This window comes from Peromyscus eremicus, chromosome 2 (genome assembly GCF_949786415.1).
Source record: "Peromyscus eremicus chromosome 2, PerEre_H2_v1, whole genome shotgun sequence".
NCBI lineage: Eukaryota > Metazoa > Chordata > Mammalia > Rodentia > Cricetidae > Peromyscus > Peromyscus eremicus.
This window is the reverse complement of record NC_081417.1, coordinates 123,087,236-123,375,593: the sequence shown is the minus strand read 5'-3', so window position 1 is coordinate 123,375,593 and position 288,358 is coordinate 123,087,236. Positions and strand designations below refer to the sequence as shown.

The 288,358-nt window shown below is 42.2% G+C and overlaps 5 protein-coding genes across 10 annotated transcripts in view; 2 read left to right on the top strand and 3 right to left on the bottom strand.

The window, feature by feature from the left end:
• Positions 1-45,130: 45,130 nt before the first annotated feature.
• Txndc12 (thioredoxin domain containing 12) lies at positions 45,131-69,194 on the bottom strand. 2 transcript variants are annotated; one of them, XM_059254684.1, is made up of 7 exons: positions 68,736-69,194; positions 59,600-59,660; positions 53,965-54,017; positions 50,984-51,057; positions 49,255-49,324; positions 48,280-48,363; positions 45,131-45,847 (listed from the first exon to the last, which is right to left on the bottom strand). In XM_059254684.1, the coding sequence occupies exons 1-7, from the start codon at positions 68,824-68,826 to the stop codon at positions 45,768-45,770; spliced, it is 513 nt and encodes a 170-aa protein (XP_059110667.1). In that variant the 5' UTR covers positions 68,827-69,194; the 3' UTR covers positions 45,131-45,767. The 2 variants fall into 2 exon arrangements, with proteins under 2 accessions (XP_059110667.1, XP_059110668.1); XM_059254685.1 differs by lacking the exon at positions 68,736-69,194 and adding an exon at positions 62,661-63,032.
• Positions 56,245-57,792, bottom strand: Kti12 (KTI12 chromatin associated homolog). Its single transcript, XM_059254683.1, has one exon. It carries the CDS (start codon positions 57,727-57,729, stop codon positions 56,674-56,676), a length of 1,056 nt encoding a protein of 351 aa, XP_059110666.1. The 5' UTR covers positions 57,730-57,792; the 3' UTR covers positions 56,245-56,673.
• Positions 69,195-69,988: 794 nt separating the features above from the next.
• Btf3l4 (basic transcription factor 3 like 4) lies at positions 69,989-90,053 on the top strand. Of its 3 annotated transcripts, none has more exons than XM_059254686.1 (6): positions 69,989-70,119; positions 73,113-73,179; positions 76,812-76,925; positions 86,399-86,600; positions 87,381-87,440; positions 89,627-90,053. In XM_059254686.1, the coding sequence occupies exons 2-6, from the start codon at positions 73,126-73,128 to the stop codon at positions 89,671-89,673; spliced, it is 477 nt and encodes a 158-aa protein (XP_059110669.1). In that variant the 5' UTR covers positions 69,989-70,119; positions 73,113-73,125; the 3' UTR covers positions 89,674-90,053. The 3 variants fall into 3 exon arrangements, with proteins under 3 accessions (XP_059110669.1, XP_059110672.1, XP_059110671.1); XM_059254689.1 differs by lacking the exon at positions 69,989-70,119 and adding an exon at positions 70,241-70,507; XM_059254688.1 differs by lacking the exon at positions 69,989-70,119 and adding an exon at positions 71,087-72,007.
• Positions 90,054-118,220: 28,167 nt separating this feature from the next.
• Positions 118,221-269,634, top strand: Zfyve9 (zinc finger FYVE-type containing 9). Its single transcript, XM_059254682.1, is given in 20 exon segments — positions 118,221-118,373; positions 170,917-171,019; positions 175,749-175,854; positions 179,830-180,356; positions 180,358-181,914; positions 203,793-203,892; positions 206,245-206,421; positions 207,998-208,167; positions 209,998-210,118; positions 213,630-213,752; positions 215,651-215,806; positions 221,598-221,822; positions 224,135-224,217; positions 227,017-227,121; positions 254,038-254,188; positions 256,521-256,601; positions 260,895-261,057; positions 263,634-263,739; positions 266,987-267,163; positions 269,342-269,634. Coding segments are annotated over 18 exon segments (4,254 nt in total). The 5' UTR covers positions 118,221-118,373; positions 170,917-171,019; positions 175,749-175,784; the 3' UTR covers positions 269,504-269,634.
• A 4,570-nt stretch (positions 269,635-274,204) lies between these two features.
• Cc2d1b (coiled-coil and C2 domain containing 1B) overlaps positions 274,205-288,358 on the bottom strand; it is a 15,706-nt gene continuing 1,552 nt past the window's right edge. The window contains exons 3-25 of one of the 3 annotated variants that reach the window (XM_059254679.1): positions 285,879-286,023; positions 284,706-284,812; positions 284,216-284,374; positions 283,690-283,815; positions 283,365-283,518; positions 283,012-283,193; positions 282,783-282,858; positions 282,568-282,678; positions 282,355-282,485; positions 282,040-282,112; positions 281,729-281,853; positions 281,222-281,339; positions 280,970-281,142; positions 280,465-280,590; positions 279,266-279,324; positions 279,064-279,180; positions 278,719-278,792; positions 278,552-278,610; positions 278,292-278,343; positions 276,867-276,966; positions 276,620-276,710; positions 275,430-275,559; positions 274,206-275,178 (exon numbers count right to left, since the gene is read on the bottom strand). In XM_059254679.1, coding sequence (XP_059110662.1) covers positions 275,431-275,559; positions 276,620-276,710; positions 276,867-276,966; positions 278,292-278,343; positions 278,552-278,610; positions 278,719-278,792; positions 279,064-279,180; positions 279,266-279,324; positions 280,465-280,590; positions 280,970-281,142; positions 281,222-281,339; positions 281,729-281,853; positions 282,040-282,112; positions 282,355-282,485; positions 282,568-282,678; positions 282,783-282,858; positions 283,012-283,193; positions 283,365-283,518; positions 283,690-283,815; positions 284,216-284,374; positions 284,706-284,812; positions 285,879-286,023 — 2,487 coding nt within the window. In that variant the 3' untranslated portion in view covers positions 274,206-275,178; position 275,430. Of the gene's footprint in view, positions 275,179-275,429; positions 275,560-276,619; positions 276,711-276,866; positions 276,967-278,291; positions 278,344-278,551; positions 278,611-278,718; positions 278,793-279,015; positions 279,181-279,265; positions 279,325-280,464; positions 280,591-280,969; positions 281,143-281,221; positions 281,340-281,728; positions 281,854-282,039; positions 282,113-282,354; positions 282,486-282,567; positions 282,679-282,782; positions 282,859-283,011; positions 283,194-283,364; positions 283,519-283,689; positions 283,891-284,215; positions 284,375-284,705; positions 284,813-285,878; positions 286,024-288,358 lie in introns of those variants that run through there. The other 2 variants (XM_059254680.1, XM_059254681.1) reach the window with 2 other exon arrangements.

Genomic DNA, 288,358 nt, shown 5'->3' with positions numbered 1-288,358 from the left:
CTGGGATAATAGTGACTCCATAAAGCTGCTGAAAGTTTAAGTAATAAAATGAATATAAATATGCTTCATTCATTGTGTTGACTATATACATACATACATACATACATACGTGTGTGTGTGTGTGTGTGTGTGTGTGTGTGTGTTCTTATAGAACCTGTGGGAAACTTGCCTGCCTTTAGTAGTTATGCTAAAAGCAGGGGAGTGATGGGTGAGCAGGGGAGTGATGGGTGAGCAGGGGAGTGGGGAGTGATGGGTGAGCAGGGGAGTGATGGGTGAGCAGGGGAGTGATGGGTGAGCAGGGGAGTGATGGGCGAGCAGGGGAGTGGGGAGTGATGAGTGAGCAGGGGAGTGATGGGTGAGCAGGGGAGTGATGGGTGAGCAGGGGAGTGATGGGTGAGCAGGGGAGTGGGGAGTGATGGGTGAGCAGGGGAGTGGGGAGTGATGGGTGAGCAGGGGAGTGATGGGTGAGCAGGGGAGTGATGGGTGAGCAGGGGAATGGGGAGTGATGGGTGAGCAGGGGAGTGATGGGTGAGCAGGGGAGTGGGGAGTGATGGGTGAGCAGGGGAGTGACAGGTGAGGTGGGGAGTGATAGGAAGACTACAAGTCTCATTTTATTTTTTAGAGATTTATTTTTATTTTGTGTATACAGGTGTTTTGCTTGTTTGTATGCCTGTATACCACATGTGTACAGTGTCTGCAGGGGCCAGAAGAGGGTGCTGGATCCTCTGGAACTGGAGTTACAGATGGTTGTGAGCCACCATGTGGGTGCTGGAAATCAAACCCAGGTCCCCAGCAAGAACAACAAGTGCTCTTAACCACTGAGTGATCCTCCAGCCCGGAGAACATACATTTTAAACCCTGGCCTGATTTATCTGATCTACCTATCCCATCACTTGACAGGTAAGAAACACTGAGGTTCTATAAAGAATAGTGATTTGTCCAAGGTCACATGACAAGCCAGTTGCTGGCCAGGCTGTCTGTTACTGCTTGTCTCCAGATTTGGCTGGGCCTAAGAATAAATAAATAAAACCATAACAAATTTCAGGTAAGCAAAATAGCATTCTCAGGATGGAGTGTCACGTCACCACGTCTACTTATTTGGACACAGTACAGCTTTCCTGGGAGGTTGTATGAGAACAGAGAGAGGTGGAGAGCAGAGCAAAAGGGTTCAGACAGAAGCCCCCTCGAGGGCATCTTCTCAGGTGGGGGGCAGGGCCGACAGAGACATTTGGCAGAGAAGCAGAAAGTATCCCAGCAGGCAGCCGCCTGAGGCAGATCTGAGCAGACAGGTCGCTGCACAGTGGTGCGCACAGAACCGCATTTGTACGATAAGCATCAATCAAATCTTCCCTCTTTTGTGACAGTCTCATAAAATGATAAAGCTACCAAGCTCACTGTCTCCATGGCAAGTAATACAGATGAAGGCCCAGGAATTATCTGGGAAGCCATTCTTGGTCCCAGACTTGGGGTGGGGGGAGATGTCTCTTCCAAGGGTTGTTATGAAAAACAAATAACCCTTTCGGTCTCGTGGGCAGCCAAAACAAAAACAAAAACAAATAAACAAACAAAAACACCACACCTAGGGAAGAAGGTGAGTGACTTCAGCTAGGAAAGGGGAGCATAAAAATGGAGAGCCCTGCGGTCCTGCAGGAAGAGACAGACTCAGTAAATGCAGTGGAGAGGGAATGGATGTGCTTTTCCGTATAAAATGGCTTTCCAGAGCAACTTTAAAGTCAACATGTGAATAAATGCTTTATAGGATCTGGGAGGACAGATGAGTCAGTCGGTAAAACACTTGCCTCAAAAGCAGGGGGACATGAGTCCGATACCTGGGATCCAAGACAAAAGTGCTGAACACAGTGGCATGTGCTTGTCATCCCAGTACTGGGGAGGCATGGACAGGAAGGTTCTGCAGGGTTGGCTGGCCTGTCATTCCAGCTTTATAAACCTCTTAATTTAAAAAATATCTGTTTTGTGTGTATGTGTGCAAGTGCACACCTGTCGCCGTGCTCATGTGGAAGAGGTCAGAGGACCGCTTACAGGAGTCGGTTCTCTCCTTCCACCATGTGGGTCCCAGGGATTGAACTCAGGTCCTCAGCCACGGCAGCAGGCACCTTTACCCGCTGAGACTTCTTGTTAGCTTTGTGGGTATTTTTAATCAAGTCATCCTAAATGATGGAAGTAGTTTGGGGTTCAAAATCAAACAAATTAGATTCCATTTCCTGTTCTATTGTTTATTTGTTATTGCCTGGATAAGGGAATTCACAAGACGAACAGTCTTCTTCTTCGTAAAACTAACTTTGTTGGGAAGACTGTGGGTAACGTGGAAGATGCATTTACCGCAGCACATTGAACACAGCGGAAGTTCAGCGAACGTAACTCTCTGCCCTCCTCAGGGAACATTTATTAAAGACTCTGTCAAGCTGTCTTCTGACCTCCACGTCTTCAGTGTGGCTCACTAGCCCCTATACACATCATGTACACACACACACACACACACACACACACACACACACACACAATAATAATAATAATAATAATAATAATAATAATAATTTTTACAAATTTAAAAAACGTTTAAAGGGAGTTGGGTGTATGTGTGAATCTTGTTCTGTTGTACGCCATCTTCCCTCAAAGCACACTTACCCAATTTGTTCCTTCTTTAGACCATTCCCACCTGCCAACCGATCACCACCAACCCAGCCCAGCCTCACTGCTTTCCCAGGACTCTTAGAGTCATAGAAACACTCTCAGAACAGCTACTGCTTATTGAGGACTTACTAAATGCTAAGCTAAATTCTGCTAGTTGCTTCAGAGGCATTCTCTACCTTCCACACAAGCGAAGCTTGATACATCTTGGTTTCCTCCCTCCTGACTGGAAGGAGCTAACCAGGGGTGCCGTTTAACCAGGGGTGCCGTTGCACAGGCACACACACCTGCATGGCAATGGTGGCCTCTCCAGTACAGTGCTTTACAGTTTACAAAGCTCTTGTCAACTCACATTATTCTCCTTGACTCTTACCACCACAGCTCAGTCACTCACTCAGTCCACAGTCTCTGCACACCTACAGCGTGGCCAGGCCCTCTGTGAACTCCGCAGAGATGGAGCAGGGACCTCATGAGCTCATTCTCAGTTACTGAGGTTTCCTTTCACATCACAGTCCTTCACCTTTTCCCATGCTGTGTCTTCTGACAGGAGCATGCATTACTCTAGCGCTAGCTACATCTTTCGTGTCCGAGAGACTTTGCTGACCCGTCTGCCTTCCTCAAATCCCTCTCCTCTGCTCCCAACACACTATGGCTTCTGACTCCCACAGGTGGCCTTTCCCAACTTCCATGGTCTTCCTCTGTTTTGTTTTTATTTTGTGCGGTGTGTATGTATGTGATGGTGAGTGTGTGGATGTATGTGTTTGTGTGTGTGTGTGTGTGTGTGTGTGTGTGTGGTTTATGGATGGAGGCACCTTTACTCCATGTGCCTGTGTGCCACTCCACCTCAGACGCTAGAGGAGGGCACTGGTCTCGTCCTCTATTCCTCTTCACCTTATTTTTTTCTTCTTTTAGATGTGCTTAATTTTTTTTGTGTGTATGAATGTCTTGCCTATATGTCTGTATGTGTACCATGCTAGTTAGTGCCTGTTGTGATCAGAAAAGGGTGTCAGAGTCCCCTGGGACTGGAGTTAGGATGGTTGTGAGCCACATGCTGTTCCTAAGAACTGAACCCTTGTCCTCTACAAGAGCAACAAGTGCTCCTAACTGATAAGCCATCTTTTCAGCCCTGACACTTCATTTTTTTCAGACGGTCACATTTCAAGCTCCAGGGGTCTGCCCTGTTTCTGTCCCCACAGCTGGGGTTCAGGCAGAGATCATACCAGGCTCTTACATGCTAAGGATTTGAACTTAGGTCCTCAAGCTTGCATAACAAATACTCTCCTCTTCTGTGTTGGGGCACAGAATGAGTGTGCTCTCTCTGCTTGTGTGAAGGTACACACATGCCTGCTCGTGTGCACACACACACACACACACACACACACACACCGACACATACACATATTTTCTGTTTATAGTCTACAGCTTTTCATCTGGATTCTGGGAAGGAGGGATGGAGAAACCCACTCCACTCTACACCTCTGTTGGCTTCTGGAGGCTGTCATCCTGCCCTCACAAAGTCTCTTCCATGCTTGGATTCCAGGATAGAGTTGCATGTAAGATGAATTGTTCTGTCCACTATTCTCTTCTTGCCCGTGACACCAGTTGGCAGTGTGGTGGGGTCCAGCGCCTGCTGTCCTCATTCTGTGAGGAGCCAAGGCACAGCTAGTGCCTTTGCCAAGGCTGTACTCAGCCCTCATTCCCACCTCACCCACATGTGGCCGCCTCCCTAACCTGACCCCTCACCCCCACAACCTCACTCTCCAAGTTCCCTCAAGGTTCCTCTGCTTCCAGCTGCCAGATCCTATTCCATTCCAGCACCACCTCCTCCATCCTGACCAGAACTCGGATGCCCCTCGCCCGCACATAGGGCCACGACCCTCTCCCCTACCTAGTTCCAGCCACTCCCTCTGCAGGCGAGGTAGACCCAGAGGACTTCCCACCTTTGCCTTCTTTCAAGCTTGTCCTCTCCAAGCCCCACCCCTCTGTCACCATCCACCGTGACCCTCACACGGGTACCCGCTGGGCTCGGTTCTGCACCCTTTCACTCCCTGCTCAACCACACTCACGTCCCAGAAGCCCTAATCCGCAAGCCGACCAGACAGACACCCGCTCCTGCCCGGTGCCCCTTCCTTTCAGCCCTTGCTCGTGTGCTCGTCTCAAAGCCCCTCTGGCCCACCCCAGTTCTTCACCTGCACAGCCCCCTCTCTCTTTCCTTCCCTCCATCCTCTCAGTACCCCTCCGCTGCCCTCAGCAGCCTGGTACCCTCTCCCTCTCCTTCAGCCACCCCTCACTGCCTGCAGTTGCTGTTCATCTGCCCCCTAGCCCCAGCGGTCGCTGCTCCCCGGCGGACCTGGGAATCCGGGGCGCGAGGCCAATGCTCCTGCTCTGCTGCTTGCTGTGCGGGTCCCTGGCGGCCTCCCGCAGCCCCTCTCCGAGTGCCTTGCACTCGGTCCCCTGCTCCTGGGCTGCCTGGAGCTGGGTTGTGGCCGCGCCCCTTACCTCGGACGGGAGCTGACTCCGGGACTGTCGCACCTGGCGGTGGCGGGCGAGAGGCGAGCGGGGCGGGTCTGGTTCCCACCTCGGCTACGGAGGGCTGAGGCTCTGGCTGGAGATGGGTTGGGTTCCCGCTGGGTTCAGGCCCCGCCCCTGGGCGGAACCCGTGTAAGACTCGCCCCGCCCCTCCATGGCAGGTGTAGGGAATCCACAATTTCCTGGGAGCCCCAGACCTTCTGTATCTGGGTGACTATTATGATCTGCCCTAATTCTTAGCCCACGTTCCGTTTAGTCTGCACCTACAGGGTGTTGAGAGGGCTTTGATGATAATGTAGATGATGATGGTGTGGAGTTTTGCTAATTTAGCGAGCACAGCGTGTCTACAAGTGGAAGCTACGACAGGAAGTGTCATCCTCTGTCCCACACATCCATCCCTTCATGGTCCATGTCCTTTGAGTCTGGTACTGATGCCATCTGAATATATCCTGTCCTTTCGCTTCCGTTTCCTTTTCTCTGCATAAAGTACCCTGGTTCAGGACTCATGGCTTGTGGCCTGGACTCATGGCTTCTGGCCTGGACTAATGCAGCAGCTTTCCAATTCCTGCCTCCTTCCTACCACTCCCCACCCCAGGGCAGTGGCCTGAGTAACCTTTTGAAATGTCATCGACCTTTAAAAGATCTGTCACCGCTTCCCCATTACCAGCAGTAGCACAGAGGCTGCCGCCGACCTGGGTGGTGTATGTCTGAGCCTTAGGAGGGCCCACTCTTCCAGGCATGGTAAGAGGTTCAAGAGGTAAATAGCACTCTCACCTTCAAATCAGTACAGAATTCATTGCTTATTGTCCTGAGGTCAATGGGCTGACAGTTTGGGCCTAGGGTAATTTTCCTTTTCTTTCTTTTTTCTTTTTTGAAATGATTTGTTTTGTTTTGTTTTAATGTGCATTGGTGTTTTGCCTGCACACATGTCTGTGTGAGGTTGTCGGATCCCCTGGAAGTGGAGTTACAGATAGCTGTGAGCTGCTATGTGGGTGCTGGGAATTGAACCCGGGTTCTCTGGAAGAGCAGCCAGTGCTCTTAACCACTGAGCCATCTCTCCAGCCCCTCGTGGTCCTTTTCTTTTCATTTTTTTGTTTGTTTGTTTGTTTTTAGTTTTGGATTTGCTTTTGTTTTTCAAGACACAGTTTCTCTGTGTAGTCCTGGCTGTCTTGGAACTCACTCCATAGGCCAGGCTGGCCTCAAACTCAGAGCTCAGCCTGCCTCTGCCGCCTGAGTGCTGGAATTAAAGGTGTGCCCCACCATCTCCCAGCATCGTCCTTTTCCAAAGTCATCCCCACCCCAGATCTTGGAAGTAGGAGTCCAATAACAAAGCCAGATTTTTCTCAGTTCCATCAAGACTTGTCTAAGGTCTTTCTCACCAGCCCAGGGAACAGCCCAGATGTGCAGCCTCTCTGCCTCTCCTTCAGACTCAGAGTCCTTACACTGTTTGTTAGGACCACTTACCAGCCCTTCCAGTCCTCCCCACTGCCTGTCCGGCTTCCATCTTTTCCCGTTTCCTCTAGAACCCCGGTTCTACCCACTGCATCTCTGGCTATGGAGTACTCAGGTTACCTCTTTATCTTTACTGAAAGCTTATCCTCCTCTGGGACACTACCTCCATGGTGGCCCTCTGCAGAAAGGCTCTTCATTTTCTTATTCTCCACATATCCTAACACCAGGAGGAGGGAGCAGCATACCCTCATACAAAATTTTGCTCACCCTCATACAAAAATTTGCTCTCTTTTGCCCACCAGCCTTATCATTCTCTACCACTGACACCCCATTGCTCCTCATGCACTGCAGATCTCAGTCCCTGGGGCACGGTCTTCACTAGCTGTGGCCCCACCGTCCTCCTGGTGACTTCAGTTACATACGGGATCTCCTAACCATCCCTCTGCCTCTTCTTTACATGACAATACCAGTACACCTACAGCCACACCTGACCCTCCTACCCACCTACAACCTCTATTGCCTCACAACACAACACCCTATGCTGAACTTGCTCCACAAGGACTAGTTTGATTTTCTCATTTCACACTGGACAAGATGGATAACAACTAGCCATTCTTCACAGGAACAATGAGACAACAGAAAACAACCCTTTCAAAGTTGACAAACAATATGAGAACAGATGGCATCGCTTTCATATAGCCTTGGGTCTGATTGCTTTCTCCTCTCTCGCCTGAAAGGCCATGTAAATATAGGAGAAAGAGCACAAGCGTGGATCCACACAGACTAAGGTTTTTTAAGTCCTTATTCCACCACTTGCTGGCTGAGTGATCTTAGGTCAGCTCCCTCATTATTCTGACATAGGCACCCCTTTCTTATCTTTAGGAAAATCAATAACAAAAACTGCCTCGGAGTTGTTGTGACTATCAAATGAGAAATTGATACTGGACAGCACTTGACAGAAGGCCAGGCACACAGCAAGCACTCAGTAAACATGAAATGCTGTGGTTGTTATAACAGAAAAATGCCATTTTTAACCACAGCTGCCTTCTTAGAAGCATGGATCCCAGTGCACAGAAGATCCTTTTCTTCAATGCCGGGCCTTGATGAATGTAAGTTTGGGAAATTGGGTGACCAAATTTAAAAAAACAAACAAACAAAAACCAAAGAGGAGAAAAGAATGTGGAATTCACTCAGCAAAGTAAGAGGGGAGGGTGAAGAAAAAGAAATGGAGCAAGGACGTCAGTGTAGGGCTTGAGATGGCTCCGTGGGTGGGGGAAGCACTGGTCCCCGCAAGCATGAGGACTTGAGTTCAGATCCCCAGAGCCCAGGTAAAGCCAGACGCAGTAGGACCAGTCTGTGATCCCAGCGCCGCACCAGTGGGATAGGAGGTGGAGACCAGAGAATTCCTGACATATGCAGCCTCAAACAAGAGACCCTGCATCAAAGTAGGGTGGAAGGTGAGGGCTGATGCCTGAGGTTGTCCTCTGACTTCATGTGTGCCGTAACATGCGCGTGAGTGCACTTACACACACACACACACACATACACACACACACTTTTTAAAAAAAAGTTAGTATAAAAGTAGCTACTCACAGATCCAGAGGCAGAAGCAGCCCCCCCCCCCCCATGTTAGGAAGGTCAACAAGTGCTGGAACAGCCAAGGGAGAGATGTGGTTTGTCATGCAGATGATGTGACACCTCCTGTGATCCTGAAGCTTTAGGAAAGACCCAGGGATGCTTTCTGAGAAGGGGAGGTGGGGATATTTGAGTGTGGAAGTTGAGCAATGTTTCAGTCTGCCCTAATGAAGAAAAAAAAGAGAGAGACTGGTGATGGAGGTAACAATAAAAAGTTCATGGAATTTACAGAAATCATGTGGGGAAGTTTGAAATTACAAGATTTATGAAATGTGACAATGAGACCATTACACTTGGCTCTTAAAGGAACAAAAAGATGATCCTAGCATTTGGGTTGTGCCATTTATGCCCCCAATAGTCTATGTCCCTATTCACTGGAGCTTGACCACTGCAGAGAAGAGCAAACTAAATCAAATTACTTTAGATTGTCATCATTCCTAGGCCCAAAGGCCCAAGGAAAATCAGGAAGAAAGAAAAAATTCTGCCTTTTGCCTTGAATCAAATTGACTATCAATTACAATCACGGAAATACACTTATCCTCAATATAACCATGCAAGGTACCTGATCATACCCTAGTTTTTAAGACACACCTTAAAAAAAAAAAAAAAAAAAAAAAAAAAAAAAACCTCAGTGTACAGGTAAACCCACACTACAAATCGCTCCCAGGGAGTCAACTGCCCTTTTATAGACAAGATAAAGCTTAGATCGCACACTTGGTAAATGGAAGAACTAGATATCTGGTCTTCTAGTCTGTATCTAGGTTCAGGACATTTTCTATTAGACTCATCACGGTTATTCAGTGGATAACATTAACGTTAAGATTTTCACAAATAAAACTGCCTTAAATTTCTTCTAATTGCTAGGGTAGAGAAATCAGTGCTCTAGGGCCACAGTTTTTACGTGAGACATAAAACTGATGTTTTTCATAAAATGAGAATCGCTGCTCAGAGTACGTAGCAGCATAAGTAGATGCCATTTGGAATGAACATAGAAGTTACTCCAGTCATAATGAACAGCTCCCCAAATTCAATTGCTTGGAACAGTGATCATATATTATTTATCACAATTCTGTGGGTGGCTGGATGGCCCCTTTCCTAGTGTCATATGGGCTCACTTGTAAGATGCGTTTAGTTGGAAAGTCTGGCTCTTACTGCTGGCTGAGGACTGGGTACCACAGTTCTTTTCCATGTGGTCTCACTCATCAGTAGTCTAGACCAACCACATATTAGCCTCATGATGGTATTCCAAAAGGGTAAAGGTAGAAGATGGATCCTAAAGTTAAGTCTCAGAGGGGCTGGAGAGATGGCTCAGTGGTTGAGAGCACTAGCTGCTCTTCCAGAGGACCCAGGTTCAATTCCCAGCAACCCTGTAGCAGCTCACAACTGTCTGTAATTCCAGTTCCAAGGAATCTGACACCCTCACGCCAAGGCATATAAAATTAAATTTTAAAAAAATCATTACAAAAATAAAATAAAGGTTAAGTCTCAGAAATCTCATTTGCAGCTATTAGCTAAAATAAGCCCCAAGCCCAGCCAGATTCAAGAAAGGGGATAAATAAACTCCACCTATGATTAGGGCAGAGTCTAAGTCACAGCACATAAACAGGGGAGCGAAAGACAGAAGAGGAAACAGATTTAGATAACAACACAAATGATGAGTATCTCCAACACCACACTGTGTTGATTGTTCTGTCCTTTGTCTCTGCATTTCAGCGTCTCCATTTGCAAAATGAATGAACATGCAGGTCCATTCCGCCCATTTGCATCATCTCCGTACGAAGTAAACGTAGTTAAAATGCACACCAAGAGCATTTCCCCATCGCCAGAACAGCACTGCCAGCAGGGATAAAGTGTGAGACACACACAGAAAACATCTGCCATGTAGATACTCAAGTGACCAGAACCCAGCAAACACCCATTGCTCCTCCCTCTTGCCTGCCTGCCCTGCTAATCCTTCACTTGTGCCAGCCTCTTCTACCTCTTGGGAATGCTTCAAGCCATCCCTTCCTTTCAGTTCTGTGGCTAAAGCTTCCTTATTGTCCTACCCCTCCTTGAGCCATCAGTATCGCCTACCCCACACCCCACATGGTAGCAAAGGCCTCTTCCTAAGTCCAATTTAGAAACTCCACGGCCATCTTCCAAACCCCATCTCTTTAACATGAACACATGGCTCTTCCACCCTTTACCTTCGTTCCTAGCCATATACTCCTCATGTCTAGACCTGTATCCACATTAAACCATTTGGCATGCTCAGATTATGACATGCTCTGTAACATCTCCATGAGTCTACATGAGTTTTTCCTCTCCCTGGGATGTCATTCACTTGATGAAAATATCTCCTAAGCCCTGAACTGTTTCTCATGAATTGATATAGTAAAGGCTTGGTTCCTACAGTAGTGCTGTTGGGAGACAGTGAGACTGTCTTAGTTAGGGTTTCTGTTGTTGTGATAAACACCATGATCAAAAGCAACTTGGGGAGGAAAGGGTTCATTTCACTTATACTTCTGCATGACAGTCCATCACCAAAGGAAGTTTGGGCAGAAGCCATGGAGGAATGCTGTTACTTATACAACCCAGAATCACCTACCTGCTTAGGAGTGGCACCACTCACAGGGGCCTGGGCCCTCCCATGTCAATCATTAATCAAGACAACGCCTGACGGACTTGCTTATAAGTCAATCTTATGGAGGCTTTTTTTTCAGTTGAGAATCCCTCTTCCCAAATTACTCTAGCATGTGCCAAGTTGACATTAAACTAACTAACATAGGAAGACCAGCCTAGTGGGAAGTCTTGAGATCATTAGGACCCCTTTCAATGGGGAGAATGGGGCTCTAGGCCCTTCCTCTCTCTTTAGTGATCTGGCCATGAGCTAAGCAATTTTATTCTACTACATACTCTGGCCACAGGACCAACTTTATCATGGTTTTGACTTCCAAAACAAACCTTTTAGTATTGTAAATTGAGTGCCTCAAATAGTTGACATAGTAGTAGAAAGTTCACTAACACACACTTAGTATGTGTGGAGGTAAATAACACATGGTTCCTGACCCAAAGGAGTTCAGTGTCTGATGTAGCAGGATAGTAGGCTGTAAGATACACTAACCTCCACTCCGCAAAAGCCAAGGCCACACCCCTCCAAAGCACAGCACCCCCTGGATCATCCTTAGAAGAGCTGAGATGTTATCTGCTAAATAAACATGTTCACAAATATTTACAAGGAGTTTCACATCTGGCTTCTCATTGACTTTCACACTAAGCCTATGAAGAGAGGAACAAAGCACAGCATCTCAGATGTGCCCAAGCAGTAACTAGTTTGTGGTCTCTTAGCTACTGGGAGGAGGGAGAAGCAAGACTTAGACAAGCCTCGTTAATATACACGACAGTTAGTGTTAGCGGTCAACTTGGCAGAACCTAGAACCATGGGACTTTGGGTATGCCTGGAGAGATTATTTTGGTTAGGTTAACTGAAGCAGGAAGACCTAGCCAGTGTGGGTGGCACCCTTTCCCAGGGATGGGATGCTACACTGTATGAATGGAGAAGGCAGGCTGAGCACAAGTGTTTCTCACCCTCTGTGTCTATGGATGCAGTGTGAGCAGCTGCTCTAAGCTCCTGCTGCTTTCACCTCCCCTCCATACTGCACCTGGAACTGTAAGCCAAGATGAACCCTATGACCTTTAGGTTGCTTTTGTCAGGGTACTTAGTCACAGCACCAGGAGAAGAAACTAAGACAACGTGTTGGGCAAAACGTAGCTGTTTTCTCATAGTAGAGCAGGTCAGTAGGGAGGAGCCTGAGATCTTAGGCCTGGCCCGTGCTTGATCCTGGGACGCATACCTGAAATTTAAGGAGCAGTAGGCATTAAGTGCTTGGAGAAGCTGCCCGGATAGATGGAGCAGTATGAGCAAAGATCCATGAGGCAGTAAATGATGTGACGTCTTGAGGGAGCCTCAGAGAGCCTTGCGTCTCTGAAGCACAGGAGGAACAGGTGGATGCGCGAGACAGGAAAGGTAGGCCAGGCCCTGAGGTCAGCACTAAGGGTGATGTACTTGATGACCAGGGAAGTACAGAGCTGTTGAAGGGTTTTATCTGAGGCACGGGTTGATAACATTTATGTTTTGAAAGATCTTAGCCTATATAATAAGAATGGATTGGATGTTCTAAGATATTTGGAGTAAGGAAAACAGAATAAAAACTGGTGAGGTAGTTTTTTGTTTTGTTTGTTTGTTTGTTTTGTTTTTGTTTTTTAAAGATGACCCGAGTTGGGAGACACTATGTGATGAAAAGGACAAGATTTGGTGACTAATTTGATGTACATGGGGAGAAAGGAAATTAAGACAACCTATGAGAAAGGAAGAAAAGTCACAAGGACAGTGGATTCTGAAGAAGAGAACAAGGCCCCAATGGTAAAGGCACTAACTACTCTGAAATGATTATTCATAATCGTGTTCATTTATTTTGTTAAGTCGACTCCACCATCATTTCAGTCAGAATCCATCATTGTCAACTCCCTTATCTCTGCCTCTCCCACCCTCAGGGCCTCTTCATTGCCAGCTACCAAACAGAGAGAATACCTGTTCTATAATTTAACATGGAGAGTAGATGCATCCTGTAATCAAGGTTTTAATTCAATATTTGCAATTGTATCCAGGAGTCAAAGGACACTTGAGTTAGCCTTTCTCAACTAAAGCAACATGGGGATCTCCAGTCTTGACATGCTCCCCTCTGATGATGAAGGAGCCACCTCATTTAGAGCTGGCTGCTTTGCTTTGGATCATTGTCATTGTTGGGAAAGTTGTCTTTATTAAAATCTTCCTGACATAGCCTTTGCAGCCCTCTGTTCCTACATCTTGGCCATTATATCATCCATTCATCCATCCACCCATCCATCCATCCATTCATTCCACTAAGATTTTATTGATCACTTAGTATGTGCCAATCAGTGTTCTAGGCACAAAGCACATAGACATCATATAAGAGATGCTAGACTCCTAGGAGGAAGACAAACATAAGAAAAACCAAAATGCTTAGGGAATTTTCACATAATGAGAAACATACATAAGGTCGTAGTCACACAAGATAACAGGATAGAGAGTTGGGAGGGTAACTTGGTTGGTAGAGTGCTTGCCTAACATGTATGAGGCCCTGAGCGCTGTCCCCAGCACCACATAAACGGGGCGTGGTGGTGCAAACCTGCCAACCTGGGCTACATGGGACCCTGTGGTGATATTGTGTTCCCCAAAATATTGTGTACCCTAATAAACTTATCTGGGGTCAGAGAACAGAACAGCCACTAGATATAGAGGCCAGAAAATGGTGGCACACACACCTTTAATCCTATCACTTGGGAGGTAGAAATCCATCTGGATCTCTGTGAGTTTAAAGCCACACTGGAAACAGCCAGGCATGGTGACTCACGCCTTTAATCCCAGGAAGTGAGCCTTTAATCCCAGGAAGTGATGGCAGAAAATGTAGATGTAACCAACCTTCTTATTAAATTAAAAAGAAAAAAGAAAAGAAAAGGAAAGAAAAATGTAAATACTTTACATTGGATTGGATCGTTTTAAGAAAGCAGAAAGGTATATAAGGCATGGGGACCAGGAACTAGGGCTGGTTAAGCTTTCAGGCTTTCAAAAAGCAGTTCACCTGAGAGGCATCCAGTCTGAGGAAACAGGATCAACTGAGGAATTGGCAAGGTGAGGTGGCTGTGGCTTGTTCTGCTTTTCTGATCTTCCGGCATTCACCCCAATACCTGGCCTCAGGTTTGATTTTATTAATAAGAACTTTTAAGATGCGTGCTACAGGACCCTGTCTCTGAAATAGAGGGAAAAAAAGATAAGGAGAAATAAGTGACTAGCAGAGGGGGCTGTTTTAGAATGACAAACAGGGAAATCCTCTGTGAGAGAGAGACAGTTGAGACCTGACCGGCCAGAAGGGATCAGCTCATTTGCAGCCTGAGGAAATCAATGTGGAGAGGGTAAGCGAGTCTCCCAGGGTCACCACCGCTAACTGACTGACACTAAGGGCCCCGTCCCCTGCAGTATATGCACAGCAGTGACTCAGCACGACAGTCTGTGCCCTCAGCCCTCAGTGTCTGTGAGTTCAGCCTGCAGAGTCCTCTCTCAGTCTCAGGAGTTTTCACCTACCACTCATCCGTGGACCCTCTCTGTCAAGTGTGGGACTTGATCTAAAAATAAATATAATGAGTAGAATTAGTTCTAAGACCCAACAGGTCTGGGTTTAAATCTGACATTTACCATTTCCTAGTTAATGTTACTGCATTTCTCACTGTAACGTGATCATCTGAATAGTCTTGTGGGCTCCTTAAGGGAACTAAATTCAAAGGTGTTGCATAAGGAAGCAGTACATAATGAGACATTCAGTGACATCAACCACTTACAGAGACCTCACCTTTAATCCTAGCACCCTGGAAGGCAGAGGCAGGATGAGTTCTGTGGGTTGGAGGCCAGTCTGGTCTACTTAATGAATTCCAGGTCAGCCATGGCTACATAGTGAGACTGTCTCAAAAAAACTTAAAAAACACTGACAACTCTTATAACTAAATACATTGTGTTCACCAAAGATTTTTCCTTCAACTACATTTCCATGGAATTGAAGATCAGTTATTAATATCAAATAAGTCAGGCGCCTGCTAAGGGAGCTGATATGGAAGCCCTATGGCCCTCTACAGAGATTTAATCTCACACTCCCTCTTGTGTACTAAATGGGAACTGCACTACCTCTAGACTGACCAGTAGCCATGGTGCTGAAATTAGCCTAGATACAGAGCAGAATAGAGGGAAGTAACATTTGATAAGCACCTACTGGGGTGATTTCTTTGTATCATCTTTTGTTGCTCATAAACTATTCAACAGAAGCAAAAATCTAAGATTCACAATATTAAGTAACTTTTCTAAGTATTCATGGATATTAAGAAGACCTAAACAAAAAGAAAACTGGTGTGTGTGTGTGTGTGTGTGTGTGTGTGTGTGTGTGTGTGTGGTGGTGGTGGTGGTGGTGGTGGGGGAGGTGTTCATTGTGCTGTAGGATAAAGTTAAACACCTTTGGTAAGTTGATCAGGTCTTTTCCTCTATGGATTTATCGCCAACCATCAACCCTCTTGGACCTTATTCTCTGGCCACACAGGATGGTTTGTCTCCTCAGAAGTTGTTGCAGCTCATTGTTTTTACACAGACCTTTGTCCCAACCTCAGATGCTATTGTCAATAGCCTTCATTTATCTAGACAGTACTTCCTACTTCACTGGCACATGGTCCTAACTTGGAGAGAATATTGCTGCTCTCTCTTCTGTGCTGTTTTGAACCTTAGACTTCCTGTTGGTTTGTGGAGAGTAAACAGTAAAGTGTTCAACCCTAAGCCATTAGGATCGCCCAATCTCTCACTTATCAAGGATTGGAACGACAGTGATGAGCAAGCAGCCCCCCCTCCACACAGAACTCACACTCTGTAAGGCAGTTAGATAAACAATCACAACGACAGAGAATTATCACCGAGAGAGTTACTTTGAAGGAGAAGTAACAAGAGAACTGGGGAATGAATTCAGTTGATAGTGTGTTTGCTTGAACAAAGTTCTGGATTTGAAGCCAGGCCGCGGTGGCACATGCTTTTAATCCCAGCACTTGTGAGGCAGAGGCAGGCGGATCTCTGAGTTCGAGGCCAGCCTGGTCTATATATAGAGTTCCAGGACAGCCAGGGCTACACAGAGAAACCCTGTCTTAGAAAGTTTGATCCCCAGCACCAGATAAACTAGGCATTGTGGTATTTGTCTTTAATGTTAGCACTGGGGGGGGGGGGGCTGAAGAGAAGGCTCAGAGGTTAAGAGTACTGGCTGTTCTTCCAAAGGTCATGAGTTCAGTTCCCAGCAACCACATGGTGGCTCACAACCATCTATAATGAGATCTGGTGCTCTCTTCTGGAGTGAAGGCATACGTGCAGGCAGAGCACTGTATATATAATAAATAAATACATCTTTTAAAAAGGGAGGGCTAGAGAGATGGCTCAGGGGTTAAGAGCACTGGCTGCTCTTCCAGAGGTCCTGAGTTCAATTCCCAGCACCCACATGGTGGCTCATGACCATCTATAATAAGATCTGATGCCCTCTTCTGGTGTGCAGGTATACATGCAGGGCACTCATACATACAATATAAATAAATAAAAATTAAAAAAAAAGAAAAAATGTAAGCACTGGGGAAATCTTCATTGGACTCAATAATGACAAGGAAGGAGGATCAGAAATTCGAGGTCACCTTCAGCTGCACAGTAAGCTTGAAGTACCACCTTGGACTAGACTTGGGTGGAAGAGAGAGAAAGCAGAGAATAGATAAAGAAAGGTCATGTTAATAGGACAGTCATCGAAGATCTCATAAAGAGATATTACACATATTTCTGAGGAAGGAGAAGCAGAAGGATGGGAAAGAGGTCCTCTATCGAGTATTATTAAGGACCCTCCTTAATAACATTCTTCCCAGGGGCCCTGAAGAAAAACTATGAAATGGTGAGAAGTATTTTCGAGAAAAGAATCTAAGTACCACGAGCTCTTAGTTCATCTACTTTATTCCTCTGGGATAAAAATACTATTCACCCAGCTTCAGTTCTGTTCTCATGCCTAGCTCCTTTCTTGCCTGATTTCTCTCTACATTTATCTGCTGTTCCCTCTAAATTCTATCTTAATTCTCTCATCTTAGTTCTGCCCCATCTTGGTCTTTCTCATCTTGTTCTTCCCCATCTGGCTCTTCCTCATCTTCCATCTCATTTTTCTAGTTCTCCATCTAGTTTTCCAGTCAAAATCCCTCCTAAGTCTCTGAGGTTTACAGTTATATACCCATGTGATAGCAGTGGTCTATCCAAAGCAAGGTCACCAGGCTTGAATTCTTACAGGGTCATAAAGGCAGGTAAGAGTTTTCCTCAGGCAATGACCGTCAGGCTTTCTTTTACAACCCCAAAAGGGAGTGGTAAAAGAGGAGGTCAACTGAGAGCTAAAATTGGTTATTATGTCAGAAAGGGAATTTATGTGCTCAATCTACATTCCCAGAAGTGGTTAGGTAAGAAGTTAGTAAGGCTGTATAAGAAAGTAGGGTCTCAGCTTAAATTGCACAAGAAATAAAGCTATCCACCTGACCTAGGTAACAGGTGTTGTTTCCATAAGGGTATGATCTTAGTTCAGAAGATCGTTTGGGCTTGGATGCTTGATAGGTATTTTAGATAAATACCCTGTTAGGAGTTCTTGGAAGCACACATAGCATTACAAGAAAATCACTGTAGGAACCAGCTAATATATATACAAAAGCTAAAATATCACCAAGACTTCTTAAGCCATGGCTTGACCTTTGGAAAAGTCCTTGACCTTTCCAAGCAGTAGCTTTTGTGATAGTAGCTGAGTTCCTTTACATTTTCCTGCGCCTTGCAGCAGTTCTCTTATGGAAACCTGTCAAAGCCACAAGGTCTCTGGGTACCAGGAAGAGGTCAAGTGTGGCTGTACTCTACTCACCAGTGACTGGTGCTGAGGAATTGAAGTGGAATGTGAGATTCAAGAGAACTAGGGGACTCTGGGAAAAACTGCCCAAGAGCTCTTTACCTGGGCTTCTCTGAAGCATTTGTTCCAAAATAGCTCAGGGCTCAAATCGGGGACAAGAACAGCATTAATAGGCACACGGTGTTTACCATCATGCTCACCAGATGTTCTCAGGACACAGAAGGTCTCAGGGAGGAATGGGGGCTGCTTGCACATTGCCCTTGAGCTCCTAGGTTGCACTGATGATGGGAGGGGGGCGCATCTTGCCCCTGGCAGGTATTCCTTTCGCAGGTAGAGGCTTTCCTCTCAGGAGAGTAAAGAAGGTTTTATGTGAACTTTGTTCACACAGCAGGACAGTGCAGGAGAGATTCTAGTATATGCAAGTTACACAGCTGGACCAGCATGTTAAGAGAATAATATACCATGAAACTGGAGAATTGGGGTCAAGTTAGGCCACCATTTAAACAACAACATTGATTTTGGACTTAAAATTGACAAGAATGGAGGGAGACAGTCAGTGAAGACTACCAAGCCAAAGATAAAAGGGGGCGGGGTTGATGTTTCACAGAGAGCAATGAATGTAAAATTTATTTAGAGAAAGCAGGGGTGTGGTGGCCCCTACATGTAATCCCAGCCCTTGAGAGTCTGAGGTAGGATGATTGCGGGTTTGAGGTCAGCTGGGGTTTCATAGAAAGACCTTGTCTCAAAAAACAAGACAGAGCCAGGCGGTGGTGGCGCACGCCTTTAATCCCAACACTTGGGAGGCAGAGGCTGGTGGATCTCTGTGAGTTTGAGGGCAGCCTGGTCTACAAAGTGAGTTCCAGGAGAGTCGCAAAGCTACATGGAGAAACCCTGTCTCGAAAAAACAAAAACAAAACAAAACAAAAAAGACAGAACTCAGCAGTTAAAGGCCTTTGTTGCTCTTGGGGTGTGGTTCCCAGCACCCACATGGTGGCTCACATCCATCCCTATCTCCCTATCCAGGGTATCCAATGCCCTGTTCTGATCTCTGCAGGCACCAGTCATGCACACAGCACATAGACATACATGCAGGCAAAACAGCCATACACATAAGATAAAATAATAAATACAATTTAAAATATTGAAACATGCTGTAGTGGCTCACGCCTGTAACCCCAGCATTCAGGAAGCAGAGGTAGGAGGATTTCTGTGAGTTTGAAGCCAGTCTGCACTACACAGCAAGGTCCTGTCAGAAAAACCTAAGAACAAACAATAAGGAGGGAGACAGAACAGTAGTTGGTGATGAAGGACTGCATTGGAAAGGTCAAGGATGGGCCTCGGTTTTCTGACACGTAGGAATGGAGGGTGATGCATTTATTTATTAACTTGGTAATGACATTGCAGGAAAGACATCATGATCCCTTTCCACCTTCTTACTACTTGTAGTCCTTTAGGGGTCCTAGATCACTGAACAACAACACATTGGTCAACCAGCATTGTGCCAGGATATTTAGTGCTACATCAGGAGGTGGGATCAAGCATTGTCTATGCAAGCCTGAGTTAGAAAGAGCTATCCTAGTTAGGGTTAGGTTGCTATGATAAAACACAATGACCAAAAACAATTTGGGGAGGAAAGGGTTTATTTGGCCTACATTTCCTGATTATCCATCATTAAAGGTAACAAGGCAGGAACTCAAGCAGGGGCAGAGGCAGGACCACAGAGGGACACTTCTTACTGGCTCACTCTTCATGGCTTGCTCAGCTTACTTCCTTTTTCTATTATTAATTAAATTTATTCATTTATTTTACATCCCCACTGTAGTAGCTGGGTTTCTGTTGTTGTTGTTATTGTCTCTCTCTCTCTCTTTTTTTTTCCTCTTTGGGGATCTGCCACCCAGCTCCCAAGTAAATACATGGAGACTTACTCTTACTTATGAATGCCTGGCAGTAGCTTTACTTGTTTCTAGCCAGCTTTAAATATGGTGATATTTTATTTGTGCTGAAATGTGATTTTATTTGTATGTTAATAAATAAAGTTACGGGGGGGGGGGGTCAGAGCTAATAGCAAGCCATAGCAGAAGTCTGGCAGTGGTAGCACATGCCCTTAATCCCGATCACATGACAGGCAGATCTCTGTGTGTTCAAGGACACCATCAGCATAGAGACACATGCCTTTAATCTCAATACCAACCATAGAGACCTGGAGGTCTGTATAGACAGGCAGTGACGAGGAGGTCATGTGGTTGGGTTTACAACCAATGAGAAGGCAGAACAGAAAGTCAATAAAAAGACAGATACACAGGAAGTAGGTCTCTTTCTGAGGGGAAGGACGGCAGCAGCAATGGGTGGTAAGAAGGTGGTTTTAGTCTCAGCTCTCAGCTACTGCTCTGACCTCTTGAGCTTTTAACTCTGCATTTGGCTCTGTGTTTTTTATTTAATAAGACTGTTACATCAACAAGCTTTTCTAACTTAAATTATTCCATTTCTCTTTAACTATGTTTTGCTTCTGATCTTTTTACCTTTCTTTATTCTTCTTTTTTCTTTTTAAAAATAATTTATTTAAATTTATTTTATGTGCATTGGTGTGAGAGTGTCAGATCCCTTGGAACTGAAGTTACAGACAGTTGTGAGCTGCCATGTGGTTGCTGGGAATTGAACTCAGGACCTCTGGAAGAGCAGCCAGTGCTCTTAACCTCTGAGCCATCTCTTCTTTATTTTATATATCTTTCTTTCCTTCTTACTCCGGGGCTGGTTGTGTGACTGGGTGGCTGGCCCCTGGAGTCCTCTCCTCCTTTTCTTGCTCCTCACTCTCTTCCCTAGATTTCTCCTCTCATTTATTCTCTTTGCCTGGCAGCCCCTCCTATTTCTCCCCCTGCCTAGCTATTGGCCGTTCAGCTCTTTATTAGACCAATCAGGTGTTTTAGGCAGGCAAAGTAATACATCTTTACATAATTACACGAATGTAACATAAAAGAATGCAACACATCTTTACATCATTAAACAAATATTCCACAGCATAAATGAATATAACGCATTTTAAACTAATATTCTACAACACCTCACCACAGTTTTCCCCTCTCCCTCCCCCCAATCCACTCCTCCTCTGTTTCTGTTCAGAAAGGGGCAGACCTCTCATGGGGGTCAACAAAGCATGGCATATCAAGTTGAGGTAGGACTAAGCTCCTCCCCTTGTATTAAGGCTGGGCCAGGCAACCCAGTATGAGGAATAGGTTCCTAGAAGCCAGCCAAAGCATTAGGGACATGCCTGCTCCCACCACTAGGAGTCCCACGAGCAGATCGAGCTATACAACTGTCACACATATGTAGAAGGCCTAGGTCGGTCCCATACAACCTCCCTACTTGTTGGTCCAGAGTCTGTGAGCTCCTACAAGCCCAGGGTAGTTGTTTCTGTAGGTTTCCTTGTTAATGACCTTGACCCCCCTGGCTTGTACAATCCTTCCTCCCTCTCTTCATCAGGATTCCCCTAGCTCGGCCCCATGCTTGGCTGTGGATCTCTGCATCTGTTTCCATCAGTCACTGGATGAAGGCTCTCTGATGACAATGGGGCAGTTACCAATCTGATTACAGGAGATGGCCACCTACCTCTCCCCCTCCATCTATCTCGACAACTCAATCCTTCATGTTCCCATCCCTACCGGCCCCCAGTCTACCCAGAAGATCTCTTCTATTTTCCCTTCCCAGGGAAATCCATGCATTCCTCCCTGCCTGTCCCCCTTTGGGCCCTCCTTGTTACCTAGCCTCTTCTTAGACAACCCAGAAACACCTGCCCAGGGGTGGCCCCAGCTAACCAGCATTGATTGTCCCAGTAAAGCAAAGATTTCACTTCACAGACTCTTAATCCAAAATATCACATGAGAAACTATCTCATTTACTAAGAATTTGTTATCTGTTGATTAGTTACTCCCTTTCTCAATGTCTGGCAGGTATACCAACAAAGACTTATTACTTAGTAACTAAATGTTGGACTTTCTCATGTACCTTAAAAGTACTTTTCATCTGCTTACCTCATCTTTGAAGAACCGAATTTGATTACCAGTGGATTTATCATTGAAACGTTATTAGATCTCCTGGTCTTGAAGAGGTCAGAGTATCTCAGCCACTCACTCAAATGGTTTCACCTGGTCACTCAAATTGTTCTGCATCTGAATTCTTGAATTCAGAAATCTGTTTTCTGGCCACCTATTTGTGCTTCAGTTTAGCTTGTCAGATCTTCCATAACATTTTTACTGCAGGCAGAGGTGACATGACTCCTTCCTGGCATTACACAGGAAGGTAATTACCTTAGAAGGTGGTAAGAAAATCTTAGTGTGACTTGATATAATTAATGTAGCCTATCATGTGTCTTAAGTATATTTTAATCAAAACTTGGTTTCAAATCACTTTATTAGAAGGCCTTATTATTACCTCATCAGCCCACACAGCAGTCGCTGTTAAGTCAGTCAGCCAAGCTGGACTTTCAGAAAGATTTTACTTTGGAGAATTGAGATAAATGTGTTTAAGTTAAATACATGAAGGTACAAGTTACACGTGACAAAATGTTCATGTTTTGGTTTCAGTGTTGACCGATGTGCACACCTGTAAAACCACGCCTAGAAAAGTTCCTAGAAAAAAGTCACACCCATGTTAAGGATTCTGTGAGGATGACTGATCAGTACTAGAAGAGTGAGAGCTGGAATGATTCAGATGCAAAGCCAAATTATCTCTTATCTTTATTCCCTGAACAGCCATTCACTGTCCACTTCTGTGTCTGATCGGATGTCTTGAGGACTATCCTTTGGAATGTACTGTCCTAACAGATCACTAACTTCTGCTGACTCAAACGCTAAGAATGAGCTGGGCAGTGGTGGCACATGCTTTTAATCTCAGCACTCAGGAGGCAGAGGCAGGCAGATCTCTATGAGTTCGAGGCCAGCATGGTTTACAGGTTGAGTTCCAGGACAACAAAGGCTACAGAGAGAAACCCTGTCTTGAAACAAAACAAAACAAAACAAAACAAACTAAAAAACAAAACAAAATGAAGTCAAAAGCTAAGAATGTCATCAGATAGTGTCTGAGACCCATAGCATAGATCTGCCCCTTTGTTGTAACCCACTTGCTTGATGTCCCTGTGGAACAGAATTTTATTTATTTGTTTTGTGACAAGGTTTCACATCACCCAAGCCCTTGAACTTGCTATATAGTCAAAGATGACTTGGAACTTCTGATGTCCCTGCCTCTGCCTCCTGAGTGCTGGGATTAAAGATGTGCACCACCATGCCCAGCTCCACAATCAACATTTCCACCACCACACAATTCTCACTCATGGCCTTTTCAGTTGCTTTCTACTCACCCCAACTCCAGTGCCAGGTAACCATCGATCTGCTTCTCAGTGTATATAACTCTAAGTACCCTAAGTTTCACAAAGAAGTTCTGGCTTGAGTTTGTCTTTTTACTCTTTGTGTTCTTAAGATTCATTCAGTCAGCCGGGCGGTGGTGGCGCACGCCTTTAATCCCAGCACTCGGGAGGCAGAGCCAGGCGGATCTCTGTGAGTTCGAGGCCAGCCTGGGCTACCAAGTGAGTCCCAGGAAAGGTGCAAAGCTACACAGAGAAACCTTGTCTCGAAAAACCAAAAAAAAAAAAAAAAAAAAAAAAAAAAAAAAAAAAAAAAAATTCATTCATGTTACAAAAAACAGCAGTTCCTTCTTTTTTACTGTATGTAGTACCTTTTGTAATGAATACACCACAATTTCTCCATTTGTTGATATTTCATTTCAGCTTCTTTGAGTCATGAATGTTCTTTTTACAAGATTATATATGTGTATCTATGTTTCAAATAATCTATATGGCTGTATAGTTAACATGTCTACACTCACATAATAACTGTATATTTATCGAGGAGGTATGTGTGGCTCCACCATAGAGCTCATGCTTGGCATGCTTGAAGTACATGGTTCAATTTCCAACATCAAAACCATGAAAACACTGTTAGAGATTCATGTCCTATCTAGTAACTGAGGATGTCCTGGCTGAGAACCAGAAGTCAATATCAAACATGAAGTATTTAAAGTAGATACAGAGTTAGGCATGGTAGTTCACACCTGTAATCTAGCACTTGGGAAGCCCAAACAGGAAGATTGTCTTGAAGCAGGGGCAGCCTGGGCTACATAGGGAGATTCCATCTCAAAGCAAGTAAAACAAAACAACAAAACAAAAAAGTAGACAGAGAACTATTTCCACATTGTAAAGAAGAACAATGCTGATATTCCATGGAACTAATTTCCATTGGAACATCTACCAATTTTTTTTCAACAACCATGTAGCCACAGTTATGATTGGTAGAGAGCTATATACTCTGGGATTTTTTGATGTTTAAGTCAATTATGACCACCAATGTATCTACAAACAGATGTACTGCTGGTCTGTTCAGGTCAGCGGTCTCTCTGCCCTCATTTAAAAGGAAAAAGAAAAAATAGGTACCTTGAGAAAACTCACAACTATCCAAAAACTTCTTTCTTGCTTGTGGGGACCCAAACTGATCACGAGAAGAACCTCTTCACTGTTGAGAAACTTGCCAATAAGCAGAAGTAACTGCTGTCCGAGCTGGTTGTCAGTATGTGGCCCTCTCTAGAAAAGCCAGGAGAATGTGTCTGACAAACCCTTCTGTGCTGCCCTGAAGCCTCTAGGAGCCAAGAGCTGCAGGAGTGGACCTCTGTGAACCTCTCTACAGAGCCCTTTCTGCACAGCTGGTGTTGACATCATACGAAAAGCACAGTCTAACTCAAACGAAAGGTTAACATTAAAATTCATTCCTGTTACAATGACGAATGTCCTGAACCTACGTGATGCACTTCTGTGAGAACAAGGCCTGGGTATGCAGCCTCCCTTTGCTCTCCCAGTGCTGGGCAATTCTAAGTAATTGTGTTTTCAAAAAAGTTAACAGTACTAGTTTTTCCTTTTCTGAAAGAAAAAGACTTAATGGTTTAAAAACAAGGTTTGGTTAATTCCAACTGTTAAAGGTGCTCCCTGGTTCTGGGAAAATCTAGTATTCCCTTCCAACCACTACAGTTTTTGAAGGGGTGGGGAGTTAAGTTTGTCATTTATTTATTTACGCTAACTCATTAACCATTCAGCAGCTGTTGGGGTGGAGGCTACATTCCAATACCCCTGATCATCTAGCAAATGTGCTCCCCACCTGGTGTTCTCAGGAAGGCATGTGGAAATGCCTTATTGAATATAGTCCCTTTGGAAGGTGCTTTTCTCTCCACCCGCTAGGAGATCCAGTCTGGATGAAACTGATAAAAGTGGGTGAAGCTGCCTCACCCTCCTCTTTTCTAGGATGTACCTATGTGTGCTGGTGACTCTCAAGGAAATGTTTGTATTTGCTGCTTTGGGGTGGGCGGGAATTTCTAACCTCTTTTGTTGATAAATGAAGACACATTACACCTGAAAGACCCCCGGAGGAGATCTTCCCTCAGGAGAGACCCCAAGTCCAAGGAACACACTGAAACCACGGATCAGATGCAAACAGCAAGAGGGTTTATTCAGATACACAGGTACCCGGGGCGACAAAGTCTCTCGGAGGACTTGCGCGCCCTCCTTGGGTAAAGGGGACTTTTTATAGGATCCCAGGGGCAGAGGCACGGTTACTGAAGCGAGAAGCATAGTTACAGGGTTCCCATTGGTTGATTCAAAGAAGGCCAGGGTGAACTTGGGGACATATTTTTAATTTTCGGAAATTTGATGTGTGTGGCTGACTTGGCCTTGGGGGTGCTTTCCCAGCCCAACTGTTTATTCCCCAAGGCCAAGTGGCCAACCAGAGATATCTTATTTTGACTCAACGGTTTCTCTCCCAGGGCGGGTGATCAGGGTGAGTGTTTCCTAGGTCCCAGGCTTTTGCAGCTGGCTGATTACGGTTTATGCCAAGTGATTTATCTAAACGTACATTTTGCAGTTAGGCCAAGGACGCCCTGTTTTTCTGGTACTTGCCTCGCAGAATGGCGTTTCTTATGCTAAGTAAAAGCCTACTATAAGTGGGGTCTTTCACACCCTTTGAAATACACCAAATGGATTGTTTGTAATGCTTCCACCCTCTCAATTCCCTCCTCTTCTGTCTCCATCCAGCAAAGGGCAGGTCTCCCCATGAATATCAATAAAACATGGTGTATCAAGTTGCAGTAAGACCGAGCACCTCCCCATGTTTTAAACGCTGGGCAAGGCGACCCAGTATGAGGGGTAGGGTCCCAAAAGCCAATAATAGTCGGTCGGACACAGCCCGTTCCCATTATTAGGAGTCCCACAAGAGGACCAAGCTATACAACTGTAACATATATGCGGAGTGCCTAGGTCAGTCCCATACAGGCTCCCTGGTGTAACTTTAAATATTTATCTTATTTTTAATTATGTGTAGTAGTAGTGTGTGTGTGTGTGTTCATGAGTTCAGATACCTGGAGGGCAAAAGCATCATCAGATCCCCTGGTTGTGAGCCCCCCCCCCCCCCCCATTTGACTGCTGGAAACTAAACTTGGGTTCTCTGGATGAGCAGTGAGCACTCTTAGCTACCATTTGTAACGTTTTTTCTCCCCAGTGGTCATGGTGTTCGTTATCTGCTTAGCAGAGATCTGTAACTCGGTACTATGGGGTGTTCCTAGGACCCAGCTGAAGACCTGGCAGACAGAGGGGACGCCGAGAGGACCTTCACTAGTGTTTTCTTTCAGGTTCTGGAGGTCCAGGCCTGCTCCACTGAGAAGCAGGAGCTACGGTCATGAGAGAGGTCAGAGAACCTCCCTCCACGTGGAGCCTGGAGATGGGACTCAGCACCTTTACTCATGGATCTATCCCACCTGCCCTTTTTTTTTTTTTTTTTTTTTTTTTTTTTTTTTTAATTCTTCTACTCATCAACAGGCATAAGCTGCTTCCATTTTCAGGCTACTGTAAATAATACTGCTTTGAAAATGGGTGTACACATATCCACTCAAGATTCTATTTTTAAATCTTTTTGTTACATTCCCCTAAGGGGATTTGCTGGCTCATGTGGTAATTCTACAATTCATTTTTTTGGGGAAATGGTTTTTCAGAGCATAAAGATATAGAAATTGATTCACTAAGCCTCTTGTAGCGAGCACATACCCCAGTTACGGGGGAGGAATAATCACTCTTGATTCAGACTTGGTATAACACTCATTTATTCACACAGTAAGATTACAAGCAATATTCATCCTGTCTTCCAAATGGAAGCAGGAGTACCTCTCTGGATATACAGGTCCGGACTCGCCACGTCTTTTCCTCTGGATCTTGGGTCAGCCTTCCTCAGGTCAGCCACGTCTGCACTGGGCACAGGATCTCACGTCTCTGGCAGAGGAGAGTCGTCTCACGCGAGGGCCTGACGAGCTCTGTTGGTCGGGTCTGAGGCTTCATCTTTTATATTCTTTCCTGGCTAGGTTTCTAGTCTTATCCCTACTTTCACACATAGTCTATAGCTTATCACTACTCCATTTGTGGTTTACTTACATCATTCTATTGCTTATCACTCCTGACCAGGGTTGTTCACCCTAGGCCTTACATGTGTTCCTTACATTCCATCCCCTGATGCCTGAAATGTCTTCAACATAAAAGGCATCACATGAGGTCGCAGCCTGGGAATTTACAATATATTATCCTAATTTGTTAATCCTAGCATTCTTATCCTTCTCATTCTAGGTGGTTTATTTTTATGTTTTTTCTCTATATATGCATTATATAACTTCAACCAAGTGCTATAAGCTGCAAATTCTTTTAACACATCTATAACAAAATCTCTACACAATATTCTAGTACATATGCTTTGTAAATACATTGGTTCTCCTGTTTCCCACTGTGGGTCATTCAGGAAATCTTTATCAATGCTTATTATTGCTTCATCAGGATTATGTTTTAGCCATGTTCTATATGTTTCATATAGTCTGTGATTACCGCGGCCCACATATGCTGCAGCTAAAGCGGCGCTTATATGTAGGGCTGCATCCATGTTATTTCTGTGTATTTTATACATTCCATTCACCCTATATATACTAGATTGCATGGTTCCATAATATCTCATGTATCCATCTCCAATTAATCTCATATCATGTATACCTCTTTCTATTGTCAAGTGGAACGTTAAGTGCATCAAGAGCATTGGGAGGTTGTCTACCTCACCTGGTTCTGATAGGTAGAACATTGCATATTTATGGGTGCAGTATTTGCATCCCTGTATCGTTCCTGCCATAGATAATATACCTATTCTATAGAAAATATCAGACAATGGTTCCATATATTTTTGGTATGTGGTATATAGTAAATTACTCATTCCATTTTTACTAAGTAAATCGAAGCGTCTGCCTGATGGATTCCAAAGTGGGTTTCCTGTTACTTGATTCCTGTAAGACATCTTAAGCATGGAGTTATTATCAAGCACTTGATTTTTTCAGACAAACATAAAGCAATACTTATCCCTAAAATTACTAAAAACCAAAAGGTTGCTAACTTTATCCAATGCCACCATGTGTAAATTGGTGTACATATTAGATCTAATCTGACTAATCTGCCTAAATAATCCCAAAAGCTGCATTTCTGCATCTGTTTCGCCCAGTCCTTGTGTATGTATGTATTTGTTCTTAACAGATTCACTAGATTGTGTGTTTGTGCTTGTGATGTATGTATGGCTGCATCTTGTTCTTTAATTTTGTTATGTATGGATTCTAGTTGTTTCTGATTGAAATCTGCAATGTGTTGTAACTCCATTGCTTGTTTTACAAATGTTTGGTGATGTTCTAATTCTGTTGGGTCATTAAATAAGTGTGAGCCATCAAAATAATGTTTTTCTTCTAGTGTTAATGTGGTCACTCTTTGTTTGGTTATGTTTTTACCATCATAATTAGTGAAATTCATTTGTAAGATGCTACAGTTGTGTACCATATAGCATCCTGATTCTGTAATATTGAATGTTGTGATATCCTCATTCATTGTGGTTTCATTAAGATTTATGCAGCTAACTAAAGTAGGTAAATATTTAGCACATATCAAGAAAGTGTAATCTCCTGTATCTTCTAGTGACTGTGTGATAGTAGTTACTGCTAATTGACTAGTTTCAAGTGTGCTTTCTGGTAGATGTGGATAAACGTATGTATTTGCTCCTAATGATATGGAGTCTTCTAATGGTATGTACACTGGTGTGTCATTCATATTGGTCCATAAGTAATGGTCTATGGGTACTAAGTATTGGTGGTTCCATTCTGATACTCCTGTTCTTTCAGTATATAGCTGTGGTATCGCCTTGGAATGATATGCTGAAAATGAATTTTGTAAGAAGATCTGTACTAAATGTATATTGCATAATCCATCTGTACATGAGCTTTCATATTCAGGGTTTAGTATACTTTGATATTCTCTTGTTCTTCTCCCTAACCCTGTGCTAAATAAACTATTTAATTCATTATTCATATTACTGACTTGAGTTCGATACATTTGACACATCATCATGTTATGGTTAGTATTAATAAGTTTTGCTTGATAGGAGAATTGCTCCTTATAAAGGTCTTGTGACATTTTTATCTCGCCTTGCATAGTTTGTATTAGTGTATGCATGCCATCTATAGAATTTGATATAGCTGCTAAAGCTTCTGCTGTTTTCTTATTTACTTCTTGTATGTGGTATATTTCTGCCTTTATTGGTTCTATCATTGCTGCTGATACTCCTCCACCCATTATTCCACCTAAAATTGCTCCTGCCATAAAGGCTGCTACTGCCATTGCTTGTAGTGGTTTTCTTCCTACTCTTGTCGGTGATGAGTAGTCTAAATCGAATCTAAAATTCACATCACTACAATATTCTATAGGTGGTTTCAGTGCTGTCAAGTCTATTGTAATTTCAATTTTTCTAATCCTAGGGTATAAAACTAATTTAGCTGGACTTTTTAGGTCTGGTATAATAGCTGGTGCCTTGAATACTGTTGGGGTTCCTTCTGGTGGTATTAGGTATCCTTTTGGAAAATGAGCTGTATATAATCCAATATTTTCTTTATTTGGTCTAGTCATATTTCCTCTAAATATAATTAATGGTGTGTTGGAATGTTCGCTGAGAAAATCCTTATTTCTTGATATTGGGAGATAATATATTTTATCCCAATATTGTGTATGTGATTTCATCGATCCTCTAGGTTTGTGTGCTACCCATTCAGCCTTATTCCATTCTTTATATTGTGGATTTGGCATTAACATGTAGAAATAATATGGGAGATTATGGTGCTGTAATTCAATTACTCTATCCATTTCATAATCCAAAGTTTGCCAAAAACTCCCTGATCTAGTTATCCCATTTTTATAATGTACCACTAGGTCATCTGGATCCATAACCTTATTGATTCTCATAGCCTTTGCCATTTGTACATATGGTGGGATATATTCTACCTCCCTTATACCTGTGAAGTTGTATGCCCTTTGTTCAATTGCCCTATTAAATATGAAAATATTTTTTGCTGCTACTTCATCTGTAGTAACATTGGCACTGACTTCCCAGGGTATGGGCATGTCCAGTAAGTCTTTAGATTCGTGAAACCAGCAAATTGATATCTTACTGCCACCTAGCATGTTATGTATTTTATGTTTTGGTTCATGTATCATACCTATGGTTAATATTGGTGTGCTGTCAAATTTTGCTAATGATATATGTTTGTTTATTATGGTAATTTTACCATATATATTCAAATTTATTATTGTGGTTGCTTTATTTGTGGTACAGTTAGTCCATACTGCTGTATTATTTGTTTCGGTAAAGCATGATAATTTGTTTCTTAGGCTTGTGGCACCTCGTGTTAGTGATTTTGCTAAGGTTAGGTTAAAAAGTCCCAAATTGCTCGCTTGCGTAAAATATGTTGGATATGACTGTTGGTCATCATTAAATCTCATTATTGCCTGGACCTGTTTAGTAGCTGTTATATTTGCAGTACTGTCCGCAAAAATTCCTAGCCATGGTATTTCCTGGCCTATTGTATCTGTGATTGCTATTAGATCTTGTACTGACCTTGATGTTCTTCCAGTAAATAAAGGTCCTACATGTAGGTCCACTATGGTTTTCGTATTGTTGTTTTGTCTAATGTTTGTGTTTGCTTCGGACATGTTGATACATGCATATGCAAAAGAGTGTTTTTCCCTGTGTAATGTGGAATTTACTGTAAGTATGCAGATGTGTGTTGTGGTGTCTGTGTTGCAATCATATTTAGGTTTCATTGTGTGTCTCATTGAAGCCCAAGGTTGTTGTATAATATCTGTAAGTATGATTGGGAATCTCCAATGTTCTACTCCTAATTGCAGTATTTTTGTCCAGTCATCCCATTTCCATTCCTTTCCTTTTACTGACGGGTTATCTGTGCTATATAATACAGAAAAGTTACCATAGAATGGTAAATTGGGATAGTCTGCTACGCATAACCAGTTAGTACTATTTTGTCCTGGTACATCTAGCTTATGTTTTTTAATGTATCTCCATAAGTTATTGGGACATCTATTTCCCCAGGGTTTGGGTAATGGTATTATTCCAGATACTACTGGCCATGGTTTTACCATTTCACCATCATTGCATACTGTCCAATTCATAGGGTTGCATGGGTTTATAGGTGTTGTAGTTACTTTAGGTGTCGTTGAATATGTACTAGTAGGGTAATCACCATCATAGTAATCATCATTGTAATTATATACTTGTTCTTCCCACCTTTCTGATATCTTATTATACAGCATACCTATCTCCTCCATTTGCTGTGCTATTACTGGTGCGAAATATTGTCTCACAAAGGAGCTATTCATGCCTAGTTCACAGTCAAATTCTGGTTCTGTCTCTATTCCCATTGTATTGGTCCTATAGTGTGAGTTTACCCTTAATGTGTTTGTTCTGATATGTGAATTCTTTGTCCAATACATGTTGTATATGGCTGCGTGATTGGTAATGTTGGTCCATAATTCATTGTAATGGCATTTTAATGGGTTCTGCTCATGAATGTTGGTGTTAACATCATCCCCTGATTCTAGCATATATTCTTTGTTTGGATGGTATATGCTAAGTGCCATTCTATATTGATCACAACCCTTATACCAGGCATATGTTAAACATGCTGCATATTTTTGCCAAAAACTATGTGTTTTTCCTATATAATGTGTAAATCTTCTCTCTGCTGACCAATATAGTGGTAATTTGCCTTCTAGATCATAAATTGTTGGAGTAGCAATGGTATTCTGTTTCCTAGTGCCCACTTGTATAACATGTGGTGTGGTGGTGGGTCTGTTTGTTGTGGGTGTACTGTCCAATAGGGATGGCATTGGTATGCTGTTATTGCCATCACATCTGCTAACCTGAGACAGACAAATGAGCACACAGAGGCCCCAATAGCATATAGCTTGCTTGCCTTTAGTGTGTACATCACCTTTGCTATTCTTATTGCCTCCTGTGCAGATAGTGTATCCAGCATACCGTGAAGTTGGCTGCTCTGGATGCTGCAGAAGCGTATCCAGGATTGGTATTGTTGACTATGTTGTATGAGTAGCTTCTTTGGTAAATGATGTTACAGAAGGGAAAAACAAATTCTAAGATTGGCAGTACTATGTATACTGCAATAGCTATTAGCCAAATTGTCAGGAGGGTTGCTCTTATGAATATCACCTCCCTGACACACATTTATGCTATATCCTCCAGCCTGGCTAATTTCAAGTCCTTTTTACCTTGAGTTATCCACACGTTGTTTCCTGTTCCTGGTGCTATTATTTCTGCTGGGGATAATTTGTTATTCTTCCGGTTCCTGTAAAGGCAATTAGGATTCCTTATTACTTCTCTATCTATAACTGTAGGATAATCTATTGTATGTTGTTTTTGTATAGCTTCTTCTATTGGTGACTTCCTATTTATTCTGGGTCTGGTATTCAATTCATAAGTTGCTATTTTTATTGCTAATGACAGTGGTATTCCCTTATGCATCTCTAGCTGTTTTTTAATCATTCCGTTCCATCTTTCTATTGCTCCGGCTGCTGTCGGTGTATAGGCTCTATGGAAGTCCCATTGAATGTTTAAGTTTCTAGCCATTCTTTGTGTTTTGGCTCCTGTGAAATGAGTTCCTTGATCTGATTGTATTATATCAGGTGTTCCATATGCTGCACACCATCCCCAGACTGTAAGTATCGTCGTGTTTTGATCTGGGTGTGTGCTTTCTCGGGCCATTCCGAGACCTGTCGTTATGTCTACTAGGGTACAGCAATATTTTCCCTTGAAGCTGTTTAACGGTCCTATGAAGTCTATTTGTAGGATTCTATTAAAATCCATTCGGTGTCCTATTATCCCTTGGTAATTGTGTGTTAATCTTGTCATAGCCTTTGGGCAATTGTTGCAACTATTGATTGCTTTCCTTATTGTCTGCCATGTTATCTTAAGATTTCTTTTATCGAACCAACTTTTTAGTGCATGTGTACCTATATGTCCTAACTGCTCATGGATTTTCAATATCTCTTCTGTACTTATAGGTATGTCCTTAGTTGATGGTCTTACCTGTATCCATTCTCTCTGTATTTTACCTTTTCCTGTTTCTGGATCAATGTTTGCCTTCCATGCACCTTTTAATTTTATACTTAATGCTGAAGCTAGTTTGTCTACTACTTCATTGTTTTTACTTGTCTCATCCTGTTTCTTGGTATGTGCATCTACATGGTATACTATGATTTTGATTAGTCTGCTTGCTGCATCCAATTCCTGCCATGCTGCCTTTGACCATATGTCTTTACCATTAATTTTCCATCCATTATTTCTCCATTTACCTGACCATACTGCTATGCCATTTGCCACACACCATGAATCGGTGTATAAATAAATTTGTTTATAATTGTCCTTTATGGTTTGTCTTATCGCCAATAGTGCGGCTATAACTTCTGCATGTTGGGCTGATTTATCAGTGCCCTGGTCTGTAATGACCATTCCATCCCCAGGTCTATAGGCGGCTGCTTTCCATCTCACTTTGTTGTTCACCGTAGTTGCTGATCCATCAGTGAACCAGGCATTAACCAGGGAGGGATCGTACTCTCTAGTCCCCCAATGGCCCATTGGTACCTGTTTCTGGGGAGGGGTTGAGGTTGGGAAAATGTATCCCTCTGGAGTCATGGGCCTGTCGGACTGAAGTATCGACTCCGATACCGCTGGTACCGACCCCTTTGCTGACAGAAGTGTTGATCGAAGGAACTCCTGAAGGTACCATTTCCATTGAAGTACCTTTCCTTCCATGGGTAGTCCAGCCCATGCCTCTCCTGGTGCCTTTACCCAGTCCAAAATGGGTATATGTGACCGGAGAGTCACATGGTTCTCTTTGAGCAGTGAGTGGATTGTCCTGAATGCCTCGTAGGCTGTCCATATGGTTCTTTCGAACAGCGAATATTTGTTCTCTGACCATGGGAATTTCTTGCAGTAGAAGCCTATTGGTGTTTCCCTGTCTTTATTTCTTGAAAATATATTCCAATTACCATAGCCCTGCATATACAAGATGTCCACAAATACGTGGTCACCGGGCTGTATATAATATAGGTGGCTGTACTGGTTTATATATTCCAGTACCAGTTTAATGGCATTTTCACAGTTTTGGTCCCATTCAAAATCCTGTGCTTTTTTTGTTATTTTATATAAAGGCTGTAATATGATCTGTAGGTATGGGATATGTTGCCTCCAATATGCAAATAGGCCAATTAGATGTTGTACCTCAGTTTTATTCTGGGGTCGCTTAATTTGTTTTAATTTATCTATTACTGTTTCGGGTATTGTTGGTCCTTCTGCAGTCCAATGTACCCCTAAGAATTTTACTTCTGTTCCTGCTTTATTTACTTTTTCTAGGTTTATAGTCCATCCTTCATTTCTTAAATGTTGAATTAGTTTCTCTAATGTACTTTGTACTTTTTCAATGGCTTGTCCTGCTATCATTATATCATCTACATAGGTATATATGTTACATTCTGATTCTGGTTCGAAGTTCTTTAATGTAGTTGTTAAGGTGTTGTGTGCAATAATAGGACTGTTCAAATACCCTTGAGGGAGTCTCAAGAATTGATATTGCTGTCCTTGCCATGTAAATGTAGTAAGTTCCCTAGATGTTGGGTGTAATGGGATTCCAAAGAACATATCACTTAAGTCTATAGTTGCCATTGCCTTTGGAGCTGAATTTTTAATTCTAAGAAAGATGTCTTCCACATCGGGAAGTTGTCCTGGAAGTTTGGGTGTTTTTTCATTTACTCTCCTGAAGTCAACTGTAAATCTCCATTTGCCATTAGGTTTCAACACCGGCCATACCGGGCTGTTATAATTAAATGATTGAGATTTCTCTATAATGCCTTCTTTTAGCAAAGTTTGTATAGTCTCTGTTATTTCCTTAATACCTCCTTTGATAGGGTATTGTGCCGTGAAGGTCGGGGGTGTGTGTGGTAGTTTAATAGGTTGTATTTTTACTTCTGCTAGGTTACATCTGACCTTAGCTATTCTCTTATTATTTAGAAAGTCTGGGAATAATTTTCTTATTTCTTTAATGCCTAGGATATTACAGGGTGCATTGAAACTAGCTGCTTCAATCTCATATTCCTTATTATATAATTTGAGTCTTAATTTTATTACTGGTACTTCTGTTTCTGCTGCTATTCCCTGTATTATAACCCTTTTGTCAGTTTTAAAATGTTCTGTAAATTCCGTTATTATACTAATTTCAGAACCTGTATCTATTAGCCATTTTACTATTCTCGGCCCTTTGTTAGTTATTATAGGTATAGCTACGAATGGTCTACCAGCCGGGTTGATCAGGTCCGTCTTGGTATGTAGCGTCTGGGGGGTCCTGTTCTTGGGGGCCTGTGGTTGTTCTGATTGAAAAATTTTGGTCTGAAATTTGGTTTGAAATTTCGATTGCCTAAAAAAAGTTTTGGTTGGTATGTCTGTCTCCATGGGTTGCTCTGTGTCTCTCTCCATGGGATATTTTTCCTTCCTGTCAACCTTCTAATCGGATTCCATGGTTTGTTTGCATTCTGTCTTATGGGCATTTGATTAGGTTTTCCAAATGGTCTTATGTTTGAAAACCGTGGTGTAACTTTCTTCTTGTCCTGTTTCTTATTAACATTAAATGATACTACCTTGTCTATGTCCATTTCCCTGTAAGATTTAAAGAATTCCATGGCATCTGAGATGGTTTGACATGCTTGCAGGGGTCCAGCTAGGCTCATTTTAAGGTGTGCTGGAGCTCCTTTAATAATGATTTTTTTAAATTGTGGTGTAAAAGGTGCGGCTTGAGGTGTGGGTACCTGGTTGTATATGAAATATAATATACCTAATTTTCTACATTGTTTTATGGCTTGTGCGTATGTTGTCCACTGTGCTGCTGATTCAAATTGAGTGAGGTCTAGTGTTGGAAATGCAAATCTCCAAGCTGCAGTAATCCAATCTAATAGTGGATGTGTATCGCCTTTTGATGTCTCAATTACATGCTCTAGAGCTTCCGATACTGAGGGGTTCTCTACTATGTTTCTGATCTTTCTCATTTCTAGATCAGTTAACATGACTGTGTCAGCTCCCTTTTCCCACAGTCGGCACATATATTCTGCATCTTTCTGTCCATTTTGGGCATAATCTTTCCGTAATTCTGAGATCTCCTGAGGAGTATATGGCCTGATTTCCTCAAACTTCGTTCCCATTTCAAATTTGGGATGATTACTACCTCCTCCAGTGCTGAAGGGGTTCAGAGCTGATATAGTACTTCTAATAGGAGTTCTCTTACTTTGGGTAGAGACAGGAAATGATGGTACGGTGTTTCGTCCGTTCCATCCAGGAGTAGCGCTACGCTCCTGTTCCTTCCTCACTATGTTTAAGGCTAGCCTTTTGCCCATTAATCTGTCCTTATCAATATCCTGCACCGTTTTCATAAGCAGTGCGGTAGTTTGTGCCTTGCTACATCCCTCTAATTCTTGTTCTACCACATCCGGATTTGTTAATGTGTTAGTCACGTTTACTGATTTCATGCCGGCCTTATTTTTAACCTTGGAGGCTACTTTCCCCCACTGTTCTTCAACCTCATCTTGATATTCTCTACCTGTCACCGGGGAGATGTTAGTTTTCTTAAATTTCTTAATTAATCTATTCATTGTAAGTGGTATACCAAGCCGTACAAAAATTTAATTAATTTTTTCCTACGGTACCACTCCCAGTCACTAATTCGTTTAGACTGATTTAAGGAATCATTTATCAATTTTTCAAATTTTAAATCCGCAATCCTTTCTATCCTTTTGGCCAGCCAGCGCCTCATTTAGCTCTTTCCCAGCACCTTCCGCTCTTCCCCAGGGGTCTGGGTTGGCATCAAGGTGTCCGGTATTCTTTCGGTACTCCGCACCCTTAGGGAGGGTGGTGTTTCCCGTCTGCTTCTGATACTCTCTCTCCTACCAGTTCTTCCTCCTTGGACCTTCAGATTTTCTTTAGGTCCTCAGAGTTGACTTCGAGGAGTTGATTTCTCAGAGCGGCTTTGAGGTCGCTTGCTAGTTTATTTGGTTTCCTGTAATTTGTTACTCCACCAGAGTAATAGCCAATTCTTTTGTATTACTTATTTTACATTCCTCAGTGCTCAGTGGTCAAGGAGGCCTTAAGCCCAAAATCCTGCCGACTACGCCAACTGTAGCGAGCACATACCCCAGTTACGGGGGAGGAATAATCACTCTTGATTCAGACTTGGTATAACACTCATTTATTCACACAGTAAGATTACAAGCAATATTCATCCTGTCTTCCAAATGGAAGCAGGAGTACCTCTCTGGATATACAGGTCCGGACTCGCCACGTCTTTTCCTCTGGATCTTGGGTCAGCCTTCCTCAGGTCAGCCACGTCTGCACTGGGCACAGGATCTCACGTCTCTGGCAGAGGAGAGTCGTCTCACGCGAGGGCCTGACGAGCTCTGTTGGTCGGGTCTGAGGCTTCATCTTTTATATTCTTTCCTGGCTAGGTTTCTAGTCTTATCCCTACTTTCACACATAGTCTATAGCTTATCACTACTCCATTTGTGGTTTACTTACATCATTCTATTGCTTATCACTCCTGACCAGGGTTGTTCACCCTAGGCCTTACATGTGTTCCTTACACCTCTCCATGGCCATGTATCCTTTATAAAGTCCTACTACACCCCAGATTGAAACCAACTGTTTCAAAGTCACCTCAGAATGTAGAGGTAACACGGAGGGGGAGCAGGAGTCTGCATCAGATCCTGGTGGTTAGAGGCCAGTGTTTGTGTGGTCTAGGACCTAAGGACTGATCATTCCATCCCCTGACATTCCCTTTTGTATAAATGAGACTGGTTGATGGTGTTTAAGAGAGTGGATAAAAGGAACCTACCTGCTAGGCATGGTAGAACACACCTTTAATCACAGTACGTGGGCAGAAGTGGATTTCTATGAGTTTCAAACCAGCCAGGATGATATGGTGAAACCCTGTCTTTAAAAGTTTAAAAAAAAAAAAAAAAATTAGGGCTGGAGAGGTGACTTGGTGGTTAAGAGCACTTGCTGGGATTAAAGGCGTGCGCCACCACCTTTAATCCCAGCACTCGGAGGCAGAGACAGGCAGATCTCTGTGAGTTTGAGGCCAGCCTGGTCTACAGAGCAAGATTCAGGACAGGCCCAAAACTACACAGAGAAACTCTGTCTTGAAAACAAACAAACACACACACACAAAAAAAACCCAAACAACAACAAAACAAAAAGCACTTGCTGCTCTTCCAGAGGACCAGAGTCCAGTTCCCAGCACCCATGTCATGAGACTCACAACTGCCTGTGACTCTAGCTCCTGGAATTCTGATGCTCCCTTCTGCCTCCATAAGCACCTGCACACACATACACAAAACCCACAAGTATTCTGTAGAATAAAGGCTACAATAGTACCTTCCTCAGGGCTGTCAGGAGCAATTAGTAAGTAACTAAGAGATGCCTGGCAGCCCGAAGCTCTCAACATTTTTAAGGGAGTAACATAATCTTGAAGGTAGTAGGAAAGGTTTTTAGCAGGGGAATGACATGGATTAGTGTTCTGAAAAGATTACTCTGGAGAAGGCAAGGAAGATGGGCTACAGGAAAGAGTAGCACAGGCAAGTAGGCAAGTTACAGGGCTGTCACCATAAGCCCAGGAAAGAGAAAAGGCCTGCACTATTTCAGACAGGCAGAGGGAATTCAGGCTTTGAAAGTGCAGAGGTGGCTCTCATCTATATTCCAAGAGTGTAGGGCCCTGGTCTCCTCCCATATTGAGTAAAGCCATTGCCTGCTTGCTGATCTTGACCAGATGTCCTCCCTATTCTAATTCCCTGCCGGTATCCACCCTCCTGAATGCTTTAGGGAAGTTCCTTGTTTGTGTATCCTGCATATTGGGCGTTAACAGCTTAGATGCAAGAATGTAGAACATTCAGTAGCAAACTTCTGCCCTCCGGGGATCCGCCATTGTGCTGTAAGCCTGTATTTAAGGTTTCCTCCCTCTTTCAATAAACGGCATTCGGCTGGCACCCGGCTTACAGCCGTGGCGAATGACTCGCTGTTTCTTGTCTCTATTTTTTATCCGCAGCCCCTCGCTCGGACATGGTGAACGGGTGACAGTAACGCGGGCGTTACCGTTACAAATGGAGGTCCCTACCGAGATTCTACCAAGACGTTACCAAGATCCGAGAAAGAAGGGACAAGCTGATGGACACCCGAAAGGTAAGGCTGGCCAGCAATTTAAAGAAAAAAAAGAAAAGATAAGGGTGAATTGAAATGGGTGCAGCTAGCTCACAGTCAGTTGATTGGACTGTTGAAGCAGGAAGGCACCGAAGTTAAGAAAGGGCAAGACAGCTAAAGATTTTAAATAAAAAAGGAAATCTTCCCAATAGAGAAGAGGGAAGGAAAGGAAATTTCCCCTTAGAAAAGGGAGAAAAATTTTAATCAAGAAAAAAGGATTTTCCCGGTAAAAAGGGGAAAAATTTTGAAACTAGGCCTAAAGATTGGGGCTCTGTAGAGGAAGGATGAAGGAAAGAGAGAAGCCTCTTCCCAGTGGTAATGGAGGAAGAAAAGGCTCTTTCCAATTGTAGAATTTTCAGGATAGCTGAAACTCTGAGCTCTTTCTGCAGTGCAGCATCTGAATTACTAAGAATCGGCAGGTAGGCCTCATTGCTGCTGGCTGAATAGCAAGAGAGCCCAGAGGTTAGAAGTTTTGCTGTCTGTTTGCTTATTTTGATTCAAATGCTTTTTATTTCTCCCTCAGAGTGGGAATAATTCAATATTTAGGATCCCTTTGTGGGAAATGTTTTTCTGTTTTTCCCTTATGGTGGGAATAACTCATTAGGTAGTCCCTTCATGGGAGTAGGAAGTTTAAACATGAGTTTGTGTGTGCGGGGCGCGCGCCCAGCGGCGGCAGTGGTGGACATGCACAAGATAGCTCGGAGCAGCGGACAGACAGGTACAGGCCGGTGGGAGGTGGAGCTGCAATGGAGCGCGGCCCGGGCGGGCACCAGCACTAGAGCCTGGGCACTGGACGGAGCCAAAGCTAAGCCACAGCTTCAGCTCGCTCCAAGTGAGCAGAGGCCCAGGAAGGGACTAACGCTAAAAGTTTAAACAGAAGTGTGTGTGTGTGTGTGTGTGTGTGTGTGTGTGTGTGTGTGTTTTGCATGTCCAGTATGGCTGTGGTCAAAGGCACATGCTGCAGCAGCAGTGTGTGAGATAGCCCGGAGCAGTGGGTGGGCAGGTATGCCAAAGCAGGAGGTGGAGCCACAAGGCCAACAGAATGGACCAAGCCAGCAGAGTCCGGGAGAGGGACTAGCGCCTAAAAGTTTAAACGGGCCTAACTTCTGGTGAAAAATGGTTTCGGTCAGGACACAGAATGCTAAGTCAATGCTGTTTGAATAAAGGATGTTCTGTTCTTTTGACTGTCTTAATAAATGTTTGGATGAATATTTGATTCTCATGGTAGATAAACTAAAGGAACAGAATTCATAATTTTAAACTATATATTAGGTATGCTCTTGTCTGTTGATCATTACTGAAAATTTGGCCCTGCAATTTAAGTTGCTTTCTGGAAATTCTTGGTTTAATTCTATAGAAATATAACACCTGAAATGTATTGGGTTGTTCGCTTATTAAATAATGTTGCTAACATAAACCCATAAATAATAATCTTTTACTGATAAAGAGATTACAAAATTATTTTTCCAGTAAATAAAATACAAGTAAATTGTTTGGTCCACATTGTTAATATTTGGCAATTTACATTAATGTTACTTGGAATCTATAAAAAAGGATCCTCTTTTTAAGATTTTATAAAAATACTCAGAAGTATTACCTAAAGTTACCTCTTAATCCTGTAGAGACTGTATTTAATGCTTTTATAATTGGTATATGTAAAAAGGACCATGAAAATAGAAGCTGGTGATAAAATTGCTCGATTAATATTGCTTTCATATTTTAATTGCAAAATGGCACCTATATGTAGAACTGGAGGCTTTGAAAGTATAGGAAAAAGGTGTTTTGACAAACAGTTATCAATGATAAACAGCCTAAATTAAAAATAAAATTATATGGGATTGAGATTAAAAGATTACTGGATTCTGGTGCTGGGCATATCTATAATTTCATAAGAATCCTGAGATCCCAACTGGCCACTACAAGAAGTCAGGAAAATGGCGGCTATTACAGGATCTTAGAGCTGTAAATAAAACCATGCTTCTCATGGGAGCAACACAACCTGGCTTGCCTGTTCCTGTGGCAATTCCTAAACATTGGCATTTAATTGTGATTAACTCATATGGATGATATTTTATTGGCTGCTAAAGATAAAAAACTTGTTTTTGATGCCTTTTCTAAATTACAAGAGGTTTTTAGCCTGGCTAATTTACAGATTGCCCCAGAAAAGGTACAGGTATCTTTTCCCTATCATTATTTAGGTCATGAATATTTTGTTTTTCTCATTCACCTACTGGAGCGTTTTGGCAAACAGGTCCTATTCTATGGGTACATTCCCCAGCTTCTCCAGCAAAAACCATTACTCCTTATCCACAGGCTGTTGCTCAGATTATATTTAAGGGAATCAAGATCAGTGTTCAAACTTTCGGTAAGGAGCCAGATATTGTGGTGACCCCATACACCCAGTCTCAAATAGCATGGTTGCAAGCTAATGATAATGATTGGACCATATTGACATGCTCCATGCAGGGTCGGTTTGATACTCACTACCCCTCCAATGATGTGTGTAAATTTTTTTTAAATTGCATCCTGTTATATTTCCCAAGATAGTACAGATGACTCCTATTCCTCAGGCCCATGTGGTATTTACTGATGGCACTTCACATGGTTTTGCTGTGGTGGTTTCTGGTAACATAGTAAAGAGAATAAAAGTCCAGGGCACTTCTGCCCAAATGGCAGAGGTACAGGCGCTGTTGCTTGCTTTACAGATGTTTTCTGATGAGAGTGTAAATATTTATACTGATAGTCAATATGTGGCACATGCCATTATGCCTTTGGAGACAACAGCCTACATACCATCCATTTCTCCCATTCATGAATATTTATTGCAAGTGCAAGGACTCATATGGTCCCGCTCACATAACCTTTATGTGGGCCATATTAGAGCTCACACTCAATAGCCTGGACCTCTAAGTGAAGGTAATCAGAGGGCTGACGCCATTACTCGTATGGCTGTCACATTAGTTTGTTCTGCCTTTGATAAGGCTACTCAGTTGCATCAACGTTATCATCTTAATGCTGGATCTCTTCGTCATCATACAGGCATAACCCGGGAACAAGCCATCCAGATAGTTAAATCATGTCCTATTTGTGTTGAATTTTTACCTGTTCCTCATTTGGGAGTTAATCCTCGAGGACTTTTACCTAATCATGTGTGGCAGATGAACGTCACACACGTACCTTCCTTTGGAAAATTACAATATATCCATGTGTCTATTGATACATATTCTTCTCTAATTTTTGCTTCTGCTCATTCAGGGGAAAAGATTAAGGATGTAAAGAATCATTGCCTTAATGCTTTTGCTTACATGGGAGTGCCAAAATGCATAAAGACTGATAATGGTCCCGCCTACAGCAGTACGGGATTTTCAAAATTCTGCCAAGACTTTTCTATTGTTAATAAGACTGGTATTCCTTATAATCCTCAAGGACAGGCTATAGTAGAACTCTGCCATCGTACCTTAAAAACATATATTGCTAAAGTAAAAAGGGGGGAGCTAGGGGCTCATCTCTCCTCTCCACATTCTATTCTTTCCCTTGTTTTATATATTTTAAATTTTTTATCGGTGGATTCTGCTGGAGTATCCGCTGCAGATAAGCACTGGAGGGATCCTGTTGCAAATCATCCTCTGGTGCGATGGAAGGACCTTTCTACTGGCACTTGGAGGGGACCCGATCCGGTGTTGGTGTGGGCCCGGGGATCTGTTTGTGTCTTTCCACAGGACAATGAAGTTCCTCTTCGGGTTCCTGAGCACTGTGTGCGCCCTGTGGCTGCTGCTAAATCCCGACATGGCAGAGACCTATTGGGCCTTCGTAAAAAACTCTCCCCTTCTGATGCCAATGGGGATTGAGAGCCCAATACGGCCAGCCTTGGCAAACATTATTGTAAGCCTAGGAAGTGTAGCCATGTGGTTGGATTCTTCAGAAGGTAATGTATGGTAACTTTTTTCAAAAATGTTGAGAATGTGTCACACCTTGGAGATTAAGGATAACTGAAGGTCAATGACCTTCATTTGTTAACAGTAGCATGCCAGCTAAGCCTTTTCACATTTTGCAACCCTCTTCAAGCTGGTGTAGTACCTACTATTCAGGAATGGCTCTGTGCAACATCTATTGGCCTCCTGAAATTCATCTAGCCTCTTTTGAAGACACCTTAAAATTTGTGAGCCTGAATGTAGCCATTAATGAGACCATTAGTTCTGCTCCTTGTTTGCTGTTTTTGTTTTTGTTTTCTTTATGGTTCTTAGTTGTTCTTTTGCAGACCTGCCAGCCTAAGTAGTGCTGGGATCAAGAAAAATGGGCCTTGGTGGTTCGTGTTCCTGGAGCTGCGTCCATGCCAGTGGACCATGGCAGTTAGACACAGATGATGCTAACACGCTCCAGAAGAGACTGACATCACTGTTGCCGTTGTTGCTGTTATAGCGGTGGTGGCCACTGCTGCTACTATTTCTGGGATGGCTATTTCATAATTGGGTTCTACAGCTAGCACAATGGAGACCCTGGCAGCAAAAGTAGCTACCACAGTTAGTTAATCTTTCATTCTATTGGGTATGATAAATTTAATTCAACAGTTATATACATTTAAATTGGCTTTGAAAGTTGCAAAAATTATTTAAACTCAAGTTCCATTTGTTTATGGGATACCACTTTACAAGGACTCCAATTTGCAGTAAGGCTCGTTTAAGAAGGGAATGGCTCAATCGCCTTTAGCCTCCTGGCTATGGGTGGGTTAGGACTACTGTTGGTCTTTTCTGGGTCGCACAGATTGCAAGCCCAGCGCCACTTTGAGATCTTTGGCAACAGTTTACTCTACAGCTCACGTGGTTGAGCCTGTATGATAATGAGTATTCAGAGACGGGTAATGCTTGGGGGGCACTCACCAACCTAAGACAGAGCACTTGCGGGGCCTGGGCAGGTGTCTCCATGACGGGTAAGGTGACCTGCTGACGTCCCATGCAACCTAAGTCAGAAGCTCATTTTTTAGTAAAAAGGGGGGACCTGTAGGGCCCTGGTCTCCTCCCATATTGAGTAAAGCCGTTGCCTGCTTGCTGACCTTGACCAGATGTCCTCCCTATTCTAATTCCCTGCCGGTATCCACCCTCCTGAATGCTTTAGGGAAGTTCCTTGTTTGTGTATCCTGCATATTGGGCGTTAACAGCTTAGATGCAAGAATGTAGAACATTCAGTAGCAAACTTCTGCCCTCCGGGGATCCGCCATTGTGCTGTAAGCCTGTATTTAAGGTTTCCTCCCTCTTTCAATAAACGGCATTCGGCTGGCACCCGGCTTACAGCCGTGGCGAATGACTCGCTGTTTCTTGTCTCTATTTTTTATCCGCAGCCCCTCGCTCGGACATGGTGAACGGGTGACAGTAACGCGGGCGTTACCGTTACACAAGAGCTCAGGAGGCTGATATGGGGGAATCACTTGAGCCAAAGGGCTTGAGAACACCTGAGCAACGTAAGACCCTACCATAACAATAACAAAAGAAATGCCCTGGTGTTCACCTGCATGTAGGTGGAGAAGCAGGGGTCCTAGGCTGGAACTCTTAGTAGAGGCCAGTTTTCTTCCTCATCCTCTACTGTAGTTAGCTAGCCCTTCTTCCCTTTCTAATAATGAAAGGCCACCACAGCATCTTTCTGTTTAAAGTTTTATTAAAGCTTAATGAAATAATTAATATCTCTTGTTTTTGTTTTAACCCCAGTACAAAAATACAGTTGATGAATTGACAAAATGGCTCACATAGGGCTTGAAGGATTGAGTGTCTCTAACAGCAACAGGGAAAGCATGCTTCCAGCTGGACTGAGTCCCAGCACATGGCCATTCTTGACACACATTCATGCGAACAGGGAGGCCTGAGCAGAGAGAGGGCACAAAATTTCAGGAAGAAGCCCGGGATTATCACCAAGAGAAAAGGAGAATGTCTTCTTAAAAAACATTATAGAAAAGATACATCCCATCTCCGTTCACTTCGGCATGAATTCAGTAGAAGAAAGTGGGTAAAGACTCAAATACTGACACGGAGTAAGTGGCTCAAGTTTTGTATCAGAGTTTCATCCTTTACATTCAAAGGAATGGATATTTCAGGAGAGAGGGAGCAGAAGACGGTTGGCCATGCTGCTGGATGCACAGACCAGCTTCGTCAGCATGCCTCTTCCACAGTGAGAACTCCTTCCGGTGTAGGGACAAGCTCGGTTTCCTGGTGTTTAACTGTTCTGGGTGATTCCTCGGGATTCCCTCCCTGCTGCTTTTCTTCCAGAACACTCCTTCACGTCACAGCTCGTCTTGAAGGTGTTTCTCTCTGAAGGCATCACCTGTCAGCCTCTCCTGAGCTTCCTTCATCCCCTGAACAACTGGAATAGAGGTAAGGGGTGTGGTAAGCATGGGCCATCTTTAGCAGCTGGCATCTGACAACAAGCAGAGACTTTAAATGTTTTAGGAGAGATATAAGAAGAGACCCGAACTCAAGATCTACTTCTGGATTTCAGCCCTATCGTGTCATGGATCTCTCTTCCCTCCCAGTCTATAAAGCGAGAGAATGCCACTTATATCACACTGTTAGGAAAATTAAGCAAAGAGCACGGATAATAAGTGTTTCATAAACTATTAAGACCTATAGAAATCCTAATTGTTACTTTGGTTAACCCTGTAGCGTTCTTGTTGATGCCTATCATGACTGCACATGCTCAGCTGTCACTCGGGGAAGAGGGAACACTTTCCTGCCGCCCGCTCAGGCCTTTGCTGCATTTATCTCATTCTTTATAGAGATGGTGATGGGTGTGAGTACACACGCATGCACGTGCACATCACGAGAGGAAATGACCTTTCCTGAAGGGCTTGTCATTTCTACTATGAATAACAGAATGGAAAAAGTCAAGTTCTCAGGGGGAAAAAAGAGAAGCTTGGGGAAAAGACCGAGGCAGTCGAATGTCTCCTGCATCTCAAGAATCCCTCCTATGTACCCGTTTGCACTTCCAGGGGGGCAGTGAGGGCCGTGCAGACCTATGAGTGGTGGACTTACAACAGCATGGTGGGAGCTGGGCCGAGCCAGTCTGTCTTGGGAATCTTGCAAACCCACACTTGCTCATAAAAGCAGCTAATGTAGTTAGTTTCTTCCTTTATGTTTTACTTATGTTCTTGGTAAAGCCAGGTTTCAGTGTTTCCAATCTCATGCCAACTAAGCTGTGAGAACTCTGGGAAAGCCTTGTGCTTCCCTTTGGACTGTGGTAGTGTGGGGACCACAAGAGCAATTGCAGAGTCTTAGGGCCGAAAGCCCCACTGCCCCCTCTGTGTGGGAAGTCTGCATCTGATGCCATTTCCAGGTACTCACACTGGTTAAGGTGGGTGCATCCTCCTTACCCGGAGGACAGATATAACACCTCTCTATCTCTTCCCCTTTCCCATCTAGGAATAAGAGTTCCACGGACAACTACAAAGTGACCAGTGACTGGACAGTCTAACAATAAGTGATACGTGGCAACTTAGCAAGCAACTACCCGGCTATCCTTTAAAGGCTGGGGGTAGGGGGATGCAGTGACTCCGCCCCCTGCCTCTAGAATGACAGCACTTCAGACCCAAGAGACCGAAAAGTGAGGCAGATACTTCAGCCTCCCTTCACCCTCTGTGCCACGCCATCCCCTCTGCCTGCAATGTGCTTTCTCTTTTCAGCTGACTACAACTCACTCTTCGGACTCAAGCTACATACATGTTTCTAGCAAGTCTTACCCCCCCCCCCCACGCTCATTTTCATAGTTCGAATTGTCTTTGTGTCTTTCTAGGGACACATTAATATTTTGTATTACATTTCTTATTTATTTTGAGTGTGTGTGTGCAATATACAACAGCACCTGTGTAGAGGTCAGTGGACAGCTAGCAGGAGTCAGTTCTCTCCTTCTACCGGTTCTGGGACATGAACTTAGGTCGTCCGGTTTAGCAGCAGGTGCCTTTACCCACTGAGCCATCTTGCCAGAGCCAGAGACAAATTCTTAGATTGCTTGTCCATTTAGTTTACTATCTAGGAAACTGCTTTGCCTTGCTCAGCTAACAGTTCGCATTCCTCTTCCTCTGGATCCTTCTAAGAACAGTACAGATGCAATGGGAAAACTGAGGCCAGAAGCCAGCACCCACCGCCATAAGCTCCAATTTTTTATTCATTTTACATACCAATGTACTGAAATGTGATTTTAATTGTATATTAATAAATAAAGTTGCCCAGGGGTCAGAGCTATTAGAGCCATAGCAAGAGCGTGGCGGTGGTGGCGCATGCCTTTAATCCCAGCACTTGGTAGACAGAGCTAGGTAGATCTGTGTGTTCAAGGATACAGCCAGCATTGGAGACACATGCCTTTAATCTCAATACCAACCATAGAAGACCTGGAAGTCTCTACAGAGGCAGTCATGTGTTTGGGTTTACAACCAATGAGAAGGCACAGCTAGACTATATAAAGACATACACACAGGAAGCAGCCCCTCTTCGGAGAGCTCTCTTGGCTGAAGCAGGAAGGGTAAGGCTCTTAGTTCTGACCTCTTGGCTTTCTTCTCTAATCGGCTCTGTGTTTCTTATTTAATAAGACGGTTGGTTACATCTACATACCAACCACTTCAGCTTTTAACCAGTCATTAGTTTTCCACTGGCTCAGTTTTATGTTCCAATTGTATCTGATATAGAATCTAGCCAAAACCTTGTCAAGTGGGAGATGTTCCACCAACAGGCTCATAGAAGTAGGTTCCTGTCACAGACCTTGCTGGGATCAACCACTCTGCCTCCTTTCTCTCAGGACTGTACCTTGCTCAGCATTGACGTAGAAATATTTGTAGCTGGGGTTTCCACTCTCATTGATGATCTCAGGCCGCACCTTGCCACTGGGATCTATTGAAGACAAACGGTGTGAGGACTGCAGTAATTACAACAGAAAGGTACTTTGAGCACCATTTGGTAGACAGGCCCTCAGGAGATGAGACCCTTCTCTGCAGCTCATCATGTCACCACACTGGAATTTCATGCTATAATCGTAAAAAATTCCATGTATTTCTTTGAACATAGCTTATGATTTCCGTCTGTACCTTGGCAAATGCTATTCCCTTTCTACTTGATAATGATAGAATTATACATTTTCTTATTTGTATTACCCATTAAATCTGGCAAAAATTTTTCTGTATATTAATTTTTGGGTTTTTTTGTTTGTTTGTTTGTGTTTTTGTTTTGTTTTTGGAGAAAGGATTTCATGTATTCTTAGGATGTCCCCAAACATTAATTTATTTATCTACCACTGAGCTAAATCCCTAACCTGAAACCCTGTCTTTAAAAAAACAAAACAAAAAATGTTGAAAGACACATGCCTGGTTATGCTATTCCGTTGGTTTAGCTGCATACAGACCCAAGGGTCAGAACTACTTATCTATTCCTAGTAGGTGTCTAACACCGTGTTTGATACATGGGTGATGTCCAAATGACTATGAGTGACTCAACGGAAGGTCACACTCTTTATGCTTCCCTATAACAGCAGTTATTTAACGGGGAAAGCTTGCTCATTCTCACCATCACTACCTCAAGAGCTCTCTGTAGCCTAGGCCAGCCTCAAACACATGATCCTCCAACGCTAGGATTATAGGCACGCAGTACCTTGCCCCAGGTCCCTCATTCTTGACTGCTTGGTTTTTGGACACTTCAGTTTGTCACCAGTATAATTCCAATGCTTATCATTCATTTGTCTCTACCAACATCTTATCCTGGGTCACCCAACAGGCTCTTTTGCCTTACCCAAGAAAAGGATGCGTGGAATATAACCCCCATCAGGGCTGAAATCTTCATCCTTGGGTTCCTCTTCATCCTGTTAAGATTAAATATAAACCTTAGATAAGAACATATTCCTCCTCTTCTCAGAGCCTTCCAGAGGATTCCAGGCTTGCTCAGGCCAGGAGGCTCTCTATGAGCTGCTCATGCCCCCCCCCTCCCCCCAGCAAGTCTTAAACTTCATGTTCTACCTTGTTCAGGCATCGTTAGCCACGTTAACAATTGTGCTTATTGTTACCGCCATTCAACAAACCAGACACACACATAACTTGGGCCTCTGGACTTGCTCTGCCTGGACACGCTTCCCCATCACCCACTGGGTTCACTCCCTTTTCTGCTTCTGATTTTTGATCAAATAGAATTTTCTTTCCTAACTGCCTATTTTAAATTGTTAGTAATCTTATCTCCTTCACCGCTAACTTTCAGCCATAGCATTAACCACCACCTGATGTATTTCATTTTATTGGTTTTCCCATGTTAGACTGTTACTTCAGTGAGGGAATTTTGTTCACTGTTGCACTCCCAATCCTGTATCACTGACTCGCACACAGTATTTCCTGAATGAGTAAGACTGACATTGTTACTACATTTTCTGAAGTTGGAGAATATTCACTGGAGACATCTTGTCCTCTTTGAATGAGAAATCCCAGTGTACCCCGGAAAGTAATGAGATAGTGTTCACGGGAAATAAACAGTAATGTTATAGCTTGTGGCATTTACAGGGATTAAATAGTGCCATTATGAGGGCTGGAGAGAGCACTAGCTGCTCTTCCAGAGGACCCAGCAGCACCCACATGGCAGCTCACACCTGTCTGGAACTCCAGTTCCAAGGCTTCTGACACCCTCACACAGACATACATCTAGGAAATCACCAATGAATATAAAACAAAAATAAATTATATACTTAAAAAATATGGTTATTTATTTACACTGCTTTAATTAGCACTGGGCTATACACGCTCGATGCTTTAATGTTGACTGTTTACACATTCCGAAGATTCTTGGATCTATGTTTAAGCAAACAATCTCTTTAAAGAAACTTAATGTCTAGAAGCATCATTGTAAAGTACTACATGGTACCACACTTGAAGAATATGGCCTGGAAGGGAGCACACCTTGGTCACAGTATTTTCTCTCTTTTTAGGTTCTTAGGATTTTGACAGAATCACACACTTGACTTCAGACCTGTCTATGAAATGGGAACAATACCAATGACCAAAAAAAAAAATCCCTTCTAAAACTTGATATTCTAAGATTCAGAATTCCAAGACCTGAATTCTGTATGAAGTCCCTGAGAGATGCTCCACGAGGACACAGGAAGGCTGCACATAAAAGGCTAACACAGCCAAGCATCTAGTAGGTGCTCAACTGAATCACAATTTGCAGGATGTTGTAGCTTCTATATATGGCTGTCTACAGAACAGCTCTATGAAAATGTAAAATCTATCATAATCAGAGGCTAAGGATGAAGTCTCCAAATTTTAGGCACCTAGTCAAATTCATCATTTCTACTTCCTCTCCAAATGCTGCATGGCTTTCTAATACAGCACTCGTGTAAACCTTAGTATTAGAGGTCAAGAGAAAAACAACATATACAAGTAGCCAGTTCTGCCCAGTATCACTTTATACTAAATCTAAAACAATACCTTAAAATCACAGAGGTTGGTGTGTGTGTGTGGAACTCTTGAAGTCTTACCTCCAGATTTACCATAACAAAATTATGGGACAGTTCTGAAATTTCTGTAGATTCTGCAAATTTGGGTTTTAAAGCTAGGGAGAAAAAAAGAAAACATTTTGCAATGACAGAAATATTATCAAACTTAAACACTAGTGAGTATAAACATCACTAATTCTCATTGATGGGTCAGGTATTTGCTAAACTAACTCATATAACTGAAGCTTTTAAGTCTAAAAAACTAGAATTGAGGGCTGGGAAGATGGTCTAGTCTGTAAAGTGCTGCATGCAAGCCTGAGGGCCTAAGTTCAACCCCCAGCACTCACCAAAAAAGCTGGATATGGTAGCATACACTTGTAATTGCAGCATTCAGGAGGATCTCTGGGACTGACTGGCTTGCTAGTCAGCCTTACCTAATCTGGTAACTCCAGGTTCCAACGAGAGGCCTTGCCTCAAAAAACTAAGTAGGGATTAGCAATATGGCTGCAGGTAAAAGCAATTGCCGTGCAAGCCTGGCAACCTGAATTTGATCCCCAGAATCTATGAAAAGGTAGAAGGAGAAAACGGATACACGAAGTTGTCCTCTGTTATTTACCCACACATCATGTGAGCACATACACAATATTAATAAATAAAATGAAAAAGAAACATGGAAACCAATTGGAAAAGATATTCAAGGTTGATCTCCAGCCTCCACATGCACACAAATGTACATGTCCTCAACATGTACAGTTAAAACAAAAAACTCCAGAATACACGATGGTACAGTTGTAGACCCAGCTATTGGGGAGATAGAGGCAGAAGGTAACTTGAACTACTTGAGTTTAAGACCAACCTGTGCAACATAGCAAGACCTGTCCCAATTAAAAAAAAAAAAAAAGCCAGGCATGGTGTAGCACACTTTTACTCCCAGAGTTCTGGACTCAGAGACAGGTGGATCTCTCTGAGTTCCAGGCTAGCCCTGACTACAAAGTGGGTTCCAGGTCAGCCAGAACCACACAGTGAGACCTGTCTCAAACAACAGTAACAATAAGGACAAGAATGTTTTAAAAACCAAAAAAAAAAAAAAAAAAAAAAAATCATAAGAACTGGGCATCTAGCTTCTCACTTGTAACACTTGCATTGTGATGTGATGGCAACTGGGATTCATTTATGAAATAAGGACAATGGGGAGCTGGGTGTGGTAGCACAAGTCTTTAATCAAGGACATAACAGGAGGACCTCTGTTAGGTTGAGGCCAGCCTGGTCTATGTAGTGAGTTCTGGCACAGCCAGGGTTACATAGTGAGACCCTGCCCCCCCAAAACAAAAAGATTATTTATGGGCAGAAGAGATGGCTCAGTGGGTAAGGATGCCCGCTGCCACTCCTGATGACCTGAGTTCAATCCCTGTAACCCACATGGCAGAAGAGTGGACTCCCACAAGTTGTCCTGTGACCTCCACACTGTAAATGTGTGTGTGTGTGTGTGTGTGTGTGTGTGTGTGTGTTATATAGTACACATGGAGGTCAGAAGACAACTATGTGGAGTTTGTTCTCTCCTTCCACCTTTACATGTGTTCCAAGAATCAAATTTGTGATGCCAGACTTGTGTAGCAAGTGTCTACTCAATAAGCCATCTCACTGGCCTCTGCAGTTTGCTTTTTATAGTTATATTTCAATTTGATCTCTATTGAAAAAGGAGCCACAATGTTAGTAGTTGATGAGGGGGGCGGTGTTGACCCTCACACTACGGCCCAGGCTGTCCTGGACCTCACTGGAGTTCTCATGCCTGTCTCCCAAGTGCTGGGATAAGGAGTCCCAACACCACCTCTGGGGTTTGTTTTGGTTTTGCTGGTTTGTTTGTTTGTTTGTTTTAAATAATGGGGTCTCTTGGGCTGGGAGTATAGGTCAGTTAGGAAAGTGCTTGTTCAGCATGCACAGTGCCCTGGCTTAGATCCCCAGTACCCAGGTATAGTGGCACACACTTGTAATTCCAGGACTCGGGGGAGACAGGAAGATCTGAAGTTTGAGGTCATCTTTCACTACACGGTGAGTTCACAGTTAGCCTAGGCTACATGAGACCCTGTCTCAAAACAACACAAAACACCCACACAACAGATATAAATAAAATGCTGGGCTGGAGCAACGGGTCAGCGGTTAAGAACACTTACTGCTCTTGCAGAGGACCTGAGTTTGATTCCCAGGATCCACAGGGTGGTTTACCATCCTCTGTAACTTTAGTTCTAGGGGATCTACCTACCCTCTTCTGCCCTCTGAAGGCACCAAGCCTAAGTGTGGTACACATACATACATGCAGGCAAAAAACACTCATAAATACAATGAAATATAAACAAATGTGTACTAAAGAAAAACTAACTAAAATTTTAAAAGTTAAGAAAGAAAAAGCAGGGTCTCTCGATGGAACTCATGCTATCCTTGAACTTCTGATCCTCCTGCCTCAGGCTCCCAAGTGCTGGGATTACAGACATGCACTACAGTACTTGGCTTTTACATTCCTCTTATTGATCTTATTTTTGAGACAAGGACTCACTCTGTTGTCCAGGGTGACCTCAAACTTGCACCAATGCTTGTTTCAGCTTCCTGAGTGCAGGGATTACAGGCAGCTGCCGTGCCCAGCTGTACTTCTTTTCAACTAGGATTTTACTAGTTGTAGTGTATCAGTGAAAGATAAAACCTGATTGGTGACACGGCAGGCAGAAAGAATATGCCACAGTCAAATATCCTCTGGTTCTGACTGATTCTCTCCTTCCCTAAACCGTTTATGTCCCTCTGTACAGAATTCCAGATTCTCCTTAGATGTACTGTCCATGACATTAAAATACTTAACTCCAAACACCACGTGAACTGTATCTTAATCATCCCATCCCCCCTCAAGCCTCCTGCAAAAATAACTGCAAATTTCATGAAGGGAGAGAATGTGTTGAATTTATTTGGTATTGTTCAAGGAAATCAGCAATGCTCTGCAAGCAAGCCTGATGTCAGAGTGAAACACTTGTACTTACCTTTGCAAGCTCCACACCAAGACTTATGGATGATCACCATCAGGGGCAAGCCACTTAAAAACAAAGAAATTATTTTCTAGTAAAATCCTTCAAAAGTACGCTAACAAAACAACAACCAGTTCATTGAGTCAGAGTATTGCATATAAATGTTCCTGCTGTATGGCTTCAGTTGGGAAACTGTAAAACAATCCAACTATTTCACTAATAGATTATCAGAAAAACTACTGTAAATTCTGTTTTCATTAGTTCTGCAAATTTGGCTTTAAAAGTAGGGAGAAAGCCGGGCGGTGGTGGCACACACCTTTAATTCCAGCACTCGGGAGGCAGAGCCAGGCGGATCTCTGTGAGTTCGAGGCCAGCCTGGGCTACCAAGTGAGTTCCAGGAAAGGTGCAAAGCTACACAGAGAAACCCTGCCTCGAAAAACCAAAAGTAGGGAGAAAAAAGTGGAATAGAAGAAAAACATCAAATTATATTTTAGATGTTACTGTATCTCTAAGTGATTATTACACAACTGAAAATGTAAATAAAAACCTTCCATTAGCATGCTAAGTAAAAAATTAGGAGAGAAATTATCAACAGGGCCAGTGGGTAAAATGCTTGCTGTGTAAGCATGACAGCTTGAGTTTAGGTGTCCAGCACCTCTTCCGTCACCTTCTCCATGACACTTAGAATGTCTCAGACACAGTACTCTCAGCGTCTTTACATCCGCTATGTCCACCACATACATTGTTATTGATCTCAAACACAGAGCATTCACGCTACGCCAGTGCTAGTCTACATGATTAGCTCATTTAGTAAGTGTTAGGTGAACTGTTTAGCTACCTCACCTTAGACTTACTAAGAATCCGAATGGACTGACTTGGGCCTTTGACATTTGCAAAGGCTTATAAACCACACAAGAATGACAAGGGTAAGGAGATGGCATTCACTACATAGCCCCACAAATAACCCTAGGGTAGAAACTTTTTAAAAATTTGTAATTATGGGCCAGGCATTGTGATACATGGCTTTAACGTCAGCAGTCTGGAGGCTGATCTCTGAATCTGAGGTTAGCTTGGTCTAAATAATGAGTTGCAGGCCAGCCAAGGCTACATAGTGAGACCCTGCATTTCAATGAATAATTACATTTAATTGAGTGTGAAAAATAATTATACTTATTTCTTATTGGTTTTCAATACAAGGTTTCTCTGTGTAGCTCTGGCTGTTCTGGAACTCAAGAGATTTGCCTGCCTCTCCCTCCTTGAGTGCTGGGATTAAACACATCTGCCACCACCGCCTGGAATAATAATTACATTTATTTGAGTGTATGTGCATCCATGCATGCTCCTGGGAGACCTAGCAAGGAAGACAGCATATACACTGGAGATCATAGGTCTTCTCCTTTCACGGTCTAAGTCCTGGGGATTGAACTTGGACTGTTAGGCTTGGAGGCGAGCACTCTTGCATGACCTGCCATCTCATCTGTCCTTGTACTTTTGATTCAGGGTCTCTACATAACCTACACTGGGCTAAAACCCATGGCAATCCTCCTGCCTCAGCCTCCTGAGTGCTAGGATTACAAGCATATGCCAACACACTCATCTAGGGTGGATACTATTAATGGTCTCATAGAAAGGAGAAAATTAATCTGTGATGTAGCTCAATGGTAGATAAAGCACATGCCCAGCATGTACAAGGTTCTGGGTTCAATCCCCAGTCCCACCCAGAAAGATCAAGACTCCCAAGAGATTAACTAACAGACTGTATAAAATAAAGTTTTGCCATTTATAAGCTAACAAAGACTTGATTCCAAAACCAATGTTCATTATAGTGTCCTTCATTTAGAAGAGCCATCTAGATAATACATGTTTGCTGACCATTTTTCTACAGCGGTATTTCAAATACTAACTTTTCTACAGTCTTCCAAAAGCACCTTCTCCCAGCAGCTAGTTAATCCTCCACAGGTTCTGTGATGGCTACCCTTCATCCTATTGAGCATGTGTGCATTCCACACAAACAATTTCTCAAGGCAAAAGAAAAGTCTGAAAAAATCATAGATAACGGGGATCCAGTACTTACCGTTTGTTACCAACAAAATTAAGATGACAATGTTGTTTGCCTTGAAATACACGATGAAGCACAATCGTTATGGGAGGTACCACAACGTATAGTCCAAATAACTAAGCCTCTTATATAAAAATACTATCAGCCAAAGACATGCCACGACACATGTATATATAAGGCATTAGGTTGCAGGGATAACATTAAGAGTCCAACAGACAACTTTAAAAGATTTTTATTAGAGGAAATATCTAATGGTTGTCTTACACAAATATCAGTTTCCCAGAACAAAAGATGCACCTGTGTTCGAAGCTCCAGGATAGATAGCAAGAAGTACTGCACTCAAAAATACTTGTCGTATGAAAGAAGGGCCATACAAAACTGTATCGTCTTCGCTTTCTACTCACAGTTGATTTAAAACAATCCTCCATCCCGATGTAGTTAGTATCCCCAAGCAGAGCCCAACCAAAGAAAAACTCTGCCCACCTGAGATTTCTGGAGCACCTATGCCTCAGCTTATGCTATACACTCAGATGTGACACGCACAGAGGCAGTCAAACTTAGCAATCCTAGCACTACAGTACGCTCTGTGGACCTCCAGACCATTCTTCCTAGACAAAGTACAGTGGAATAAAGACAGGAGCCATCGCCGCCTCCCACTACCGCTATTAGTCCAAACTTTGGCTCAGATACTGAAGAAACATGTTGGCCAGTTGAGGCAAGTTCTCGTTGTTGGGATGCATTTTTGTGTAGGAAATAAACTGGCGACGGTGGCGACTCAGTTCCGCCAAGGTCAAGGGCCGGGTAAACTGGAGATGCTGTGTGGTGCCAGGAAGTGTTAACACGTCTCCGGGTACAGCGCTCTTCTGTGCTTCCATCAGAGCAGTCAACACCTGGCTCGTAGCCTGGTCCAACTGGTACAGAAAGTTGCCAGAGGCTAGGGGCTGGGACTGCGTAGACTGATGGGGTGGGGGGGCCCGGTTCTCAAACAGAGCAGCCCGGATCTCAGCCAGCGGCAATGGCTCTTCTAAACCCACCACGGTGAACAAGGGTCGATCCCAGCGGTTCCGAGAGTCGGGAGACTCAAAGCGCTGCGCTAAGGACTCCAAAAGTTCGGGAGGTAAGGCACTGGACGCAGGCTCTGCAGATTGTTCCGACTCCAGAGTGACTACGGCTGGAAGACTTGAGGGCGGGACTTCCTCTGGATCCAGTTCCCTGGGGACGGCGGGCAGGACTTCCCCATTTGCAACCGGGCTGGCGGCGCGCTGCTCCCCGGCAGCGCCGGTCTCCGGAGGTTGCTCACCCTCCTCGGCGCGCGACCTCCAGCTCACACTGACAGCCGGGCCGCGGTCACCCGTGGCGTCAGCCACCTGAGGGCCGCGGCTCGGCCGGAACGGGCGTATGCAGTAAACTAAGCAGAGCTGCGTGCGCGCAGCCCGCGCGAGGCAGTACAGCTCGTAGCGGAAGCCCTTGATGTAGTTCATGGAGTCCAGGATGACCACGTCCTGCCGGCTCAGGCGCCGCTCCACCGCGGCCCGCAGCGCGGCGCGCAGCGTCTTCTCCCGGGCAGAGTCGCCGTACACCGCCGCGTTCTCATTGCCCAGCACCGAAGCATCGTCCACCACGTGCACCGTGTGGCCCTCGCTGACCAGCGCCCGGCGTAGCTCTTCCGTACGCTGGCTCTTGCCGGTCGACGGCAGCCCGCAAAACACCACGAGCGGCATATTCTCTGGGGCCACCCATGTGCGGACGTTGCGTCAACTTCCGGCATGAACCGGAAGTGAAGCCCGGACGTCCTGTTTCCCCACCACCACGGCTACGAGCTTTTGTTTCTATGGAAACGGGAACGCTAAACCAACTAGTTCCAGGACCGAAATTCTCAGAAAGGAGACGCGGAGATTAGAATGGCATCGGTTATTTACACCAAATGTCATAGGCCTAAGAGAATGATTGCCCTGCCGTCAAAGAAAATGCCTATTTATTAATTAGGATTTAATGGGCATTCTAAAAAATTACTAGCATCAGATTTAGCATACGGAAAGCAATTTACAAATGATGCTTCTCTATTCAGGACTTCTCTTACACCGCGTAGCTCTTAGTAAATGTTTACTCATAACACTCATAACAACTACTTCAATTGTCAACATCTTTCTATGGTATGATATGAACATAAAACTGTTCCCCTAAGGAAATCAAGGGTCTTAACTGGAAGAATTAAGTATCCACACACAGTAAAAAATGCTATGGGTAGCCGTACATTAGTGTGAAGAACAGAAGTGGTGAGCTACCCAGAAAACTCATTGAAGACCTTGATTGATATTTTAATTTGTTTCTATTTGTTTGGGAGAGGGGTGCTGGTCTAGGGCCTCATGCAGGCACTACCACTGAGCTACATCCTCGGGTCAAAATTTTATTTATTTATTTATTTATTTGTTTGTTTGTTTGTTTGTTTGTTTTTTGAGACAGGGTTTCTCTGTGTAGCTTTGCGCCTTTCCTGGAACCCATTCTGTGGCCCAGGCTGGCCTCGAACTCACAGAGATTTGCCTGCCTCTGCCTCCTGAGTGCTGGGATTAAAGGCGTACGCCATCACCGCCCGGCAAATTACTTAATTTTTAACTTGAAAGACTAATGGGAATTTTCATCTTGGACAGGCTTGTCAAATGCAATGTAGATTTTCCAATTAAATCTGAATTTAAGATTTTTAAAAAATTGCATTAAGCTGCATGGACATATTCTATTTTCCTTTGTGTAAAATTTAAATTTAGCAGGGCATCTTTTATTTCTATTATTAAATCTGGCAATTCTACTGGAGAAAATTCGAGACGCCAGTGTCACGAGACTGTAGGCTCTGTTCTGGAACAGCAAGTAGTAGTTTGGTAGGTGCAGGAGTGTAAGTGTGAGCATGTCTGTGCCAGCAGTGTGGTATCACACAGGGCACATATGTTGGGGTAGAGTAAGTCTCCAACACAGTACAGTAGAGAAATGGAAGTCGTGGATCTGCTACTTAACAGCAGTTTAAATACTGCAAGGTAATTTCACTTTTCTGTATCTCGGTTTCTTTTCTGTAAACTGTAAGTTATTTCATAGGTATACCAATCTCAGAGGTTGTGAAGACTAAAGAAACCAATCCATGTATACAATGGGCAGTTCCTGGCCTCTGCCTCCTCCCCCAGCCCTTAAGCTCTGGGTTGTTGTACATAAGCCTGAAATATGACAGTATTTTAGCTTTAGGCTAGTAGACAGTATAACTTTCAGGTTTAGAGCATAGGCTCTTTAGTTAAAGAACCTAAAGAGGTGTTGGAAGCTCAGCTCTGCTATATACCAATTTGGGATCTTGGGCAAATTAACTGTTGAGCGCCTTAATTTCTCACTGCTAGAAAAGAAAGTAACAATACTTCATAGAAATGTGAAAACTAAATGAGTTAATTCAGATTATTTACCCAGTAAGTGCTGAGTTTTTGTTATCGGTAACAAAACTTTAGTTCTTATGGGGCCTTGACATAGCCCTTCACCTGAAAACAATGCTAAGTTAATGATTCTATTAAGTAATAGAAAGTTTTGTTACTATAAATGGCATGACACCATGCTTTATACCTTGCCGCTGCTTCTTTCTTCCCATCTTCTAAAGTCCTCCAGTGGATATGATCTCCAAAACCTGAAAGGAAAGAGCCTTATAAACATCCATACAATGAACAAAGATCATAGACACAGAAGGAAGTGAGGCATGTTTATAATAGAGCCACAAACAGGAAGGAAAAAAGAAAAAACAACAAAGCTAAGAGCCTGGCGTTCAACACCCAGCTCACTGTTTTCATGCCTCTCAATGGAGATAATACCACCTAATTAATAATTGCTAGGGAGATTAAATAATGATGTGAAGTACCACAAACTATGCCAACAATACTGTAAGAGCGAATGAGAATGTCCTGCACTGTAACCAGAAATCGTATCCCTGAAGTGACACACGGTGCAGCTTAGTCACAAAGACATGGATCTGTAACTCTTCTTCACATGAAGTATGTGGGGTTTTGAATGAAGCCATTTAAGTCCCAATGTCACCATCTATAAAATCAAGACACTAATTTCTACCTCTGAATATTGGTATAAGGAACTAAAAAATGAGGTCAGGTGCATTAATTGTCATTATTCCCACAACTCAGCCAGAATGTTTTTTTTTTTCTTTTTAAAACTATATTTGTTTATTTTTTTTTTACATATACCACAACCTTCGTGTAGAAGTCAGAGGACAACCTTCAAAAGTTGGCCCTCTCTTTCCACCATGTGGGTCCCAGGGACTGAGCTCAGGTTGGCAACATTTGTGTTAATCGCCTTTACCCACTGACACACCTCCCTGGCCCCCATGATCTTTTTCAATGACATCATTGCTTAGTAAGAAACATTTCGGAGGATATCTAATGTTCCAAATAAAAGGTCAACTCTCGAAGGACTGCTTACAAAGGCTTCAACAAGAAAATAAGACTTGGCTAGGCAATGGTGGTGCACACCTTTAATCCCAGCACTGGGGAGGCAGAGCAGGTGGATCTGTAAGAGTTTGAGGCCAGCCTGGTCTACAGAGTGAGTTCCAGGATAGCCAGGGCTCACAGAGAAACTCTGTCTTGAAAAACCCAAACAAAACAAAACAAAACAAAACAAAACACCTGGCTGGGTGTGGTGGCGCACACCCTTAGTCCCAGCACTCAGGAAGAGCAGGCAGGTGGATCTCTGAGTTCCAAGGCCAGCCTGGTTTACATACAGTTCCAGGACAGCTAAAGCTACATGAAAGACTTTGTCTTAAGACCAAAGGACAAGTAAAAGCACCCTACTCACTTTTGCAACCTCACTCTACACTTTTCTCAAAACCCAAGACACAGAAGTATTTATTTCCGCCTCTTTACATGCAGCACTGTGTGTATTCTCTCCCCTCCAGGCTTTTTCATAATCTGTCTACCTTTGCCTTTCTTCCCCACCCTTGCCTCCAACTCAGCACTGAGGTTTAAGGCATTTCCTTTTATTAGGACATACTCACAAACCACCCAACTCTTGTCCCACTACATTTCCCAGACAGAATCTTTAAACATTTCTGTGTCCATTTCCCTTATTCCAAAGGGAATTCCCTAAATGCTGGGACCAAACTTCTTGTATCTTTTCCTGCTTCCCTAGCACTTAGCACTACACACGACTGTTGCAAGTACTCCATAAAAGAGTTCTTGAAAAATCTTGTTATATCCAGAAAACACTAGTGATCATAATGTTAGGTGCTGTTTATTTGAATTGATTTATTCTTTCAAAATTTCCTCTATATATTATCCTCTTTTATCCTTCCCTCTCACTAAAGCCCTTCTTCCTAAGTTCCCCTCCTATTTGTGTGTGTGTGTGTCCGTTTAATTAGGATTGCACTCATGAGCCTGTGTGGGAGGTCACCTACTTGAGCAAGGGCAACTTACTAATGGCTACACCGTTGAGGAACGACTCCTCCAGCAACCATTAGGTTACAAACCTACTGGAAGTGCTCTAGCAAGCCCACGGCAAACACGGCTCAGACAGGTTTCGTCATTCACCTTTTGTGAAGGGCCCCCAAATAGCTTAACCACACAGCAGCCATGACAGGCTTAGGGGCCTAGACACAGCTTCTGTGACAGGCTTACTGGCAGGCAACACCCAGATCCAGGAAAAGCCTTAAGCTGATACCACCCAGGGATGAAGTACCTGACATCCCAAACATTCCAACCATTAGATAAGGTGGCCAGATGCTCCTGAGTCTAGCACACACCTATTTTTTGTTTTACAGATACCCCTAGACAATTGTCAGCCAATCAGGGTCCTGGACCCTGGAAATCCCCTCACCTCAACCTCTGCTATGATAAAAACTCTGCCCCACCTGAGCTTAGGGCTCTCTGCTCTCACCGCTGTGTTGGACAGACAGAGGGACCAAGCTCAGGAGCTTGAAATAAAGGCTCTTTGCTTTTACATGCGGGATTCGGTCTCCGTGGTGGTCTTTTGAGGGTCCCTGAGATCTGGGCTAACACCTTTCTCCCCCTTGCCAAACCACAGATTACATTCCTGAAGCCACCAAGGTCTATTCCCTTATTTGGCCATTTCCTCCTCCTGAGGCTGACCACCAAGGTCCAGCTCTCAAAGTACTGAAGTTCAGCAATCAAAATCTCCCTTTTGGCTCTATCAGTTAGAGAATCATTAAATTCTTTTTTTTTAAATTTTTTTTAATTTTTAAGATTTGTTTATTTATTATGTATAGTGTTCTGCCTGCATGTATCCCTGCAGGCCAGAAGGGGGCACAAGATCTCATTACAGATGGTTGTGAGCCACCATGTGGTTGCTGGGAATTGAACTCAGGACCTCTGGGAGAGCAGTCAGTGCTCTTAACCGCTGAGCCATCTCTCCAGCTCCCATTAAATTCTTAAAACTGTCATTTTCCTATGTGCCACATCTGTCTCCTCTCTACCCAGAGGCAGTCCTTTGTCCCTCCAGGGCAAACACCTCCCCCACTCCACCCTGGCCCCTTTTCTCTTCTCCTCTGTCCTCTATCTCCTGTCTTTGTCTCTTATTCCCTGCCCTTTGTCCCTCTGGGGCAAATCTCCTCTGTGGGTGTGTCCCATGTCGCCTATAGCTCCTCCCAGGGGAGTAGGGCTTGTGAGACCCGTGTGTAGGCAGCCACAGCTGCTGTGAGTTTGTGGTGCCACAGCCATGTCCTGTCCAGAAGACAGCATTTCACAGCGTTCCTTCCCATCCTCTGGCTTTTACTCTTTATGGCCTCTCTTCTGTGATGTTCCTTGTATCTGCTATTATTAATCACCTCATATGTGGACAGCACATTATACAAGCCAACTCATGCTACCTTGACAATCATTCACTATTTCCCCTCTCTAGATCTCAGTTTTCTCCGGATTCGGATAGGTATAATCACTGTCTCTCATAAGGTTATTTCTGAATAGCAAACAAAATCATAAAAATGTTAACACAGAGTGTGACACATCAGTATGGAGTAGCTTTTGCTTTTCTTTACAGCTGAGACTCTCGGAGAAGCTAGTAAATTATACTAGGTTATCTCACTGCTAAACAACCAACCTGAGATTTAACATCCAGCCTTATGCCTTTTCGGTGACTACATTCGTCTTTCAGATATTTATTTCCCCCAAATGAATTAGTCTAATTGTTATCAGTGTTCTACCACAGGGAAACAAAAGCTCACCCCTGTTAACACACAGGAGCGATATCCAAACTAACTACCATCATTTTTCCATCTCAACAGTATGGGCTGCTGGCCAAGGGGGAGGGGAAGTGACACTTGCCTAAGGCCCCAAGTTTGATGCTGAAGAGTGAATCATTGAGAGTGAATTTGGGAAGATGCCCAGAACTGGAAGGTGCTGAAGGTGTTCGTCATCACTCTACTCACAAGCCTCAAACCTGGACAATTGGATCCTGCTTTGGCAACATGCCTGACTGAAGAGCCTGCAGGGATACCTGCAGGGATACCCACCCACAAAACAATGACATCCTAGATAAAACAGACTTTCAGGACTGATTCAACTGCAACAATGGAAATCCCTCTGCAAACACAGAGTAAGCCAAAGTCAGAAGAACAAGCAAAGGTGAGGCCCCAAAAGCAAACATCTATTATGATATGGCAAGCTGGAGATGAGCCTGAGTGAGACTCTCCTAACCTTTCTGGAAGGAAACATATCCCACATTAGGACTCTAAGGTAGTTAACGATGAACAACTATTGCGAGTTCACCACCATAGATCCACAAATTGGATAGGGGTGTGTGTGTGTGTGTGTGTGTGTGTGTGTGTGTGTGTGTGTGTGTGTGAGAGAGAGAGAGAGAGAGAGAGAGAGAGAGAGAGAGAGAGAGAGAGAGAGAGAGAGAGAGAGAGAGGGAGCAAAAAATCATCAGAAGCAACAGAGTTAGGCCATGAGGGCTTTAGGTACTAGGTTTATCAACCACAGAATTAAAAGCAAAACAGAACAAAAACTACATACAAAGTGTTTAGAGAAATAACTCATGGACTCATAAAATAAACTGTCAAATCTAAACCAGGAAAAGGTGGCATATATTTGCAATCCCAGCATTCAAGAGGTGCTGAAGTTCTGATCCTTAGGACTTTATAATATGATACTGTTTGAAGACACGGTCTTTAAAGAGGTAATGAAGTTGGTCCTACATCTTGAAAGAAGAGATTAAATACACATAGAGGGAAAGCCACGTTAACAGAGAAAGAAAAGAGCCAGAACGCCAGAACAAGTAGAAACCAATGCTGCCAACATCTTGATCTTGCTTTCAAGCCTTTAGAATCATAAACACATAAATTTCTGTTGTTTAAACCATCGAATTTAGTGCTCAGTCTGTAAAGCACTTGCTACACAAGGAGGAAGACCCACTTCAGTTCTGAATCCATGTAAAAAGCTGGGCCTGATGGTCTGCATATGTAATTCCAGTGCTGGGGACGAAAAGACTCCAGGATCCCTGGAGTTCACTAGCCAGCCAGCCAGCCCTGGTCCCAAAGAGTGATTCTGTCTCAAAAATAATGTGGATGGCCACCTGAAAAACAATACCTGAGGCTGACCTCCGGCCTCCACATGCATGAACACACACATACATGAACAGAGATAAATAGAGCCCCACTTAATCTATAGTACTCATAGCAGCCCTAGCAAACTAATAGTGTCATTACATTTGTTAAAATGCACAAAATTCACACTAATAGTTCAATGTAATATAAACTGGAGATCTTCATTAGCAAATGTGTCAGTGCTAATATAGGAAGTGGGAAAGAGAAAGGGCCTATATGTAGACTCTGTATTTTCTGCTATATCTTTCCTTTTTCCTTTTTAATGTGTGTGCAAGTATGTGTGCGTATGTGCACGTGGGAGTGCATGCCATGGCACATGTGTAGAGGTCAGAGGAAAACTTTATGGAGTGAATTCTCTACTTTCACTGTGGAGTTGGTTCCAGGAATCAAACGTAAGTTGACACACTTGTGCAGCAAGTGCTTTTGTTGAACTCCCTCTCAGCCCCTCTTTTGTTTGCTCAATTTTTAAAAACTTCAATGGATAGGTTAAAATAGCAGCCTAGAGACAGGCGGGGAGGTAACCAGCTCTCCTGAATGCAGCACAGACGCCAGGAGATGAAAAATGTAAGAGCTTAGGTAACAAAAACAATCTTGATAATGTATTTTTTAGCACAGCGGTTCTTAAAATGTGTTTACGGGTATTAATTTATCTTTCCTCAGAATAACCTTGTGAGGTGCTGACTCCTTCCTTTCTTCTCACAGAGAAGGAAACCGAGGTTAAAGAGCTTGCCCAGGGCTCCATGCCTGTGAGAGGCAGCGCTGGAACTGGAGTGTAGGTGGTTGCATCTCTAGTTAGAGCCATTCACTACACTTCCCGGCTTACTAAGGTTAAAGAATGAATGAAGGAAGAAATGCACCTTGGGAACACCAACTTCAGCTATGGAACACGGGGTGGGGTGGGGTTGGGGGGGTTGGGGGCGTTTGCTTGCCTTTGTTTTCCCCTGGAAAAAGAACTTATACAGGCACAGTCCTAAGCACCCATACTCCTGGCCACGGCAGCACCTCTGTAGACACTCCAGTTTCCTAAGGTGTCACCTGCAAGACAGTTTCTGCCAGTCATCTGCAAAGGAAGCTAAAGGCTCCTGTGTCAGCAGCTCTTTTTTTCCCCCAAGATGACGTTCAAATCAGGAAAAGCCATTGCCAAACACAGTATTTATGTCAGTGTCCAAGCTCTTGGTCCTAAAAATTGTTTTAAAGACATTAGAAAAGCATCAGCCCACGTTCCAGCTGTGAAACCTAAAGAACGAAAGGTCGAGTGTCAGAGCGGCAGCCAGGCCTGAGATAGGGACCCTGTACCTGAAAGGTAGAGTGACTGTGGCCCAAGTGATGTCTGCAGTCGGAAAGCTGAGCTGGAATCCGAGTTCAGCTCTTCTATCGTTTGCACAGTGCTAAATACAGCTGACAAAAACACGTCTCATGGAGTGACGGTGCCTGTAAACAGGGCATGGAGTGGTACTGTGCCCACTTTTAATTCCGGAGATTGAAGTCATCTATTTCTATTACAGGAGGGATGAGCACAGGAATGGCTCATTTCTTCCCTTGCACTGGAGGCCAGAGTGGTGTACTGGTTAAGGACACGGGCTCTGGGATTCATCTTCCTGCCATCCACTTACTAGTTAACTCCTAAGGCCTCATTTTAGATTCTTCATCTGTGAAATGGGGATGACAAGGGAAATATTACCCATCTCATAGAGTTACGATGAGATTAAATTAGTCACTGTATGAAAAACTGCACAGATCAGTACCTGGAAGCTAGCATACAAAAAGTAAATGTTAGTCACTATGCTTCTCTTCATGGGTGATTTATTTTAGACTTCTAGTCTATAGAGAACAGCGAGTGTTTTCAGACACTGAGATGTTAGAGCTGCAAGGCCCTCAGGACACATTTCTAATCCAACCCTCTGGAAGACCAGAACTGGCTAAACAGCCTGACCAAGATTAAAATCTAGGCCTAATAACTCCAGTATAGTTCACACTCCTAAACTGCTGGGCTTGCGCTTCACAATGAAAACTGCTGGGGGAGGGTAGGAAAGGTCACTCAGTCCTTCCTCTCTGCAAACTGCCAAGGTATCTTCTACAAAGAGCTGGAGCTATTTAAACATCCTGGAAGAGAGAATAGTCATCCAAAATCTTGGGAACTCCTGCCTCGGGCAGCACTTTTTTTCTCTTTTGAGGTGAGGTGAGTATGATATCATCTTATGTCCATAGAATCTATATGTAAGCAATATATAAATCAGTCTGTTTTACAATAGGATTATCAGTACTTGAGACATTGTGACCTAATAGGGCTCACTGTGCAGTTTATCACTTCCTTCATAGGTGGAAATCTACACATCACTTTAGAAAAGCTTTTTCTCACCTTCCTAACTCAAGTAAATGGCAGCTCCCTTGTCCTCTTCAGCTTTTTTACTTCCTACTCTACCACAGCATTATATGATAAAAGCTGAAATTCTCCTATTAATCTGTCATGAATCTATCCTATTCTCACCCTCTTTCTGACTTTTATATACATTTAATAAAAGCAAGAACTTTGTTCTCTTTAATGCCATGTCTCTAGTACCCAAGCCAATGACCAATATATGATTGGTGATCAAAAATCAATGCTAACGTAATTGACTGCGTTCGGTTCCACTAAACTTCCACTCAGTCGCATTGCCCAGCAAGGAATGCAAAAATAAGGAACATTAAAAACAAACAACCACTGGGTGGTGGTGGCGCATGCCTTTAATCCCAGCACTTGGGGGACAGAGGCAGGTGAATCTCTGAGTTGGAGGCCAGTGTGGACTACAGAGCGAGTTCCAGGATAGCCAGGGCTACACAGAGAAACCTTGTCTCGAAAACCAAAACCAAATCAAACCACCACCACCACCAACAACAACTAACAAACGGACTGGAGAGATGGCTCAATAGTTAAGAGAACTCACTGCTCTTCCAGAGTTTGGTTCCCAGAGCCCATGTCAGGCAGTTCACAAGGGCCTGTACCTCCAGCTCCTGGGGAGCTGACACCCTCTTCTGACCTACTTGGGCCACATATTTGCACATACACACAAAAAATAAATCCTTTAAAATTAAAAACAGCATGATTGGGCCTGGAGACGGCTCAGCAGATAAGAATAATTGTGAAGACAAGTGGGTCTAAGTTCAAATCTTAACTAGTCATATAAAAATCTGGCATGGCAACTCATTCATGTAACTCCCAACATTGGGGATGGGATCCCAGGAGCTCACTGGCCAGCCCCTCCAGCCTAAATGGTGGTGAGCTCAGGTTCAATGAGACACCCTGTCTCATAAAGTGGAGTACAAGCAGCAGAGGAAAACACCCAGCATCCTCTTCTGGCCTAGTCAGGTGTGCCATGCACCAGCAAACACGTGGGCAGATACCACACTTAACACATACAGACATATACACCCCCCACCCCCACCCCCAGCAGCAGCAGCAGAAGGAACCCATACAGTAAGGTCAATACACAAAAATACTCAAAGCAGGGTTGGGATCCATTTACGACTCACCCAGTTAGTTAATTTCAGCTTTCAAAAAAGAACTGATGAGAAGGTATTCAAGTTTAAAAGATGTAGGTAATAACATGGAGTACGGTGTTCACACTTCCCTAACCTTCATTCATAACCACTGATCCCTCGATCTAAAAAATCAGTTTCTTCCAACACACTAGCTGAGCTACACCATAGACAACTGTTGGTAACCTAGCAGAAGACCTAGCCTTCATTTGGCTCTTTCTTCTGCATCTCCTGGGTATTCAGGAGCGGGGTCATGGAAATGGTGAGGAACCTTCAGACCCAAGCGGCTATCTCTGAAACACAGGTCACCAGCGACCCTATTTCTTCAAGCGGAAAGGTGATGGTTCCTAAAGGCTTCCCAAGCACTCAACACTACAATGTTGGACTCTTTAAAACATCCCAATTTAAGAGCCATATCTTCCCAAACCCAGGAATTAAGAGCGCCCTCAAGTACAACTTCCCTCTCTTAAATTCTCTCCCGACCTGGTACTCCCTACCCCGAGAAATCCCCCGGAGCAGCTGAGGACGTTAAAAAGGAATCTGGTGTGGCCTAAGATACAGCGAGAGAAGAAGGGACAAGAAGGGGACCCGGGGTCGGTAAAGATTACGATAAGAACCAGGTCTGACCCTTTCCAAGCCCAGTGCGTCCGTCTGAAGAAGTGATGAGGATCAGGAAACTGAAGCACAGCAAACAGGTGGCCCCGAAACGAAGCGACATCTCCACGGTGGTAGCTGCAGGGCCACCGGACTGAGGGAACACAGGCTTCCTAGCAGAGGGTCCGCTCCAGTCTCCAATCGCCGCTCAGCCCAACCCCTCCGGTTCCCAGATTTCTTTCCTTTTTTTTTTCTTTCCCCCCACCAAACACTGAAGGAAGTGATGTTAGACGGATGTGGGCGGTGCCTCCGGGGTCCGCTTTGGAATGGAGTAAGTTTAAAGGTGCAGATCACGTAGAAGGATAGGGGAGTACATCTCGAGTTTGCTTTCCCTAAATCCTGTTTGTCCAAGCCTAGGAACACAGACCGATAAGGTGGGCCGAGATGGTGGGGGCTGGGGAGAGGTTCGGGAAAATCGTTGTTAATTGCGTCTGAGCTCCAGCCAACCCCCCCCCCCCGGGACCACTGCACTGAATTTATTCAAAATGCGAATTATTATCTGTGAATTCTGCGTCTCACGACAGAGGACCTGTCACCCGTTGGCGTGGAATTTCCCGTCCCCCTGTACAAATTAAAAAGACTAGACTACAGCATTTCATTGTTAGACTTCTGCTCGGGATTCCGAAGAGAGCCAGTAAGCCCGTTTTGCTCTGCACGAGTCTGTGTCCTGCAGGCATGCACTTTGGAGAAGCTCTGGACCTTTCCTTCCCCGTGCATCCGCACGTCTTTCACTCGGGCATGATGCAATCAACTGACGCAAGCTCCAAAAAAAAAGAAAAAAAAAATGCTTGGGGCTTCTTATTGCACAACTGACGAAGTGGACCGAGGGAACCGGGACATAAGTCACTACAACCACTTAAAAGTGTAAAGCTTTTTTCCGTTAAATCTGTTGGTTTGTCTTGGGTCAAGTATGTCTTTCCCTTCTACTACCTAACAAGCCAACATTTCTCGACTTTCCCTCCTGGTGTTAGTAGAGTCTATCAGAGCTTAAGGCTCAGTGAACGACATCCAAACAAAAGTACACACTCGAACTAAATCCCAGGCCGCCCTTCTGTTAGGTCCAAGACAAAAGGTAAGCGCAGACACAATGGGACGCCGAGGGGACCGCCACCTCCAGGATGCACCCGCCGCCAATCAGAATATTGGGGTTCGCGAGGCAGGCTGGGCTTTGTAGTTGGGAGGCGCGCGGCTGCCATGCCCCCCCCCCGCCCCCGCCTCCCGCCTCCCGCGGGCGAGGCGGGGCCGCGCGTCACGTGGGCCGCTCCCGCCGCCGCCGCCGCGGTCTTTCTCTGTCTCCGCTGAGGCAGCCATCTTGCTCTTGCCGCGTGCTGGTGTTGGAGGACCCTCCCCGCTGCAGGTGAGACCCCCGGCGGGCCCGCCACCCCACGGCCTCCGGCCGCTGCGCACGGTCTCCCCCCGCCCTCCCCTTCCGACACCCGCCGTCCGCTCGGGCTGCCACTTCCGCCGTGGCGCGGCGAGTGGGGGCGGAGGCGGCCGGCCCGGCCTGTCGGTTACGGGCGGCGCAGCTGGGGGTCGGCACCTGAGGGAAGGTCCCCAGCACCACCGCCCGCTGTGGAGGAGCGGGGCCCGGGCTCTGGCCTCGCAGATCCAGTCCCAGGAGGGTAGAACCCTCCACGTCCCGTCACTCATTATTCACAACAACAGTGTCAGACGCTTTGAGCTTTGTACAGCTTATCTGTTGTCATCTCATTGGCTCCTCCCAGTCTACGGATAGGGAAACTGAGGTTAGCACCCGGCCCCCAACCTCTTGGGCCGGAACTAGGTTGCTGGCGCTCTTCACTTTTTAATGGCAGTGTTTGTTTACAAGTCTACCTTGGTTTTGAGACAGCCCATCCTTATAACCTCATCACACTGATGATTGATCGCCAGGGCACAGTGTTACACAGTTGGTGAATGGCGGTTTCAACTTCCGTTCCCACGTTCTTTCATTATACCATCAGTGGTCCTCTGGAAGAGTGGTAACAATAGTTACCAACTATTAAGTATCTTACATTAGCTTGATAATCTAAGCTTTCATCCTTTAACTCAGTAAAGTGTGTGGTGGTATACTTCTCTTAATGTAGAGAAACAAGTGAGTTCAAAGAAGTTAAATACCTTTCCAAAGCCCTAAGTGGTAAAACCTTGGGCTTTCTGATTCCACAGCTTTTGCTACTATTAGAGACACCTCACATAAAAAGTTAGGGCTGAAAGTTCAAATTATTTTTATCTTGTATAAACATGATGTATATGAAAGTACCTGGGTGCTTGAGCATTCAATAAATATTGATTCATCTCATACTCTTTCGGAAGTCCTTGAGAAAAGTGCAAAAAGTATTCTTGGAGACTCAACTCAGGGATCATGTGGCCCTGGGAAGTCACTTCTCCCTCTGGGACACAGAAAGGAACTTTCCAGGCCTTCATTTTCTGTTAAACTAGAAAGAAGGCTATTTTGTTTGTAATTTATGCCCTGCTGCACTAACAGGTATCTGAGATGACCTCACATATAAAACAGGAATGATAGGTACATTGAAGATATCAAGTAGAGATTAAACCAGGTGATTGTTGGGGTCTCTGAGTCTAAATCTCTTTCCTAATTGAATCCTACACAGCCCAACAGCTGAGAGACAGCCCACATCTCTCCCTCCCCTGCTGCTTTAAGTTCCCAGGCTCCCTAAAACTTCCTTCTTTTTCTGAGGTACTCCTTAGGAATAAGAATTCTTAATTCTGTTATCCTGGCCACCTGGAATGGAATCATTCTTTCATCTACAACATAAGAAAGAATTTTGGTTTTGCTTCTGCTTCAAATAAGTCTGGATGCTTTGTCTTGTCTTTCCAACTTCCATCTCTCTTCTTTGGGATTGTTACTCAAAATGCAGAATAGTCCCAAAGGGCTTGTGCTGTGTTTAGTTCTAATATTTTCTCTTGACTTCCTTTTTGCGAGAAATTCCTTAAGTGCTTTGTTATTTCACTATACCTCTGTGGCTGTAATCCTTTGAGGAAAACGAACATTAGTTTTTTTGTGAATATTTGAATACAAGATTGAGGTTTATATCAGCAAATTTAAGTCTGTGGCACAGCTAAGATTGGCACATATCTAAGACGATTTGGATTCTACACACAACTCCTCCCGTACAAGAGTTGTAGCTGCATGACCATCGTGATAGAATGTTGAACAAATTGAGAAGCCATAGGTTCTAATTTTTATTTGGGAAATGGATTCAGCCTTACAGCAATGATATATACAGGTCAGTTTCCTAAGTTTCAATGCCAGTTCAGAATGGTTAGTAATTTACATGATCTTTGATTCTTTTTGCCCCCCCCCCATGTGAAAAACTGTATCCTTCTCATCTGAATGATGGAATTACAAGGTTAGAGAATTAGAAAAAAAAAAAGTTTAATAATAACCTAGTCCCTTACTTCCTCCTTCACATCTCAGTAATGATCTGGTGAGCCACAGAACAAGTCAAACAAGAATGTTGAATTAGCTTTTATTTGTTTCTAGATTGAGGAATGTTGTTCTCCTTACCAAGAGTGTCACTGACCAGACTAGAATTCATGATTTTATAATGTCCTTAGAATCTTCAAAAGTCAAGATTTGCTATAAAAGCTTGTTTTTTTCTCCCCCGCACCAACTTAATGTTAATGTAGCCAAGATACATCTTTGTCAAATTGTGCAGTGAAACATTTTACCCTATATGCAGTAATATCTTGTTAAATGTGACGTATTCTATCAGTGCAAGGTCTAGAATGAACTCGGGTGCTGCTGAATCAGGGAGTGTTTGGCAATCTGGTAGTTTCCCATTATTAACACGTCTGACCTTGAATAGAGGACGTGACTCGCTTATATTTTGACAGCCCGACAGCCCATTGTTCAATTTCTTCTTTACCTAGCCTTCTTTCCTTTGTGTCATATTTATCCTTTATAAGAAATACAGAATGTGATTCCAGAGAAAACAATCTACTTGAAGGTTTTGCTAATAACATTTGGTAATTGTTCTCTGCTTTGAAAGTCTTTGGAAGAAAAAGCCTGCTTGCCTACAGGGATTTCATAATTGGTTAGGTTTTTCTGAATGCCAGAGAACTGAGTCATGTTTTAAAAAAGGATCTTTAAATAGGCAACTTTGAATCCCATTCATTTGCTGTTTGTATATTTGACTCCCATGTGATATTTATTTTTTTTTAAAAATGGATTTGTGAAGCTAGAACAGGTTATCACTATTACGAATATAGACAGTATTGATAAGATCTTGACGGTAATGCTCAGTGAAGCAAAAAGTATTGTTTGTATAAATAAATAAGTTTTTAACTTTGATAAAACAGTCAATTTAACAAATCTATTTTCCCCCCTAGATTTACCAACAGCATGAATCAAGAAAAGTTAGCCAAACTTCAAGCTCAGGTCCGGATAGGGGGCAAGGTGAGTGTGTAAGACAAACTGGTAGGAGCACGTATGATTGTGAGATAGTATTACTACTTTGTATTTGTGGTCGTTGAGTCCAAAATCTCTTCAATGATTAAAATCAGACCACATTCCTATTTGATAATAATTTGTCTAGATCTAAAACAGATAATTAGAAGACTTTCTCTCTGATGGCAATGAAAATAGACACCTTTGTAGGTGAGGCCTAGTTCTAGTATTGTTAGTTTGCAGCCTGTCATGGCTGAACTAATGTTAAGTTAGGCCTCTTCATACACATATGTGCACATGCATACATGCATGCCTGCAAATGTGTACCACACACATGGAAATCCGAGGACAACTTGTAGGAGTCAGTTCCCTCCTACCACGTGGGTTCTGGAGATTGACTAAGGTTATTAGGTTTGGTCATAAACACTTTAAGCTACTGAGCCATCCTACCAGCCCCACTGTATTTTTTGAGATAATGGTTTCTCACTAAACCTGAAGCTTGCTGATTCAGCTAGACTGGCTGGCCAGTGAGCCTCCAGAATCTCCCTGTTTCTACCTTCCAGGAGTTACACTGGCCATCCCCAGTTTTTATTTTGGTTGTCCATACTCAGTTCCTTGTATTTGACACAAGCACTTGACCAACTGAGTCATATCCCCAGCCCCATAATTATGTATTTTTAATGTAGTGGCTGGTACATGCATTAATTTATCTACTGTTAACTGAACTTAATTTGTACCAGGCAAAGTAAATAAACAAGATTTCTTGCTTTTGACATTGACATAGCTCAGCATGGAAGAAAGTCATGCTCACAATTACAATGAAGAATAGCAAGTATTGTGATGAAGAACAAAGTATTTTACCTAGGAGAGTCATGCTGGGATTTAAAGGATAAATAAGAATTTATCACTAGACCAGCAGGTGGAAGGGTTAGTGGGGGGTAGGCTAAAATGGGGATTGCTATTTGCATATGTGCAAAGCCCCACAGGGTGCTGAGAAAATATGGACCTTAATAATGGCTGGCTTTAGTTTGGGACAGCTAGTTTAGAGTATACAATGGATAGAAAATGGTAGGGATGGGATGACCAAGTAGTTTGGGCTCCATCATACTTTTATATACCATTCTAAGGAGCTTAGGATTTTATCCATCCACAGTGGACAACTATTAAAGGCTTTTAAGAAGGCAATGGCCAGGTGTGATGGCCCAGGCCTTTAATTCCAGCACCTGGGAGGCAGAGCCTGATGGATCTCTGTGAGTTCAAGACCAACCTGGTCTACATAGCCAGAACCACATAGTGAGATCCTGTCTTGAAAGTACAACAAAAAGGTAGGGTGGTGGTGGTGGCGGTGGCGGCGGCAGCCCAGCACATGCCTTAATCCCAGCACTTGGGAGGCAGAGGGAGGCAAATTTCTGTGAGTTCAAGGCCAGCCTGGTCTACAGAGCCAGTTCCAGGACAGCCAGGGCTATGCAGAGAAACCCTGTCTTGAAAAAACAAAACACAACAAAAAAGGAGGAGATGATAGCTGTTTTAGAACTGGTGGCAGTGTGGAAAATGGGATCAAATGGAGAACAGTCTGGAGCTATTGTACAACATGGGACACAAATTTAGAGGTTGGATTGACATGATTTAATGACAGATGGGATGTGGGGAGATAAATGGCAGAGAGAATTGAGGGTGTTCCCCAGGCTTTGATTTTAGAATGTGGGTCTGTGGTTTTTACCAGCTATAAAATCTAGGAACATTAGTGGACTGATAAGTCTGTAGACATGTTGCATTTTTTGTTTTTGTTTTTTGAGACAGAGTCTCACTCTGAAGTCCATGTTGCCCAGGAATTTCATATGTTGATTAGACTGGCCTCAAACTTTTAAGCAATCCTCCTGTCTCTCTTTTTGAATGCTGGGATTACAGGTGTGTATAAACTACTTACATAGTAGCTTAGTCGAAGTACCTGAAGACCTTTCAATAGAGTAGCTCTGACTAATGGCACACTCTGTAATCACAGCACAGGGGAGGCTGAAGCAGGATTGCCTCACTAGATAGCAAGACCCTGTCTCAAAACAAAAACACAGAGCAAGCAACTAAACTATCCCTGAATTAGGAATACTTCGCAGATAAATGACCATCTATGTAAAGGGTTCCGTTAGCAACTGGATGTCATTATGACCTTTGCAACCAGAGCTTTTTCTCCTACTGGGATTGTGAAACACACCACAGCCTTTCTTCTGTAAGGCTGAGTTCCTGAGGACTACTGCAGGAGCTACTAAGAGACTAAACATCCCATTTGTCTATCACTCCTTATTTCAGAAAGAGCTTACCTCAGAACTTATGCTTTTGGTAGTGTTTCAGCTCTGATATTGGTTACATTTCTTAAAAAATTGGCCCAGAAATTTAACCTATTATTTAAATAGTTTTTAATGGAAAAAATGTATTTATTCTTTTTTAAATTTTATTTGTGTATATGTGTCTCTGTGTCTGCCGATGTCATCAGGAGCCAGGAGAGGGAATTGAATCTCCTGAAGCTGGAGTTACAGGCAGTTGTGAGTTGCCTGACATGGGTGCTAGGATTTGAACTAGCATCCTCTAGAAGAGTAACAAGTGCACTTAACCACCAAGCCATATCTCCACCCCTGTATTTCTAATTATCAATAGAGAAATAAACCTTTTCTAAGACTTATCATCATATCCCACATCTAACCCATCAGAAGTCACTTTGTCTCTTGTGACAGTCTGACCTGTGGCCATCTCTCATCTCTCACCACACTTGTGCACCAGCCCTGACTGGTCTTATAGCCTCTAGGTCCAGTTTCCTGTAGCAACCTTAAATGGGAATAAACAGGTCAGATGAGGTCTCTGGTAAATAGCTTCCTATTGCAATTAGAATAAAGTTGAGCACCTGCCCATGAGATTCTAATCGACATGGTGTGGCCCTTGTGTGTCTGTCTGACTCATTTACCTCTTCCTTCTTCCTTGTTCACTCTGCTCCAGCCACACTGGCTCCCTCTCTGTCTAGAAGACAAGTTCAGTCTTGTTTCATTCTGCTTGGATCACTCCTGCCTGGTCATGGGTCTCATTTCTAGTAAAATTGTGCTTTGCTCTTTAACCATTCTAGTTTTGTTTTTTTATACCCTTACCCTGTTTGAAGCGATTTAATTGGTTTAAGTACTTACTGACATTTCCCTTTTATTGCAATATAAGAACTTAAGTAAAATCTTGCCGCCCCCGCCCCCCTATTCCTGGATTCTCTGATTCTGGAGTACTCACATGGTAGGGATTTAATTCTCAATATATAATACTTCCTAAGATTTGGGATCATATTTAGACTTTATTGGCAGGGGCTGACAGGAATTCTGTGAAAGCATAAAATATTTGAAAGTTGTTATAAAGCACATTGGATGGTCTTCAGAGTTATAAATTGTGTTCTATTAACAAGTAATGTTTAGAAACATAATGTATTGAAATGATGAAGTAACAGCTGAGTACAAGTGCCCTTCAGGTGTTGGCGGAATATCACAGCTCCATGGTCTTGTTAATCACTACTGTTCGTTAGTTTTTCCAATGTGGATTTTAGATTGTGACCAGGAGGATGTGATTCTGTTGCCAGTCGCTATGTATATTGACACCTCTGTCTGATTATTTTCCAGGGTACAGCTCGCAGAAAGAAGAAGGTGGTACATAGGACAGCTACTGCTGATGACAAAAAGCTTCAGAGTTCTCTAAAGAAACTGGCTGTGAACAATATAGCTGGTATTGAAGAGGTATGAATGCTTCGAAAGCCCAAATTATAGGAAATAAAATGGCACATGCACAGTTCTTTTGACCTTTCAAATTAAAATGCTAGCTTAGAAGAATCTTTAATATTTCATGCACATATCTTTGAAAAAATGTAGTTGTTAAATTTGCTTTGGGGATAAAATGATTTTAGTAGGCAGTTAGAGATTTTCTTCAGACTTTTCAGACTTAAGGTATTTGCATGTATGACGCTTATGAAACTGCTCTTGAACTTTAATGTAAAAAAAGGTTTCTTTTTCTGTTTTGTTTTATTTTTTTCTGTGGGTCACTGCATCCTGGACTGGCCTCTAACTTGTGATCTTGCCTCTTTTATTGGCGTTTAAAAGTATGTGCCTCGATGCCTAACAAGTTATTTTTTCCTAATGATGTAGAAGTAAAACCCAATATTTTTTCAAATGAGACTTTTGCTTGTGCCCTAAATTCACTTTTCTGTACTACAAAGTCTCTATTACATCATCCAGAAACTTCTACTAGCAGTAGCTTTATACGGATTTGATTCCCTCTCTTTCTTCCTTATTTTTTCTTTTATTATTTATTTATTTTGGTATATTCCATACAGGCTTTATCTGTGTAGTATTAATTTATTTATTTAGTGATTTATTTATTTGCATTGGTGCATCTGTGTAAGGATGTTGGATCCCCTGGAACTAGAATTACAGACAGTTGTGAGCTGCCATGTGGGTGCTGGGAATTGAACTCAGGTCCTCTGGAAGAGCAGCCAGTGCTCTCAACCACTGAGTCATCTCTCCAGCCCTTAGTTTTATTTTTTTAAAGTATTCTCTCACTGGATAGCTGATTATTAGGGATCTTTCAAAAATGGTAACTTCTAAAAGTCTAGTATATTAATTATTTTTTCACTGCTATGACAAACTACTTGACAGAAGCATCTTGAGGGATCTGGGAGCATCTTGAGGGATCTGGGAGCATCTTGAGGGATCTGGGAGCATCTTGGCTCCCAGTCTGAGCGTGTTGTTTATCCTGATGGTGAAGGTCTGACAGGAACGTGAGGGAGCTGAGATCCAGCTAGGATCCAGAGAGAAGTGAAGTGTTGCCCTGCTTGCTTTTTTTGTTTTTGAGACAGGGTTTCACTGTGTAGCCCTGGCTGGCCTGGAACTCACTGTGTAGGCCAGGCTGGTTTTGAACTCAGAGATTTCTCTGCCTCTGCCTCCCAAGTGCTGGAATTAGAGGCGTGTGCCACTCCACCTGGCTATCACTGAGGTCCATTCTTTCTCTCTTTTTTTTTTTCTTTCTTGGTTTTTTTTTGTTTTGTTTTGTTTTTTTTTTTTTTTTTTTTTTTTTTTTGGTTTTTTGAGATAGGGTTTCTCTGTAACTTTGGAGCCTGTCCTGGAACTCACTTTGCAGACCAGGTTGGCCTCGAACTCACAGAGATCTGCCTGTCTCTGCCTCTGGGTGCTGGGATTAAAGGCGTGTGCCACCACTGCCCAGTACACTGAGGTTCTTAATGGATAAATACTGATAATATAAGAAGAATCCCAGAGAAAAGACATGAAATGGCAGAGTGCTTCACCATGCATACACATGCAAATGAGCAAAATTAACCTCCTTTAAATCTACTTTCACAATCAGTACTGGTAAAATCATAGAAGATATAAGGCATGCATTTTTTTCTCCTTTCAGCTTGAGGTGATAGACTTCTTACTTAGGTAAAGATTAGGCTGTGATTTGCATGCCTAATTTCAATTTTTTTCTGAGCTGTTGAAAGGTTTTATATATTGTCTTTTTAAATATTTATTTATTCATGGTGGGGGCTGGTGTTGTGTGGAGATCAAAGAAACATTTTTAAAAGTTGGTTATCATCTACTGTGTAGGACCCAGGAGTCTTACTCAGACCATCACATCAGGCTTAGCAGCAAGTACCTTTACCTGCTTAGCCATCTCACTGGCCCCCAAAGCTTTTATATATCTGCACTGACCTAAAATTTCAGACAGACCAAGTCTGGTGACACGCTTCTTTAATCTCAGCACTGGGTGGGGTGGGGGAGGGCAGAGACAAACAGATCCCCGAGTTTAGAATTCCACCTGGTCTACAGAGCAAGTATCAGGACAGCCAGGACTATACAGAGAAGCCCTGTCTCAGAAAAAAAGAAAAAAACATTCAGACAGATATTCTCAATCATGGATATATTAGAAAATAAAGATACCCCCAAACCTAAGTTTCTTCAGACTTCTCTTTGAGGATATATCTCAATGAATGGTAAAGTACTTGCCAGCATGCCTGAGTTCTTGGGTTTAATCCTAACAACACCAGAAATAAATTCATAAGATCCAAAACTTAGTAGTAAGTTACAGCAGACACAAACTATAATAATACCAAACCTAACATAATTGAAAATGTTTACACAATTTATAGCTCTATTACTTTTCTCCAACCCATTCATACATCCAATCCCATCCCTACTGATAATTTGGAGCAGATAATTCTTTGTTGTCAGTTCTCTCGTGCTTCTTGGGATGTTTAATGGCGTCCCTGGCCTCTGCCCACTAATCACTTATAACACCCCACCACCACCTCATTGGTAACAGTCAAAAATGTCTGAGCTGGCTGTCTTGGTCCACTCCTGTATTCCCAGCACTTGGGAGTCTGCACTCCTGTAGGCAGAGTTTTTCTGTGTCTTGGCAGCTGCTCCCAAATAACCATTCAGAGATTCATTATTAACCATAAATGCTTGGCTGATAGCTTAGGCTCATCTCCAGCCAGCTCTTACAACTTAAATTAACCCATTTCTATTCATCTATGTGCTGCTCTGTGGCTCATGGCTTGTTACCTCATTTTGTACACATCCTGTTCCCTCTGTGGCTGGTGACTCCTCAGACTCAGCCCTTCTTCCCAGCATTCTCTCTGCCCTGAAAATCCTGCCTGGCTATCGGCCAATCAGCTTTTCATTAACAATGAAAGTGTTTTCACAGTGTACAGAAGGATTATTCCACAGCACACCCCAGTACAAGTTCAGGCCAGCTTTGACTATATAATACAGAAAGACCCTGTCTCAAAAACAGCCAGTGCCAAATAAAAAAATTCTTTCTAAATATTGTCAGATGGTCCTTTGGAAGAAAGAAAAGTCACCCTTGGTTGAGAAACATTTATTTAGAGAGATTAAAAAGTATATTTCCTTTGTAGTATAGATTAATTTGTATTTTGTTTTTTGAGACAGGGGCTCATTATGTAGCCCAGGCTAGCCTTAAGCTTTCAATAATTCTACCTCAGCATTCTGAGAGCTGAGATTGTAAGTATAGACCACCATACCCTGTTTTGTGGTGTTGACTTTATCTATCTATGTAGTATTTCCAAGGATATGTATTTATAAATGCTTGTTTTTGTTCAAATTTAGAAGGTTTTATGGCTATTTGTCTTGCCTCAGCTCAAGAGTGCTGTGTGTGTGGTGTGTGTACATATATGTGGAGGTTCATGCATGTATGCATGTGTCTCACTTAGGATTTCTATTGCTATGATGAAACACCATGACCAAAAATAAGTTGGGGAGGAAAGGGTTTATTCAGCTTACACTTCCACATTGCTGTTCATCACTGAAGAAAGTTAGGACAGGAACTCACGGCAAGATCCTAGAAGCAGGAGCTGATGCAGAGGCCATGGAGGGGAGCTGCTTACTGGCTTGCTCCCCATGGCTTTCTCAGCCTGCTTTCTTCTAGAATCCAGGACCACCAGCCCACGGATGGCACCACCTACAATGAGCTGGATCATTGATCACTAATTGAGAAAATGTCTTACAGCTGGATCTCATGAAGGCATTTCCTCAACTGAGGCTCCTTCCTCTCTGATGACTCTAGTTTGTGTCAAGGTGACACACAGAACCACCAGTATGGCATGCTTCATGGAAGCCATCCTCCTGTATCATTCTCCACCTTACTCCTTTGAGACAGCATATCCTAATGAACCTGGAGCTAGCCTGGCAGCCAGCAAGCCCTAGCAATCCTCCTGTCTCCCTCTTTTCTCCAAGTGTTAGGGTTACAGTCACGGGGGAGTCACTCCCAGCTTTTTATATGGGTTTTGGGGATTTGAACTCAGGTCTTTATGCTTGCATAGCAAGTAGTGTTACTTACCTAAATATCTTTTCCAGCTCCTGTGGCCCTTCAAATTACAATTTTTTTAAATAATTGCTTCATAGTGAAATAACACAGTAATTTTTTTTGAGGTATTGGAAATTCAACCCAGGGCTAGGCAAGCACTCTATTACTGAGCTGTATCTTCAGCCCTAGTTAGTAACCGTGTATCTCTTTAAAAGACTATCAAACTGTGCTGAGGTCATAGGTCTGTTGTAACTGAAATTGTCACACTAAAGGGCTTAATGATAGTCAACACTTACTGCATATCTACTATATACCAACCATTTTGTCAAAGGTGATGCAGAAAGTATTTTCCATAGCCTCTGTCATTTCTGACTTACAATCTTGTGGGAAGCTATTAGACAGCTAGCCATATAAATATGTATTACTCCATTTTGGCTTCATAGCATCCGATGAGTTATTAGTTATAAATGAAAAGATGAAATGCTTGCAGAGTTTCACCAGCCTGTGATGTCACAGATAATAAAGACTGGAATTCTAGATTTGAACTAAGAAGTGTTAAAAACCAAAGTTGATACTATGCTAAGTTAGCTCCCTTGTGATCTTTTCAGTTGTACTTTCTTATTTTCAGCCTTTTCCTGTCCTTTTGTCCCTTCCATGTTACTCGCCCTCCCCCCAAAATAAACCTATCTTATGGCCTGGGTTATACAGCACCTACCATGCATAATTCAGTATTAGTGACATTATGGATAAAATAAATCCCTATTAATATTTCCAAGGATATTGCCATTTCTTATTCTTTCAAATCTTTATGTAAAAGTGATTGCTTCAAAGAAGCCTTTCTGGTAGCAATCAAACATTTATAGAAAGAAAAGTTAGATATTCTCTCTCTTTCTGCCCCCCTCCTTCTCCCTCCCCTGTGTGAGTAAGTATGTGCGCACATGCGCGTGCATGCATGTGTATTGCTAGGAATCAAACTCAGTACTTTGTGTATGCCGGTTAAGTATTCTATCACTGAGTAACTCTTAGTTCTTACATACTTTTTATTATAACATCTATTAAACTGTGTTGTTAATTCCTTTTGTTGATACTGTCACTCTAACTTTTTTTTTAAATACAAGGTCTTGCTATGTAGACCAGGTTGTCCTCAAATTCATAATCATCCTGCCTAGCTTCCCGAGTGTTAAATTGAGATTAAAACCATACACCACCACTCCCACTTAGTCCTAATTTTTTGAGGAGTCACAGCCCCTAGAACTACACAGAGAATTAGTGATGCCTGTTATAATAGGCACATGCATGCTCTCACCACTTCCTATCCATTTCCAGCATATTATCTTCCAGTCTTCAAAGACTATATATATATAGGAAAATATACATGAAATAATTAATGTTACAAAGTAGCAACTCCAAAGTTTTCAGTTATTTGAATCAATAAGATGAAAAAGTTTTACTTTTTTTTCTCTAAGTTGATTTTTTCAGTAGCAAAACATTTACTTACATAACTTTTGCAGATTTAAAATATTTTTGTTTAGGATCATGTAGCATACTACATATATCATGACTTATTCATGTACTTTTGGGTTAATTACAGCTTCTTGTGAGGGGGGGGGAAAAAAAGAAGCTCTATGGCATTACATGCATGCATGAAAACATGTAATGGCCAGTCGTGGTGGCCTTTGCCTTTAATCTGGGCATGCACGAGGCAGAGGTAGGTGGGTCTTTGTGAGTTTGAGGCCAGCCTGGTATACATAGTAAGTTCCAAGCTAGCCAATCTACATAGTGACACCTTGACTTGAACAAAACAAGTTATATAATGATTTTCAGAAACTCTGATGGGAGAGTCTAGATATGTCATAGAATAAGGGAAATTCATTAATTACAAGTTTGAGGCCAGCGAGATGGCTGTCCTTGTCTATATATACATTTCATGACTTACACACATATGAAATGTGTACAGCTTGCTTTGTGAATTCTCCTGTCTAAAAAAGCTGGAGAATTGAGCTTGCTTAGCCCTGTAATTCATCCCTTGGTTGCTTCTCACAGCTTGTGCCCAGGAGCCTTACGTAACTGCCATTTGCTTAGTAAGATGGAGGGAAATTGCAACAGAAATGAAGTACTCTAGCCTTTTTAATTCCTAGTATTGCATTCTCTATATTTTGAGATTAACTTTCCACTCTTCTGCACCTTCCTATTCATGCAGCTGCATCCTTTACACCACCTATTTAAAACAATTGTGAATAAATTTACCCACAGTCTGAAATGGCGTTCATCTTACTTGTCACACTCAAGTGAGACAAACAGCATTTTACACTGAAAAGACGTGTATTAGGGTGTACAGTATGACTCAACCTCCAGCCTCTGGAAGAGAAGCCCGAATGGAAAGAAAATCTATAAATGAGTTGTTTTTGATCCTGTTAGCCTCTTTGTATCCAGTGTGTATATGTATGTGTGTATATATATTCTCCACATATCTGTAATGTTTGTCTTTTCCATTTGACTTATATTCTGAGACAAATATTTGACAAGCTTGCATAGAATTGGAGTTTTATAAACAGATGTTTTAAGCATGAGGATGACTTAGTAGGAAGGAAACCAAATAGTAAGTTGAGAAACTCTAGTTCATTTCAAGTACTTAGTTCATACTTAACCAGCTGTTTGTCCTGGAGTATAGTGTTTAACCAAGAGCACTGTCCTCTGTATTTACTTCTTTAGCATAAAGAACAATATGAATTTCAAATCATTATGACTTTAATGTCTGCAAGTCAAGAATGTCTCAGATGCCAATACTGCCATTTTTCCAGTCCAGAAGTGTTTGTAGAAATCCTTTATTGAACCATGTGATTTGAGAAAGACTGTTGTACCATTCTTCCTTTATTCTTGTCTCTTAGTAAATCATAGACTCTAGAGTAGATTCAGGGCAGTTCCCTTCACATCCACTGTTACCTCCCAGGCCTCCCAGGTCTCCCAGGCTTTTAGCCACTTTCACATTTAACTTTTCTACCAAAGCTATAGTCTTCTTCAGAATAAATATAATTTATCTTCTAAAGTTTCTATAAATTGAGGTATGATGCCATTTGTTTAAAGCAGAAGTATCGAATGCTTGCTGCATGCATATGATAAACTTAAAAAAAAACTAAAATAAACTGGGTGTGGTAATACATGATTTTAATCTCATCACTTGGGAGGCAGAGGCTGGTAGATTTCTGTAAGTCAAGGCCAGGCGGGGCTGCATAGTGAAACTGTCTAAAAACAAACAAAACAACATAAAAAGTCCTTAAATACAGTCCAGTGCAGTGCTGAGAAAAGGACGATACAAATCAAACAGTGATTTTGTTTTGTTTTTAGAGATAGGGCATCTCTGTGTAGCCCTGGCTGTCCTGGAACTCTGTAGCTCTGTAGGCCAAGGCTAGCCTCAAACTCACAGAGATCCTCCTGCCTTTGGCTCTGAGTGCTGGGATAAAAGGCATGTGCCACCACCCAGCTAAATAGTGATTTTTGTCACACACACACACACACACACACACACACACACACACACAATTAGAAATGAGTGCCAGGCAGTGTTGGCACACACCTTTAATCCCAGCACTCTGGAGGCAGAGACAGGCAGATCTCTGTGAGTTTGAGGCAGCCTGGTCTACAGAGTGAGTTCCAGGATAGGCTCCAAAGCTACAGAAAAACCCTGTCTCTGAAAAAAAAAATTAGAAATGATTTATAGGGTTATTTTGTAATTTCCAAGGATATATCTGTATGTACTCTGTTTAAAGTATTGTCTGAGCCAGGCATGGTAGTGCACGTCTTTAATCCCAGCACTTGGGAGGCAGAGGCAGGTGGATCTCTGTGAGTTCGAGGTCAGCCTGGTCTATAGAGTGAGATCCAGGACAGCCAAGGCTACACAGAGAAACCTTGTCTGGAAAAGCTTGAAAAGCCCCTTTCTCCCATCTCTGCTCCCATTTGCTTTCAGTGGTGGCCGTCCTCTGAAGAAGGGAACCCACTTCCCACTGACACGAGGGCACTTGGCGCCTGTGTGATGACAAGCACACTTTGGTGCCTCTGAAGTAGTGAGTGTGACTCTCCTGACCTTCATATAATAAGCGCTTATTACCAAGGTGACCTTTATAGTGGAATTAACCACATGGTGGAATGAGATCATACCAAACCAAAACAACAACAAAAAAATGCAGAAAGGAAATACATGAGAGAGAAATAACTTAAATAGCATGTATTCACTCTTATGTTTCTGTAAATCCCAAGACAGTGAAATAAATTAATCTGAAATAGTCAGATCAGATTGGTAAAAGCTAAAGAAATAATGGCAGGATGGTGTTAACAAAGCATGTCCTGGAGGGTGGGAGAGCTTTGTTTACAGAAATTAGTGAAGGTGGTTGAGAAGGTATATTTAAGAAATTAGAGAAAATTGTCAGGCCTGTAGGTGCAGATCTGTAGTCCCAGGTACTTAGAAGGCTGAGGCAGGAGGATCACAAATTCAAGGTCAGCCTGGAAACTTCGTAAGAATCTATCACAAAATAAAAAGTAAGAGCTGGGGATGGACTTAGCTTAGCACCTGGAATACCCCAGAATACCCCAGAGAATGCAAAACAAACTAGCAATACACCTGTAGCCCCAGCTACTTGAGGACAACATCACAAGACCTTTGTGTCTGATTTAAAAACAAATAATCAGGGGTAGTCAAGATGCTCTTCAGAAGCCTGATGACCTGCATTAGATCCTAAGAACCTACAAAGAGGTAGAAGGAGAGAGAAGTGATTCTACAATATTGCCTCTGACCTCCACATGCCATCCTGCCCTCCATCATGCCCTTATACAATAATACAAATAATAACTAAAAATTTAAAAAAGAAGCTAGGTGGTGGTTGGTACATGCCTTTAATCCCAGCACTTGGGCAGCAGAGGCAGGCAAATCTCTTGAGTTACAGGACAGCCAGGGCTACAACAAAGAAACCCTGTCTCAAAAAACCAAACCAAGGCCGGGCGGTGGTGGCACACGCCTTTAATCCCAGCACTCGGGAGGCAGAGGCAGGCGGATCTCTGTGAGTTCGAGGCCAGCCTGGTCTACAAAGCGAGTTCTAGGAAAGGCGCAAAGCTACACAGAGAAACCCTATCTCGAAAAACCAAAAAAAAAAAAAAAAAATGGACATGAAGTGCCTCCACCTTGAGGCCCGGGTGACTATTTCTTAACAATTCTATTAATCTCTGCTACCCAGCGCCATTGTACTCCATTACAAGGATCTTTCTCTGCCATAGTCACGGCTGAGCTAATTACTGCTATGAGATTGCTATGTCAAATGCCATAATGATAAAACTGCTTCTTTAAAAGATATTTTTAGTTGAATCTTGCATGTAAAATACATTGTTTTCTGTGCCCATACAGGTGAACATGATTAAAGATGATGGAACAGTTATTCATTTCAACAACCCCAAAGTCCAAGCTTCCCTCTCCGCTAACACCTTTGCAATTACTGGCCATGCAGAAGCCAAACCAATCACAGAAATGCTTCCTGGAATATTAAGTCAGCTTGGTGCTGACAGCTTAACAAGCCTTAGAAAGTTAGCTGAACAGTTCCCACGACAAGGTATGCATCTCAGTTTAGTATTTGCTTTAAAAAACCTAATGATTTTAAGACCATCCCATGTGAAACAGGGTGGAGCTCAGCTGACAGTCCTAGCCTACTATGCTTAAGTTTTGGTTTGATCCCTAGCAGTAAATAAACCGGGTGTGATGGCACATGCTGGCAGTTCCCAGAGAAGGAACAGAAGTTCAGGGTTATCCTCAGCAATTTAGGGAAACTGAGGCCATCCTGTGCCAGAGACCCTGTCTCAAAAGCAAAGTGTCTTACTTAAACTGAGAGGGTTTGCCTCAGTAGATAATTCTTATACTTTGTATATCGCCACTTGTGTGCTTCATAAAACTTATAGTTTGCTTTTTTAATTACTGAAATGTGTATTATAGACTACTTAGATACAATATTGTCCATTGGTACTATGAGGACCATTTTAAATATGGTAATCATAAATTATGAATTTCCAAGTTGGTCTTGATTTCATGCAGATCTTGTTGTCTCTAACCGTCAGAAAGCCTCCTGTTTCAGGGGTCATGTGCTCACACTGCGTACATAGCATGTAACTTTCACCTTTACTGCACAGTGCAATTACTGTGTGGTTAATATGTATTTAATCTAAAATATCAGTTTTTTGTGTTACTTAAGCAAAAAAAAAAAAAAAAAAGGAAGTGAATTTTAGATTGACTGTATTTAATAGCCATAGGATATTTAGACCGAGAGAAGATAAGTATTAGAGGTGTTCTGTGAAGCTCTTTGTTCTCAGTGACTAATATTCACATAAACTTTTTGTAGTATTGGATAGTAAAGCACCCAAACCAGAAGACATTGATGAAGAGGATGATGATGTTCCAGGTAAAAGACATTTTGTTAGTGTTAAAATTTGTCTCAGACCAGTAAGACTATTCTAGAAAGATGATTGATGTCAAGTCTGACAACTTGAATTTCATCCCTGGGACCCACGTGGTGGAAGGAGAGGACTAACTTGTACAAGTTGTCCTATGACCTATGCATGCACACACACATATACACACACATAAATTAATAGTGTCATTTTTTTTTTTAAAGATTTATTTATTTAGTATGTATATAGTGTTCTGCCTACACATATGCCTGCAGGCCAGAAGAGGGCACCAGATCTCATTATAGATGGTTGTGAGCCACCATGTGGTTGCTGGGAATTGAACTCAGAACCTCTGGAAGAGCAGCCAGTGCTCTTAACCTTTGAGCCATCTCTCCAGCCCTAATAGTGTCATTTTTTAAACTAAAAAAATAATTTATCTCTTCTCACTTATTGCATAGATGACTTAGAGAATTTTTTGACTGGATTTCATTTGATTTATAGTGATATGGATAGTGTTAGGTTTCTAGTTAGATATTAGTTGGCTTGGAAGACATTGGAGAGTGACCCCTCCCTCATATCATCAGCCTGTAAAACCAAGAACTGGAACTTCAGGTCAGAAAAATGTCCCCTAAGCCCTATCTCTGGCCATGGGAAGAGACATGTTATCCTGAACTGCCATTATATAATACTATCCAGAATGCTAAACTTGGTAAAAGATTATTGTATAGTAGAAGGCTATCTGATAAAGAACAAAGATACACTATTGCCTTCTATCAGTGTCAAACCAAACAGGTCTGTCACTTACCTGAACAGAACAAAGTCCCTCAAGAAAAGCTGTTTGTAGCTGGTTAGTGGTGGCACATGCCTTTAAATCCCAGCACTCAGGAAGCAGAGGCAGGTGGATCTCTTATGAGTTTGAGACCAGCCTGATCTACATAGTGAATTCCAGGACAGCCAGAGCTGTTACAGAGAGAAACCCTGTCTTGAAAAACAAAAAACAAACAAACAAAAAAAAACCACTAACACCCCCCACCCCAAAGCTGTTTGTTCTGGAGACTTCAGAAATAATATACCGCCTGCCTAAGATGTAGTCTGGGTCAATGGTCTCTTAAGCCTTGTCCACACTTAACCCCTTGAGTGTGTACTCTACTTTATTATAAATGCATTTACTTATCTTTTATGCTGTTTCTTTGTGTTCTGTCTAAATCCTTTAGACAGAGATCACAAAGACCAGAGTCCAGACTGATACTCCAACAATAAGATAGAATAAATAAGAACACAGAAGTTCCCTCATTCAGAACTTAGCATCAGAAAATATTCCACAAAGCTCTATTGCCTGCATGTATTAAATTGAAATCACTCTTATTATCAGTATACATTGTTATTGTTGAAATTTTTTTGTTGGAGGGCTGGAGAAATGGCTCAGCGATTAAGAGCACTGGCCTCTCTTCCTGAGGACCTGGGTTCAATTTCCAGCACTCACATGGTGAATCACAGCCTTACCCTAGTTCCAGGGGATCCAACACCCTCTTTTGGCCTCCTTGGGTACTGCATGCACATGGTACACAAACATACATTCAGGCAAACACCCATACACATAAAATAATAAAATAATTTTTAAAAATTGTTGGCATTAAACTGACATAAAAAATATACACCTTAGTTTTTTGTTGTTTTTTTGTTTTTGTTTTTGTTTTTTTTTTGGTTTTTCAAGACAGGGTTTCTCTGTGTAGTTTTGGTGCCTGTTCTGGATCTCACTCTGTAGACCAGGCTGGCCTTGAACTCACAGGAATCCTCCTGCCTCTGCCTCCCGAGTGCTGGGATTAAAGGCATGCGCCACCACCACCCGGCAAAGATTTATTTATTTATTATGTATACAGCATTCTGTCTGCATGTACACCTGCAGACCAGAAGAGGGCGCCAGATCTCATTACATATGGTTGTGAGCCACCATGTGGTTGCTGGGAATTGAACTCAGGACCTCTGGAAGAACACCCAGTGCTTTTAACCACTGAGCCATCTCTCCAGCCCCTAGGAGTTTTCCATACATTTTTGAAGGGCATTTCCTTAAGATTACTGTTTTTAAAGTTACTACTACTAAAATGCCATTCTGCCTTTCCTTTTTTGCCTAACTCTAGTTGCAACTATTTTGACTCATTTGCATTGTATTTATTTTTTCCTTCCTTCTTTTTACCAGATCTTGTAGAAAATTTTGATGAAGCATCGAAAAATGAAGCTAACTAAAATCTTCTGGGTTCTGGAAGCTGGCATGGACTAGATTTAACAATCAGCTCTGTTGTTCCAAAGTTTTACAGACACGGAGAACATCACCTGTTACTAGTTCAGTAATATAAATATTTTGTATATTAATAATGCTGTTTGTTCAGCATTTCTCGGTCATTTGATTTTGCATTTTGCACTTCTTCCCAGGATCTATTCTTTTGGTCAAAATATGAAGTATTGGTATAGTTTGAGGGTGGTTTTTTGGTTTTGGGGGGGAACTTTTGGTGTGTATGTATATGTATGTGTGTGGGTATGTGTGTACACAGCGAACAGCAAAATGGATAAAACTTATATCTATCCTCTTCCTTCCCCTAGTAGAAATAAAACAAATCTTTACATTTGTTACTTTTTTTTTCCTAATGCTGCACAAAATTGATGAAAAGTGAGTGTCTTTGATTTCAGATCTGAAGAGATTCCTACTGTTGGAAGTTTGGTTTTAATTTGCTCAGTTAACAATATTTTTTATACACTTCTCTGGATTGAGATTGCTGCCCGAGTCACAGGTTGGGTGCTTTTGGTGTGGCTGCCTTAGACTCGCTTCCTAATCAGACCTACATACACTCCTTTTGTTGGCTTTCTTCCTGTTGCCCCCACCCCTATTTTAGTCATCAAATGGACTGGTCAGCCTTTGATAATACTCTTATCTCCTGCCTAGCTTGAGACAGAAGTTCTCCATATAGAGTTGAGAGAGTGCCTAATCCCTCTTTTTGTTCCTCACCTTGAGGAACTGCTCCGTCTTCAATGCTTTCTTTCCCTTCACATTCACAGTTTGGTAGATTTCAAACCGAACAGCTAGCATGTGCTTGCCAGGTAACGTTATGCCAGGCTTACCCTGTTCCCAGCTGTTGTCAGCAGCGGGTCAAGGGTGCCTCTTTTCAGCCAGGCTGAAACTGGGACTGTCCTTTTGAATGAAAAGAACATAGGCTGTAGATTTATCTTCTAGCTTAGATGGGCATTCTCTGAAATGGTACTGGCCCCAGGAGAATTTCTTCAGCCACTCTCCTATTCTTGGCCTTGAGCTTACCTCTGGGTAGATCTGATTGATTGTAGCTGCTCATAACACCCTCCTGCATGTTTAGAATAATGCTTTGGGGGGAACAGTGGTAAGACACAGTATTTATTTACTTACCTCCTTTCAGAGGACTTGGAGGTAAGTTATATTCATTCACTCAGGTTTTCCTCTTGCTGTCTGATAAAAGCTTGTGTTTTGCATATCAGCATTTATTATAGCCAATATTTTAGGATAAGGTTTAAAGAATATTATTTCCTGACCCATCACCAAACTAACTGCTCCTTAACCTTACAGCATGTCAACTTTTGTTTCAAGCTAGATATCTTTCCTTGATACTTAAGATGCAAGACCAACAGCATACTGAGAGATCTATAGACACGAAAGCAAAGCTCCTGTGTTTTTTCATCCAAACATTATTTTCAATTTATTTTATAAATTTGTTGATTTTTTTCCTGTTATGTTTTATATAATATATGAACTTAACAAAATAAATAACAATAATAAAATCACAGTACAAAAGAGGAGACTATTTCCTCTAGTGCTTCTGTTAATTGTTGTCTACAGTTCCTTCTTTTCTATTTTTCCTCTACTTGCCATACTCAAATGACTTCTCACGTTATTGTTTAAAATAATCTCATCCATTGTTAGGTCAGTATCTATACCTGGTCTAATTACTCCAGAATTTTGTTCCTCTTACTGTCCAAAGGCACACACTGTGAAGCAGAGCGCACTGGACAGTGTAATGGGTGAAAAGAGAGTATATCCAGAAGTGAGGAAATTTGTGTTCTGGTCCAGATTCCGACATGTGGCCTTGTCCACCCACATCACCACACTACTGTAAATTTCATCATCAGTCCAGTACGATACTTCTAAGTGCAACATTTCTTCTGCTCTTGCAGTTCTCTGAATCTCACTTTAGGAATTCTCTAAGAAGGGATTTTTGTCATCTGTTCAGGGGTGTGTAGTACGAATCTTAATAGGTCTTATTAATAAAAACAAACCTGGGGCCAGGTATTGGGGTGAATGCTGGAAAATCAGAAAAGCAGAACAAGCCACAGCTTCCTCACCTCGCCAGTTCCCAGGCTGATCCTGTTTCCTCAGACTAGAAGCCTCTGAGTCCTTATTCAGAATGAATCTCAGCTGAACTGCTGCTCAAAAGCCTAAAAGCTTAACCAGCTAGTTCCTGGTCCTCACGCCTTATATACCTTTCTGCTTTCTGCCATCACTTCCTGGGATTAAAGGTGTGAGTCACCATGCCTGGCTGTTTCCAATGTGGCTTTAAACTCACAGAGATCCAGATGGATCTCTGCCTCCAGAAGGCTAGGATTAAAGGTGTGAGTGCCACCATTTTCTAGCCTCTATATCTGTCTAGTGGCTGTTCTGTTCTCTGACCCCAGATAAATTTATTAGGGTGCACAATATATTTTGGGGAACATAATATCACCACAGGGGTGTCTTTATTTAATTTTAGAAATTATTTATTGTTTTATTTTATGTGTATGAGTGTTTGCTCACATGTATGTCTGTGTACCATGCACATTTTTGGTACCTACAGAGGCCAGAAGAGGGTCTGATACTCTGGGATTGGAGACATTTGTAAGCCACCATGTGGGTGCTGGAAGTCAAACACAGGTCTTCTGGAAGAGCAGCCAGTGTTCTTAACTCCAGAGCCATCTTTCAAGCCCCTGGGATGACTTTATTTTTACCAGTACTCATAAACTTTATGTACTTATTTCCCTTTGCTTCTGAGAGTAATCTGTTCCATGTCCCCTTTTATCCTGTGTCAGCAGCTCTCCATTATGGCCTTTCTTTTGTATAAGGAAGCATTGTTCTGGTGGCTGGAGAGATGGCTCAGTGGTTAAGGGTACTGCTCTTGTAGAAGACTTGAACCTAGTTCCTAGCACCCACATCAGGTGGTTTATAACTGCCTGCAACTCCAGCTCCAGGACATCTGACTTACTCTTCTGGCTTCCTTGGCAACTGCACTTGTATACACATACACACACTTCAAAATTGAAAGTTTAGTGGTGGCACATGCCTTTAATCCCAGCACTTGGGAGGCAGAAGCAAGAGGATCTGTGAGTTCGAGGCCAGCCTGGTCTACAAAGAGAGTTCCAGGACAGCAAGGGCTACACAGGAAACTGTCTTGGAAAAAAATAATATTTATTCTTTATATACTTTCCCTTTTCTGAACAAAAATAAATTGAACTGTTCAACAAGGAACTATTTATGTTTTCAGGGTAGACAGGCATAGAATAAAGGTAAAAGTATGGGTGAAACTTTAGTAATCTGTAGTTCTTGGCACAAGTATGAACTAGTTATATTTATAAATGTACATATACATATATATGTATATATAGATAGATATTTTTAAGCTCATTTATTTATTTGGGGGACACTCAAATAGTTGGACCATTAATATTTATTTTATTATATCTTTTTCTATCAGATGATGGTTTAATAATCAAGTACCTTAATTTATTAAGTAATGAGTGCTTACAGGATTCCATTAAATTCATTTTTAAAAGCCTACCAGGTTCTAGCAGAAAAGCTGTATATAGAATATACTTGATTGCTTTGTTTCAATTCAGTGTTTAGCTCTAAGTATGCTGTATACCCATAAAAAGACACAACAAGAGATAGTGTGATAGAATAAGTAACAGGTTTTAAGATATTCTTTCACAGAGCTGCTGTAGAGGACAACCCCAAGAGCCATGGTTTATGTTGCTGTATTCAGAGGGTACCATTTTCAAACTACAATATGAATTATGCCCTGTTCATAGTACTTTCTAAGCCTCTGTTTCCTCTGTAAAATGAATTTTAAGATTTAAGTAGAGGTCTCGGAATCTGCTTGAGTAAGTTGAAAGTGGATGATTAATTATCTTCCAAAGCATGGCAGAAAGTTATTTCTGTTAACTAGGCAGAGCAAGTATGGATGGCATACCATACCACCTGCTTAATTTCCAAACTACATTAGTAGGCACTTGAAGCCACTGTCTAGAAGTTCCTGATCAGCCAAGCCAAGCTTAGCTGTGATATTCCTTTGTCCCACAGTTTTGTTATTTATGATAACTTAAGTGAATTTCCTAACATTCCCACAACCTCAACTAAAACCCTTGAGACAGGGTCTCTTTATTTTGGAGCCCTGTCTGTCCTGGAACTCAATATGTAGATCAGGCTGGCCTCCAACTCACTGAGATCAGCCTGCCTCTGCCTCTAGAGTACTAGGATTAAAAGCGTGCATCACCATGTTCATCTTGACCCTTCTTGAAAAATAGGGGTTGGTATTTTCACTCTGTAGCTTTGTAAACTGAGTCTCTGAGGGGCAAATTAACCTGCCAAAAATCACATCCTGTGGTAGCTAGGACTTGAACCTTCTCTAGGGCCATTTCCTTTCTACTTTTCTTTCCACATAATCCTGATCTAAGTCTTTTAAAACATCTTGTTGCCAAGTGAAGGTGAAATAAACATACACATATACAAAATTTGATGAGGGAGCCGGGCGGTGGTGGCGCACGCCTTTAATCCCAGCACTCGGGAGGCAGACCCAGGCGGATCTCTGTGAGTTCAAGGCCAGCCTGGGCTACCAAGTGAGTTCCAGGAAAGGCGCAAAGCTACACAGAGAAACTCTGTCTCGAAAAACCAAAAAAAAAAAAAAAAAATTTTTTGATGAGGGAAACATGGTAGGGATCCCTGACTTGCTAGTCATGGGTGTATATAATACCTTTCCCTACACTTTTACAAGCTATATGCAAGCAAAACTATCTCTCTGTGTTAGTCAGACTTTTGTTGTCATGGCAAAATGTCCTGAGCAAAACCAGGAAGGAAGTATGTTTTGGCTCAAAGTTATATATGGGTCCATTACGGTGGGGGAAGGAAGGAAGCCACTCACCTCATGGTGGCCAGGAAGCAGACAGAGGGGAGGAAGGGGGGGTGGGTGCTGCACTCCTGGGCTTTCTCCTGTTTCCCTTTACCTCATGGGGCCTCAGCTCATATTTGGATGGCACTGTTCACATTTAAGACAAATCTCACCCCCTTTAGTTAATCCTCTCAGAAACACCTTCACAGGCACACAGAGCTGTGCTTTATCAATCTCCTAGGTGCTTTTCAATCAGCTCAAGTTGACAAGACTAATATTATGGACAAGGTAGATGACTCAGCAGATAAAGGAGTGTGCCACCAAACCTGATGACCTGAGTGTGTGTCCTGGGATTGTATAGTGGAAGTAGAGAATAGGGAACAATTCCCACAAGTTGTTCTTTGACCTCCACACCCATAAACACAATAAATAACCTAAATGTAATTTAAATCAAGATTAATTATCCCATCTCCTATGCTAGTCTATTATCCATTACACACACACACACACACACACACACACACATACTTATGAATGCTCATATTACTCTTTAAGGAAGGTATTATTTGCCTCTGTGTATAAAGAGGGGCTAATAACTCAAAGATATACCTATAGATAGACTAGCTTACCTAGTCACAAGGGTATTTAGTGGGCCTACTTTTCAAGCTCATATCTATATAACTCCAAAGTCATCATAAATTTTGGAAATATGTACCTATAAAGATTAAAATTTTCACCAGGCAGTAGTGGTGCACACCTTTAATCCCAGTACTTGGGAGGCAAAGACAGAGGCAGATAGACCTCTGGGTTCAAGGCCAGCCAGTTCCAGGACAACTACACAGAGAAACCCTGTCTCAAACAAAAAAAACACAAAAATGTACATAAGATTGTGCTTATGTCAGGATATTTTCACACACATACACTTTATACATTGAGCCTATGACTTCTGCATCCTCTGCCTTCCCTTTCTCAGCCCATAATTGTTTTTTTCTGTCTCTCCTCAGAGATAGAAACTACTACTTGTGTTTTTTGTTTATAAGGGCCATTTGACCCACATGAATAGTAGGCACTCAATATGTTTCTCTGCTGAAAGAAACTGCTGGTGCACATAATGCTGGATCCTATTTCCATGTTTTCATTTGAGTACTTTCCCATCAGCAATGCCCTACTTTCTATTTAAATTCTCCCCATCCTTCAGAATTCCTCCTCTGTGAATCCTCCCTATACAGCCCACACAGATATCTTTCTTCCTTGTCTGAATAACAGCACGCACTCTAGCCTTGGACTACATTTCTCACTATGGCAAACTTGTATTGCTTTACTCACGACTAACTTTTGAGGACCAGGGCAGGTCTTCTGTTGGAGAAGTGCCACAGCATGTAACAGGCCTGAGCACAGGGCTCAGGGATTGCAAGGCTTCTTTCATCAGCCTTCACTAATATTGGAAGGTTCCATTCGATTCTACGTGTTTCTGAACATGGCAGTACAACTCCTACTCTCTGAGTAAGGATCTTCCCTCACTGAACAGAATGGTTTTTCTTTTTGTTATTTTTGTTTTTGTTTGTTATGTAATAAGGAGACACAACAAATCCACTAGTAGCTCAGGACAGACAGAAAACTAGCCACAACAAGAGTCCACCATCATTATTACAAGTTCTTTTTAAAAAACAACAGCAACAAAAACACATTATTTATTAGTACAAGAGAGAGAAAGACAGACAGAGTGCACATGTGTGGAGGTCAGAGGACAACTTGGAGTTGGTTTTCCTCTTCTACCATGTGGGACCTAGGGATCAAACTCTTGTAGTCAAGCTTGGTGGCTACCTGTAGAACTACCTTGCCAACCCATAATTCCAAATTCTAGTTCAACTGGAACTCTGGATTATTTACTGGAATGCAACACCAAATTATAATGTTGGATTCCCACATCTACTCTGATAATTCCTAATTCTCTTAGCAGTGGTCCATATTCTGCTAATTCTATGCAATTTATTCAGTTGGATTATAGATGCCACTATAGGGAACATAGTCACTTATGATTAAACTCCAGATTCTATTCCAGAAGTCTTATAGTCTCCCACTGAACAGATTCCACTATTCTTGAAATATCTATTAAAAATATTTTATATGCATATGTTTTGTCTGCACGTATGTGTACATGTGCACCACGTTTGCCTGGTGCATTTGAAAGTCAGAAGAGGGCATTGATACAATGGAACCAGAGTTCACATGCTTGTGGGTCAGGGAACTCGAAAAGAGCAGCGAGTGCTCTTAACCACGGAGCCATCTCTCCAGTGCCTACCCACAGGCTCCACTATTAAAGCCAAGAGTCTGCTTTCAGAAGTAGAACTTCTAGTTTGGCAAATACAGATTCTTTAAAAAAAAAAACACTTAAATTACATAATTTATTAACTGGAGGGTGGGTATGTGTGCCACAGCATTCATGTGGTCAGAGGACAAGTGCCTGGGAGTTGGCTCGCTCTCCTTCCACTCTGTGGGACCCAAGGATAAAACTCAGGTCATCATGCCTGGCAGTAAGACCTTTCTTTACCCACTTAACTATCTCACCTGTCTCCAATCCAGATTCTGTGGTTGATATATTGTGCACCCCAATAAACTTATCTGGGGTCAGAGAACAGAACAGCCACTAGATATAGAGGCCAGAAAATGGTGGCACACATGCCTTTAATCCTAGCATTCCAGAGGCAGAGATCCGTCTGGATCTCTGTGAGTTTAAAGCCACACTGGAAACAGCCAGGCATGGCTACACGAGCCTTTAATCCCAGGAAGTGATGGCAGAAAGCAGAAAGGTATATAAGGTGTGAAAACCAGGAACTAGTTGGTTAAGCTTTTAGGCTTTTAGAAGCAGTTCAGCTGAGATTTATTCTAGATGAGGACTCAGAGGCTTCCAGTCTGAGGAAACAGGATCAGCTGAGTAAACAGGATCAGCTGAGGAAACAGGATCAGCTGAGGAATTGGCAAGGTGAGGTGGCTGTGGCTTGTTCTGCTTCTCTGATCTTCCAGCATTCACCCCAATACCCAGCTCCAGGTTTGTTTTTATTAATAAGACCTTTTAAGATTTGTGCTACAAGATTCTATAACCTACACTCTGGATTTTAACTTTCTAATAACTTCCAGTTCTATTATTAGGCTCATGGTTATAATGTTAGCGCTCCAGGTGCTGTTCTTGTACTCACAGATCCACTCCACTTTTGTAGCATCACACTGTGCTCACTGAAGCCAAGATCCTATTATTGGAGTTTACATTCTACTACTGTGTTCTCATTTCATTATTGGAATACCAACTTTAAATTGTGAGGCTTGAGGATGTCAATGATTCTAGATTCAACAGTTAAAACCTTAAACTCCCCAGAATTCCATTATTAAAACTCAAGGTTCTACTCTAGAAAACATTAATTCCACAACTGGAACTAGATCTGGTTTCAGAGTTGAGGCTGAAGCTTAGTGATAGACTCTTGGGATTGTAATTATTGAGATTAAATTGAGCTTTTCTAATTTCACAAATGAATAATTTTTTTAGGGTTCCAGTTCCTATTATGTGAGTTTCTCATTCTCTCATGGGACATCCAAATTACATAATCAAAACCCAAAGATGCTGCTACTGAGTTTTCATTTGTTTTATAGTAATTCCATTTTTTCACTTGATCAGTCCATATTTACTAATGGAATCCAAGAATCAAGAAGTACTTATCACGGTGGTTAAAAGCCTGTGCTCCTGAACCAGACTGCTTATGGTTGGGTCCCATTCCTCTGCTTCTCACATGTATGACTCTTGAGAAGTTACTTGACCTCTCTGTACTTTAGTGTCCTCATCTATAAAATAGGGCTGACGATGGAATTCACCTGAGGTAGTAGTAATAACAGTGCAAGTGAAGCATTTCAAATGATGTCTGGCACAGAGAAAGCACTTAGGAAATGTTAGGTGTTGACCTAATTACTGTATTTTAATGCCCACCACCCCCAGTACTGCAGCCTGAAACTGCAAGGGCTCTTTTTTACTTTTTGAGACAGTGTTGCCCAGGCTAGCCTTGAACTTGTGATCCTCCCGAGTAACTCAGATTACAGATCTGTGCCATTAGGCCTGACTAGCATCATTACCTTTTTGCTTCGTTTTGTTTTGCTGAGACAGGGTTTCTCTGTGCAGCCCTGGCTGTCCTAAAACTCACTCTGTAGACCAGGCTGACCTCGAACTCAGAGATCTGCCTCCTTCTGCCTCCCAAGTGCTGGGATTAAAGGCGTGAGCCACAACCACCCAAGCTTGTCTTGAATTATCTATGTAGCCAAAGCTGGGCTCGAACTTTGATCCTCCAACCTCGGTCTCCCAAGTGAAGGAATTACAGGTGTGCACCACCATATCTGGTTTGCATTATTGCTACTGATGGCAAAGCTTAATATTAGTCTAATTATGTATTAATATGCATAATTTAATATTGTGTCTCAGGAATCCACTATGACAACCCGAATGCCTTTTCTGGAACTCCAAGTTGTGTGCTCCGAGTCCCATGTGGTACTTGTATTTCAGGGTAAGCGTTCAAACTGTAATACTGTATTTTTAGAATTGAGGTTCCAGTCTCAAAAGGCAGGGTTCTAATGCAAACATTCTAAGTCTAGTCTTCTAACTCCAAACTCGACTCCAGGTTCTTCTGTGACATTGAAAGTCTCTTGTCAGATTCCCAGGTTTTGCTCTCAGAACCTGAAATTCTATTGAGATGAGAAGTCCAGGTTCCAAATTCAAAGCCTGACATTGTTAGTAAACTCTAAAATCTCCCACTGATCACAGGTTTAACTCACTGAGTTAGTTTCCTCACATGAGAGGTCAGCTGCAGTTTGAAATTCTAATATTAGGAAGATAGCTCTTGGTCAATTCAACAACCAGAACCAGAGGTTCTACTTTAGGCATGTCAATAATGGTAAACAAAGATTCTACATTTGGAACACCCCCATACTAATCTGAGATACAGATTCTGCACTCGTTTGTGAGACAGGGTCTTACTGTGTTTCCCAGGCTGATCTTGAATCTCCCACCCTCAGGTGATCTCCTGCCTCAACCTCTCGAGTGCTGGGGTTGTAGATCTGTGCCACCAAACCTGCCATTAAAGTCTGAGACTTTTTTTTTTATCGTTTTTTGAGTATTGAATTTGAGACAGGGTCTTTCTACATAGCCCTGGCTATCCTAGAACTTGCTATGTAGTCCAGGCTGGCCTCAAACTCACAGAGATCCACCTCTTCTGTGGGATTAAAGGTGCGCACCTCCACACCTGGCTCCAAAGTCTGAGATTCTAATACTGAACTTCGGTTACCAAATTTGGAATTGTAGATTTTATTATTTCATTCCTTTTTTGGATTCCTATACAGATGTAGTTCTCAATTTTGTATCTCCTAGCTACTGGCTAGGAGTTTCTTGAGGATATTTCAAGCATAATGCTTTATATGCTCTCATAAACTGTACTCTCAGATTCCTTGAACAGCCAATCTCTTGATAAATGGAGACCCTTGGCAATGACTTGAAGCCACAGGGAAGCAGATTGTTCCTAAGGGACTCCTACTGTTCTTCTGTCCTTTCTTCACTGGTATCTTTGTGGCTCTTCTTCAGATCTCTAGTGATCACATGCACTCTACTGTGCCCATCAAGCCTGTTATAAGGTCAAGTGGCCTCAAGAATATACATTTGGCAGTGGGGTGGAGATGTAGTTCTGTTGAATGCTTGTCTAGTATGAATGAAGCCCTGGGTTCCATCCCTATCACCATGAAGAATTGGGTGTAGTGGCACATACCTGTAATCTCAGCATTGGAGAACTGGAGGAGGATCAGGAGTTCAAGGTCATCCTTGGCTATATAGGGATACATGAAACCTTGTCTGAAAACACCAAAAATAAACAACAATGCATCACTGGGCATGGTGGTGCACACCATTGATCTTAACACTCAGGAGGTAGAGGCAAGTAGATCTCTGTGACTCTGAGGCCAGCCTGGTCTACATAGCAAGTTCCAGGCCAGTCAGGGCTACATAGTAAGACCTTGTCTTAAATATCTGAGGCTTGTCATAGTGGTCCATGTCTGTAACTCCAGCAACTAGAAGCAAGAGGAATGAGGATTGCAAGTTATAGGCAAGCCTGGGCTAAATGGTAAGCCACTGTTTCAAAAGCCCCCATTTCCAAAAGAACACATTTGGAACTTTTTACACTAAGGTAAAATGACATAAGATATTTCATATGTCTCCCTCTAAATATTTAAATTTAGAAGGCTTTAAAAGAATTGAAGTCCCTAATACACAGTTCACACATTTGCAAGGAATGAGCTGATTTAAAGGAAAATCCAAGACCTTTCTGTTGGACTCATGAAATCAGTTCACCTCCCCTGTTCTGAAAAGATTCTGGAGCTTGAAAAAGTCTATTAGCTGGGTGGTGGTGGCACATGCCTTGAATTTCAGCACTTGAGAGGCAGAGGCAGGTGGATCTCTGTGAATTTGAGGCCAGCCTGGTCTACAAAGCAAGTTGCAGGGCAGCCAGAGAAACCTTGTCTTGAAAAACAAACAAAAAAGAAACAAAGAAAAAAGTTTCCTATTTCCATTCATTTGTAAAGTGTAGATAAGAATGCCTGTGAATAATATATGGGCTTTGTGAATATTGTGCAAATATCAGGTATTAATATCTACCCCTTCTGGGGCTGTTGTAATCATGACTGCTGTGCCACCTGCTGGACATTACTTGAATTACACTGCTATTTGTGTCCTGTGTCTACATAATCCTGTTAAAGTTTCTCTTGGGACAATAGAGGACTCAGTTGATTGGTTTCACGGAAATTATTTAGGAGAAAAGAGTTCAAACATTATCTAGTAAGCATTAACTAAGTGGAGAGGAGCAAGGGGACAAGAGAAGTCTTCACACCTGTCCTTGAGAAGGTGAGGGTCATGCAGTGTTACAGAACCTCACTGGGCAGATCTTGAGAAAGAAATACACATTTACTGGGGGAAAAAGAACACTAGAGACAGAAAATAACAATATGATCAAAGCAGAGCGATGGAAGTGCCATTGAGAATGGTAAGATGCTGTGTAATCAGACCTTTGCATCTAAGGAAGAGGAGGTGATGACAGTGATTAATAGCCAATGTTTACAGCCCTTTAGTGTGTCCGAAGTCCGTTTGAACATCTGTCCTCTTTATAGCACAATGTTAACACTGTGGACTGAGCTAAATCTGCTGTGTTTGATAACTGCTGCATTTGACATTCATTTAACTTTTCTCTCTTTAATTTTTTTTTATCTTAAAATAAAACCTACTTCACAGGGCTCTTGTCAGGATCAAGTGTTTTTCAAGTGTCAAGTTCTTACACACTAACCAACAGTTAGTAACTGCAATAATCATAAGCTATCATAAGCTATTATGTTACCTATGAGGTAGAAATACTGTAGTGTCACATAGGAAGAAATCAGGTAAGTGGCTGAAGTAGGACATTAAATTCTACATATTTTAAAGAACTGCACGAGAGACTTCAGCCTGCAAAATATGCTGGGCCCTAAGAGTTAAGAACCCTCAATAACATTGCCGGGCAGTGGTGGCGCACGCCTTTAGTCCCAACACTCGGGAAGCAGAGGCAGGTGGATCTCTGTGAGTTCGAGGCCAGCCTGGGCTACAGAGTGAGTTCCAGGACAGGCTCCAAAGCTACACAAAGCAACCCTGTCTCAAAAAACAAACAAACAAACAAACAAACAAAAAACCCCTCAATTACAGCCTTACATTTGGGTTTCATACAGTGTAGGCTTTGGGAAGCCACTGGAAGATCCTTCAGCTGGAGAGACTTTAGAATCAGAGTTTTATTTTTGAGAGAATTTAGACCTGCTGAGTTAATTCACACAGCTCACAATCAATGAGTATAATTATAACGACAATAAAGATGTGCTGAACACTAACCTAGGAAGTGTTGTGGAATATTACTTCAATGATGTAAAGATGTGTTACATTTATGTTGTGGACTATTACTTTATGTAAAGCTGTGTTACATTTATTTATGCTGCATTTGTTTAACTATGTAAAGATGTGTTACATTTGTTTCATCTTGTCTGCCTAAGGCATCTGATTGGTCTAATAAAAAGCTGAATGACCAATAGCTAGGTAGTAGAGGGATAGGTGGGGCTGGTGGACAGAAAGAGTAAGTAGGAGAAGAATCTAGAAGGGGGAGGGGAGAAGGGGGAGGGAGAGAGAATATAAGGGAGAAAGAGGGAAACTCCAGAGTCCAGCCAGCCAGGCAGCTGCCAGACAGACAGACAGACATGAAGGAAGCAGGAAAGTAGGCCATACAGAATGAAAGAAAGATAAAAAGACCCAAGGCGAAATATAGACGAAGAGAAACTGGTTAAAATAAGTTATAAGACCTAGTGGGCCAAGCCTAAGCTAAGGTCAAACACTCATTACTAATAGGTGTCCGCATCCTGCTTTGGGGGCTGGCAGTCCAAGAAAGCCTGCTACAATGAAGTATGTGGGAAGATTCTTACATTGCATTTTGGTTTTTAGAAAATAAACTGTGGGGGTGGTGAGATGGCTCAGTGGTCAAACTGTTTGCTGTCCAAGTCTCATGATCTGAGTTCAATCCCAGAGGCCATGATGGATGGACAAAATGGAATCCTGCAGCGGTCCCCTGACCTCCACACAAGCTCTATGGCATATGTGTGCCCACCCACATACATTACACACAGCCTCTCTCTCTCTCTCTCTCTCTCTCTCTCTCTCTCTCTCTCTCTCTCTCACTCACTCACACACACACACACACAGAAACTGTTGGACAGGGCACAGGTTCCAACTCAAGTCGTTTACCCCGAGTTCGTGCTCCTTCATCAGCACCCCCCCTTCCTCCCAAGTGCGGGGAGAAAACATTTTAGGACAGGAAGGTGCCTCTCTCAAATTATACTCAAACAGTGGCATGTGAAGAGCAAGGGTGGGGCCCAGGGATCTTTCCTTGAATGCAAAGAAGGAAATGATTCTGAATCCTGGGCACCTCTGGTCATCAGCTGAGACTCTGGAAGAGCCCAGCAGCCAAGAGTTCTGGTGAATCCACTCTGTGCCAGGAACCTGGAATTGTGCAACTAATAGCTCCTATGCCACACAATCACAAATAGTAAGCCCCTTAGAAGTTATGCCACTCTCCTTATCAAACAGATAAAGAGATGGGCCGGCCTATGGCAGAGCAAAGGTTTGTCTTGGGGGTCATACAGCAGCAAATGGCAATGTTTGGGGTCTATGCCTTACCGGGATTTGATTCTTTATAATTCATGCCATGGTAAAAGTGATGGACAGAAAAATCTTTTCCCAAAGTACAGAGAGCACATGGAAGAGGAAGTTCACAGAGGTCCAGGAAAAGGAGCTTAAAATCCTGGAGACAGCTCTAGCCAGCGTTTCAGGAGTAGGCTGGCTACATGAGGGGATTTATACCTTCTTTATGTAAATGATGCAGACCTTGTATTTCTGCAAGAGACCACCCAGGAGCGGAAATGATATCTGCAGGGTTTGTTTCTCACCCAGGGTTTGTTTGATACAGAAAAAGGACGTTTGGATTCATCAAATGACACAGCTCAGCGCTGTGGGGACCAATGGCTGGGTGTTAAAAGACCTGGCGTTAGCCCCCATTCTGTCTCTGTCACTTAAGTGACTCTGGCAGCCCCCAGACCCTTTGGAATTTAGATTTTGTTTTCTCATCTGTGACATGAGACATTTGTGTCCAGTTATCTGGAAGAAATCTTTCCAGCTCAGGCAATCTACATCAACATCTTTTTATGGCCCGAGTTAGATTTTTTTTTAAAGACTGCTCAGCTATAAGAAGCTTCTACTGCCTAGAATCCAGAGGAACTGATAACTTGGTGTGCTAGGTCAAATACAGTTTTCTACCACACTAATCTCTAACCCCAGATGTTAAACTGACCTCTACCATCTGAGGGTAGACAGGTTTATTTGGAGGAGGGAAAAACATAAAATATGGTCATTGAGTCTCTCAGTTTCAGCTTCCTCATCTATAAACGTCTGTAAAACAACTACATCCCTTGATTGTGAGTTCAAATAAGAAATTGTATAATACCCAGGATAATACCTGGTATATTTTTCAAATTTACCACTTACAGTCTGCCCTTTTCACTGACATTGCTTTGGGCCTAGTCTAGGCTTCCATCTCACCTGGGCTTCTGAAAAAAAAAACAAAAACAAAACTTCTTGTTACCATGTTTCCAATCTTGCCTCTGCAATTTCATTCCTTTCAGTAGCCAGAGTGATATTTTGAACACAGATTAGTCCCTATCTCTCCCTTGATTGAAAGCCCTTCAAGATTGCTCAATGAAAAACTCCAATCCCTCCGGATGGGCACAGGTCCTTCCGATCTGACCCTTGCCTGCCTCCCTGTGGCCTGGCCTCCTCCTTTGCCATTTTCTCTACTCATGCACACACTGTTCTCTGCCTCATTATGACTTGGATTCCGGTCTCAACTTACATACCACTTCTTCAAAAAGACTTTTCTGAGTAATTTTCTCTCCAAGATCTCCCTGTCCTCATTATTCCTTCTCCTAATGATCTCATAATATTTACACAATTTACACTTAATTATTTATATGCACTACTACCACCCCATACACAAATATAAGCACTTTTAAGCATAGGGATTAAATTCATTTTACATCGTCTTACTCTGTACCTAGTACAATCTGAAGATGTGGCTCATAGGGAATATTTATTAACAACTGGATGGTGGAAACTCAACCAGTTACTTTCTTTTCTTTTTCTTTCCTTTACTAATGAAATAGTTTGTATCTAACAAAAATATTGTCTCATGTGTTGGGGGCTATTCACTTATCTTAAGTGCTATGGGTGTGATATTGGGAACTGAGATCTGCGCTTAAAACCCTGCTGTGTGATCCAGGACAACTTCCTTGGATTTTCTGAGCTTGGTTTCTTATTCATTTAATGTATAGTTTAGCATCAATTTCAAAAACCCAATATGAAGGTACAATGAAGGTGTATGGGAAGCACTTGTTATTACAAATAACTATGATAATTCTGAGTACTTCTAGTTCTAGGGTATAATACTTTTGTTTTACAGAAGACAACAAAATCTTGGGTTCCAGCCCCGAAATAGGCTCCATGTCTCTGAACCTCATTTCCCTCATCAATAAATAGATTTACTATTCCCTTCCTTCTCACCATACAAGGCCATCAGGGGGCTTACGCATCTTGCATGGACAAGGCCTTGTAAGTTGGAAAGGGCTTTATGTAAAAGTAAAGGCCTATTTTATTAATCCCTGGCTCACCTCCCAAGACGACTCTGGGTAAATAAGATAAGGTTGAAGTAATGTTCCAAGTGATTAAAGCCAAGGAGACAGCTTTGGACTGGAAGCCAAGTTCAGACCTGACTCTCATGGGGCCAAGTCTCTGTTTAATTCCCAGCTAAACACTACGCCTCAGGGAGTTGAGTAAAAGAGAGGAGAGAAAAGTCCCCAAACAAGACATGGCTTATTTGCCTGCTCTCCTGTCTGCCCATATAGAGGAGGACTTGGCATGTCTTTTCCTAGGCCTAATTCTCTTGGCTCTTCCTCCCAGGCCAGGTATATAGACTTACTAGAAGCCCTGAGAGAAGAGCATTATATTAGCTAAACTGGTAACAAATGGCTCCACACCTCTTCACTACCTGTCCTTACTCGGGAATGTCATGAAAACAGATTTTCCTGACTATCCAGGCAGGCGGTGTTAAAGCACACAGGAACAGCACATGATCTGATATGGCCACCCATTTATTTGCTTGTGACTCAGCAAGCATCCAGCATAAAACATGTAAAATGATAAGAGATGCTGGCATCTTCACTACCATTTCCAGCTAGTGGTATGCTACTGGTAAATGCTTAACTACTGGCTTTCCTAGTGTAGTTCTGACATGAATGTTGGTCAATATTTTAGTATAAGTCACATAAAATGAAACAACAAAGGCACCTATTGAAATCTTGATTGATCTATGAATGATACCAATGGTGTGTTGAAAATGATTGTTTCCAAATACTGTAAAACTATTTACTCGATAGTGTGTGCATGTGTATGACGTACGTGCTGAGTATGGGTGCAAGTCTGCCAAGGTTTGGGAACAAAGAGGTCAGAGAACAACCTCGGGAGTCAGTTCTCGCCTTGCATCTCGGCTTGAGACAGGTCTCTCCTGCTGCACACTGCTGTGGAAGGGCTAGTTGGCTACCAGCTTCTGGTGACTACCTCTGTATCTCATCTTCCTGTAGGCATGCACTGGAATCACAGATGGTTGAGCTACTGCATCCGACTTTACATGGGTTTCAGGCCATCAGGCTTGTGACAAGTGTTTTAACCACTGAACCTTCTTTTTGTATGTGATTTTCATAATATAATAGTAGTAGACACATTTACTCTATCACTTAATCTTAAGTTTAGATGATTAATAAAACAAGCCAGTTTCTGCTATTACCAATTTCATCACAGTTTTAAATTTTGGTAGTCATTTTACAGTTTTTTTTTTTTTTTGGTTGCTCTATACTTTCATTATCATAGACAACTGTTGCCTAATTCAAGGTAAAAAAGATTTATATCCATGTTCCTTCTAGGAATTTTATAGCTTTTACATAGAAGTCTTTGGTCCATTTTGAGTCTGTTTTTTGGAGGCCGTCTATTGTTTTGCCTGTAGAAACACAGCTGTCCTGGAACCATTGTTGAAAAGACTGTTCTTTTCCCACTTTTACCAGATACCGTAATTGAAAATACTCAATTCAAAACACCTGAAGTACTTTCTTTGTTTAAAAATGATTGACAGTAAGTTGTGCATTGATTGCTTTGTTTTTGTGTAACACAGCACGAATGGGCAACTCTTCCTTGCTAAGAGTATGCCTGTTTTTGAACTTGGATCCATTTCCAACATCTTGTTCTTTGTATTTTCAATGTCATGACATGAAATAAATCTTGGAACTGTTATGATGGAACTTTTGTTTTTCTGGTCTCTTTCTCTAGGACACATTCATTCTTTTGGTCACAATTTCTTCACGTAGGTCAGTAATTTTGTCTTCACTGAGTTCCTCTGGCTACATATGTATAGTCTCCCAAATGGAAGTAATGTCTAAGTTCCTATACTCAAGTATTTATTATTTATTTATTTATTTATTTTTTATTTATTTATTTATTTATTTTGGTTTTTCGAGACAGGGTTTCTTTGTGTAGCTTTGCGCCTTTCCTGGGACTCACTTGGTAGCCCAGGCTGGCCTTGAACTCACAGAGATCCGCCTGGCTCTGCCTCCCGAGTGCTGGGATTAAAGGCGTGCACCACCACCGCCCGGCCTTATTATTTATTTTTGAGGCAGGGTTTCTGTGTCCTGGATCTCCCTCTGTAGACCAGGCTGGCCTCGAACTCATAGAGATCTGCCTGCCTCTGTCTCCCAAATGCTGGGATTAAAGGCGTGCACCACCATCTGGCGTTATTTTTATTTTTATTATTGTATGTGTGTATGATGTGTGTGTGTATGTGTGTGTGCACGCACACACATGCTATAGCACATGTGTGGAGGTCAGAGAACAACTTTATAGAGTTGGTTCTCTCCTTTCACCTTTATGTGGGTTCTAGGGATTGGCCTCAGGTCATCAGGCTTTCTGGGCTTTTCCCTGATGGGCCGCCATTCTGGCCGTTCCTATTTCTTCTATAATTGCTTTTTTTTTTTTTTAATGATATTTTCTTTTTAAAGATTTATTCATTTATTATGTATACAGTGTTTTGTCTGCACACATCCCTGCAGGCCAAAAGAGGGCACCAGATCTCATTACAGATAGTTGTGAGCCACCATGTGGTTGCTGGGACTTGAACTCAGGACCTCTGGAAGAGCAGCCAGTGTTCTTAACCTTTGAGCCATCTCTCCAGCCCTGTAATTGCTTTTACATTCAAGTTTAACTTGGAGCCTGATCACTTTTGTTTCTTTGCTTCATTTCACTTTTTAATTTTTGCCAATTCTTTTTGTAAAATGGCATAGTATACTACTGGTAGAAAAAGAGAAAACACAAGATCTGCTTTGCTGTCTGTGCAAGAACTGAATAGCAGATATGCAGTGATTGATTCCTGACAGACTAAAGTGAGGTGCCTCATAATCAATCACGATGTGCTTCTGTGACTTACATGGTGAATTCTAAAAGAGCTAGCAGCAATGTGTATGCCTTTGCAGCTACTTTTAACTAATATACTATGAGAAATGAAATCTGAATTATGTTGGCGGAGGATTGGTGTTAAGGTAAACTGTGGAAACTAAAATTCATGCATTTCAGAACTGTGTAAAGCAAGTACTATCTGCATTTATTACCTTTCTTCATATAATTCAGTTATATTTCTTTATATAGTTTAGTTAATGTTCTTAAACTATAACTTTTAAAAATGGCCATATTTAGCCAGAAGCAATGGTGCATGCCTGGAATCCCAGCATTGGAAGCACAGACAGAAGGATTAGGACTTCAAGAACAGACAGCTTCAGCTCCATAGTGAGTTCGATGCCAGCCTGGGCTATATGAGATCCTACCTAAAACAAAACAAAAAGGAGCTGGAAACAGTATTCAGTAGTTAAGAGCACTGGCTGCTCTTGTAGAGGACTGGATTTAATTCCCAACACCCATATGATGTTCACAACCATCTGTAACTCCAGTTCCAGGGGATCTAATGCACTCGCACCCCCCCCACCCCCCCCACCCCCCCGAGACAGGGTTTCTCCATGTAGTTTTGGTGCCTGTCCTGGATCTTGCTCTGTAGACCAGGCTGGCCTCGAACTCACAGAGATCCACCTGGCTCTGCCTCCCAAGTGCTGGAATTAAAGGCGTGCACCACCACCGCCCAGCCCGATGCCCTCTTCTGACCTCCACAGACATGAGGCACACATATGGTACTTATGTACATATACGGGCAAAACACTCATACACATAAAATTAAATAATTTAAAATAATTAATTTTTTTTTAAAATCTGAAGATAGAGTTGGTGGGCAGAATTGCAATTTAATTTAGCTTTGTTACTATCATGCGATAAACAATCACTGAATAAGATGCAACAATTTAATACGCTCTAGAGCAGTATTTCTCAAGCTGTGGGTCATGACCCCTTCAAGGGTCAAGCGACCCTTTCACAGGGGTTGCCTAAGACTGTCAGAAAACACAGATATTTACACTATGGTTCATAGCAGAAGCAAATTTACAGTTATGAAGTAGCAATGAAAATAATTTTATGGTTGGGAGTCATCACAACATGAACAGTATTAAAGGATCACAGCATTAGGAAGGTTGAGGACCACTGCAGTAGAGTGAGGGACGATAAAACGTTAGAAATGTAAAAAATAAATAAATAAGTGAAACAGCCCTCATGAATCAACATGAGCTCAGGATAGCCCACTGTTTCTTTTATCTCAGGCTTATTATTTTATGATTCCTTTTTTTAGCCAAACCACATTTACACACACACACACACACACACACTCAAAACCACTGTTTCCCCCTCCTCTCTGTTCCTATTGTGTCAGATCATAGTTAGCATTTACTAGTTGTAGAACTGAACTGAGTTCTCCTTCACAGACTTATTAGAACCCTAGAGAGAAAGGCATGTTTATTAGCTAAGCTGGTAACGACTATTTTATACCTCTTCACTGCCCATCCTCACTTTGGATTGCTGTGGGGTGGGGGGTGAGGGAACCTCCTGAATGTCAGGGAGGCAGCGTTAAAGTACAAGCCTTTTACTTGACTATCAGGTAAGCTTGTGAGTCATCAGGCTGTCATGGATGTTGACTATCTGGATGGTGTATATTTTACTACCAAACTGTTTTTATTTGGTTTTCCAACAATGAAGGCATACATGAAAACAGGAAAGGGTATAAAGAGATGTTAATGCCTGGCATGTAGCTCCATGACAGTGTACTTGCCTAGCAAGCATGAGTCTCTGGGTTCAATCCCTGCCCTTAGGGAAAAAAATAAAAGAAAGAAAATGTGAACTTTGGAGTTGCTAGAGGTAGAGATAAGGAGCAATGATGTATAAGGTTAAAGGGATGGAAAAGGCAGGAGAATATAATTAGTCTTAACGGAAGGCCTACTATGTGCCTTAAACTTCTAGATAATCTTTACAACTTGAACCATACAAATAAGGGGAAAAAAATGGGACTCAGAATAAGTGACTCCCTCCCTTCACGCAGCCTGGTGCTGCTGTTTGAGCTCATACCTGTTCACTCCAAAGTGCTGTACCACACTGCACACTGTTCTCTCCACCACACTGTGCTACAATCTCTTTACATCTGTGCGGTGTAGAATAGGGTAGTAGGCTAAAGGAGTCCTGACTGAACTGGATATGCAGAAGTAAAGCTCAGAGATTCCCCAACAACCTCTTTCACTGACCAATCCTCCTTACTTCCATTTCCAGTCTCTAACCCTGAGATCTTTCCACTGTACCACACAAGCCATACTGCTTCATACACAATTCTTATGAAAATCACATCATAAACATTCCCCCAGTATCAGGAGTATCTTAATGCTTTCACACTGGAACCAGAGGATGGCAGTATGAGTCACAACAGGCACAATGCTAATAACAGTAATTATGTTTGTGGCAATATTCTCATGTTTTTAGTTGCTCTCTCCTGACATGGCAGAGAGCATGTTACTCACACTGTAAGTGGTCCCCACTGTCTGCCCATCCCTAGTGGTTGGTACACATTCCCACTCTGAGTGTGGGAGGAGAGGTGTGGCAGTGCCGAGCAGCACAGAGATCTGTAGTCAGACAGATCTGGGCTTCCAGTCATCTTGGACATAGAATGTCATAACGTCACCCCTGAGAATTTTAGTTTCTTAATTTGTGGGTATGTTGAAACAACATGCTTCATCCTTCTCTTCAAGTCTGCCCCTCCTTCTCTGCTCTGTGTTTAAAATAAACTCACCAAGTTTCCCAAGCTAGAAACTCAAGTGTCAACCTTGACTTCTCTTTTTCATTCAGTTCCTTTTTCTTTTCCCCACATGCCAACCCAATCGTGAGTTGGATGGTGCTACCTCTAGAAACTTCCATTACAGGCTGGCTTCAAACTCAGAGATCTACCAGCCTCTGCTGGGATTAAAGGAGTGAGCTGCTGCCACCACCGCCCAGCCATTGACATGTTTAATCCCAGGAACCTAGGTAAAAAGCAGATGCAGTGGTGCACACACATCTGTAATTAAGTGTTCCTACAGAGGATAAGAGGCGGAAACAGAATTGCCCAAAAGCTTTCAGGCAGGCTAGCGTGGAGTCCATGGTGCAGCAGGAGAAACAACAAAAAGACCCTGACTCAACAAGGTCGAAGGTGAGAACCAACTTTTTTTTTTCCCCCCGAGACAGGGTTTCTCTGTATAGTTTTGGTGCCTGTCCTGGATCTCATTCTGTAGACCAGGCTGGCCTCGAACTCAGAGAGCTCTGCCTGGCTCTGCCTCCCGAGTGCTAGGATTAAAAGCATGTGCCACCACCACCTGGCTGAGAACCAACTCTTGAAAATCGTCCACTGACCTCTGCACAAACACACACCACGTCACACATGTGCATGCTCATGTGTGTATGTGTACACATGCAACTCAATACTTTAATTAATTAGAATGATGTTCAGGTCTTGCTCATGGAAAGACCCTACAAGCAATGGCATCACAGAGGCAGCGAGGAATGATACCTAGCACTTACATCTGTTTGTTTAGCCAGTTGGCCTTAAATTTACTACCCTCCTGCCTCAGACCTACAAGAACCTGGGATTATGGTTGTGTGCCACCATGTCTAGACCTAGCATTTCTGTTTTAAAAAGCATTCTCCACTGGTCCATCTACAGCACAACTCCTGTACCTAAGGCTCAGGGAACATCATGGAAGAAGGACAGAAAGACTAAAAAGCAGAGGACCAGGAAAATTGCTGTGAAACTGTATCTCCTAGAAACGACTGGCTGCTTAAACAAGACCTGCAGAAACACACCAATAGTCATCCTAACCCTGAAAGGGGAAAATCTCACAGGGCCACATCCATACACAAAGAACAACAGGCAACTAAGGAATACTAAGAGTGGGAGAAATAGTCTTCCCCAGGGACGGGTCTCCTAACTGGTTATTCAAAACCAAATGTCGAGTCCTGAAATCATATACATATTATATTTATATATTTACATATATGTAACAATAACAACCAAAGAAAAAGAGGTCATGGTTTGGGGGGAGGGGTAGGTGGAGGGGGCTGAAGAGAAGAAAGGGAAGGAAAAAAGATTTTATATATATGTATATATATATATATAAATTTGGCTTTTAGAGATGTGATTTCTGTTGTAACTCTGGCTGTCCTGGAACTCACTCTGCAGATGAGGCTGGCCTCGAACTCACAGAGATCCGCCTGCCTCTGCTTCCAGAGTGCTGGGATTAAAGGTGTGCGCCACCACTGCCTGGCATAATTATAATTTAAAAAATAAAAAATTAAAAGAATTACAGCAATATTACATATTATATACACATCTACATATATTTATTATAACTAATAGATGTATATATTATATGTATATATACACATCTATCTCTTATTGAGATAGAAAAAATAGAGAATAAGAGAAAGTATGCAAAGCAAATGTGGGTATGGGTGAAATATACATGAGATTTGGGGGTACTATTTTTTGCGATCTTTTATATCTAAAATCATTCCAAATTATAAAGTAAAAATTTCCCATAAATTTATAACATTTCAATTATTCCCCTCTAAATAGATGTACCTTGGTACTCGAGAGATGGTTCCGTAGTTATGAGTTTGTACTGGTCTTGCAGAGGACTAGATTTGGTTCTCAACACAAATGCCATTGGTTCACAACCATTTCTAATTCCATCCCCAAGGGATCTGAAACCTCTGACCTCTGAGGGCACCTGCAATCCTGTGTATAGAATGGCACACAGGCACACACATTGACACATTTATTAAAAATAACAAAATCGCTTTTCGAAGGATCGTGTTTGCGTCTGTGGATGACGCCCCGGGAGTGATAGTTAATGTTTTCCTTCACGGTTTATTGTTAAACCAATAAAGTCGGTGAACGCTAAAAAAAAAAAACAAAAAAAAAAACAAAAAAAAAATCAATCTTCAACTGTACTTAATTTATACATATATGAAAGACAATTGGAACCATATTTTTTCACTTTATACTTTTATTAATTTGGAATTGAATCATGAGCAGTTTTCAATGTCATCTAAAATAATTTGAAAAGTTACTGCAGGCTGGAGAGATGCTCAGTGGTTTAGAATGCTCACTGCTCTTGCAGAGGACCAGGGTTCAGTTCCCAGCACCTACTTAAGGTACTTCACAGCCACCTGGAACTCCAGGTCCAGGTGATCTGATGCCCTCTGGCCTTCTTGGGTACATGTATGCATGTGGTGCCCATAAACTCACACAGGCACACACATATGTATTTTTAAAAAAAGATTAATGGATGAACACTATTTTCGTGGTGATAATATAATTTACTTAATTTATTTTAGGTTATCCCTATATTTTATGGCAACATTTTAACATATCTTATCTATAATATATTTATATTATGTAATAAAAATAAACATTTTATATACACTTATGTATATTTGTCTATCTATATATCTTTATCTATACATTTGGCTACTTCTTTGTGTTCAACTCTTAAGCTAAAATTGCTTTGTTTTAAAAATATTTTGTGTGCGTGTGTGTGTGTGTGTGTGTGTGTGTGTGTGTGTGTAAGATATCATGTGTAGAGGTCAGAACATGTGCAGGTCAAAGGACAACTTGAAGGAGTCAGTACTGCCCTTCTACCATGTGGGTCCCAGATCATTAGGCTTTACCCACTGAGCCATCTTGCTGGCTGCTTTGTTCATTTTTTCGAGACAGGGTTTCTCCGTGTAGCTTTGGAGCCTGTCCTGGATCTCACTCTGTAGACCAGACTGGCCTTGAACTCACAGAGATCTGCCTGCCTCTGCCTCCCGAGTGCTGGGATTAAGTGACTAAGGTGGCCTAACAAGCTCCCAGATGTCCCCAGGCTCCTTCTTCAGTTTGTGATGCTTAACTGACTTCTGGCCTGCTCTGGGGCTTATCTGCTCTACAAGACATGGAATTTCAGGTGTGAGAGATCACAGTTGTCAGTAGTAGGCTAGGTTCAGTTCTGGGCTACACATCTCAACGGGAATTCTTATTTTAGGTCCTGAAAATTGAAGGCAAGGCTTAAAAAGTCACTGTGCAGGTAGGATGTAGGCTATCTAGTTCTGCTGAGACCAGTTCTAGGGATACAAAGATGATTCAGACACTGCACCTGGCCCACAGGGTCACAATCTGATAAGGGAGACATACAAGTAAATATGTGTTAACCTTGTATTGATGAAGAGTTGTAAGTGGGGAAAGTACAGGGCTAAAAAGAACACAAATGAGGTTTTATGTTTCACTTTCAACAAAATTTATATAGTAGATACTCTTGTACACAAATACAAATTTATTCTTTCTTTCCTTCCTTTTTCCCTTCAGTAAACTTATAATTTATCCACCAACTATCCTAGACCAAAGGGGTAGCACCAAGTTGGAGGGGAGGAGCATAATAAAGACAAAACAAACAAAACAAAAAAATAGGAAGTAAAATTTGTTAGGCTATGTGTCCAGTAGTGAGTGATAACAATTAAATACGATCCCCAGAATTTGGATCTGGCACCTGGTAGATGATGATGTCATTGGTATCTCCCTTCCCCTGCTTGAAAATTTTGAGATGGGACTATAGTGTGTTGCCTACATTGGCTTCAAACTCCTGAACAATAGTGATTCTTTTGCTTAGCCTTTGAAATAAACAGATACACAAGTGGATGCAAGCATGCCTGGCTTCACCCAAAGTTTAAAGAGCAAAGAAAATTCTATTAGGGATGATCCTGAACTCCCTTGAAAACATTCTTAGAATACTGGGTTTCTAAAGGATGTTTATGGTATAAAAACAAAAGTGGGGAATTCTACCAGAATAGGAATATACTTTAAAGTGATTGGAGAGTGGTGCAAATCACTACAAAATTGAGAATGGGATAACCAAAACAATCGACAGCAAGCTGAAATAAATGGATTAAAATAAAAAGAGATCTTTGGTAGAAGGAAGGAAGCAGGTCAGAGACAGGCCAGGAGCAGAGAACGAAATGGTAGCAGACAACAGGATTTTTTTTTTTAATTTGCTGATTGATTGACTGTGTGGGTGCATGCATGCCTCCTGTGGTAGCTGGTTTTCTCCTTCTACCATATGGGTTCCAGAGATGGAGCTCAGATCACCAGCTTGGCCCTTCACCCACTGAGTCATCTGGCCAGCATATGACAAGGAGATGTTAAGCAAACTACTACCAAGCAGCCTCCATCAGCAATGGGGTCTGAATAGAAGAGAAGAAAGTGTGAGGCAAGAAGAAACTGGTCCTGGGAACAAATGAATCATCCTCATGTAGTAGCTACACCCTAGACGTCATGATTATTCATAAACAAGTGCAGGTTTTCTGCAGTGTTAGTGAGCGAGGCTTGGCAAGGACAGTGCTAATGTCAGGTTGCCAAACTGATCTAAATCAAAGGGCCCAATTCTAGATAGCAAACCTTATCAATAGTAACTTACTCTAACAATGTTTTCCAATATTTCAGAAAGGACTGTTGTTATAGGATAGCAGACAGGAGGAATCAGAGTCTACGTCCAGCTTTTCCTTCAGTTGGAGGTACTTCACAAGGCAAATGGTGGTACCAAGGTACTGGATTCATAGAGATGTTGTGAGGATGAATCACAGTTTCCTTCTGAGCCTGTTTCTGTTGTTATAAAAAGGGGATAGTGATTTTTTTTTTTGCAATGTGACTCAGAAGTATGTGGCAAAGGAAGAGTTGGGACTGCACAGGAACAGCTTTCATTGATGAGAAGGGAAATGGTAGGTTATGTTTTCTCTGGGTGGCTGCTCAATTATTACTTGAACAGTTCCTGAAGTCCTTATGCAATTTTCTCATGATTTGTTACTATTACGCCATAATCTAAGGTAAGGCAAGATTGTTTCTATTTTCATGCAGAAAAATGTAGTGATTCTATCTTGATATCTGCTGTGCAGTAGAATGTCAAAGGATCCAGTATATTGGGCTCTCTTCTTCAGTGGAGGATTATATAAACGCACTGGTGAAATTCAGGGAAATTTCACCTAGACCAGGGATGATGAAAAATGACCTTCTGATTAGGAACACACACACACACACACACACACACACACACACACACACACTCGGGGTAGGGGAAGTGTGGTGGGACAAAAACAAATGGGTACCATCTCAAGATTAAGAATGAATGTTAAGGTGTTCTGGAATTAACAAAAATTGGAACCATAGGGCAGTCCTTCAATCCCTAACCTTCACAATCAGCTAGGCAGGCAGGAGAAAACAGAGGTTCAAAATATTACATAACTTGTCAGGGTCATAAAACTATACATGATGTAACTGGGACCAGTAGTACCAGGATCTGCCTGGCACCAAAGCCCTTGCTCTTTCCAGTATAGCACCCAGAAGAAACAAAATAACAAGCAAACAAAAACACTGTATTTGGGAATTTAGGGGCCTAGGGGATTTAGAAATTTCTCTCTTTTCCTATTTCCCTTCTGACAGTCTTTTGTTTCTGGTTGTGACGTTAGCGCCTAGAGGCTGGGCAAGATCAAACAGGAGGCATCTGTAAACAAAATTATTGCATAGCCCTCCATACACCCAAAATTTCCCTCCTTCAATCTTACCTAGGATTGGGTAAGGGGTGGCTGGTGCAGAAGTGGTGGTGGCCAGGGTTAGGTTAGTAAAAGGATGATTCTTTTCTTACCTTTAAGTTGTTTATCAATTTCAGGACAACCCGTTGCTTATTCTCTTCTCTTGGTCAGCGTTTTATTTATTCCCTATTTTGCGGGGGGAAGGTTAGGGCTTAAGGGATTCTGTAGCAAATTTCTGTAATGAATCTGCACAGTAGCTCCAAAAAAGTTAAGGTTAAAGATGATTCCTTTATCTGTTTTGGGAAGGGATTGTGCATGTGCTTAGAAAAAGATAAAAGGAAGATTTGTTCTGGGTCACTCTCCTTTCATACCGACGCACTGAGGGGATTAAAAGGGACCCCCTGTCTCCATGAGAAATGAACCGAGATTCCCTCACGTTCCCGCTCTCTCGGGTGCGGGTTCGAGTGACAAGGGCATTCACATACCTTCTGGAGGGAAGAAAGGTGCTGGGGTCTGACGGGGGGTGGGGTGGGGGGAGCCGACAGCTTCCGGCTCCCGGGAAGCCGCGTCAGGGGCGGGCCGCGGGCGGCGGACGGCGCAGGGCGCACGGGGCCCCGCCACCCCTAGGCCGCGCTGCTTCGCCTTCCCAGCCGCCCCGTGCTCGGCGCGGCCGCCGCAGTCCCGGCGGCGCCGTAGCGGGACGTGGGGTCCAGGGGGCGCTGTGGCCCAGTGGCGCGGGCGGCTGGAGCGGCCACCGCGGCGCCCGAGGGAGGCTTCGCCGAGCCCGTCCGCCTGCAGCGCCTCGGTCGTCCCGCCGTAGCCTGCGCCCCCGGACGCGCTCCCCTGCGCTCCCCCGGACCCGCGTGGCGGAGGCGACCCCGGAGCCGATGCGGCTGGAGGGGCGCCGGGCCTCAGCCTCCGCCGCAGCGACCTCAGCCCCCTCCGGAGTGCGAGGCTTCGCGGCGGCGGCGGCGGCGGCGGCGGCGGAGCCCTGCTGAGGAGGACGCTTGCGGCTGAGGGACGACCCCCCGGGCCATGGAGAGGCGGTGAGTGTGGCGCGCCGCGGTGCGGGGCTCGCCGGCTCGCGCCGCTCAGGGGGCACCCCCGGCGCCAGCTCTCGGGCCGGGGCGGACGGAGCGTCCTGGCACTGCGGCCGCCGCGGGCACCCCGCAGCTCTGGGGCCTCGGCCCTTTTTCCGTGGGTCCCCCCCCACCACCACCCCGGGAGGCTGGAGGCGCGCGGGGGGGCGACTAGGCCCCGCACTGCCGAGAAGCCCTTGCCCGGGCCTGGGTTCCGGCGCGGCCGGGTATGTGAAGACCGGGCTGGCCGCCGCCACACCGGTGCCCTTCGCGTTTGTCCCGGGCGGGGCCGAGCGTGCCTGCCTTCCCAGGGCCCTGCGTGCACATCCCGGAGGCAGGCAGGCAGAGGACGCTTGTTTGCAAACAGCTTTGGCTTCCCTGCGCCGCGTCCCGAGTCCTGCAGAGCCATCCCCTGGGTGGGGAGTGGGGAGTGTTGAGGTGCAGAGAGTGCGGGGCCCCGGAGCCCCTGGTACTCCAGGAGGAGCATTCACCCCTTTCCTGCTAGAGACAGCTTTTTGCGTCTTATTTGAGGTGAAATTTCATCACCTGCCGCTAGCTCATCCTTTCCTCCTTAGGTTACATCTTGTCTGTGAGAGAGACAGGTCTGCCTTGGAGAAAGCCCCATCCCATCTTTGCCATGCTAAGTTTCCTAGCTAAGCACTCAGTTTAAAAAAAAAGAAAAATCTTTTATGAATATGTCTTTCCCACCTTCAAAGAGACAGGAAAGGTTTTAATGCTTCAGTCCTTGGTACAGAAATGTTCCACCCAAATAAGGAACGGATGGCAAGAGAATTTTAAGTTGAGCTAATACCGTAATAGCAAGGACCTGACGAAAATGGAATAGAGACTCAATTGTAAAAGGAAAATGATTGGTTTTGTTTTGGTAATAATGTAAAAAAAAATAGTGATTGTAGTTTGATACCACAGGTCAGTATTGGGGTGATTCTTGTTTATGATGTGATTACAGGTTATTCTTATTTTTCTATTATATAGGACTTATATGTATATCTAGACCTTTGATTTGTGAAAATATGTATATATAGTAAAAAAATTGGGACGCACGGAGAGGTACTGTATTGGCTTTCAGTACGTATTTAATAACCAGAGTGAGATCACTGATAATGTCATAGTACATTTTGATGATCAAAGTTTAAAGTGAGATTGTAGTGATGGTGACTTGTAAAATTATTATTATTAGTAGTAGTATTGGTATTAAATTAATAATGCTCACTGGTTCAATTTACAGCCAGGCATTTGTTTGAAATTTATAAAATATGTTACTAGTTACCGGAGTTAAAGCCATCAGTTAACGTGGGTAGTTATTTAAGACTCCTGACTTAACCGTCCTGTACATGGAGTCTCCAGAGGTCTAAGGAGGTTCAGCGTGGTGAAGAATTTTGAGGATCCAGTGTGTTAGATGTTGCAGCCTTGGCTTTGTCAGATCGTGTGTAAGCATTTCCAACTGTAAGAAGTTGGCTGGGTTAGATATTTTGATTAATTTAGGTTTGAAAAGTCTAATTCTTTTCTCAGTGTGTCTCTAAAGACCAATATTAGAATCAGTTGTGAGTGCTGATTAAAAAAATGTGATTCCTGGTCCCCTATGTCAGAATTGTGGGGATAGCAGTCACTCAAAGATGGTGATTTTTATCCTGATTCTTAGTACTACTGAATTTGAACATCACAGATAAAAGTTAAAAGAGATTTGCTTAGGTGAACGAAAGTGTCAGCTCTCTAGCAAAACTATCTTAAGTCGCTTAACAGATGTTTTTCATAGCAACAGATAATGGTTTTATAATGCAGATAGAAAAACTGTGTTTTGAGGGACAGCTGTTGTCTGTTAACAAACATTGAGAGCCTGTAATGACAATGTTAAGGAAGGCTATCTGGGCATTCATCTTGACAGTTAATAAACTTCAATGTTGTCTGTAAAATGCAGTTGGTACTGTACTTAATTTGGAAGGCTTTCGGAGACAGCATCTGAAGAAAGTCTTGTATAAAATTTTTATACAATGTTAGCTATTAGTAATATCAGGTTCTGTCTCAGGTGCTCTGGGAAATACAAAAATGACCAAGGCTTCTGCTAGCAATTAGCTAATTGTGGAAGCAGGACAGGCTTAATTAACTGTTACAAGACAGGGTCAGAAAGGTGTTGTAATTGAGTAAAATGAGCTAGATCTCTGCTTAGGGCTTCTGTGTCTCATCCAGTATCTTGCCCTTCAGGAGCTTTGGTAAGGGATGGGAGGTCACTCAGTGGAAGAGGACTTGCTTAGAATGTACAAACCTCTTGGTTTAATTCCCAGAATTGAGGAAAAAATTCGTACATAGTATTCCTTTCTTTTCCAATTCCTGATTTAGTGTTTTCTTTAAAGAAATAATGGCAAATATTGCCTGGAAAGTACTAGTTTTGTATTAACTCCTTAGTTAGAAAGAACCAATGAACGAGTTGGGAGAGTCCCGTTTCTTCCTCTGTGGCTAAGCTATCACTTTTATTCCATGCACTAAAGTTTATTTGGGTCCTCTTATGTGCTGGCCACAGACTGGCTGGTTGCAAGATACAAAGCTTGATTAAAAGGTAATTGCCTAGATTTTAATTTCTTTTGTTTCTAGGAGGTGCTACATGTGTGTTTTATGATTATTAATTGTGTGGCATGCTGTGGTGCAGAGATAAAGTCAGATATGAACAGGAATCCTTACCACACCTCTTAGAGCAATGTGACACTTAGATTCTGAGCTTCTCATATTCTCTCGGAGTAATAGTACCCCTCCCAGGGAAGTAGAAAGTTTCTATGAGATGCAAGTGATCATAGACACTGCAGAGACATGTTCATTTCTATATTTCCTTCTGGGAAAAAATAAAAATAAAAACCAGATCTTGTATATTTCTGTGTGAATTAAAACTTGGTAGCTTTATTTATTTATTTGAGACTAGGTCTGCTTTTGGATTTTTTTTTTTTTTTTTTTTTTTTTTGGTTTTCTGAGACAGGGTTTATCTGTGTAGCTTTGCGCCTTTCCTGGAACTCACTCTGTAGCCCAGGCTTGGCCTCAAACTCAGAGATCCACCTGCCTCTGCCTCCCAGTGCTGGGACTAAAGACATGCGCCACCACCGCCCAGCTTTTTGTTTGTTTGTTTGTTTTGTTTTTTGTTTTTTTGGTTTTTTGAGACAGGGTTTCTTTGTGTAGTTTTGGTGCCTATCCTGGATCTCACTCTGTAGATCAGGCTGGCCTCAAACTCACAGAGATCCACCTGCCTCTGCCTCCCAAGTGCTGGGATTAAAGGTGTTTACACTCTTTTAAGTCTTAATTTATTATTGTATAAAATGAAGCTAATAGTACACATTTTGTAGGGTTATTATAAGGATTAAGTGATATAATATATAAATCAGAGCTATAGTTCTGTTCTTTAGATAAATAAGCATTACTCTAGAAATGGAAAATATATTTTTTCGAAACTTTGAGTTTTGAAAAAGTTTAAAAGATCATTAATTATTTATACAGTTTTCTGCTAAGAAATAAAGCTAGCATGATTGATTGTAAAACATTGCCAATTAAGGGTGAGACAAATTCACAGAATTAGTATTTTGATTATGTAGTTAATAGAATATCTTATACTTTATCATAAATTTTATTTAATGAAATTATTTGAAAATGCTATTTATAAAATAGTTTCCATTTTATAAATTTTTTTTTCTTTTGAGACAGGGTCTGATGTAGCCCAGGCTAGCCTAGAACTTGCTACTGTAGCAGGTGATGATCTTGAACTTCTGATCCTCTCATCTCTACCTCCCAAGTGGTGGGATTATAGCCATGAATCACTATGCCTAGCTTAAATTATTTTAAATAGTACAATTTATAGAACTGAACTATTATAAACTGTTACAAAATTTAAATAGTATGTATATTTTCAAAACTTTAGGGAAAATAAGATGCAGGTAAGATCTCTAAGGGTATCCATTAAAGTCAAGAAACAGTCTTTTGAGTTTTTGTTACACAAGGGAGAAATAATTTAATGCACATTAGTAGGAGTCTTGAAGCAGTGAAGTTAGCTTCTACAACCTTAGCTGTAGAGACTTTAAAATAGAAAATGAAGAGTACATGTACTTCAGCCAAGTTGAGAATATTAGGGAAGGGTCTTTTTTTAATGATTTATGTCTTGAGATACAGTTCACACACACATACTTTACCCATCTAAAGTATAAAATTTAATGGCTTTTACTATATTTAGCAGAGTTGTGTAAATGTTAACACTCTTTCATTTTGGAATATTTTCATCACTCCAAGCTGGTATCCATTAGTAATCACCCCAGGATCTTCCTAATAACCCAGCTCTGGGCAAACACTAATGGGTTTCTGTTCTAAAGAATTCCTATCAATTCTGAACACTTCATATAATAGAATCCTATAATGTGGTTGGTTTATTTCAGTTAGTATAATTACATTTTCAGGGCTCAATAATAATGAATCTACAGCTTATTTCTTACTATTGCTCAATAATATTCTGTTGTGTAGATATACCACATTTCATTTATTCATTCGTAAATTTGGGTGTACTTTTGCTTTTTGGCTATTATGAATAATGTTAGGAAAATTTGTATGCAAATTGTTATGTACATGTTTACTTTCATTGCCTTTGGGACATACGTGGGAGTAGAATTGCTAGATTGGGTAGTATCTCTGTTTAACCTTTTGAACAGCCTGGTTATCTTATTAAGTGGCTCATTATTTTATGTTCTCACTAGCAAGTGTGTAAAGGTTCTAATTTCTTCATATCCTCACCAACTCTTGTTGTCAACTTTTGATATAACTACCCAAGTAAAGCTGGTTGGTGATGGCGCACGCCATGGGGGCAGGGGCAGAGGCAGACGAATTTCTGTGAGTTTGAAGCCAGCCTGGTCTACAGAGCTAGTTCCAGGACAGGCACCAAAACTACACAGGGAAACCCTTGTCTCGGCAAAAACAAACAAACAAACAAACAAAAAACTACCCGAGTAAATGTAAGATGGGAAGGTAAGACTTTATTTGAATAGATTCATAACTTGTTTAGAGTCATTAGGTAAATTGTTGAAGCTTTTGCTTGGTGACAAATTGACAAATTTTTTGATGATAAGAAATGCTTTTGGCTTGAGAATAAAAGCTATGTACTTTTGGTGAACTCATCAAGTAGAACTGATTAACCATATTGGGTGGTGATGGAAATGAAACAGGGACACCTTTCCTCTCCCCCCCCCCCCCCATGCTGGCTTGGAACTTATTATGTAGCTCAGGCTAAGCCTCAGGGATTCACTTGCTTCAGCCTCCAAAGTACTTGGATTATAGACAAGCACTACCATGCCTACCTTAAAGAACATTTATTAACAAAAGGCAATTGTAAGCCCTGTGTCTTATTTCCTTTAACTCTGCTAAAACATTTCTAAAAATTTACAGCCCAGTTGTATATTAACATTTCTAAGTACCCAAGTCTGACAGACTTTTAATGATCATCATTACCTATCTATGATGTATACTTTTATATGAATATAGATTAATTGCTGGAGATGGTGGTGGGCACCTGTAATCCTAGCATTTTAGAGAATGAGGCAGGAAAATTGTGAATTGAAGGCAAGTCTGGGATATGCAGTGAGATATTGTCTCAAACAAAATAGCAAAACCTGTTAGTCATTGTTCTTTATTCTTACGTTTAGAATATTACTCTATATTTTATTCTGCATTCAAAGTATTGAAATTTTTCTGTGATGTTTTGTGGGACATATTTCAAATTAACAATAATGATTTGGCTAATATTTTTAAAGTTTTGTTTTTTCAAACAAGTTAGGAAATACTGTAGATAACCATTGTGTGATGAAATATTGTGTACCCTAATAAAATTTGCCTAAAGATCAGAGGACAGAACAAGCTACTAGATTGTGGTGGCACACACCTTTAATCCTGGCACTTGGGAGGCAGAGATCCGTCTGGATCTCTGTAAGTTCAAAGCCACCCTGGACTCCATGAGATTGATTCAGTCTAGGAGAGAAACAGAGCCAGGCAGTGTGCCTTTAATCCCAGCACTTGGGACTTCATGCCTTTGCTCCCAGTACTTGGAGGCACACACACCTTTAATGCCAGCACTAAGCAGGAAGTGTTATGGCTGGGTGGAAAAAGGGATAAGGGATAAGGCGTGAGGAGACAGGAACCAGAACTTTTTCAGCTGGAACTGAAGCTTTTTCAGGCTGAGGAGGCCTAGAGGTAAGACGTGGCTGTGGCTTGTTCCTTTGTCTCTCTGATCTTTCAGCATTTACCCCAATATCTGGCTCTGTTTTTTTTTTTTTTAATTAATAACACCATTTAGCAATTTACGTTACACCATTGTTTTAACGCAAAGCACTCATTTGGAATCTCCATTATGCATCATACATACTATTTTCCCATTTTGAGATTCCTCTTGGAGAGTTTGGTAAGATGACATAAGTCTGTAATCCCAGGCTGATGCAGGAGGATTGTGAATTTGACAACATTCTGGTCTTCCTAGTGAGACCCTATTTCAAGAAGCTAAGGGCTGGAGAGGTAGCTCAGCAGTACAGTGCTTTCCCAGTGATGTGCAGGGTCCTGGGTGTGATTCCTAGCACTGAAAACATCCCTTTAGAACCTTTATGCTGAATTTGAATTGAACAACAAAAAGAGGAGGACTGCTCTTGAGCTGCTGTGAATGCCACAGTTTCCATATAAAGTTATAAAAAGTAGCAATTCTAGAGCCTTTTGCGTGGGACTCATGAAAAGCATTTAAAACGTTTTTTGGGGGAGGGGCAGAGTCTTACACTGTAGTGCAGTGTGGCCTTGAAACCCCTCCTGGTCCTTCTTCAGCCTCCAGAGTGCTCAGATTATAGGTGTAAGCCACCACTCCAGGCGTAGACCTGTATTTTTATGTGGACTATGTTCTGGTTCTTATCTAACGTCTCATGGTTGAAGTGGCATTTTCCCTGCCAGAATTTGTTTTATTAAAATAAGGAGTAAAAGTGTATGTTTTTATTACTTTATTATATTCTTTTTTTCTTTTCTCTCTTTTCTTTTTTTTTTTTTTTTTTATTTTTCGAGACAGGGTTTCGCTGTGTAGCTTTGTGCCTTTCCTGGATCTCGCTCTGTAGACCAGGCTGGCCTCGAACTCACAAAGATCCACCTGCCTCTGCCTCCCAAGTGCTGGGATTAAAGGTGTGCGCCACCATCGCCCGGCATTCTTTTTATTTTTATTATATATTATTTCTACTAATATTTTATTATAGCATAATAGTCTGTGCTAAAATTCATATAACCTTAACAGGTTTTTTTAAACATGTATTTATTTGTGTGCAGGTACATGTTGGTGAATATGTAGCATGGTGCATGTATGGAAGTCAGAGGCCACTTGTAGGAGTTGGTTCTCTCCTGATACCATGTGGGACCCAGTCCTAAAACCCAGGTCTTCAGGCTTGGCAGCAGGTGCTTTTTACCCAGCGAGCCATCTCACCAGCCCTTTTTTGGTTTTGTTTTGTTTTTGATACAGGGTCTCAAATAGCCTTGGACTCAAAATGTAGCTGAAGATAACCTTGAACTTCTGATCTTCTTGCCTATACCTCCAAAGTGCTGGGATTGTAGGCATGGGCTGTGCATGACACCTGGCTCATGGGGTGCTAGGCATCAAGCCCAGGGCTGTGCACATGTTAGGCAAGCACTCTACCAACTGAACTACATCTCAGGCCAGAGGTTGAGATTCCTTAACCCTGGCAGGCTGCCCTTCACAATTTAGTTACAACCTGATCATCCCTCATTCCTGTTTCTGTATTTAATTCTTCCAAAATAACAAGTTTGTGAAGTTTTCCATCCTGTATTTTTTTTTTGTATAATGTGTAAGATTTCCCTGTAGTGTGCTGTCTTTTTGTTAGCTGTATCATTGTATTTTATTTCCAACTATTAGAATGACCTTAGAATGTCCATAGTGTTGTACATGTTTGCAGCCAAGGAGATTGAGGCTTGGAGAGTTTTATTGGTCTTTCTAAGCCTAAACTCATGTTTCATGATTCAAACCCATATATTTTTGACTTTGTAATCAGATACTATTTTTATCTTTTGCCTATGTCTGTTTTTATCTAATAATTTTTCATAATATAATATTTCCAACTAATTACATAGTTGGTTAATATAGGTTGATATTTGCCTTTGAAGTATACTGACATTATCTTATACAAGCTAGAAAAGGATGTGTGTATGTTGTGTGCCTTGTATGTATTTTGGGAATTTCAGATTTCATGTGCTGTGTTTTTGAATAGATAAATTCTTTCTTGTTATTAGAAAAGTATAATAACTGATTTAGGCCTCAGTTCTCTGTTCTAAAAATCAGTTGTAGACTCGATAGCAAGGCCCTTTTCACATGTAATACTCTATACTCTATTTGGTATTTCTTTTTTTCTCTTTTTTTGGTTTTTTGAGACAGGGTTTCTCTGTGTAGTTTTGGTGCCTGCCCTGGATCTTGCTCTGTAGACCAGGATGGCCTCGAACTCACAGAGATCCGCCTGGCTCTGCCTCCCGAGTGCTGGAATTAAAGGTGTGCACCACCGCGGCCTCGCTCTATTTGGTATTTCTAAAGGTGAATTGAGTGAAAAGATAGATGGCATTAGATGACTTGACTCGAGGCTGTGGAGATGAACTGACACAGGTAAAGAATTAGGAGTGGTCGGCAGCTGGTGGCAACTGAGAAATCTGCAAGAACCAAACAGAGGAATTGTATTTTGTATTATATTTTATTTTATATTGTATTTTTTACAAGTTTTTCTTGTAATTGAAAGACAATATGTTTCTGAATAAAAATCTTGAAACTCTGAACATTCATTTGTGGATGAGGCCTTTTCTGTCTTTAGCTCATAGTCTTTCTTCTGCCTTTGCTTATGACAGTGTGCATATGTTGAGACAAATGCATCTAGAGCTGTGTTGTATGAAAATAGGTCATTCAGTAGCATGCGTGAAATAATGCAAGTTTTCATATTGCTTATAATGTGAGAATTTAGTAATTGAAATGTGTCCCTGTTGTTACAGGTCTGTGAAGTTTGTTTATAAAGGAAAGGAGGGCATGTACTACAGTCAAAAAGGATGAAATACATTTTAAGAACAAAATGTATATAGCCTTCCCACTCTGAAGGTATTAGAGAGACTAATATTGATAGAAATAGACAGATGATGGTTTGGCTGACTGCAAAGTTAACTTTCCTTTCCTTGTTAGCTTATTTTAGATGCCTTGGTTAATTGAATATTGACTTTGGAAAGAAATTATCCCAGGCCAGGATTGTTCAAGTGTATTCCCTGGGAACAAGGAAATGTTCTCTAATCACATAAGTTTGTGTTTTCAGCATTCTGTATTGATCACCTTAGTATTTCAAAGACTGAGGAGTGGAAATGAACTAACTGAAATTTGTTCAGACACATATTACCAAGCTTGTTTGGCTGTGGAACAGCCAGGATGCTCCTCAAAAGGTTAAACAGAATTACTAATTGACCCAGCAATTCTATTCCTATATATGTATCCCAAAGTAAATGAAAGTGTATGTGCACATAACAATCTGTACATAAACATTCCTAACATCATTCATAATAGCCCAACAGAGTTGTTAATATACCTTTCACCAATCTAGGTCAACTTTTATCTGTTTTTATAATGCCTCATTTGTGAATATTTAAACTCTCAGTTGATAAGCTCTCATTACTTAAGGAAACCATTTTGTTGTTTACTGCTCATTAGACTGAACCCAGGGCCTTGTGCTTGCTAGGCAAGCACTCTACCACTGAGCTAAATCCCCAACCCCTGACTATGTATACCTTTTTTTTTCCCCAAGACAGTGTTTCTCTGTGTAGCTTTGTGCCTTTCCTGGAACTCGCTTTGGAGACCAGGCTGGCCTTGAACTCGCAGAGATCCACCTGCCTCTGCCTCCCGAGTGCTGGGATTAAAGGCATGCGCCACCACCGCCCAGCTAGTTGTAACTTTTCAACCTTCAGTACTTGGCACATTTTTTCTATCCTCACAAACATCAGTGTATTCACTAAGCAAGCATTCTAATTTAGCTTTGTATTCTTGTAGGGAACTTTCAAAGGAAGTGACTGTTTTGTAAGACAGCTAGATTTTCTGGAGTTTGATCCCTATCTACAAAACAGTCACTCCTTTCTGAATACATGCTTCCTTGTTCCCCATTAGATTTGCAAAGGAATCACTCACTACAGGCTGCTGTTCAAAAGGCAAAGAACTTCTCTGATTATCCTCATTTGTCAAGGATTTCATAATGACTTGAGAAGTGTCATTAGCATTTTAATTGCCTCCTGACAGACATCAACTGTTTCTCATTTTCTGGAAGTAAAGCTAAGCTTTCTAGCAGCGCTTTGGAAAAATTAATGTTTTGAGCTGAAAAAAGCAAGAGTTTTTGGGGCAGTGCAGTACTGGCATCTCTGTTATGAACTACATTTCCCTAACTGCCTTTCTCTATATCGTCACGCTGTTACAAACTACATTTCTCAAGCTGCCTTACAAACTACATTTCCTAGGTTGCCTTTCTGGGTCTGGGAGAAAACTCAGCTGCAGCCAATAGTGGCCATTACTCTCAGTTTCATTCACACGGTCAAAATCAAGTTTCTGCTCTTTTACCACAGGAGGTTTTTAAGTCAAGATTAAGCTTTTCACCTGGCACTGTCCCTAGAACAGGTTGTGCCTGTCCACATGCACTCAGACAGGTGCTTGTTGCCAGAAGTGAAAACTTCTTGGTGCTTCACTCCCCCACCTCACCAGGTCAGTGAAAAGGAACGAGAGCTTTCTAGGGCAATTACAGGTGATTTTCCCATTTTGATGGTATTTCCAGATGCATCTGATTTTGCCCTTACAGGAAGAAAAAAGTCTGAGAAGACCAGACCTGAAAAGCTTTTGGTTTTTAAGAGAAAGATAAGTTTTCACCAAGACTTCTGTTCCCTATTCTTGGCTTCGTGGCCAAGAGGAAACTAATTCTGATAGTACAATGTTTTCATACAGTAGCAATATCAGCAGAGTGAAGAGTTTTATTTCATCCACATTTGCTTCAGGGAAAATTCTTTTTCTGCCACGCAGGACTCAGATCTAAGCTGTTCACAGAAATCTTTTTCTGCCCATTTTTTTCATAGTACTTTTTTAATTTCTCTGATTCTTCCCCAGGAGTTTGTGTTCATAGTCCCACAGTTGGAAAATCAAGGACATAGTTCCTCTGTCTGTTGCTTATCTTTTTTTTTTACACTATATTCCTATATTCTACCTCATATTTTTCCTTGATTTTTTTTTAAAGATTTATTTATTTATTATGTATACAGCATGTATGACTGTTGGCCAGAAGAGGGCACCAGATCTCATTACAGATGGTTGTGAGCCACCATGTGGTTGCTGGGAATTGAACTCAGGACCTCTGGAAGAGCAGTCAGTGCTCTTAACCCCTGAGCCATCTCTCCAGCCCCATTCCTTAATTTTTATAGATAGAGAGAGAGAAAAAAGAAACCTAGATTGAGATAACTTGCTGCAGCCTAACTTTTCACTTTAGCATCTTTCAGCCACCTTACTTTATCTATATTCCTAAAAATAGAATACCCCTGCCTTAATTTGACTACATAACCAGACATGCCCAACTGCTTCCTGCAGAGCCCTCAACCCTCCTTTCGCCAAGGCCCTGGTCCCTGTTCCTGGTGCCATCTGTGGGGGGCCTACCCATTTCTCTGTGAGAGACCCCTTTTCACTTTTTCCCCAGGGTACTCTTGAGGAGGGGAAATGAGAAATATTTAGATAGAAGGAGAGAGGGGAGAAAGACAGAAATACAGGATAGCCTGAGGAGGGCCTGGATCATTATCCACCGGCCCTTTCTGTCTCTTCTAAAGGGATTTTTATAGGAATGCCAAGGGGTGGAGCAAAAGACCTCTCCCTAGCTCAGCCAAGTGTAGACCCTTCCAATCACCTAGTAACCTTGTACATGGTCGAGCAGTTCTCTAATGCATCCCTGCTGGGCAAAGCAAGCTCAGATCTCACTAGGAAACCTTTGTGGGCCTCTACAATTAGTTTTATGGTATGTTGTTAGGCAGGTTAAAGTTTTCTGTGTTGGTGCTTTCCTATCTGTAAAATAGGACTAGCAGTAATACTTCAGTGAGTTGGGAGATGGTTACCCTATGTAATAAATATGTTTCTTAAAAGGAAGGCACTGAAATGGATTTAGTAGTATAAAAAGGAATTAGGGAGAGGAGGTTTGCTGTGGGGTGTTCTGTATGTTAAATGTGTTGCTCTGATTGGTTAATAAATAAAACACTGATTGGCCAGTAGCCAGGCAGGAAGTATAGGTAGGACAAGGAGAGAGAATTCTGGGAAGTGGAAGGCTGAGTCAGAGAGATGCTGCCAGCCGTCACCATGAAAAGCAAGATGTAAGGTACCGGTAAGCCACGAGCTTCGTGGCAACTTATAGACTAATAGAAATGGGTTAATCTAAGATAGAAGAACTAGATATCAAGAAGCCTGCCACGGCCATACAGTTTGTAAGCAATATAAGTCTCTGTATGTTTACTTGGTTGGGTCTGAGCGGCTGCGGGACTGGCAGATGAGAGAGATTTGTCCTGACTGTGGGCCAGGCAGGACCTGGAAAACTCTAGCTACAGAGGTTAGAGAGGAATGTGAAAGGAAAGGGGAAGGACCTTCCAGTTATGCAGATATGAAAAAACTTAGCCCACCTGATAGGGACCTGTAGAGCACAAATTGCTGGCTAGATTACTACACCCGGGAGAAGTGGACAGATTCTACTACCCCATCATGTTTAGGCACTGCTAGGAGTTGCCTTTGACAAGTATGGCGTCAATTGGGAAGTTGAGATTCAAACATGTTGGAGTTGGAGGCTGTTAGCTATTGTACTCCTTTCCCCTGAGTGGCAGTTCTCTTTTTGAAAGAAGATCCAAATAAATATCACTGTCTGTTTCTTGTGCTAAACTGATTTGTGTATTTAAACACTTCCTGAGAGCAGCAATCCTAGGATCCATGGACTCTCTTCCTAGTGGGAAAGATAGAAGGAAGTTATTAAGATAGATTTCAGCCCGCATTGCTGTAAATGATCTCAGGCTACAATAGTTTTTCATTGTCTGCCTCCTCTGCTATTCAGTCTAAATAAAATCCTTGCTCTCAGCTGTCATTTCTCCTAGTCTTGGCTGCTTGTTAGTAGTATGGCCCACACTTTCCTATCTGAGGGGTCTGAGAACCATACCTTCTCAGGCAGGAGTTACTGTACTCAAGAATTCATAGTTAGGCAGGAGATTAGACTGTTGTCACCCTACTGACTGTTTAACTTCTGTGACTACCTCTTGTTTCTGTTATATAACTGTAGCTGTACTTCTGCTGAAGATGAGGGTTAACTAAGGCTGGAGAGATTGTTACTCCTCTTCTGCCTCCTGGTTACGGGGAGTCCCAGCTGTAAGTTGTAGTTCATTATAATCTTCCGTGTATCTCTTAGTTAGCTTTCTATTGCTGTGTTAAAACACTGACCAAAACTAATGGGGAGAAAGAGGGTTATTTGATTTACAGTTTATAGTCCATCATTGAGGGAAGCCAAGGCGTAGCTAAGGCAAGAACCGAAACAGGGATCATGGAGGAATAGTTTATTGGCTTGCTCCTCTTGGCTTGCTCAGTTGCTTTCTTACACATCCCAGGACTCCCTGCCCAGAGATGACACCACCCTCAGTAGACTGGACCCTTCCACATTCATATCAATCAAGAAAATGGTTCACAGGCTTGCCTACAGACCAGTTAGGGGCATGTTTTAAATTGAGGTTCCTTTTTCTCAGATGACTTTAGCTTGTGTCAAGTTGACTAAAAACTAACCAGCATGGTCTACTAGCAAGGAAAGAATGCCACTTTTGGCAGGAGGCCTTCTAATTCTGTAGAACCCAGCATTGTATGGATGAAAAGCACAAAGTCTTCTAGTGGATCACTGGAAATTATGATGGTGGGGGCATTTCTTCTTCCACCTGTTTCTAAGACCATGTGATCCTCTTAGTTGGAATACAGCTCTGAATTAGTTTACATACCGCATAGTAGAGCAGTGATTCTCAACCTGTGGGTCATGACCTCTGAGAGTGGTTGAATGACCCTTTCACAGGGGTCACATATCAGATATCCTGCATACCAGATATTTACATTATTATTCATAACAGCAAAATTATAGTTATGAAGTAGCAATGAAATAATTTTATGGTTGTCGGTCACCACTACATAAGGAACTGTATTAAAGGGTCATAGCATTAGGAAGGTTAAGAACTACTGTACTAGAGGATCTTACATGTTCTTACCTCTCTGAGTTGACATATCAGCTGTGCTTTCAGTAGGACCTCAAACACTCTGGTAGTATGGAAATATCTGTTTCTTGGATTGTGTTTTTGTTTCTTTGCTTATTTTGTTTTGTTTTGAGACAGGGTCTCACTGTGCAGCCCTGGCTAGCCTAGCACTCTCTGTAGATTTGTCTGCTTCTGCCTCTGCCTCCCAAATTAAGTTTCTGCTCTCCAATTCCTTATGATGAGAATTAAATTTCAACACATGGAGTCTTGGGAAGCATTCTCAGACTATATCCAAACCAGAGTAAGTACTGAGCAAGCCCTATACAGTGGTGCTAGTATGGGTTCTTACTGGCTGGAAAGGAAAACCTATACCTGTAATAATTGTCTGTTCCTGTGACACTCAGCCACTGGTTATCATGGTTAGTGGTTTTTTTTTTTTTTTTTGTCATCTCGACACAAGCTAGAGTCATCTAGAACCTCAATTAAGAAAATTCATCTCTCAGACTGGCCCATCGGCATGTCTGAGGGTATTTTATTGATTAATAATTGATGTAGATGGGTCCAGCCCACCTTAGGTGGTACACCCCCGGGCTGGTGGTCTTTGGTTTTATAAGAAAGCAGGCTGATAAAGCTGTGGGGAGCAAGCCAGTAAGCAGCATTCCTCTATGGTCTCTGCTTCAGTTCCTGCTTCCAGGTTCCTGCCCTGACTTCCCTTCGTGATGGAACTGTAAGCAGTAATGTGAAATAAACTCCTCCCCAAGTCTTTATCACAGCAATAGAAACCAAACTAAGACACTGGCCCTTCTGATGTTGGAAGGATGCAGAGTAGTCAACTTGCCACCGAATAGCTTGTTGTTTGCTTAAAGTTTGGTGCTATATTGGAGCTTGGCAATATTTAAATTGGTTGTGGTAAATGAGACTATGTTTTCTTCTCTTTCCCCTCATCTCTATTTTTTTTTTTTTTTTTTTTTTTTTTTTTTTTTTTTTTTTTTTTTTTTTTTTTTTGGTTTTTCGAGACAGGGTTTCTCTGTGTAGCTTTGCGCCTTTCCTGGAACTCACTTGGTAGTCCAGGCTGGCCTCGAACTCACAGAGATCCGCCTGGCTCTGCCTCCCGAGTGCTGGGATTAAAGGCGTGCGCCACCACCGCCCGGCCTCCTCATCTCTATTTTTGCCAGAGTGACCTATTCATTCATGTCCTCATCATGCCAGTTCTGAGGTGGCATATGTCAGTTGAGTCATTTTGTACATTTGGTGGTTCAGTGTCTCTTCTGCCGAAATTAGATGCTTTCTGGCGAGCATAACACAGGAAATAGATTTTCATGCTTTGTGCTCAATTCTATGTGGTCATTCAATTGTTCCTTTTTCTTACAGTGTTTCTCTGGACCAGTTGGCTAGTCCACTTGCCATTGTCTGTAAGTGTGTGTTCTCATCCCACTTTTCTTTCTACAAAATTTTATAACCAAATGCATCACTTAAAGCTCTTTTAGGGAGTTAGGGAAGTTTTCATTTCCAGTGTCAAGGTCACCCTTAAGCTTGGCTATAATGAATCTACTGTTTGTTCTCAGCTTGCATTCGGGTAATGGTGGTGTCTGTCAGGGATGTCCTGGCTGCCTGCTTGTGTAGCTTGTGTCCTTTGGTTCTGTTTTATTTCAGTCTTCAGTATACTGTTTCCATCTTAGATTGGGTTGCTGCTGAGCTTAAATGCATTTGAGACTTAGAGGGTCCTAGTAAACTTAGCTTATTATGAAAAGTTCTGAATACATGGTGACCAATGATCAAGCATTCTGTCTCTTACCAGGATACCAGGAGCTGTTTGTTGTTCTATTAGTACGGCTTTCCTACAGAACTCCATCACCTGCATTGTGATTCTACCACTGGGACTTCCTATTGAATGGTTACTATTCTTTCTCCAGGTATACCTAACAGCTTAGCAGCGGTTCTCAACCTATGGTCGTGACCACATTGGGGGTGTCGAATGACCCTTTCACATGGGTTGCCTAAGACCATTGGAAAACACAGATCTACATTACAATTGATAACAGTAGCAAAATTACAGTTATGAAGTAGCAATGAAAATAATTTTATGATTGGTGAGGTCACCATAATATGAGGAACTGTATTAAAGAGTCACAGCATTCGGAAGACTGAGAACCACTGGCTTAGGGACTGCTTACAGTAAAGCCTGGAATTCTGCAGAATTATTTTCCACTCAAAGCTGGTAACCTGTCATGTCACCACATAGGTGAAAGCACTATCCTATATAAAACATGTTGCCTTTAGAATCTGAAGAAGACTACCAGTCACTGTAGGGATACAAGCAGTAGCAGTTTAATTTGGAGTGAGTGCATTGATGTGATCCTTATAATTTCACTGAGATGACAGAACCCCCAATACAGTCACCCCATGTATCTGTGAACTTTACATGCATAGATTCAACTGACTACCCATCGAAAATATTAAGGAAAAAAAGTGTCTGCACTGAGCATGTGTAGACCTTCTTTCCTAACCATTATTCCCCAAATGACACAGTATCATAGCTGTTTACCTATCATTAATATTGCACTAGCTATTATGAGTAATCTAGAGATGACTTAACAAGATATATGTAGATTATGTGCAAATCCTATACCATTTTATAGAAGAGATTTGAGTATCTGTCGGAGTCCAGCTCCGACCTGTCTAAGGATTCTTGTGGGGAGGAGAGAGGAATGAGGAAGTATTAGATAGAAATGGAGATGGAGACTGAGAAAGACAAGAGACACAGTGTAGCTTCCGGAGGGCCCTGGGTCAATACCAAACAACCTCGAGGTTTATTCTAATGGGCTCGTTATACAGTGCCAAGGGGTGAAGCAAAAGCCCCCCACCTCAAGATCAAAGCACAATATACAGCCAAGTGTAGACCCTTCAAAACACCTGGTAACCACGCCAGTGGCCAAATTATTCTATTATGCAGCCCTGCTGGGTAAAGCAAGCCCAGATTCTCTGACCCTGAGTAAGGTCTCACTAGAGAGCCTCTGTGGGCCCCCACAAGTATCAATAATTGGGCATCCATGGATTTTGTTGTTCCAAAGAGATAGAGGGCTAGAACCATCCCTCATCAATATGAAGAGAAAAGTGTTTTCTCCTATCCTTTGGATTGTATTTATCTTTCAGTTCATTTGGCATGTTGGAGATTGGCATGCAATTGATATTACAGACCAATGTGGTGTTCTGAGTCTGTATTTCTTCAGACAGTAGGGATATATATGAATCATTGGGTCTGTATCTGACAACTGACTTAAGTCCAGGAATTGACTAGGGACTACTGGATTTTTATTGGGGCAATCACCCTCAGCCTCTAACTTGTTTTGAGTGTATATATTTAGCAGCACTATGATTGACTGTCTACTTTTCTCCTAATGATACTCTATCCCATTAACTATCTGCATAAGTCCCTGAGGATTTAGCTTATTAGTTTTTACCCACCTGTCAGTCATTCTGATAGATTCACTTCTAGTGTTGCCACCTGGTTGCTATTGCTTCAGTGCCCTTGTTCCTATCCCTATCAATGAGCCAAACCCTGACATCCTCTTTTAGAAGAAAACCATCATCTAACTTCCTAGTGATGTATTGTCTCACTGTGTTCTTGATGGCCTTAGTGAATGGTCTGACCTTCCGTAATATGTCCATTCTACTAACCTTTCCTTATCCTATCCTACATCCTGCCATGTCAGTGCAGGCATTTCACTTTTTTCTAGGCTTCTAAGAGCCATCCTAGCCACAAGGTTATACCATCACTTAGGTCTGTGTCAGAATCCATTCCTGAATCTTGAGACAATTCAATCTTGAGTCTCCTTTGCACTCCACTCCTCTCCCCGATAAACTTTACCTCAGGTTAATGTTTCTGCTTTGATGAATGCTATTGAAAATACATCCCTGTGACTGTCCTGCATCCTGCTGGCTTATGCTGGTTAGTCCTTGCAGTTCTTTTGGAATATATATTTTCTTCTTTGTTCAGGCTTAATGTGTCCTTTTCAGGGGTGGCATTAACTACTTTCATGGCAGCCAGAAGTGGAAATGAGAGCGGATCAGGGGTGGGGGTGGGGGAAAGAACATGTTACTTTGGAGGAGGACTCTTGTGAGAATGCTTTCTCTGGGGACATATAAACAGTTTTGTAAACAAATGTCTACTTCCTTATAAAGTCCCAATGACAAACCAAAGCCTTACTTGCTAAACCAATGAGTTTTTTGGGCTTACTTATGGAGTGTGGGATGAGAGGTTACTTACAGTAGCATGGGTGACCTCTGAGAACACCTAAAAGTCTCACCCCAGCATGAATGAAAACTTTCCCATAGCTGCATAGAGTTCTCCTTTCATACTCTCTGTACTCTAGTACCTCCTGAGACCATGGGACAACATACACCTACTTTAGAATTATATGCACATGGCTGGGAGGTACAAGAGGGAGAGAATGGATTCTCAGGTGAGGTGCAGTGACTCCCTTCTATGAGGGAGTATCAACTGTCAGAATGCTCAAGCTGGAGAGTCTCTTGCAAGTAGTTAGAGCTGCTCTGATGAAGTTGACAGCTGTTATGTTAGGATAGTGTTCTGCAACAAGGATAAAGGCCTCTGAAATGTAGCCATAGGCCATGGGGAGTGCTAACTCATTCCTGTAGATATGGAGGGTTCAAAGAAAAACGACTGTCTGGTCAGTGGTGGTGCATGCCTTTAATCCCAACACAGGCAGAGACAGAGGCACAGGCAGAGTTTGAGGCTAGCCTGGTCTAAGAGTGAGTTCCAGGACAGCCACCTGTCTCGAAAAGCAAAAAAAAAAAAAAAAAAAAAAAAAAAGGTGACTGTCTTTGAGGTCCACTGTTTTAGGTGTACCTATCCCATCTTTCAGACTTCTAGTTTCCTAAATTAATTACTGGACCTTCCCGTAACATATTTGCCCATGGTTGAACATTTAGTTATCTTTGAAACAATGGTGTTAACTGCCCTGGGTTTACTCTGTGTTTACTGCTTTCCCACTGTAATGATAAGGATCTTTGTGTGCTACCAAACAGTCCCTAGTTTTCAGTCTTTTGTTAGTGGCCCTCTCTGGGGGATCAGTGTAATAAAATAGCTAAGCTCATTCTATTGTTTTTGTAACTCACACTTTTCAGCCTTTATAGCAATCAGAGAATTTCTTTCTGGGAACCTTCTCTAAAGTCACATCTTGTGAAAGTGTTATTGCTTGGACCAGCAGCTTGTGCCAAGGACTGTCGGTGCATGTCTCATATCCCACCTGGCATGAGGTTCTCATTGCTAGTAGGATGATAAATGATCTGGTTTCCAAGCCCTATTTTACCTCCTGTTTTCTCAGTTCTTGTCTGCTATCAACTGTGTCAGTTCCAGTCTTTTAGGAAGTAGCTGCTGAGACAGAATTAGGAATATGAGAAGTTTATGCAGAAGGGGAAGACTCCTGAGAAAAGGATGGTAGGACTGTAGGGAGAGCTCAGAAGTGCCAAGTAGATCTGACAAAGTTTCCCATTAACCAAGTAAAGCTGTGTGATCAAAGCCTGTCCTTCAGAGGAGTTTTGTGTTATTAAGAAATGGCCGGTTCTTTGGTGCCTATACTGTTGATCAATCATTGGCTGGGGCCACCCTGAAAAAGCATGGCCTCGGCTTGAAAGCAGGGGATCCTCAAGGGGCTTCAGCTGGGGTCATGTGACTGTACACCTAGTACTTATTGGCAAGTTCTTTCATGAAGGTTAATACAAGTGACACACCTCCTGTAAGTACTAAGCAACTGTTAGGTACTAATGTTATAATGACTGCCTGATTATATTTCTTTAAGTTGCTTTTGTATTTAATAACTAAAACCTCTTTTAGATACTCTCATTTTGTCATTACTGTTGGAGCTCACTGAGGTTTCCTAGTGGCTTTACCCAGCAGGACTGCATAAAAGGATGATTGGACCATGGGCCTGAGTACCAGGTGTTTGGAAGGGTCTACACTTGGTTGTATCTAGCAAGGGGAAGGTCTTTTGCTTCGCCCCCTGGCATTGCTATAAAAAGCCCTTTGGAATGAAGTTCTGGGCTGGTGGGTTTTGACCCAGGCCCTCCTGAGGCTATCCTGTGTTTCTTTCCTCTCATTGTCTAGGTATTTCTATCTAAGTATTTTCCACTTCTCCATGCTCAAGAGTACCTTGGTTGTAAAAGTGGGGGCTGATCCCCCACACATTATTTTCTCTTGAATATTCTTATCTATGTGTGACATGAATTTTCTACTTGGAAATGAAAATAGATGTTTCAGATGTGGTCTGGCACATAATAAGTGCTTAATGAATGTTGATTGAAATGACCAATTCCATTGATCAGCAACACACACACACACACACACACACACACACACACACACACACACTTTTTTTCCTTCTAGTGCTTAAGATTAAACCTAGGGTCTTTCACATGCTAGGCAAGCACTTTACTACAGCTCTCTTTTTAAACTTTTTATTCTAAGATCAGATTTCACTAAGTTCCTGGAGCTTGCCTTGAACTCACTCTGGACAGGTAGGCTTTTAACTTCTGATCCTTTCACTTTGGCCTTCTGAATAGCTGGGATCACAGCTAGTAGGCAGGCTCCACTATTTCAAAAGATGATAAAGGACACTTATCCAAGAGTTAAAATTTAATAAAGTTAATAATTTTATTGCTTCATCGGTCAAGGGAAATGTACTCCCCCTTCTCCCTCCTTAACTGAGCACAGTGAAGAGACAGTGAGGGATAGGACTTCTAGAATGCTTTGGTATTGCCTGCTTGATTTGTACTAATGTGTAAGAAGTTGTATCCACTCTTGCTTTTACACTTTTGTGTGCCCTAAGATGGACATACCAAGACATTTTGTTATAGTGTTATTAGACATAATGTTAGCAAAAGTAGTTTTCCTCAGGGGGCTTCGGACTGTACTTTAGGAACCACTGATGTGATCTAAACTCATCACATTGTGTTTGGATGTTTTTTAGTAGACTGAAGGTTGTTTCATCTTATAAACTCAACAACCTAAGTTAAACTCTGTTGAATGTTCGAGTCATTTAAAAAAATTTAATTTAGTTTCATGTATATGTTGTTTTGCCTACATGCATGTCTGTGCACCACATGTGTGACTGGTGCCCCAATAGGCCAGAAGAAACGCATCAGATCCCCTGGAACTAGAGTTACAGATTCTGAGCTGCCATATGGGTACTGGGAATTAAATCCAGGTCTTCCAGACCAGTGCTCTTAAGTGCTGAGCCATCTCTCCAGACAAGTTTGAAAATGTTTTAATACTACTTCTTTTTGGGTGTGTGCACATGTGCATGTGGGTATTCTTGCATGTGGAAAGCATTTGGTTGAATTTGGAGCTCACTGATTGGCCAGGATGGCTGGCCAGCCAATGAGCTCCAAGGATCCTTTTTTTTAGCTCCTCGGTGCTACAGTTACAGAAGCTGCACAGCTTTTTTATGGTGGGGATTCCAGTTCATGCTTTCACAGTAGGCACTTTACCCAGTGAGCTTAATAATATAATTCTTAATACAATAACACAATTCTTAATATGTACCTTTGTTGTTTTTAGTATGTATAGGTTCCTGTTTGCTCATATGCTAATAACTTTAAAAAATATAGTTTTTGAGATGGGGGAGATAGGGACTGAACGCATGCCTAATATGTGCTGTACCACTGAGCTATGACCTTCGTTCCCCAGATGTAGTTTTAAGGCTTACATTCAATACTTCCTTACTCAGAACAAATATTTTTTTGTTGTGTTTGTTTGTTTTATTTTATTTTATTTTTTTTTTTGAGATAAGATTTCTTTGTTTCTCCCAAGTCCCTCCAGAGTTACAGGCATGTACCACCACTGCCCAACTTCAGAAAAAATCTTTAAGAAATATGTATCAGAGCTGGGTGTGGTGGTGCATGCCTTTAATCCCAGCACTCGGGAGGCAGAGACAGGCAGATCTCTGTGAGTTCGAGGCCAGCCTGGTCTACAAAGTGAGTTCCAGGACAGCTAGGGTTATGTTACACAGAGAAACCCTGTTTCTTTTCTTTTCTTTTTTTAATTTATGTATTATGTATACAGTATTCTGCCTGCATGTGTCCCTGCAGGCCAGAAGAAGGCACCAGATCTCATTACAGGTGGTTGTGAGCCACCATGTGGTTGCTGGGAATTGAACTCAGGACCTCTGGGAGAGCAGTCGTGCTCTTAACCACTAAGCCATCTCTCCAGCCCTGAAACCCTGTTTCAAAAAAAAAAAAAAACAAAAAACATGTATCAGTTGATCTATTGATATTAGATCCTGTGACATTCTTGAAACACAAATTATTGTGGGTTTTTTTTTAGTTGATTTTGAAACAGGTTCTTATGTAGCTTGTGGGAGGCCTGCTCCCACTTTTTCACCAGGGTTCTCTTGAGGAGGAAGGAGTGAGAAATATTTAGATAGAAAGATAGAGGAAAGAAAAATAGAAACACAGGATAGCCTCAGGAGGGCCTGGATCAATATCCACCAGCCCCTTCTGTCTCTTCTAAAGGGCTATTTATAGGAATGTCAAGGGGTGGAGTAAAAGACCTCTCCCTAGCACAGCCAAATGCAGACCCTTCCCAGATGGAGTTTTATCACCTGGTAATCATAATTACATTGTAGTGAGATTTGACTGGAAAACTTATTGTTCTGAGGTATCTGTACCCTAGCACACTGGAAACCCCTTATTCTGTTGTTGAATGGGTTTGCCAGCCAGGAAAGCCTTTTTTTGTTAATGGTAGAAGAATTTCTTTTTCTTTCACTGCTGGTAATCCATCCCAGGGCGTGTGCTCTACCTCTGAGCTATACCCTCAGCCCTACAACAAAATGAGAAGATATATAGAAACAGACAAGAATTAGTGATGTTTTCTCTATGTGTGCCTTTTCATATGTGCAAGGTACATATGCACATGTGTGTGGAAGCCAGAGGACAATCTCAGGTGTTGTTCTTGGGGTGCTGCGCTCTCTTACGCTCCCCCCTCCCCAGTGTGTGTGTGTGTGTGTGTGTGTGTGTGTGTGTGTGTGTGTGTGATGTCTAGGCCTAGATGATTTGGGTGTAGAGTGAAATGTTTAAATTGGGGAAGGGATGTATGAGAGGTTTTAGGAGGATAGACTAGGTATAGACTAGGTTTAAGGGGAGCAGTTAAAGCTGTAGTAGATGAGACCATCTAATGAAAAGATGAAGAGTACAGAGAGTCTGAGAGAGAACATGAGACTGTATACAGTCACAGTTAAGAAATAAAGAGACCTGGTCCTAGTGCCACAGACCTGTAATCTCAGCTACATGTGTGGTTGAGGCAGAATAATTGTATCTTAGTAACTGTTCTATTACTGTGAAGAGACACCATGACCAAGGCAATTCTTACAACAGAAAGCATTTAATTGGTGCTTGCTTAACAGTTTCAGAGTTGTATTCCATTATCATGACAGGGAGCATGACAACACTCGTGCCACTGGAGCACTAGCTGAGGGCTCTATCTTGGTCCACAGGCTGAGGTGGCGGTGACTGGGCCTGGCATGGGCTTTTGAAACCTCAAAGCCCACCCCTATTGACACACTTTCTTCAACAAGGCCACACCTACTACAACAAGGACATGTCTCCTAGTCCTTCTCAAATAGTGCCACTCCTTAGTGACAAAATATTAAAATAAAGGAGCCTGTAGGAGGGCCATTTATATTCTGGCCACCATAGATTGTAAGTTCAAGTGTGCCTGAGCAACTTAGTTAAACCATTCCTCAAGAGTGAAAAAGGGGACTGGAGTGTGTAGCTCAGTGGTGGAGCTCTTGTCCTAGGTTCATTCCTCAGCAAACAAAGATGAGGTGGGGGTGAGGGGAGGCAAAGAAGTAATCAAGTTTGGTTGAAGCAAAGGAGAATTTTAAGAAGGAGTGGTCAGTTGTGTTGGTATATAGTATGTAGATATGATAGAGGAGAATTGAAAAAGTCTGTTAGAGTGAGAGTCTCAGAGGTGCATGCCTGTGATCTTATGAGCAGGGAGGCTAAAAGATTGCCATAAGTATGGCCACTCTGAGCTTCATGGTGAGCCAGGGCTATATAGCAAGAGCCCATCTCAAAAAAATTAAATACACTGGGGCTGGAGAGATGGCTCAGTAATTAAGAGCACCAACTGCTCTTCCAGAGGACCCAGGTTCAACTCCCAGCACCCACATGGCAGCTCACAACTGTATGTAACTCCTAATTCCAGGGTACCCGATATCTTCACACAGACATACATGCAGGTAAAACACTAATGTTCATAAAATAAAAGTAAGTAAGTAAATAAATAAATAAAATATACCAACAAGAATTAAAGAAAAAGTTTGTTAGACATGGCAGTTAGAAAGTATTGATGACCTTGGCTAGAACAGTTCTGGTAGATTGGAGATAAGAAGATGGATCAGTAAAAATGTTTTTATTTTAGTTGTTTTGTTTTAGATTAACTAACACACACACACGCCACATGTGTGTAAGTACCTGAGGAGGCCAGAAGAAAAAGTTGGAGTCACAGGCAGTTGTGAGCTATGTGACATGGGTGCTGGGAATCAAACTCATGTCCTCTGCAAAGCACCAAGTGCTCTTCACCACTGAGTCAGCTCTCCAGCCCCAGTAAAAATGCTTTTAAAGAAGTGCTTGGCTGGCTACAGGGTGTAGAGCACGTCTTTAATCCCAGCAGGTGGATCTCTGAGCTCGAGGCCAGCCTGGTCTACACATTGAGTTTCAGGACAGCCAGGGCTACACAGAGAAACCTGGTTTTGAAATAAATGGATGGGTGGTTGGGTGGATGGATGGGTGGGTGGATAGATAAATAAATAACAAAAAGAAGTGCTTGGCTAAACAAATAAATAATTCAAAAGGGAGGTAACTAGGATATATGAGATTGAAGCAAAGATTTGAATGTTTGTTATCAAAAGATAAGTGAGCATGATTACAAATCTGTAAAGGAAGAAGCTGAAGACAGGAGAGTCAAGTACTCTGTGCATGCTGGAAAATGACTGTTTCAGAGTTAGTTAATGTATTGGAAGATACAGTAATCTGAGTTATGAATATATAGGGTATATTTATTATTTGAATAGCACCCACCAACAAATAGAACATGCAAACTCAGTTTTAGAAGTCTTTTGGAAATGTGAAGTCTCTACATTGATTAGATGAGGAAATTAAGACTTGCACTTTGGTACGTTTGACCTTTTTTTTTTTTTTTTTTTTTTTTGGTTTTTCGAGACAGAGTTTCTCTGTGTAGCTTTGCACCTTTCCTGGAACTCACTTTGTAGACCAGGCTGGCCTCGAACTCACAGAGATCCGCCTGGCTCTGCCTCCCAAGTGCTGAGATTAAAGGCGTGCGCCACCACCGCCCGGCCACGTTTGACTTTTTACATTATTAGTTTTATTTATATTAAATTATTTATACTAAATGTTTTAATGACTTCATTTTCATTTTTTTTCAGGATCAGACTTTTGTTACATATATGCTGTTTGGACATAATAGCATTCAGTTTTTAAGATATTCTAATTGCATATTTGCATGCTGAATTAAATGCTGTATCTCTGAGCATCCACTATTATGAACTGTATTATATTGTTGCCCCTCCTATTGGGCTTCAGGTTTCTTGTTTTCAAAGCTCTTACCATAGCTTTTGAGCGTGTATAATAGATGATCATTAAATAGATGTCTGGGTAGACACATGGTTGGTTAAATTGATAAACTACATGAGGAGGTTTTCTTTCTGTTTGTGCATAACCTTAGTAGTACTGTCTAGGGGAAGGTGTACTGTTGCTCTTGATGAATTTCATTGATGTCTGACTTAATGAGCTTTATTGGATTTTTCAGTATATAAGTGTTCCTTCCCTCTCCCCCATTTGAAGCACCACAGTCACATGCATTGGAGTTGCTTGCCCTTAGCCTCCAAAATAACTATACTGGATCTTTTTTTTTTTTTTTTTTTTTTGAGACAGTCTTGCTGGGCGGTGGTTGTGCACGCCTTTATCCCAGCACTTAAGACTGGAGGCAGAGGCAGGCGGATCTCTGTGAGTTCGAGGCCAGCTTGGGCTACAGAGTGAGTTCCAGGATAGGTTCCAAAATTACACAGAGAAACCCTGACCCTGTCTCGGAAAAAAAAAAAAAAAAAAGCAAGCAAGAAATGGCTCCCTGGTAAAGAGCTTGTACTGCAGAGAACCCAAATTTGGTTCCCAGCTCCTATGTCAGGTAGCTCACAACTCTCTGTAACTCCAACTCCATAGGGACCTTACTCTGGCTTTTGAGAGCATGTACACACACACACATACACATATACAGACACACACACACACACTTAAACTAAACGTTTAAAGATTTTTTTTTATCAGTTAATCTGGCATTTTATAAATATTTTAAAATACACATTTTCCTTAAAATCATAGTTTTGTAGCTCTTAAAATGAATTTATTTGTGGTCTGGATAGATGGCTCATTGGTTAAGCAAAAGGACCTGGGTTCCATTCCCAGCACCCACATGAGGCTTACAAATCATCTGTAACTCCAGTTCCAGGGGACCCTATGCTCTCTCTGACCTCCGTGGGCACAGGGCATACATGTGGTGCACAGACATACATTCAGGTAAAACACTCACACGATCTTTAAACAAAACGGATTCATTGGTTGTGAGAGGACTGTTTGCTACTTTCTTCATCCTGTAACTGAAGATTAGTTGAAGTGGGTGGATATAGCAGAGCAAGCATATTACTATCAAGCAGGTGGAAATTATAGTTATTTATAGCTTTAATTCTTGTTTCTACAATAACTTTCTTGAATTATGTATATACCATAAAATTTGCGTCTTTTAAAAGTGTACAATTTAAGGGCTGGAGAGATGGTACAGTGGTTAAGAGCACTGGTTGCTCTTCCAGAGGACCTGGGTTAAATTTCCAGCACCCACATGGCATCTCACAGCTATCTGTAACTCCAGTCCCAAGGGATCCGACACCCTCACACAGACATGTAGGCAATACACCAATGCACATAAAACAAAAATAAATTATTTTAAAAAGTGTACAGTTTAACAGTTTTTATTGCATGTACAGAGCTGTACAGTGATCACCACTAGAGTATCTAATTTTAGAACAGCTTCATCCAGGGAAGAAATCTTGTCCTCATTGGTGGGTTATTGGTCCTTTCTCATAATCGCTTTTCAGTTTCTAATTATACTGCAGTCCCTCTGTGTAACTGTCTGTCTTGTATGTTTCATGTAAATGGATCCAGCGTCTGGCTTCTTGCATTTTTTCTCTTTCCCTTCCTACTTCTTCCTTTTCCCGTTCTCTTTCCTTCGTTTTTTCTTTTTCTTTTTTTTAGACAGACCTTGAATAGCCCAGGATGGCTTTGAATTCAGGATCTTCCTGCTGCTGCTATGATGGGATTTCTAGGCATGTGCCACCGCATCAAGACACCTAACTTGGCATGCTATTCTCATTCTCTCTCTCTTTCTGACTTATTTTATTTTTAATTATGTGTGTCTATGTATGGGTATGTGCACATGTATGCAGGTGCCTGCAGAGGACTTGGAGTGTAGATACCTGAAGAGGCCAGAAAGTTTTGGGCCCATGGAGCTAGAGTTGGGAGGTGGTTGTGAGCTGTCATGTAGGTTCTGGGGATGGAAATTGGGTGCTCTGTAAGAGCAATATGTATACTGAGCCATCTCTCTAGTACCTAGCATGCTGTTTTCAAGATTCATTCATATTGTAACATGTATCACTATGTCATTTTTTATCAGCAAATTATATGCAATTATACTACATTTTATTTGTTGTTTAATCGGTTAACAGACATTGGGGTTCTTTCATTTTGAGTCATATGAATAATGCTTCTATAAGCTTTGTTTTTAGAGACAGAGTCTTAAGTAACCCACTAACCTGAAGCTTGCTATGTAGTAGAGGATGACCTTGAACCTCTGATCCTCCTCTTTCCAGCTCTCAAGTACTGGGCTTACAGGCAAACCATTACCATGCCCAACTTTTGAGTATGTGCTTTTATGTGGAACTGTTCTCTTGGGTACTTACTGAGGAGTAGAATTATTTGGTCATATGGTAACTGTATATTTGTCTTGTTTGTTGTTATTTGTTCTGCTAGAGGTCATACCCGGGGCCTCATGCATGCCAAGCATGTGCTTTACTATTGAGCTGCACTTCTGGCTCTGTGCTCCCCTTTGAAGGAACTGCCAGACTGTCTTGCAAACGCTTGGACGATGTTTTATGCCTCAATGAAAGTGTACATCAACAGTGCAGGAGGATTCCAGTTTCTTCACATCCTCACTGAGACTTGTCTTTCTTTTGATTTCAGCTTTTTAGTGCTTGTGAAGAAATAGCTTATCATGGCTTTCAGTTTTCTGTTCCCTGATGACTAATGATACTGAACATCTTTTCATGTGTTTATTTGCTTATCTTCTCTGGAGAAATGTCTATTTAAATATAGGGTCTTTATATATAACGTATTTTTTTATTTCCTACAAACTCACTTTAGATATTGTGTTTAGGTTTTGTATTAGTCAAGGTACTCTAGAATAACAGGACATACGTATACATACATACATACATACATACATACATATGTAAAGGAGATTTATTAGAATGACTTACAGGCCATGGTCTAGCTAATCCAACAATGACTTCCTATAAACAGAAGGTTCAAGAATCTAGTAGTTGTTCAGTCCGCAAGGCTGGATTTCTCATCTGGTCTCCAGGATACACCAGAATCCCAGAGAAGTAGACTCTAATGCCAGTGAAGGAATGGGTTTGTCAGTGAGGTAAGACCAAGCAGGCAAAGAACAAAAGTTTCCTTCGTCAATACCTTTATATAGACTTCCAGCAGAAGGTGTGGCCCAGATAAGAGGTAGGTTTTCCCAGCTCAAAAGATCTGATTAAAGGTGTGTCTTCCCACCTCAAAGATCTGGATTAGAAGATTTTTGCTTAATGCAAAAATCCCTAAACAAACAAACAAACAAACAAAAAAACAAAACAAAGCAAAAAAACCCAAAAATCCCTCATGGTTGTTTGACTCCATTTTGGGGTTTTAGTTCATTTCAGATGAAGTCAAGCTGACAACCAAGAATAGCCATCACAGGTTCACATTGTACACTGCACAAATTAAAAAAAAAAAACTGAGATAATCAGCTGATAAGGTGACGAGAGTTACTTTGGCTCATGGTTTCAAGTTTTGCAATCTCTCTTTGGCTCTATTGTTTTTGAGCCTGTGGTGAGCAGTGCATTGCAGAACAGAGCTGCTCACCTCCTGGTGACTAGGAAACAGAGAGAAAGGAAAGGGCTGGACTCCCAGTATTCTCTCCTAAGGGCATAGTGACCTGACCTGCCCTCTACTAGGCCCTTTTACAGGTTCTACACCTCCCTGTATTTCCAAGCTGGAAACCAGTCTTTTGACACTTGGACTTTGGGAGACATTCAGAGCCAAATTGCAGTGGATATGATTTGTAATTATTTTTCCCCACTCTGTGGGTTGTCTTTTCCTTTCCTGGGAGGTACTGTTGAAGCACAATTACTTTCAATTTTGATAAAGATTAATTTAGTAACCAGCTCACAAAAAAAGACAGAGACTTATTAATTATGAAAGCTCAGCCTTAGCTTAGGCTTGTTCCTGACTAGTTCTTATAACTTAAATTTTTTTTTAAAAGATTTTATTATTCGTGTATATGAGTGCTTTATCTGCATGTACAACTTTATGCCAGAAGAGGGCATCAGATCCCACTAGAGATGGTTGTGAGCCACCATGTGGTTGCTGGGAGTTGAACTCAGGACCTCTGGAAGAGCAGGCAGTGCTCTTAACCACTGAACCATCTCTCCAGCCCCTTATAACTTAAATTAACCCTCATTTTTTTTTTTAAACTTACATTCTTTTATGTGGCTTGGCTACTTTTACTCTGTCCTGCCCATCCTGCTTCCTCTGAATCTGGCTGGCAACTGTGCATTTCTTCTACCCCGAGACCTCTCTGTCCTCAGAAGTCCTACTTAACCTCTTCCTGCCGAGCTGTTGGTCATTCAGCTCTTTATTAAACCAATCACAGTGATACATCTTCACACAGTATAAAGGAATATTCTGCAACATATATTTTTCTCTTTTAAATTAAAATATACTTATGTAGTTTTCCGCCCTTCTCTTTTCTCCCTCCAACCTCACCCATGCCCCATCCTGCTCCCTCTCAAAACCTTGGCCTGTTTCTTTAGTTGTTGTTGCTACAAGCCACCCACATATACCCACCCTAGATACATCAGTACAGCCTGTTAAGTGGTAGTGTTACTTGTTTGTATAGACTTCCAAGGCTGGCCACTTATTCCTGGATAAACAAGTTAAAGGGCTCACTCCAGGGAAATTTTTTTCTTCTGCTCTCAGCGTTCTTTAGTTTCTTGTAGTTCTTTGTCCATGGGTCGAGCCCATTGAGATTTCCCTTTTCATGTTAGCATGTCTGTTGGTGGTGTACTTCTTTGGGTCTTATTTAGGCAGCCATGTTGTTGAGGTGTCATGAATAAAACTTACCTCTCGTTTCTAGGAAACACACAACAGCTTTCCTGGTCCTCTGGCTGACGTCATGTGTAGAAAATCATTGCTTAATCCAAGGTCATAAAGATTTGTCTTGTGTTTCCTTTTAAGAGTTTTAGCTCTTACATTTAGATATATAATCAATTTTGAATTTATTTTTATATCAAGTGTGAGGTATAACTTGATGTGAATATTCAGTAGTCCCAGTACTATTTTTTTCCTCATTAAATTATTTTAGTGCCTGTAGTGATTTGAATGAGAATGTCTTGGACATTTGAACAATTTGTGGTGCTGTTTGGGGAGGCTTGAGAGGTGTGGTTTTGCTAGAGAAAGTATGTCGGGGTGAGATTTGAGAGCTGAAGGCCTAACTCTACACCAAGTTCAATGCTTCTGTTTGGTGCTTACAGTTACAGATGTGAGCTCTCAGCATCCATTTCAGGCCGCTTTACCCGAGTCTTGCTGCCACACTTACCACCATGACAGATTCGTGTGTGTGTGTGTGTGTGTGTGTGTGTGTGTGTGTGTGTAAAATTTTTGGTAGAAGCACACTTTCTAGATTAAACTAATTTTGTAGTAAGTTTGTTAATTAGGCCATGTGAGCCCGTCAACTTTGATTTTACAGTATGATTTTGGTAGTACTTCCATGTGAATTTCTTTACATTTCCATATTCTACAAGATGTATTTTGGATTATCTCGACAATATTGACAACACAGAGTACCTGGGATTTTGCTATAGTTTTGTTGAATCTGTACTTCAATTTGGGAATTATCTTAACATTAAGACTTCCAACTCAGCTAGGTGGTGGTGCATGCCTTTAATCCCAGCACTGGGAAGGCAGAGGCAGGCGGATCTCTGAATTTGAGGCCAGCCTGGTCTACAGACTGAATTCTCAGACAGCCAGGGATACACAGAGAAACCCTGTCTTGAAAAATAAAAATTGAAAAAAAAAAGACTTCCAACTCATGGACATGGCAGTCTTCCCATTTATTTAACTCCTTTCCAAGATGCTTCATAGTTTTCCATGTACAAATACTGCACCTTCGTTGAATTTCCTCCTTTTGACGCTATTGCAGTAAAATTGTTTTCTTAATTTCATTTCTGGATTATTCATTAGTAGTGTACAGAAATATGACTGACTTTTGTGTATTGCCCTTGTATCTTTCATCCTTGTTGAATTTAGTACTTTGGTTTTTGTGGATATGTAAGTATTTTCTGTATTCAAGTTCATGTATTTTAGAAATAGAGATAGTTTTACCCTTTTCTAGTCTAATTACATTTTATTTCTTCTTTTTTGTTAACTGCTGTTAGCAGTTTTGATGAAGAGGTTAGAATTTGTGCTGTTGACTCTTCTGGTGTTAGGAGGAAGGCACCCCGCGTTTCACTGCAAGTGTGATGTGAGCCGTAGGTTTGTCATTAGCCACCCTCTTCAGGTTGAGGCATTATCCTTTTCCTTTTTCATATTATATTTATTTATGTGTATGTATGCATGCATGCACACTGTAGCACACATGTGGAGGTCAGAGGACAGCTTGCAGGAGTCTCCTTTTCTCTGTGGGTCTCAGGGATTGAACTCAGGTTGTCAGGTTTGGTCTCAAGGGTCTTACCAGCTGAGCCATCTCTCCAGACTCAGATGATCTATTTCTACTTGAGTCAGTTTTGAAGTTAATGTATCTCTGGGAATTTATTCATTTTACCTAGGTTATTCAATTCTTTTTACTTACATAAGGTTAATAGTAATGTTCCTACTTTCATTTCTGATTTTATTAACTTGAGTCTTCTCTCTTATCAGTCTTAGTAAAGGCTCCTTCCTTTTAAAACTCTGTTTAAAAACCTAATTTTTTTTCAGTTTTCTGTATTTTTATTTTATTCTATTTTAATCTTCATTAATACTTTGTTTGCTTTGGTTTAGGTTCCTTCCCTTTTCATAATTTCTTACGGTAGAAAATTAAATTATTATTTGAAGTCTTTTAAAATTCCAAGTAAACCATTTGTGGTTCATGCCTATAATCCCAGCATTTCATAGGCTCAGGCAGGAGTATCCTGAGTTTGAGGCCAGCCTAGGTTGGTCTGCGTAGAAAAACTGTTAAACCTACCCACTCCCTGCTAAGATATTTTTTAGCCAAACTTTTCGCAGGTACAGCTTTGGTTGTATCCCATAAGTTTTAGGATACCGCATTTGTATTATTTATTTATTTATTTATTTGTTTGTTTGTTTATTTATTTTTGAGACAGGGCTTCTCCATGTAGCCCTGGCTGTCCTGGAACTTGCTCTGTAGACCAGGCTGGCCTCAAACTCAGAGATCTGCCTGCCTCTGCCTCCCATGTGCTGGGATTAAAGATTTACACCACTACTGCCCAGCCATAAATACTTTTTAAATGATTATTTTTTTTAATGTGTGTTGATGTTTTCCCTGCATGTATGTCTTTGTGAATGTGTTAGATTCCCCTGGAACTGGAGTTACAGACAAATGTGCTGCCATGAGGGTGCTGGAAATTGAACCAGGGTCCTCTGGAAGAGCAGCCAGTGCTCTTAACCACTGAGCCATCTCTCCAGCCCCTGCATTTGTATTTTTATTTTTATTTATCTCAAAGTCTTTTCTAATTTTCCATGTCATTTATTCTTCAAAAACATTTTTTTAGATTATTTTTTTTTAATGTATGTGAGTCTTTGCCTATATGTATACCAAGTATATATGCCTGGTTCCTGTGGAGGACAAAAGAATGTATTGGATCCCTTGGAACTGAAGTTAGGATGGTTGTGAGCCACCAAATGGGTGTTCGGAACCAAATCCAAGTCCTCTGCAAGTATTCTTAACTGCTAAGCTATCTCTCTAGCTCCCAAATTTATTCTTTGACCTTTTGGTTATTTGTATGTTGTTTAATTTCCTTATGTTGGGCTGGAGATTCTAGCTCAGTCAGTAGAGTCCTTACCTGTGCATGAAGCCCTGGGTTTGATCACCAGCACCACATAAACTGAACAGAATGGTCCACCTTTATAATCTCAGCACTCAGGAGGTGGAGACAGGGGCAAGCTCAAGGTCATCCTCACCTACATAGTTTGAAGCCAACCTGGGATACAAGGGACCCCTGTCTCCGCACCCCCCAATTCCCAAATGTTGGGAATTTCCCAGACTTCTTTCTGATTTCAAATTGCATTCTGCTGTGATTAGAAAACATGTATTTTATATAATTTTTAAATCTTTAAAATTTTCATAACTTATTTTATGGCCTAACATATAATCTCACCCGATTCATGTATTTCTTGCAAACTGTTAACTTATTGAAAATAAAATACAGATGGTAGTTCTTTTTCCCTAAAAGAATCTGATTCAGCTGGGTGGTGGTGGCCCACACCTTTAATCCCAGCACTAGGGAGGCAGAGGCAGGTGGATCTCTGTGAGTTTGAGATCAGTCTGGTCTACAGAGTGAGTTCCAGGACAGCCAAGACTGTTTCACAGAGAAACCCTGTCTCAAAAAAACAAAAAAAACAGCAAAAATCTGATTTAGTACTCATTGGTTTTTAACTATTAGCTATTTTCCTTTTTTATTTTTCAATCAATTTCTAAACATGACTTAAGAGAAGGAAACAAGGAGAGAAGTATTTATTATATTTTATTCTGTGAGTATCATTTCTTTTAATCTTCATAGCAATCTTTTTTAAATAGGTGCTAGTGTTGCACCCTTTATGAATAAGGAAGTTGAAATGTAGATGTCTCTTTATTTGTGTAAGGTCCATAATGAGTGCTTTTTTTATTTACTTTCATTGTTTTAGTTTTTTTCAAAATTCAACAAATATGCCAGACTTTTGGGGCTGGAGAGATGGCTCAGTGTTTAAGAGCAGCACCTACATGGCACCTCACAACTGTAACTAATTCTAGGGGATCTAACACCCTGTTTGGTCTGTGGGCCCAGGCATGCATGTGGCACACAGAAATACATTCAGACAAAACACCTATCACATAAAAAATTTAAAAGAAAGGCTATGCCAAGCTTTGGAGAAGTAGCCATGGTCCCATCAGACAGACTGGATCTTCTTGTCATCATGAAGTGAATTGTCCTTTCATTGATACAGTTTTTGAACCATATTTCATATAGTGGTGATGCATCTTTGTAGAATATTTTATAAAGTGTTTCTACATTGTCATCTAATTTTATAATCCTCATGCAGTGTTATGACCCAGGTGGGTTATATATAATTGATATCCACATTTGAAAAAAAGAAAACTGAGATTTTTTGGAACTTTACAATCGAATAGTTAGCTGATGGCTGAACCAGTACACAAACTCAGGTCACCTGGCCCCAGAGATCCTGCATTTTTTCCATTTCACCACATTGCCTCATTGTTTCACATGAAACTACAAGCCTAGATCACTAAGAATGATACCCTGGAAAGTAACCAGTCTAATAGCACTTAGCCCCACAGGCATTTAAAAAGAGAAACAAAAGGTCAGGAGACCCAAAAGCTGTGTCTAGTGTGCTGAAGTGAACTCATCCTTAAATAATGTAGTGAGAAGAAACACCTTGGAGAGAGACCAGAGAATAAAACATGAGTAGATTTAATGGACACAGCCTCAGAAGCACCCAGATGGGCTGAGTGCCCTGTAATTGTTCAGGGCAGGTTTTATTTGTTTGGTTGGTTTGGTTTTTGCCTTTTTTTCCCCCTCTTTTCAGTTTTTAAAATAAAGACTTGAAAGGAAGATGAATTTGTTTAATGAGACCTAAACACCACCAGACTCTACAGAGCTACCTTGAGCTGCAAGTCAGAGTGTAATCTTTTTATGCAGAAGGGGTTGTGTATTTTACATTGATTTCTTTAGCTGCTTCCATGCATATTCAGAAATGGCGATTGAGTCCATTAAAAACTCTGCAGCCTAGCAAGGAGATTTCTGTGTTTGTTCCAACATAGCTGTCCATCCAGAGTATAATGTGCTGGACCTTCTACCAGTTACTGAGAGGGAAAGAATTTGTAAATTCAAAATCACTTTTAAGCTTTTGACTCACTTTCCATTGAAGAACAGAGATAGAAGGAGCCCTGGAGCTCACTTAAAAATTTTTTTAATGTTTTTTTTGTTTTGTTTTGTTTTTTTGTTTTTTTCGAGACAGGCTTTCTCTGTGTAGCTTTGCGCCTTTCCTGGAACTCACTTGGTAGCCCAGGCTGGCCTCGAACTCACAGAGATCCGCCTGCCTCTGCCTCCCGAGTGCTGGGATTAAAGGCGTGCGCCACCACCGCCCAGCTTATTTAGTTCTTTTATTTTGTTTCTTGGAGTTTTGTAGTTTTCTTTTAATGCTTTTATAAATGATAATGTGTTTTGAATTTAAATTCTGCTTGTTTCTTTTTAGTATATAGAAAGCAATTTTTGTGCAATTACCTTGTAACTTACCTTGTTATAATTACTTAGTTTCTGGAATATTTCTGATCCTTTGGGCTTTTACCTAGATCATGATGTATGTGAACAAAGACACTATTCCTTCTTTTCAATCTTTATACCTTTTATTTTCTTTTCCTCTTATATTACATTAGCTAGAACTTTCCATATGATGAAATATTGTTATCTTGTTCCTGGTGTTAGTAGTACAGTTTTGAATTTCCATCATCAGTTAAGTGTGATGTTGTTTTTATTTTTGTAGATATTGTTTATCAAATTGAGGGCAATCCTTTCTTTCCTTCCTTCTATTCCTTTCCTAGTTTTCTGGTTTGTTTTGTTTTGTTTTTTGTTTTTCGAGACAGGGTTTCTTTGTGTAATAGTCCTGGCTGTCCTGGTTCTTGCTTTATAGACCAGGCTGGCCTGAGACTCACAGAGATCTGCCTCCTGAGTGTTGGAATTAAAGGCATGTGCCCCATGCCTGGCAGTTTTCTGAATTTTTATCATCAATGGCTGTTGGATTTTGAAAAAAGATTTTCCTATATCCATTGGTATGACTGTGATTTTTCTTCTTTAGCCTGCTGATATGATGTATTACATGGATCAGTTTTTAAATTCACTGAACCAGTTTTCCATACTAGTGATAAATTTCTCTTGGTTATTGTGTATAATTATTATACCATGTTAGATTTGTTTTGTAAATATTTTTGCCCAGCTTTTTTCCATTTATGTTGATGAGAGACACTGAACTAGTTTTCTTCCCTTATAATGTCTTTAGTTTTTGGGTTAGGGTAATACTAGTTGACCTCATAGAATGAATTAGAAAATATTCTTGTTGTATTTACTTTTGGAAAAAAACATTGGAGCAAATCAGTATAATTTCATCCCTAAATGTTTAGTAGAATTTGCTAGTGAATCTGGTGTTTTCTGTTTTGAAAGACTATTAACTATTGATCTAAGGTCTTTTCTAGATAAAGGCTTTTTCAGATTATCTATTCTTGTGTGAGTTTGGCAGATTCTGACTTTCAAAGAATTGACCTATTATGTTTTGGACTTAAATTTTCTTAAAATTTAATGTTTGAAAACGTGGTTCCTAGCTGATGGGAGCTAATGGGAAGTGATAGAAGCATTAGCAGCTGTAGCCTAATAAAGGGGTTTAGGTCATTGAGGGTATGCCCTTGGAGGGTATACTGCTGCCCCAGCCCCTTCTATCTCTTTGCTTTTCGGCCCAGAAATGGGCAGCTTTTTTCACCAGCTTGCCCCTACCATGGTAGCCTGCATCACCACAGTGTTGAAGGGATGGGGTCAAGCAACTGTGCTGAAGTATCTTAGTAAATCTTTCTTCCTTATAAATTGATTATCTCAGATACTTTGCTATAGAACACTGACATGTGACCCTTTTCGTTTAGGTTATCAAGTTTGTGGACATAGGGTTGTTAATAGTATTCATTTTTTATGTTTTTATTTTCTATAGGATCTATAGTGGTGTCCCTTTCATTTCTGGTATTAGAAATTCGTATCTTCTTTTCCTTCTTAATTAGCCTGGCTGAAGACCTTTTATTTTTTATTTTTTTTTTTTATTTATTTTGATTTTTTCAAGACAGGGTTTCTCTGTGTAGCCCTAGCCAGGCTGGCCTTGAACTCACAGAAATCCGCCTGCCTCTGCCTCCTGAGTGCTGGGAATAAAAGTGTGTGCCATCAAGCCTGGCCTGGAAACCTTTTAAAAATGTAATTGTGTTTTGTATACAAGTATTTGTGCATGCTCTGGCACACATGATCTCAAACTTACTATGTACTTCAGAGGTCAGAGGACAGCTCTCAGGATTCAGTTCTCTCACAATCCAGGGGCTTGAATTCAGGTTGTCAGATCTGTGTGCACGTGCCTCTACCCACTGAGTCATCCCTGACCCAACTGCTGACTTTGGATTGGTGCATTTATACAACCAAATTTGATTATTAATGTTATTTCCATCACTTATAATGGATAAACTTGGAGGGTACAGATTTCTATGTTGGTTAAGTCTTACAATCAGCACTCTAAAAATTCTCTCTTTCTCATTTGTATGATTTTTCAGGAAAAGTCGGATATAATACTTACCTTGGCTTTCTGTAAGATGTTTCCTCCCCTTCTCTGTGGCTTCTTTTTGTATTTTTTCTTTTTTGTTTTTAAACTTTATTTATTACTGTTTGTATGTGTGCCTACGATGTATGTGAGTTCAGGGCATGCACACACGCGTGATGCACATGTGGAGGACTGGACAATTCTCAGAGGTTGGTTTCCTGCTTCAGTTATGGGCTCCAAGGATTCAGTGTTCTCACCTGCTGAGCCTTCTCACCTGGTCTTTGTTTGTTTGTTTTCAGAGTCTTGAAGCCCAGGCTGTCTCAAACTTACGGTGTACTTCAGATTTGCCTTAAACTCCTGATCCTTACACCTCTGCCTCTCAGCAGTACCATGCCTGGCCTGCATTTGTTCTTTATCTTTGAATTTCTGTAGTTTGAATATGGTATGTATAACACAGTCACACACTGACAATCACACACACAATCACACAGTCACACACACAATCACACACACAATCACACACACAGTCACACACACAATCACACACAGTTACACACATAGTCACACACACAATCACACACACAATCACACACACAATCACACACACAGTCACACACACAGTCACACACACAGTCACACACAAAGTCACACACAAAGTCACACACAGTCACACACATACACAGTCTCTCACACACACACCTTCATACACACACTGCTGCTGCATATTGCTCCTCATTTATCTGGCTTGGTGTTCTCTGAACTTCCTGGACTTGTGGACTTAATATCTGACATTAATTAGAAGGAAGTCTGTCATTATAAACCAAATACTCTCCTTTTTAGTAATTACTTCTAGTGTTTTAATTCTTTTGTGTTTTTTTTTTTCAGGTTTCTGCTAAGAAATTCTTGTTTAGGAGAGTCTTCGCTCAGCCATGTCTTCTCTTAATATGTCCATCAAAGACAGTTTCATTTCTGATACAGTATCTGTGATTTCTACCATTTCCTTTGTTTTTTTTACTTTATTTTACTTTTAACATTTTTCATATATTTTGATTATATTCTTTCCCCTTCACCAACTCTACCGTGATTCTCCCCACCTCCCTACCAACCCAGCTTTGTTCTTTCTCTCTCTTAAAAAACAAACAAACCAAAAACAGTCGTCCCCCCCCACACACACACAAAAAAAAGTGTGGTATGTGACCAGTGTCACTTCATTGAAGAACACCGACTTCCCCTCTTCCAGCAGGTATCAGTTGCAGATAGCGTCTTGGTTAGGAGGAGGACTTGGTGCCCACTTCCTCTTCTGTGTGCTGGGATTTTGTCTGGGTTGAACTCGTGCAGGCCTTGTGCGTGCTGTCGCAGTCTTTGAGCTCATGTGCATCGTCCCTGGTGTGTCTGGAGAACACTGTTTCCTTGGGGTCATCCACCACCCCTGGCTCACATTCTTTCCAAGTCCTCTTCTGGGTAGATTCCTGGGCCTTGGGGGAGGGGTGATAAGAATGTCCCCTCTAGGACTGAGTGTTCCAAAGTCTTTTGCTCTCTGCACGTTGTCCAGTTGTGTGTCTCTGTGCTAATCACCATCTACTGAAAGAGAAGGCTGCTCTGATGAGGGCTGGGTGGTAAACTAATACGGGTCCCCACTGAGTGTGGCCTTTTGGTTCTTCAGTTTCAGGGGGTTCTTTTGGGCTGGGTGTCCGTATCCATACATGCCTGTGCACATGCATGTGGGTGCACACATATATATATGCATATGGAAGCCAGAGGTCAACCTTTGAGTGTCACTCCTCAGGTGCCAGCCACCTTGTTTGTTTGTTTTTGAGACAGCATCTCACTATGTAGCCCTGGCCGTCCTGGAACCCACTCTGTAGACCAGGCTGGCCTCGAACTCACAGAGATCCACCTGCCTCTGCCTCCCAAGTTCTGGGATTAAAGGCGTGCACCACAAGCCCTGTTTGGTTTTTGTTTGTTTGTTTTAAGATTTATTTATATATTATATGTATATGGATGCTTTGTCTGAATGTATGTCTGCATACCAGAAAGAGGGCATTGGGTCCAGTAATAGACAGTTGTGAGCTGCCATGTGAGTGGTGGGAATTGAATTCAGGACCTCTGGAAAGGCAGCCAGTGTCCTTAATTGCTGAGCCATCTCTCTAACCCCCACCTTGTCTTTTGAGGGAGTGTGTCTCACTGGTCTGGAATCCACAAAGTAGGCTAGTCTGACTCGCTGGCGAGCTTCATCTGCCTGTCTCTGCCTTCCAAGCACTGGCTTTTCCACGTGGCTTTTGGGAATTGAACTCAGGTCCTCATACTTGAATGACGAGCACTTGACTGACTAAGCCACCCTTCTAGCACGGTTTTCTGAATTTCCCTCTCTTTTCTTGCCTGGCCTGTCTGCTCTTACACTTTGTTTTGCCCATTATAGGTCTTATATTAATCATAGTTGTTTTATATTTCTGGTTTGAAAATTCTGGTATTTCTGTCACATTTAATCTGGTTTCTGTGCTTGCTCTATGTCTTTAAATTGTGTTTGGTTTTGTTTTTACCTTTCAGTATGCCTTGCAATCTTTTCTTGGTAGCAGGACATGGTGTACTAGGTAAAGAAACAACTAAAAATAGACCTTTAGTAATACGATGAAGTTGGGGTAGGAAAGGGAAACATTCTGTAGTCCTGTGATTAAGTCACAGTCTTTGAACATGCCTATTCCTCTGACCTGTTAACCTCACAAGCACTAGTTAATATTTTTTCCTGTTTCCAGGCGACAAAATGGGTAAAATGGTATTTGCTATTTCTCAGGGCAGTTAGGCTCTGATATAACTCTGGCAGGCTGTGTTTTAGTAAAAGAATTTCTCCCAGGGACAGACCTTGTTAAGAACTGGCTTGTTTCAAAATAGTTCTTTCATCCCTTCCCTGCCAGAAGCACTATGGGACTTTTCTATGATACTGACTGTAACTGTTACAGTTTGAGCTCTTAGAGTGTGGCGCTCTCCTTTGACGCGGAGGTTTTGACTCTTCAGAGATATCCACACTAAGCCTCTAGCAATTCATCAATTACAGCCCAGATTTTCCTGCCCCAGTAGTTACCTCTTGCAAAGTTTTCTGCTTATGAGTTTATGCTCTTGTAATTTGTGATTTTCTATATTCACCTGACTTTCTCCATTTGGGAGCAGTCATTTTGCTTGTGATCTCACTTCTTTTATGGATCTAAGAAAAGTTGTTGAATTTTCAGTCTGATTAGCATTCTAATCTGCTGTTAGGACTGCTGTAGGTCCAGCTTCTTATATGATGTTTAGCTGCTTTTTTTTTTTTTTTTTGGTTTTTCAAGACAGGGTTTCTCTGTGTAGCTTTGCGCCTTTCCTGGATCTCGCTCTGTAGACCAGGCTGGCCTCGAACTCACAAAGATTTGCCTGGCTCTGCCTCCCAAGTGGGTAGTGTGCCGCTACCGCCTGGCCTCACTATCTTCTTAAGGTCATAGAACATCAGAGTCAGTGACAGATCTTAAATTTTTTTTTTTTTTTTTTTTGGTTTTTTTGAGACAGGGTTTCTCTGTGTAGCTTTGCGCCTTTCCTGGAACTCACTTGGTAGCCCAGGTTGGCCTCGAACTCACAGAGATCCGCCTGCCTCTGCCTCCCGAGTGCTGGGATTAAAGGCGTGCGCCACCACCGCCTGGCCCAGATCTTAAATTTTTAAGTGTACTGTTAAAGTTGAAATTATGGTTTTGATGTTCCGTTTTAATTATATTATTAAAATACTTAAGACTTTTTGGAATTTAAGGCAATCTACTGGAACTAATGAGAAAGGGGGGGCGTGGAATTTGTATAAGGATACTGCTATCTCATAGATATCAGAGTTGCCAATTCTACCTGTATCTTCCACATTAGGGTAGAGAGTTAATGGAGAATCTCTATAATTCGTGTTAGATCAGGAGCTCACACCATGCTAATAGGTTAGATGAATAGACTTTATTTGAACATGACGTTTATCTTAGAATAAAAATGTATAGACTGGAATAGTTGCTTAGCATGTGCAAGACCTTGTGTGGATCAGCGGGGTGTGGGGAGAATGTACGTATGGGGCAGAGATAGGCAATTTAGATAGGATGCTATCTAAAAATTCAAGGTATGGAATTGAGCTAATGCGCTTGCTGATAATTATTGTTCAGTTATGAACAATTAATCTGTGTACAACTTTGTGCTAGGATTCTCTAGAGAAACAGAGCCAGTAAAGAGGGTAGGTCTGTCAGCAGATTGTGGACATAGAACTTCATAATTTGTGAGCCAAGGGCTTACTAAAAATCTCATGATGTACGTGTGTGTATATATATTGTGTGGAGGGCAAGGTGGTTTATTTCAGCCCAATGGAAATGCTAATTTTTTGAAAGCATTCTCATAGACACAACAAGAAACAGTCTTTAATCAGATGCATAGGCATCCATTGGCTTAGCCAAATTTCCATATAAAATTAACCATCCCAAGGATGTTATATGTCTCAGTGATTTCTGACTCTGTGTTATATGTATGTTAATTTATTTAAATGGCCTAGGGTTGTATTAATCCAGACATGAGAATCAGACATACTTTTTCTTTAATACTAATCTCAGATCAGTGGCTAAACTAGGGATTTTGATGTCTGTATATATTTGATACACCTGTTATAAACCACATTTTCCAATGTTTGTTAGGCTGTTCTGTCTTTGCTTAGTGTGTGCTAGTTGAAAGCAATCGCCTTGTTCTTTGTGGCTCTTGACTGAGGATCTGATGGTTGTGAATGGTGCCAGATTGATAGCCTAGAAATTGAAGCCCTGTGAGACTGTGGGCAGCAACAATGTCAGCTTTCCAGATTCTACTCCATGTATTTTGATCTTGATCTACAGGATGAAGCTCTTCTCAGAGATCTCAGTTTTTCCCTGGTACTGTGATTGAAAGTGTTGATATCCAAAAAGGTGTCATTTAAATTCAGCCTTTTCAGAAAATTGAATAATAAGGTTACCTTTTTGTTTTTTCTATTTTATTGTTCTGGCTTGAATTTAAGACTAAGGATTCTAATGGATTATTGATTGTATGAACAACCAATCTATTGGTTGGTTTCATGGTTCAAATCATACTCTTTCTGTTTTAAATATTTCACATAAATTACTTTTTTCCTTTTTTATTTTATAACTTATTTTAATTTTACATATCAGCTACAGATTCCCCTGTCCTCCTCCCTCCCGCCCTCCATAAATTACTTTTTGCTAAATAGTAATTTGCTAAATAATAGCTACCACCTATTGAGCATCATGTATAAAGTCTTTGCAAGGCATTTCATTTAAAGTTCCTTTTGCCAAGTAAAGTTCTTCATTGTTAAGAATATACTACAAACTCTAGTTTCCATAGTACAAAGAAACTGAAGCTCGAAGTTCAGTGATTTGGTGAAGTAACTCCAACTGTAAAATACTAGAGCATGATTAAAGCCTGAATTGGCCAGGTTTTCACAGCAGAGCTTAATCATCCAGCTTATATACGACATGTTAGTGATGATTGGTTAAAAATTCCAGTCCTGCTCTTACCAGATATAGATTACTGTATTCATATGCTTGAATCATACTTTCTGATTTTTCAAAGTAGTCAAACTAATACAAATTTTTCAGAGATGAGTGATTGTAGGTAGAAGGTGCAATACCTTGCTTAAATATGATGCAAGCTTCAATGTGCAAACCGTTACTTTACGTTGGCACTCACTTGGCTTTGGATTGTAAGTGCATTGAAATTTTAGTAGTCATTGTACAACTCTTGAGATCTTTTGTGTCAGAAATTTCCTAGATGAAAGTGCTTTGAAAGTAAATCTTTCAGTTTGTTTCACAGATAGGTAGTGAGTCTATATTCTACGCCATAAATGGTATCATCTGCCACAATCATAAAACGAGAAGGGCAATTCCTATCCTGGAAAACGTTAGGAATCTGGAAAGGAAGACAATTGGTTAAGTAGAAATCATGACCAGGTTGATAAATGTTGTAATCATTGTAAAATCACAGGAAAAAAGATAGGCACCTATCCCAGACCTAGGCCTAAATGGTAATGTGAATTGTTGTTAAAAAATATGATTGGTTACTTAGATATAATTTACACAACATAAAATTAACTCCTTTTAAAGGTACATTCTGTGTATACTTTATATTTTCAATATATTCAGTGTTATTCAACCATCATATTGTCTAAATTAATCCCAGAACACTTTCATCACCCCAGAAAGGAACTCTGTAGCTAATAATAATTACTTTCCTGGCCAGGCAGTGGTGGCACACACCTTTAGTTCTAGCACTCAGGAGGCAGGCAGGTGGATCTCTGGGTTTGGGGCCAGCATGTTCTTCAGAGCGAGTTCCAGAACAGCCAGGGCATCCCCTCTCCCCAGCACCTGGCAAACGTGTCCTACTTTTTGTTTTTGTGCATTTGCCCACATGGACTTTTCACATTGATGTAACCAAACATACACTTGTTACTGGATATTTTCCCATGTACAATGTTTTCTTTTATTATTATAATTTTTTGAGGTAGTGTCTTGCTCTCTGGTCAGTACTAGACTCAAACTCATGATCCTTTTGTCTCAGCTCTCCAGTTGCTGGGATTAAAGGCATGCACCAGTTGGTTTGATTCCTAGCACTGTATAAATCATATGTGATAGTGCATTCCTGTAATCCCAGCACTTAGGAGGTGGAGCCAGGAAGATGAGGAGTTCAAGGTCATCCATGGCTACACACACACACACACACACACACACACACACACACACACACACACACAGGCTAGATTTAGCATAATATTTTCAAGGCCTATCCATGTAGCATATATTGATAGAAAGCTCTGTTCTGGGGATTGGAGATAGACAAGATAGACAACTGATTGTTCACACTGATCAAGATGACTAGCTCATAGACTAAGAATTTGAGACTAGAGAAAAGGTGCCCAATCAAAGAGTACTGCCAACTATGGAAGTATGGCCTGTTTTATAGGCTAGAGGAGGCTGTTGAATGTTGTTAAGAATGAAAACGAAGGGCCTGTGAGATGGCTCAGCTGGTAAAGGAGCTTGCTGCCACGTCTGACAACCTGAGTTTGATCCCTAGAACCCATATGGTGGAAGGAGAGAACTTATTCCTGCAAGCTGTCCTCTGGGGCACATCTCCCACCACACAAATAATAGGGTAACACATTTTTTTAAAAAATTGAAAATGATAAAATTTGATATGTGTAGGGAATAATCTAGAAAGATACCAAATAGAATGCAAGGAAACGAGTTTGAATCTTGCATTTCCAGACAAATGAAAGGGAAATGGAGTAAAGTGACTGGATTGGAAAGACTTCAAAATGACTGACAAGACTGGGAGTTGGGAAGAGCGGAGAGGAAGAGGAACAGCTGGAATGGGTTCAAGTTCCTGGGTTGGTGAGGCACAGTGATGGGCACACACCATTTAGGAGCTCCAAGTTAGCTAGGCAAGTTCTAAGTGTTAGTCTGTAAAAAATAGTAAAACAGCGCCTGGAAAAAGAAAACACTGAAAGGTAAATGAGACTTTAAAAAGTGTTTCCCAGAGGTTTTTCTGTTTTTGTTTTCCTCTTCTCCGATTTGGCTTTTGCATGCTTGAATAATGTTACTTTTCCTACCAAACTGGACTTTTGGAGGCCCAAGCTGCTGCTTGTTACTGTAATGACTGAGATGAGGGATCACGTTGTATCTCAGGCTGGACTGGCACTAGGAAGCCTAGGCTGACCTCAGACTTGTGACAATCTTCCGGAGTGCTGGAGCTGTAGCACGAGCTGCCATACCTTGCTTTTTCCAGGTTTGTTTTATTGAGTCACACAAATTGGGAGTTAGAGCAAAATAGTTTAATAAAGGAAAGACTGCAGTCACTTAGACTTCATTAATGCCTGTCTCTCTTGAGGCTTCTACTTTGAAATGTTTATGTTTGAAGAGTATCAGAATATTAACCTGAAATTCTATTAATCTATTCCTATATAATGAATTACACCAGAACTAAAAGTAGCGATTTCATTATTATCTCCTTTTTTTTTTTTTTTTTTTTTTTTGGTTTTTCGAGACTGTTTCTCTGTGTAGCTTTGCGCCTTTCCTCCTTTCCTGGAACTCACTTTGGAGACCAGGCTGGCCTCTGCCTCCCAAGTGCTGGGATTAAAGGTGTGTGCCACCACTGCCCGGCTCATTATTATCTCTTATGTTTCTAGCAATTGATTGGGTTCAGCCAAGTGGTTCTTAAGAACCTTCATGGTCCTTCATGAAGTTGTAGCTAGAGTCATCTTTAGCCTTGCCATTAAGATGTGTGAAGTCTCATGGGCCAGATCAGCTAAGTGTGGTCATCTCTTGTGGTTTCTCTGACATGATAACTGTATTATAAGAGTGTCCCCAAGAGACCAAGCAGAAGCTGTCTCACCTTTGAGGGCTTGGCCTTGAAAGTTACATAGTTTCCCTACATTAAGCTCTATTAGTTGAGGTAGTCACAAAGGTCTACCCAGGTGTAGAGGAAGGAGACAGATTTCAGATCTCTTGGAAGACTGCCGCAGTCACATTAAGAATCATATGGGTCAGGCGGCGGTGGTGGTATACGACTTTAATCCCAGCACTTGCAGGCAGAGCCAGGTGGATCTCTGTGAGTTTGAGACCAGCCTGGTCTACAGAGGGAGATCCAGGACAGGCACCAAAACCACACTGAGAAACCCTGTCTTGAAAAACAAAACAAAAAAAAACAGACAAAAAATCTCATGGTCACACACCTGTAATTGAGAGACAAGCTTCGTGGCCAATGATGGGCTACATAACAAGTTCTAGACCAGCTTAGGCAACATAGCAGCACTGATTGAAAACACACACACACACACACACACACACAACACACGGGAGGGGGTGGGGGAAAAAGCAGGAGAGAGAAGAGAAGGTTGTGTGGACTGGCTTGATTCTGTAGCAGCATTTGGGAAGTTTGATTTGCCACACCTACCTGATCTCCCAGACTGGGGTAAGGTTGTAAGAAAGAAGACTTGGCCAGTGTTTGAACGCCTTGTCAGACTTCCTGATGGAATATTAGAAGTTTAGCTACTGGGAAGATACTAAGTTTGTTCTATATGAATTTTGTTCATCAAAACCAAGACAGGAAACATACTGAACTAAGAATATTTTCTGTTTTATTCTCCTCATTTTCTATTGTTTTCAAATTTATAGCCTGGATTTTGATGGAGTTTTTTGTTCGTGTTTGTTTGTTTTGTTTTGTTTTGTTACAGGGTCTCTTGTGTAGCTGTGGGTGTCCTGAAACTAGCTCTGTAGACCAGGCTGGCCTCAAACTCACAGAGCTCTGCCTGCCTCTAATTAGAGGCATGCACTACCACCACCTGCCTGGCCAGCCAGAGTTTTGGAAGTTCTCTTCTGTTATAAACGTCTCCACATCAGACGTTCAGTTATATATTGAACATCATCTTTATTCCTGTCATCTTCCTGTCTAGGTTTGTTTATAAAATTAATTTTGGTTCTTAATTTTAAATGATTCTTTAAGTCTCTCCCATATTGCATTTGAAATTTTAGTCTTTCTTTATACGTCCCAGGGAGAGATAATCTTTTAAAAACTCTTGCCTGTCCTATTCCCATTGCTTTTCAGGTTTCAAAGTAAAAATATAAGTAGCTTGAAATTTTATCAATTGAAATTCAAGTAACCTCAATTCCCCTTTCCATTTTTATATAAATTAAGAAAAATTAAGACTATAGAGGCTTTTAAAATTTTTAAGTCACCTAAACATCAGCTGTCAAGAGATTCCCTATTTGTGTGTATGTTTTTATTCAAAAACGAGGCCTTCAAATTTGTCTTCTTAGCTAGATGTGGTAGTGCATGCCTTTAATTCTTGTACCTGAGGAGCAGAGGCAGGGGAATCTCTGTGAGTTCTAAGTATCCAGAGCTACATGGTGGGACCTTTTTAAAAATAAATAGTCCTCTTAGCTGCAAATGAAATCAAGAAAACTGTTGGTTTCTAATAGGAAACATCTCTTCCCCTGTCCTGATTTTAAAAGCCTATATATATATATATATATATATATATATATATATATATATATACACACACATATATATACAGAGAGAGAGAGAGAGAGAGAGAGTCTTTAATTTTACTGAATTTGATTATTCATAAGACATTTGCTAAGTACTGTGTGTCATACTCTGGATTACAAAGAGTGAAGACATCATAGGGCTTGCTCTTTTTTTGTTTACTTGGGTTTTTTTTTTTTTTTTTTGTGAGACGGGGTCTCACTATGTAGCTCTGGCTGGCCTAGAACTCACAATGTAGGCCAAACTGGCCTCTAATTTACAGAGATCTCCCTGCTTCTGCTTCCCAAGTTCTGGGATTAAAGGTACATGCCACTACTGTCCAGCACAGGACTTGTTTGCACAGGGCTTGTTTACTGTCCAGTGGGAGAGAGAGAGCCATATATGAACAGTGTTAACTCATTTGGTAAGTATTGCCACTAGTAGAGAAATACAGAATGTAAGCATAAATTGATTTTGTACTACAGATAGTGGAAAATAAGAAACAACTCAGATTGAGTTGAGAGAGTTGAGCCAGGTAAATATGAGTCAATGAAGCGTGACCCTAATTAGTCTTTATCAATAAAAAAAATTGAGAGTCAAATATTGGGGTAAGAACCTGAAAGATTAGAGAACTGGGAGCAGCTGTCAGTTGCTTCTTACCTCTACAAATCCTCAGACCGAATGGGCGTGAGATCCTGTCTCCACCTGCCTTATGTTCCTGTCTCCACTTTCCTAGTGCTAGGATTAAAGGTGTGCACTGCCACTGCATGGCTGTGTTTCTCTTTTAGACTGCTTCAATCTCATGTAGCCCAGGGTGGCCTTGAACTCCTGATCTTCCTGCTTCCTCCTCCCAAGTGCTGGGATTAAAGGTGTGTGCCACCATGGCCTGGCCTCTATGGTTAACTAGTGGCTAGCTCTGCCCTCTGATCTCCAGGCAAGCTTTATTTGTCAGAACACAAACAAAATATCATACAAGTAAGCCAAGCCATACTAGTTTAAGAACTCTATGGTGTTCACACAATAAAATCATCTAGGAACACACTTCTCCAAATGTATCCCCATCATTAAGGGATAAGGGATTGTGAATTCAAGACTACCCTGGGCCACATACTAAGTTTGATGCCAGCCTGGGCTATGTAGTAAGACCCAATTTCAAAAAAAAAAAAAAAAAAAAAGATATGTATGTATACATAAATAAGGAATTTTATATGATTCTAGAAACTTAGAAGCTCTGCTGTGTGATGTCTGCAGTCTGGAAACACAGGAAAGCTGGTAGTAATATAGTTCTGGAACTGGATCATAATTGTGAAAGTCCCAGCTCAAGGGCAGGAGAAGACAGCAAGGCAAGTTAGACACACACAAAGAATCCTCCTGTCCTTCACTATTTAATTTCTCCACCTTCAGGTCCTCAGTGGCTTAGAGGAGACCTAGTTATGTGAGAGGGTGGTCTGCTTTACTTAATCTACCAACTCAAATGTTAATCTTGTCCTAAAATACCCTCAGACATACCCAGAAGTAGTAGTCTGAGCATCATGTATCCCAGTCAAATAGCCATTACAAACACATAAAATTAACCATTACATAACTGTGCTTGCCTCATGCATTAAAATATACTAAACCAAAAATCTTCAAGCCCAGTGTGGTGGCTCATGCCTTTAATCCCAGCACCTGGGAGGCAGAGACAGGCCAATTTCTGTGAGTTCAAGGCCAGCCTTGATATGCAGAGCAAGTTCCAGGACAGCCAGGGCTGCTCAGAGAAACCCTGTCTTGAAAAACAAACAAACAAAAAAAGATCTTCAATTAGCCAGTAGCCTTTGCATCATTCCTTTGACTAGTTTACCTCATTGTTCCTGGTGTTTTATTTAGTCCTTTACTTGGCAGATACAAGTCCGTTTCTTATTTAGTGTATAAGAGCACGTACAAGCTTCCCTCCCTCCCTCCCTCCCTCCCTCCGTGTATGTGTGTGTGTGTCGTGCGCACTGTAGGTAGTCAAACCTAGGGCCTTATGAGTGCAAGGCAAACTGCCCTGCCACTGATCTACACCACTGGCATCAGTTTCCTGAAGACAGCAGAGCCCTTGACCAGTGGTCATCATTCTGTATTCTCTTTGGTCTCCAGAACTGGAGTTTTTGCACCTTTTCTTTCTAAACACATAATTTTCATATTAGAAAATGTAACATCTATAATGTCAGGAAATTTCTTCTGGCACCTACTTTATCTTTTTATTTAAATATGGTATTTACTAAATAATCTCTAAAAATCTTACCTGTTCTGAAAATACCACGATTATAATGTTCTTTGTTTTTTTATTAGTTCTACCTGTCAATCTTGTACAAGGCTAAATTAGGTCCCTAAGAAATTTCACAGGTCTGGAGAGATAGTTCAGCAGTTAAGAGTGCTTGCTGCCTTTCCCAGAGGACCCAAGTTCAACCACCTGAAACTCCAGCACCAGGGAATCTACCTTCTTCTGGCTTCAGTGATGCTAGCTCTCATGTGCATATACACACATACATACATACATATTTAAAGGTAGAATAAATCTTCAAGAAAATTAAAAATCAACATCTCTAAGAAGTTATAGAGACATGTAAGGTAGACTACTCTAACTTCATGGATATTGTGATATTCTTTCAGAGAAAGGAAGTCACATTTGAGGAAGTTTTGTCTTTAACCATAAAGTTCAGTATATTGCACTAATAGATCCACTGGTTTTTTTTTTTTTTTTTTTAATTTATTTATTACACAGTGTTCTGCCTACACGTATCCCTACAGGCCAGAAGAGGGCACCAGATCTCATTATAGATGGTTGTGAGCTACCATGTGGTTGCTGGGAATTGAACTCAGGACCTCTGGAAGAGCAGCCAGTGCTCCTAACCTCTGAGCCATCTCTCCAGCCCAGATCCACTGTTTTTAAGCACTGAGGAATGTCTGGGATACAGATACACTCCATTTGGAGGGAAAACAGTTGTTTGGCAATAAAAATTTCAGCAGGAAACTTTTATCTATCTATCTGTCTGTCTGTCTGTCTGTCTATCTATCTATCTATCTATCTATTTATCTATTTATTTATTTATTTTTAATTTTTTGTTTTTTTCGAGACAAGGTTTCTCTGTGTAGTTTTTGGTGCCTGTCCTGGATCTCGTTCTGTAGAGCAAGCTGGCCTCGAACTCACAGAGATCCGCCTGGCTCTGCCTCCTGAGAAACTTTTTTAAAATATATTTTTATTTTATGTTCATTGATGTTTTGCCTGCATGTATGTCTGTGTGAGGGTGTCAAAAGCCCTGGAACTGGAGTTACAGACAGGTGTGAGTTGCCACATACATGCTGGGAATTGAACCTGGATCCTCTGGAAGAGCAGCCAGTGATCTTAACTGCTGCATCATCTGGGAGGTCCTGAGTTCAACTCCTAACACTCACATGGTGGCTCATGAGGATCAGTAATGGGGTCTGATGCTCTCCGCAGCAGGAAACTTTTAAATCAGTTTAATAATTCTCTGTGAAGTCAGACTATTGGCACACACCTTTAATCCCAGCACTCAGGAGGAAGAGGCAGATGGATCTCTGAGTTCAAGGTCTACCTGGTCTATATAGTGAGTACCAGGACAGCGAGAACTACATAGTGAGACCTTGTCTTGAGGGAAAAAAAAAATTCTGTTTGTACACAGTGGGGGAAAATCATATTTGAGGACATTCTTATGAGGTAGCAGTTTTCTTAACTGTGGATTTCTAGAGGGCCTGTTGTTACACAAAGTAAATGGTATCTTTATGAATCAGCAGTTAAAGTCATTGGAGAGAAGTTGCTTGCTGTTGTTGTGTTACATATTATCTCCTGAAATGAGCATGCAGAGTTCTTAACTCTTCCCTGACACTTAAGTTTTTTTGCTTCTTCAATAAAGTGTGTGTGTGGCTGCCTTCCATGCCGAGTAGATCTTTGAATCTGAAGATGTAATTATATTTTATTGTTGAGACCTGCTACTTTTTTTTTCATTTTTCTTTATTAAGAGATTTTCTACTCACTCCACATGCTATCCACAGACCTCCCCTCCCCCCCTCCTCTTTCCCAAGCCACCCCACATCCCTACATCCCCAAAATGGATAGACCTGCTACTTTTATTTGTCTGGCTATAGTAGGTTTATATATTGAAGACTAGAGCTTATTGTTTTAACAAGTGTAATAAGCACTCTGGTTTTTCTGTAGGATCAAAGAGGACCTTCTGGTTCAGAAGACTGGCTAGTGGCACAGCAGGCATCATGAGCAAGCACAGAGAAAGCTGCTCTTTATCATGTTCGTGAGGGGACAGGTATGGAAACCATTGTCTCATTTCTCTATGATACTGAACTCTAGAGAAGGACTCCATCTGTGACTACAAGGTTGATGGACATACGGTGTTTGCTTCATTACTGATGTCTCATTAAATCAACAGTACAACTTTTCAAATGACTTTACTTTAAGAGTAAGACAGCGCCGGGCAGTGGTGGCGCACGCCTTTAATCCCAGCACTTGGGAGGCAGAGCCAGGCGGATCTCTGTGAGTTCGAGGCCAGCCTGGACTACCAAGTGAGTTCCAGGAAAGGCGCAAAGCTACACAGAGAAACCCTGTCTTGAAAAACCAAAAAAAAAAAAAAAAAAAGAGTAAGACAGCAATTGATTGATTAATTAATTAGAGACAATCTGTGTAGCCTGTGCTAGTCTGGGATTCACTATGTAATTCAAACTCACATCAAATTTGTGATCCTCCTGCCTGTTTTTCCTAAGCACTGGAATTACAAGCTTAATCCAGAAAAGGGTGTTGGATTCTCTGGAGCAGGCAATTGTGAGTCACCTGACATGGGTGCTAGGATTGGGAGTCCTCTGTAAGGGCCGTGTGCACTCTTAGCTGCTGAGCCATCTTTCCAGATCTGTTTGGGTTTTGGGGGAGGGGGGTTAATAACTATTAAAGTATGTCACAACACTGATTTCTCTTCTAATGCTGGCTCCTTCCTTTTGGAATCACCTTACTGTTATCCTTGATCGTAGAAAGCTAATTTTAGCATGAAAAAGAACATGATTTTGAGCAATGGTGTTAGGAAAGAATATTGGCATATCTGTTTCTACTTCTTAGTCAAGAGCATAATTCAGTTAGAAAATTTTAGAGGCACAGAATCAGAAATATAGATGTAATTGCATTATTTATTTTTCTAAATTAGTTGTGAAAGCAGTAATTTCCAGGAGAAAGGGAAGTATTATAATCTTATAGAGTCTTTGACTTTTCCTAACTGGCAGTTGTAGATTTTTTTCTCCCCCCAAATTACTTATAATTATTTAGGATGTATAGGATGGCAAGAGGTCTTGTTGGTGAGACTGGTTTCAGAAATGGATCATGCCAGTCACCAGTGCAATGTTGTGTTTTCCACATGAATTGTGAGGAAAGTCATGGATGTTCAATATGAAACTGAGCTTTTTCTTTTCAGTTGAGGATGGCGCAGAGGCACTTGGTAATAATTTTTCTTGACCAGAATGTCTGCACCCGAAGTTGGCAAGCTATTTCTTGTCCTTCTGCACTTCATATGGCAAGATCCTATCCTTCAGGTACCACCTCTGTAGGAAGTTTCTACCATTATGGCAAAGGATATCCAGATCCACCAGAATCCATTCTTGTTTCTCTGAAGGAGCTGCAGCTGAAATACGAATGTCTAGCATCCTTTTTGCAGCTCAATGTGGCTGTGACTAAGCTCACAAAAGGGATGTAAGCAGAGATAATGTGTGCTACTTCCAGGCCTGTCTTTATAGATTGTGCCCATTCAACTTTCACCTTTTACCTTATTGCTGTCTCAGCCTAGATGTGCTGTCACCCAATTCTGGTGAAGTAGGTTAAAGAACTACACCCTAGGTCAGTGCTCGTTTTGGTATAAACCTCCAAGAAGATGCTATTCTCGAGCTGTTTATTTGTCCAAGCTAAGATAACACGTTGTTTAGCTCAGCTGACTTTTTTCATTTTTCAAGACAGGGTTTTTCTGTGTAATAGCCTAGCTATCCTGGAACTTGCTCTGTAGAACTCACGGAGATCTGCCTGCCTCTGCCTCCTGAGTGCTGGGATTAAAATCATTTTCTGATGTTGATCTATATTTTTCTTGAAGACAAGCATCTTGTGGAGTAGTTTCCTAATCTATGGTCAAGGAACAAGATGGAGGAACCTGCATTCTACTGAGTTGCTTACAGATGTGGAAGATTTGACCTTAATTGTTATAAAACTAAATTTACCAAGAGCTTAGACTTAGAGCTCAGTTGGTAGAATGCTTGACTTTGATGTGTGAATCCCTGAATTTCATCCCAACCATTACATAAAACCAGGCATGGTGGTGTATGCCCATCATTCCAGCACTTAGGAGCAGGAGGGTCAGAAATTCAAAGTCATCCTTGGCAACATTTTGAGTTTCAGGCCAGACTGGGAGACATGAGACCCTGTCTCAAAACAAACAAAAAACTTTTGTTTTGACCTTGGAAATATGTTTGAAATATTCTATATAGCAGTATACTCTACCCTGAATAATGCACTCTCTCCTTACTCTGACTTGGATCCATCTCTTCTTTGGCTTCATAGACCTGGTGCATATATCAGTTAGTATTTTCTGTTTCAAGTTAACTCATTCGTCTATCTCCCCAGTGAGACCTTGGGCTTCTTTAGGTCAGAGGGATTTAGGTCACTAGATTATAGTGACAAATAACCTAGGGACTGTGACAATAGTTGGTACCTAGTAGATGACCAGTAATATGTGGTACCTAAATTTCCACATGTTCACTGTGGCACAAAAAGAAAGTGCCAAGGAAGGAGACATAAAAGCAGCAATCAGGTTGGTGCTATAAGTAGGACCTCAGTGCTGAAATTCTGCAGAATTTCTAAAAGCTCTGGTCAATAAAGACTCTAGAGGTAAAAAGACAAAAAAAATCCAAAGTAATTATATTCCTCTATGAAGTATATATGTGAATTTAGTGAGCTCCTATTTTGCATAAAATGGGCATTTTTATAAGAAAGGAAGCCAAGAATCCTGACATAAATCCTAACGTATGCAGTAAGAAGATCACCAAACCCCAAATCTTCAGGAAACCACAGCTGTTTCTTTGAAAATGAAACCAGGATCATCCCAAGACTTGGAGACCTCAAACAGTTCCTAGAGATGGCAGGGATAAAGCACCCTAGAGAAAGTGGGGGATAGAAGGACTAGTAAATAATCAGACTAACAGAATGGTATTTGTTGTACCTCTACTGTGTATGAGACAGTAGAGTCAGGCCTTAATTATTAATCCTAACATCATAAACCTTACAATTTAGCCAGTAGTGAACAATGTTAAGTAGAAAAATTTTAAGTAATAGCAAACAATTTTAATACCAACTCATCCCAAATGATAAATTAGCAGGTAGTACCTCTTTAGTGTACTGGGTAGACGGCTCTGTGGGTGAGGTGCTTGCTGTACAAAGACCAGTATCAGTTCAAATACCCAGAACCCACGTGAGGCCAGGCATGGTAGTAAACATATATAATCCCAGTGCTCCTACTGTTAGTGGGAAGGTAGAGACAATAAAATCCCTGTAAGCTCCTGGGCCAGCTAGCTTTGTGTGCACAAAAGAAAAACAGCAGAGACCCTGCCTCAGACAAGGTGGGAGTCAAAGGTCAGCACCCAAGGTTGTCCTCTGACCTCCGTATGTGTGCCATGCCATTTGCATACCTGTTCGTTCTCTCTCTCTCTCTCTCTCTCTCTCTCTCTCTCTCTCTCCCCTCCCCCTCTCTCCCCTCCCTCCCTCTCCCCCCCCTCTCTCTCTCACACACACACCCACATACACCCCTCCCTCTTACACATGGACACACAAAAGATGGAAAAGTGATTGAAGATACCCTGTGTTGGCCTCTGGCCTCCACTTGCACCTGCCACATAAATATGCACACTCATATGAACCTGTATTCACACACATGCACACACAGATACATACCAAAAGAGTTAATTTAAAGGGATGATCAAGAGTATTCTTCTCTTGGAACCCTTCCCCTGCCTGGGAGCTTCCCCCCACTTTTCTCTAGTAAACTTAAATTTGGTCTGCTCAAAAAAGGGATAATCATTAAGCCTGGTGTGGCTCATAACTGCAATCCCAGTTCTCAGGAGTCTGGGTCAGCCTGGGCTCCAGTGTGGGTTTTGACACTCTGTCTGAAAAATCTTAAATAGTAATAAAGGAATAGCCAGTAGCATTTTTTAAAACTCCTATTGTGTTACTTGGCATTCTGTTAAATCATTGGTATCTTGTGTATATGCTTTTAGGTCAAGTAATAGTAAGGGAAGTTTAAAAATTATATTTAAAAATGAGAGGTTTAAAAAGATTCATCAGTCATCATTAAAATGAAAACGAATATCCCTTACCCATACTTAAGCTTTCTCTTAATTTTCTATTTAACAGAAGCTATGAACTCCCTTTTCTAGTAGAAATGTAACTTTATCCTAATCAAAATGATCCCTTACCAACACCTGGACTTTTATTTTTTGCAGTGTAAGCTATTAAATAAGTCTACCTTCTATGTTTGTAGTAGTTCTACATTTGTTCCTTAGTGTCTCTGGAGGAGTGGCCTCAGGACCATTGCAAGCCCTAGAATCCATGGAGTATTTGTATGTAACTTGTCCAGGCCATTCTGTATACTGTAAATCATTGCTACATTACTAAGATAAAGTGCTAAAGAAATAGCTATTAAACTGTTTTACTTACAGAAAAATGACTAGAAAAAAATGTTTGTGCACGTTTGGTACATATGCAGTTTTTTTCTGAATATTTTCCATCCATCACCGGTTTACTCTGTAGACATAGAACTTACAGACATAGAGGCTGACTGCATTTTGATAATTGTTAGCTTATAGGTTTCTAGACTTGAGGATCTTAGGTTGTTTATCATTGTCCAAATGGATTCGTTGGAGATTTCATTCTTGTATACCTAAGATCTATAAATTATATTTTAATAATTCAAAGTGTAACTCAATTTTTTGTTTGTTTTGTTTTTGTTTACTTTTTAGGTTTAAACAAGTCTCTTCAGCAGTGTTTGCTCACTGATGGAGAATTACTTCCAAGCAGAAGCTTACAACCTGGACAAGGTATTAGATGAATTTGAACAAAATGAAGGTGAGAATTTACATTGGGAAATCTATTTGGATTTATGATATAGAGACTGTGAGAATAAGAATATGAAGTTCTTAAAAAAAAAAATCAAGGGGTTGGAAAGATGGCTCAGCAGTTAAGAGCACTGGCTGCTCATACGATGACCCAGGTTCAATTCCCAGCACCCATGTGGTGGCTCACAGCTGTCTGTAACTCTAGTCCCACGAGATCTGATGCGCTCCTCTGGCCTCCACAGGAACTAGGCACACAAGTGGTGCACAGAGATATATGCAGGCAAAACACCCATATACATAAAATAGAATGAAATAAATCTTAAAAAATAGAATAAAATAGGTCTGACGATGTAATGACAATAATATATAATAAATTTTAAAGGGAGAATTAACATTCCTTAGCATTATGTGCCATGTACTTACATTTTTTAAACTTAATGTTTATGACAGTTCTATGAAGTTAGTTTCTCATTTCCTATTACTTTATTTCCTTATTTAAGGCGAAAATGTATGACAAATGGCCAGGCCTGTAGTCCTAGTACTTGGGAGCCAGAGGCAGAAGGATCATCACAAATTCAAGGTTAGCCTGATTCATATAGTGAGTTCCAGGTCAGCTAGGGATACATAGATAAAATCTGTACCCTTCCTCCCACCCACAAAAATCCAAGTATGATGCATGCCTGTTAGCAGGACATCAGGGATTTAAGGCTAGTCTTGGCTGGATAGTGAATTTGAGGCCAGTGTAGGCCACATGAGACTTGTCAACAGGATGAAACACACACATGCGAGCGCGTGCACGCGAGCGCGCGCACACACACACGCAGATGTACTAAACTAGGTAATTAACATGTCTAAGTAATAGGTAAAACCCAATCATTCCTATTTCAATAACATTATTGAACATTCTTGTAAGAAATATCTCTTTTTTTTATTTCTGGAAATACTTATTTTTAAATTAATTTAAATTTAAATTAAATCTCTTGCTAGCCTAAATTTTAATTTAAACTTAAGAGTGCCTCAAACTCAGAAGTCCACCTGCCTCTGCCTCCCATCTGCTGGGATTAAAGGCGTGCACCACCACTGCCCGGCAGCAATCGGAAGTTCTTTGGCTTTCACTATCTGCCTGTGTTGCTTCTTTTCACTGTTTCCCAGGCTGGTTATTTCCTTGGACCAAATTGATGTATTTGTTGTTCTCCTAAATCTTACATTTGGTGTTATGCTTTTCCTGGTTTCCCTACTTACAAATCCTTTTCTGTTGATAAAACGCTTGAGACCTCGTCCAGTTCCTTTTTTTAGTGAATTCAGGCTCATTTACCTCATCCTAGAATTTATTTTGTATTCTTACATAATAATTTTTGAATATATATACTAATTAGCTACTCATGTATATTGTATCTATGTCTTATTTTCCCAACTAGATTATATACTTTGTAGAGGCATGAGTATTACTCTTAATGCTATATAAACCAAATGCTTTTATTTATGTTTACTTTTGTGTATTTATTACCTACTACCACTTGACCCTATACAAAGTAGGCCTTGAATTGATGGAATGAAATGGTTTCTGCCTTCAGAAATCATTCAGTGGGCGAAAGAGAAGGTAAATAAGCTATTGCATTGCAGTATAGTAAAAACTGTAATAAGGTCGATGAGTGCATTGAAGATTAGTGTTACAATTATAACTGCATAATTTCAGCACCATGGTTGTCATTTACTGAAGGGAGAAAGAAGAAAAAGCCCTAAGTGCATTCGTTTTTATTCTTTTACTCATTTAGAGATACAAAATACCACTGTAACTTGAGAGAATAACTTAGCTATCGTAGTTATGGTCTGTTACAAAGGAAACAAATGTTAGATGAAATTATGTTTATTAATACACTAGAACTTGATTTAATAGATAAATCTATTTTTCCCAAATACCATTTTCCCAAATGTCCTCAGCTAAGAATATAAATATAGGGGCTGGAGAGATGGCCCAGAGGTTAAGAGCACTGACTGCTCTTCCAGAGGTCCTGAGTTCAAGTCCCAGCAACCACATGGTGGCTCACAACCATCTGTAATGAGATCTGGTGCCCTCTTCTGGCCTGCAGTCATACATGCTATATACATAATAAATAAATAAATCTTAAAAAAAAAGAATATAAATATAAATTTAATTAGTAACATTATTACAGGCAGGATTTCACATGCTGTAGCAAACTTTTAAACAAACTTAATGGGAAAAATTTAAATATATACAAATTATACTGGGCATGGTGGTGCACACCTTTTTTTTTTTTTTTTTTTTTTTTGGTATTTCGAGACAGGGTTTCTCAGTGTAGCTTTGCGCCTTTCCTGGGACTCACTTGGTAGTCCAGGCTAGCCTCAAACTCACAGAGATCCGCCTGGCTCTGCTTCCCGAGTGCTGGGATTAAAGGCGTGCGCCACCACCACCCGGCAGTGGTGCACACCTTTAATCCCAGCCCTGGGCGGCAGAGGCAGATAGATCTCTGTGAGTTTGAGGCCAGTGTGGTCTACATAGAGAGTTCCAGGACTCTGTCTCAAAACAACAAATTAAAGAGAATAGTCTAATAAACTTAAGTGCACTATAACCCATGGTCAGCAGTGATTAATACACTGTCATTTTTGTTCTGTTTAACTTGTAATTTTTTTTTTTTGTTGTGTATGTGTGTCTGTGCTTATACACATAGGTGTCCTTATCTTATGGATGCTTGTGGAGGCCAGGGATCAACATTGTATCACTTCCTCTGTGGTCTCTAACCTTATTGTTTGAAACAAATGTCTCACTGTTTGCTCTTTTCAGCTAGATTGGTTTACCAGTAATCCTTTGGGATCTGCTGTCTCTCCTCCCCATGGCGGGTCACAGCTGTATGCCACCATGACCTTGATTGTGTCTGTAGTCTTTTAAGTGACTGCTGGGAATCCAAACTCAGATTTTCATGCTTGCACAGCCACCCCATTGCCCACTGAGCTATTTCCCCAGACTTGTTTTTTAAATAGGGTCTTCTGTATTGCCCAGGTTAGCCTCAAACCCAGGATATAGCCAGAGAAGACCTTGGGCTTGTGATCCTCCAGCTTCCTGCTTCTGCCTTTCCCTCCCTAGGACTGGGTATTCACCAGCCTTAGTGCATGTAGGCACTCACAACGGAGCTAAATCTCTAGATCCATTGAAAAAAAATTAAAAACTATGTTCACTAAAATGTCTCAATTTTTTTTTGTTTTGTTTTGTTTTTGAGACAGGGTTTCTCTGTGTAGCTTTGGTACCTTTCCTGGAACTCACTCTGTAGCCCAGGCTGGCCTTGAACTCACAGAGATCCACTTGCTTCTGCCTCCTGAGTGCTGGGATTAAAGGCATGCGCCATCACCGCCTGACAAATGCCTAAATTTTAATTACACAGGGCTAGTGGATTTTGTTTGTTTTTGTTCTATTTTAAGACAGAGTCTCACTGTTTCCCCATTGGCATGAACTCATTGACTCGGGTGCCCTCTCACCTCAGTCTCCCAAGAGGTGGGGCTAAAGGTTGACTTTACAGTTTAGCAGATAGAGATATCCATGTAACCCACACTCCAATCATATTGTAGATTAGAAGAGAGCATTTAGACTTCACAGAAAAATAGTCATTCAATTACCAGTCTTCACTTCCATTATCTGTGCTTTGTCTTGTACATAGACAATTCAAGGCGCTTCCCCACTCCTGGGTCTACAGGTCAATTAAATTATGTTATTGTTTATCTCAATCTAATAACAAAATTAAATAGACATAAAACTCTTTTGTTTGAAATGTTCTTAGACATTACCATTTGTTAACAGACAATTGTAGGGCATTGTCTTAAATGTATTTTATGTTAGCTAAAGATTAGATTCTGTCATATTCTGAGAACATTTTATGTTCAGAGTATAGGTGGAAATATTGGTCAGGTAGTCCTAAGTAGGTTTTTGCTGTTGCCAGCAAACTTACTGTAATTACTTTTTTTATTTTTTCAGATGAAACAATTTCTCCTACTTTATTGGATACAAAGTGGAATAAGATTCTAGACCCCTCTTCTCACCCCCTGTCTTTTAACCCTGCATTGACCAGTGGGAACGAACCTGGAGTTTCTAATGAGGTAGTACCACAGCTGAAAGTCTTCTCTCTGGCTGGCTCAGCTCCCCTTACAAGAGAGGGAGAAGATCCCTGTGCTAACGGACAGGACTGTAGTTTAAATCCAGAGATTGACACAATGTGGATTGATGAAAATGCTGTGGCAGAAGACCAGCTAATTAAGAGAAACTATAATCGGGATGATGAGTTTAGTGCTGTTGAAGTGGGAGAGGAGAAATGTGGAAGCCTCACTTGTCTGCCAGACGAGAAGAATGTTCTTGTTGTAGCTGTCATGCATAACTGTGATAAAAGGACATTGCAAGTGATTTGGCAGGATTGTAATAATTATAATAGTCAACCCCTCATGGACTCTTTCAGCTGTTCACTGGATAATGAAAATAGACAAACTGATCAATTTAGTTTTAGTATCGAATGGGTCCACTGAAAAAGGTATAAACTCAGAGAAACAAATGGATGCTTTGACTAAACCAAAACCAGAGGGGGCTTCTGTTAATCATCTCTGTGCTGCTTCATCTAACAGTGCAACCAGTGTCTCTTCACCTTCCCAATTAAAGCAGGATGAAAGTGTAGGCAGAGACCTTTCCACATGTGCAGTCACAAGCTTAACAATTAATTCATCCCAGGAAGTGGGTGGAGGGTCTGCCGTTAAAAAACAAGAGGATTATATGCCAGATGAAGACCTTGCTGGCAAAAACAGTTTTTCTAGGACAGATCTAGGGAGCCCGAACTCCTTTTCCCACGAAAGCGAGGAGATCGTGACGGAAAAAGAGCCCGCAAAGGAGAGGACAGCTGGAGACTCCCTCCCATCTGGTTTCTCTTTGTGTTTCAAGCCGGACACGTCTGCAGTGTGTGGAAAGGACAGTTGTGAACAGTCTTCAGATTGCCTTGTGTCCAGGGAAGCCGGAGCTGATGGAGATGAAGGTAATGACCGTGGAGAAAGAATTGGCACTACAGAACTTCTTAATGTGACAGAAAGTGTCTCTGACTCACAGGTGACTGATTGGAAATTAATGAAGCTCAATGAGACGAATGATAGCCAAGCAAATGAAGAAAATCAAGTGGTTTCACAGATTAGCCAGCCTGAGGACACTAACAGCGGAGGAGAGTGTATTGGAACGGCAGATTCAGATCTAGATTTCAAAGGAACTTGTATGACTGAAAGTGAAGGATGTGATTTCTCCACTGTTAATGATGCACCAGCAGCAAATTCTCTATCTAATGGTTGTGATTCCTATGGAATACAGAGCCCAATTGTTTCTTTTGTTCCAAAGACTTTACCCTCCAAAGAAGATTCAGTAACAGAAGAAAAAGAAATAGAGGAGAGCAAGTCAGAATGCTACTCAAATATTTATGAACAGAGAGGAAATGAGAATGCAGAAGGCAGTGGACTGCTTTTAAATAGCACTGGAAATATAATGAAGAAAAATTATTTACATAATTTCTGTAGTCAGATCCCATCAGTACTCGGGCAGTCTTCCCCCAAGATAGCAAACCTGCAATCTATTAGTGTTCCTTTTGGTGGTGCAAGACCCAAGCAACCTTCTCGTCTTAAACTTCAGATTCCAGAGCCATTATCAGACCACTTACAACATGACCTTCCCGCAAACAATGGAAATAATACTAAAAACAAAAATGATATTCTTGGGAAAACAAAACTAGGGGGAAATTCAGCAATCAATGCATGCAGTGCGTCTTTGGGAAACATCTCCGTGACTGATACAAACGGGGAACATTCAGAAAGCTATGAGGCTGACATCTCCAGTAGACCATGCCTTGCGTTAGCTCCAGACAGTCCAGATAACGATCTTAGAGCTGGTCAATTGGGAATTTCTGCAAGAAAGCCATTTACTACCTTGGGTGAGGTGGCACCAGTATGGGTACCAGATTCCCAGGCTCCAAACTGCATGAAGTGTGAAGCTCGGTTTACGTTCACCAAAAGGAGGCATCATTGCAGAGCCTGTGGGAAGGTAAGCTGCATGTAGTCTCTCAGGAACTTGGCATGTTTTGTACTGCGGAACCAGAAACTAAAGCAGGATTAACTGAATTTAATTCTAGTTGAGGTGACATTATAAATAGCCTTTGAAAGCCCAGTTCTAGTGAGTTTCTACGTAAAACCTGAGCTTGCTTATTGTGTTTTGGATTTTTTTGTTTTGTTTGATTGTTGCCGGAAGGTATGCTTTCTCAGTTTTCTGTGAAGCAAAGCGAATTGGGAATTAAGGAAGTGTTTCTTTGTGGTTTCTACATTGATAGATACTTGGTTAATGGGATGGTTTGAAATAAGGAAGTTGTTCTTTCAGCTTAGGACATATTTGTGATTCACTTCTTTTTTTCTTCTTCTTTTATCACTGTAGTCAGTGGTTGTCTTTATATTTTTTAATACTTAAAAATTTAACTTACATTGAGAATCTATCCTATACTCTTTTTTTTAGGGTTTGTTTGTTTTTTTTTTTTTTTTTTGAGACAGTGTTTCTCTGTGTAACAGTCCTGGCTGTTCTGGATCTTGCTTTATAGACCAGGCTGGCCTGGAACTCACAGAGATCCACCTGCCTCTGCCTCTTCCGAATGCTTGGATTAAAGGCATGCGCCGCCCGCCACCACCGCCGCTGCCGCCACCACCACCACCACCACCACCACCACCGCCGCCTGGCAGATACGGTTATTTTTAATGAGTATTCTCTGCATGTGTGTGTACCTCATTGTGCCTGGTGCCCATAGAGGTCAGAAGAAGGCATTAGATTCCCTGGAACTGGAGTTATGAGTGATTGTGAGCCACCATGTGGGTGCTGGGAATTGAACCCATGTCCTCTGCAAGATCAGTGAGTGCTCTTAACTGCTGAGCCATCTCTCAAGCCCAATCTTATACTTGTTTCTGCATAGAGTTTTTTGATGTACTAAATGTTCTGAGGGTTTATATAAATACCTACACATATTTTCTCTCATATGACTTTAATGCAAATATTTGAAGGCTTTATATCTTATTAAGGATATAAGAATAACTAATATTCCTTAGCTCTTTCCAAATTCCATTAATAACACAATTTGGGGTTTTTTATATTTATTTTTATTTCTGGGTATGCATGTTTGTATACCATGTATGTACACCTGCATATGGGCCATGGAGGCTAGAAGAGGAGATTGGATTCCATGTATGTACACCTGCATATGGGCCATGCAGGCTAGAAGAGGAGATTGGATTCCCTAGAAACTGAGTTACAAATGTTTGTGAGCTGCCTGATGTGGGTGCTGGGAACTGAACTTGGGTCCTCTGGAAGAGCAACAAGCATTCTTAACCAGTATCCCCCAGCCTCCACAATTTGTTTTTTAATAGGAGTTGTAAATATGGAGAAAAGAGGATTTTATATTTTTTAAAGAATGTAAAAATTGATGTGAGATCTAGATTCAAATTTTAGCTTTGTTTCTATTAATTACATAATTTTACTAATGCTTAGTTTTGTAATCTATAACAAAGTTAAGTAGTTTTCATTAGGCTGTTGTGAAGATCATAAGACTACAGAAGTAACAGTAAGTCTTGATAATTTATCTCTACCTCCCTTCTCATCTGATTTATCTGCTCATATGCTTTTAACATAAAAAAAAAAAAAAGAAGAGCGGGTCTGGAGTGATGGCTCAGGGGTTAAGAGCACTGGCTGCTCTTCTAGAGGACCTGGGTTCAGTTCCCAGCACCCACATGGCAGCTCACAACTGTCTGTAACTCTAGTTCCAGGGCATCTGACACCCTCACACTAATGCACATAAAAAAAATTAGTAAATTATTTAAAAAAAGAAAAAGAAAAAAAGAGCATCTGAGCCTCAGTGACTTAGACATATAGAACTTTTATTTCACATAAAAGCTGTAAGACACAGTTTATCTCCTGCAAAGTTGGGAATATAGAAGATCCCTTGATCTTATCGTGGTCTCCTGTTAGGAGTTGAGCTCCATCAAGTCCAGCTGGACGACTTCCTAAGGGAAAAGAAACGGACTGAGGGTCAAACAAGACTTCTTGCTAGTTTCTCACTGGAGAGAAAATCCTAGCATCTTCTGTCAATTCATTGACCAGTTCTAGGCCACAGGTTACTGGATTAAGCCATGAGTGACTCAATCATAATTTATTTCCTAGGTTTTAGCACAATGTAGCCTGAACAAAAATAGGATTTTGTTAACAGATAAAAAGGGAGACTAGATCCTGATGGGCCGTTAGGAAGAATTACTTAAGGATGGGGAGGTGACTGAGTAAGTAAAACGCTTGCTGTCAGGCCATCAGGACCTGAGTGTGACCTTCAGCACCAGGAGGAGGGGAGCAAAGGAAGAAAAAGGAAAGGGAAAGGAAGAAGCCTGGCATGGTAGAGCATGCCTGTAATCTCGGTGCTGGGGAGGCAGAACAGGATTCCCGAGGCTGGCTGGCAGTCATTCTAGCTTTGTCTGTGAGCTCCAGGCTCAGTGAGAAGACCCTGTCTCTAAAGAATAAAGTGAGTGAGTGGGGAAGACATCTTACATCATCCCTTGCCTCTATACACACACGTACACACCATCCACACATATACAAGCGAATACACACAACAGGAAGGATTACTAGATGGTAATTAAACAGTGATGGGAGCAGAAAGAAGTTCAAGTTGAGACTGGGATTTTGTTCTCTTATTGTTAAAGTTTAAAGAAAATAATGTGTCTAGTGCCTGAGTATTTTGTATTCTATTTGCTAGCTAAACCTGTTTCCTATTCCTAGTTTGGGTGAGGTTTGTTTTGTTTTGTTTTTTTTCAATATAAGGTTTCTCTGCTCTGTGTAGTTTTGGTGCCTGTCCTAGATGTCACTCTGTAGACCAGGCTGGCCTTGAACTTAAAGAGATCTGCCTGGCTCTGCCTCTTGAGTGCTACCACCTGGCGAGTAGGATGGTTTTGTCAGCTCTTAGTGGCACGTACCTGTAATTTCAGTGCTTGGAACATAGAGACAGGAGGATCAGGAATACAAGGTCATCTTCAGCTCCATAGCAAGTGTGAGGCCAGCCTTGACGAATGAAACCCTGCTGAAAAGTAAAAGTGGTCTTTTGTTATGCAAATAAGAAGAGTTTGGTATAGACTACCGTGTCTTGGTTTGAGTAGTAAACTGGGACTATAGGTGGACTCATAAAGAAAATTGTGACAAAAACGTAAATTGAGAGAGTAGATGGAATTTTTCCTTAGTATAATTTGGAGAATTTATGAAGGTATATGGATTCTTGATCCACAATTCCATTTTTTTCCTTCTGTTCTTTTACCTCTGAGATGGTTAAAAGGATTGGTAACAAAATTCATGCACTTCTTAGAAGGAAAGGGTTTATACCTTGTAAACATCAATATAGTTTTTCTACATGTTAATCAGATTATCCTGGGAAGGCAGCTAGAAAAATACCCTAAGCAATATGATGTTGTAAAATAATTTTATCTATCAATAATGCAACTTTATTTGTTCCATTCCAATAGAAATTAAATATCCCCAGTAGTTTTTCTAGTTCCATATATTACAAAGTTATTTTTTCAGACAAGTGTATATTAAACATGTAATTTTTATAAATAGAAAGAGTCGGGCTGGAGAGATGGCTCAGAAGTTAAGAGCACTGACTGCTCTTCCAGAGGTCCTGAGTTCAATTCCCAGCAACCACATGGTGGCTCACAACCATCTGTTATGAGATCTGGTGCCCTTTTCTAGCCTGCAGTCATATATGCTGTATACATAATAAATAAATAAATAAATCTTAAAAAAAAGAAAGAGTCTATATTAGGTGCTAGGGGTTTAGAACGTTATACATTGGAAGTGGTTATCTCATAGAATTAATAATCAAGGGTTCTCTTTCAGTGAGTGAGGAAGAGAATATCATTCTAGATTTCCTGGTGTTTTCTAAGGATCGGAAAACTAAATTGTGCCCAAGCATGGTGACACATTCTTTTAATCCCAACACTAAGGAGGCAGAGGCAGGCATGTCTCTGAATTTCAGGCCGGTCTGGTCTACTTAGTGAGTTCAAGGCCAGCCAGAGCTACATAGTGAGACCCTATGTAAAAAAACAAAACAAAACAAAAAATATAAGCTTCATGAGATCAGGGGTCTTTGATTCCCAGATATATACAAAAATTCATAGAATTATATATAATTCATTGTAGCTATGCAATAAATGTAAAATCAGTAAAAAAAAAAACACAGAAGTTGTGAAATCACTGAACTGAATAGTCAGACTGTTCAGGTTATATGTGCTTTATTCATGTTTATTCACATTCAGTCTCATAGAATCTTGGAGAGTGGATATTAATTTTCCATATTGATAGGCCGAAAATCTGAAGTTCAGAGAGGTCAAAGAATATGCCCAAGAGTACACAGCTTATGAGTGCCCTGCTGATCATCAAAGCTAGTCTTTTTTCTTTCTTTCTTTCCTCCTTCTTCCCTAGGCATATGCCCTCATTCATAGCAGCAATGTGAAGAAAGGACTTAGGGACATTGAAGAGAGAGATGTTAACTTCTACACGAATAGCAGAGTGAATCATGAAAGTCATAAACTGAAGTGGCAACTTAAGGAGATAGAGGAAGGCAGACATTCGGGTGGGCAAGTGGCTCAGCGGTTAACAGTGCTTACTTTATAAGCATGAGAACCAGCATTCCAGTCCCCAGCAACCACATCATGACCATGCACGGCTGCTCATGCTTGTTACCTAGTGTTGGGGAGGTAGGGACAAGTAGGTTCTGAGAGCTTCCTGGGAAGCCAGCCTAGCCAAAATGGCAAGCTTCCACTTTGAGAGGCCCTATCTCTAGGCAATAAAGTAGAGATTGATAAAAGAAGACACCAGAAGCCGGCCTTTGGGCCTCTGTGTGCATACTTGAATACTCAATGAGTGCAACACACAAAACGCACAGACACATACACACAGTATATATAATTTATGGGGTAAAATGATAAATTATATAAGAAAAAGCATTGTCTGGAAGAAGGAATCAGTAAAGTAAAATAAATTTATCAGAAGAATGGGTCAGGATTAAAAATATACTTGAATATAGAATGAGTTAGTAGAAAATTGTGAGAAGTTGCTCAGTACAGTGTGGGACTTATATCAGCTTTTTCTAAGTAGATAATTATTATGATCTTCATCTTGGTTAAGTGACCAAGTATTTGAGAGAAACAGTTTAAAGGAGGAAGGATTTATTTTGGTTCATGATTTCAGAGGGCTTCAGCCATGTTGGCTGGCTCTATTACTTTGAGCCTGAGGCAAGGTTGAGCATCACGGTGTCAGGAGCATGTGGAGAAGGCTCTTCATGTCACGGCAGATTGGAAGCAGAACTTGAAGGCCAGAGGGACAGGTGTCGTGTTCAAGGCTTTCCCAGTGATGTACTTCCTCCAGCTAGGCTCTGTCTACTCAAGTTTCTGCCACCTCTCAAACTGTGCTATCATCTGGTGACAGACATTCAGCCCATGCTCCTAGCGGGGAACATTTAAACCACAACAGCTAGCAGTTTATTTCTGTATTTCTGTAATCCAGAGGTTGACATATAGGTTCCACTTTTGCCTTTATTGTTGCTTGGAAAAGCAGTCACACACTCTCAAATGCTTAACAAATATGCTTTATACTTAACAAATTTTAAATTTAGGTCATTGTTCTATATAACAACTAACCCCTATTTCTCCTCTTTGATAAGCAATAAATTGCAGAATAGAAAGAATACCAAGATTGCCTTTCCCAGATGGCCCCCTGTAAATTAAAATCATCATCATCATTACAAATCTATATAGATTTCCTTGGGAAATTACTGGTTCTAGGAGATCATGATAATGAAATTTTTGATTAAGGGTTGGGAATTTGAGTATTCTATTTTTAGAGAAGACAGGAAATTATGGGTGTTATCAGGTGATGGGGGAGGCTGGCAAAGGCAGCAGAATTTTAGATTTTACTTTACTTCTTTTAGTAAAGTAAAATAGAGTGTGTCTTAGTCACGTCTCTGTTGCTGTGATAAAAACGCTGTGACCAAGGCAACTTAAAGAAGAAAATATTTATTTGGCTTATGGTTCCAGAGGGATAAGAGCCAGTGATGGCAGAGTGGAGGCAACAAGAGACAGACAGGTAGCCGGAGCAACAGCTGAGAGCACACATCTCAAACCACAGACAGGAAGCAGAGACTATACTTCCTTCAGCAAGGCCACAACTCCTAAACCTCCCCAAATAGGACCATTAACTGAGGACCAACCATTCAACTGCCCAAGACTATTGGGGAAATTTATCATTCAAACACCACAGTATGGATACCAAGTGTCTTGGGATTTCTGTTGCTGTAAATGAAACACCATGACCATAAGCAACTTGGGGAAGAAAGAGTTTCTTTTACTTACACTTCTACATCACAGTCCCTCATCCAGGGAAGTCAGTACAGGAACTCAAACAGGGCAGGAACCTGGAGGCAGGAACTCACACAGAGGCCATGGAAGAATCCTGCTTACAGGCTTACTCCTCATGGTTTGCTCTGCCTGCTTCCTTATAGCACCATGGACCACCAAGCCCAGGGATGCACCACTCACAGTGAGCTGGCCTCTCCCACATTTATTATCAGTCAAGAAAATGTACCACAGGTTTGCCTATAGGCAGATGTTATGGAGACATTTTCTCAGTTGAGGTTCCCTCTTCAGTATTATTTTTTGTTTGTGTGTTTTTCAAAACAGGGTTTCTATGTGTAGCCCTGGCTATCCTGGAACTTTTTCTATAGACCTGGCTGGCCTTGAACTCAGAAATCTACCTGCCTCTGTCTCCTGAGTGCTGGGATTAAAGGTGTGTGCCAGCATACCCAGCTGAGGTTCCCTCTTAAATCACTCCAGCTTATTGTCAAGTTGGCAGTAAACTATCCAAGACACCAAATCATTGAAAGAAGAGCAATTTAACGACAATTACATCTGGCACTTCACTTCATTGTGCTCACTTTTTTTCTGCTCTGATTGATTTTTAGAAGGTATAACTCAGGGCTGGAGAGACTGCTCAGTGGTTAAGAGCACTTGGCTGTTCTTGTAGAGGACCAGGTTTTGATTCCCAGCACCCATATAGCAGCTCACACCATTGGTAATTCTAGTTCCAAGGGATCCAGTGCCCTCTTCTGGCCTCTTCAGCACCAGGAATATACATGTCACACAATCATACATGCAAGCAAAATACCCATACACATAAAATAATTTTTAAAATGTAAAGTATAACTCAATAAATGGATTTTTAGTGCATTTACTGTAGCCTGACTAGACAGAACAGAGAGCTGTGGTGAGGTAGCACTAGGTTGCATATGAAGATCTCTGGGCCTCCTGTTGCTTTTTCTTTATAAACTCTCTTGTCTGCTCTGAAAGAGCTTGTGTGAACCTCTGCTTTGGGGGTAGGTGGTCAGGACAGGTGAGCAGGCTCAGCAGGTGAAGGTGTTTGCCGCCAACCTGATAACCTGAGTTTGATCCCCAAAATGCTCATAGTGGAGAGAACACACCCCTACAGTTGTCCTCTTGCACTCTGCATGCCCATGCCCTCTCCTCGTAATAAAGTAAGATTAAGTAAGTGTATAAATAAAAAAAGGAAAGGGAACAGAGGTTTGTGCTAGCACTCATTTATCCTGTATGGTGGCCACAGAGCTTACAGATTAGCTGAGGTCACTCTGTGGGAAGAATAGCCACTAAATGGTTTGAGTTGAGTGTATTTTCTGGAAGTCATCCAGGTAACAGAAATGCTATTTTTCAAGGTGTCAGTTAAGAGGGCTATACTTTAGGTTTTATTTTGTAATACGTTTCCATTTCTGATTGATTTGTCATACTAGCTTCTTCATCAAGGTTCATTTAAGGCATTCATAATCTCATCACTTATATTAAAAAATAGCTTGGTGACACATATAATATCAAAGTGGCATATTGAAACATGATCTGGATTAATGTTTAATATGATTCTAGACAGGTTTCCTTCTCAGACATTTGAATTTATAGATACTTGAAAGATTGAGCATTTATAAATATAGCTATAAATTGTCATATCTTCTGTATGTGTCTAAAATGGAAAACAGTCAGTTTTTTATTTTGTGCACTTATTGTTCCTAAATTTTATTTATGAATTCATATAGAACATCAATGTGGGTTTTGATTGGTTGGTTGGTTTGGTTTTTTGAGACAGGGTTTCTCTGTGTAATAGCCTCTTCCTCCTGAGTGCTGGAATTAAAGGCATGCACCAGCACTGCCTGGTCATCAATGTGTTTTAAACCTTTCTTCTTCCTCTTCATCCTGGTTAATCTTGAAGTCATGTAATTTACAACTTTCTTTGCTAACCAGTCATGTAAATTATTCATCATCGCCAAAATATTTTATCTGTCTGTCTAAATCTGTATCTGTATCTATCTCTATATCTTTATCTGTCTATCTATCTATCTATCTATCTATCTATCTATCTATCTATCTATCTAATTTCTGTTGTTATTTTGAGACAGAATCTCAGTATGTAGCCCAGGCTATCCTGGAACTCACAGAGATCTGCCTGCCTCTGCCTCCCAAGTTCTGGGATTAAAGGTGTGGTCCATCACCACCTGACTGCCACAAGCTTTTTCACAGGTGCCATGGCAACAGCAGAGGCAGAAAGACTGACTGTATGTATTTAATTTGAATTAATATTTTGTAATAAAGTATATTGAAGGGCAGGTGAGATACCTCACTGGGTAGGAGCATTTGCCCTGCAAAAGCATGACAGCCCAAATTCAATGTCTAGAACCCATGGTAGAAGGAGAAAACAGACCCATAAAAATTGTCCTCTACTTCCACATGCATGCCTATATTCACATACATACACAATAATAATAATAATACATTTAAATTGTAAACTATATTAAAGAACTATAGAACAACATGTTTACATTATTATACTATATTTTGTAAAAAAGTACTGCAAAGGTGTTAAATATCTGGCTCTGGGTGTAGCTCATTTGATGATGTCTGCTAACATAGAACCCTGGCTTTGATCTTTAGCACTACATAAACAAGGCAAGGTGGTGTAACCCAATAATCTCATCGTAAGAGAAGTGAAGGCAGAGGCAGGAAAATTAAAAGCTCAAGATCATCTTTATCTATATCATGGATTCTGGACCATCTTGAGTTATACAAGACCACTCTCAAAGCAAAAAAAAAAATAATAGTCATCATCACAAATAATTGTCTAAATTAAAAATTGAAACTAAAATATATATTTTGAGATAAAATGAAGAACATTTGTGTGTGTGCATTTCATATGTGTGGGTCTGTACATGTCAGGGGTCAGGTACATGCTTATGGAGGCAGAGGCCTACATTGATGTTTTTTCCAGTTGCTTTCCACATTATTTTTTGAGACACTGTGTCTTGCTAACCCCAGAGCATACCAGTTTGATAAAACTATCTAGCCAGAAGCCCTAAAGATCCTCCCTGGCACTGGGATTACAGGCCTGCATCACCATGCCTGCCCACCTCCCCTTCCCTTTTTAACACACAATCTTACCATGTAGCCCTGGCTGGCCTGGAACTCACTGTGTAGATCAGGCTGGCCTTGAACCTAGAGATCTGCCTGCCTCAGCCTCCTGAGTGCTGGGACTACTAACTGACACCTTTTGTTCTCTTAATGTAGGTGCTGAGGATCTGAATCAGGTTCTCCTGGTTATGTGGGAAGCGCTTACTTTGCTATCTCCTCAGCCCATCTGATCCGTGTGTGTGTGTGTGTGTGTGTGTGTGTGTGTGTGTGTGTGTGTGTGTTGTATGTATACTCATGTATGTATGTCTATGTGTGTGCAGTCACACATGCACATGTGTCCATGTGCATATAGAGGCAAGAGATCAATGTCTTTCACTTGTCCACTTAGTTTTTGAGACAAGGTATCTGAACCTGGAGCTCATCAGTTCAGTACAACTGCCAGGCCACCTGCCACTGCTTCCCCAGTACTGGGAGCACAAATCTACACTGGCGTGCCTGGTCTTTTATGTGGGTACTGTGGCTTGGAACTCAGGTCCTCATATTTGTGTGGCATGTACTTTACACACACACACACACACACACACACACACACACACACACACTTGATGTTAAAAAAAGAAAGAAAGAAAAGAAAAAACAAGTGGAGAGTGGTCGTGCACGCCTGTAATCCCAGCACCTGGGAGGCAGAGGCAGGAGAATCTGTGAGTTCAAGGCCAGCCTGGGCTACAGAGCGAGTTCCAGGACAGCCAGTGCTACACAGAGAAACCATCTGAAAAAAAAAAAGTAAATAAAATAAACATAGATAAGTATATCTTGCCTACCTCTACATATCCCCAGGCCATCTCAATAGACATGACCACCTTAAAAACATTAATAGACGTTTTTTCAGAACAGAAAAATTGAGCACAAACTACCTTTCACAAATACTACCTCTCCATGGTTTAGCTCATTAACAACTTTCATTAATGTAGCACATTTCAAAATCAAGACATTATTTTTTGCTGAAATTTTATGAAAGAAATTTGTAGGGATACAGTTTATATTGCTGTTTACTTTGTAGCAGGCTTTTAATACATATGTATTATGTATTCTATCACAGTATCCTCCAGCACAGTTATGTTCTGAAAACCCCCCATACCCCACCTGTTTATTCATCTGCTTGAGCTCCTTGTCCCCACCACTGGTCTTACTACTGCTTCATAAGTTTACTTTTTGCAGAATATCTTGTAGTTGAAATCACACCGTATGTTGATTTAACTCAGAAACATGCATCAACAGACTGGATATAATTCAGTGATATAGCACTTGCCTCAATCCTGCAAAACCCTAGTTCAAATGCATTCAGGCTTTATCATGTCTTTTCATGTCTTAATAACAGATTTCTTTTTATTGCTGAGTAAGATTCTGTTGTATGAGTATGCTGCAGTTTGTCCATTAAAGTTATCAGTTATAGAACAACTTGGTTGTCTCATTTTGGGAGCATTTATAGTTACATTTTGCTTTTGTTACTGTTGGGTTTTGTTATTGATTTGGTTTTTGCTGTCCTGGGGATGAATCAGGGCTATCTGGCAAGCCTGTGTCACTGAGCTATGGAACTAGCCTTCTGCAACTATAAATTAAGCCTAGGTCTTCTGAAAAGAGAGCCAGTGTTCTTAAGCACTGGGCCATCTCTCCAGCCCCTTAGAATACATTCTTAAATGAATGTGGTTATGTTCTACATCATTTTATTTCACATTTCGCACTCTTTTACTGATGGTTTATTACTTGCTGTCTATTTTATATTTCATGCTATGGAAATATGTTAAAAAGCAAATTAGAGCCATTTCAAATGTTCAGGACTGAAAAGCAACTGTGACAACATGCAACATCAACACATTTGCCAAGAACTGCTAATTAATGTCCAGAGCAGTGGGGGTTCAGGAAGTTTTGTAAGATGAGAGCCTTGAAGAACTTTAGTGTCTGTTCATCAGAAGTTGATAATGCCCATTTGAGAGTAATCGTTTCAGCTGATTATCTCACAACTGCACAAGAAATTGCCGAAGAACTAAATGTGGACTGTTCAGTGGTCTGATTTGGCATTTGAAGCAAATTGGAAAGGTTGAAAGTGCTTGATAAGTAGGTACCTCATGAGCTGACCAAAATTGAAAAAAAAAACAAACAAACCCAAAACTGTTTTGAGTTGTTGTCATCTCTTATTCTTTGCAACAAGGAACCATTTCTTGATCAAATTGCAAGTTGTAACAAAAAGTGGATTGTATACAATAGCTCAGTAGTTGGACCAAAAGAGAAACCTTACAGTACATTTTAATACACTCAAAAAAGGTCATGGCCACTGTTTTGTGGTCTGCTGTTGATCTGAACCACTACAGCGTTCTGCCTCCCTACAAAACCATTACATCCCAGGACTGTGCCAAGCAAGTCAGTGAGATGCACTGAAAATTGCATTGTCTGCAGCTGCTTTGAGTCAACAGTTCTGCTCAGTTCTTCTCCATGGCAAAGCTCAACCCTGTGGCACACGATCGGCATTTCAAAAGTCGGACCATTGGGCTGTGAAGTTTTCTCCTTCTCTGCTGTTCACCTGGTGGCTTGCCAGCTGTCTTCTTCAAGCTCTCACAACTTTTTGCAGAGAAAACACTTGCACAAACAGCAGGATGCAGAAAATATTTTCCAGGAAGACTTGTAGAATCCAGGAGCATGAATTTTTATGTTAATAAACTCATCTTTTGAAAATATATGTTGATTGTAATAGTTCCTATGTTAGTTAATAAAGATGTGTTAGAGCTTAGTTATGATTTAAAATTCACAATCCAAAACCACAACTCTTTTGCACCAACCTAAATACTTTGATGTTTCTTCATCTGTTGTCTTTCTGATTGCAATTTTCATTATGTATTTACTTGTTTACTTTTGTCCTCCAAATCTGTTCCAAGCTCCTTGAAGGTACAGATCTTTTCTGCTTTGGTTGCTGCTGCATTCTCTCAGCCCTAGCAAGAGGGCTGTAAGAGATGCTTAGTTGATATTTGTTAAACTAAAAATAAATAAACAGTTTCTTATTACAACAGTACTATTTTACATAACACCTTCAATCTTTAGATAATGGTATCAAATTTAGATATAATAAATGGCAGAATTTGGGAGATAGTTTTCTTTTTTGTTGTTCAATTTTTTGAGATGGGGTCTTGCTGTATATCCCTGGCTGTCCTAGAACTCACCATGTGGACCACACTGTCCTTACATTCATGGTTAATTCTTCTGCCTTCCAAATGCTGGAATTATAAGTATGTGATGCCACACCTACACTTTTTTGTTTGTTTGAGACAGGGTCTTTTGTATCTAAGCCTCAATCTTGTTATATAACAAAGAGTGACCTGGAACTTCTGATCCTCTTACCTCTCTACCTCCTAAATGATAGGATTGCAAGTGTGTACACCTGACACTTTTTGTTTGCTTGAGATAGGACTTCATATAGCCCTGACTGACCTCAAACTAGCTGTGTAGTTGAAGGCAACCCTGACCTTTTTGTCTCTACTTCTGACTTTCTGAATTATTGTAATGTCTGAATTACAGACCTGTACTGCATGCCCCATTCATGTGGTGCTGGACTAGGCAAGTACTCTACCAATTAAGTTACATCCCCAGCCCAGGAACTTCTTTAAATTAGTTGTATTTTTCTTGGATTTCTTATTTAAGAACAGATTGAAACAATGACAGGTTTCTTGTCTTAGTTTCTGTCTTTCTTACTGTACTATTGTTGTAAGGATACACCACAACCAAGGCAACTCTTACAAAAAGAAGGTATTTAAGTGGGGCCTTGCTTCAATTTCAGAGGGACCATTATTATCATGGTGGGAAGCAGATAGGCAGGGCACTGTGGCAGTAGCTGAGAGCTTTACATCCTGATCCACAGGTAGAGCAAGCTTTTGAAACCCCCAGTGACACATCTCCAACAAGGACACACCTACTCCAACAAGGACATACCTCCTAATGCTCGACAGTTCGCCAACTGGGGACTAAGCATACAAATATAGGCGCCTATGGGGGCCATACTCATTCAGACCTTTGCGGTTTCTTATTTATGTGCTGACAGGAATCAACAGATATGAGAGCAATAACTGCCTTCTATAAATAGAATATTGCATGCAGTTCAGTTTCCTTCATACTCCACCTGAAAACCTGTCATCTTGCCCTGTAACTGTTAGGATTTGAACCATCTGGCATCAAATAGGACCAACAGTTAGATTCAGGGTGGTACGAATGAAGTTAGGGAAATGGCTCCCATTACAAACTCTGAAAGATTATGTTGGTTATAAGTAACCCTGACCTTTGACAAGAGCAATTATCACATAGCCTTGTCTTTATTGCCTATTGTATTGAACCTTGACATTTATTCTGGGTTTGATTTGCATTCCCAGTATCCAGCACAGTACCTGCAACTTCCAAGTGCTCAACAAACATTGTTAATTAGTGAATAAACAAGTCATAATGGCTGATTTATTGTGTCAATTACTCATCAGTCTCTGCATTGAGTATTGAGTTTATACTGATAATAACTGCTATCCCTAACCCCATATGTATGTAAATACTATACCATTGATCAAAGCCAAGCATGTATAAGTTGTGGTAAGGACTATGAAGGAAATAAGAAAGTTAATGTAAAAAGTGGTGTGTGTAGGCCATTCTGGGAAGGCCTGTGAGAAGCAGCATTTAATGTTCCAAAGAGAACAGCTTGAATGAAGGCTCTGAGGCAAGATAGCATCTGTTCAAGAAGGAACCCAGTATGGTAAAGTATAGTGATTGAGGGGAAAAAATCTATAAAGAAGTTGTAGAGGAAATCAGAGGAAAAGTCAGGTAGTGTTTTGCAGGTCGTGTTAAGGATTGTGTTTAGCCCTAGAATAACATTCCGTTGCATAAATGTACATTTTATTCTTCCTTTCATCCGTTGATAGACATCTAGGCTGTTTCCAATTTCTGCATGTTATGAACAGAGCAGCAATGAACACGTATGAGCAGGTGTCTCTGCAGTAGGATGTAGAGTCCTTTGGGTATATGCTGAGGAGTGATATAGCTGGATTTTGAGGTATATCTGTTCCCAGATTCCCAAGGAAACACCACATTGATTTCCATAGTGGACATGCCATGATTTTCAAAGAAAAAAATTGTAAATATACTTCAAAAAAGAAAAGTAAAAAATACCTGGTTTTAAATTTTATTTTAGATGTGATTCCTTATTTTATTTGTTTGTTTGGTTGGTTGTTTTTTTGAGACAGGATTTCTCTGTGTAGTCCTGGCTGTCCTGGAACTTACTCTAGACCAGACTGGCTTTGAACTCACAGCGATCCCTCTGCCTCGGCCTTGGGAGTGCTGGGATTAAAGGCAGCTGCTACTACTGCCCAGCTGTGATTTCTTATTTTAAATAAAATTGCATGTTGAGTTGTTGTTGTTGTTAAGTTATAGTCATTTCTGTTTTATGTTTGAGAATTCGGGCAGTGACTACAGAATAACTTTCATAAGATCTGCATTGGCAGAACATTAAGATAGATTATGTTTTGGTTTATACCTTCAGTGATAATTTTAAGACTCACTTTTGTCCTTGAATGTTAAAACAAGGTCACTGGTTTCCCCTTAAAAAGCAAAGGATAGTAAATTCTGATATTAAAAGTCAGTTGAGAACTATGAACCAATGGCTGAGGAGCCCCCAACTGGATCAGGCCCTCTGGATAATTGAGACAGTTGATTAGCTTGATCTGTTTGGGAGGCATCCAGGCAGTGGGACTGGGTGCTGTCCTCAGTGCATGTGCTGGCTGTTTGGAACCTGGGGTTTATGCAGGGACACTTGGCTCAGCCTGGGAGGAGGGGACTGGACCTGCCTGGACTGAATCTACGAGGTTGAACTCAATCCCCAGGGGAGTCTTTGCCCTGGAAGAGATGGGAATGGGGAGTGGGGGGGGGAGGCGAGGGGCGGGAGGGGGGAGAACAAGGGAATCCGTGGCTGATATGTAAAATTAAATTATTAAAAAATAAAAAAGTTGGTTGAAGTATGACGCTAAGGTCATTGTGAAGATCAAAAGAGGTCATCAGTGTCTCTTTGTTCGTTGTGTGTGCATATGATGTGCGCACAGGTGTGAGGTCTTGTGTGTAGAGATTAGAGGACAACTTTGTGGAGTCCTCTCCTTCCACTTTCTACCTTTTATGGATTCTGGGGTTAAACTCGGGTCACCAAGCATGTGTAGCAAACACCATTATTCACTAAGCCGTTCCACCAGCCCCATGGGATCAGTGTTTTTTTAAACATTAAAAATATACTAGTTGACAACATAGATTAGCCATCCATCCTTGAACTTTATTTAGAACTAATGTGATCTAGGTTTAGAATAACATTATAGCTACTTACCTTCTTCTTTATTTCAGGCAAGGCACTTTGTTCATCTGTAAGTGGAGGGGATAATACTTAAAACTTGCACATTTATAAATGGCTAAGATGTATTGAGCCACTAGGTAGCTCACAACTGTCTGTTAACTCCAGTTCCAAGGAATCTAGTGCCCTCTTCTGGCTTACATGGGTACCTGCATGCACATGGTAAATACACAGCACATAGTCTCTCTTTTTTGCTGGCTCCATTCATTTCCTACATCTTTGTTCACCAACCTTTGGAATTTGGATATCCTAGGTTTTTCATTGCAATGTAGACTTCTTAGCTTCACACAGCGCACTCAAGAGCTCCGTGAAGAAAGCTGACCATGCTATACATGATCTAAGGGACTTTTTGCTTGGCTCCTTAGCACAAGCCCTGTAACTGTGACATTCTGCTTGCCTGCAAAACTATCATCATGCTGTGATACTAAATTCTGCTGTGCATTCAAGACAAGCCTGGCTCTTGTAGACTGCAGACGCAGTGGCCTCTGTGTGGCTTTGACAGCTGAACCCAGGAAAACACTTCCACCTCTGTTCTCCATCCTGGAAGCTCCATGTTTCCAAACGTCCGCCTTTCAAATTAATAGTTTTCAAGTGAGCTTTCGGTGTTAGGCCCTGGAGCCTTGCTTGAGTGTAGTTGCTTCCTCAGGCAGCCATTGCTGATGCCTCAGAGCAAAAATCTGAGACTTTTCTAAAGGTGTGCTTCTCTCACAGCCTTTCTGCCCTGTCGGAGGCTTTAGCCACAGCATGCCTGTTCCTCACCAAGATGCACATTTTTTATATTTTCTGCTTCACTCTCTATACTCTCTCACTTTGTTTTATTTTTATTTTTTCAAGACAGAGTTTCTCTATGTAGTTCTGGCTGTTCTGGAACTCACTCTGTAGACCAGGCTGGCCTCGAACTCAGAGATCTGCCTGCTTCTGCCTCCAAGTGCCAGGATTAAAGGTGTGCGTCACCACACAGCTCTACTCTCTCACTTTAAGTCTGTCTGAATTAAGCAGTAAGTTATAACTGTACCACTGCTGGAATGGTACAGTATTTTGTAACGTACTATGCCAAATAGTCAGCCTCACCAGATTTTGAAGACATGGGCAGAATGTACCCAGTTACTTCGCCAGAATGAAGTGTGAATGGCTTCTCCAATTCCTGATAGAGTTCTTCCTTCTGAAACATTATGGTCACAGCCTTTACTGTCTGCATTTTTAATTTTTTTAAAAAAAATTTTATTGGTGAATATGTATGTGCATATACATATATGGAAATATATGTGTTTAGGTGTACTCCCCTGTGTGTGCACATATGGAGACCAGAGGATAATGCTAGGTGTCTTCCTCTGTTGCTCTATTTTCTTGTTCGTTTAGTGTATATGTATGTGCTATGTGTGCATGTTCATTTTTCACATTCACAAGTGTATGGCTATGTGTGTGCAGGAGCCCATGTGTGCACATGGTTTTGTAGATTTGAGGTAGATATCAAGTGGCTCTCTCAATCATTCCACTTTATATTTTTAAAAAATATTAATATTGTTGGGAGGGGAAGGGGTGTAAACAGAAGTTTTTGTCCCACCAGCAGCTCCTAAGTACCTAGCAACCACTTTCCAAATACTTGACTGGGAGGCTTAATATTACTTATAAATGCTCAGCTGGTAGCTCTGCCTTATTACTAACTAGCTCTTACACTTAAATAAACCCATAATTCTTCTCTATGTTTAGCCACATGGCTTGGTACCTTTTTTTCAGTACAACAGTCTCATCTTGCTTCATCTGTGTCTGGCTGGCAACTCTTTTTTTTTTTTTTTTTTTTTCTTGGTTTTTCGAGACAGGGTTTCTCTGTGTAGCTTTGTGCCTTTCCTGGAACTCACTTGGTAGCCCAGGCTGGCCTCGAACTCACAGAGATCCGGCTAGCTCTGCCTCCCGAGTGCTGGGATTAAAGGCTTGCGCCACCACCACTCCCCAGCCTGGCTGGCGACTCTTGACTCCACCCTTCTCTTTCCCATCGTTCTTAATTTGGTCACCCCGCCTATGCTTCCTACCCAGCTGCTGGCCAATCAGTGTTTTATTAAACCAATTTGAGTGACAAATCTTTACAATGTACAGAGGATTATTCCACAGCAAGGGGGAGTATGTGCACATTTGAAGATAAGAGGACAACTTACGGAGTCTGTTCCACCCCACCCCACCCCCACCCCCGTGTGGATTCTGGAGATTCAAACTCAGGTTGCCAGGGTTGGTGGCAAGTGCCTTTACCGGTTGAGCCATCTCCTCTAGCCCTCTACTTTGTATGAGGGAATGTCTCAAGCCCAGATCTTGCCGTTTTGGCTAGTCTTGCTTGTCAGGTTACTCAAGAAAGAAATCCTGATGGGCACTGGCAATGTATGCCTTTAATGCCAGCACTCGGAAGGTAGAGGCAGGTGGATCGCTTGAGTTCTCGGACAGCCAGGGCTACACAGAGAAACCTTGTCTTGAAAAACCAAAAAGAAAAGAAAGAAAAAGAATTACATTCTGTTTCTCGTACTAAGATTACAGGGGAGCTGTAATGTCCACCTAGATTTTATATGGGTTCTGGGATGCAAACTCTGGTCATCCACACTTGGGCAGCAAGCACTTTAACCACTGAGCCTTCTCTCCAGTCCTCCTGTCTGTATTTATCAGCATCCAGGTCTTCCACACTCCCACTAGAATAATCATCAAGCTTTGCTTACAGCCTTTTGGGACTTACCTAGCTCCACACTCCTCCACACACCTCCTGCAAAGTTCCAAAGGCCCACAAACCACATTGTCAGGCTTGTGACAGCAAGGGTGCTGTTCCTGATGCCATCGTTCTGTATTTGTTACACATCCTGTACCAGCATGCCTGAAGGAAACAGCTTAAGGGAGTGTTGCCAGTGAAGTTAGGGTCGGGCCTGGGACCCTGCAAACCTGGGACACTAGGTGCAGCCACCCTCTTCAGTGGGTGAATTAATACAGACAGATCATAGTGACAAACCAAGAAAGGAGGTTCATTCACTGTGGCTACATTGAGAAGAGAAACAGAGAGATCCAGTGGCAGCTCCCTCAGCTCCCCGAAGTCCATCTTCTAGGTCCTGTCGTGAGGTTTGGTTTAAATAGGAGGCAGGCGTTTGCACAGCTGACGTCAGTCTGTGTTCTCACTGGTCGTCGTCCCATCTCTGTCTTTACTCCGTCTCGTCTGCAAGGTGACAAGTTGCCAGAACGATGTCAGATCTCTTCCTGAGAGACAAGTTCTTCCTCTGACTTTAGTTTTTTCCTTCTAGCATGAGATTCCTGGGGAAATTCCAGTTTGGGGGGACTACTTTTTTCAGTACTTTTTTCAGGACAGACAGACAGGTGTCGCTTTAGACTAGTGCGTTCTTGGCAGATGTTACAGAAGGAAGGAGTTGCTCTGGCTCTGGTTCAGGGAATACAGTCTGTCAGTGACAGGGAAGGCATAGTGGTAGAAGTGACTCACATCTGTAACAACAGGAACAGCAGTCTCGTTACTCTGAGTGCAGTGAGAAAGCAGAGAACTTGGGCCCAAATTGGAACTCAGCTTTAAACCTACAGGGCTTAGCTGTCCTCCTCTTATGCCCAAAAGTTCTATGCTCACCACTATCACCAATTGGGAACCAAATATTTAAATGAATAGACAATAGGGGTACATTTATTTAATTCATATTTACTATTTAATTTCTTTAATTCATATTTAAACCATAGTGGTTTTATTTGGAGGGAGTTGCACAATGTCACTCTCAACCTCCTAAGAGTCTAAGACAAAGAGTCTTGGGCCTCCCTCACCAGGGTAACAGTCACATTCCTGAGCGCTCATGACCTAAGCACCTCCAAAGGTTCTGTCTCAGAGCACCATCACTTGGGGTATTAGGATTTTAACATGTGTTTGAAGAGACAGAGATCTTTAAGACCGTAACACCTGTGTGCTTCCTAATTGTTATCTGTAAATGACTGTCTTGGTAGACATTTTTAGGTGAAGTGAGCCACAAAACGTATATAAAGTGCCGAGTATTCTTACCGTTTACTGTCGACTTTAGTATGTCACCTAACTGTCTGTGGTGTTTAATTTTGGTTATAAATGTGCTTGGATTAAGCCATGCCTAGGAAATAAGGAAAGAACGCTCTAGGTATAAATTTGAGGGCATTTCCATAGAGGATTAACTAAGTGGACGATAACCCCAGTTTGGGTGGCATTGTTTTATAGGGTGGTAGGCTGATTTTAAAGGGTAAAGAGAAAGCCAGTAACTCAGGTATCCTCCCTGTCTCTAGTTCCTGGCCACCATGATATGGATACATGCCCTCCAGGTTCATTGGCCCAAATCTCCAAAACTGAACCAAAGTAATCTTCCTTCCCTTAAATTATTTTTCCAAGCTGTTTTGTCTCAGTGATGAAAATTTAGCAAACACACCATTAAAACCCAGTTTCCTAGCTGGATATGATGGTTTCTACCTGTAGTCCCAGCAGTTGGAATGCTGAGGCAGGAGGATCGCTGTAACTTCAAGGCCAGCGTTGACTGCAGAGTGAAACTCTCCAAACAGCAAAATTAGAAACAAAACCCTTGGTTTTTCCCTGGGTGAAGTACACCACACCTTGTGTTCTGTGAATATCTTAGTGGATTTGAAAATGCAAAGTGGTAGCACATACCTTTAATCCTAGCACTGGGAGGCAGAGGCAGGCGGTTCTCTGTGAGTTCAGGACAGCCTGATCTACAAGAGTGAGTTCCAGGACAGACAGGGCTACACAGAGAAACCTTCTCAAGCCACCCCCCCGCCCCAAAAAGCAAAGTCCTTTGAAAACTAAATTGGTAATCATAATAGCGAGATTGTCAATTTGACCTAGCGGGAAGAAAGCTGCTGTAGCTAATGTTAAGTCTGGTATGACCCTTCATCTCTTGGTTCATCGTTAGAGGCATAAGATAGTTCCAGGCCATGAAAACTAGGGTAGAGTTTATTTTGCTGGGAACAGCTTTCCTCCTCTGCAAAACTGTGTGGTAAGTGACTAAAGAGTCCTCAAGAAAATAACTGTTAGGAGGAACCTGAGGAATTTTTGCATGACGTGGAAGGTGGGAAGGAGGTTAGCATTGGCCTGGCTGGCTTTGTTGTCTGCCCTGGCTTGCTGGAGCTAGAGCTGTGCTGATTTTTTTTTTTTTTAAAGAATTATTTATTGTGTATACAGTGTTCTGCCTGCATATATGGCTGCAGGCCAGAAGAGGGCGCCAGATCTCATTACAGATGGTTGTGAGCCACCATGTGGTTGCTGGGTATTGAACTCAGGACCTCTGGAAGAGCAGCCAGTACTCTTAACCACTGAGCCATCTCTCCAGCCCCAAGCTGTACTGATTTTTGTTACGCAGTTGTATGTTTTCATTCTTGTCCATCATAGCAAACTGGTGTGATTATTAGGTATTAAAAAATGGAACTTAAACCCAGAACTTGCCATCTTTGTTCATTTCCTCCTCCTCCTCTGTAACTCCTTCCCAAGCAGACGATCTCTAAGTCTTGGTGTTATGAGAAATTGGCCTATGGGTAACTAAAGTCTTGTTTTATTTTTCCTTGCTATATATTTCCTATGTGACCATGGTTAATATTTTTATTTTCATCAAGTTTTATTGGCTTCCTTATTGTTGACAGACTTATAAATATCACTCTTCATTTTGAATCCCAGCTTCTTGAATTGCTGTTCTGTTTTTTTTTGTGTGTGTGTGACAGGGTTTCTCTGTTTAACAATCCTAACTGTCCTGGCACTTGCTCTGTAGACCAGGCTGGCCTCCAACTCATGGAGATCCACCTGTCTCTGCCTCCCTAGTGCTGGGATTAAAGGCATGCACCACCACTGCCTGGCTGAATTGCTGTTTTTTGATTCTGTATTATGGTAGATAACATGGTTCACTCTTAATCAGTATTGGTCAATATTTGTTCACTTCTTTTGTACTTTGATCCTGGTAAGTTCAGTATATTCTTTTTCCTCCCAGGTTTTCTGTGCTTCCTGCTGTAGCCTGAAATGCAAACTGCTATACATGGACCGAAAGGAAGCTAGAGTGTGTGTAATCTGTCATTCAGTGCTAATGAATGGTAAGTATTGAAACAGATTGATGCAGTCACTGAGACAGAATAAGAGAATTCCTATGAAGAGTCTCCCTTCCCCGCCTTTCTTTACTATTTGTTCACCTTCTCAAATGTCATAACTGTAACTGAAAATCTTGAGCTTAATCTCCATGTTTTGAAAGTATGTTAGCATTTCAGGTTTCCCATGTTAAATTTAATGAGTGAATACTAAAGCTGGATAAGTTCTGTGGGAAGAATGAAGTCCTTTGAGAAAATGGTGTCCCTGTCAGATGATTGGAAAGGTGTGGGTTGGGGTGCCTTTGACCGCATAGCTATAAGAGACTAAAATTGAGACAAGGTTCTCCTTCCCAGAACTTTCACAGGACTTTAGAATACATTTTTAATAATACCTTACTTCATTCATTTTGTTAGAAATAAATATTTTAGCACCAAGTAGAAATTTAGTATCAAATAGAAATATTAGTATTTAGTATCAAGTAGAAATTTGTAGTTTTTTTGCCAGTTGCTTCTTCAAAACATTTTTTATGTGGGGAGAAGAATACAGCCAAGGGAAGGAAGATAAAACTTAATCATTGTTCATCTTTTGTGGGACTAGAAATAAATCCATGGACATTTTAGTTAAAAAAAACAAAAATACCAAAACCAAAATCCTTGAGTATTCATGTGAAAAAAATACAGTAAAACTTACCAGGTGATAGTATTTTCTCTTTGAATGTGTCTTTGTACAGTTGCCAGAACAATTCCAAGTAGACGGTGTTGAAACTGGACACCGTTGCTGCCTGTGTCCCAGTAGTGGCGTCCTGGAGACTGGAATTTATCTGCTCTTAGATCTTCCTGCTCTGTCTGTCTGCATTGCTCATAGTGATGTTTTCCTGTTGCTGGCTTGTTAACCTATTGCATGTCAGTTAATCTGATCTGTTCTAATATCCTATGATCTACCCAGTTTCCTCCCATTTCTGAATTCTTAGAATTTTGATGAAACATGAATCATTCTCTCTACTCTTAAGGATCACTGTTTGGTGGTTACTTCACTGAGTTGCTCAATTGATGGTTTTTATTCTACTGCTCTCATTTTTGGACACATATCCACAGATAAGAATATACAGCTTAATTGCAATGCTTAATACCTCTTTGATTTGATGAGGTCTTCCAACTTGATAGCATTTTTTTTTTTAACTTGGCATAGCTAAAGATGAAGGAAATGGCAGAGGATTCATATGGAATCACTTCCTTTTTATTAAGCCCAGGAGGCCCCTAGTTTTGCCGGTGTCTTTCCTCTTGCATGGCTTAGCCTGGTCTCTTTCTGAGTATTTAATTTGATGCTTTTCAATGTTCCTCTTTTCCCTTTCTCCTGTTCTCTTCCTCCCTCTTCCTGCCAGAGCTTTCGAATGAGCGTAGCTTTTGTTACTAGCCTTAGAGGAAAGAAGTGTTCAACATAAATATTCCAAGTCTTTTGGATCATTCTTTGATGTTGAATGAGGGTGTTTTGTTTTTGTTTTTGTCTTTGTTTTAAAGGTATTTTATTAAAAATCGGGTAGTTTCTATTCCTGGGTATGTATTACCTGCAACTCAAAAATAAAATTTTGATGTCTTTGGTTTCTGTAGCTCCATCCATCCTATTTACTTTTAGAGACAGTGTTGATATGTCAGTTAATAAGATTACAGATACATAGGCTCTTAATGTATTTGTGATCATACTGGTTGATCACTTATATGCTATTGGCACATTTTCATGTTCAAGTAGGTCCTGTGCTTTTGAGACACACGAAGAATGTGCAGTGGTTTACTGTTGGACACTTTTATACAGGTGATGGCTGTATTAAAGATAAATCACAGCAATACTGTGATATACTCCTAAGCTTTAGGCATCTGAATTTTTCAAATGAGATTTTTATCTCAGCTAAAAAGAGCCTGAAGATCTAAAAATAAAACTAAAACAATCATACAATGGAATTATATTTTTTGGTCCCTGCATTAAACCAGAAAATGCCTAAAGGCTGTCTGACATTATAGTCCTCCATCTTAAGAAATACATGGTCTCCTTAAAAAAAAATAAATAAATAAAAAAGACAAATAAACCTATAGGTCTAGTTTTTAACTAGCAATCTGTACCAATAGTCCTGGAGTTATTATTTTTAAATATTGTATCTTTTTTTAATCCAATCAAATAATTTGCTTAGCTAAATGGTCTCTCCTGTTGAATAAAACCATCTGTCTCCTGACTACCTTCACTAGCTGGAAGAGAGACGTACTGGGAATGTTAATGAGGACAAGCTGCATTATTATCCAATATTGTCAAGGTCTTGATGTCCATATTTTGCAATCCATTCACATTGATTGTGTCTGTATTTGCTTTAGCTCAAGCCTGGGAGAACATGATGAGTGCCTCAAGCCAGAGCCCTAACCCTAACAATCCTGCTGAGTACTGTTCTACTATCCCTCCCTTGCAGCAAGCTCAGGCCTCAGGAGCCCTGAGCTCTCCACCTCCCACTGTGATGGTACCTGTGGGAGTTTTAAAGCACCCTGGAACAGAAGGTAGGGGATCATGTGCTCTTCTCTCCTTTTCTTCACCAAGCTCCTCTGAAAGGTGCTGATGTGGCTTTATAGCACCACTCTTTAAATCTCTACAGCTAAGTCTCTTTGGGTGGTTATTAAAATAGAAGACCGAGATGAGAAATATGTCAAGAGTATATGTGAGCAAGTAAAAAACTGCCGTATTGCCTGATATTTTGGAGGGACCTCTGAAAGCATGTCCGTTTCCCCGCCACCTTGAGAATGACTAATTACACGCCCTATACCTGACAAGAGTTGTAGACTTTGAAACCATCCTAGAAAGTCCTAGATTCAGGCTACTTAAATGTTCTTGGTAGGAGTTTGCCAGGTGGTAAAAATGAGCCTTCTTCCTGCTGACCAAACCATTCCAATATTGCTTTCAGGAATAGACATTGCCATGTTCTCTTTTTGTGATTAATTTATCCATTATAAAATATGAAAATATTATCTCCTATATAGACCTTTAAATCCAGGACTTTAATTCTGATTATATCATATGATTATATCATATAGTCTCAACTTTTGGGAGTTGTTACTTCCTTATGATTATGATAGTGTCAGATGAAAGGTACACTATAAATTTAGAAGAATATGAATAATAAAAATAACAATTACATATTTCTTTAAAATGACCTTGTCAAGATGTTTCCCTTGCTAGTTCAATCTACCTTCTAATTTGATGTCTGTTCACATAGTGTGTTCCCTTTCCCTTGTTAAGTGCTCCTTCCCTTTTGAAGATCAGGCCTCTACTGAGATTATCGCTCTTCCCGCGTCTCCTCTTTCAGATCATCCCTCAGTGGAAAAGCCTTGTATTTTTGTGAGTTCGGGCTTTCTTAAAACCCTAATTCTCTTTGCTTCATTTGTCATTTTGTTGTTCTTTCCCAGTCTCTTTGTTTTAACCGTTCAGGCTGATTTCCAAACCTGGGTTTAAGGACATTGTTTCATCAAATGCTATTTCCGAGCTTTCCCTGTCCTTTCACTAAAGTGCAAACCAGCGCCAGATCAGTCTTTTTCCTCTTCGGTTACATTGAGCCAAAGATCTGGTTAGTTTGAGCCTCAATTCTTACATGTCTGTGTCAGTTCTTCCTTTATTAATCGGTGGTTCTTAGTAGTCTTCAGAGCATCTTTGCCCGTTAAGTACCATATCATTTTGCAAGTATTTAATTGTGGATCTCATATTTTTAGGAGCTAGGGATTTATTTTGGTAGATTTTTTTCCTGCTATAAATCCATTTTCTGGTTATTTAAAATGCTTTCCATGGTTTCTGTCAGCCATGCAGAACAGACTATGTAACATAAATCATAGAAGTGTCTAAGAATTACTGTATTTTAAAGCAAAACATTTTAAACTTTTGCCAGTAGAAGTAAAGAATATTTAAAGAGGAATTTTTGTTAATCATAACTGTTGTCATTCAGCCACAGTTCTCCTGTATGTAATGGAAGATGATGATAAGTAGGGACCTCCTTGAACCTCTGAAGTTGGTGACCTCTTCTTCTTTGCCATTAGAAACACTATCAGTGTCACATTGATGCCTGTTTTATTTTCCTGGCCCCTCAAGTGCCTCAGCCCCGAGAGCAGAGGAGAGTTTGGTTTGCTGATGGGATCTTGCCCAACGGAGAAGTTGCTGATGCAGCCAAATTAACCATGAATGGAACTTCCTCTGCAGGCACTCTGGCTGTGTCACATGACCCAGTCAAGCCTGTAACCACCAGTCCTCTGCCAGCAGAGGTAAGAAACCAGGAGGGCACTGAAAGTCACACTGCTTTGCTCAGCGTGGTGCTATCTGTCTCCTGTCTTAAGCTGAATGACTTCCTGTGAAACCCTGTGTTCATTTGTGTCTGTGTGCAAGTAAAATAAACATGGCAAAATTAGCTGCTCTTGTTTGCTTTATATTTGAAAGTTTTTTTCAGGGGCAAGATTCTCAGATGTGCTCAGGCTGCTGCTGTAGAGAGAGGCCAAGCTTAAAAGGTGTCAAGATCCCTAGATACGTTGGTTTTCAAATCATGTTCCTGGGTTCTGTAGTGGCCTCTCTGGAGTATTTGGAGGAAGGGTGGAGCAGTGTGAAATAGCTAGGAACTACCCAGTGTGTCTTCAAGCATCTCTCCTTGTTTAACCTGTTGTTTCCACTGAAGATTTTATAAATGATGCCAAAGTTGAAATAAACTGATAAGTCATTTGCCTCCTTGATGGAAGGCTCATACAGCTTACCTGGAGATACTAGCTATTATTACTGTGTCTTCACTTTCATATCTGTAGAAGTCAGTTACAGTTTTGGAACTAATGGGATTTTTTTTCCCTTGAGACCTAATATTCAGAAGCACAGAAACACCAGCTCCTTTTTATTTATTTATTTGTTGTTGTTAAGGTATAGAAGATTGGCTCTAGGACCTTGTAAATGACAGACAAAAATGTTCTGCCACTGAGTGATCTACCCAGTTCTTTTGAAATCCTTATTCTGGAATGGTGCTTGCTAAGTTGCCCAGGCTGGATTTGATCTCACCCTCAGCCCAGGCAGGACTTGAACTTTCCATCTTCCTGCTCAGCTTCCTGAATATTTGGGATTACATTCCTGTGCCAGCAGCCCTGGCTTTTTCATATTTAATTAGAGGATAAGAGTCTGAATGCATTTTTTATAAACCTTTTAGAGCAGTTTTCCATTCATAGCAAACTGGACAGAATACTAAACTGGGCATAGTAATACATGCTTTTAATTCCAGCACTTGGGAGGCAGAGTTCGAAATGAGCTGTCTACATAGTGAGTTCCAGGATAGCCAGAGCTACATAGTAAGACTATGTTTCAAAACAAACAGACAAACAACAAAACAGGAAAATGCAGAGATTCCTCACATTCCCCCTCCTCATATGCTATCCATCATTATTAGTGTCTCTCTCAGAATGAAACAGTTGGTACACTTGGTGAGCCTGCATCATGATCACCCAGAGACCACAGTTAACATTAGGGTTGGATAAAGTTTGTACTTACAAACCAGAAAATTGTTACTGTTTTATATTTATATTCAGAAGAACTTGTTCAGATATTTATCTCTATATTATCTGCAGACTTCGTAATAATTGTAAATGCATGTTGTTAAGATTGACTGTGCTGGGCCTGGGGCTGTAGCACAGTTGGTAAAATGCTTGCCTCTCATGCATAAAGCCCTGGGTTCAATTCCCACCACCACATAAACTGAGCATTGTATTGAATACTTGTGTTCCCAGCACTTGGTTTGAAGAGGTAGGAGGATCAGGAGTTAAAGTCATCTTTAGCTATTAGTGAGTTTGAGACAGCCTGGGCTAGCGATCCTATCTCAGAAATACAAGAGGCAGCTGGGTATGCTTTTAATACCAGCACTCGGGAGGCAGAGGCAGGTAGACCTTTATGAGTTTGAGGCCAGCCTGGTCTACATAGTGAGTTCCAGGACAGCCAGGGCTACATAGACCAATATCTCAAAAAATGAGTAAATTTCAATTTTTGCCCAAATTCTTACTTACATTTTAATTATATTTTACTAAAGACTTATATACACTAAGGTTCACAATGATGATTGCTTCTCCTAGGCTGATATTTCTCTATTCTCTGGGAGCATAACTCAGGTTGGAAGTCCTGTTGGAAGTGCAATGAACCTTATTCCTGAAGATGGCCTTCCCCCCATCCTCATCTCCACTGGTGTGAAAGGAGGTAAGTAGACTTCTGTGCGGAAACAGAATAGTTATATATGCATATGTTGCTTCTGTTTAAGGAAAGGATGATTGAGTGATAGTCATCCTTCTATCTAACAACAAATGCAATACCCTCAATGCCATGAAAGCAGTTGCTACAGTGACTGTTTGCTCTTGCGTAGCTGTTTATATGTTTTTTGATATAATGTCATTTTCAGTCTCTGGAAGGGTATTTCAAAGGTCATCATACTCAAGAGTTGCTTGTGGTTCTAGAGTACAACCTGGTATACTCAGGACGTTAATTTAGCTTTGTTTTTGAAGTGTGATGATACCTTCAGGAAGATACATGAGGACTTAAGTAGCAGTTTGCTGTTAAAAGTATCTTTTAGCTGGGTGTGGTAGCACAGACTTGTAATATGTTTTAATTAGATAAATATACAAAAGCATTTTTTGTTCTTGGTAGAAGACAGTATAGCCAACTAAAGTTAACAGATACAAGCCTTATCAAAATAGAACCCAGTATCTGACTTACTTTATTAATAAAACAAACCACTATAATTTCTTATTAAACTAAAATTTATTAAAATAACCCAAATTTGTGCTTAACACAGCAACCATCATAACAAAAACGTGTTGTAGGGAATCTTGGTAAGGGAGCAAAGGTGTAACACAACTGAAGAATGCTGTGCTGAGCTGGGACAGTGGCATTTGATACATCACATCAGTATCCGGTCAGCATTCCCTTTCCAGGCCAAGGACTGCTAATAATAGTTTCATTGCTCTTTTTTCTGATTTCTACAACCTCATACTTCCTATCTTTAATCTTTGTTTGTTTGTTGTTGTTTTGAGACAGGGTTTCTCTGTGTTGCCCTGGCTGTCCTGGAACTTGGTCTGTAGCCCGGGCTGGCCTTGAACTCACAGAAGATCCACCTGCCTCTGCCTCCCAAATTCTGGGATTAAAGGCGTGCACCACCACCTCTCAGCATGTCTTTTATCTTTTACACTGTTGCCTTTATTTATATGTACCATGTGCCTGCCCAGTGCTCACAGAAGCCAAAGAGGGTCTCCTTCAGTTGTGAGCTGCCGTGTGGATGCTGGGAGCTGAACCCAGGTCTTCTGCAAGAGTTACAGGTGCACTTGAACTCTGAGCTGTCTCTCGGGCCTCAGTCATTTATCGTAACATACAGAGATCCTTATAACCATCTTTCAGTTCCTCTTGTAACTTCACTTCTAACACCTTACATGTTATTTACAGATTATTTTTTATATGTCTATGCTTTTTCCTTTGTTATGGAGTAATGGGAAGAAAATGAACTTTAAAGTGGGCAAAACACTCATCCCCTTTGAACTATTTTTAACTAAATTCTGGTCTACTTTTTGTTTGTTATGTTTGTTTTTTTGAGACAGTGTTTCTCTGTGTACCCCTGGCTCTCCTGGAACTCATGCTATAGACCAGGCTGACCTTGAACCCAGAGATCTGCCTGCCTCTGCCTCCCAAGTGCTGAGATTAAAGACCACCCCTACCTGGCTACTCTGGTCTGTTTTTTCAAAGTGAGGTAACTACACCTGTTTAAGAGTCATTGTGGCCATTAAATCAGTTTACATACCTTTTATCTATAGCAAGAGCCTGACAGCAATCAAGTTGGCATTAATTATTACTTTCTCTTTCCTCTGTTTGAAAGACTTCAGCCTTTCAACTGTCTCAGTATTATTCTAGGATGCCTACAAAGTAACACCTTGGTGTTTTCTCCACTCTGTTATTCTTCTAGACTTTTCTCTATAAACACTTTCCTCACTTACTGGAGATAAACTAAGTCTGATTGTTTCACTTAGACCATGAAGCCATTAGTCTTGACTCATGCCTGTAAACGCTGCTCCTCAATGGGGCTCGTCCTGTGGAAGTTTTGTGTGTGTTCTGTGCAATCAAGTGCAGCTGATCCAGCTAGCTGAGCACTGTTTGGTTGTGGTCACGATCCTTTGCTTCTTTACCAGGACTCCCTGGAACATGATTTTGTTAAGAAGGTTGCTCTGTAAGTGAAATTTTGGGTCATTTATTTTGTTTGTTTATTTTGAGACATGGTCTCAAAATAAACAAACAAAATAAATGGGTAACTCTGGGTAACTTGTAACTCACTACACAGACTAGGGTGGCCTTGAACTCAAAAAGATCCACCTGTCTCTCCCTCCTGATCTGTTGGGATTAAAGATGTGTGCCACCACACCCGGCTAGGTTATTTTTATGTCTTAGTTTAAGAAAGATTGTATTTTTTTTTTTTTAAAGATTTATTTATTTAGTATACAATGTTCTGCCTGCATGTATGTCTGTTTGCAGGCCAGAAGAGGGCACCAGATCTCATTACAGATGGTTGTGAGCCACCATGTGGTTGCTGGGAATTGAACTCAAGACCTCTGGAAGAACAGTCACTGCTCTTAACCTCTGAGCCATCTCTCCAGCCCTTAAGAAAGATTGTAATAGTTTACTTTGTTATTAAAAGAAGTTGTATTGCTGGGCTCTGTTTTGGTATTACAGTCTCTTCACTAGAATTTTGCAATTTTTTTATTTTACTGGAATAACTTATTAAAAAATTTAAATCACTTACTATTTTTCTTTCAAATATATCTTTTCATTGCTAGGAAGGTAAGTATTTTCTACTATATCCCCCCAAAAAGACAGTTTATATTTCTTTTGATCAGTAAAAATAGGGTTCACTTTTTCATTGTGGCTATCCTTTAGTGATATACTTTATGAGAACAGCACTGAAAATTCAATCTTAATTCCTTTCCTTTGTCTTCAGGTTAGGTTCTCAGTGCTTTTTGTTCATAGTTTTGACTTTATACTGAGATGAACACCATCCAGGATGAAGTGGTCAGGAACACAGTATGTGCTTGCAGGGTTGGAGGAGGAGCACACGAGTCAGCCACTGACTTGTCTGTGCTACAGGCTGATGTGTGGCTCACTGATGGTTTTCATGCCGCGTGTAAGAGTGCTCATAGATTTAGAGGAATTATTTCAAGAAACCAGTTACCTATGATAGTTTTATTTTTTGGTGCATTAAAAAAAGTAATGCTTTGTAAGGGTCAAAAATATAAAATAGTATAAAACAGAATATAGAGTAAAATAATCAGGCTCCCTCTGTACCAATTCCTTGACATTCTTTCCATAGGAACTCCTACTTTATAATCAGCTTTTAATGTGGTTTGGATTATTTTAAATGTTGATCTTAAAATATTTGCTTTTTGTGAAATTTTCGTTATAATAGTTGAGCATTTTTGTTAGATAAAGAAGTGGGTCGGACTGGAAACAAACCATTTTGGGGGAAGGTTTATGCATTAGACAGCCGTATTTTCATTCCAGCCAGAGTGAAAGGAAGCAGTGAGACAGTGGGTACCAACCATGACCTATGTCACCTGTTAAAAATCAAATGCTTGTCTCTTTCCTGTGATTAATCAGCTCTTCTCCACTAGATTTCTTTCTCAATTTGTCCCTCAATTTGACCAATCCACTACAATGTCTTTCTTCTCTCTTACAGACTATGCTGTGGAAGAGAAACCATCACAGATTTCAGTCATGCAGCAACTGGAGGATGGTGGCCCCGACCCACTTGTCTTTGTTTTAAATGCAAATTTATTGTCAATGGTTAAAATTGTAAATTGTAAGTTAGAATTTTTTAACTAAAAGTAATTTAAACACATAACTTTTAAAGCTTTCATATTCTTTACACAAAAGTACTAGTTTTAAGTTGACCTTAGAAACTAGAAACACCTTTGTACTGCTTCCTTAGACGTTTTCCGTTGATGAAATGGAGGTTTCTGGCTTAGTTGATAATTATACCATTGTATGTTTGGCCCATTGTTAATGTCATCCACTTTTCCTTCCAGAATCACATTTAAGTATAATGTTGCTTGAAATTTCAATTTACCACATCAGCTTATAAATTACAATTAGAGATTAGCTAACTCTCCATCAGAGGGCAGAAGCCATCCTGCGCTTTTCTCTAGTACAGTATCTTGTCCACAGAAGTTACCCATTAAATGATTATGAGATGAAGAGATGAGACACAGAGAGAAACAGACAGACAGAGAAACAGACAGACAGACAGAGATTAGCTAGCCTACAACACCTTAAAACAGTGGATTAATTGGAGGGCTGGGGAGCTATCTTAAAGTATTTGCTGTGAAAGCATGAGAACCTGAGTTTGATCCCAGTGCGCGCGCGCGCACACACACACACACACACACACACACACACACACACACACGGGAAGAGGAGAAGGAGCCAGGTGCAGCAGCGTGTGTCTGCAGTCTCCCAGCATTGGAGAAGCAGACACGGGGACCTCTAGGGCTTTCTGTCAATCCAGTCCAGCTGAATTGGCAAGCTTCATGTTCACTGAGGGAACCTATCTTAGCAATAAGGTGGAAAACATTTGAAGACACCCAGCATCCATCTCTGGCACATGAACATGTGCACACACACGTGAATAGGACTTAGTACTTCCTAATTAGGTACACAAAGTAGTAATTTTCATACAAAAAGAGAGGGATCTCTTACTAGTTTTGATACACATAGTGGTATGTATTAATCATTTTATTTGAATTCATTTGGGAATCCTGTTATTAGGGTGCAAATGATAATGTGTCAAGGATAGGATATTTTTTGCTGCATATGGCTTGTGGCTTTTTTGGACCCTTTCTAACCTAAAGTGAGGAAATAAAAGTAGTCCAGACAAGTCACACTTTGTATAGTATAAAACCAGATAAAGTCTTCTTCTGGTTCTCTAGTATTTTCTCTCAGAAAGGACTATAATTAAACTAGCTAGTACATTAAAATGTGTTTTCTTTTGGTCACAACCTGAAGTCAAAGCTAAAATACTGGATTTTATTCTTTTTGTTCCTAGTCTTATATAAATAATGAAAAGTGATTTTTGTGTGTGGGTATGGTGTGCATGTAGATGAACACACCCATGCCTGTACCTATAGACGGCAGAGGTCAATGTAAGGCATTTCTCTGTATTGCTGTTCACTGTAGTTTTTGAGAGAAGGCCGCTCACTAAACCTGGAGCTCACTAATGGGCTAGACCGCTCACCAGTGAGCCTCTGGGATCCTTCTGTACTGAAGTTACAGGCAAGTGCTGTCATGTTCAGCTTTTATGTGTGTACTGGGGATCTGAACTCAGGTCCTCATGCCGTGCAGCAAGCTCTTTACTCACTGATCCTTCCCCAGCCCCTGGAAAAACAGTTTTTTAAAAATAGTAACATGGAAGACTCTATCTTTGCTGTCTATTTAAGTCTTAAATGTATTTTCTTTTTCTGTTATTTCTTTTAACTTCCTCCCAATTATTTTTCTAAGTGTTGAGAAAATAACAAAAAATAAACAAGGCACTGACATGTTTTATTTTCTACAATGATTCTTTGGCTCATGTAGTGACCATTTAAAGTTGAATTATATGGGCTTTTGTGGTCTTTCATTTTTTGCTGTATTATAACAAATTTCTGAGCATCTTTTTGAGATCAATGATTGAGAAGAATGTCTATATTTTTATTCCACCTATAGATGTGAACAGGAAGTGCTGGTGTTTCACAACCAAGGGAATGCATGCTGTGGGTCAGTCTGAGATAGTAATTTTGCTACAGTGTCTTCCAGATGAAAAGTGTTTGCCGAAGGACATCTTTAATCACTTTGTACAACTTTATCGGGATGCATTGGCAGGTAGGAATGCTATAGAATTTTGCACCGTTAGTAGATAATAAAAATTTGGGGGCTGGGCAGTGGTGGCGCACGCCTTTATCCCAGCACTTGGGAGGCAGAGGCAGGTGGATATCTGTGAGTTCAAGGCCAGCCTGGGCTACAGAGTAAGTTCCAGGAAAGGGGCCAAAGCTATACAAAGAAACCTTGTCTCAAAAAACCAAACAAAAAATAAATAAAAAAAAAATTTTGAACTCAGATGTATAACAGTCATATTAGATTTGGAACCCTGGCATTGAACTTTGATATTTTCTAACAGTGCTGGGAACTGACCCCAGGTCCTTACGTGTGCTAGGCAAACACTCTACCACTGAACTACATCCCAGCCTTCAGACTTTGATATTAGTGGCAAGCTAGAACTTGTCATAGTTTGAGAAAAATATGTATTTTATTACTTACTGTGGTTCTCTTTATTTTACAGAGGATAGACTTAGAATTATGAAAAGTCTGTTGACGTTGGGTGAAGAATGTTGTTATGATGAAGAATGTTGTTATGATACTGTGGGTCATAACATTGGTATCTAGTAGAAGGAAGCATAATAATAACTCAATCATTATAACCTCTAGTTATCAGTATTTATACAATCACAGTATGAACACTTGAATATTTATATTTTTAAAATCAATTAGCTTATATGGTTTGGAAAAAGTTGTATTATTAACTATGCAATGTACAAGTAGAGGCACACTTCTAAAAACTGGACAAGGCTAAGGATGTTAATTAAAGGAAATACTAAAATTGAGAGAGAAATAATTTTATCTGACCGAGCGTGGTGGTTTATGCCTGTAGTTCTAGCACTTGGAAGGCTGATACAGGAGGATCGTGAGTTCAAGACCAATCTGAACTAATTTTTATTTATAATAACTGAAAGTCAGTAAATAATATCTACAGTTGATAGAGAACCAATACTATAAATGTACAGACCAAAACAAATAGTAAGAGGTTTTTGTTGTTGTTTTGAGACAAGGTCTCATTATGTAGCCATGCTGACCTGTAACTTACTATGTATACCATGTAGGCTTTGATGTCACAGAGATCCTCTGCCCCTGCTTCCTGAGTACTGGAATGAGATTTTTTTTAAGGGTTTATTTTTGTTTTTATTCTGTGTATGCATGTGTGTCTGTGAAAATGGGAGCAGGCGCCTGTGGAGGCCAAGTGAGGGCATCGGATCCCTTGGAGCTGGAGTTACAGGCGGTTGTGAGCTGCCTGATGTGGGTCCTCTGGAAGAACAGCAGGTGTGCTTTATCACTGAGCCATCTCTCCAGCTCTAAAAGAGTCTTTTTTTTTTTTCCCCTAAGGAGGATTCTTATATTTTTAGTTATGAGCCTAGCCTTTAATGGCTGAGCCATCTCTCCAGCCCCGAAAAAGGATCCTTAAGGCAAATGTGGTTGCACACTTCTTTAATTCCAGCACTCAGTAGGCTGAGGCTGGAGGATGGTAAGTTCCAGACTAGCCTAGGATGCATAGTGAGACTCCCATCTCAAATAAAAAAAATAGAAAAGAGAGATTGTCCTGAGGAACAGGAGTTGGAGGGGGAAATGAGAGTGGCTAATATAAAACTATTTTCATGTATTATCTGATAGTATTTCATAAAGATATGAAACCATGAAGTATTCATGCTTTCTTTTTAAATTTCTTATTCGGTATATATATTACGTGTGAGTGTGGGTGTGCATGTGCCGCAGCATGCTTATGGAGGAGGTCAAAGGACAACGTTGTGGAATTGATTCTCTCCTTTCACTTTTATGTATGGGTCCTGAGGACCAAACTTGGGCTGTCAGGCTTGAGCAGCAGGCACTTTACCCCCGGACTACCCACTGCCATACGGCCTCAGCTTTGCAATTCCCTTTGTGAGACTTGTAGCCAAAGATGTTATCTAAAATGTAAAATACGCCTTTGGATGTGAAATTTTTTTGAAACACTGCCTAAATTTTACACAAAAATTAGAAACATTGAAAATACCCAGGCATAGGTATATTAACTGTTATATTTATTATGTGTATGCTTCTTTTTAAGAACTTCTAGTAATAGCTAAAATTTATATAATAGGGGGTTTAATTATGATGGCTCAGTGATTGCGAGTACTTTTTGCTTTTACAGAGGGCCCAGGGCACCTATATAGTGGCTCGCAGTCTTACCAACTCCAGTTCTAGGGGATCTGATACCCTCTTCTGACCTCCTTGGGTTCCTGTGCACATATGGCACATGTGAAGCATTTATCTAAATATTCTTTATCAATAAAAACTCAGGAGTCAGATATTGGGGTAAGAACCTGAATGATCAGAGTCACAGCAGAGAAGTAACCAGTGACCTCCCTCCTTCTCTCTTGTCCTCCATCCAAAAACGGTGAAACTTTCCCCAAGCCCCGCCCTACTACCTCTTGTGTCTCTCTATCTGTCCTTGGTCCTCCAAAACCTCTATGGTTAATTTTGGTCAGCTAATAGCTAGCTCCACCCTCTTATTCAAAGCAAATTTTATTGGCAGTCTCAGGTGCATCAGAGTGCGATCAAAATATCCCACAACAACATGTGCATATACTCAGGCATATACATATACATATAAAATAAATATTTAGATGGTTGGATGTGGTAGCTCACATCTTTAAAACCTGCACTTGGGAGACAGGTAGGTGGATCTCTGTAAATTTGAGGCCAACCTCGTCTATATAGTGAGTTCCAGGACAGCCAGAGCTATGTATGAGAGCCTGTCTCAAAACAACAAGGAATCAACCTCCATGAATCTGGTATACTTAAGCAAATGTGGTATGTTCGTAGGCAGCAATACTGCTCAATAGTAAAAATGAACATACTGCTAATATCTTCAAGAACATAGATGACTCTCCCAGATCCATGTGGTGCCACAGAAACCAGGCTCCTAAAATACATATTGGTTGTTGATGTTTGTTTTTTAAATTAGTTTCTAGAGCAAGCAAAATTAATGTGTGGTGATAGAAATCAGATCAGTGCTTGCCTGAAGTGAGATAAGAGTCCAGTTATTAGGGTTTATGTTTTACTTCTGACTGGAATGAATAGCAGTTACATGAGCATATACATTTATTAAAACTTATAAAACTTAGCCAATATGGTGGCATGCACTTGTACTCATAATGTTTGGTAGATGGAAAGCAGTTTGCAGCTATGTGAGACCCTATATCAAAAATAAAACAAAGTCATGGGACTATATATTTATAATCTGTGAGTTTATAGAGCCAGGCATTAATGGCACATGCCTTTAATCCCAGCACTTAGGAGGCAGAGACAGGCAGATCTCTGAGTTTGAGGCCAGCCTGGTCTGTAGAGCCCAGGACAGCCAGGGCTTCAGAAAGAGACCCTGTCTCGAAAACAACAACAAAAATCTGTGAGTTTTATCATATATGAATTGTGCTTCAGATATTATTTTAACAGGCTATTGTAGAAATTCAGTAATAAATTAAGAAATTGCGATGCTTAAGCTTAATAATAACAGTGGGAAAAAGAGATGAAAGAAAGTAGTGAATCAATTAAGTAGGATAGTGTGAGGTGTTGTAGGTGAACAAGAGAAGGTTAGCTTCAGGTTTCTGGCACGGCACCCGAGTGAGTTGGTCTCAAGTATTCAAATATCCAGTAGAAACATTGACAGAAGAGCAAGAGATGAGTAATTGGTTCAGTCTGCTGAATTAGAACTAATGATTAATAAATTTTGAACTATTCAGATGGAATATGTAAATAGTAGATGAATATGTGATGTGACTCTTAAGAGATAAATCTAGTTTAAATTTAGGAGACATAGCTTTCACATATAGTTGAAATTAGAATTTTGAATAGGATAGGCCAGTGTGAACTGACTAGGCTATAGACAAATCTAGGGATATAACAGCATTGAGTCATTAGAATATGTTTTGTATAAATGGTTTTGCACTATAAAATTTTGTCTAAATATTTTAATTTAAATATCTAATATTAATAGAGTGTGGTATAATAGTTTAATACATGTAATACATGTAATATGTAATGATTAAATCAAGGCAGTAAGCACTTCCATCTCCTCCAATATTACTCACTTCTGTGTTGGGAACTTTTCTAGTAAATACATTGTAGATTCTTAATAAATTCTCTCTTGTGCTGCAGAAACACAGAATGGGTTCCTCTGTGCTGGTGTCTCTTACTAACTTCTTTCTCCTAGCTCTACTTGCTGCCCTTTGCAGACTCTAGTGAGCACTCTCCCTCTCCATTCTTCTTACTTTATGCTCACAGGAAGCCCTAATAAAAATTAGAAAATTAGAAAACAAATCATCATTTAACAAACTTAAAAAATAACCTTCTCAGGCTAGAGAGGTAGGTCAGTCCATTGAGTGATTTCTGTGCAAGTATGAAGACCTGAAATTAATCCCCAGCACCCATGTAAAAGCCAAGTATAGTAACATGTGCTCATAAGCCCAGTACTAGGGAGGCAAAGACAGGTGGGTTTCTGGGGGGATTACTAGCCAGCCACCTTAGACCAATTAGCAATCCCTAGATCCAGTGAAAGAGGTTATCTCCAAAATACAAGGTGGATTGCTCCTGAGGAATGACATCCAAGATTGACCTCCAGCCTCCACACACATGTGTACACATGTGAAAATACAAACATACACAAAATGAAACTTTTGTAAATATGGATTTTTCATAGGGAAAGATTGGGAATTCATGTTTGGTTGTGTCAAGCTCAGTTGTGGATAATTGTAATTACTTAAGATAGGCTTGATACAGTAAGTGAGTATTGCAACTCTGGGGGAAAGGTATCCTGACTGTTCAGGGAGTCAGGCTATACCTGGAGCTGGGGTGCAGTGGGGGATGGTCTCCCCACAGGATATAGCAATCCTGCTCCTCTCCTGGAGAGCAGCTACAGCTGAGCTTTACTCCCCACTCTGCCTCCCCCCCTTCCCCCCCCCCCACACACACAAGGGGCTTCCCAGCAGAGCTCTGCTGCTTCTCTCGGGCCCAAGATTCTGTTTCTTTTGCTTCACTTTGCTAAAGGGGAAACCCTTGCAGAAATGTAGCAGTCTCCTCCAGCTCCATTGAAAAGTTGTTAGTTTTTCTGCTCCACTTTGCTCAGTCCCCTAAGGGATGTCTCTGCAAGGTTTTTCTATTCATCTCCGCCATGCTCAGCCCCCAAGGGACTTCTCTGCAAGGTTTTTTTTCTACTCAGTCCCCCAAGGGACGTCTTAGTAAGGTTCTTCTCTGTGCCAGCGAATGAAGATCTTCACCCAAGACTCTTTTGAGAAAGAGATTTATTTGGGAAGGAGGAGTCCAGGAGAGTGGCTGCCTCTACCAGGGTGGGAAAGAACAGCCCACAACTGAACAGGCAGGGTGGTTTATATAGGGTTCCTTAGGGGTGGAGTTTCTCCAGGTAGAAGATTTTTCTGTTCAGTGATTGGTTAGTTTTTCCTACTCATGAATTGGTTAGTTTCGTTGGTCAGGGGCAGAGATGGCTCTGATTTCACTGGCCTTTTTAGTTTTTTTGGCTCTAATTCTAAAGCCAGGGCATATTTCTTTCATTGGCTCTGATCCTAAGGACAAAGTGTGTTTCTTTGGTACTGGCTTCAGAGTCAGGGCATGTTTCCTTGGTTCTGGGTTCAGGGATAAAGCGTTTCTTTCACTGGCTCAGGTCCCAGATCCAGGCTGTGTTTCTTTGAACACTGGCTCTGGGTTCCAGGGTCAGGGTGGGTTTATTTAGCTGGTGCCTTTTCCCCACAGATCCCTTTATAGAAAATAATTAATGAACTTTTTGTTTTAGGGAATGTTGTGGGCAACTTGGGACACTCTTTCTTCAGTCAAAGTTTCCTGGGCAGTAAAGAACATGGTGGATTCTTATATGTGTCATCTACCTACCAATCACTGCAAGACCTGGTACTTCCAACCCCACCATACCTGTTTGGGATTCTCATCCAGAAATGGGAAACCCCTTGGGCCAAAGTGTTTCCCATTCGGCTAATGCTGAGACTTGGAGCTGAATATCGACGTAAGTACAAATGTCTTCTTCTAAGCCATACAACCAAGACTTGAAATATTTTCATCCTCCTCTGGTGATACAATTCAGTAAAAATAACCTTTTGAAAATAGGTATGCTAAATATGACCAATTATTTGCTGTAATGGAAAGAACTGAAAATATCAAATGAGGAAGTTGGTGGTATTATTTCTTTGTGAGTTTATTCTTTTATGGTTCACTGATAAAAACATCTTTAAAACAATTAATTTGAACACATATCTTTATTTTTTATAGTATATCTGTGTTGTTATTGCTTGGTTAGAAACATTTATAAAACTTCATTGTACTTGACTCTGACTGATAGTGAAAACTAGTGGTGTGGCAGTGACTGTCACGTGGTAAGCTGACTGACAGGTCTTCTTTGCCCATGGTTGTAAGCAGTTGACCTACGTGTGTGTGCACATTTTTAGGACATGAAAGACTAGATGCAAGCTTTACTTTAAATTTTATATCTTCACCTACTTAAAAGTGCCCTAGTCTTAGGAATTGGAACCCTTGAATAAGGTCCTCAGCTCCACCGTTGACTAGCTCTATTATTTAGGAAAGTAACTCAAATTTTCTGTTTGTTAGCTTCTCAAATTGTCTGAGTTTTGTTTTGTTTTATAAACTGATGATCTTAATGCTTGCCTCATGTTATACTATATCCTTAAAGGAATAAAGTAATAAATGAAACATTATTTTATAAACCAGAAAATAATACGTTTCCAACTAGTCACCTTGTTTACTAGTTTACTTTCTGTTACTGTGATAAATACCATGACCAAAAGCAGCTTGTGGAGGAGTTTATTTCAGCTTACAGGTTACAGTTCATCACTGAAGGAATCCAGGACAGGAGCTCAAAGAAAGAACCTGGAAGCAGGAACTGAAGCAGAGACCATGGAGGAATGCTACTTACTAGCTTGCTCCCAGGCTTACCTTCAGCTACCTTTATTATATAGCCCAGGCTCACCTACCTAGGAATGTGTTTGCCTTCAGTGTCCTGGGCCCTCCCACATCAGTTAGCAATCAAGAAAATACCACTACACCTATGTCCACAGGCCAGTCTCATGGAGACAGTTCTTCACTTGAGACTCCCTCTTCCTAAGTATGTCAAGTTGACAACTAAGATTAACTATCACACCTATATATTTTTATTTATGTCTTATTCATTGATTAAGAATTTAATCAAGGGGGCCTGGAGAGATGGCTCAGTAGTTAAGAGTGCTTCTTGTTTTACAGAAGACCAGGTTCATTTCCCAGCACCCACATGATGGCTTACAACTACCCAAAAATCCAATTCCAGGGGGTCTGATGCCTTCATCTGATCTAAGGGGCTTCCCGGCACATCTGTGATACATTGACTTACATGTAGGCAAAACACTCATGCACATTAAAATAAACAAATTAAAAGAAAATAATTTAATCAAGGGCTGAACATGGTGATTTACACCTTTAATCTCAGCACTGAGATTGCAGAGGCAGGCAGATCTCTGTTAGTTCAAGGCCAGCCTGGTCAGCAGAGCTCATTCTAGGCTAGCCAGAGCTACATAGTGAAACCCTGTCTCAAAAAACCAAGAACAAAATAACAACATTTAATCAAGTCCTATAAAGTATTTTGAATCCTAGAAATTCAAAAATGGCTAAGATAGGAATTACAGAATCTTGGGAATCTATTTAAGGAAAAAACAGAAATTATGACTACAGTAGTATGTTGTGTTGCAAACCCATGCTTATCGTTAAATTCTTTGGGAGCTCCAAGATAAACTTTATCTTGATCAAGAATAAAGGAGTTGGATAAGAAACACTTCTTAGGTGAAGATACCCTTGGATGGAACTCCAAAGACAAATGATCAGCAGAAAGCGACAAGATTGCCTCCAGAGAAAGCAACAAGTTTCTTTGTCTTGTATTGTCATTTCAAACAGAAAAACTTGATTAATGAGCCATCTAGGAGTGTCCCCTGGTGTTTGGCCTTGCCAAGGAGGGTCTTGGTATAGAAGAGTGAGCTCATAGACTTCTTGAGCACAGGGGACTGGGGAGACACTTGTTTTTCTGGATCATACCAGTCCAGTTGTTTCATAGGGCCTGGTGGGTCCCTTTAGAAACTGCGTCAAAAGACTTCTGGTCGTCGGAAGACTAAGTCTGGCTCAGAAGTTGTAACCATACTAAGTTCTTTTGAGGCCAACATTTGAAATTTCATAATGAGCTATTACAAACAATTATATTTAAATTATTTTAACAATGATATCTGTCTCCCTAGAAATTTAAGATGCCAAATTTAATCTGACAATTTCTCATTTCTATAGTTTACCCCTGTCCACTGTTCAGTGTCAGATTTCGGAAGCCGTTGTTTGGAGAGACTGGGCATACCATCATGAATCTTCTAGCAGTAAGTTGGGGATTTTCCTTTTATATTTCTTGTGCTTGTGCAGGAGAAGGGAAAGATTTCATTATTTTGTTGACAGCTGTGCCCCAGCTGCTTTAGGTAAGTGAAGCTCTGTGCTGGAGAAGAGAACATATATATGCTTTTAAAAACAGTGGAGCTCTTGTGTGAAATAGTACAGGATTCCAGCCCTGGTTATATACTTTCTAGGCAATGACCTTACAGGATTCTTGTAAGAACCAGAACACTGTATAAATAAAGACCTAGCATTTTGTCTTGTTTTCATTGTAAGAATGACATCTGCCATCTCTGTGTGGTTCACTATTAGCCAAAAATTGGTCCAAGGTTGTGCTCAGATACATGCCAGTAAGGCTTCTTCTGCTCATGGATCTCTGTATGGACTAGGGTTTACATTTTATTTTTTTCTGTCTGTTGGCTTCTCTCATGTCTCTGCTGTATGTATACAGGCTGATTATTTTAAACAAAATGTTCGTGGATTAAAGTTTCTACTACATATTTCACAGACTAAGATGAATCTTGGTTTGAGTGTTTATAAAGTTTCCTATTCCACCTCCCAGAACTCCTTGTTAAACTCTAACTAGTCTGCATGAGTAACTTACCCCAACAAGCTGGCAACCTGAGTCTAACATAGCTGTTGGCCCTCCCTTTGTGTGTGTGTGCACATGTGTGAATGTGAACATTCACATGCCACAGTGTGTGTCAGAAGACGACCACGGATGCCTGTCTTTGCCTTTCACCTTTTTTGAGGCAGGGTCTCTTGGTAATTCACCGTTGCATACAGGCTTGCTGGCCCTTGAGTTTCCAGGGTTTCTCTAGCCTTTGCCTCATGTCTCCATGTACAGGTATTGGGATTTCAAATGCTTGGGCTATGAGTCCAGCTTTACATGGGTTCTTGAAATTCAAACCCAAGCCTTCCTGCTTTCAGAAGCAGTTTTACCCAGTGAGCCATGTGCCCAGCCCCATTGTCCCTTTTATTAGCCACTAAGGTTATTGCTCTTTTCCCCCCGATACTTGCATTGAACTCAGGGCTAGGCAAACACTACTGCTGACTTACATCTACAACCCTAGCCCTATTAAATTTTTATTTTGAGACAGAGTTTCATTTAATTGTTCATGCCGGCTTCAAACTTGTGATCCTCTGGCCTTAGCCTCCAGAGTAGCTGAGATTACGGGCATGAACCACTTTTTTTTTTAATCTAGCTATCTTTTTAAAACATGTGAAAGCCAGGTTTAGTGGCTTAGGCCTGTGGTCCTTACCAGTAACAAGGCTAAGGCAGAAGAATCACCATGCGCTTGGACTGGGCACTGTGATTTCAATGTGTGGGTCTTGTGCTCTATTGCAAGTAACACAGTTTAAGTACTTAGAAATACCCTTCTCTTCCCATCCTCGTCTGTAGCTCTGTGGTTGAGAGTTTCAGCTTCTTAGGCCTAACAATAAAATTCAGAGTCATTTTAAAATTATTATTCTTTGTTCATATTCTATATCCAATCAAGTGGCAAGTATTGTCAATTTTTCTTTTAATCTGACAGATTTTTACTCTTTTGAACTGTTAACACTTTACATAATCACTATCTCTTCCCTGTTTTGACAGATTTTTACTCTTTTGAACTGTTAACACTTTACCTAATCACCATCTCTTCCTTGCATTATTTTTATTATTATCTCATCCCCTCTCACTTTCTCACCACCTAGTCTTCATAAAGATCTGTCAAAACAGGCCAGAAACCTCCTCAGAATAAAAGTCAGAAGTCTTTGTGGTATCAAGTGTGGTGACTTAAATCTGTAATCTCAGCACTGAAAAGGTTAAGGCCAAAGAATTTTGAAATCAAGAGTAGCCTGCCCTACATAGTAAATTCCAAGTCAACCTTGGCTATGTAACAAAACCTTGTCAAAAAAAGGAAAAAAGAAATAAAAAGAAGAAAAAACATCAAACCCTTTAGTGGTGACCGGTAAGAACCTGTAACATCCAGCCATATATACTGTCACTCTAGACTTGACTTGAGCTTTAGGCACACTGAATGGTGTGCATGTACCTGCAGATACTCAGTAACTAAAATGTTCTGTAGCTAGAGTTTTCCTTCTTGCCCACAGTCAGGACAAATCTTTGTCACCCGCCAGTCCCACAGCTGCTCAGACCCAACCAAGTAAGCACAGAGACTTATATTGCTTACAAACTGTATGGCCGTGGCAGGCTTCTTGCTAACTGTTCTTACAGCTTAAATTAATCCATTTCCATAAATCTATACCTTGCCACATGGCTCGTGGCTTACCGGGATCTTCACATGCGGCTTGTCATGGTGGCGGCTGGCAGTGTCTCTCTCTCCGCCTTCCACTTCCCCCGAATTCTTCTCCTTGTCCCGCCTATACTTCCTGCCTAGCCAATGGCCAATCAGTGATTTATTTACTGACCAATCAGCAACACACTTGACATACAGACCATCCCACAGCAATGTTCTAGGCACTAGAAATACAAGTTTGAGTCTATCTATACCTTCCTTCAGATTACAAGAAGACAGACAATTAAAAATGAATACAGAAAATGTGAAGTGGTGATAAAGCAGAGTGATCATTTGTTAGTGTTACATGTCAGGAGTGTAGGAAGCCATCTGGTTTACCGCCTGTGGCTTAGTTAGAGCGAGGATGCCGTCAGCAGGGGCTCCCATTGAACATCCTCTCACTGTCATTCAGTATTAGCATTATTTGTGGTTGTGCTACTTTATTACTATAAATCAAATCCTGCCCTTTTTATCGTGCTTTATTCTACTTGAATCTGCTTTGCCCAGGACTTCCGAAATTACCAGTATACTTTGCCGGTTGTTCAAGGTTTGGTGGTTGATATGGAAGTTCGGAAAACAAGCATCAAAATCCCCAGCAACAGATACAATGAGGTAAGACTTTACCACAAGGGACACTTTTTATAATTGGAAATGCTAATAAAAGTAAAAAGTACGTGATTACATGTAAATTCTATCTTCAGTTGATAGTAAACTCAGTTTATATTAGTACTTGTCTTGGTTCGTTTATAAAAAGTTTCCTTATACAAAGGTATAGTGATAAATAACAGACTTTTGTGTCATTTTATTTTTCAATATTGTGACAGACTTGCATTTTATTAAAAAGTATAAAGTTAGCTATAGCATGTCTATAAAATTTGTAGTGTGGTTTTTTTTCCTTTTTCCCTCATACAGTAAATGTTTGGTGTTCTTTTTTTATAATGAAAATAGGTTTCTTTTTTTTACATATGTTTTGATTTTGGTTCCTCTCCCCCAGCTTCTTCCAGATCCTTCCTGACTCCCCACTCACTCAAATCATATCCTTTCTCTCTCATTAGAATGCAAACAGGAATCAAAAAAATAATAATAAAGTAATATAATAGCATAAAATAAAAACAAACTGGAATAGGACGAAGCAACAAAGTACCAGGAGAAAAAGCACAGGAAACACAGATGCAGAGACATACGTAGTCACACAGAGCGAAATCCCAGAAAAACACAAAACTGGGAATCATGATCTGTATGCAGAAGACCCGCAAGGGGAAAAATAATGAAGTAACGCCAGATAAAGCACGATGAGACAAGGAACCTCCAAAACACCATCGAGTTTGTTTTGTGCTGGCTGTCTGCTGCTGGGCGTCGGGGTCTGTCCTAAAGGGTGGTTTATTTTCCCAGTGAGACTCTGTTGGAGAAAAGTAATTTTTCCTTTGCTAGCAGTTATCAGTTGGAGATAGCTTCTGGATTAGGGATGGGAGCTTGTGTCCACCTCCCCTCTCAGGACTAGGACCCCATCTGGCTTAGACCCATGCAATACACATGCTGCCACATTCTCTGTGGGTTCATATGTATATCCATCCTGCTGTGCTTAGAAAGCCTTGTTTCCCTGGTGGTCTCCATCCCCACTGGCTCTTAAAATATTTTCTTTTTTTTCTCAAGACAGGGTTTCTCTGTGTAACAGCCCTGGCTGTCCTGGAACTCCCTCTGTAGACCAGGCTGGCCTGGAACTCACAAAGATCCGTCTGCCTCTGCCTCTCAAGTTGCTGGGATTAAAGGCGTGTGCCACCACCGCCCGGCAATGATTGTATTTATTTTATGTATATGAGTGTTCCATCTGCATGTATACCTTTATTTCAGAAGAGGGCTTCAGATTCCATTATAGATGGTTGTGCACCACCATGTGGTTGCTGGAAATTGAACTCAAGACCTCTTAACTGCTGAGCCATCTTACCAGCTTAAAATATTTTCATTTCCTCTTCCATAGGGTTCCCTGAGCTCTGAGGGGAGGAATTTGACGGAGACATCCCGTTTAGGACTGAGTGTCCCAAGAGCTCTCACTCCCTGTACTTGGCTCCATTGAGGGGTCTCTGTTTTTTTTTTTTTTTTTTTTTTTTTTTGGTTTTTCGAGACAGGGTTTCTCTGTGTAGCTTTGCGCCTTTCCTGGAACTCACTTGGTAGCCCAGGCTGGCCTCGAACTCACAGAGATCTGCCTGGCTCTGCCTCCTGAGTGCTGGGATTAAAGGCGTGCGCCACCACCGCCCGGCCGAGGGGTCTCTGTTTTTGTTCCCATCTACTGCAGAAGGAAGCTTCTCTGATGATGGCTGAGCAGTGCACTGATCTGTGAATATAGACATCATTATGAGTCATTTTGTTGCTAAATTCTTTTAGCAAAACGGTAGTGTTTGGATTTCCCCTAAGTTCCTGGCCTCTCTGGCCTCAGGTTCTTGACTACCTAAGCAGTGTTGAGCATGGGTTCTATCCCATGGAGTGGCCTTACGTCAGATCGGATGTTGGTTGATTACTGCCACAGACATTGTGCCAGCACTGTACCAGTGTATCTCCCAGGCAGCTCACCATTGTGGATCACAGGGTTTCCAGCGGGGTTGATGTTTACCTTTTTCCTCTGGTGTCATTCTTAGGACCATGAACGCTAGTCAGGAGGGTGAAGACTCCAGGTCGGCACCAACTCGACTTCTCCATGTTCATCAGGTTGTTTAGGCATTGTCTTCAGCAATGGGGCCTTACCACCCATTCGTAGTGAGCAACCGATAACCTTGGCAATAACCTGAGTTGTTTGGGAGTGTCCCTGGGTCCCCTTTGGCCAACAACTTGATCAGCTGTAACTCATTCCTAGAATTGGAGGTTTCATTTAGTGATGAGAGATGTCTAGTTGGGCATATACTGCCAAGTCTACCTTTTTTTACTGGGTGTTGGGGAATCCAGACTCAGGTTCTCATGCTTGCACAGCAAGCCATTTCATTACCACTGAGCCCTCTCTCTGCCCTGTGCATATCCTTTCTTAGCCTCACCTACATGTCCTTGATCTGCTTTTGCTTTGCTGCTCTTCCATAAGCTGCTTCCTTATTGACACACACTCACCTTACTCTTATTGACACACACTCACCTTACTCTTATTGACACACACTCACCTTACTCTTATTGACACACACTCACCTTACTCTTATTGACACACACTCACCTTACTCTTATTGACACACACTCACCTTACTCTTATTGACACACACTCACCTTACTCTTGACTTGCCTAAGCCTACTTACTTCTCAAGTGTCAGTTTAAGGGTATTTTCTCTAATTGATTTTAATTCCTGGTGGGGATGTCCCTGCAAACAGTGCAGCCACAGAAGAATGATCCACAAGCATCAAAAAGGAAATGCAGTTCCACAACTTAGTAGGTGCTGGCTCAAACTTCTAGTCTGACCCTGAGCAGTTTATTGTAAGCATTTTTATGAAGATATACTTATTATGTATACAGTGTTCTGTCTGCATGTATGTCTGCATGCCAGAAAAGGGCACCAGATCTCATTATAGATGGTTGTGAGCCACCTTGTGGTTGCTAGGAATTGAACTCAGGACCTCTGGAAGAGCAGCCAATGCTCTTAACCTCTGAGCCATCTCTCCAGCCCTATTTAAGCATATTTAAGTTCAGTACAGTCTGGAAAAAGCCTACCCCTTTGAGACATAGTCTCACTTTGCAAGCCCCAGCTGGCTTAGAACTTGCTGTAGAGACCAGTCTGGCCTGAGACTCACAAAGATCCACCTTCCTTTGCATGTACTACCATGAACAGCACATTGCTAGAATTCTGTACACATTATTGATAATCTGTATTTGTTGTACCATGTCAATGGTCTATTTTTTCTGAGACTTTTAGTCCTGTGGAGGATATGTCTGTCTTATTTACACTGGGATCAAAAGTGAACTGCCTCGTTCATAGTAGGTATCCAAGAAATGTGTTAAATAAAACACGAAATGGGCCAGAGAGATGCCCAGTGGATACAAGCACTAGTCAAGCCTGACAACTCGAGTCCAACCCCTAGAACCTACATTTTAAATAAAGGACATGGCTGTGAAGCATTTATCTAATTCTTTATGATATCAGGGTAAGAACCTAGAAGATCAGAGAAGCAGGGGAGCAGCCGCCAGTAACTTCCTACCTCTTCTGTTCCTTCCTCCAAAAGGGCTAAGATCCTCTCTCAGCCCCACCTCACTACTTCCTGTCTCCTATCTGTCCACAGTCCTCCAAACCTCTATGGTTAATTTTGGTCAGCTAGTGGCTAGCTCTGACCTCTGACTCCAAGCAAGCTTTATTTTCAGAGTGAAATCAAAATATCACACAACATGGCTGGGCATGGTGGCACACATTTTTAATCCTAGCACTCTGAGGCAGAGGCAAGTGAATCTCTGAATTTGAGGCTAGCCAGGACTACATAGTGAGGCCTTGTAACAAAAATAGAACATGGAACTATCCAATGTTTCTTACTTTTTACTGGTTTGAGTACCCAGCAAAAGCAGTACTTTGCATGTAGAAAACATAAGTTATCATTAGATAAATAAAATAATGACAGATATTATAGATAATGAATGATGCTCACACATTCAAAATAACTGAAATGGGAGAGAGATAGAATAGCGTAGGGGTTCAAATCTGTAATCCCAGCACTCAGGAAGAGTAGACAGGAGTATCAGGAGTTCAAGGTCATCCTCTATTACATGCTACATGGAAACTGAAGTGGGGTGTCTCCCCATGGAAGACCATAAACTGCGTAGTGAAGAGACTAAAGCAGATTAATAGGTTGGTGGGAAGTAAAGTTGTGCTGTATTGGCTTGTCCAAGACCGTCAAAACCCAGCTGAAGAAACTTGAAATTTAATCTGTATGTGATTAGCATGCATGTGGAGATCAACTTTGAGGAGTTAGTTCTTCCCTTCTGCCTTGGGCTCCAGGGAAGAAACTCAAGTCATCAGGCTGTGTGTCAAGCCCTTTTACCCTTGGATATACTTATATTCTAGGCAGTTTAAGAAAACATGCACGTGCTTAATAAAATGAGTGTGGAATGTTCATTTTATACACGAGGGAACTGGGCACAGAGAACTTGTTCTTATATCTAGCAAGTAGTTGAGCTACAGCCAAACCCAAGCAGATGCTGTATGTTTGTTAAGGTCAGAAGAATGCGGCCGGAGAGATGGCTTGTGGTTACGAGCACTGCTGCTCTTGCAGAGGACATGAGATGAGTTTCCAGCACCCATGTCAGAGGCCCACAAACCCAGGTTTCACTGAAATGCAAGAAGACAAAGATTTGCATCAGACAGCTGCAGGAACTGTCCTGCCTTACAGGCGTCAGCAGCTAGAAATGCGAAGTTCCATCTAGCGGTAATGTTAGTGTTCTCTGTACTCCAATCTAGTTGATCAACCTTTATTTCTGGTCATAATGGAGTAACAGAGATCGGTTGTTAATGAGTTGGAGATAGGGTCTATATTCAACAATAACAAAGTTTAGATGAAATAGTTAGGGAAGCCATACTCCCACGTGACTAATATCATGAAGAGAAGATATAGCTACAGATGGGTATAGAGGGAAGATGATAGAGATGTAGACGGGAAAAGAGCTGTTTTTAAGGAACAGATCTTCTGACGGCCCCTGGTGACTTCTGGGACTGTGAGATAATCTACTTCTGTAGAGGCAGACAGTGGAGCGTGAAGGAAGCTCACGATCACCCCAGTTTACTGCCTGTCTCTTCAGGCCACAAGACACAGGTGAACCTAAGCAGACTTGACATTTCCCCAAGTTGAGGAGATAGAGTCGAGAATACAGGGAGACCTGATGACTAGAGTTTGCAGGAAGATTACCGGAAATGAAGAGAGCTCAGGAAGTCTTCAAGGGGTTTGTGTTGAATGTGTGTACATGAAGAAAACACTGGAAAGGAACAGGTAGAGCAAGTCGCATGGGTCCAGGAACACTTTTTTGGTATTTTGAGACAGGGTTTCTCTGTGTAGTTTTGGTGCCTGTCCTGCATCTCACTCTGTAGACCAGGCTGGCCTGGAACTCACAGAGATCCACCTGCCTCTGCATCCTGAGTGCTGGGATTAAAGGCGTGTGCCACCACTGTCCGTCACAGGAATGCTTTTCTTACCATCCATATTATACATAAAATAATGTTGCTAAGCCATCTTAACAAGCTTAAAATTTCAAAAGATGAAAGAATGTCAGCAAGATAGGTTAGTGGGTAAAGCTTCCTGTCAAACCTGATGAGCTGACTGAGTTCAGTCCCCAGGATTGATTCACATGGTAGGAGGAGACACCGACTCTGGCAGATTGTCCTCTGACCTCCACATGTGTGTCATCGCACACAGGGAGGGGTGCATGCACACATACAAAAATGAATACATATTTTTAAAATAAAGGAATGAACCTGTTAAGAGAAATATGCCTCATTTTTTAAGAATCAAATTTCAGGAGAGAAAAATAGGGAATACCAGGGTGAGATGGCACATTAGAAGCTCCTACCATGTAACATGATGAGTAGGAAGATTCAGAAGTACAGAGCCAGCTGCTGTAGAGAAGAGTATGAGAATTGTCAGAAGTCACAGAGGGGATAGGAGAGCTGAAGAGTGGGGAAACAGAAGGGTGACACAGTGAGCAGCAACCCCCAGTGTGGCTGCCCAATGTGGGGAGGGAGCAGAAGCTTCATTCAGAAGACAAGCCAGGTAACCTTGGTGGGAAGAGACTGGCAGCCCTTCCTGTAGTTCTTGTAAGCCTGACTCTAGTTGGATGTGCTCACGAGATAGTGACTCCTCCAGTGGACTAGGTCAGCAGTGGAGAGTAGGTCCATTCTGTCACTCCCCATTTTTCAAGTGGCTGTGGCCGGGCACTGTATTAAAAGAGCATTATTATTAAAGACTGGGAGCAACAGCAAGGAAAACTCACAAGTCAGGGAGCCTGGGCTCAACCTCCCACAGCCCCAAAGGGGAGACTGCTTGCAGGAGACAGTCGTGGAGACTAGGTGCCAGCACACAAAGGGTTAAGGAGACTTGGCTCAAGCAATGAAGGGGACCATAGCTTGTAGCCTCATACGTGGTGCCTAGTAGCGAGGTTCTTTGCCTAAATAGAACTGCAGGGTCCGCTAGTGCCAAGCTTTAGGTTAATCAACCTTCTGTCAAGAGGCTCACTGCTACAAGGACTGAGAATTCTGAAGGCAATGGATATTTGACAGTTTCGTCCTCATTCCCACCAGCAGGGTGTTTAACTCTAGTACATTTTCAAAGTCCAGAGATTGATCTGCCTATATAGGTTTCAGTGCTGTGTTTACTTTTCCTACCACCAATGCCTCATGAGACAGCCTCTGGCTAGAGCATTCGCTGCTGCATGCTGTACACACTGGGGACTCCCAGAGTCTGGGACAACCTGCCTGCCTCCTAGACTGCAAAGCTAAGTGTGACCAGCAGAGGCTTCTAGTACACAAAGAAAGGGGGCTGCTAACGTAAAGACGGCTCTGCCCAATATCTGACCCTTGACCTGTCCAGGATTAGCACCAGTGCAAATGGTATAGGAAAGACACACGTCTTCAAGTTCAGTTGATGCCAGCCCTGCACACCTCTTACCTAGGAGACTCCAGGCCCAGAAAGAATCTGCTCCAACATTTCATCCTTCTTTCCCTTGTGCTCCCCTCTTTTAAATGTCCATTATTAGTATTTTGACATTTTCTAAAGAATGCATGTATGTATGTGTATGTGTGTGTGTTTGTTTATTTTGTTTTTTTGAGACAGGGTTTCTCTGTGTAGCCTTGCCTGTCCTGGAACTCACTCTGTAGCCCAGGCTGGCCTCGAATTCAGAGATCCGCCTGTCTCTATTTCCTAAGTGCTGGGATTAAAGACGTGTGCCACCACCACCTGGCCCTGTTTTTATTTTATCCCCCTATAGTTAATGTAATTTTATTTACACATCATTGTTACTGTTGAGGAAGCAGGCACTTTTTTCTTTTCCTCTTCATGACACTTTTCTCTGTACTTACTTGTACTCTTCCTCCTATTTGACCTTGCTTCTGCTTTCTTTTTCTCCTCTCCTTGCTTCCTTGTCCATTCACTTACAATTACTACATTTACCCCCAAATAATTTTTTAGCATCCAGAACACTCTACATTATTTTTTCTAGTTTCTATTCTGTGGTCATTGGCAGTATTTTAGTCAGTGTTGATCTACATTAAGTATATTTTGATACCTTGTTTGGTCTGGTGGTGTTGCTGCTATAGCAGTTTGTTTTTTTTATTTGGGGTGGAACTGGAGATTGAGCCCCCAGAAGTAGGTCACTACTAAGAAGATCTCCAAATAAGACCACAAGGGATGGCCTGCCAGCCAGCATACAGATCACAACACAGAGTCAAAAAGTAAGGCAGTGTGACACCTGAGAGACCACAACTCCCCAGACCCTGAGTCCAGAAATACTGAACACAATAAACAAACAAACAAATGAAAAGCCTACTTCTAAAAATAGCTAGTAACTTCAAAGAAGAAACAAACCGCAAAGAAGAATGAGAATTTCTAGGAACATAGATAGGAAAACCGCACAAAGGGAAAAGCTAGCAACACGGACTAGAAATTCAGTAAGGAGATTGTTATGTGGTGGCTTGAAAGACAGTGACCCCTAAAGGGAGCGGCACTAGTAGGAGGTGTGGCCTTGTTGTAGTATGTATGGAGGAAATGTGTCATTGTGGAGACTGGGCTTTGAGGTCTCATATATGCTCAAGATACCACCCAGTGTCTCAGACCACTCACTTCCTGTTGCCAGCGAGTCAAGTTATAAGAGTTGCTGTGGTCCTGGTGTCTCTTCACAGCAATAGAAACCCTAACTAAGACAAATTACAAATAAAAAAATCCAGAAAAGTTGGAAATGAAAACTTTAATTAATCACATATAAACACATAAAATCAACAGAGAGAAATCGTCACTGGGACTGGAGATGGCTCAGTGGGAAAGAGCATTGGCTGCCCTCCCATAGGACCCAAGTTCATTTCCCAACATCCTCTTCAGTGGCTCACAGCCACCTGGAGCTACAGTTTTAGAATATCCTGTACCCTTCTATGACCTCTATGGAAACATGCACACATGTGGCTTATGCACATACACAAATATTATAAAGAGCAGCTGGAAAGATGGCTCAGAAGTTAAGGCAGCATACACAGAGGACCCAGGTATGGTTCCCGGCACTCACATAGTTCTTGAACATCCATAACAGCTCTAGAGAATCCACTACCCTCTTCTGACCTCCCTCAGGACCAGACGCAAATGTGGTGGACAGACATAAATGTAGAAAAACACTCATATACATAAAAATAAAAATAAATCTTTTTTTGTTTGTTTGTTTCAGACAGGGTCTCTTTGTGTCGGTTTGGATCCTTTCCTAGAACTCACTCTGTAGTCCAGGCTGGCCTCAAATTCACAGAGGCTCCACCTCCTGAGTGCTGGGATTAAAGGTGTGCACCGCTGCCGTGGCCACTGCCACCACCACCGCCGCCACCACCACCCCGGCTAAAAATAAATAATAAAATAAAAAAAAATCTTTAAACTAGAAAGAAAGTATTACCAATAGAAAAGATGGAGCAGAAGACAGACTATTGAGATGGAAGACAGGTTCAGGCATCAATAAAAAATAAGCATTAACAAAAGAGCATACCTTGTAGATGTAACTAACCATCTTATTAAATAAGAAACACAGAGCCAATACAGAGATGAAAGCCAAGAGGTCAGAGCAATAGCTGAGAGCTAAAAACCTTACCCTTCACTGTCGCTGTACCTCTCCAAAAGAGAGCTACTTCCTGTATCTGTCTTTTTTATAGAGTTTCTGTTCGGCCTTCTCATTGGTTGTAAACCCAACCACATGACCTCCTAGTCACTGCCTGTCTGTACAGACCTCCAGGTCTTCTGTGGTTGGTATTGAGATTAAAGGCGTGTGTCTCCAATGCTTGGTGTATTCTTGAACACACAGAGATCTACCTAGCTCTGCCTACCAAGTGCTGGGATTAAAGGCGTGCACCACCACCGCCCAGCTTTCGCTATGGCTTGCTAATAGCTCTGACCCCCAGGCAACTTTATTTATTAACATACAAGTCATATTTCAGTACAAATAAAATATCACCATAATACCTTTAATCCCAGCACTCTGGTTGGCAGAGCCAGGCGGATCTCTGTGAGTTCAAGGTCAGTCTGGGCTACAGAGCGAGATCCAGGACAGGCACCAAAACTACACAGAGAAACCCTGTCTCGAAAAGAAAAAAAAAAAAAACATAACCACAACATCTAAGAACTCTGGGACATGATCAAGAAACCAAACTTAAGAATCCATGGGGTAGAAGAACAAACTAATATAAAAAACTAAAGGCAAAGACAATCTGTTCAATAAAATTAGAGCAAAAAATATCCCAAATCTAGGGAAAGAAATGGATATCCAAACACAAGAGGCATTGAGAACCCCAAACAAACATGACCAAAGAACTTTCCCTAACACAGTCAAGATGTCAGAACAAAGAAACAACAGTAAAAGCCGCAAGAGAAAAATGCCAGTCACAATGACAAACACATCAGAATAGCATCAGGCCGCTGGCAGAAACCCTAAAAGCCAGGGGGGAAAATAGGATAATGTATTCAGTCTTTGAAGGAAATAATTACATACCAAGATTGCCGTATCCAACAAACCTGTGTGGGGAGATGGTTTTATTTTGTTAGATACAGATATAAATAACCCAGGCTGGCCTCAGACTTACCCAGCAACCCTGTATCAGCCTCAGGAGTGCAGGACTGCAGGTATGAAGCACATGGCCGACAGAGAAAGACATTTCAAGACAAGATCAGCAAAAACGGTTCATGACCACCACTTCAGCACTGTAAAAAACAATCATGGTAGTTAGCTTTTCTCATCACTGTGACCAAATACTGACAGAGCAGTGTGAAGTGTAGGGGTGGGTGCTACAAGCCACAAAAATATACAAAGTAGGATTTCAGCTGATTATGACAAAGCTAATACCTGGAAAAAGCCAAGGGCCTTCCAGAGGTCAAGCTGAGGCTCAAGGAGCCTTGGTGATATTGGCTTTTGATTATCAGCCGTTTCCTGCTATGAGTTTCTTGTGTGCTATTGTAACTTTTCTATCATTTATTGGGCACCATTTCCCCTCTACTAAAGGAATATTTAGATAACCTTGTGTGCTGACAGCTATGCACAGCCAGAACCCCAGTTCAAGCCTCCCTGTAATTATTGTCATTGGCAGCATCCGGTCAGGTCCATCCCCAGACGGAGAAAAGTACCTTATCAGAGATACCTCTGTACTCTCTAAGAACAGACTTAAGCGTCCAGACTACCCATTTGAGAAGGCCTGGTGGATGTGTCAATTAAGCTTAACCTCCTCCTTTTCCAAATCTTATCTCTAGTTCCAGATCTCCCTTTAACTATCACCAGAGGCATCTAGCTGTTCACAGTTTGCCTAGTGACTGAACACACTTTCCCCCACCCTGCAGAAAAAATGGCAGATAGTGTGGACAGATAGGAACCACAAGAAAAAAGAAGACAGTTTTATTTTCTCCCATTGACCTAGCAACTTATAGATTCTTAACATTTTCTACCAATCATGTTTAAGATTATAGTTGAGCACATAAGATCCCTCTTCTTAGATATTACCCGAATTTAGCCTTTAGTTAATTTATTTCCCCATTAGTCACTTCCCTTTTGGGTTGCAAATGATAATTAACAATTACTGCCCCTCTATATAATTCTTATCACCCCTCCATTTGACCCTAGAAGCCTGGCTTTACACTGCCAAGGGGTTACTGCTTATAAGTGTATATATCCTGGGACTCCCAAGGCACGGGAAGAGGAAGAAGATTTGGAAGAATAAATGACTAAGAGCTCTGTGTGCTGAGATTCTATTTCCCGAAAATAGTCCTCGCCATTCCTAGTTCTCTCTCCTGAGGCCCTGGGATGTATAATATTAAGGCTGGTCCCTCCAATATTATACAAGAGGTGGGGTTGTTTTGCATCACAGTTTTGGAGATTACAGTTATGACGGCAGGGATGGCAAGAAGGTTGAAGTGACTTGGTCCATGGAGATGGGATCCTATGAAGCAGCTTGAAAGGAGCCTATTTACATCTTGGGAGACAGGAAGCGGAGAGAAGGGCCCTGGGTTTGTCTCCTGTCACTGTATAAAACTGAGGTGTGGTGATACATGCCTATAACCCCAGCCTTTAGGAGGGGTGGCAGGAGGACCAGAAGTTCAAGACCAGCTGGGTGATAGTGGCACACGCCTTTCATCCCAGCACTCTGAGGGCAGAGGCAGGGGGATCTCTGAGTTCAATCCATCCTGGTCTACAGAGCGAGTTCCAGGACAGCCAGGACTACACAGAGAAACCTTGTCTCAAAAACCAAAACAAAAAACAAAAAAGTTCAAGACCAGCCTGGACTACATGAGATTCTGTCTCAAAAGAAAAGGTGACATGCTCATGGGTAAAGTTGACAAATGATGTCATGACTTAACACTTGAAAACTAAAAAGATTGCTAAGAAAAAGACTCCACAGATGAAAACTGTGTTTATAGACTCAAAGACTTAATAATGTTGGTAAGTTTCCCCGGGTTGAATTGTGGTTTTAACATAATCCCATTCAAAATACTAACAGATTTTTGTTTTTTGTTTGTTGGTTTGTTTGCTTGTATTGTAGAGATTGAGATTCTAAAACTCATGTGTGAATGTAAAGAACCAGGAATAGGATGGGTGGCGATGGTGGTGGGTGCCCTTAGTACCAGCACCCAAGGACTTACAACCACCTGACTTACTTTAAATTTTTTGACAGGGTTTTTCTATGTAGCCCTGGCTGGCCTGGAACTTGGCTGTGTAGACCACAGTGACCTCAGATTTTCAGCTACACTTGTGTCTCTGCCTTGTGAATACTGGGTCACAGGTGTATGCCACACTCAACTGCCGTCATTGCTTTAAACAAATATACAAAAAGATGATGAAAGAGAATAGAGAGATTGAAAATAGATCCTCACATATAGCCAGTTGATATTCCATAAAGGTGCAAGACAGTTCGTTAGGACAGAGTAATCTTTTAAACAAAACTGGTAATTTTACAGTTGCACATTCAATTTTTTTTTAAAAACTGGCTATAACCTTTTATCCCAATACCATATACAAAAATGAACTTAAAATGGTCCATAGACTTTAAAAGGTTAAAACTAAAGCTTAAATTTAAAAAAAATCTTTGTAAGGAGTATGCAAAAGCAGGAGATTGGCAGGCTAGTTGTGGTGAGTCATGACTAATCCTAGCACTTGGGAGTCTGAGGCAGGAGAATTTTGAGGCCAGTCTGAGCTACATATTAAGGTTGAGGCCAACCTGAGCTAAAGAATGAGACCCTACCCACTCCTCAAGCCCATCAACACCTGAGGCAGGTGGGAGAGCTGGCCTTGTGGTCATAAGAATGGGAGAGCTGGCCCTGACCCCTACCAGCTTCAACACTTGGGAGAGCAGGCCCTGCACCTCTCCAGGGCAGCACAATGGAGCCAACCCTGTTCTCACAGGTGTGGGTGAGCCAAGTCTGAAGTAGTGAGGAAGGGAGAGCTGTTCCCACTACTAGTCTGTCGTGTGGTGGTGTGGGAGGGGGAGAGATGTCCTCTTACCCCTTACCACCTGCAGCACTCAGAAAGTGAGCCCTGCCAGTGGTTGGAGGTGAGGGTGACCCAGCCCCATGTGAGCAAGGGAGAGCTGTCTCCATTATTCATCTGACATGTGGCAGCATGGGCAGAGGAAAAATGCCCTCCTCTTCACCCCGCCCCCACCCATCAACACCTGAGACAGGTGGAGAAGCTGGCCCTGGGGTCATAAGAGAGGGAGGGCTGTCCCTGCCCCTTGCCAGCTGCAGCACTCAGGAGAGTGGCCCCTGTACCTCACCTGGGCAACACAGTAGAGCTAGCCCTGATGGTGTAGGTGTGGGAGAGCCGACCTTGAGGGCATAAAAGCAAGAGAATTGGCCCCACCCCTCACTCATTGCTACAAGAGGTGAATTAGCCTGGGCAATGCTGGAGAGCTCACCTTGGTGGTGAGGAAAAGGGAGAACTGGCAGGTGGACCAACCCTGCAGCTGCCCAGGCCCAGAACCAGGGTTATGACTTGATCCGCCCCGACATCCACCCCAACTATGATCTGCTGGAGCAAGTGAAGGGACCTGACCCGCAGACCAAAAGCCACAGGATCTCCACAACAACAACACAGGACAACAGGATATCCAAGAAGAGACCCAGTGAGGGCCCAGCATTGATAGTGTAGTAGAAACCAGAAGCCTCGAACCAGACCAATGACTCTGCAATGAACACTTGCAGGTACAGATATATGGACTGAAGGGTTTACTGTGTGACGGTGTGTCACACTACAGCTTCCATAGCGAGATTTTTTATTTTTTCCCTCCTCCCACTTTTTTCTCTTAAATTTTGTTTTATTGGGGGGTGGTCCAGGGGCAGAGGGTGGATGTGAAGGGATGGGTAAATGGATGGGATTGAGATACATGGTGTAAAAGACACATAGAATAAATAAAAAGAAAGAGGGAAAAAAAACCCAGTGAGACCCTGTCTCAAAAAAGAAAAGGCGGGCTGGAGAGATGGCTCAGAGGTTAAGAGCACTGGCTGCTCTTCCAGAGGACCTGAGTTCAATTCCCAGCACCCACATGGTGGCTCACAACCATCTGTAATGAGATCTGGCGCCCTCTTCTGGCAGGCAGGCCGAACACTGTATACATAATAAATAAATAAATAAAAAAAAAAAAAAAAGAAAAAAAGAAAAGGCAAGCTGGGATCAAAGTTTTGGTAACTTTTGCTCAAAAGTAAAAAGAGAGGAAAAGAGAAATGAATCAGATACTTACATGGTCCCCCATCTTGAGTAATTTAGACTGAACAAGGTAAGCTGAATGGCCTCTTGAGATTCTTTCCCACTCTGACTTTAAAATAAGAATTTTGGGTTATTTCAGTTATTTCATATTCTTCAGGGAAGTGTGAAATTACAAAATCATAATTTCAGAAGTTCTTTGTATCACTAGTGAGAACATATGGCCCTGGAATCTGAGGAATGTTTTGTTTTCTGGTCTTCAAGGAATGCATTCCTTTCAGGGAAGGAGTTGATAGTTCTGTTCTGGAAGAAATGAAATGAGTTAGTCAAAGGTGTTCTAGAGAATAGTGCAGATGAGGACAGGGTAGTTCGCTGATGATTGACAGGCTGTTCCTAGTTTATGCCACATGTTAGTATAACCATAAGCCTTGTATTAATAAGGGTTCTCTAAAGAACAGAACTGATATACATATATTGGAAGGAGATTTACTAGATTGGCTCACATGATGGGGATGGGTAGTCCCGACAGTGACTATCCATATGCTAGAGTGGCTGAGAACCCGGTAGCTTCTCAGTCTATGAAGCTGGATGCTCCAGCAGTCCCAGTATGGCTCTGGAAGGTCTGAAAGATTTCTAGAGTTGCTGCTCTTCAGTCCAGGTTTGAAAGACAAACTGGATTTTAATATTAATAGGTTGGCAGCAGTTGGGTAACAGGACAGACATGCTCACCAGCAAGAAAAAGAAGGTAGACAGACAGGCAGACAAGACTGATTTTTCCACTGACAGCTTCATTTGTTTGTTTGTTTATTGTTATTATTATCCTTATCATTATTTCAGTTCCCAGAACTGAGAAGGAGAAATAGGTATGGAGTTCTACCAATAAGCAAGAAGCTACCTGCAGTTGGAACCCTCTGGCAAGGGGAAAACCAGTTTTCTCCAGTGCAGTCTTACTGGGCATATCATCCACACTGGAAGGCAAACCCAATGCCTAGGAGTAGTTAGCCAACACAACATGAACTCAGTGGTATCTTTATAGACTTTTTGTTTCATTTTGTTTTGTTTGGCATTTTTTGTCTTACTGGTATTTGCTTATTTTTATTTTCATTGGAGGGGGGTTGTTTGTCTTTGTTTCTTTGTTTTTTAAAGAGAAAAAAATTGAGTAGGATGGGGAGGATCTGGGAAAAGTTGAAAAAAAGGAAAAATGCAAGCAAAATATATTGAATGAAAAAATTTTCAATAAAAAAAAGTGAAAAGGGAAACAAAACCAAAAAGGATTCTCCAAGAACGAGCCCCGCGCTCTCCTCCTGGTGTCTGCCACAGGGAACTGCTGCCGAGCTCTGCATGCCAGGAGACTGGCATGCTGTTTATGCATGCCAGTCAGCAAGAATGGCCAGTGGTTCTCAAACACTGGTGGAAGAGCCAACCTGTGGCATTCCCTGCCTATCAGAACTCAGTCTTCCTGCCACTTTTAGTCTTCTGACCTCTGATCTCATTGTTTTTATTGCCACAAGATGCCCTAGACTCCTGTGGCATCCCTCATCTCACAAATTAATTATATGTAAGTATGTCCCCTTTCTTACTTTGGAGAACACAAGGGCTCAGATCTTATAGCCTTAAAATCTTTTTAAACAAATACTTAAAGTGCTTATGTTTGGTGCTGTTCTAAATACTGATTCATGCAGCTCATACCTATGAAAAAGTTAATGAAATTCATATTTTGGCAATTTATACATACATATAATACGTTCTAGTTGCTCTCAGCTCACCTGCCCTCTCTTATCTCCCTCCCATTCCGTCAACCCCCCACTCCTCCCTGGAAGTCCCTTTCCAAGTTCACAGCTGTCTGCTTTGTTTTGTAACTCATTAGGTTTAACTAGGGCCATTTGTGTGGCCCTAGGTATGGAACTATCTAGTGGTGTTTGTGTTTGAGGCCAAGTCTCATGTACCCCAGCTTGACCTCAAACTCAATATGTAGCCAAGGCTGTCCTTGAACTCCTGATCCTCCTACTCTGCCTCCTTGGTACTGTGAGTGCAACCAGGTGCCATGCCCAGCTACGTGTTAACTTTTTTTGTTTATTTTTGAGAATTTCATATATGAGTGCTGTATCTACATCATTTCTCTCCTCTCTCCCTTTCCTTTCTCCAATCCTCCTATGTCTTCCCCCACTCCTCAGATTCCTGGCCTCTACTTCTTTAATTACTATTTTTGCACATACATAATGCATATAGCTTTATAAATATAACCTGCTGGGTTCACTTAGTGTTGCTCATATGTATATGTCTTTGGAGCAGACTGCATGGGATTGAATCACCTGTTGGGGCTCATCCTTGGAGTCAGATGATCTCCCTCTCTCTGTAGCCATTTTAATTGCCTGTAGCTTTTCGTCTAGGGCTGAGGCCATCTGATATTTCTGCTATATACATTGATATATCATCTGGTGTTCTCATTTATCAGGTCTTGTTGTCTTTATCAGGTCGTAATGTTGAAGTTTCATGGGTGCCGCTTCCCTATATCGAAGACACTATTTTACAGCAGGCGTCATCGTCCTCTGACTCTTACAATTTTTCCACCCCTCTTCTGAGAGGTACCCTGTGCCTTGGGTGTGGAGTTTATGTTGTAGATGTATCAGTTGGTGTTGAGCACCCCACAGTCAATTGTTCTCTGCATTTTTGACCAGTTCTGCTGCAGCAAAAAGATTCTTTGATGAGGGGAGAGAGCTATACTTGTCTGTGAGTGTGAGGATAGTAGTATTTAGAATGCATTTAGGGATTAGGGAAGGGGCATAGTAGAATCTCTGTAGGTTCATCAGCTTCACTGCCATAGGTAATGGGCCAGGTTTACCATGCCAGACATGAATTCCTTTCTACTGAGTGGGTCTGAGGTCCAGTTAGGCATCTGTTGGTTGCCCTTAGGATATAAGTACCATTACTGCACCTTTCAGAATGCCTTGCAATGCGTTCTGGTCATTGTTGCAGTTCACAGATGTTACAGCTGGCAAGCATTATTGATTGCTTTTCTCCATTGGCAGCTTTCATAATTGTTTCTGATACTTGGAGAGCTAGTCCTTAGTAAGGCATCTTCCAGGTCAGTTCCAACTCAATTCCTCCAAGACCTCTGTCCACAGTGTGTGGTGACTTCAGCAGTAGGAGCTTACCTTTGAGTCTAGTATGCACCCAAGGATCATGGGAATAGTTTATATTGTTTGGGGGGCCTCTTGGTCTCCCCTGACCACCACTCAAAAGGAGGTTACTCGGACTTTTGTTTGTTTGTTTTGTTTTGTTTTGTTTTTTTTCAAGACAGGATTTCTCTGTGTAAAAGCCCTGGTTGTTCTGGAACTCATTCTGTAGACCAGGCTGGCCTCAAACTCACAAAAGATCCGCCTGCCTCTGCCTCCCGAGGGCTGGGATTAAAGGCGTGCGCCACCACCTCCTGTCAAGGTTCCTCATTCTTGGCACTGGGGTTTTTGTTAGTCTGTGGCTTTTGAAGGAGCACTGTCACCCCAAGTGGTGTAATTTCATTGAGAGAGAGAGAGAGAGAGAGAGAGAGAGAGAGAGAGAGAGAGAGAGAGAGAGAGAATTCTTTACATATATGTAATTGTAAGTAAACATAAAACAATATGATTCCCCTTGGCATTTTCAGACATCCTTAGAGTTATTTATCCTCCCTCCCTCCATCTTCTCTGTGTCCCTCCTCCACTCCAGGCAGGTCCCCTCACACTCCTATTTTCCCTTCAGACAGCCTGTGGATCTCCTCCTGCTCCATGGTCTTTTTCACTTTCCTGGTATACTGGTCACTTTTCTGCTGCTGTGATAAACGCCGTGACCAAGGCAACTCATAGAAGGAAAGGTTTACTTTGAGCTTACTCCAGGATAAGAGTTCCATCACCATCATGGCTAGGAAGCTGGCAGCAAGCCAGGCTTATTGGCAGGAACAGAGCTGAGAGTTTCCACTCAAACAGCAACCAGGAAACAAAGAGCAAACAGAAGGATGAAGCCTGTCTGCCCCCAGTGACATACCTCTTCCATCAAGGCTACACATCCCAATCCTACCCACACAGTGCCACAAACTGAGGACCAGATATTCAAATGTCCAAGACTATGGGGACATCTCATTTGAAACACCGCACCTGGTATCTAATTATTCTAGGTTATAAAAGATCTGGAACTAAGCCAAACAAATAAGAGAACATGTGTGAGTCTTTGTCCCACAAACAAGAAAGAAAGAGAATGTGTGTGAGGGAGTGGTAGTTTCGCATGCAAGAAGCAGACTTGGGTATAGTTAGGAAGGGAAGCAAGACAGAAAAGCAATCCTAAGATTCTAAGTGGAAGACAAGATAAAGTGGACATCAGAGCTGGCCTTGGAATATTATATGGGACTAATCAGATTGATTAAGATTATATGAAATTGAGGCATGTCTAGAAAAAAATGTAATCAGGAGATTACTATGGAAAAAGTACATACATTACTGTGGAGAAAGATAGAAGATAAATAGAGTTTGAATTGGCGGAGGGTATAAATAACATAACTAAGAGAGTCAAGTATTTACATCATCAGGTGGTAAGCATAAATGTACTTCATGGTTAGTAAAAATCTATCTGGGAAAATCTCCTTTTGCAAATGAACATAATTTTTTTTTTGTTTTTTTTGTTTTTTGTTTTTCGAGACAGGGTTTCTCTGTGTAGCTTTGCGCCTTTTCCTGGAACTCACTTGGTAGCCCAGGCTGGCCTCGAACTCACAGAGATCCACCTGGCTCTGCCTCCCGAGTGCTGGGATTAAAGGCGTGCGCCACCACCGCCCGGCGCAAATGAACATAATTTTAAAGGGAAATCACATACGCTAATTCTGCTCTGAAGGAATTGAAGTTTACCATGTTGGACTTGAAACTAGCACCAGATAAATCAAGGAAACGATTTCCTTCAGTGCAGGTAATTTATTCAGTGTTTGAATTGGACATGTTTCTTAGTCTGCATAGTGTAGACACAATTAGAAACTACTTTAGCTTAATGCTTTGGAGGAAATGATGGATGTGACATTCTGTAAATTGCTACATGCAATCATCTCCCTTTCACGTGATACAAATGTAAATTGCAAATGACAGATTAGTCTCTCAGTTGACTCTGGCGAAGCATAAGCTTACTGATACACATTGTTTGCCTTCAGAAAGTACAACCTCAACAAAATAAAAAGTGGAGCGTCTGGACCAGCAAAGGCCTTTGCTGCCAAGACTGAGCAGCTGCGTTCCATCCTCTGGGACTCACAGGGTAAAAGGGAAGAACCAAGTCCATGAAGTTGTCCTCTGACTGGCACACACATTCACACACACACACACACACACACACACACACACACACACACACACACACCCTCACTAAATAAATAAACTTAATTTAAAATTTTTTAAAATAATTAGGGGCTAGAGAGATGGCTCATGCTGCACCCTTGCACAGCCCCCAGGGATGGACCTGACTGGGGTGGCAGGGGAACGAAGAAAAGAAACATACAAAAGCTGGATCAGGCCGTCCGGGCTCTTGGATAAGAAACTTCACCACCCCGGAAGCTGAGACTGTTTATTGTCTACAGTCAAACTGGGAGTTGGGGTTACTGCATACAGATAAACAGACACAGGGTTTATGGTATCCAGCTGGATCAACTTTAGCTAATCTCAGTAGGCACAGTTTTGTGGACATTTTCTGCACACTGTCACCATTCACACTTGGGCCAGAAGGGTAGTCTGCTATTTCCCTGAGGCTAGCCTGGGGAAGACTTTGCCATTTTTCCATTAGTCTGAGGCTTTGGAATCCTTGATGTGGCCCTGCCTGTATGAAAAGCACACATTCACTCAGGACCTCACATACTCAGGGCTTCCTCCATTTCCCACAGACTTAGCAGTTAAGAACACTTGCTACTCTTGTAGAGCACCTGGGTTTGGTACCCAGCACCTACATGGTGACTCAAAACCATCTGTAATTCAGGTTCCAGGAGATCTGATGCCCTCCTCTGACCCCTGCATCCACCAGGCATGCAGAAGGTGTGCATACATACATGCAAGTAATACGCTTATACACGTGAAAAGATAAATAATAGAAAAAATAAGCCTTTGAAAGGGCTGGAGAGATGGCTTAGCAATTAAGAACACTTGCTGCTTTTGCAGAGGACCCGAGTTCAATTCCCAGCCACCCATAAGTTGGCCTCTAAAAGCACCTTCCCTCTCACACAGACAGACACACACAGACAATGCAGACACACACACCTACACATAATTAAAATTTTTAAATTAGAAAATATAATTAACCTTTGAGGGCTTCCTAAAATGTTTTCCTATCATATGAGATCAGAGTTCAGTCCCCAGCAGCACGTAAAGCAGGCGTGGCAGTATACATCTGTAATCCCAGTGCTCAGAAGGTGAAGCAGGAAGATTAGGAATGTAAGATCAGGCTGGAGAGATGGCTCAGAGGTTAGGAGCATTGGCTGCTCTTCCAGAGGTCCTGAGTTCAATTCCCAGCAACCACATGGTAGTTCACAACTATAGATAATGAGATCTAGCGCCCTCTTCTGGCATGCAGGCATACAGAACACTGTATATGTAAGTAAATGTTTAAAAAAAATAAAATTAAAAGTTTAAGATCATCTGGCTGCATACCAATTTGAAGCCAGCAAATTCCCACTTTTCAAAAGTTACAAACAAAGCTGTGAGATAATGGTGACTTAAAGTTGTATTATCCCTACAATAAACTTGATTGAGGAGGTAAAGATTTATACTGTGAAAACTATGAGAGAAACTGAAGAATCCCTAGATATGTAGCATGACCTCCATGTGCCTGGATCCAGAACCTTAATACTGACAAGGTCATCACAACTCAGTGTGCTCTCCAGATTTCGTAGAACCCTCAAATTCTCACAGCCTTTCTGTGAGAAATGAAAAAGCCAATACTTGACATTCAGTGACCATTAGAGTCTTAAATAGCAACTCAGAAATAATTTTAGAAAAGGAGAATAAAGTTGGAATAAAGCTTTAAAACGTATTACAAGGCTACAGTACAATGTTGTGCTGGCATAGAATAGAAGTTAGGATTGAGAAACAAATGCTTACATTTGTGGCCAATTGGTTTAAATGGGTGTTGTGGGCACTAAATGGCAAGAGAAATTTTTCAACAAATGGCATTAGAAGAGCTGAATTTCCACAAATAAAAGAATGAGATTGTAACCGGGCGGTGGTGGCGACACCTTTAATCCCAGCACTTGGGAGGCAGAAGCAGACGGATCTCTGTGCGTTCGAGGCCAGCCTGAGCTACAGAGTGAGTTCTAGGACAGTCAGGATTGTTAAACAGAGAAACCCTGTCTCCAAAAAACAAAAACAAAAACAAAAAAATGAGATTGTACCCAGCCTCTCCCATTTGAGTAAAACAACTCAAATGGACGGGCAAGCACTGGTTTGGAACCTCCCTCTCTACTGGAGGTAATAGTTATTGTATAAGCCTCGTTTCACCTCAAGCTAAGAGCATCAGGAAAATATGTTTTCAATTCCCACACTTGTTGAGTTGTTGATGAAACATGAAAGCTTTGAACACTCCAAGAATAAATGGTCTTTTGGTTTTGCAAAATAATCACAGCATTTTTTGTAAACTGCCAGAGTCCAGTTCCAGGGGGTTCAGGTCTCAAAGAGGAGGTGTGGAGTGGAGTCAGGGAGGGAAGGAGACTGCCATCATCTGAGGGGGAATCAGGGTGGCCGCCCCCACCCGTTTGGTGAAAACAGGCCACACCTTATATACTCTGTGATTGCATTATAGTTTAACCACAGGCAATAGTGAAAGCGGTCTTAAGGATCCTGGGGGGAAAGCCTCCATCAGCTTCATTACAGCATTTTTCTTGAAGCAAAAAGCAGTAAGTTTAGCAACAACCTAAGTGCCTGTTGTCCTTAAGGTTCAGTAACCCCACCTGCATGGTCTCGGCCTTTGTGGTTAGGAGGTGTCAGATCTGAGTCCTGAGAAACAAACCCCTGAGAGCGATTTTCATTCTTCAGGGGCGTGATGCAGTGTTTGTACCCGTTAGCACAACAAGCATTGAGCAATAACTCAATGGCTGCATTCTTTTGTGCCTTAGTCTTATAATATGGGCTTGCTCCCCTCCTATGCTCCCCAAAGGGAAGGTGCTGATGTCTTAATCTTTTTCCATTATGCCATACCATTCTGATTCCTTCAGTGTATGCTTCTGTATACAGCAGAGGGGGATCAAGTCAGTCTAACTTCTTAACAGAATCTGCTCCCCATTGGGCAGACTGGATCTAGCATTTTATCCAGTAAGCCACTAATCCTGGGCACTATTCTATACTTACTAACTGAACTCTTGCCCTAAATGGCCTCAGACTCTGCTCTGGCTCTGGGCCCATTGTATCTCTCAATTGTGTGTTGTTCATCCCTGGGACCAGGTGTGCCCAGGTAACAAATCTCAACTTCTCTGTTCTTGGTGTAATGGGTGGGAATACAATGGAGAGTCCTGTGTAGGAGTAGGCAGAGTTATGCTATCTAGTCCCACGGTGGCGGGAATTTTTTCCAAAGAATTATTTTGTTTAAAGAGACTGCATTGTATACATTGTCATTCTTCATCAAAGCCCACACAAAATACTCAAAGGAAGAGGCATAAAGAAACTCCCATAACACCAGTGAGAATCATAAAAATGAAGGTAAAAGTGGTGAAGAGTTGTGATTCGCAATGTCAAATGCTGGAGCTTTGTCACCCCTTTATATTTTCATCCTTATCTGACTCACAGACTCACTCGTTTATACATCTTGTGTATCTTATGCCTCTTATGCTGACTCATCTTACTGACATAGGGAAGAAAGGATATGGGAAGGGAAGAAGCCCCTCTGAGATGTAGTTACCCTTTCCTAGTGACTGGGCATGAAGGAACTTCAATACATCTAATAAAGCCGATGTGTGATTTGCTAAAGACGTCTCAAGCAAGGATGTGAAAAACAAGGGAGTTTTGCTTAATTGGAGACAGAACAAGATGGACCAGCAAACTAAATAAAAGCAACAAACCCATAAAGTTACCCACTGTAATCCCAGCACTGGGAGACAGGGACAAGAGGGCTGGGAGAGCAAAACAGTTCTCCACTACATGGTTACGTGGTGAGTTCGAAGCCAGCCTGAACTGTATGAGACCATGTCTCATAACCCCTGCCCCTACCAAAAAAAAAAAAATATATATATATATATATAATTCAACAACAAAAGAAACAATACAGTTACAAAACGAGCGAAGGACTTTGTCCTGGTCGCTGTCTATTGCTGTGAGGAGACACCATGACCAAGGCAACTCTTATAAAAGGAAGCATTTAATTGAGGGCTTACTTAGAGTTTCAGAGGTTCAGTCCATTTTCATCATGGTGGGGAGCATGGTAGCATGCAGGCAGGTCCTGGAACAGAGAGCTACATTATATCCACAGGCACGCGCGCGCGCACACACACACACACACTCACTCACTCACTCACTCACTCACTCACTCACTCTGGGTTTGGAATGGGCTGTTGAAACCTCAAAGCCCCAGAACACACTTCTTGCAAAAAAAGCCACACCTCTTAATCCTTTAATTCTTTCAAATAGTTCCACTCCCTGGTGACTAAGTATTCAAATAGACGAACCTATGGGGGCCATTCTTATTCAAATCACTACAGACTATATAGGTATTTTCCAGTGATAGGGAAACACACACACACACACACACAAAATAATTCATCCACCATGAAAGAATTTGGCAACTTCTCAAAACATTAAACAGAATTATCATATGGTTTTGAGTTCTACTCCCAAGTATATATTCCCTCTCCCTCACAAAAAGCTTTTTAAACAAAGGGCTAAGAGGTGAAGCTGAGTGGTAGAGACTTGTGTAGCATGTCTAAGACCCTGAGTTTAATCCCCAACAGTGGATAGAGAGAGAGGAAGGAAGAGGGAGCAGGGAGGGGTACTAAGTATGTATAGCCATACACATTCATGGTAGTACTGTAAAGTACAGTTAAAAAGGTAGAAATAGCTTCAAAATGTCCATCGGTGAATAAACCATGGAATGGTGATCTATTGTGTACCCTAATAAACTTGTCTGAGGATCAGAGGACAGAGCCAGCAACTAGAGTTGACAAAGAGTTCAGGCTGTGGTGGCACACACCTTTAATCCTATCACTCCAGAGGCAGAGATCCATCCAGATCTCTGTGAGTTCAAGGCCACACCAGAAGCAGAGCCAGGCAGTGGTAGCACACACCTTTAATCCCAGTACTGGGAAGCACACACCTTTAATCCTAGAAGTGATGTCTGGGCAGAGAAAGGTATGTAAGACATGAGCAAACAGGAACTCACTGTCTTTAGACTGAGGATTTCATACAGATAAGAACTAGTGGCTGGCTGTTGTTTGTTTCTCTGATCTTTCAGTTTTCACCCCAATATCGGGCTCCGGGTTTTTTATTAAAAGACCTTCTAAGATTCAAATAACACTCTGTGTGTGTGTGTGTGTGTGTGTGTGTGTGTGTGTGTGTGTGTGTGTGTGTGTTTTCTTTTGAGACAGGGTTTCTCTGTGTGACTTTGGAGCCTTTCCTGGAACTTACTCTGTAGCCCAGGCTGGCCTCGAACTCACAGACATCCACCTGGCTCTGCCTCCTGAGTGCTGGAATTAAAGGTGTGCGCCACCACTGCCTGGCCAATTGTGTATTTTTTTTATTTTTATTTTTTATTTTTGGTTTTTCAAGACAGGGTTTCTCTGAGTAGCTTTGTGCCTTTCCTGGAACTCGCTTTGGAGACCAGGCTGGCCTCGAACTCACAGAGATCCGCCTGCCTCTGCCTCCCGAGTGCTGGGATTAAAGGCGTGTGCCACCACCACCCGGCCTGTGTATATTTTTTAAATCATAAAAATGTAGTACTGTTGGCAGCTGGAGAGATGGCTCAGAGGTTATGAGTACTTGCTGCTCTTGCAAAGGACCAAAGGTCAATTCCCAGCACCCACATAGCAACTCACAACTGTCTATAACTCCAGTTCCAGGAGGTCTGGCTTTCTCTTCTGAGAAAAGCACACACATGCTGCACATACATACATGCAGACAAAGCACCATATACATACAAATAAATCTAAGCAAACAACAACAGAAACCTTCATGCTCAGTGAGCATACCTAGATCCGATGGTTCTAGTGTATTGTGTGGTTCCATTTACATGAAACACTCGGGATAGACGAATATGTAGAAACAGAAAGCAGATGGGTGAGTACGAGAAGGAACTGGTGTTGCTGTTTATTACAGAGAAAGAAATGGGGACTAAAACAAGTTTCAGATGAACTGTCCAGAGGATGGGCATTTAAAAAAAATAGACCAGTAAGTTAAACAGATGCAAAAACCGAAAGGAAAATGGGAAATAGAAAGGCACATTGTCTTTAACTTGATAGCTGGAGTTTGACATCAAGGGAGGTTCTGGTTTGTTTATAAATGGCCCATGAACTTCCTTTTTCTCGTGTCTACACGTGCCTGTATACATGCAGACACCAGTGCAGGAGGTCTGCTGTCCTGCTCTGTCACTCTCCACCTTTTTCCTCTGAAACAGGGTCTTTCGCTGAACCTAGTGGCAACCAAGTCCCAGCAATCCTCCTGCCCCTGCCCCTCCTACACTGGAGTTACAGGCAGTCATGGCCATACTTGCCTTTTTATGTGAGTGCTGGGGTTGAAACTCGGGTATTCCTGTTTGCCCAGTGAGTGCTCTTACCATTGAAGTACCTCTCTAGCTCCCCATGTGCTTTTCCATGTTAAATTTACAATTTAAATTAGAGCTTATTAATAAACAGAATGAGTTCCAGGATAGCCAGGTACACATAGAGAAACCCTGTCTTGAAAAAAATACATATATAACTACTGTCTTTACTGTTTTGGAAAGAACACAGCAGAACATTAATATTCATTAAAGAACTCACAGGTAAATTAGTAAAATTAACAACAAATTTCTTAACTTTCTAGAGAAAAGCCTCATGTTTAATATTGAAGAAAAAGGCACTTAAATTGGGACATTCTTTTGTTTGTTTGTTTTTGTTTCCCAAGAGAGAGTTTCTGGGTGTATAGTCCTGGCTGTCCTGGAACTCGCTCTGTAGACCAGACTGGCCTCGAGCTCACATAGATCCACCTGCCTCTGCCTCTCAAGTGCTGGGGTTAAAGGTGTATGCCACCACCACTGGCTGGCTTGACATTGTTTTAGAGTTAGAATTTCTGGGTGTGTGTCCCCAAAGAATGCAGTGAGTAGCAGAAACTACTATACTTAACCGAACTACTTTGTGTTAATTGAATTCAGTGCATCTAGAAAAAAAAAAGTTGGGCATGGTGGTGCAGGCCTTTAATCCCAGCAGTCTGGAGGCAGAGGCAGTGGATGTCTATGAGTTCAAGGCCAGCCTGGTTTATAGGAGTTCTCGGCCTTCTACATAGTGTGACCCTGTCTCAAACAATAACAACAACGAAGAAAAGATAAAGCAAATGAGTGCAGAATGTGCATGGCTTATATGGTAAGGCACAGGGAACTTTTGTGTTCCTAAACTAACTGTGACTGACTTGCTGTCATTGAGAAGTGATGTTTACCATGTTAGAGGGAAAACTGGCTCATTCTTGCAGAATAAGGCTAACCCTGTTCTTTGATTGCAGATGATGAAAGCCATGAACAAGTCCAATGAGCATGTCCTGGCAGGAGGTGCCTGCTTCAATGAAAAGGCAGATTCTCATCTCGTGTGTGTGCAGAATGATGATGGAAACTACCAGACCCAGGCCATCAGTATTCACAATCAGCCCAGGAAAGGCAAGCAGCTCAACCGCTGGGGGAGTTTTAGTTATTTGTTTTACTATTATTTATACATGTATGGGTGTTTTGACTACATCTAGCAAAGTCCAGAAGAGGGCATTGGCTCCCCTGGGCCTAGAGTTACAGACAGTGGCAAGCCACCATGTGGGTCCTCTGGAAGAGCAGCTAGTGCTCTTCACCATTGAGTCATCTCTCACACCCCTATTTATTTATTCATTCATGTATTTATTTACTTATTTCCTTCCTTTCATTCATTCATTCATTCATTCTGTTTTTTGAGACAGGGCAAGTGTTACAGGGAGCCATATTTTGCTCAATTTGAAGCATGCTCTGTGATTCTGAGAGCAGTCCAGAGGTAGGATGCTTGCCTGCCTTGTGCCTCCCTGTCACCAGAAGTGTCTGACAAAGGCTGGATCGCTGCCTGTTAGATGTATTGTAAGAACAATCAGTAGGAAATCGGATTAGTTCAGTCCAGTTTAAGATGGAGGAAAATAGCCGGGCGGTGGTGGCGCACGCCTTTAATCCCAGCACTCAGGAGGCGGAGGCAGTCGGATCTCTGTGAGTTCGAGGCCAGCCTGGGCTACAGAGTGAGTTCCAGGACTGCTAGGACTACACAGAGAGAAACCCTGTCTCAAAAAAACAAACAAACCAAAACAGATGTAGGAAAATAAGAGCAGTGTAAGTTTTGATTGTGTATCCTTTCCTTTCTGGAGAAATAGTGGTAGTGTGGTGTGCATATGCATGCGTGCACACACGTGCGTTCATGTATATGCATGTATACATGCATGCAGGTGTATATGCACTCACTTGGCACATTTCCATATGGAAACCAGAAGTCAGCATTAGGTATCCTCTTGTTTTTTTTGTTTTGTTTTCGTTTTTGTTTCTGTTTTTCGAGACAGGGTTTCTCTGTGTAGCTTTGCGCCTTTCCTGGATCTCGCTCTGTAGACCAGGCTCGCCTCGAACTCACAAAGATCCACATGCCTCTGCCTCCCGAGTGCTGGGATTAAAGGCGTGTGCCACCACCGCCCCGGCAGCTAGGTATCCTCTTTAGTTACTTGCTCACTATGTTGTTTTGTTTTATTGTTGTGTATTTTTCTAACATTTATTTATTGTGTTTGTGTGTAGGTCAGAGAACAATTTGAGAGAATAGGTTTTTCTCCTCCCAACATATGGGTTCCAGGGATAGAAATCAAGTCACCAGTTTGGTGGCAAATGCCTTTACTTACTGAATCATCTAGCCAGCCCCCTTCCCCAACTTACTTTTTGAAATAGGATCTCTCACTGAATCTGGAGCTCACTGGCTAGGATGGCTGGCCAGTGAGCTCCTGGGAGCCACTTGTCCCCGCCCCCTAGCTGGAATTACAGGTGGACACTGTTATACCTCGAATTTTCATGGGTGCTGAAGAGCCAGACTCTGGTCCTCATGGTTATATAGCAGGTAGTGTACTGGCTAAGATATCTCCAGCCCTAAATATTCATCCTAAATAGACCTTTAAAAATAACTCTAGTAGCTGGGCAGTGGTGGCGCACACCTTTAATCCCAGCACTCAGGAGGTAGAGGCAGGTGGATCTCTGAGTTCTAGGTCAGCCTGGTCTACATAGCGAGTTCCAGGACAGCCAGGGCTACACAGAGAAACCCTGTCTTGAAAAGTGAAAGAAAAAAAATTCTAGAAATCAGTAGATAAAGAGTTATAAACCTTTTCTGTGAAGAGCCGAATGATTCCTAGTTTAGACTTGACAGCGTTCACCACTAGCTACTCCATTTAGAGTTCTAGCACTGGACTGCCTTCGAGAATATGTAAATGAATGAAACTGACATGTTCCAGTAAACATTTATTTTAGAAATGTGCTACAAGCCAAGCTAACCCTAGAACCTGGCCATTAAGGTTTTTTGTATTTGTAAAATTCTTTGATTCTTTTTTTTTTGTGTGTGTGTGTGTGGTTTTCCGAGACAGGGTTTCTCTCTGTAGCTTTGGAGCCTGTCCTGGACTAGCTCTGTAGACCAGGCTGGCCTCGAACTCACAGAGATCCACCTGCCTCTGCCTCCCGAGTGCTGGGGTTACAGGCGTGTGCACCACCACTGCCCGGCAAATTCTTTGATTCTTGATTGAGGAAGAGTACAACAGAATGTAGGATTGGTTGTATCTTAAAACTTTTTTCACAAACATATGGTAAGCATTTGAACTGATTGGTTAGTTAGTTGCACATAGTAGTGTTTTGTTTTCTGTGTGATGATTTCTGGAATTCCCAACTTCTACCTCACTATGGTTCCCAATGCCCGTCTCCATGTTCCGTCTTCACTAATCTGTTTCTGTGTCTGTTACAGTGACTGGTGCCAGTTTCTTTGTGTTCAGTGGCGCTCTGAAGTCCTCTTCAGGATACCTTGCCAAGTCCAGTATTGTGGAAGGTAAAGGACGAATTGTTTATTCTTTGTACCTCAGTTCGGTCCTGATTATACAGCTGAAAAGTAAGCGATATTGAGTGCACCGAGGGCTGTGGATGTAGCTCAGGTGTTGGAGTAAATTTGCCTCTAAACTTGCTGCACAAACCAGATGTGGTAGTACAGGTCTGTGATCCCAGTATTGGAGAGGTGGAGACAGGAGTACAAGCTCATCCTAGAGTTCAAGACCGGCCTGGACTACATTATCGTCATGGTGGGAAGCCATGGTGGCATGCAGGCAGACATGGTGCTGGAGAGGTAGCTGAGAGGTCTATATCTGGATCTGCAGGCAGCAGGAAGAGACTGTGAGCCACTAGGCCTTGCTTAAGTTTCTAAAACCTTAAAGCCCACCCCCAGTGACACAATTCCTCCAACAAGGCCACACCTACTCCAACTAGGCCACACCTCCAATAATGCCACTTCCTATGAATCTATGGGGACCATTTTCATTCAGACCACAATGTGTAACCTGTATTTTTTTGACTGCCAGCTACTCAGGAGGCTGAGGCAGGAAGTAACTGGAACTCACTGGAACCCAGTGAGTCTAACCAACATAGCAAGAAAGACAGGCAAGCAAACAAAACCTATCATGGATGTCTAGTTCTCCAAAGAAGGGATAAGTACAGGTACCACAGGCACTGGTGAAATGTCAGAGATGGCCATTCCCAATTTTGATACAGGGTGCCTGAGCGGTTAGAATATAGAGTCAGATACCATATTGCAGATAGGCAAGAGTGCAGGTGATGCCACTCCCTCCTACCCACAGAACTCTTGCCACTATTGCTGAAATGCAGAATGAAGTGTGCTTGCTGTGGTTGCTGTAGACATGGCGCACACCCTGATAGAAGCTAATTAACCCCTACTGGTCTGCAGGCTAGTTACAGAACAGCGAGGGCTATACAAAGAAACCCTATCTGGAAAAACAAAGCAAACAGAAACCTCTGGTCTACATTGTGAGTCTGGGCATCATAGATGTGTCTGGTGCCCATAGAGCTAGAAGAGCTCATCAGGTCCCCCACCCCAGACTGGAGTTAAGGATGATTGTGAGTCACCATATGGGTGCTGGGAAGTGACCCTTGGTCCTCTGCAAGAAAAGCCAGTGCTGTAAACTACTGAGACATCTCTCCAGCAATTTCCTTTTTAAAAACTTAATTTATTTCTATCGTGTGTGTATATGACACGTGTTTGAGTGCAGCCATGTGTGTATGACAGCATTCATGTAAAGATCAGGGAACAGTCTGGGAGATTTGTTGTCTCCTTCTACCATGGGGTCCAGGGTTTAAACTCAGGTCATCATGCTGTCAGCAAGTGCCATTAGCCACTGAGCCATCTCACTTAGCCCAACAATTTCTTTCTTTTTCTTTTCTTTTCTTTTTCTTTTTTTTGGCTTTTCAAGACAGGTTTTCTCTGTGTAGCTTTGGAGCCTGTCTTGGAACTCACTCTGTAGCCCAGGCTGGCCTCGAACTCACAGAGATCCACCTGCCTCTGCCTCTCGAGTGCTCAACAATTTTTTTCCTTCTTTTTTTCTAAAGATTTTTTTTTTTTAAATTAATTATGGGGCTGAAGAGATGGCTCAGAGGTTAAGAGCACTGATTGCTCTTCCAGAGGCCCTGAGTTCAATTCCCAGCAACCATATGGTGACTCACAACCATCTATAATGAGATCTGGTGCCCTCTTCTGGCCTGGTCATACATGCTGTATACATAATAAATAAATAAATCTTTTAAAAAAATTATGAGCCAGGCAGTGGTGGCACACGCCTTTAATCCCAGCACTCGGGAGGCAGAGCCAGGTGAATCTTTGTGAGTTCAAGGCCAGCCTGGTCTACAGGGCGAGATCCAGGGCAGGCACCAAAACTACACAGAGAAACTTTGTCTTGAAAAACCAAAAAGAAAAAAAAAATTAATTACATGTGGTGTGTGTGTGTGTGTGTGTGTGTGTGTATGAGTGTGTTGAGTGTATGTGTGTATGGGTGTGTTGGGTGTCTGTGTGTGTTGGGTGTCTGTGTATATGTGTGTGTATGGGTGTGTTGGGTGTGTGTGTGTATGGGTGTGTTGGGTATGTGTATGTGTATGTGTGTGTATTGGGTGGGTACTGTGCATGTGACTATGAGTCCAGGTGCCCACAGTGGCTGAGGTATTGGATTTCCTGGATCTTCAATTATGAGTTCTCCAGCCCTGCCCCAATATATCATTTTTCTTTATAGTTGGAAGTGTGAGACTTGGTTGTAAGATATGCTGCACTTCACTCACTGTTCTACTCACCGAAAAAGATCAAAGCTAGTATGTAGAAATATATGTAAGATTATCTATGGATGTCTATTGGAAATCCATATTTCAAAAGAAATTATTTTACTTAGACAAAGACAGAAGGATTGGGAGTTCAAGGATATTCTCAGTTACAAATTGAGCTCAAGACCAGCCTAAGCTACATGAGACCCTGTCTCAAAAGACTGAAGTTGGGGGAGGGGCCTGGGGAGAGTTGGAAATGGATATATTCAAAATGCATTGTATATGTGTATGGAATTATTAACCAGTATATTTTAAAAATACTTTAAAAAGAATGCTATGAATTACATTATTTATGTGAGGGTGTGTGTAAATGGCACAGTGCACATGAGGTCAGAGGACAACTTCTAATAGTGCCACTCCCTGGTGACAGAGCATTCAAATCTGTGAGCCTGTGGGGGCCATTCCTCTTCAAAGTATCCTGTTCCACTCCCTGACCCCCATAGGCTTGTAGCCATATCATAATGCAAAAAAACATTCAGTCCGACTTCAGAAGTCCCCATGGTCTATAATACATGGCTCTCAGCACCACTGTCTTCCATGCTCCTACTAGCATGGCCCATTGTTCCAAAGTCCACATTCTGCCACAAGCAGCATAGTCTGGCCCATCACAGCAGTACCCTGCTCCCTGGTACCAACTTCTGTCTTAGTCAGTGTTCTATTGCTGTGAAGAGACCCCATGTCCAAGGCAACTCTTGCAAAATAGAGCATTTAACTGGGGCCTTGCTTACAGTTTCAGAGATTTGGTCCGTTCTCATCATGGTGTGGACCATGGCAGCATGCAGGCAGGTGCTGGAGAGAGCTGTATCCTGATCTTCAAGCAGAGATAGACAGACAGACAGTGGGCCTGGCTTGGGTTTTTGAGACCTCAGAGCCCACCCCTATGACACACTTCTAACAAGGCCATGCCCACCCCAGCAAAGCCACACCTCCTAATCCTGTCCAGCAGTGCCACTCCCTATGACTAAGCATTCAGGTGTCTGAGCCTATGATCCATTCTTACTCAACCACCACAGTTAGCCCATTTCTGTCATGGTGAGAAGCATGGAGCAGAGAGCTTACACACTGATTTGCAGGCAGCAGAATGGGATCGGGGGACTGAGCCTGGGTCTGGGTCTGGGCCTGACATGGGCTTTTGGAACCTCAAAGTCCACTCTTCGTGACACACTTCCTCCAACAAGGCCATACTTCATAATCCTTCTAAACAGCTCATCATTGGGGGCTGAGCATACAAATATATGAGCCAATGGGGCCATTTTTTTTTTTATGATTTTGTGTTTGTTTTTGTTTTTGAGACAGGGTTTCTCTATGTAGCCCTGGCTGTCCTAGAACTTGATCTGAAGATCAGGCTAGCCTTGAACTCAGAGATCTCCATGGCTAACCTGGAACTTTCTATGTATATAGACTAGGCTAGCTTCAAACTAGATCCTCCTGTCTCTGCTGTCCAAGTTCTAGTATGAAAGGCCTGTACCACCACACCTAGTCAAACTTGGTTTTGTTTTATTATTGTTGTTGTTTAGTAATTTATATTACTAAATTTATAATTTAGTAACTATAAACAAACATTTATATGGCGGGCATTCATATAGCAGGCAATCATAGTAAGAAGTTAAGAGAGAGAAGCAGGGTGTGGTAATTGCAAGAGGGTAAATGGGATTAAAATGCTGCATGAGCCTGAAGAGGAGCAGTGTGGTCACGTGTAAGTTTTCCCTCTGAGCAGTCTCAGAAGAAACATTCAGTGGGTTGGAAAGGAAGTGAACAGTGGTAAAGGTGAGTGAGCCTGTCTGTGTGTTTGCTCACACAGCTCTTCAATAGTTTTAGCTCAGAAGGAACCTCTTTGTGTCTGTTGGCTTTGCAAAGCTTATGTTTAGTATCGGAGGATCTGCTGGACACGAGGCACTGTGTCTCAGCCACCTCCCTCCCTGGCTTTGCACTGTTTCCATCTCTATTATCTTCCTGCTGATACTCTCAGATGGCGTTATGGTCCAGATCACTGCAGAGAACATGGACTCCTTGAGGCAGGCACTTCGAGAGATGAAGGACTTTACCATCACTTGTGGGAAGGCGGATGCAGAGGACCCCCAGGAGCAGATCCACATTCAGTGGGTGGACGATGACAAGAAAGTTAACAAAGGGTAAGTGGATCCCCTCAGAACCAGTTAGGGATAGCTCCAGGCTTTGTCTGCTGTGTGCACTAAAGGCCTGTCTACAGACAGACAGACAAAGGAATGTATAACCGAATTTTTAATTTCTATGTCTTTAATCTTAATTTCTTAAAAAAAAGGTTTATGTTTAGCCTTTTTTGAAGTTATGTGTCTGTGTGCAGGCCTGTGCACATAACTGTGTGTGCCCGTGGACACAGGCCTCAAACTCCCCTGGATCTGGAATGACAGGTGGTTGGGAGCCATCTGTCCCAGCTAGTGAGAACCAAACCCAGTTCCTCAGCAAGCAGTGCATGCTCTTAACCACTGAGCAACCTCCTCAGCCCTCTGTACTTGATTTCTGAAGGATTTGTTAATATATTTTTAGGGAAAGATGAGACAGTAAACAAAAGTTGCTTGAATAGAAATATCCACGCCTTTTGGGTATCAGCACCTCTACTGATATATTCCATTTGATACAACGGGTACCCTCATTTGAATAAGCGGGTACCTAAGAACCATAAAGCTAAGACATGGCAAGACTCTGATTTAAAACCATCTTCCTGGGCTTCAGAGCCAGACTCTCCCTGGCTCATGGCAACTCTGTGCTAATGCTTCACACCAAATTCACACCTTGGATTCATTCTTGACGGTTCTTTTTCTCTCCTACCCCACAATCACTCCAGCGGTAAATCCTGTTTGCTGTGCTTCAGAATATAGCCCATCACGTGGCTCTTACCGCCTCCATTGCCACATCCTAGTTTAAAAGCAGTCTACCCAGTTCAAACCACCGCAGTGGACAGGTGCAGTAGCCTGAGGTGTCCCTCACTGAGGTCCTTCTCCCATTCTGATCTGTCCCTAGTCTCGTTCTAACAGCTGCCAGCGTCATTGCCACCTTTCTGTTCAAACCACCAGTGGCTTCTAGTGTCTTCCAAGATAAAGTTGGAAGTCACTTGTTCCTTTTTGTTGTTGTTGTTGTTGTTGTTGTTGTTTTGTTTTTTTCGAGACAGGGTTTCTCTGTGTAGCTTTGCGCCTTTCCTGGAACTCACTTGGTAGCCCAGGTTGGCCTCGAACTCACAGAGATCCGCCTGCCTCTGCCTCCCGAGTGCTGGGATTAAAGGCGTGCGCCACCACCGCCCGGCTGCTTGTTCCCTCTTAAGGGCCTACATTTCTTGCTGTTTTGAGACAGGGTCTTACTCTGTAATCCAGGCTGGCCTGGAGTTCACTATGTAGTTCTGTCTGAACTCAAACTCAAGGCAGCCTCCTTCCTTAGCCTCCCAAGTGCTCAGCATGACATTGGCCTTCTTACTTGAGCACAGCTGTGCCTCTGCCCCCGACCTTTGCACACGTGCTCCTCAGGATGCCCTGTGAACAGCTCCATCCCCATCTTCACGTGGTTCCCCATGCCACTGTCTCCAGAAGGTCTTCTCTGGCCACTGTCTGTGTTCTGACCCCGTTGTACATGTCTCTCTTCATATACAGCAAAGCTCCCAGTATTCCCCATTATCCATCATATTTTTCTTTTAAAATTTGATTGCACTTCTTTATTGGGGGATGAGAGAGGTGTGCCACGGCACACGTGACAGCTGTGTAGTTGGGTCTTTCCTTCACCTTTATATAGGTTCTGGGGACACAATTCCTTTCCCTGCTGAGCCATCTTCCAGCCCCTAATTTAACTTTTGATGTGTAGAGAACTCAGAACAGGGCCAGGCATGGCGGCGCACGCCTTTAATCCCAGCACTCAGGAGGCAGAGGCAGGTGGATCTCTGAGATCCAGGCCAGCCTATGTAATAAGACCTCGTCTCAAACAAACTAAAAAGACCCAAGAACATGAATAGGTTTAAACATTGTTTAGAATCTTTGTGTCGATCATTGTGTGTTCTTTTCAGAGGAACTGTGTATCTCTGTGTATTTCATTTCCTTACTGTATTTTAAGGGAAACAGAACTGTTAGACGTACTTCTGTCTAGGGGTCTAAGAGTGATAACAGCACTGGGGGGGGGGGGGTGATGATAAACAGGCTGTGGCTTCACGCCAGCACTGGAGCTGTTTGTTGTTGGTTTACTATGTTATTCAGAACTCGGGGCTTCTGCCTCGTGAACAAGTTCCCTTAGCACTGAGCCAAGTCCCCAGCTTTACATAGTTCTTAACAAACGTTCCAGGCGGTGGTTGGCACCTGAAATCCTTACCCAGGGCTGACATGTCAGGCTCTTCCCCTTCAGAACTGCCTTTCGAAGGCAGACGAGCAGAGAGAGCATGGTGAGTGTTGTTACAGAGCAGGAGTAGAGTGGGGAACCAGGCTGGGTGAGTAGCCGGGTGTTTATTAAAGAGATATGCTGGGGAAAGAGCGGGTGGGAGTAAACAGCCTGTTTATGTGACGGTAACTTTGGAAAATGGCTCCTTGCAAATTGTCTGCCTTTCGGTATGTGCGCTTGATTCGTTTCTGGGCATACCCTTCCCATGAGCACTCAGCATCTTGCCATGATATGCTGCAGATGTCTTCAGCAGGGCATAGTTGGTATTTGGTAGTAAAATGTGACAGGATATCTCCTTCCCTTTCCTCCGTTGTAGTGTGGTGAGTCCTATAGACGGGAAGTCCATGGAATCTATAACAAATGTGAAGATATTCCATGGATCCGAGTATAAAGCAAATGGAAAAGTCATCAGATGGACAGAGGTAAGAAATGAACGTTGGTGCGCTTGCCCTACTTTTAACAGCCTTTTGCTAAGCCAAAAGCCCCATTCTGGGCTGATTCAGAAGGAAAAGTTGAGCCAGCGAGATGGGTCAGCGGGTAAAGGCATTTGTCACTAATCCTGAAGGTCTGAATGCAGTCCTCGGGACCCATACAGTGGGAGGAAAGAGCCAGCTCCCACAAACTGACCTCTGACTTCCTCACACTCTCCATGATGCTTGTGGACAAATACACAAAGTTTCTCTGAGGAAAAAAAATCTTTTCACTTATCTACTGTATTTCATTCCCTCTGATCTGTCTTAGCTTCCTGGGAAAGAAAGTCTGAAAGTGCAGCGTGCACACTCTGGTGTATCTTCTGATGAACTCCCTTTCAGATGTATTTGCTTTGGAAGGCAAGCAGGCTGTGTCTCTGAGTGGGGCACTCCTTCTGTGCTGTGTTCTTCAGAAAGTTGAGTGTGCCAGGCTGCATTCAAAGACCATTGAATAACATGGTCTTCAAAAGACGGACAATTCACAGTAAGATTTGTCAAAATTACAAGCCGGGCAGTGGTGGCACATGGCTTTAATCCCAGCACTCGGGAGGCAGAGCCAGGCAGATCTCTGTGAGTTCGAGGCCAGCCTGGGCTACAGAGTGAGATCCAGGAAAGGCGCAAAGCTACACAGAGAAACCCTGTCTTGAAAAAACAAAACAAAACAAAACAAAAAAATTACAAAGCAAACAAGTAATGGTAAGTTCCTGGTTCAGGTTCAAAGCCAGATCTAGCCATCTCTTAAGTGGCTAGCCAGATGTGCCCACACACCTGCAATCCCAGTACTTGGGAGGCGAGGCAGGGAGATCACAAATTTGAGGCCAGCCTGGGCTACCAATATCCTGTATCATTAAATTTTTTGAAGTCCTACAACACAACCCCTATCCGCAAAGGCTTGGGGAAATCTCAGAAGAGTGGCGGGATTGTAAGAGTCAGAGGACCAGCACGTTTTTTGCCAGGTAGCCTCTTCTGTGTATGACAGGAAAGCTCAACAATATGGCCGCCTAAGCAAGACCCTCAAGATGACAACATCAGCTAACATGACAAAGTGGACTGGGAAACTTCACAAGGCTGCACTTTAGATGGGCAGTTAATGGCTGCTGAGTGAGGCAGATCAGTCCAATCTCCAGTGGTCAGCCCTAAACACATACACACATGAGCAACTCCAAATGCACTCAGCAGGGTGTGTGTATGGGGCGGTCCTGAAGGGGGAACCTCATTCATGCTAAGCAAGTGCTTTTCCACTGAGCTACATGTGCGGCTTATGTTTAGTGTGGTCCCTTTGACCAGCATACAGGAGGTGTATGTAATAACATGTAAACATTGTATATTTCTATGTATTTTTGTCTTTATGTTACTTACTCTTTATTATCATCTAGAGAAGCTGCTTTCTGTATACACAGAGGCAGAGTAGGCTTTATGGAATCTTGAAAGTCAAGTGTAGTGGGGCATGCTTATAATCCCAGTCCTCAGGAGGCAGAGGAGGAGGATTGCCGCCAGTCCGAGGCCAGCCTAACCCCTACACAATGTGTTCCAGGCCAGCCAGGGCTACGTAGACAGAAGAAAGAAGAGAGGGAGGGGAAGAGAGGGAGAGGTCCTTTGAGAATCAGAACTCAGTCTGTGAGCTGGTGGGATGGCTTAGTGGTTGAAAGCCCTTGCCATAGAGTCTGACAATCTGAGTTGGATTTCCAGAATGCATGAAAAGATGGAAGGTGAGAACTGACTCCACAAAGTTGTCCTCTGACCTCCACAGGCACCCCGTATCACGTGTGTACCTATGCATATATGTACAACCTCAGGTGTCACCGTCAGGAATATCATCTCCCCTTTGGAACAGTCTTTCATTGGTCTAGAGCTCACCAATTGGGCTAAACAGTGAGCCCCAGGGATCCTCCAGTCTCCACCCCCCTAGTACTGGTATGGCAAGAGCACACCACCATACTCAGCATTTTTATTTTATGGGGGTTCTGGGGACAAACTCAGTCCTTCATCATATGAGGTAAGAACGTCACCAACTGAGTTATCTCCCAAACCCAGAAAATGTAAAGTACCTTGAAAGCTGGCATGGTAGCATGACCCTGTACACAATGACTTGGAAAACTGAGGCAGGAGGATTGCTTGAACCAACAAGAAATTAGCCTGGTCAACACAATAGGAGTCCAGTGTTAGGATGAGGAGGAGGTCCTTGGAATAAATGGTGGTACAGCTGTGGCCTCCAGAAGACTTGGATCTTGGCCTCTGTCATCATCGTTGTCTTTTTTTTTTTTTTTTTAACCGGGTGATGGTGGATCTCTATACATAGCTCTGACTGTCCTGGAACTCACTATGTAGACCAGACTGGCCTTGAACTCAGAGATATCCACCCACTTCTGTCTCCTAAAGCATGCTCCACGCCACTATGCCCAACTCGTCTTTTTTTTTTTTTTTCTTTTGACACAGTCTTAACTATGTAGTGCTGGCTGGCCTGGAACTCATAGAGATCTCTTCCCTGAGGCCTCTCCAGAGCTGGGATTAAAGGCATGTGCCACTACACCCAGCCCCTGGCCTCTGTCTTTACACACTTGGAATAATCTGTGAAGAGCTGGATCCCACAGTCTACAATGACTGTTCTTTTAGACTCTCATATCACTTCCTAATAAAACTGTCCACGCTATATTGCCTTTTAGAAGTACACGGTTCATCTGCACATGGTGGTGCATGGTGTGAAGATCAGAAGATCAGGGGTTAGCCTTGACTACACGATAAGTTGGAGGCCAGCCTGGACTACATGAAGCCCTGTCTCAAAAAAAAAAAAAAAAAAAAGTATACAGTGGGAAATGAGAGCCTTTTGGATTCTACGTAGAAAGTGCTATTAGATCATGGCATATGTCTGCATAGAGCAGGCAGGCTGCTACTGCCAGTGTTTGGAGGCAGAGACTGGCAAACAGAGATTGTCTTGGGGGCTACACTTTTTCTTTCTAAAGATTTTATTGTGTCTGTGTGTGCATGATGTGGCAGGGCTTGAACTCAGACTCGTGCAGCGTGTGCCTCTACTAAGGCGTCCTCCAGTGCCGGTGTGGAACTTTTTCTGGCCCCAAGGACTCTATTGTGTGCTCTTCCCGTCAGGTCTTAGAGAGAGAACTGGATACTCAAATACAGTGGGTTAGTCTGCTTGTTCCACATCCTGGGCACAAGGTGAAAAGCCTCTTTTGTTCGGGGACAGGTGTTTTTCCTGGAAAACGATGACCAGCACAACTGCCTGAGTGACCCTGCGGACCACAGCAGACTGACCGAGCATGTCGCCAAGGCCTTCTGCCTTGCCCTTTGCCCCCACCTGAAGCTTCTGAAGGAGGATGGAATGACAAAGCTGGGCCTCCGTGTGACACTGGACTCAGACCAGGTAAGCAGCCCCTGGGGCAGCTTTTGGAGCTGCCTTGAGAAGTGTCTGTTTTCTTTTTTCTGAGTCACCCCAGATCGTAAATGACCTCACATTCCCCAAGAACATAAGGCTGTGCTTCCTGGTCAGAACCATTTGCACAGTGGCCTGTAGGGTAGGGAAGAAACAGGGAGGCCCTGCCACCTGCGATGAGCCCTGTTACCCTTTGAAGTTCCCCTCTCAGCCCTTGGGGCAGCTTCCAGGTGTCCCTGATCTTGCCTCTCTCACTCAGCGGGACCACGCTCCCTGACTGGCATCTGCAGTTACCATGGCCTAGTAAGATTTTCTTGCAGCCAATACCCTCATGTGGTTAGCGGCTAGGTTAGCGGCACGGTCTCCCCGACAGTTTTCTTGTCACTGGGACTTATTCGATAGGTGTTTGCTTGTTTTTTATTTTTGTTTACTTTTTGTTTGGCTTTTTGGCTTGTTTTTTGAGACTTGAAATCCCAGAGATCCATCTGCTTGCCTGTCTGCCTCCTGAGTGCTGACATTAAAGCTGTGCACCACCATGCCTGGCTTGATGTTTTATGTGCTCCTTGTATGAGCAATCCAGTCCTCACCTCCCAAACCCCAGTGCCTTGGCCTAGTACCTCTCTCCACAGCAGGTCTCATTGGTCCTGCATTGAATGCCTGTAATTTGCTATCTATCATTTTCACCCTCAGTCCTTAGCATTGAGTTATAGAAATGAGTGGGGTAGGGGCTGGAGAGATGGCTCGTGGATAAAGAGTACTTGTTGCTCTTGCAGAGGACCGTGGTTCAGTTCCCAGCACCCACGTCGTGGTTTATAACCATCCTTAACTCCAGTTCTAGGGGATCTGACTGGTCGTCTTCTGACCTCCTTGGGCACTAGGCACACACGTTTCACATCCATACATACAGGCAAAACAGTCACACACATTGAAAGAAAAAAAAAGTTTATTTTTAAAGAAGAAATGAGTGTGGGCTCTCAACCTGATACTCCCCCCGCCCCCCCCCCCCAGCCAGCAATTAATTCTGCCCCGAAGCTGCTTCTATCTTGGTGCTTACATGGGGGAAATCTGACTTTTCAGTGCAGAATTAAATCAAATAGATTATAAGGGCAGGGTGAAAAGTTCTGTGTCTGGCTTCATTTCTTCACTGGGCATCATCAGCCAGTGTTTATTTTCACTTACGGTCTTGTCCTATGCTGGAAAAAAAAAAAAAAAAAGCAAACCTGGGCAGAAGATGTAGCTTGGGGTGTCTGCCTAATATGTGTAAAGCCCTGGAGTTGATCCTCAGCACCACGTAAGCTGAGCATAGTGATGTACACTTGTATCTTAGCGTATCTGAGGTGGAGACGTAGAGAATCAAAGACTTAAGGTCATCCTTGGCTACATAGCAAGCTTGAGACCAGTCTGAGTTACGTAAGACCTCATCTCAAAACAACAACAACAACAAAACCAAATAAAACAGCAACTACAAACAACAAGCTCTATGGCTACCAAGCTTGAGAGCCTGAGTTCAATCCGAATAACCCATGTATTCAGTAGGAGGAGAGGTCTGACTCCTACAAGTCGTCTTCTGACCTGTGCCTGCGTATCATGGCACATGCACCATGGTGCATGCATCTACCCGTACGCATAAATTAAATGCAATTTAGAAAAGTTTATCTGTGTGATAAACTAGTGAAGAAGCAGCATGCTTCCATCTCACGTGGTACTGATAACCTATCTAGAGGCTCCCTCACATGGAACAATTGGATAGCAAGCATTTTTCTGCTAAGTTTGTGGTGTTCTTGAAGGAAAGGGCCCTTTATCTTTGAATTTCTGTTTTCAGTTGCTTAAAAAATGATGTGTTGGTGACTGCATGGGCTGCAGAGCAAATGCCACGTTATATTCCTCACTTTAGTTTTCACAACCAGAGACTAGAGTGTTGTCTGAGTCAGTTTTCTCTTCCCAGGAAATAGACATTAGCAGATTAAGGTCTCATAGCTATCAGGTGGCCAAGGTGAATAGTAGATGTCAGAATGATAAACCACAGTTAAAAGGGCAGGAATTTGTATGCACTGTCATGTGTCTAGCTCATGGCAAAGGACGTGGTATTTCTTGTTTGGCCTCTTTGGCTCAGCCCTCTGGAGAGATCTTTCCTATCCAGTAACCTGTCCCCCCTTCTCTCTGTGGCAGGTTGGCTACCAAGCAGGGAGCAATGGGCAGCCCCTTCCCTCGCAGTACATGAACGATCTGGACAACGCCTTGGTGCCTGTTATCCATGGAGGAGCCTGCCAGCTCAGTGAGGGCCCTGTCGTCATGGAACTCATCTTTTATATTCTGGAAAACATCGCATAGATGAGGACTTCGTTGTTTTCTGTTCAGACCTGTTGCAACAGCAGTCATATCCAAATCATTTGCACTTTAAAACTGGAAGATTAAGCTTTTGTTAACACTATTGGTAGGGAGGGTTCAGGGTGGGAGTAGGGTTTAGGGGACAAGGGGTGGGGAGGGTGGTGGGGAACAGATGTTCCATGATCTTAAGTCTTCTATGCATTCTCCAAGAAGACCCGGGCAGCTTCCTACTGCGCAACCGTTACGCTATCTTTGCAGCTAACCCCCTTCTGTTACTGTCTAGACAAGAGTTCTGCTCCTCTCTGATGGTCATGTGCTCAGAAATGATCATATGGGTACAACCATCACCAAGGTCAGGGTGGGGGGCAGGAAGGAAATAAACAATGAAGCATCACTTTTGCACTTCCTGTACAGAACTGGCATAAAAAGAATGCTACACTGCTACACTTACCATCCTGGTTACACTCTGGCTGCTTGCCAAGGAGTCATGTTTAGATTTGTGTTGATTTGTTCACACTCCTGACTGAATCAAACCAAAGGGGTTTCTCGTCTGTTAGCCATGGAAGGATAACGCGGTATAGAGCAGGCCGTTTGGATGGCGGAGTTGAGTGCTGGGTCATTTAGTCTGCCGCAGGGAATGGCAGGGAGTGAGATGAGCCTAGTGTGACAGCTGGCAAGGGACACCCAAGGCATTTTCATTTCCTGTCTACTAGAAATACTTTGAAGAACATTTTACTAAGAAATCACTTAAACTTCCAGGGAAGTTGTAGATATAAGAAGGAAAAACCCATGTCCTCTTTTATACAGCCTCACTTACTCATGTTCACACTAACCATTCCCCACGTGATCTGTAAGTGTTCTTTCTCTCCTTCCTCTATAAAATTGAAATATTTCAGATTAAGTTGCATACAGTAAATGTTTGCTCCTTGCCCAAATAGGATTTCAGTCAAGGTCACTGTGACTGATGGCTTTAACCTCCCACAGCTGCCCAGTGATGTCCTTTGGGAATCTTTCCTCAGTGGTAAACATTTTCCAGCCAAGGATCAGAGATCGCACATAGCTCGTAGACGGGCTTTGTTTCTCTGTGGCATGGGTATTTTTGAGTATAGGCCCTCACATCCCGGATCTTGTTTTGTTTTAGCAGAAAATATGTCATTTGAGTTTGCTGTCTGACGGTGATAATCAGTTTATTGCATTCTCAGCCGGAAATCACTTGATGTCCTTCTACCTCTCAGAGATGGTAGCAAATTTCATCATCACTTGCTCAGCACGTCTAGTTTCCCTACTGTGTACTTCCCTTTAAACAGTAACCAGTATATGTAGAGCACTTTTCGGACTATGCAGATGTCTTGCTCCTCAGAATTTCCCTTAGCTTTAGCACTACTGATGTTTCTTGCCTGCACTGATCTTTTACTGTGACAGCTGCAAAATGACTTTCTAGTTCCAGCATGCCCTTTCTTTACCAGCTGGACTTAATCATCTAAGACAGATAAGACCTCCCTTTATCCGTTACTCAGTTCTCATGTTAGTCTTGTGGAATTGTACTTTCTTAGTTTGGTACTCAGGTGAGTTCATCTTTGGCTAAGTAGAACACCTCCAAGCTGGGTCCTGCATCCTTTTGTGACACATTTATTTTTAATCCTTCCTGTCTAGCCTAACAAGATGTCCCAGGCTAATCTTGCACTTACCTGCCAGGCTTGGAATCACTTTATCTCTAAGCAGCCCTTTAACTGGAATAGTACAGGAAACCAAGGTCTGGTTCACCCAAGATGTGATACACTCTGATTTTATCTTTGTTAAATTTATTTTGATCACAGGCCAAATGCATTTCTCTTAGTTTGAAATATACTCTAGGGCAACTGATGCTAGTGTCCACAGCATCTTCTAAAGCCCAGACCACACAGGATCTAGTTCCATAAAGCAAAAACAGAGTTTTCACATGCCCTGGGTTCAAATGCAGGCCTCTGGGACAGTGGAAGCCTGCTGCCACCCGTCTCCTGTGGTTAAGGCTGAGCCTGGCCCTTGGCTGTAGACCTGTTTGGGTAAGTAGCTGTTTTCTAAAGGCCCAAAGGCCTAGCCTGGCCAATGTGCCTGACTGTGACCATCTCTTTGCTGGGTGAAGATTACACTCTACACCCGATTCTCCAAGGTTTTGCTGATAGAAGCTACAGAAATGGGATCACGACCTTTCTCTAAGATTTAGATACAAAGCCTCAGAGGTGCCCTTTGGCCCCAAACAGCACCAATTTGTAAGAAAAGAGCCTTTGAGCCATCCTCAACGACAGGAAGCTCTTAACAAGAGAGGCATATTAGATGTTAATATTGAGATTAATCTGAATATACCTCAAAGGATGGGAGCTTCCACAGCAGCTGCTCATCCCCCTGCCCAGCTAATTGCACCTTACTGTTGTTGGACTTGGATCTTCTAGAACATACAAGGTTTCCAACCATCCCACAAAGAACAAATTTTGGAGCCATAAATACAGGTCCGTTCTTAATTCATAAAATATCCTTCATGTGTAGTAAAATCATCTTGGAAAATTGGGCTTAAGCCATCAAGGATACTTTTTTCTCCTTTTAACTTTGGTTTTATATAATGTGTACTGTAATTTATATTATAAATTATAAATGTGAAATGCTGAAGCATCACATTCCTAACTAGGCAAGGTTTGCTAGGTTTAAACCTAAAAGATAAATACAGAGCTTCTACACAGAAGAGCAGAATTGCATCCTGGTAACTTACTGTTTTTAAAAATTGTTGTATGCTTACCACATGTATTTGTAAGCATATATTGTTCAATATATTTACTGTTTTTTTGAGACAGGCTCTCTTGTAGCCCAGGCTGGCCTCAAACTCACATCTAGTCAGAGATAATATTTAATTCCCGATGTTCCTGCCTCCTCCTCCCAAGTGCTGGGGTCACAGGACTATGCCACTATACCTGGTACTCTCCATTTTTTCAGTTCTCTCAATACCTCCTGCACTCCGGTGACAGAATGATAGGACTGTCTAAGGTCCTATCTCCTGTCTTCTCCATCTACACTGGGCCCTGCTGGTGGGCTCCAAACTCCAATCAGACTTCTCTGATCATCTGAAAGATAATTATGCATTTGGTCTATTTCTAACAGTAGCTTCTATTTTCGAGACAGGTTTTTTTTTTTTTTTTTTTTTTTTTTTTTTTTTTTTTTTTTTTTTAAGCTGAGGATCGAACCCAGGGCCTTGTGCTTGCTAGGCAAGCGCTCTACCACTAAGCTAAATCCCCAACCCCAGTAGCTTCTATTTTACTAATGCTAAAGCTAAATAATGGTAATGGGATTTTTAAGAGTCATATACATAGGACCTAGGAATAGAGCAGGACTGCTGATGCCCATCTTAGGGGCCAGGCACCTAAGGCCCAGAGAAGGGAAGAATCATCTGATCCTTAACACATTAGAAATGGAGCAGGTGCACACTTCCTGGGACTACCAGCCCCAGCCATTGTTTCAAACTCAAAACAGCTGACCTCATTTAGTGCCCAGATCTTTTAGGGAATTCCACAAATATTTGGTGGTGGTGGTGGTGGTGGTGGTGGTGGTGGTGGTGGTGGTGAGCCTTGAGGACTAGGTGAGCAACCACACAGGTTTTAGAGTGGTGCTACACAAAGGAAAAAAATCCTAGAAATCTTTGCCTTTCGTGAGCAAAATTTCCTGACTCTAAAATTCCGTATTTTATTCAGTTAAGTAACTCAAAGGACATGCAGTGAGTTATTTAGAAATGATTTCGGTTGTGGCTGGTTCTCAGTTATATCCATGAACAATGTTTGGTTACTGTGGTTGAACAAATCTTACATAAATGAGGCTTTATGCAGGCCCCTCCCCCTACTCATGCATTCCTTGGCTACAACAAAGACCTTTTAAGAACCTCAGTCTCCAAGTCCAGTGGGTGGCTCTGTCAGGCCACCCTCAGCCTTGAGGTTGTTTTTCACTAAGCAGAGCAATAAAGCGGACTGAAAGTGAACAAGTCGTAAAGAGAAATCCTTGAAGAAGTCTCAGAACACTAGAACAGTCCAGCAGAGGGGTGAAGTGAGAAATGCCAAGGGTGGATGGGGATCTTGGAGAATAACCCCAGGGGTTCTTCATGGTAGCAAGCGCTGAGTCAGATGCAAACTGTAAAGAAAGTACACTCTTCAGGCCACCCCTCTCTGCTCTGGGTTCCTTCATGAAGGCAGGCAGAGACCCTTTCATTCCAAATCACTGCTGGACACACAATGTGACTGTAATTGTTAAATCTCTTACATGTGAAAGATTGGGAGCTCACATCTGTAGGTGAGACTGGCCAGAGGGCTCTGGGGAAGATCACTTGTCCACAGTTTCTCCCTTGTTACCCACTAATCATTCTGATAAGCTCTTAAGGGCAGGGAAGCATGGTCCAGCCCTGTTATCGCCAACAGACACACAAAAGCTCACCCCTGAGCTGTGCTTACGCAACACTGTAGTGACCAGCAGCTGAATGTACTTCTTTCACGTAGAGCCTCCACAAATGATCTTGAGGAAGCCGAGCATGGTGGCTCGTGCCTGTAATCCCAGCACTAGGGAGGCTGAGGCAGGAGGATTGCTATGAGTTCAAGACCAGCATGAACTACAGAGTGAGACCCTGCCTCATACAACCAAAATAAATAAATAAAAATATAAAGTAAATCTGGAGGAATACTTTGTTGAGGTTAATGCTTTAAAATGGGAAGAGTTGAGGTGCTGATTTCTGAGGAATCTAGAATAATGTATTTGTGAATATTAACTCTGCTGCAACTACCTGTCCCTTCATTTCCATCCATTCACCACAAAAGCTATAGAACTTGGGGTTAGCCAAGTGATCAGCTCAAGGACAGGCCTTCTCACAAGAGGAATGCACAGGTGCAGTGCACACACAATACTGCTGCTTTGGCTTTTAGAGTGACCGGGAACAGGGCGTTTGAAGACTTTGACAGTAAATTAACAGTTTAGAATATAAAGTCCTTACAGGGAATTAGACCTAGTTTTAAAATAAAAATGGCTACACAGAACTGATCTTTTTTTTTTTTTTTTTTTCTTCCCAGTTAACATCTTAGGTACATGGACCAAAACCAAGAAAATCTTCCCCTTCCCACCAATAGTACCAAAGTAACTTTCCTCTTCCTGAGTCCCCTGAGAAGCAGGAAGGCTAGTGCAGCAGGTGTCAGGACCAAAGGCACAGGCAGAGGGGAAACAGCTGAGCAGGACAGGCTGCCACTGACGAGCTGGAGTCACGGAATTCGCCCCTCCCCTAAGCAGGGAAGGTTTCCGATCACCCTCAAATCTCCCATCCCTTACAGTTACATCTTTGAAAGGCACATCCAGAAATGGAGCAACTGGGGACTGGAGTAAACTGTCCGTCATTACTATGCAGAGGTTAAGGGGCAATAGAACTCTATGGCACAGAGCAAGGGGGGTATCCTTGTCTTCACCCACATCTGGGGGGTGGGAGGCTGTAGGAGAAGCTCCTAGGATCTGCTTCCACAGAGGCCCAGGAGAGGCAGCATGAGGAAAGCCCAGGCAGCGGTTAGTTCACGGGTCTTTGGCGCTTGGGTAGCAGCATCTCTCATGTACAGAGGCTCTTGCAGCCAGCAAAGCTGGGTCAGTGAGCTGGAACCAGTGCTGGCCGATTATCTCCCAGGGCTGACCACCTCACAAGGCAAAAGCACAAAGAAAACCATCTAATTTTTAAAAGGTTTCTGAAAATGGTTAACTATGAGAAGCTCTCTTCTTGCCCCAAGTCTATTGTGGAACTTCAGAAACAACCCACAAGCACTTCCCAACAGTTTTGCCTTTAGTCTCCTTCAGAGAAGAACAAATCAAAGGCTTTCTCCCCAGAAATGTCTGAACAAGTTGTTTGAGTAGGGAGACAGATCTGGTGGCCCAGAGAGCTGCTACCCACCTCACAAGCCCCTAGGCTCCAGGATCAGCCAGTTCTCGGTGACCATCTGCACATCCTGGCTGCTCAGAGGCTCCCGAAGCCTCACCTTCACCTCCAGCTTTCCCCCAGTGGGCTTTCTTCCGTCCAGAACCTGTGACAACCACAGAGAAATGGACAGTAATTGAGGGCAGGTAGCGCAGATAGGTCCCAAACAAATAAGGCATCCTGGGTGTATGCATCAGGACAGCCCTGCCTTCCTCCTGCAATATGGGAAGTGGTAGACTGCTTACTCTCAGTAGATCTTATAAATAAGTGACCTAGAGATCAAGGTATCAGTGCTCTGGCTGGAGATGAGAAACCCATAGCTCTATTCTGTTTTTCCTCTTGATCTTCAAAACTCCTAGAATTAGCACTGGCTTCAAGGAGCAGTCTGAAGCCAGAGCCTACACCTTCACACATGGCCCACAGAGAAATGGATGGTTGGGTAGCAGTCACAAGTAGAACTCAGGCCATGCCCTCTTCTAAGGCAGATGAGGGAATGACTGAATACAAAGCACAGCAAGAAGCTTGAGAAATTCGACCACCCTTAGGCAATTCAGACTAGGCCCCACGTTAGGACAGCTCCAGGTTGGGAGAGGCAAGCTCTAGCCTCTAGAAGCATCAGTAAGGATCTGTCTGGACCTGGCTCTACTAGGACCAAGCACAAACTAGAAACTAACAAGTCACTTCTTTGCTGGCTTGTTCTCCATTTGTCAAAGGCAGGTTCTTAAAGCTCCTCAGCTTGTGTAACTCTGTAAGGTCATGGAAGCTTAAGGAGCTACCTGCCCAGTTTCCAGTAACAATTTGCATATGATCTAGAAATACTATATCCACTTCCTGTTTGGAGTTCGTTCTCTGCCTCCTGCTACCTGCCCACTGCCCCACGCACAACACAGCCCTACAGACAGAAATCTATACCACGCTGAGCACTGGTCAGAATCCTCAAGGGTCTTCTCTCAACTGTCCCTCCTAGGAACTTAAGTAGTCCCAGACTATGGAAAGAGTATGGCTACTGCCCATCCGGCTGCCTTTGAAAGTTGCTCAGACTTTCTTGACTTCTTTCATCTATAACATGGGGATACAACCCATTCCAAAGCACACTACAAACAAATTGAAAATGTGCACAGAACCCTCAATAGAGTTCCAAGAAAATCAGCTCATCCTGGCCCTACCTCCATGATCTCTCTGATCTCACACTCATTCTCCAGCCTTTCCAATTTCAGGTGTGCTGTGCCAACCAGCTTGTCACTTCTAAAAAAGGATCTGGGAAGACAAGAGGCAACAGAGGATTAGCCTGGGCAGAGCGGGCAGGAATGAACTGGTCACGTTCAATGAAAGCAAACAACAGTATAAGAACAGTGGGAACACATCTCCACTCCTTCCCTTCTGCCTTGCCAGTGGTACTGACAGAACTCTTACCCTTTGTGGAAGATCTCAAATTTGATTCCTTTGCTCTGGATCACCCTCTTAAAGCCCCGGTGATTTCGGTTGATGTTTAGTTTGAAAACTTGTTCAAATTCTGCAAGGAGAGGATTGGAATTCTTGGGGAAGTAGAAAAGGAAGCCCAGGGCAGGCTTCCTCTCTGGAGCTCACTGCCTGCAAATCAGGGTGTCGGCCACCAGAGAAAGGCAGGACAGGTAGGTTCTGGCCTTGTAAACACTTTGGTGCCTGGAGACACAGATTATCTAATGGAAAGCATTTGGAATCTGGAGTGAGAATTCCTGGATTCAAGTAACATCACCCCCACCCCCACCCTTGCCTAAGACAGGGTTTCACTGTGTAGCCTGTAATTCACTATATTGACCACACTGGCATTAACCTTGCTGCGATTCTGCCTCTGCTTCCCAAGTGCTGGGATTACAGGTGTGAGCCATCACACACCCAGCCTTCAAGTTAATTTTTAACACTTCCTTGCTGTAAGCCCCCAGACAAAATCCCTTTACTCAACTAACCTCTAGCCTCAGTTTTTGAATTGCTTTTTCTTATGATTTTCATTAATTTTTTTCTGCAGGTGTGGTGGTACACACCTTTAATCCCAGCACTCAGGAAGCAGAGGTAGGTGGATCTCTATGAGTTCCAGGCCAGGCAGATCTACAAGCTACATACTGAGATCCTGTCTCATAGAAATTTAAAAAGACCTTTATTAGTTTTATTAGTGTGTATGTATGCACATGTGTGTGCAAGTGACCAAGATTGCCAGAGACGTCATATCTCTCTCAAGCTAGTTACAGGAGGGTGTGTACCCCTTGATGTGGGTGCTGGGAACCAGAAGCAGGTCTTCGGCAAGAGCAGTACATTCTTCTTTTCCTTTTTCTTTTTTTTAAATTTTATGTACATCTGTGTGAGGGTGTGAGAGTATTGGATGTCCTGGAACTGGAGTTACAGTTTTGAGCTGCCATGTGAGTGCTGGGAATTGAACTGTGGTTCTCTGGAAAAGCAGCCAGTGCTCTTAATCACTGAGCCATCTTTCCAGCCCAAGAGCAGTACATTCTTTTTTTTTTCCTTTTCAAGACAGGGTTTCTCTGTGTAGTTGTGGTGCCTGCCCTGGATCTCACTCTATAGACCAGGCTGGCCTCGAACTCACAGAGATCCACCTGGCTCTGCCTCCTGAGTGCTGGGATTAAAGGCATGCATTACCACCACCGAGCTGAGCAGTACATTCTTAACCACTGATCCCTCTCCAGCACTAGGCCTGTTTTCACAACTATGTAAGAGAACTATTAATAATACCTGCCTTTATTTTTGAGTTGGGTGGGGCCAAGTAGAACAGCAGCTCTTAAAACATGAGAAGTTGGGCTATCCACACAGAAGTGAGAGCAGAAATGGGTCTTATGTGTAACTCACCTGGAGAGTTTGTATTCTTTACCACGGCTGTTTTGCTTTTTTGAGCCTGGTCCTAGAGCAGTGAGATGGAAGAAGTCAAGACAGATACAAACAAACCAGGTCTACAGGCACAATGCTTTGGCTGGGTCAGCAGTAAGGACAGCAACCCTGCAGACGGGCCAGAGTGTCTTCAACCCATCCCTATGGCCATGCCTCTCCAAGACGGCGAGACACTAAACAGCACTGGGGTTCAGAGGGTCCTAGCCCTAGCAGAACCTCACCGAGTTAGGGTAGTGAAACTCAAAGCGCACAAAAGCATCCAAGTCATCGGGAGTCACTCCTATAAAGAAAAAGGGAGTCAGGTTGGAAAGCACAGTCACAGCCTGGTGCCCAGGCAGCAGGCAGGCTACGGGAACAACATCCTTCAGTGAGGTGACCCTTGGGTTACCTGGTGGGGCTGGGAGGTTCATTCCCCGGACGACGATCAGATGCATTTCTGTGCTGTTGAGTTCTGAGAAGATCCTACAGATCAGAAGAAGAGAGTGCAGAGTGAACGGCAGCAGCGGGACAAGCCAGCAGTGGTCCAGGGTGGAGCAGGGCTGGTCCGTGGTCTCTGACTCCTGCTCTGAGCCACTTCTATGGCACAGCAGCTCTGAGCTGCTCCCTGAAGGCAGCCCATCCACCCGCCCCCTCCACACACTCCAACACCCACGGTACTGAAGAGACCCCAGGTTCTGCTCCAAACCTTCTGCCCTATCCCTGCACAGAGCCAGTTTCCCTCAGGCTTTGGCACCTCACAGTCTGGAATGTCTTCAATTCAAAGTGGTGGCTGGGAGGGTCAAGGCCCTGGGCCTGGGCTAGCTGCAGGATCTCAAGCTGTTTCTTTCGGTCCTGAGCAAGCTTCTCAAACCTGCCAGGGACGGGTAACCAAGTCAGCAAGGTAGGATTTGTTATCTGGTCCCTAACCCAACAAGCCAGCACACCCTGGCACTTACCGGGTAGTCTCAGCCACATTGCCCTGGTGCATGAACTGCTTGGAGAACAGCAGGCACTTCTAGAAACAGGAGCCCAGAGTGACTCCATAGCCAGAGCAGGGCTTGCCAAGGCTAGCATTCAAGGCCTAACCTCTCAAAGCTCCTAACGGTCCTCTTAAGTTCACCTCTCCTACAGAACATATCCCTAGGGCGCTCTTTCTAACACACTTTCCTGCTTAACGTGTGTTTGTCAATTTGAGACAGGATCTCAGTTACATAGGCACACTGGAACTCATGGCAGTTCTCCTGCCTCACCCTACCAAGTGCTGGTATTGCAGGTATGTATCACCCACCATGCTTGGCTCTACTATACTTTGGTGCTTCCTCTGAGGATAGCCATTTCCAAAAAATTCGTTTGGCAAACTCCTTCCTTCAAAACTTAATTTATGTGTGTGTGGTGACACTTGTCTCTAATTCCAGCATTTGGGTAGCTGAGGCAGAAGGACTTTGAGTTTGAAGTCAGTCTAGGGTCCATGATGAGTTCTAGGACAGCATGGTACACAGCAAGATCCTGTCTCAAAGATCAACAGCATCAGAAAATAAATTCAAGCATATACCTCAGAACAGTCTTCCCAGAAAAGCTAGCACTTCAGGTCAATTCCCTTTCACAAAACCCATTCCCCTTCATAACAATATGAAAAAAGGGGGCTGGAGAGATGGCTCACTGGTTAAGAGCACTTGCTATTGCAGAGGACCTGAATCTGGTTCCCAGCACCTACACAGTGGCTCACAAGCACCTGTAACTCCAGTTTCAAGGAATCCAATGTCTTTGGGCCTCCATTGGCACAAGGCACATATGTGATATATGTATACAAACATGTAGGCAAAACATACATTTAAAAAAAAAAATAAAACAAAGGCCAGGCGGTGGTGGCGCATGCCTTTAATCCCAGCACTCAGGAGGCAGAGCCAGGCAGATCTCCATGAGTTCGAGGCCAGCCTGGTCTACAAAGCGAGTTCCAGGAAAGGCGCAAAGCTACACAAAGAAACCCTGTCTCGAAAAACCAAAATAAACAAACAAATAAACAAATAAAAAAGGGTAGCTTCATTTTGCAAATGAGGAAAACAGCTTGTCCCGGGTCCTACCTTCGGCCAGTGGGAAAATTGACTCTGAACCCATGTTAGCACACAGCAAAGGCAGAGATATATGGGCTGCTGACCTCATGCTGCTCCAGGAGTATTTTCTGTAGCTGGACATACACCTCCTCAGCCTTCTGGGAGAGTCGCAGATCCTCATGGTGAATGAGGATGAAGTCGCCCTCTTCATCTGTCAAGGGTGAAGGCACCTGCCCAGATCATAAGGCCCCTCGGGCCCAAGAGTCAGATTACACCTCTACTGAGCCAAACAAACACAGAAATCCATGCTATACTTTTTTCTCCCCAACTGCCATTAACTTCCAGTGACACCTATGCCTCCCATTCTGTCCCTGGCTATTAGAGCACTGCTTCTCCTAGACTGGCCCTGCCATGTCACCTCTCACCACAGGTGACCCATATTCCTTTTCCCTTCTGTCTCCCCAATGGTCTATCTCAGGGTTACAAAAGGGAGAAAAACAAAAGGCTCTTTCCCTGCTGACACCATCTGACACAAGTCCTCGCTCCGCCCATCAACCAGCCCCACCTCTGTGTTTGAGGCGGCCCTCTGCTTCAGTAGGTGGGACTCACCTTGGAGAGGTCAATGGGTTGACCTGCTCGGACCTGGATGATCTGGGCCTCAAGACTTTTAGCCACTCGTAAGTGGGATTTGGCCTGCTCCAGCTCCTGCCTGCGCTTGGCTTGCAGAGCTGCTCGTTGGTATTGTAGTTTCCGAGCCTCCAGCAGCGCCAGCTGCTCCCGAGCTAAAAGAAGAAGGCCAATGGTTAGGGCCATGCCTCTCTCTGGACCTCCACTCCTCTGTCCTGTTTGTCTCTGACTCACCAGATGGACTCAGTGGTTCCTTAGAACCCGAGGCCTTGGGCTCTGTCAGAAGACGAGATGAAGGAGCCAGAGGCTGTGCTGGCTTCTTGGCCACTGGGGCCTGTGTTGGGCTGTCACTCTGCAGGTAGCACCCAGTTAGGAGGCTATCGAGTACTTCTCATTCCCACCTGGCCTAGACTTTGGCTACCTACCCAGTGCTGCACCTTCACCCTGTGACCTCAGTGGAGTGACTTTCCCTCCAGTTATAGAACCCAAAGATGGGAACTTCAAAAGCTTTCTAGCCTAACTTCCCCAACAGGAAGCATCACAGGAATAAAAAGAGACTTGGGTTTGGGGGTCAGAAATACCCATGTCTGAATTCTAGTTCTGCCTCTGACAAAGTTTTTCTCTAAAATAGAGGGAAAGATCTCTATTTTATGAGGTTAATATACTACAGCAGGGTCTGGGTTTATTCCTTATTTGCTGTCCCCCTGATTAAACCCCGAAGTCCTGGACCCATAGCCAAACCTCCTCATCTTCATCTACCAGGTCTGCATCTTCTGAGGCCAGTTTTTGGGCAGTTGCTAAAGTTGCTGCCATTGAATCCTCCTGGATACCTTTCCGGGTCTCCAGGCCAGGGATGGGAGGAAATCCTGAGAAGAGACAGGGTAGAGAGGGAGCAAGGCAGTAGCATTAAGGACACGTGAGGCTGCTGTGGGTCTTGCCTGGCTTTGGGATGGGTAACTTGCACAAGGTGGAGGCACACATATGAGAAATTTCTTTCTCCCTCCTTTCTTGCTCAGAAACCTCCTAAGTTCCATAGGCCAAGCCTTACCCACCTGGAGGAACAGGTAACTCAGCAAAGTCAACTTTCTGCCCTGCTTGATGAGCTCGAACAGCATCCTGATATTGCTACATGGGAAGGAAGGGATTTCTAGCACTCTGCACCCTGCAGGCTCTATGCCCTCATTGCAGAGAGGCAGAGAAAGAAGGCAGGGAAAGACTGCAGCCCTAGAAGAAAAGGGTCCCAAGGCAGCAAGAGCTCTGTAAACAGACAATGACCCTGAGAAGACCAGGGCATGTAGGGAAGCGGGTAGGAAAGGCACAGCCAGGACACGCCAGCACAGGAGAGGGCTGGACAGCAACGGGCTCACCTTGGCAATTCGATCATGCATCCTGGCCTTGCGCTCATCCCCATTGGCCCGGGCCTGGATGCCTGCCTCCCGGTACCTGTTCAACCTCTGCTGTAAAGCATCCAGCACTGTTTTTGGCTCTGCAGAGGCCACTACAAAGGTGGTAAAAAGAAACTATCAGTTCACCCTGCTCTCCCCAGGCCCCCACTCCACTGTCACACTGTTAAGTCCTACCTGGGGTGGCTGGGAGGTCAGAGGCCATCACTGGCTGCACTTGCTCCACTGCTGGGGACAGAGCTCCAGTTGCTGTGGGGGCCTTGGAAGCCTGTGTGAGGGTCTTCAGATCTGGGGACCCAGAGTAGCAAGGTAGGCAGAGTGTCTGGCCAACCCCACACCTCACAGTCCTCCCTAATCCCAGCCTAAGCAGATACCCCCATTATCTGACTGACCCTCAGGTGCTGGGGGCATGCCACTCAGATCCACAGGCTGCCCCTTCTCCAGGGCCTCCAGGACAGTACCAAATTTCTGCAGAAGAAGAGCAGTTACAGGCATAAGCCAGGGCACCCCAAGAACCTGACCTGAAACAACTTCCACCAGGCCACTCTCCCCCAGGTGCTATCTGGCTCCTTCCCTGAGCCTCTGCTTCCCCATCTACAGTATGAAAGCAGGATGTCATACCTTCCCAATCCTCATGAGCTCCCGGGCACGATCTAGATCTCCAGCCCGCTTGGCATTGAGAGCAGCTACTTTGTACTCTCTCTGTCGGGCTAACAACAGGGCCTGTGGGTCTGGGTCCGCATCAGGCAGGGGGGCAATGGCAGAGCTGTCTGGGAGGCTGGTCTCAGGTTGGAAAAGGTTGTCTACATAAAACAAAAGACCCCCAGAGAACGTGGCTACAGAGTCCAAGGAGGGAGTTCCAGGAGAACCCTCTGGAACCCAAGTCTTTCTGGTCTAGGAATTCTTGGAACAACGACAGGCAGGCAGCTGGGGTAGGCAGGCTACAGGAACCAGAAAAGGGTGTCTTCAGATACCTGGCTCCATGGCACAGGAAGAGTCTGTCTCAGAGTTCCTATTGGCTATCTCCTGGTGGGGTGGGGGCCTTTTGCCCAAGGCCACTGGAGGTGGAATCTCATCCTCACTGATCTTCCCGCCTTTCCTCACAGTGGCAAGCTGGGACTCCAAAGTCTGAAGGAAAGAATTAGACTAGTAACCCAGGTAGCTGTCTGGGCCTGGGCCTTGCTGGAAGACAGGCTAGTGATCCACCATGTTTACCCCACCTGTGAGTGGCATTCCCTGTACTCTCACCTTACCCACAGCCCTGCTCTCCAAATCTGCCTCACAGACAGCCTGACTCACCTTCAGGCCTCGCTCACAGCGCCGGGCTTTGGCAGCTTCACCAGCCTCCTTGGCACTGGCTGCGGCCTCCCGGTAGTTATGGATCCGTTCCTCCAGCAAAGCCTGCAGCCCCCGAGGCCCTCCAGCCTGCAGATACTTCAGCTCAGGGCTGGGCCACTCCATAGCCAGCTAGGCCCTTGCCATTCTCTCCCTGTGAGGAAGCTACCCCAGAAGACGGATCTCTGGGACTCCAGGAGAAAGAGGTGCCTAAACCCCCAGAGTATGAGGCAAAGCCCACAAAAGAGGCCAGACATTATATCAGGCAAGCAGAGCCCCCGTCCCAATCAGCAGAGGCCAGGATATGACATCCAGGAGTGGCCGGAACAGGAAGGCCCTTGAAGTCTGTCAGCTATGGAACTTTCTCAGGCCTGCTCTGTGTAGGGTTCGAGTTACTTGGCAACTCTGCTGTATAAGCCATGCTTCATGCACCCTATTCATGAACACACAGGAGCATCAAAGACACATTAGGGCCTTCTGCAAAACCTACCTGAGGCATTGCAGGTAAAGCCTGTTGGGAGGCTGTCTGCACGCCAGGTTGTTCAGTGTCGTCCTGTGCTGTCTCCTCAGACAAGTCTGGGCTTGCTGCCTCACTGCCATCGAGCAGGCCAGTTTCTTCATCCACGCCCAGGACCTCCTGCAGCTCTGTCTGAGGAAACACAGGCCAAGAACTTTGGGTGCCTCATGGCTGCACTCATGACTGGAGAAAATGTTGAAAGGATCCGCTTCCCCAGCAGTATCTGTCAATGTCAAATCCTGAGCTTAGTCCCCCTTACCAAGATTTCTTTAATCTAATCAAGGAAGACCTTAATAAAAACAAGAGAATTTGAGAATTCCAAACTGCAGACAGATCTCAGCCCAGAAGTCAAGGCCAGGAAAGGGAAGGGCACTCACTTGGTCGGATAAACCCCAGCCCCTCAACAGCTCTCTGCTCAAACACTTCAGAGCTTGACCCCTGGATACCAGCCTGGCAAACACACCAGCAGGTCTGCATCCTCCTCCAGCCCTTCCTCTTCCTCCTCCTCCTCCTCCACATCTCGCATACAGTCTGCTGCCAACTTCTCAATGTGGGCCATGGGCAGGGGGGCTGAGGAGAGAGAGGACTCAGGTAAGGAGCTAGACAGTAAAGGAAGGCCTTTAATTCACTCTATTGGTAGCTATCCCAGGCAGAAACTCCCCATCCCTTCCACAGCACAGTCCCACTCAGAAAGGTACTCTTTTTTCACGACCCAGCTCAAAAGACCCGTGCTATGGACGCCTTCCTGGTCTCCCCAACAAGTACCAAGCCGCTCCCTCCCTGCGTTTCTGCTTATAGGTTAGTGTACCGACACACTGCCCCCACATTGCCTTTCACATTTGTAAATGCTTTTAACATCTATTCAAATGTCTTACTACTTAAAATTCTGTAAGATGGGTAATATTATGCTTATTTCCCCGCCCACACACACCCTTTTTTTTTTTTTTTTTTTGAGACAAGGTTTCTCTGTCATGGAACTCACTCTATAGACCAGGCTGGCCTCTAACTCAAAGAGATCCCCTGCCTCTGCCTCTGCCTCCTGAGTGCTGGGATTAAAGGCATGCACCACCACTAACTGGCCAACATTATCCTCATTTTCTATACTGAATAAACTAAGATGCATCAACATCCATTTCCCCAAATTCACAATCTTAGTAAGTGGCAATATTCAAACCCAGGCTTGTCTAACCCCAAAGCAGGGCTAGGGTAGTGAGTCCTTCCCAGTCATGTCACGGATTTTAGCTCAAAGATATACAGGCTGCCTCTGATGGTCGCTGCTAAGAGGAATATTCAGACTCTTTATTCTGACACTTACAGGGAGATTTCGCTTACTCATCTGACATCACTTCTATTGACTGTGCACATACCCTGTCAGTGCTGATGGCCCTACTGTACATGAAACCCTACCTATGCACGACTAATGCTAACCACCTGAGTAAGGCTAAGAATCAGATTTGCCCATGAAGGGGAAGAAGCTCCGAATACAGGTACATAACTGACCTCTTTGTGGCTGAACTATAGGAAGGGCAGAACTATCAAAAGAACTAGGGGAGCAGGCTGACTGAGTCCTCCAGGCTGTAAGGCAAGGAACCTCTCTCCCCCATGGGCCTACACCAGGCCAGGGGTGAAAACTCACCACGGCCCTTGGGTGCTGGCTTCCTGCTTGTGCTCCCTGCTTCCCCAGTGAGAGCCAACAGCTCAGCCTCCAGGTCGCCCTCATCTTCAGGCTCATCCATCCCCAGGAGCATGTCCTCAGTGTTGAACTCCACAAAAAGACCCAGCTAAGAACACAGAGAGATTCTTTTTAGAGTTTATTTATTTATTTTGGTTTTTCGAGACAGTTTCTTTGTGTAGCCCAGGAACTACTGTAGATTGTCCAGGAACTCGCTCTGTAGACCAGGCCAGCCTCAAACTCAGAGATCTGTCTGCCTCTGCCTCCCAAGTGCTGGGATTAAAGGCATGGGTCACTACCATCTGGCATAGAGATTTTATAATTTTATGTATAAGAATGTTTTGTCTGCATGTATGAATGGGTACCATGTGTACCTGGTACCCTTGGAGTTCGGAAGCCAGATCCCCTGAAATTGAAGTTATGGATTGTTTTAAACTACCATGTGGGAGCTGGGAACCACACCCAAGTGCTCTTGATAGAAAAGCCAAATTGCCTGTAACTTCAGCTCCAGGGGATCTGATGCTCTCTTCTGGCCTATGGATACCCACACATGTGGCATACATTCACACATACATACACCTAAATCATTTTTCTTAATCACATAATGAGCCAGAACATAAGAGTTAAGACAGGAGAACATCCCAAGTCCAAGGCCAATCTGGTGAGTTCACTACATAGTGAGTGAGTTCCGGGCTAGAACTCGAGACCATCTCACAAAATAAAGAGCAAAAAAGAATCACACGACGAAGCCTGGTATGGCGGCACATGCATGCAATTTCAGCACTTGGGAGGTGAACACAGGATGATCGGGGATTTAAGGATAACCTGGGCTATACATGAGACCCTGTCTTAAAAAAAAATCACAAAATTACATGTGGTGGCACATGCTTATGATCCCAGCACTGGAGGAGGGGAGGCAGGAAGACTGCACGTTCAAAACCTCCCTGGGATACAAGGTAAGTTCAAAGTCAGCCTAGTCAACTTGAGAGAGAACTTGTGTCAAAATTAAAAGAAAAACAGGGCTGGGATTACAGCTCAATAGAAGAACACTTGCTCAAGACCCTGAGATCATCCCTATTCACTCTGAGACCCAATGTGCAGACAGGTAAACAGGTCTAAAACATGGAGAATTTTTTAAAGAAACCAAGTAAACAACAGGGCCACTATTACAATTAACAGTAACAGCAGCAGCTGCTGGTCACAAGACTTAGCATGATTTATGACTTATTAGTTAATTCTCACCATCTTGAGAGATCCTATCACACACACACACTAATCTTTTTTAGGGAGAGGGGGTAACATGCTTTCATTGTATAACCTAGGCTGGCCTTGAACTCACAATCTTCCTGTTTCAGCCCTCCTAGTGCTGGGATTATATGCACGTGCACCACATTTATTTTTCAACTGTCGTAAACACAGCATGAAATCTGCCATCTTACCTATTTTCAAGTGTGAAGCTACGTGATATTATACATTCCCATTGGTATACAACCATCACTACTATCCATTCACAGAATTCATGTGCAAAACTGACTCTGTGCCTATTAAACACTAACCCATCTTCCCCTCTCCATCTTATTTTCTGTATCCATTATTTTGAATATTCTAGGCAGATATAGGTATTAGTTTACCCCAGTGTTCAGTAATAGCTTAAACTTTCTGAATGACAAACTACAATAATTTAAAATAAGGTTTAAATGACATCTATACCCTTTACCCCAACTCATCCCTTACCTGATTTTTTATTTGTCTGTTCTGATTTATTAAGGGTTTTTTATACGTATGACGATTTTGCCCACATGTATGCATGTGCACTGTGTGGCTGCAGTGCCCATAGAAGCCACAAGAGGGTGTCAAATCCCCTAGAACTGGAGTTACACATGGTTGTAAGCCACCAAGTGGGTGTAGGAACTCAATTCCACTCTTCTGCAAAAACAGCAAGCACTCTTAACCACTGAGCCATTTCTCAAGCCATCTGTCCTGTTGTCTGAATCATGCTTGCTATGTATGTATCCCACACTGGCCTTGAACTCATGACCTTCCTACTTCTGCCTCCACAGTACAAGGATTTTGGATGGGGACCACCAAGCCCAGCCTACATGCTTCCAGAAGACAATAAAAACAATAGCCTAAGGCCCAGAAGAAATGAAGGAAGAAAACATACAAGATCTACCTTCTTAAGACTCCCTCACCAGAGTCTGTCCCTTTGTCCATGGGCAGCAACTGACTGCCGCTGACTACAGCCCTCAAGTTCTGGCATCCTAGAGCTAGACAGCAGAGTTGTTCCCCCCCCCCGCCCCCCACCCCCACCCCCCCCAAAAAAAAAAAAAAAAAAACCTGTGAGAACACTTAGGTCTCAGAACAACCCAAGCCTAGTAGTTCCTGACACTCAGGTTATTTATGTGGTATGGACAAAACAGGACGGCAGAGTTGAAACCCAAGGG

Bases quoted from the DNA above. Each gene is read 5' to 3' on its own strand.
- Kti12 (XM_059254683.1), bottom strand. From the start codon at position 57,729: ATGCCGCTCGTGGTGTTTTGCGGGCTGCCGTCGACCGGCAAGAGCCAG.
- Txndc12 (XM_059254684.1), bottom strand. From the start codon at position 68,826: ATGTCGCTTCGTTTCGGGGCCACCTGTTTGCTGTGCTTCAGTTTCCTG. The intron at 51,058-53,964 runs GTAAGTACAAGT...TTTTCTCCCTAG, and splicing joins TTGGTGTGGAGCTTGCAAAG to CTTTAAAACCCAAATTTGCA. The intron at 45,848-48,279 runs GTACAGTCCTGA...CCTCTATTCCAG, and splicing joins CTACGTCAATGCTGAGCAAG to TTGTTCAGGGGATGAAGGAA.
- Btf3l4 (XM_059254686.1), top strand. From the start codon at position 73,126: ATGAATCAAGAAAAGTTAGCCAAACTTCAAGCTCAGGTCCGGATAGGG. The intron at 86,601-87,380 runs GTATGCATCTCA...AACTTTTTGTAG, and splicing joins TGAACAGTTCCCACGACAAG to TATTGGATAGTAAAGCACCC. The intron at 87,441-89,626 runs GTAAAAGACATT...TCTTTTTACCAG, and splicing joins AGAGGATGATGATGTTCCAG to ATCTTGTAGAAAATTTTGAT.